At 39.6% G+C, this 288,358-nt stretch overlaps 5 protein-coding genes across 5 annotated transcripts in view; 2 read left to right on the forward strand and 3 right to left on the reverse strand.

Annotated features, from left to right (window-relative positions):
• Positions 1–14,267, reverse strand: part of stk32a (serine/threonine kinase 32A) — a 150,327-nt gene extending 136,060 nt beyond the window's left edge. Inside the window, exon 1 of the mRNA XM_033978397.2 lies at positions 13,893–14,267. Coding sequence (XP_033834288.1) covers positions 13,893–13,944 — 52 coding nt within the window. The 5' untranslated portion in view covers positions 13,945–14,267. The remainder of the gene's footprint in view (positions 1–13,892) is intronic.
• Positions 14,268–22,758: 8,491 nt separating this feature from the next.
• zmp:0000001268 (CYTL1 domain-containing protein) lies at positions 22,759–28,249 on the forward strand. Its single transcript, XM_055226394.1, has 4 exons — positions 22,759–23,076; positions 24,453–24,497; positions 26,293–26,439; positions 28,053–28,249. The coding sequence occupies exons 1-4, from the start codon at positions 22,918–22,920 to the stop codon at positions 28,107–28,109; spliced, it is 408 nt and encodes a 135-aa protein (XP_055082369.1). The 5' UTR covers positions 22,759–22,917; the 3' UTR covers positions 28,110–28,249.
• Positions 28,250–31,352: 3,103 nt separating this feature from the next.
• On the forward strand, positions 31,353–134,842 carry stk10 (serine/threonine kinase 10). The gene is made up of 20 exons (XM_033978186.2): positions 31,353–31,843; positions 61,931–62,095; positions 79,730–79,778; positions 83,806–83,955; positions 90,531–90,603; positions 92,790–92,984; positions 94,077–94,158; positions 105,572–105,706; positions 109,466–109,852; positions 112,085–112,465; positions 122,502–122,626; positions 123,684–123,807; positions 124,948–125,127; positions 127,853–127,945; positions 128,022–128,151; positions 129,128–129,252; positions 130,148–130,336; positions 130,744–130,869; positions 131,363–131,476; positions 133,310–134,842. Exons 1-20 carry the CDS (start codon positions 31,688–31,690, stop codon positions 133,448–133,450), a joined length of 3,120 nt encoding a protein of 1,039 aa, XP_033834077.1. The 5' UTR covers positions 31,353–31,687; the 3' UTR covers positions 133,451–134,842.
• A 2,208-nt stretch (positions 134,843–137,050) lies between these two features.
• On the reverse strand, positions 137,051–220,868 carry sh3pxd2b (SH3 and PX domains 2B). Its single transcript, XM_055226395.1, has 14 exons — positions 220,518–220,868; positions 214,142–214,222; positions 200,176–200,251; positions 187,105–187,181; positions 170,148–170,239; positions 155,972–155,992; positions 155,687–155,730; positions 153,415–153,546; positions 150,944–151,045; positions 147,357–147,474; positions 144,814–145,025; positions 144,462–144,508; positions 144,258–144,383; positions 137,051–142,569 (listed from the first exon to the last, which is right to left on the reverse strand). Exons 1-14 carry the CDS (start codon positions 220,587–220,589, stop codon positions 141,094–141,096), a joined length of 2,676 nt encoding a protein of 891 aa, XP_055082370.1. The 5' UTR covers positions 220,590–220,868; the 3' UTR covers positions 137,051–141,093.
• A 1,350-nt stretch (positions 220,869–222,218) lies between these two features.
• Positions 222,219–229,386, reverse strand: LOC117381593 (uncharacterized). The gene is made up of 6 exons (XM_055226695.1): positions 229,188–229,386; positions 227,670–227,897; positions 227,498–227,588; positions 225,876–226,021; positions 222,813–222,857; positions 222,219–222,402 (listed from the first exon to the last, which is right to left on the reverse strand). Exons 1-6 carry the CDS (start codon positions 229,384–229,386, stop codon positions 222,236–222,238), a joined length of 876 nt encoding a protein of 291 aa, XP_055082670.1. The 3' UTR covers positions 222,219–222,235.
• Positions 229,387–288,358: the final 58,972 nt, after the last annotated feature.

Raw genomic sequence — 288,358 nt, forward strand, 5'->3', positions numbered from 1 at the left:
AAAAACATAGAGAATAATAGCAACATCTAAAGCACATATGTCAAACTCAAGGCCCGGGGGCCAAATGCGGCCCGCTACGTCAGTTTATGTGGCCCGTGAGAAAATAAATTAAAAGGCGTGACTGTCATAAAATTAGTCTATACTGCTTTAATGTGAGCGTTGACCGTAAATTAATTAGATTTTCCCAACAAGTGAAGCTGAGAAATATTCACAAATAATCATCCCCAAATGTTCAGGAAGAGGAAAGTTGCCGGCAGTTTCGAGACAGATGTTAAGGTGAATACAAGTTTGTGTTTTAAGGAAAAAACACGGAGGTGTCTGCCCTCAAATGTAAAGGCGTCCAATGAGAGACGTCCAACAGAGGCGTCCAACTGGAGGCGTCCAACTGGAGACGTCCAACTGGAGACGTCAAAATGGAGGCGTCCAACTAGAGGCGTCCAACTAGAGACGTGCAACTAGAGACGTCAAACTGGAGGCGTCCAACTAGAGACGTCCAACTAGAGACGTGCAACTAGAGGCGTCCAACTAGAGGCGTCCAACTAGAGGCGTCCAACTAGAGGCGTCCAACTAGAGGCGTCCAACTAGAGACGTCCAACTGGAGACGTCAAAATGGAGACGTCAAAATGGAGGCGTCCAACTAGAGACGTCCAACTAGAGACGTGCAACTAGAGGCGTCCAACTAGAGGCGTCCAACTGGAGACGTCAAAATGGAGACGTCAAAATGGAGGCGTCCAACTAGAGACGTCCAACTAGAGACGTCCAACTAGAGACGTGCAACTAGAGGCGTCCAACTAGAGACGTCCAACTGGAGGCGTCCAACTAGTGATGTCCAACTGGAGACGTCCAACTAGAGACGTCCGTTCTTGATGCCTCAGTGTAAACGCACCATTAGTATCACAGCAACACTACACACAAAAACAATCCAATACTGAATTACAACACCTTTAAAGCGTCGCTACACAAAATGATGGACGTTTGAGCGTGAAATGTAGATTAGCGCAGCCGACACGTGGACAGCAGTTCTGAGGCGTCTCCTGTCAATCGCTCTGACACAAACTAATTAAGTTGGACCCGGCGCCGCTCGGCTCCTCTCGTCAAAGCGCAGACCGTTTTCCCGTCCAATCGTCCGTCCGATAACGCCTCCTCAGGTCGAGAAGACGTTACTGCGAACACGAGGCAAATAGAACTGTCTCCGTCTGCACCTTCGTACTGTATTTCATCCAGAAGTGTCGTCTATAGGTCAGAAAACGTAGCCTAGCTTAGCGTTTGCAGCTTTTGTTTTGCAGAAATCTCGAGGCTAAAGCTGCAAAACTCGTCAAAATCAAATCAAAACCACAATTTGAAGGTTGAACTTTTTGAAATACCATCATTTCCTCCACAAACACCAAAATATTCTGTTTTATTCTGCATAAAAACTGCTAACCCTGTAGTTCTGACGTGTAAAATCGAGTTCTGCAATGTGATTCTCGTCTTTATTGTGTTTGTCTGTTCATATTTCAGAGTTTTTGTCAATTCTTCGGAACACGATTCAAATATAAATCGCAATTTTAATCACAATTGCATGAAAAATCACAATCAGATGTTGTTGTTTTTTTCTCCAAATCATTCAGCTCTACTTGAGACTATAATAATTCTTTTCTGTTAAAAACCAAAACGATGACGGGTAAAAATAGAAGCTTGATTGTTTCCAAATTGCTAAATAAATAATAAAAGAAAAGTCAAAATGGCCTGGAATTGAAATCGTTAAAATCTCCCTGATCTAAAAGTACGTATTAGATTTTACAATGAAACAGTTAAAAGTGTCATGAGACTGATTTAAATAACTTTTTGTTTATCTATTATCTCATTACAGGTGTTTTTATTGCTCAAAAATACCTTGAAAATCCATGTGTTCTTATTGTGAGCGGGATCGTGTCTCCATAGACCTGACCTGCAACTTGACCCGGTGGTACAACTGTTTGTCGACGTAGATATATTTAAAGTAGGACATAAACTCCGCCCACAACTGCACTGCAAATGGAGCTGCTAACTCGGGCAGAATGAGGCGGGATGTCAATGTTTCAAACTCCGCTGCGTTGTAATCGCGGCGGTTCTGTGTGATGTCGCATAGTACATGAAATTACAGAGGCAGCTGAAGGCGGTGCACGCTCAGTTTTCTTTTTTTTTTACTAGAAAACTGCAAATGTACATACATAATAGCACTAAACTCAAAAATGCTATTAAAACACTAAATGACACCCAGACTTAATAAACTGTGTATAGTTAAGATTTTGCCGATACGATACACATCTCGATACATAGGCCACGAAATGATGCATAGGCCATGATACGATATATATCTCGATACATAGGCCACGATACGATACATATCTCGATACATAGGCCACGAAATGATGCATAGGCCATGATACGATATATATCTCGATACATAGGCCACGATACGATATATATCTCGATACATAGGCCACGAAATGATGCACAGGCCATGATACGATATATATCTCGATACATAGGCCACAATACGATACATACCTCGATACATTTGCTATGATACGATACATAGCTCAGTACGATACATAGACCATAATACAATACATATCTCAATACATAGGCCACGATATGATACATACCACGATACATAGGCCACGATAGGATAGGTATCTCCAGACAGTGCTTTTTCAATTCGATACGATACAATACGATAAATTTCGAATCGATTTGATGATTCAGTGAAAAAAATTGGGTTTTGTTAATGATCAACCTCATTTTCACAAAAAATAAACATTAACGGAGCATTTATCTTCTATAAAAAATTGACACAACAGCCCACGTTATATCGATACTGTATCATTAAATTAAACAATACGATTTATCAATATTTTTACACAGTCCAACAGTTTAGTAGCAAAAAAAGTGGATTTCATGTTTAGATTGATTTTAATGCCTTGCTGTGGAACATTGCAGTCTTAAATGATCTAACAGTGACACTCATTATCATCTGTCACACATTTGGCGTCGTGAGCTCCTTAAACTCGCTGAAGGACTCTGTGACGCGGGTGACTCCTCGCGGTTGCCCTGGCGATCGAAAAACACAAACCCCTTGGGAATTTCCACGGCAACGCGGGGAATCGGGGACATTAGCTGTAAACCGGGCCCGTCTTTAGCGCGAGTATCCTGGTTACACGAGCGGAAAGAGCGGAGAGCCACACGTTTGGTACGGCTCATCCTCAGAGACATCAACAAACATGTCTGGACACGGCTCACTACCTCACGCAATGGCTCCTCCCCCTCACGCGCGGCTCCTCCCCCTCACGCGCGGCTCCTCCCCCTCACGCGCGGCTCCTCCCCCTCACGCGCGGCTCCTCCCCCTCACGCGCGGCTCCTCCCCCTCACGCGCGGCTCCTCCCCCTCACGCGCGGCTCTGCGCATCTGCTAATGTGGACAGTGTTCAGATCATTTTGTTTTGAGAAAAAAATAAATGCATATAACCGTTTTGGAAAAGTCCAGCATCATCTGTCTACATCTTTCTCCACAGACATTACCCCAGATGCCCTACCTGCCCATATCTTTCTTTCTTTCTTCTTTATTTGTCAGGGACTGTGCACAAATTCATTCATCTTACAAAAGAAAAGATGATTTGTACCAGATTTAGCTGCTGTTACTGTCCATCTTTGTCCCTGTGCAGGTGAAAACACGTTAAAATACAGTTAATTTCATTACAATTACATTATAAAACTATTGATTTATCCTTAAAATTAGCAGTAAAATACAATAAAATGTCCCCATGTCCAATATAATATGTTTCTTCCAGTCCAAACCAATATAAAAGATCATTATGTGCAGGTTTTTACCACGAAACAGAACAAAACAAATGAACTTTATCACTGATACTTGTACGAAATTAGATTGTATGATAGAGCTGCACTGCGTAACTTCTCTGAGAATGTTCCACAGTTCGACATGAGACACACAGGTGATTCCACAAGGCCAGGTTTGTGGAGAGGCGTTCCTGCTCGTGATAATACTTTTTTTTTTCCCAAGGTATTTTTGAGCATGTATTTGCATCAGTGTCAGATAAGTTTAAAAACACACTACGGAACATTCCACGTAAAGCAACACCCGGAATGTTAAGGGGTTGGCCTGTCACGATAATAACTATATCGACTTATAGTTCAATAACTGATAGATGGAACAATCATTTTTGCGGGTCAATGTGACACGTATTACACGATTTAGGAGGGAAATGTTACGTAGCACGGCTTTAGCTTAGCCAGTTTAGCACAAGCGAGAGGTTTAAGATGAATTCTAAGCTCAACTGGGGCTGCAATGGAATTAAAATCGCAATTTGAGTTGGCAATTATCGAATCGCAAAGGCTGAAATGATTTCGATAATAGAATGAATCCTCACAAAGAAAATAAATGTCCAGTCCAGTTTTATAGAATCTTTTTGTAGCTGTAGTTTAGACCTGAAACTCATGACATTTTTATAATAGTTTCAAGTTTCAATCGTCTCTCAAACGTTAATGTCCCTCACGTTTTGTTTCCCGTATATAACAGAAACCTACTTTTAAACACGCATCACAAATGTAATCACGGGTAAAAAAAAAAATTTCCACAAAATCCTGAAGATCTTTCACCGAATCTGAGAAGAAAATACAAATCCAAAACTCAAGAGAAAAAACATTTCAATTGGCTACTTCAGAAAGGCAAACGGTACGACCTGTGCGTCACGATATCACATTTTGAAACACGATATGTTGCTATGACGATACACCGCGATAAACGATAATATTGAAACTAACAGATAATCCCAGCGAGCCATTTATTTCGATACTGTATCATTATAAAAACCTGAGCTGCAACAAATTAACAGCAAAATGAACCAATAATTAGTCACACAAGTTATTTATTTTACCTTCAACTAGAGACAAACCCATGTGTCTGTTAAAAAGTCCAAATAACAGCTTTAAATTTCCAGCAGAGGTCGATATTTTTGGGTCAATCTGCCTCAAAAAAAAAAAAAACAAAACACACAAAGCTTTATATTAACACTTAAATACGAAGAGACAGCTGCAGAAAACATGACTACACAGCTCTTTTATGAGTTTGTGGTAAATTTAAATGACATAATTGGAGAAAAATAATCAAAATCGGCCTTAGATAACGGCCTGAACATATCGATAGAGAGCGTATCGGCTATTGTTGCTCTTGAAAACACCCATATCGGTCGATCTCTGCCCTTAAAACCAGCTCAAATCTGGCATTATTACGTAAAAAATGTACAAAAAATCTCCACTATTGCAAAGAAATTGTACACAGTGTAAATACTGAGCTCCAAAATATATCATTCCAGCTTTTTTCCAGGCCTGATAGTAACCACTCCTCCTCTTGTTTTTTTAACCACTCCTCCTCTTGTTTTTTTATTTTAAGAGCAAAAAGTGCCACTCTGCAAAGTCAGGCATCGAGGAGGAGACCCCTGCCTCTGTGACGCACTTCAGTGTTTCCAGTGAATGTGTCTGAGGCTTTACGATTCCCTCGGGACTCGTTCAAAACGCTGTTACTGTTTTCGCGAGTCTAGACCAGAAAATAAGAACTTTTTGTAAACCGGGGCAAAGCCGTAAGAAATGCGTCTCAGAGGGGATTTAAAGGGGTCTTATATTACACAAAACTGACTCGTGTGAGCGTTAAGTCGTGTTATAAGTCGTGTTATAACTTAAGTCGTGTTTTAACGCCGCTACCTGCTCGAAAACGCACCTGGAGTTGTGTTTTGTTTCATTCACACGTGTCTGAGTAACACTTTATTATCTCCAAACCTCAAAATGCTCCGTTCCACCTTGTGATGTCATTAACCTCCTGAGACCCGAGCTCTTGCAGGACTTTATTTATGTGCCTCTTGGAACAATGTCTCATTTGTGCTGCTGACAGGTGCAGGAAGACATGTGCCTTTAAATAAAAATAAAATAAAATAAATAAACACATTAAAATATGATAAAAACCCAAAATAAAATAAAAAAAAAATTAAAAAAAACTAAATAAAAAAAATTAAATACAATAAAAAAATATAAAATTAAAATAAAAAATAATTAAAAAATGAAAATAAATAAATAAATAATGTAATAAAAAATAAATAAATATTCTAAACTCTTAGAAATATTCAAAATTGAACATGTTCTTGTTGCTGTTCTTCTAAAAATCTGCACTGTGGCCTAAACAACCCAAAATGTGTTGTCCACAGATGAGGACACCAGGTCTCAGGAGGTTAAGGGATGATTTTCCAGTTAACAGCTGTCAAAATCCCAGTCTGTCCTTGTGTTTCTGTGCTGTTTTTCCCCCTCGCTTCAGCGTCCTGGGCGGAGACTCTGGCACCGCCCACTCCACACCTGCAGCCCATGAGCGATCAAGCCTCCACCTCTCGAGTACAAAGGCACCGAGGATCCTCCGCAATCCGTCAGATCGTCCGTGTATCCTTAGTCGTACAGTTCCACTTGGCTCAGTCTAGTTTTCGTGCGTCTCAATACTCAGACGTAGTGATGGGCAGATAAAACTTCATGAAGCATTGACGCTTTTCATCCAACTGGTTCACTCAGCGCAAAACGTTCTTGAAGTTTAATTTGCTTGAGTACGACATCTACTGGATGCAAAAATATCAGCTGGCATGAATTTGAAGTGTGTGACATTACGGAAAATGATTATTTGGAAATGATGAAGATGATGATCAGTTACATTGAGGTGAAGGGGTTTGGGGTTTGGACAATGATTGTGCTTTTGTAACATTGAGGCCAGTGATTATGGTTTAGGGAAAACATCAACGTTTTTTATTTTAAAACAACAGTTTCTCCACTCCACTCTCCTAAATCTCCAAACCGTCTCCAAACTGTCTACAAATGATCTTTAACTCTATCCAAACTGTCTCCAAACCGTCTCCAAACTGTGTCCAAACTGTCTCCAAACCGTCTCCAAACTGTCTCCAAACCGTTTCCAAACCGTCTCCAAACCGTCTCCAAACCATCTCCAAACCGTCTCCAAACTGTCTCCAAACCGTTTCCAAACCGTCTCCAAACCGTCTCCAAACCGTCTCCAAACCGTCGCCACACCGTCGCCACACCGTCGCCACACCGTTGCCAAACCGTCTCCAAACTGTCTCCAAACCGTTTCCAAACGTCTCCAAACTGTCTCCAAACCGTCTCCAAACCGTCGCCACACCGTCGCCACACCGTCGCCACACCGTTGCCAAACCGTCTCCAAACTGTCTCCAAACCGTTTCCAAACGTCTCCAAACTGTCTCCAAACCGTCTCCAAACCGTCTCCAAACTGTCTCCAAACCGTCTCCAAACTGTCTCCAAACCATCTCCAAACCGTCTCCAAACTGTCTCCAAACTGTCTCCAAACCGTCTCCAAACTGTCTCCAAACGACTCCAAACTGTCTCCAAACCGTCTCCAAACCGTCTCCAAACTGTCTCCAAACCGTCTCCAAACTGTCTCCAAACCGTCTCCAAACCGTCTCCAAACCGTCTCCAAACTGTCTCCAAACCGTCTCCAAACCGTCTCCAAACCGTCTCCAAACCGTCTCCAAACCGTCTCCAAACCGTCTCCAAACCATCTCCAAACCGTCTCCAAATCGTCTCCAAACGACTCCAAACCGTCTCCAAACCGTCGCCACACCGTCGCCACACCGTCGCCACACCGTTGCCAAACCGTCTCCAAACTGTCTCCAAACCGTTTCCAAACGTCTCCAAACTGTCTCCAAACCGTCTCCAAACCGTCTCCAAACTGTCTCCAAACCGTCTCCAAACTGTCTCCAAACCATCTCCAAACCGTCTCCAAACTGTCTCCAAACTGTCTCCAAACCGTCTCCAAATCGTCTCCAAACGACTCCAAACTGTCTCCAAACCGTCTCCAAACTGTCTCCAAACGACTCCAAACTGTCTCCAAACCGTCTCCAAACCGTCTCCAAACTGTCTCCAAACCGTCTCCAAACTGTCTCCAAACCGTCTCCAAACCGTCTCCAAACCGTCTCCAAACTGTCTCCAAACCGTCTCCAAACCGTCTCCAAACCGTCTCCAAACCGTCTCCAAACCGTCTCCAAACCGTCTCCAAACCGTCTCCAAACCGTCTCCAAACCGTCTCCAAACCGTCTCCAAATCGTCTCCAAACGACTCCAAACTGTCTCCAAACCGTCTCCAAACTGTCTCCAAACTGTCTCCAAACCGTCTCCAAACCGTCTCCAAACCGTCTCCAAACCGTCTCCAAACCGTCTCCAAACCGTCTCCAAACCGTCTCCAAACCGTCTCCAAACCGTCTCCAAACCGTCTCCAAACTGTCTCCAAACCGTCTCCAAACCGTCTCCAAATCGTCTCCAAACTGTCTCCAAACTGTCTCCAAACCGTCTCCAAACCGTCTCCAAACCGTCTCCAAACCGTCTCCAAACTGTCTCCAATACGCCTTGATACGCACATCACAGACACACCCCTCCCTGACTCGGCACACGCTTCGAAGCCTCGATACAGAACGTCACATCACTACTCAGCTGTTTTTTTCTCGTTCTTCGCCAGATCCCACTTCTTGGAACAACCCTGCACCTCAGCCTCCGACCCAGCTCTCCTCGACCGGTACAAACACATTTCCTTGTTTGTAATAAACTCCGTCAAACTTTTAACCCGAGTCTGTATCTTTTATCCGGACGTCACGAAAACAGCCACGTTTTACCTTTCGTTCAGTAAAAATTGTCAATCCCAGTATTCTGAAATCATCTGAGGTGTGTGGAGTTTAAAAACACCGTGGAGCACTTCCTGACCACATGCACTTTCTGCTTAACCTCCACTTATTTAAAATACTGAGCTCCAGCCAAAGTGGAATTCATTTTAGTGTAAGATCAATACAGCCTCACTTTATTGTCTTCTTTAATAAAGGAGTGTGTTTATTTTTACCTTAAAGTCCAAAAATCAGGGTGGAATTTGGTACATTATTGGAACTGTAAGTAGTAGTAACAAGTATCTATGTCACTGTAGTTGAAGTACAATAGTAGCAGCAGTAATAGCGAATACTTTTGAATCTTAAAGGGCCGGTACTCAGTTTTTTCCCCATTGTCTTGCTCCAGTACAGATGTAATTTATATATCACACTGCAGCTGCTGAGGTCAAAATAAGCCGGGTTTGTACTTTCTGACTCTAATTAGAAACCGTTTTCTTGTCAGGTAATCAGGAAGTGTGTCATTAGCATGTGGTTAGTTGTTGTTGTTGGCTTTATCGAGACATCGAAGCTCAGCTCTGCTCTCTGAAAGTTGTGAAAAGCGATTAACACCTGATCACAGTGATAATTAGGATCCTCGTAATGTGTAAGTTAAGTGAGGAGTAACTTCAGACCTCGGCAAACCCTTTAAAATGAGCTAGTTTTGGTTTTTAAGACACACAGCGCACTTTAAGTTTTGAATTTAGCAACTTCAACCTATTTATGTTTTTCAGTATTGATACTTCTACAAATTAACATCTAGTTTTTGATTGACTGGCCTCTCCAAACGAGCCTTAAAACAGAACAGAACATCCAGAACATCCAGAACATCCAGAACATCCAGAACATCCAGAACATCCAGAACATCCAGAACACTGCTGCTCGGGTCAGGACTAGAACCAGGAAGTACTTGAGTCATTTCAGACTCTAAACTAAACACTCTAGGACTAAACCAACACTAAACCAACACTAAACCGGGACTTAACCAGGACTAAATGTGAACTCAACCAGGACATAACCAGGATTCAACCGGGACCAAACCAAGATTTTAACCTGGCCTAAACCAGGACTAAATGTGAACTCAACCAGGACTCAACCGGGTACTTAACCGGGACCAAACCAGAACAAAACCAGGACTAAACCAGGACTAAACCAGGACTAAACCAAGACTAAATGTGAACTCAACCAGGACTAAACCAGGACTCAACCGGACCTAAACCAGGAGTAAACCAGGACTCAACCGGGACTCAACCGGGGACTTAACCGGGACTAAACCAGGACTAAACTAGAACTAAACCGGGCTGATCTTCCTGAAGATGTGAGCCAGGCCTCTACTTTGACAATGTTTAAATCCAGACTCTTCTCTTTTAACTTTATGATAATTATTTATGTTTTGATTCATTCTTTTATGATTTTAACGTCTTTCTTATTCTGTAAAACACTTTGAATTACTCACCTTGCCTAAATGACGCTGCTACATATTTAGTTTCCAAACATTCTGAGCTAAAACACAGTTATCATGTGACGTATAATTGTTGGTTTTAGACGCAGGTCAATAGAACGTGACACTTCTCCAATACAGAGGTGACGTTCCTCTGATCTTTCTCATCGATTACTAATAAAAACGAAAACGAAAACCATTAAGACGACTGTTTTTCTCTGAGTCACGACGGATCTGCTCATTATTACATCATCGCATCTTCCAGTAAAAACACATCTGATACTGAGAATATAAAAAACTATGACAAAAATAAAGCGTGACAGGTGTGCTGACTAAATGTTTGTCATCGATGGCGGCACATTTCTTCTCGGATCTTATAATCTAATACTGGACGTGCTTCGGGAAAACAACTGATTCCGACGTTTTGAGACTAAAACTAGAGCTGAAACAAGATAATTATTAGAACAATTATCTAAACAGACACGTTTGAACCTTTTTTTTGACGGTTTTAATCATAAACTGTGTGCAGAATTTGAAGCCGAGTTGCGCGTTTGCAGTTCTGATCAAGAGTGTCATAGCAACCAAAGAGCCAATCAGGAGAGAGGATGTTGAAGGTAACGCCCCTTTCCTGCTCGCACAAGATGGTTTAAGGAGCTGGACTCTGTGGTGGACGATCCATGTGTGAAAATGTTACTCCCTCTCTCTCTCTGCTTTCTCCCTCTCTGCATCTCTCTCTGCCTCTCCCCTTCTGCTTCTCCCTCTCACCCTCTCTTTTCCTCTCTGCTTCTATTTCTCTCTCTCCCTCTCTCTCTCTGTGCATCTCTCTCTCGCTCTCTCTCTTCTGCTTCTCCCTCTCTCTGCTTCTATTTCTCTCTCCCTCCCTCTCCCTCTCTCTGTGCATCTCTCTCTTTGTCTCTGTCTCTCTCTTTCTGCTTCTTCCTCTCTCCGCTTCTCTTTCTCTCTCTGCATCCCTCTCCCCCTCTCTGCTTCTATTTCTCTGTCTCCCTCCCTGTCTCTCTCTCTCTCTCTCTCTCTCTCAGTGCATCTCTCTCTCTCTCTTCTGCGTCTCCCTTTCTCTGCTTCTCTTTCTCACTCTGGCTCCCTCCCTCTCCCTCTCTGCTTCTATTTTTCTTTCTCCCTCCCTCTCCCTCTTTTCCCCTCTGTGCATCTCTCTCTCTCTCCTGCTTCTCCCTTTCTCTGCTTCTCTTTCTCGCTCTGCCTCCTTCCCTCACCCTCTCTGCTTCTATTTCTCTCTCTCCCTCTCTCTCTTCCTCTCTCTCTCTTTCTCTGTGCATATCTCTCTCTCTTTCTCTCTCTTTCTCTCTCTTTCTCTCTTCTGCTTCTTCTCTCTGCTTCTCTTTCTTGCTCTGCCTCCCTCCCTCTCCCTCTCTGCTTCTATTTCTCTCTCTCCCTCTCTCTCTTCCTCTCTCTCTCTTTCTCTGTGCATATCTCTCTCTCTTTCTCTCTTCTGCTTCTCCCTCTCTCTGCTTCTCTTTCTAGCTCTGCCTCCCTCTCCCTCTCTGCTTCTCTTTCTCTCTCTCTCTCTCTCCCTCGCTCTCCATCTTTCTCTCTCTCTCTCTGTGCATCTCTCTCTCTGCCTCTGTTTCTCTCGTCTCTCTCTTTCTCTCTCTTCCTCTCTCTCTCTGTACATCTCATCTCTGCGTCTTTAAATCCAGGTGGCAACTTCTTTTTTTTTTTTTTTTTTTGCCAGGCATCTTGATTTAAAAGACAGAACAGTGAAAAAAAAACAGGATCATGTCGAGCGTTTAACGAACATTTAAGACCAAAATGACGAGTCCGACAGCAGCAGATACAGAGAGGGGCCACAGTTTTTCAATAGAAAGTGAATTGGAGCCAGAGTCAATGGAGCCAGAAAGGCGCCTATGATCACTTCCTGTTTGTAGCGCGGCGGCTAGCACGTTAGCAAATTGGTCTTAATCCAAATATTATAAATTATGTGCTAAAAAGTGCATTCTGTTGGATTAAAACGATAAATATATCACAGTTCAAGTGGAAAAATTGATATTTAAAACGTTTTCCTCGGTTTCAAAATGGAGTTTGTAGTTTTTAAGTTGCGGTGACACTTTGGATTTAAAAAAAAAAAGAAAGTTAATAGTGAAATTTTTGACCGTATGAATCAGATTATGCAAAAACACAGCTTCTTTTTTCCATCCTCATGATTATAAACGCTCAAAACGGACAAAACTACAGAAAAAACGTTGCTACAGATAAAAACGGGATCGTGCCAGAACTAACTCTGGGTCCAAAAAGTGGTGGGAAAAATCTGCAGTTTTGGGAATTATTCATGAAGAACGAGTGAACTGTTCAACTTCAGACAAATAGAAAATCCAACCTCATCACAAAACACAAGCGGCGGACACGTTTCAGGTTTAATTTTAACCTTTTGAATTTTTAAAAGTGGATGTAATATTGATGAAGTTTTGACAGAAGGTAAAACAGATACAGGTCATTTCAGAACATTTGAATTTAAGACGTTATCAATTAGTAATTTTGTATATTTTAAGTATTTATATTTAAAAAAACGCAAGAAACGACTGTTATTTTCCGTTTTAGATGACAGTTTATTGTTAATTTTCTTTTATTTTCATTGAAGTATCAAAATCGCTATCGAGTGTCAAAGCTTTTCCTAAATTTAGATTAAAATTAAACGTCATTTTCACGTTACATTTACATATTTTTTTGCATAAATTTGAATAATATCATAACGTTAAAATATTCAGAGTCATTTTAAATCCACATTTGAGTCATAATTTCCTCCGCAAACAAAATATCTTGACTTAAACTTCATAAAAATCTGCTGTAGTTTTGATTAAGGATGGGACGATAAACAATAATATCGTTTATCGTGATAAAAAGCGTCGACGATAATCGTTTTTAAACAAAGATAATCGCCATTATTTCACCAGAATGTGCAGAAAAAAAATGATTTATGCACAGGGGAGTCGACAGAGGGGAAGAAGGGGTCTGTGGTCGGGGCCCCAGGGTTTTAGGGGGCCCCGCTTCCTGTTAATTTGTATTACAGGGGGGGCCCATGTCAGGATTATCGCCCCTGGGCCCCCAAACTTCAGCTGACGGCCCTGCGCATCCATCATTTTCTCTGTTAAAGTTATAAAAATTAATATCCACAACAACTTTGACCACTTTTATCGTGATATAATCGTTAATTGCAGTTATTTTGACCGTGATAATATCGTTTTGATCCGTGCAAATGTGTTCGGAAATACGTAATTTTCCAGTTCCGGTTTCGGTCTTTTTGTCAATAATCCTGGACACGTTTAAAATGTGAACTTTGACCTGATTATTATTATTAAAACATAATAAATCCTGACACTAATCGGAATTATGAATTATTACAAATCAGTTTTTCATATATTTGACTAATAAAACTATAAACCACATGTGTCAAACTGAAGGCCCACGGGCGAAATCTGGCCCCTCACGTCATTTTATGTGGTCCGCAACAAGGTAAATTAAAAGTATAACTGTCTTAAAATGTTATAGCAAATTATACAGCCTTTTTTTTTATTTTTATGGAAATGCAGATGCAATATTTGTAACTTGAACAGGAAGTAAATACAGAAACAGTGAATGAACGAGTTAAAAAAGTCGTTACGTTTATTTTATATTTACGTCTGGCCCATTTTGCACCTCTGCTATGAACCAATAAAAATTCAGAGTAATTTCAAATCCCAGCTGGACTTACCCTCGTCCGTCTGGTCCGTGACCGGGGGCTTGCTGGACTGTCCGATGCCCATGGCGGCGGCTCCTGTTTCTGCCTCAGGTCCTTTAGTTCTGGTCCCTCTTCCTCTGGTGGGACAGTTTCATGTCCTGATCACAGAGACATCCACTCCTGTCCTCCGCCTCCTCACGTGTCCCCACAGAGCTTCACAAGGGCTGCACCTCCACACACATCACCCCCACACATGCAGGAGGAGGAGGAGGAGGAGGGGTAGTAGTAGTAGTAGTAGTAGTAGTAGTAGTAGTAGTAGTAGTACTAAAGGCGGTAGAGCAGAGCGGGGTTTTTAGAGGAGCAGAGATGGAGCGATCGGTCGTCAAACCCGATGTTAACTGAGTGTGTGACCTGTGAGGAAAGAAAGAAAAACATGACACCGGTGAGGAGGAGGGAGGAGAGAGGGAGAGAGAGGAGGAGAGAGAGGGAGGAGAGAGAGAGGAGAGAGAGAGGGGAGAGAGAGGAACAGAGGAGCGAGAGAGAGAGGAGGAGGGAGGAGAGAGGGAGAGAGAGGGAGGAGAGAGAGAGGAGAGAGAGGAACAGAGGAGCGAGAGAGAGAGGAGGAGGGAGGAGAGAGGGAGGAGAGAGGGAGGAGAGAGAGAGTGGAGAGAGAGGAACAGAGGAGCGAGAGAGAGAGGAGGAGGGAGGAGAGAGGGAGAGAGAGGAGGAGAGAGAGGAACAGAGGAGCGAGAGAGAGAGGAGGAGGGAGGAGAGAGGGAGGAGAGAGAGAGGGAGGAGAGAGAGAGGAGAGAGGAGGAGGGAGGAGAGAGGGAGAGAGAGAGAGAGGAGAGAGGAGGAGGAGGGAGGAGAGAGGGAGAGAGGAGGAGAGAGAGAGGAGGAGGGAGGAGAGAGGGAGAGAGGAGGAGAGAGAGGAACAGAGGAGCAAGAGAGAGAGAGGAGGAGGGAGGAGAGAGGAGAGAGAGAGAGGAGAGAGAGAGAGGAGAGAGGAACAGAAGAGCGAGAGAGAGAGGAGGAGGGAGGAGAGAGAGAGAGAAAGAGGGAGAGAGGAGGAGAGAGAGGGAGGAGAGAGAGAGAGGAGAGAGAGAGAGAGGAGGAGGGAGGAGAGAGGGAGAGGAGAGGAGAGAGAGAGAGGAGAGAGAGAGGAACAGAAGAGCGAGAGAGAGAGAGGAGGAGGAGGGAGAGAGAGGGAGGAGAGAGAGAGGGAGGAGAGAGAGAGGAACAGAGGGAGGAGAGAGAGAGGAAGGAGGAGGGAGGAGAGAGGGAGAGAGAGGAACAGAGGAGTGAGAGAGAGAGGGAGGACAGAGGGAGGAGAGAGAGAGAGAAAAAGGGAGAGAGAGGGAGGAGAGAGAGGGAGGAGAGAGAGGGAGGAGAGGAGCAAGAGAGAGAGGGAGGACAGAGGGAGGAGAGAGAGAGGAACAGAGGGAGGAGAGAGAGAGGGAGGACAGAGGGAGGAGAGAGAGGAGAGAGAGTAGAGAAGGAGGAGAGAGGGAGGAGAGGAGCGAGAGAGAGGGAGGACAGAGGGAGGAGAGGTACAGAGGAGGAAGAAAGAGAGAGAAAGAGGGAGAAGAGAGAGAGAGACCAAGGAGCAAGAGAGAGCGAGAAAGAGGGAGGAGAGAAAGGAACAGAGGAGCAAGAGAGAGAGGGAGGAGAGAGAGAGGGAGGAGGGAGGAGAAACAGAGAGAGAGAGGGGGAGAGAGAGCGGGAGGAGAGAGAGAAGAGAGAGGCAGAGAGAGTGACAGGAGGGAAATTGGACACAGGAGGGAAATGAAAGAGAGAGAGGAGAGAGAGAGGAAGGAGAGAGAGGAAGAGCAGCAAGAGAGAGAGACAGGAGTGAGAAAGAGAGACAGAGAGAGTGAAGGGAAAGAGAGAGAGAGACAGAAGTGAGAGAAACACAGAGAGAGAGAGACAGAGGAGCGAGAGAGAAAGAGAGAGAGAGAGGAGCAAGAGAGAGAGAAACAAAGACAGAGACACAGAGGAAAGAGAGAGACAGACAGCCATAGAGGGAGAGAGAAAGTCAGAGACAGAAGAGTAAGAGAAACAAGGGAGGAGATCTTTCGTCAAAAGTGTGAAAATTCAGATTTGACCTTTAAACAGTTTCATGTTGAGTTTTATCACCGCAGTGTTTCTTTATTAAACAGATTATTTTGTGTTGAAAATTGAAAAAGTCGTTTTAGTTTTTATTTCTAGCTGAATCTATGAAACATCACTGAACTAAAGCACTATGTAACCGTCAGCGATTTGCTCCACTGTCTCCATGGAGATGTTCCCTACCGCTTTGCCCGGAATGTCCCGCAGTGTGGCATTAAACTCCACAACAATGACCACGACAATAACTCTGAGAAACTGATGAAAAAACGCTCCGTAAACTGAAAAAAGTGCTACGTAACCAATTTATTTGATTATAATCCTGTGGCGGCTTGGACCTATTTGTGATACAGAAGAGCCATTGTTTAAATATTCCCTGTTGTGAGACGTCATAGGCAAAAACTCCAATATTCTAACATGAAACCGTAACAGTACATGTGTTTATGGATGTTTATCAAGGACATTTACACACAGTAGATCTAAAAAACCAACAGATATTACTCGTCATAGTTAGTAAGTAGTTTTAGTTTTCGCACGATCTCCATAGAGACAAGCGCCGGACAACACCAGGAAAGTTACATAGCGCTCCTTTAGTTTGAACCATAAGTCGTATTTCATTATAACTCTGCATTTAGCTCTAATAAATCATTCTACCATTAAAAAATATCCCTCGTATGTAGTGTACTTCTGCGTGTATCACTCCATCTATCCTTCCTGGTCTTTCCATCTTTTTTAATCAGAAATCCTTCCCACGGGGGGCACTCTCGGTTAAATATGATGAATGGTCCATTTTCCCAGTGCTGTGTTGTAAATGGTTTCCCTACGGCGTTTTTATTTTTTTTTATGCTATAGTTTGTAACATTTCTACCTCTGGGACAGTAGTTTATAACAGAAATGCATCACTCTTATAAGCTTTCGTGCAATTTGTGAGCATTTACAGGCAACGTAGAGCACATATTATCATCCTAGAGCAGCAGAATGTGATGCTACTCTGTGTTTTCTGGGTCTGAGTTGGAAGAAGAGGGAAGAAAAGGGCTGGATAAAGTTGAATCCTTGCATCCAAAGTGCCAAAGGTGCTCAAAAAAAACAAATGTGACTGTCATTGCTGGCTTTTTTTTTATAAGGTCACTGCAATCCAAAGTGACAAACACAGACATCTACTCAGATTAGATGACATAAAATACTCAAAAGTCCCCAAAAACACCTTGCAGTAACGAGTTTCCCTGCAGAACACGTCTCATTTCGTTCCCCAAAACCTGGCAACAAGCACGGAATAGAAAGTAGCCAGTGCATAAATACAGTATTCCCTCTGCGTCTTTGCGGGGCAGTGGACACACAGACACGCACGTACCTCTTGTCAGCATCTCCAGCCCGGCCTGAGGTGATTAACAGGACTATCCCGCAGGAAAGCAACAGTGCAGCTCGCGGAAGAGTCCGGCGAGGGTCGGATTGAGCCACGTACGCGCCCGGGACCCGTGCCACAGAGGCGTGACGCGCGAGGACGTGACCGTGAAGCGAAAAGCAGAGGAGTACGCGCGGTCCAGGAGGGAAAATGTGTGCAAAAAAAAGGCAAAAATGAACAGCTATTGAGGGAGAAAAGAGGAGAGAAGGGTCTGACCTCCACGAAGCTGCCTCCTGCGCGCACTGGGGGTGAATGGATGGATGGATGGAGGGGTGGATGGATGGATGGAGAGGTTGGTGCGTCTCCACAGACACGTTTACCCGCGTTGGCACACGAGGACTGGGGGAGACGTTACCGTGAGGGTCCAATCCCGGGATGTGCAAGGTTAATGTAGCAGCAAAACAGCAAAAATGGCGACGTTTAAGCAGCTGCTGTGGAGAAGTTTAAAGAGTGACGGACTGTGTCGTGTCTCTGTGCAATAAAACTCAGATTAAATGTTGTTTTTGTGTGTTTTATCTGTGGGAGAAAGTTAAAGAGGCGGGCGAACAGCTGCTTTCATAGTTGCACTGAGTCAAATGTGTCTCATGGTGAGTGTAGTGTGTGTAGGCTTTAGCACAGCGCCCTCTGGAGACAAGAAAGGGTCACTGCACTAAGGGGTGATGCTCATTGATGCATCCTCTTTATTATCATTATTAACATAATAATAATAATAATAATAATAATAATAATAAAAATAATAAGTTTTTATTTTACTTTGTACTTTCCACAACTAATATAATAAATAAATCCCAATATTTATCCACCTGAAACAATGTGTTTTTTCATGTATTATTATTAATTTATTATTAATTTAATTTTTTTTTTTTTTCTACTTTTGTACTTTCCACTGTGACAAAGTGGGCCTTTGTCCCTTTTAATAGTATTATGATTTGGTTTGTGCACAATACTCAACGAAATAGAACTATCCCGGGTTTGTTTGTTTGTTGTAATCAGTTTAAATCACCACACATTTGTTAGTTAAATATATTTTATTTAGTTAAATGCGTCTATTCAGTTTAATCCAACAATCATCTTACCTGTATCCCCACATGGTCCAGACAAAGAGGGGGCGTGCCCTATGTCGGCCATTTTATAGGCTTGAGTGGGGTCGTGGGCCGGACCATGTGGAGGGGGAAAAACTGATTTAGGTTTGTTTTTTTCGATGTGTTAATGTCTTGTGTGTTTTTGTTTCATGAATTAAGTGTTTGTAGTTTGTTTGGTTAAACACTTTTGGGTAAAGGGACTCGGGCCCGAGAGATGTTTTATGGAATACAGGTTTATGTTACTCCCACCGCCCCCTGGACAAGAGATGGAGTAGACCGGGGGTGGGGCTTCCGGTACAGGGAAGTATTTTAGTCTGGGCAATTAGACAGATGAAGAACACCAGTGTAGCCGGGGTACACGTGGCTTTTGTTTCAGTTGTTTAAGTTTGGTTGCTTAGTTTTTCGTTGAGCACCGTTAATTTTTGTACATATGGATTATTTTTTGTGTGTTCACGGTGTACCACTACACGGAAATAAATGTGTCTAATGGGACTTTTGAGTCTGCCTCCTATTTTGATCACTCGGGCCAGCTTCCCCACATCCACCAATTATTATAGTAAATAAATCCCAATATTTATCCATCAGAATCATTTGTTTTCAATTTTTTTTTTAATTATTATTATTTATTAATTAATTAATTTATTTATTTACTTCATTTTATTTATTTTTTTACTTTTATACTTTTCACCACTTATTATAATAAATCCCAATATTTATCCACCCGAATCATTTTTTTCAATTATTATTATATTTTATTGTGTATTATTATTATTATTATTATTATTATTATTATTATTATTATTATTATGTAATTAATTTCATTATTTCTTTTTTTTGTACTTTCCACCACCTATTATAATAAATCCCAATATTTTTCAACCAGAATAAATTTTTTCTTCAATTATTATATTCTATTATCATTATTATATTTCATTATCATTATCATTATTATTATTTTATCCTGTAAGTCCTATAAATCCTGTTCCTTTGTTGTAACTTGGGTTTACTCGTCCGTGAGCTCATTGTTAAATAAATCTTCTTTAAAGGAGGTGCTGAGTTTGTCACATCCTCGGGCTGTAACACGCAGCCTAAACGTAACCCTCAAATATATCCTTTTCTCTCATTCATCATAAATGAACTTACCGTGCCATTAGCCGCAGTACACCCCCCATCCATTAGAGGGGTAGAAGAGTTACCCGTGTCCCGTGTTAATGGGATGGGACAAGGTCAAGCAGCGGGCCACGGCGCTCAGACTAAATGGTTTTGGAGAAATGCAGCGTCAGCTCTTTGTGTGCTGTGTGTGAGCTCTCTGTCCCGAGTGTGTCCGTCTGTATAACCAGAGACTGATACTGACACACTCACGAGGACAGTGAGTCTGGAGCACTGGACTGAACAGGACGACGACGCTCGAGAGCACGGAGTCGCAACGAAAAGGTTTATTTAAACGAGTAACTGAATCCAGGCTGTGTAAAGTTTTGTATTTTCAATGTATAAGCACACGAAATAATATCCAGAAATGAGCAGCGTTTATCCAGTGTGGAACAAAAGCAAGAAGAAGAAGAAGAAGAAGAAGTGATTTGCCCTTGGCGTAGAACAGCAGGCACATCTCCACTGCCCCAGGACAACTACGGCTCCAGCGATACAAAACTCAGACGTAATTATTAACAGTTTTTGCGGTCAGAAAGTTCACATCGCAAACTAAACGAACGGGATTTTTTAAAAACTTTTTGTCGCACATGTACAGTATTTAGTCAGTCACCAATTGTGCAAGTTCTTCTGCTTAAAAATGAGTCTTTGGTCGATAATAAAACCGCCAAGCTGCTTATCTACTGCAGATTGAGCGTTCGGGGTCTGGTGCAGGTCTACAGTTTCGTTTTTGGTTCTTTTGCTCTTTGGTCTGGGCCATAGTGGAGTTTGGAGTGTGACTGTTTGAGGTTGTGGACAGGTGTCTTTTATACTGATAACGAGTTCAAACAGGGGCCATTAATACAGGGAACGAGTGGAGGACAGAGGAGCCACTTAAAGAAGAAGTTACAGTTTCTGGATTTGTTCCTCTCATAGCTGAAGTGAACCTATGATGAACATTACAGTGGAAGAACGTGCACAATTGGTGACGAAATACTGTTTTGCCCTCACGGTTTTAAATACCAGAAGTGGGTTTGGTTCAGTAGCTCAAGACACAGGAGAGGAGCTTGGAGTAAAGCTGCTGCTGCTGCTTTACGTGGAGAAGTCCTGATGTCCCTTTGGTACTGATCTGGGAACACCTTGGGGTCTCAAGAAGTGTCCAGGGAGAGGGAAGTGTGGGAGTCCTCCTCAGTCTGCTGCCCCTTGTGGCCTGACCCTGATGAGCAGAAGATGGATGCGTTTGGTGTAAATAAAGAGTTTGTACAGCCATTTGGAAAGTCAAAAATAGAGGTTGACCTGTTTTTCTCTGGAGTTTTATGCTGCCTGAGAATCTGGGCATCTTGTTAAATGATGTAATAATTATCAAACACAGTTTCAGCAGAACATCTGTCTGCTTTTGCCAAATGCTAAAAACTCTCAGGGCCCCAGAAACGACAGGAGTGATTAGTGTGTCAGATCACACCGGGACACGAGGGCTTCACACAGAGGAGCAGCAGCGCCCCCATCGACCCACATGTGAAGAGGTTCAGTCTCATGTCCTCATAAGTCTGTCATAAGTGAGGACATTAGAGCGTTTACTCTCATGTCCTCATAAGTCTGTCATTAGAATGTTCTTTCTCATGTCCTCAAAAGTCTGTCATTAGAACGTTCTTTCTCACGTACTTATAAGTCTGTCATAAGTGAGGACATTAGAGCGTTCTTTCTCAGGTCCTCATAAGTCTGTCATATGTGAGGACATTAGAACATTTTTTTCCCATGTCCTCATAAGTCTGTCATGAGTGAGGACATTAGAACATTCTCTCTCATGTCCTCATAAGTCTGTCATAAGTGAGGACATTAGAGCGTTTACTCTCATGTCCTCATAAGTCTGTCATTAGAACGTTTATTCTTACGTCCTCATAAGTCTGTCATTAGAACGTTCTTTCTCATGTCCTCATAAGTCTGTCATAAGTGAGGACATTAGAACGTTCATTCTTACGTCCTCATAAGTCTGTCATAAGTGAGGACATTAGAACATTCTCTCTCATGTCCTCATAAGTCTGTCATAAGTGAGGACATTAGAGCGTTTACTCTCATGTCCTCATAAGTCTGTAATTAGAACGTTCTTTCTCATGTCCTCAAAAGTCTGTCATAAGTGAGGACATTAGAGCGTTTACTCTCATGTCCTCATAAATCTGTCATTAGAACGTTCTTTCTCATGTCCTCATAAGTCTGTCATAAGTGAGGACATTAGAACGTTCTTTCTCACGTCCTTATAAGTCTGTCATAAGTGAGGACATTAGAACGTTTACTCTCATGTCCTCATAAGTCTGTCATAAGTGAGGACATTAGAACGTTCTTTCTCAGGTCCTCATAAGTCTGTCATAAGTGAGGACATTAGAACGTTCTTTCTCAGGTCCTCATAAGTCTGTCATAAGTGAGGACATTAGAACGTTCTTTCTCACGTCCTTATAAGTCTGTCATAAGTGAGGACATTAGAACGTTTACTCTCATGTCCTCATAAGTCTGTCATAAGTGAGGACATTAGAACGTTCTTTCTCAGGTCCTCATAAGTCTGTCATAAGTGAGGACATTAGAACGTTCTTTCTCAGGTCCTCATAAGTCTGTCATAAGTGAGGACATTAGAGCGTTTACTCTCATGTCCTCTTAAGTCTGTCATTAAAATGTTTATTCTTACGTCCTCATAAGTCTGTCATTAGAACGTTCTTTCTCATGTCCTCATAAGTCTGTCATAAGTGTGGACATTAGAACGTTCATTCTTACGTCCTCATAAGTCTGTCATAAGTGAGGACATTAGAACATTCTCTCTCAGGTCCTCATAAGTCTGTCATAAGTGAGGACATTAGAACGTTCTTTCTCAGGTCCTCATAAGTCTGTCATAAGTGAGGACATTAGAGCGTTTACTCTCATGTCCTCTTAAGTCTGTCATTAAAATGTTTATTCTTACGTCCTCATAAGTCTGTCATTAGAACGTTCTTTCTCATGTCCTCATAAGTGTGTCATAAGTGAGGACATTAGAGCGTTCTTTCTCACGTCCTCATAAGTCTGTCATAAGTGAGGCCTTTTCTGCAGACGTCAGGACCTGAAGTTCTCTGTTCTGCTCTGTTGAAGCTGACGCCGCTCCACAGATTGTCACTTCCTTAGATAATATATCACACATGTATAATTACTACCACAATCAAAACAACTCCATTTTCCCTCTGCCCTGTGGCGAGGCGCGATTTTGGTTCACTCATCAAGTTAGAGAAAAACAAAGAAGTTAACGCCTCAGTTGACTGCAGACGTGGCTCGGATCACGGACTAGATACTGGACAAGACTCGACGCGTTTTCACGTTTAATATCATGGCGTCGTTTCGCGGTCTTCTTCTTTTCGTCCTGGTCGCGGCTCCTCTGACGGACGCCTCTCCTTCGTTCATCCCTCCGACCTGTTACTCCAAAGTCCTGAGTATGGCACGAGAGGCAACGCAATGGGCTGCGTATTTCAAGAACCACTACGAGACTGTGAGTGCACTGCGAAAAAATAGTTTGAAGTCAGAATATTTGTGTCATTTTGGCCCGTTATGGCAATGTTCCGCAGTAGAACATTAATTACAGGTGTTTTTATAACTCAAAAACACCTTGAAAGACATGGATTCGTACTGTGACCTGGCTCGCCTCGCCTCGCCGAACCACAGATCTGACCTTTAACTTGGCTTGGTGGCGCTTCCCGTGTGTCTCCATGGAGATAAATAAGTTTAATGCCCTACTGTGGGACATTCCAGGCTATAACATCTGCATGAACATAAAAAGTTACATAGTGCACAATGGAAGTACTCAGTGTGTCTAGAAGGTCGTAAATGGTCTTTTCATGATCAGTTTTAAATTGTTTTTGATTGGAATAAAAAAATAAAACAAATTATAAGTTACCCTGAAACTAGTAAAACTGAAACAGGCAAAAATGAAACTGGAAAAAAATAAAAATAAATAATAGCAAAAGACAAAGTTAAAATCTGTCAACTGGACAATTGTAAGAGTGAAATAAATAATAAATAAATAAATAAATAAATAAATAAATAAATAAATAAATAAATAAATAAATAAATAAAATAATAAAATAATAAAAATATATAATAATAATAATAAATTCTATTCAAACTACTCAAAGCAATACAAATATGAACACATTTTAATTACGTCTTTGCAGTGATGGACGATGAAGGTACAATTCTTCCAAAAGGTTTGAACGTGTAAACACTGATTTGTACGATGGCGCTAAGCTAATGCTAACACTTTTTTGCCACACTGACTTTATCTACGCAGTTTACCGTGTTATACAACTTTTTAAAAGGTGAATAATGTAGATTATAATATCACATAAATGTGACGTACTGTCTGAACTCGGGTTAGCCGCTCCTTTACTGTAAATCAACCAGTTTAGCCGTCGCCACAGCAACCCTGCCCCCTCTAGCCCCGCCCCCTGCTGTCTTCAGCCGCTGCGCTCACGACTCTTTTTAAGACAAACTCGGCGCAACAAATGTCTCAAAACTCGTGAGAGCGTAATTTTCAGATTTGTACGTGTAAAATTACGAAGCTGTAAGTGCAAAACGAAATTTGTAAGTGTAAAATGATATTTGTAAGCGTAAACCAATTTTTTTTCGTTTTTATTTGTCATTGTACAAATCAATGTTTACATGTTCAAACTTTTTGGAACAATTGTACATTCATAACGGACTGTGTAATGATTCTGCCTTTGAGCTGGAATCCTAATTTAACATTTTGTACAAACGTCAGAGGCACCGTCTGTTTGTTTGTTTGTCTGTTTGTTTGTTTGTTTGTCTGTTTGTCTATTTGTTTGTTTGTTTGTTTTGCCTCACATCACGCTGTTTTTTCCCCCACAGAGTCAGTGTATGGCTCACATGCCTGACCTCCGCCTCGACGTCCACGTGAGTATCAGATTTATCAATGAAAGTGAAGAAGAAAACTCTTACACACTATAGTTTATGATGGAATAAACGAGTGCAGTGTCTCAGTTTGGATGACTACAATTACACTTTCTTCCACAAACCAAAGACACGCAGGCTGTGGAGCGTTTAACCACTTTAAACTGGCCGTAGAAAAGACACTGAATGATGCTTTAACCACACAAACTGCACGGGACGAACTGCTCCAACTGTATTCAAGCAAACGGTAAAACACGGGCCTGGCTCATCCTCCTATAAATACAGACTATCCATGTGTTTACATCGTGTTTTCTTACTGTTTTGAGGACTTTTTTTCTCAATTATAAGAACATTTGTAATTTGAATAGTTAGTTTCTATGACAGCAGTGCCACTTTTGCATTACTCTAATTTGATTCTTGCTTCGTTTTGGCGTCAGCTGCTCCTGTGCTGCGTGATCGTAATGTTTTAGAGCTTCAATATTGCACCTTTAATACAAAAAGTCACTGACAGTTGAAAAAAATGCATAACTCTTTTGTTTCTAAATATTTTTCTTTCATTTTTTCAGAGCGTTTAGATCGACTCTTCCCACATTAATCTGAGCAAATCCAGCACCGAGGAACGAACCCTCATTGTACAGTGGGACTTTGAGTCACATGGGTCAAATTCGACCCAATACCAGAGATGCCCCGAGCGTAAACGCCATTAAAGGAATAATAAGTGTTTTTCAAAGACAGGGGGCAGTATCTCCACAGACCTGACTAGTCCTGATTTCTTCCTGTGGGACGATCTTAAAGAAAAGGTGTTTGTGAATAAACCTTAGACGATAAACGACTTAAAACGTGATATCAAGGATCAAATAAGAGACATAAGACCGGAAATGCTTTTAAATGTGATGTAAAGTGTGTTGGATCGGGCTGTTCAGGGAGAAAACGAAAATGGTGGACACTTCCTCTAGTTTAAGTCGTGATAAGTTCAAGTGTAAGTGAACAATTCTAACCGTAAATATCGCCAAAAATCTCGGAAGGTTCAGTTTATCTACGGCTAAAATTTAGTGAGTATAACTTAAGACTTATAGGAGCGACTGAAGATTTAAAAGTGTCAGTGACTTTGAGGCTTTTTAGCTACGTTAAGTGGGACTTAATATCTAAACTTCTCTCACAGCCACATTTCAAAGGGGGCGGGGTCTGGACATGTGAGAAACAGCGTGATTGGTCTAAAACAGGGACGTCAAACTCATTTTCACAAAGGGCCACGTCAACAAAACGGTTGTTCTCAAAGGGCCAGATGTAACTAACTGTAAGATAAATGTCACTAAATGTAACCAAATTTAATGTACAATAAATACTTTAAATCTAGTTAATTAACCGTTTCTATATTTATCGCTTATTCAAGTTACAAATATTACATATGGATTTGCAAAGACGTGAAAAAATGGCTGGTTAACTGTGTATCTAATGATAAACTGACATTTTAAGATAGTCAAACCTTTTAATTTCCTTTGTCGCGGACCAAATAAAATGACGTGGCGGGCCGCATTTGGCCCACGGGCCTTGAGTTTGACACATGTGGTCTAAAAGGTATCCACATTTGAAACTCGTCCCATGCAGCCAGCTGTCTGTCATCAGAAACAGGCCAGTCTTGTGTGATGTCACGTTGTACTTGCTCACGTGGTCCACCGGAGGCAGCACCCGCTCAGTTGTTCACATTTTTAACCAAAGAGCTGCAAATTTACTGTGTTTATACCAAAAAAAAAGTGGATTTAGTGTGGAATAAACAAAGCTAACCCTGTTTTGTCAGAACGCGTGTGTGATGTACAAAATGAGGACGTACATCTCGCTGCTGGAGGGGGTCAGGGACAGACGCTGCGCCTACACTCGGGACGTCCGGAGGTTGGGATACACCCTGAGACAGCTCTTCATCATCATGTCGGAGAAGTGCCACGGGGTGAGAAAGAGTGAGAGAAAGAGGGGGACTGATGGAGGAGTGGTGTGGTCGTGGAAAAAAAACAAAAAACGCTGGATTTCATTGACTGGTTCAGGTTGTTGAGTTTAAAGGTGCATTAAGTAACATTTTCTGCTTGAGAGTCTTCCACCTGCTTGTCCCTTGTCCCCATAGAGATGTTATTGCGTTGCCTGTAATGTCCCACAGTATGGTATTACACATTAGGGCTGCAACGAACGATTATTTTGGTAGTCGACTTTTTTTTTTTTTTTTAAACATATGCTCCCCTGACCAGCAGAGGGAGCACTCGCGCACAAAACAGCATCATCTGCATATAAATGTGTGTGGCTTTCTTTTAAATTGTGACCAGTAGAAGTAGTAAATAAAATAATAAATAAAAATAGTAAACAGTATGGGGCCCAAAATTGAGCCCTGGGGGACTCCTTTACTTAAAGTTACTACTGCCTGGACCTGCCAATTATATAAATATTGGTAGTTCCATGTCGTTTTTCGCTTCTTCTGATTTACAGAAGTGTTTTTCTCTAGTTTTAGAACTTAGTATTGAGCAGAGGTGTGTTTTTGAGTCAGTTTTATTCATTTATTTATTTATTTTTTACGTAATTTAGCCATAACAATAATTCGACCATATAAAAAATGTGTGTGACGTTTAGCATCTGAAACGTTAAAGTTATTTATTCTACATGTATATTAGTGGTTTGCTTTTCTCCCCCTAAAGGTGCACTATGTAACATTTCGTGATGGGTCTGTCATCTGCTTGTCTCCATGGAGATGTCATTGCGTTCCTCAGAATGTTAAACAGTCTGGAATTAACTACCAAGCTCTATCAGGGCAAGTTACAAGTCAGATCTGTGGAGAGATTATCCTGATCACAGAAAAAAATACATGTTTTGCAAGTTTTTTTTTTTTTGTGTGTAGATCATAGACTGTTTATATAAATGGACATAGCTAACACGCTAGCCGCCGCGTTCCAAACAGGAAGTGAGCATGAGCGCACTTCAAGCTCCATTCAATCTGGCTCCAATTCACTTTACATTGGAAAACTGTAACGTGTTCTTACAGTTTTGAGGACTTTTCACTCAATTAAAAGAACATTTGTCATTTGAATAGTTAGTTTCTATGACAACAGTTCCACTTTTGCATTACTCTAAGATTATAAGCTTATGCTACAACTTTTAGCTTCGTGTTAGCCTCTGCTGCTCCTGTGCCACGTAATCATTTTGGTCTTAAAATGTTCGTATTAACCCGCTCTACATGATCCTGTTTTTTTTATTTTTTCACTATTGTGTCTGTAAATCAAGAAATGAACATTAATAACGGACGAATCAGCGCCTTCTTTTTCCCTTAGGTCACTCCCGCTAGCGTTAGCAACAGGTTTGATTGACAGCGTTGCTAAGACCTTGCTAGTCCTTGCTAATCCAGTGGTGCGAGCGGCAAGGGGCGTTACCTTCAACAACTTCGCTCTAGATTGGCTCTTTGGTTGCTATGATACTCTCGTTCCAGGCAAAGCTAGGCTAACGTTTCCATGACGACAAGCAGACTCTCCAGCAGAAAGGTTACACAGTGCATCTTTACAGTAAATCACTTCACTTTTGCAGGACTTGGTGTTCACCATTTACGACTGCGCGGCTCTGGAGAGACCTGGGTACTACTGATCCCCGCCTCGTGAAGCGTCGTCTGTGGAGCGGCGTCTGTGGAGCGGCGTCTGTGGAGCGGCGTCTGTGGAGCGGCGTTTGTCGTTTGTTCTGACTGAAAACACACATAAAATGAACTGGTGTAAAGCTGCACATTAAAATCGCACAAGCAAAGCACTCGTGTCTCGTTCTTTCATCACAAACGAAACTCAAACCTCAGTGGATTTCATGGACTGGTTCAGACTTGTGTTATTGCTTCATCCTGAAACTGAAACAGACAGAAACACTTGCAGGTTGTTAAGTTTAAAGGTGCATTAAGTAACATTTTATGCTTGAGGTTTCTGCCATCTGCGTGTCCCTTGTCCATGGAGATGTTATTGCGTTGCCTGTAATGTTCCACAGTTTGGCATTACACATTAGGGCTGCAACTAATGATTATTTTGGTAGTCGACTTGTCAGCTTATTATTATTATTATTATTATTATTATTATTATTATTAAATAATAAAAAACATGTTATTAAAACCGTGTCCAGAGCATGGAAAATGGCAAAAATTCAATCTATCAAAAATGAATTTAAATTGGCTACAGTCGTATCTGGCTTTGAGAAAGCAGTGTGTGTGAGTGTGAGTGCGTGCGTGTGGGGGTGAGTGTGAGGGGGTGTGTGTGTGTGTGCGTGGGGGTGTGGGTGTGTGTGTGTGTGTGTGTATAATGTGAAATATCCAACATCACCAAACAGACTTGGTGTTCCTCAAAGCTCCACATTGGGCCCATTGCTGTTCATCGTGTCCATCACTAAAAACAAACATCAAGCTGCGATAAATATATTATATATATATATATATATATATATATATACATAAAATAATAAAATATTACACCGTTTGTGTACAGTGATTAGAAAAATCACCTCCGCCTCCACCTCCTGCCTCCGCCTCCACCTCCGCCTCCACCTCCTGCCTCCACCTCCACCTCCGCCTCCACCTCCTGCCTCTGCCTCCACCTCCGCCTCCACCTCCACCTCCGCCTCCTGCCTCCACCTCCTGCCTCCGCCTCCACCTCCTGCCTCCACCTCCACCTCTGCCTCCACCTCCACCTCCTGCCTCCACCTCCTGCCTCCGCATCCGCCTCCACCTCCACCTCCACCTCGGCCTCCACTCTCCCCAGTGTTTGTGTCAATGCAGCAGTTCATTGTTTTGCTGATCACAGACTGTACAGAGGCGGAGGAGGGTGGAGGAGGGTGGAGGAGGAGGGAGGTCACTGTGTCCTGGACGACAGATTAACTCTTTTCTCACTTACCCACAATGCAACACTGACACTAAACTGACTCATTAAAAGTATCTGCGCATAAACGATACAGTATCTTTGGAAAAAAACAAAAAACAAAACTGTACTGGCCCTTCTGGAACTGTCTGCGTTTAGCTCATTTCTGTTTTACCTCTGAAAAAGCAACATTACGTAGCTTTTTAGTTTAGTCTTGTTTTGATCCTCTGAGAACTGTTTGAGTCCTTGTTTCAGCTTTTTCATCCTGCTTCATGATTTCAATGTTTAATCATGATTTCAGTGGATTTAAACGTGGACTATCACATTTTATTAGTACAGGCGTTAGCAAAGTCTGGCCCAGGGGCTAATTACGGCCCATGTGCAAGTTTTCACGGGCCCGCTGCCTCTGGAAAAAAAAAAAAAAAAGAAAAAGTGTGGCCCGTCAGCACTGTTGACCACATGCACAAGTAATATTATATTTCACCAGAAGATGGCAGTTGTGCTCTCGCTGACTTTTATAGCTAACTGGATAAACACAGAGTTAAAAAAGTTCAAACCTTTGCTAAGAAAATGCTGAGTTTGTTTGGTTCATATTTGTGTGAGACATTTTCGGTTATGAACTTTAACAAGAAACGTGCGAGGACAAAACTAATTCTCTCCTGTGTCATGTTTTGTGTGACGTTTTGCGCCTCAAAACCAAAAAAAGTCTTTAATCCAGACCTGGTTTATTCACTACAGTCAGTTGTTTATTATTATTTGTTTTATTTGTCGCCTTCTGAGGTGAATAAATTCTAATATCTCAGTGAATTTATTTTATTGTGATTATCAAAGCCACAGTTTAACCTAAATGTTCACGTTTTCATGTTTATAATCTGTGTATCATTTTGTTTTTTAAAGGTGAAATCCATTTGCTATAAAAGGTTAAACATTAATTTGCTTTTAATATTAATGTTTCAAAGAACGATCAGGTCCAAACACATTTCCACCTCAACAAATCTGTCCCTTTTTGCAAAAAAGTTTGGACCAGAACCTTTGGATTAAGTAGAATTGGTGTCTTCACTAGTCACTGTTGGCCACAAGGGGGCGGCATAACACTTTATAACAATGAAAACCACCTCTGTTGAACTTTTTACAACAATCTATCCAAATATTGTGCAGTAAATCACTTTAATCTTTAGTTTTAATAGTTTAGATCTTCAAAAACAATAGCCAACTGTAAATTCTTTCTGGTTTTACTGTTGCATGAAGTAGAAGTAACCATAATACTCCACTGAGAGGCGCTGTAACATCACATAGAAAGTCTGTATTTTTCTGTCAACTTAGCCTAAGAAACATGAGGTTCATTTATTTGAATTTCAACATAAATAATATAAATTTTAGTGATCTTTAATCCAGTTAGTCGTCAGTTTACCACTATTAAACGCGCATTACGCACATTTTCTCTGTGTTGGAGTGTCTGCCACCCGATTGTTTCCAAAGAAATTGTATTACTTTGCCTGTAAAGTTCCTCATTATGGCATTAAACAAGCTGGTGACATGATTAGACAAAAGTCACAGGTCAAGTCTTACTGTTCCAAGTGACAACGCGCACGTTTCTTGAAGTATTTCTGAGCAAAAACAGACATTATTGACTAAATGCGTGGGCAAATTTAATGCCATTCTGTGGGATATTCCAAGCAAGAGTAACAACAACAACTCCATGGAGACAAACAGGTGGCAGAGTTATACATGCACGTTTAATGTAGCTTATGTTTTACGCAAAAACATGGCACACATAGACACTCCAAACACCTTTTCTGCGCAAAAAACAATAAAAAGTGACAGTTTTCATTTACGCCACACTTCTCTAATTGGGAATCCTCAGCCAAAAAGACCGCGCCCCTCCTCTACAAACCCGGATGTGGAGTTTTTACACCTCTGCGCGCCATAGCCTCGTTCATCTCGAAGAACTACATTTCCATGACGCCACTGAGAGAACGAATGAACGAAGGAACGAGCGAGGAAAAACAAGGTGGGGCTTTTTACGCACGACGTGGAGAGTTGCTTTTTACGCACGACGTTCAGAGTTGCCCGGGCATCAACAGAAGTGACTGGAGCTCGAAAACGGCAGGTGGTCAGCGCGCTACAGCTGCTCAGTGGAACTATGACAACCACGGAGTCCTACAGGTGACATGGACGGCGCGGAATCGACTCTTTTCTCGTAGTTTCACTCACGTTTTTTTTTTTATATTTCCCCGAAGACGCAGCAGAAAAGAGATAAAGATTGTGGAAAAGGCGCGTCTCGGCGTGCGTAAAAGACGTTTATCCCGTTGAAACTCGTGCGTAATTGGATACAAAATGGCACTTTCGAGGTTCCACAACATATTTCGACTCCCTACAACCATGAAGAAGAAGGTGAAGCAGTACGAGCACGTGCACAGAGACATAAACCCCAACGACCAGTGGGAAATCGTGGGGGAACTGGGGGACGGCGCGTTTGGTAAAGTCTACAAGGTGAGTGTGGTGGAAGAGGCACGAGGGAGGCGCTGGGTTTTTTACGCGCTGTTGCCCTGGAGTGGGGCTGGAGATGTGTTTTTAATCTAACAAAGTGAAAGTGGAGTTGGATTTGTCCTGACTTGTTCTGTGTGTCTGCAAAACGTTTGAGTATTTGAGTCTCCAGGGTTGGTTTGGAGGTTTAAAGGAAGCAGAAAACACCATAACAATGTGGATTTGCCTGTCAGATATGTTGATTGTACATAAAGCGACACTCTGGCACATCATTTCTGATCATATAATGGTTGAAAATGTTGTATTAGATGGCACCATGAGGTTTTTTTTGAAAGTTTTATGGATCTGTCTCATACTAAGCCTAGAAATGACAATACAACAATCATTTTTAAGGCTCAATATCAACTTTGTGAACGTTTTTTTTAGTTATTTTTCTGATCTACCATAAGATTTGAGCTTCAGATGGTTGAATAAACAACTAATTCAAGAGACAAACTCACTACTAAGAGTTTCAGCTCATGTTTTTAACCATTGGACACATTTAGATTCGTTTTTTTGGAGTTAATTCTACTTTAGGGCTTTGTATCAGTGGCGTAAATTAGTTTAAATGTGGTCGTTTATCGTCTTTAGCGATATATCAAACTTCAAAATGTTTTATCGTGGCAGACCGATGTGTTTACCTTTTTATAATTTGGCCTTGGAACAAAATGGGTTCCTCCTGTTATTAAGAACAAAGCATACGTCTAAAAAGCAGGTGACACTTGGCTCTGGAGGCACATGCTGGTGAAATATGGACTGTGTAACTTGCGTAACTTGTTCATGGAGATGTTATTGGTTTCTCTGGGATGTTTCACAGTACGGCATTAAATCTGTCATGGATTTATTCAGTCACAGGTGTAGAAAAACGTGGATTTATACTGTCAGTTACAGCAGGGATTTATACTGTCAGAGGACTTGCCTTTCCACAGAGCTGAACAGTAACTTGACTTGCATTACCTGCTTTTTTTCCAGAGAGATCGATAACATTAATGCCACGCTTTGGAACATTGCAGGCAACAAAGTGATAACCTCTCCACGGAAACAAGCAATAGATGGACACTTCGCCAAAAAACAACAACGTATTGAACAAAACTTATTACGATTTAAAGGTCCTATATCACACAAAATTGACTCTCGTGAGCTTTTCGCCATGTTAAAACGTTGTTACCTCATCAAAAACATCCTTTATTATTAGTCTGTCTACATCTCCAAACGCTCAGAATGCTCCGTTTCCACCTTGTGATGTCACGAAGTGGTAGTTTTCAAGTTAACAGCTGCGTTTTACCTTTAGTTCAGTAGAGTTTGTACAATTCCAGAGCTGAAATGATTCTATAAATGAAGGTGTGTGCATCTTAAAAACACAGTGGAGCACTTCCTGGATTATCACATGATGACATCACAAGGTGGAACAGAGTGTCTGCAGAGGTTAAAGCTTCTAACTGTACAAATCTAGCAAAGTCTATATACATATTGTCCAGGATCTCTTCTCCAAACTGGTGTAAAAATCTGCGAACCCTGTAGTTTAGACGTCCACAAACACGTTCTGAAATACCCGTGTGTCAGATGCCCTTCCTGTTTGTGTCAGATGCCCTCCCTGCGTCCAAATGAGTCTAGTGAAGGTCTAAGGAGTAGAAAAACTTCCTGTATCACCTGACATGACATCATAACTGTTTTCTGCTTGAGAGAAGCCTAAATCTGCAGGATCTGTGTGTTAAACGTGTGTGAATGAAGCAAAACACAACTCCAGGTCTGTTTTTGGTGATAAAACTGTATATTATAGACCAGAAAAGAGCGTAATATGGGGCGTTTTTTGAACTTTAAAGTCGTCAAAGTTGTATTTTGTGAATTGTAATCATTATTTGGACTATACAAACACGTGACTGTACAGACGGCGTCATTATTAAATCAAAATTTCATGATATAAATGCGCAACAAAACTTGACCCAGTCTTTGTCGCTACTAGCGCAACATGTCAGTTTGAGAACTTAAACATTCCTCTAATGTTTTGTCACACATGGACCACACTAAATCAGCAAAAAAGTGTCCAAAGGTGAAGCCCAAAGCTCCGACTCTTAACTTTTAAATTCCTCGGCTGCTGTCTTCACACGCCTGCAGATGATCGGCCACACTCGAAGGGCGTGTGCTCCTCCCGTCGTCTGTCATCTCGTCTTAACGCCGCATTGTTGAGCGCGTGACTAACTTCTTAAATATGTGGCCCGTCCAGAGCGACACATTTTTTTAAAGTGGAGTTTCACCTGGAGATTGACGGCGGAGTTGTCCCACAGAAATGTATACCAGCGAGTTCCACTACCTGCGGCGAACGAGCTTTACCGGAGATGGGTTCTTTTTAGTTTATTGGGTTTAAATCTCCAGTAAGAGACGTTTTAAATTGGACAATCTGGCTAAAAAATACACTAACACTTTAATACGAAGGGGGAGCTGCTCATTTAGACAGTGGTTCCTGGTTTATCGCAGTTATTTTTACAATTATTCTCTATGTTTTTGGCTGTAAAACCCCTCACCACACACTTTATATACACATTTTCTCACATTTCTCTCTTGTTTAAACTCTCTCAAAGTTCAAACCTTTGTAAATATAAAAAAATAAGTACAGTTTTATAGAGCGAAACCACGTTATTTTCCTCCTTCTTTATGTAACGTACCGAAGATTCATTTATTCCGTAATGTCGCCTACAGCCGCGTAACTTCTACCGTCCTTCAGCAAGTCCAGAAGTCCAACTTTTTGTGCGATGGTTAGAATTTTCCTCGGCCAGGCGTCTTTGTCGGTGCAGAACGTTTCATCGACATTGTGGGTTTTGTCGAGGAGAAAACAAATTGCAAACGTACAGCACTTCTACAGTCCCGTAGCCAATCAGGACGCAGAACACAATGCGCGTTCGTACGATGTAAAAAAAAGAATGAAAAATTTGACTAAAAACATCCGCGACTAACCCAGATCGGCATCGCATATCAGCCCAAAAATATCGGTTATTGAACTCTCTGGGTTCTAAACAATCTTTATCAACATGGAAATGAAAAAAACACAAAAAACATATCAGTCGATTTCTCGTCTTCAACTTCTGAAAATCCATGAAAGAACAATTTGATCTGAAGTAAACTACATTATTAAACCCACTGTTCAGCGTTAAGAGTAAAAGCTACAGCTGCGTTTTCACAAATTTGACCTGAAACTTCACAAATTTGGCCTGGAACTTCACAAATTTGACCTGGAACTTGACAGATCCGACCTGTAACTTCCGATCCGTCCGTTGCTTGTCCGTGTAGCTAAATCTGGTACAAATCATCTTTTCTTTTAAGATGAATTAATTTGTGCACGGTCCCTGACAAATAAAGAACAAAGAAATGCACAAGTCAAATGCCGTACTGTGGAACATCCTGGTTCCAACTTGCACCATAATTTAGACCAATTCACTTTTCTTTGCCATCGAAGAGCATTAAAACAATCTACTTAACGATGGAACACGCCTCTGACTGAACGACTACACCAACATAAACTGGACTTTAGCTAATTAGCATGTAGCGTACCAGGTATTCTGTTATTATTTTTATTATTTTTATTGACATAGCTGTACCACACCCAGTCGATTTGTTAGCTCAAAGAGGATTTGGGGCTTTAACATACTTCCACAATAATTAATAAATGCGTTTTGTCGTACGCCATTTGAATTAAACGCAATTACGCAGCTTTGTCGTTGTGTAAGCGACTTTTTAAACCAGCGATTCCCAGATGTGACCACGGAAATAATTATATAATGTCGTTAATCGCATAAAAGAAGCTGTTTACATGTGTTTGGCAAACTACAAAAGCATCCACAGTATTTCATATGAGGAAAAGACCCACCCAGGCTCTGCACAGTCATGACTCACACAGACGTTTGCCTTTAAAACACTGGACACTCTTCTCTTTCACTCGAGTCCATCTCTGTTCCTCCTCTTCCTCCTCCTCCTCCTCTTCCTCTGCAGCCGCACACAGCCCCAGTGTCCAGGTCTGGTCCAGTACAGTGGAGAGCATTCATAACGGAGCGATGCAGCAGTGGAAGAAGTGATGCTTGAGCCAATGAACTGCAGTTTTGCCGACAGTTCGTCCTCATGTTTTTAACCGTATGTTGCGTTTAGACTCGTTTTAATTCTACTTTTAAGGTTTTTGCTTCGATATTATCATTTCTCGTGTATATTTCCTTCAGGAATATCATGTTTTATTGTGACAGGCTGATGTTTTTACCTTTTTATAATTTGGTCTTGGAGAACAAAATGGATTCGTCCTCCTCCCGGATTCCAAGAACAAAGCAAACGTCTAAAAAGCAGCAACATTTGGCAAACGTTAGTAAAATATAGACTGTAACTTGTCCATGGAGATGTTATTGGGTCACCTGGAATGTTCCACAGTATGGCATTAAATGTATCTTGCATTTATTCAGTTACAGGCGTCTTTGTGTAATCCCTCAGTCGTGGAAAGACGAGTCCGCCGACAGTATAAATCCATGTTTTTCGCCTGTAATTGATCGTAAAAGCCAAAGTTAAATTGATGAGCGTTCAAAAAGATACAATAATTAGCATTATTAGCATCGGTGCTAATTTTTCGTCACTCACAACTGAAGGTGCGGAGGCTTGGATGAGCAACAAAACTTCAAACGTCTTCGCTCCTTCAACTTTTTGTCCAGTTGACAGATTTAACTTTGACTTTTACGATCAATTACAGCTGAAAAAAACATGGATTTATACTGTCAGCTGGCTTGCCTTTCCACAGATCTGTACAGTAACTTGACTTGCATTATCTGTTTGTCGCCAAAGAGATCGATTACGTTAACCGCTATGCTCACTGGTAGCGTTACTTTTGAGATTCAGTGAGTTACGTTTGCCTTCTAGTGATGGAACAATAAACAATAATATCGTTTATCGTTATAAAAAGGTTCGATAATAATTATTCGTGGGAGATTTTATATAATCGTGATAATCGGCAGCAAAGATAATCGCCGTTATATCACCAGAATGTGCAGAAAAAAACATATAAAGGGATCTGTTGTCCTGGGGTTTAGGGGGCCCAGAATTAGACTCGCTTCCTATTAATTTGTATTACAGGGGGGCCCATGTGAGATGTCTTGACCCGGGCCCCCCAAATTTCAACTGACGGCCCTGCTCCTCCAGAATATTCTCCGCTAAATCGCACTGTTTTCACTGATAACGAAGTACAAAACTAGAACAAGATTCAAATTATAATGATTCATATCCAGAACATTTTAAATTGTCATCAACTTTAATGATTTTCGTGATATAATCGTTAATCGCAATTATTTTGTCCATGATAATTGTGACACTGATTACGTGTTAGCTTGGCGTTTCGAGATTGGACGTAAACCGTAGACCTCCTAAACATTTGCTTATTCTGAAATCATAAACACTTTTCGCTGTTGGATACGTTTCCGTCGACAAAAATGTTTGGGAAAAATAAAAACTTTCAGACTCTAAATCTTAGCGTCAGAGTTTAACGATTTTGGGGGGAAAAAAATCTCGAATTACGATTTTTCCGACGAGCGCTGTGATCACGGCTCGATTTGCGTTCGTTTATGTTTTAACCGTAGGGTTTTGTCCAAAGTTCACATTTTAAACGTATCCAGGAGAAATGACAAAACGCCTGAAACATGAACTGAAAAACTAATCCAAGAGTCACATTTCAGAACAGGCTCTGCAGAATAAAACGGGACATTTTGTTGTTTGTTTAGCGAAATTGTGGCACTTCAAAAACTGAACCTTTTGCGTTTTCGTTAATTGCACGAGAACGCATTTTGAAGTTCGATATATTGCTGAAGAAAATGACGATAAACGATAATATTGAACCTCATTTATGCCACTAACGCGGTAACCCAAGAGCAGATTTAAACCACAAAAACTATTATAAATCTACAATATTGTTAAAAAAATCATGAGCTGCGATAAACAAACAGCAGAATGAGACACTTTAGTCGTTAGTTTGCATCTGTAATGAGGCGTAGACGTTATTAATTCAAACTTTTACGGCTTAAATCGGATCATAAAGCCAAAAAATAACCAAAAAATTCCCAGTAGTGCAAAGAAAATGTACCCCAGCATTTTTCAAAAAGACTTTTATTGCCATTGACAGTGAACACAACTCACAAACTAGGAGCTTTCTTCGGTGATAAAGTGCAACATAAAACACTGAATAATAATATATAAGTTTAAAAATAAATTCTTAAAAATAAAATAGTCTTAGAGGTAGATTTTAAACAAACGGTCTCATTAAAAGGCCTGAGCTGCTGCATATAACTATTATTGGTCTATAATCAGCCATAAAAGTCACGTGTTCGACCTTTCCCAGCTCAAATCTTGCAGTATTCTAACAAAAATACTTCAAATGTCCTAAGAAAATGTGCACACAGTAAACACTGAACTCCAAAATATAATCGTTCATGTCGTATTTATTGTTAAAAGACGAATTTCGCCATTTAAACTGTGATTTCGATTTGATAAATGCCCTAAATGCGAAGAATCTCAGATACTTCTTCAGTTCTGCTCAGTTACTTCTTCAGATACTTCTTCAGTTCTGCTCAGTTACTTCTTCAGATACTTCTTCAGTTCTGCTCAGTTACTTCTTCAGATACTTCTTCAGTTCTGCTCAGTTACTTCTTCAGATACTTCTTCAGTTCTGCTCAGATACTTCTTCAGATACTTCTTCAGATACTTCTTCAGATACTTCTTCAGTTCTGCTCAGATACTTCTTCAGATACTTCTTCAGTTCTGCTCAGTTACTTCTTCAGATACTTCTTCAGTTCTGCTCAGTTACTTCTTCAGATACTTCTTCAGTTCTGCTCAGATACTTCTTCAGATACTTCTTCAGTTCTGCTCAGATACTTCTTCAGTTCTGCTCAGATACTTCTTCAGATACTTCTTCAGTTCTGCTCAGTTACTTCTTCAGATACTTCTTCAGTTCTGCTCAGATACTTCTTCAGATACTTCTTCAGTTCTGCTCAGATACTTCTTCAGATACTTCTTCAGTTCTGCTCAGATACTACTTCAGATACTTCTTCAGTTCTGCTCAGATACTTCTTCAGATACTTCTTCAGTTCTGCTCAGTTACTTCTTCAGATACTTCTTCAGTTCTGCTCAGATACTTCTTCAGATACTTCTTCAGATACTTCTTCAGATACTTCTTCAGTTCTGCTCAGATACTTCTTCAGATACTTCTTCAGTTCTGCTCAGTTACTTCTTCAGATACTTCTTCAGTTCTGCTCAGTTACTTCTTCAGATACTTCTTCAGTTCTGCTCAGTTACTTCTTCAGATACTTCTTCAGTTCTGCTCAGTTACTTCTTCAGATACTTCTTCAGTTCTGCTCAGATACTTCTTCAGATACTTCTTCAGTTCTGCTCAGATACTTCAATTTGATAAATGCCCTAAATGCGAAGAATGTACACAGTTTTTTTAAAAGTATTCCATTACTATAAATCCAGTGTAATATTCCCCTGATGCAAAACTAAAAGTATAGCTCATAAACGTTTTCGTAAACTATGAATCAGCTCAACTAAACTGTTATAGATAAAAGTTTATGGCGACTTTCTGAACTTTGAAGCTTCTGTTCTGCTTCGTTCCTGGTCACACGGAGGTTTGTTACGTAAGTGCAGGTCAAAGGAGCGTTATGTAAATGGACTCATAATGTACCTTTTGAGCAGACGGAGCATGTGACACGGGCCCGATCAGTATCCACATTATTAACAAGACGATGACTTTCAGTTTGAAAGAGTGAAGGGGGGACGCTCATGAGGCTCTTTGGACCGTTTCAACTCGCACTTATGATCTGACTTCACAGCAGAAACGGACGAGATTATGGAGGGAATTTGAACGTCCCGAGAGTTTTTATGTTCAGGTGGTTCAAACTTTAAAACGTCTCAGAAACGGTGACGATAATGTGACGTAAAGCTGAGGTGCGACGCGATGATGACGTCCCAGTGGCTCAGTTGGTAGAGCGTTTGACCCACGGAGCCGAAGGTTCAGGGACATAAACGTCATTAGTTGAGTGGTCGGGTTGGCGGTGCAAATCCAGCTTCCACAGATAAGCATCTTGCCCAAGGACACAACAGCAGCATTCATAACTCAAATACTTCTTCACATAGAGAAAACAGAGAGGAGGGAAGGTGAGAGAGACGGTTCAACAAGGAAATAAACAAGGATGTGAGAGACAGAAAAACGGGGAGAACAGAAAGAAATAAGTGAAAAGAGACAGTCAGAGAGAAAGAGAAAGGGAGGAGAGGGAGAGAAACATATAAAGCGAGAAAGGGAGAGAAGGTGAGAGAGACGATGCAACGAAGAGATAAAGAAACAAGAGTGTGAGAGACGGAAACACGGGGAGAACAGAAAGAAATAAGTGAAGAGAGACAGTCACAGAGAAAGGGAGGAGAGGGAGAGAAACTGAGACATAAAATGAGAGAGAGAAAATAGAGAGGAGGGAAGGTGAGAGAGACGGTGCAACAAGGAGATAAAGAAACAAGAGTGTGAGAGACAGAAAAACGGGGAGAACAGAAAGAAATAAGTGAAAAGAGACAGTCAGAGAGGGAGAGAAACATATAAAGCGAGAAAGGGAGAGAAGGTGAGAGAGACGGTGCAACAAGGAGATAAAGAAACAAGAGTGTGAGACAGAAACACGGGGAGAACAGAAAGAAATAAGTGAAGAGAGACAGTCAGAGAGGTGGAAGAAGAAGAAGAAGAGGACGAGGAGGAGGATGAGCGCAGGAAGCAGTGGGACTTGAACGTCACACGAGAGTCCTCATTTTTACTCCATGTGTCTAATCATTTGTGCGTTTGTGTGTGTGTGTGTGCGTGTGGGAGGAGAAGTTGCCGAAATCTGGTGCATCTTTTTTTTTTTTTTTCCAAAGAAACGGAGACGAGTATCATGTTTTAAACGAGCTCTGCGACGCCGCGGAGAAGGTGGGAGTGAAGGAACGCACTTATCGTTTCCTCTCCAGTGACAAACTCGCTGATCTTGCAGCTTTAGTTTCGGCCGCAGAGTCGCCACAGGGAAACGTTTTTGACAAATCGATGTGTGTTTTTTTAACGGCTACTGTTCGAACGGACGTTAACGGCGATGTATTTGACTTTTACGTTCTTTAAAAACTTAAAAACCAGAGCTAGTTCATTTTAACGGTTTGCAGTGGTCCCTCGTTTATCATTTTTTACAATTATTCTGTATGTTTTTGTCTGTAAAACCCCTCACCACACACTTTATACACTTTTCTCACACAGGCGTTAACATTCTCCATAGAAATAAGTTTTATTAAAGCCAAAGGAACCACGTTTCCATGGAGACAGGCCAAGTAATAGTCAGGTTTGTGGAGATGCGAGGCCACTCACAGTATGGACACATGTTTTTTTGTACTTTTTTGTACAATAAAAGCATCTGAAATGAAGAACTTTTTTTGTGTGTGTCTATTTTTGGTTAAAGAGTTACATGGTGGGGCTTTAAAAACAATTAGCTCAGTTAATTTAGCAGATTTAACATGTACAGTGGTCCCTCGTTTATCACGGGGGTCACGTTGTAAAAATAACCCGCAATAGTTGAAATCCCAGTATCAGCTTTATTTTTTACGATTATTCTGTTTTTCGTCTGTAAAACCCCTCACCACACACTTTATACACTTTTCTCACACAGGCGTTCACATTTTCTCACATTTCTCTCTCGTTTAAACTCTCAAAGTTCAAACCTTCGTAGGCGTCTTTGTCGGTTTAACGGTGGATCTCTGGTTGTTTCGGGTAATAAAAATCGTTCAAGTTTCCATTAAAAGGACATGTGATACGAGCGCGCCCGCCGATATAAATTATGCAACAGATGTGAAATTATCAACTGCGGAAAAGTCACCTGGAGAACCATCTGGAAACAAGTGCGTTTTATTATCCCAGACGGTTTGTTGTCTGTCACAGTGCGAAGAAATAAGTTTAGGAGGCCGATATTCAGCACGACATTCACAAACAGTGGATTATATCGGTAGTTTTAAGTCAATTTTATGTATTTATTTGGTTGGGACAGTGGATGTTAATGAAAAGACATGATTTAACATGAAGTAAACACATCGGATTATCGCCAAAGGGTCATTTCCATCCATTTTCCCAAGAGCTACGGTCACAAAAGGGTCAAAATTTAAATCGCACACTACACTTATTGCACATTCCCCTCATTGCGCATTACATTTATTGCACATTTCCCATTATTTCAGTCAGTTTGGTCCATGTTTTGAACCAAAACAATTACATTTCTTAAGTTCTATTATGGACCAAACCTTTTAAAACCATTTCTTAATCATCTTATTTAACATATCTGATATTTTACCGCCTTTACACCAGATTTTAAGAATGAAAGAACCAAACTTTAAGTGCGTGTTCCTGATTTCTTACATGAATTTGAGAAAAAATGTGACTCGCCTCAGTGCTGATATATTGCATACGCAGATCTTGAGGTCAAAATAAATCTGCGATCCAACATTTATGTAAATTTGGCACAGAAGTGTGACTCTGAAGTGCTGTACGTTTGCAATTTGTTTTCTCCCCGACAAAACCCACAATGTCGACGAAATGATAGAGACGAGAGAGAGAGATGAGAGACGAGTGAGAGAAAGACGAGAGAAAGACGAGAGAAAGACGAGAGAAAGACGAGAGAAAGACGAGAGAAAGACGAGAGAAAGACGAGAGAAAGACGAGAGAAAGACGAGAGAAAGACGAGACAAGAGAGAGACGAGAGAAAGATGAGACAAGAGAGAGACGAGAGATGAGACAAGAGAGAAATGAGAGAAAGACGAGAGAGAGACGAAAGAAAGACGAGAGAAAGACGAGAGAGACGAGAGAAAGATGAGAGAGAGACCCAAGTTCCGTACAGTTCACCTTTCGAAGTCTCTCGTCTCTCTTGTCTCGTCTCTCTTACTCTCTCAGACAAATTTACATAAACGTTGGATCGCAGTGTGACTCTGAAGTGCTGTACGTTTGCAATTTGTTTTCTCCCCGACAAAACCCACAATGTCGACGAAACGTTCTGCCCCGACAAAGACGCCTACGAAGGTTTGAACTTTGAGAGAGTTTAAACGAGAGAGAAATGTGAGAAAATGTTAACGCCTGTGTGAGAAAAGTGTATAAAGTGTGTGGTGAGGGGTTTTACAGACAAAAACATATAGAATACTTCACAGATTTCGCCTGTTGTGGGTTTTTTTTTAGAACGTAACCCTTGCGATAAACGAGGGACCACTGTAACACATGGCAACCTCTTTGGCTTATTTGCTTTTCTATTGTTTTATCAGGAAAAAAAAAGCGAATATCTGTAAAAAACTCCCCTGATATCACGACACTGAGGCCTCCATAGTGCAGTCCGCCCCTATAGTCCCTCTGCGCACTTAATGCCTGTTTACACTCATGTTTTCTGTGTCACTCGCGCAGGGTATCATCACCAAACCACTGCGCCGCACTTACGTTTACCCCATGATTCATCAGACAAGAACCTCCAGACGCCGCCGCCGCCGTCCCTCCTCGTCAAACTTTACTCATAGACGAGTAATGGCTCACCTGCGGCCCGCGAGCTGCTGCGGTTTGGTCGTGTTTGTACTTGCTTAAAAGTAAACGAGCGGAGCGTGAAGCAGACGAGATGTGCGTTCATTAATGAGCCGCGAGTCAGGTGTTTCCATAGACGCACGCCTGAGCACATTCGCAAAACAAACTGAGATTTTACTGATAAGACTTGCGTTTGTGAGTCTTTTTGGTGCAAATTAAGTTTTTAAATAAAGTTCCCATTTTAAACAAGACTTGTAGTGCTGTTAAAGTGTATTAGTTAACTTATTATTTTGGGTTTTTGATCTGATTTAAGCTGTAAAACGTTGAGTTAATCACTTCTACGACTCATTACAGATGCACACTAAACTAAAGTGTTTCATTCTGCTGTTAATTTATTGCATCTCTTGATTTTTCTTTAATAATATTGCACATTTTGAACAGTTTTTCTGGTTTAAATCTGCTCTTGGGCCTGTGCAGGGAGTGAGTTAGACACAAATTTGAGAATAAACTGCCATTTTTGCTCACAAATACACAATTTACGTTACTTACTTGTACTTTTCCTGTCTTGCCAGCGTAACTTTGGGTCAAATATCGAAGGATCAGTGAGATTTGAGAAGTTTAGCATCTGTCAGAGCTTATTTTAATTGTTTAAACGATGCACAGAGCGAGTCTTTTGTCGATCTGGACCACGGCTCTACAGGTGTGAAATGTTTTTGTACATCGTAAAACACTTTTTAAGTTTGCAGAGGAAATTGTGACTTAAATACTGAGGGATTACACATCACATGGGAATATAAAAATACTACTGATTTAAAGTTGAAAATCACATTCTATAGCACGTGTCAAACTCAAGGCCCAAGGGCCAAATGTAGCCCGCCATGTCATTTTATGTGGCCCACAACAACATAAATTAAAATGTTTGACTGTCTTGAAATGTCAGTTATCAGGAGATGTGCAGTTATACAGCCATATTTTATTTTATTTTTTACATCTGTGGAAATGCATATATAATATTTGTAAATTGAATTAGTAATAAACACAGAAACAGTTAATGAACAAGTTAAAAAGAAGTTACATTTATTTTACATTACATTTGGCCCTTTGAGAGCGACCATTTTCTGTAGACTCTGGGCACGGTAGCATGCTAGCTAGCTCAGTGTGTCTGAAAGCTAATAGTCACTTTTACTAAAATCGGAAAAATAAACATAAACAACTTATTCAAATTCAATACAAATAAAATCTACCCATTTATTTTTACACTTAGAATACTTCAGTTTGTGGAGTTATTTTGATAGCCAGCTTATTATTATGCCTCAAAATTAGCTTTAGCGTTAGCATTGACACACAAACACCTCTCTTTCTAAACACAGAAGTGAATTATTTATTTTATTTGTGTACTTTTTAACATGTGTTCACTGACATCCACCTGCAGCTCCCTGTTCACCGCCTTATCGTAAAATATTTATTAATTTTAGCGTGACGTGCACAAACCTCCGTAGAGATTAAACTGGACAGGAAGTAGTGACGCTAGCAGTGAGGGCGCCACGCGTTTTGTGCACGGAGCTAATCGTCTAAAGTGTGTTTTTAAGAATAATTGTGGTGTTGGAATCGGTTTTGAGTCTATTCCTTAGTATCGAAATGGAGAAATTTGAGTATCGTAGCTGTTCAAACTGCTGTTTCAGTTCGATTTCCCGATCAAATGGCGTGTGGTTAACTCGCTGCTCAGTTTTATGTGTCTGAAGCTTTTGATAAACCAGTTAAACGTAATTGTTTTGTGCACGTGTTGTGGTTTTGAATGTGTCATGCACGGGTCAAAAAGAGGATGGAACATTTTCAAACCAGTAGCAGCTTTGTGTTGTGAAAACAAGAAAAAAAAAGAAGCTTAATCAAGTTCAGACGGACCTGAGAGGAAGTAATAAAAGAGTTCAAAGTCTGTTCTGTGGGTTTGGATGGACGAGCTTCTGGTTCAGTCTTCAAGAACTTGTGCATTTATTTAGTTTGTTTGCTTTTTGGTTTATATTGTATTTTGAACAGGGCATCCATGAAAAAGAAGAAAGTGTTCTCTTTGGGTTCGCTTGTATGAATATAAATAATAATAGAATAAAATAAAAATAAATTTGATGAAATAAAATAAATGTAATAAATCAAATTAAAATAAAATAAAAAATAAAATGAATTAAAATAAAATAAAATAGAATAAAGTAAAATAAAAAATAAAATAAAAATAAATAAAATAACTAATAAATAAAATAAAAATAACAAATAAAATGATTTAAAATAAAATACAATAAAGCAAAGTAAAATAAAAAATAAAATAAAATAAAAATGTATAAAATTAAAATAAAATACATGCAATAAATCTAATTAAAATAAAATAAAATGAATACAATAAAATAAAGTAAAAAAAAATAAATCAAATAAAAGTAATAAATCAAATAAAAATAAAATCAAAAAAATAAAACGAATAAAAATTAAGTAAAATACAATAAAATAAAGTAAAATGAAATGTGTTTCGATTATAATTTTACCTGCTAAGCTAATTTCCTGCTAAAATCTGTCACTTTGCATACTGTAATGGTGACCTGCTACAAGACTAATCACGATCAACTTAAAATCACTTAAAAATGGCTGACCCTGTAGTTTAGATCTGTACAAACATGTTCTGAAATAATCTTGTACTGCGATCGACCGACATTTGCACTTAGTTATCGTGACAGACGGTTTCCACTGCTTTAAAGATACAAACTGGTCATTTCAGCGTAGCCAGATTATCATTAACCCCCAGGTATTTAACCGCAGCGTATCACCAGCGTTTGCTCACTGTCAGAGGGGCGGGACCGCTGCCTGTCAATCACCCAAAACAGGACCACGATTGGTGCGTTCTTGGGTTTGTAACGGTGGGTCTAATCTCTGTGGCCCAGTTGTGGTTTGCGTGTGTGATAAGAGCCGTGTGGACGAGGCGCAGGGACTCCCTCTGCGCTCGTGACGACATCGACGCTGCAGTTTGACCATAGAGCTTTTGTGTCGAGGGGAGAATACAAGGCGAAGTCAAGGGCAGATCTGAATGAGGATATTACAACCTGTTGACACGCGACACGTTGTTGTTACCATAAGAATACATCATGATCGGCTGGAGTTCAATGCCTTTCATTTTATTCTATAGAAATAATGTGGACTGAAATACTCAACAATAGAGACAGAATGATATTTGCACTTTTTAGCGTATGGGGTATCGGCTTTATCTTGTTTTGGTCGATCTGCGTCCTAGAAAATACACACAAAGCTTTATATTAACACTTTAATGAACAAAATGTGACTACACAGCTCTCTTTATAGGATTGTGGTTAAAAAAAAGGGCTCGGGGGGAGTTTGTAGTAAATTTAAATGACATAATTTGGGGAAAATAATCCAAATTGACGCAAAAATCGGCAGAGCTTATCGGCTATCGGCGGCTCTGTATCGTAAACAATTGGCACAGGTTTCGGCATCGGCCATATCGTACTTCAAAATGTGCCATTGTGATAGGCCTAGTAGGCGGTTACATAAATAACATCTGCTGATTGATTAAAATATGACTAATTTCACTCAGATAAATGATGGTTATCTTACGAATCGGGTTTCTGCCGCTGCAAATTCTTCCGTTGTAATTGGTTGCCTTTTTCTCAAAGCGTTGTCGCAAGGTCAGTTTTTTTTATACAGTGGAAAAAGCTGGATGTGCAATGGTAATTTTAGTACTTCAGCGAGAAAACAAAACAAAAAACAAACACTGCTTTTCTGTATTACTACTTATACGACTTTACAAACTGCTTTAGTATCTCCACATAAATCAGTCAATAAGTTTCAGAATATGGAAAGTAGGACACAAATAGGCATGGGACGACATTGAAAAGTTCGTCTGACGATTTTCATGGCCAAAATAATAGCGATTAATGATCATAAATGTATACAATAATGAACAAAAATACTTATAGGTACGAATAATTATAACTTTAACAGAGAATATTATAGATAAGCAGAGCCGTCGACTGAAATTTGGAGGTCTGATGCAATACGCCTCACATGACCCCCCTGTAATACAAATTAATAAGAAGAGGGGCAAATTCGGGGCCCCCTAAAACCCAGGGGCCCCAGATAACAGCCCCATTTGTCCCCTCTGCCGACTCGCCTCTGGATAAGTCATTTTTTCTGCACATTCAGGTGAAATAATCGTGTTTATTTGTCGCTGATTATCATAATTGTATAAAAAGTCCCACGAATGATTGTTGTCGACCCTTTTTATCTCGATAAACGATGTTTGAGTCATTGCGGTGTGACCTGTGTAGCGTTTTTTGAGGTTTCTGAGTTGAAGTTTCACATCCTCAAAGCGTCATTTCCCTGAAGCGGAGTCGGGGGTTAAGGGCTTCACTCTCGTTACGTTCTGCAAACACTCTGTTCAAACACGAGGCCGAGACGAGGCCGTGTTCTTCTTTTGTAAATCTCTTCTTCGTCTCTTTGTGTCCGAAAGTGTAGAGTGGCTTTTGTGAGGTTTAGCCCTGCAAATATTTGAGCTTGTAGCGTAGCACCGGTATTTTTTTCCAACTAATGTCATGCAAAGGAGTAGTGTAATTTGTCACAATCGTATCAGAAAAGGAGTTTCCATTTTGATACTAAGGTCAAAGTAAATACTATATTGACTTATCATTCAATATATGACAGATGGAATGATATTTTTGGGGTCAGTCTTTGTCGTTTGCGCATTTTCTCTGCACTACTGCGAAATGTTTGGTTATTTTTTTGGCTGTATGATCAGATTACGCCGTAAAAAGGTTGAATTTTTAACTTTTATGCCTCATTATAGATGCAAACCTCGTACTAAAGTGTTTAATTCTGCTGTTTATTTACTGCAGCTCATCATTTTTTAACAGTCTTGTAGATTTGTAACAGTTTTTGTGGTTTAAATCTGCTTCAGGAATATATCAAACTTCAAAATGTGTTTATCGTGACAGGGCTCAATAAGCATCATACTAAATATCGTTTTTGAAACCACTTTAACAATAAAAAATAAATGCTTTTTGGGACAATAACATGTTTTTTTCAACAGTAAATAATAGTTCTTTGTTACCTTGCGGTTTTGGTTCTGATAAAATTCAAGTTCATGCTAAAACTATTGAGGAAATGTCTTTGATGGTTTTACATAATAATATTTTTTTTCCCTCAAGATAAAATAAAACACATGTTAAATCATAAGTGTCCCATTGGAAAAAGCCAACAATTGGACTCAGTTCTTTTCAAAAATTGGCACTTTTAGCTGTAATTGAGCTGTTTTTTAATTAATTAATTAATTATTATTATTATTATTTTTTTTTTTATATTCTCTGATCAGTGGCACGTGGTCAGGTTTCCAGTAGATCGTGATATTTTTTTTTTTTTTTGCAATCATCAGAAGACGCAGCAAAAAGCACTGATCCTGAGAGAAACCATTGGGTGATATATCGAGCAAAAAGATCAGTAGTTCTAAGGAGAGTCGATGTCGTGTTGACGTGATTTATAAACGTATTTCCATATATTTCATTTTTATTTTTGATATTCTCTGATCAGTGGCTGGTGGCTCAAGTTTCCAGTTAATTATTTATTTATTTATAATTGTATTTATTTATTTATAATTGTACTTATTTATTTTTAATTGTACTTATTTATTTATTTTTAATTGTATTTATTAATTTCATTTTTTGCAGTCATTAGGAGAAAACGCAGCAAAAAACACTGATCCTGAGAGAAACCATTGGGCGATATATCGAGCAAAAAGATCAGTGCGTCGCCGGAGAGTCGATTATCATGTTGACGTGATTTTTAAATGTATTTCCTTAGACGCTCAGATGAGACTCTAGATTTTCGATACTAGTTTTAGTTTAGGTTAGTATCTGATTTGTGATAATAATTGATTTGTGATAAGTGATTTCATTGTCCCCGTGGTAAAAAAACGTCTCCACGTCTTGATCTAGGCTCGTCACAACAATCATTATCCGGCTAATCACGGTAGCGACGAAAGCTTCGCTAACGTTGTTTCTTACACGACATGTGGCTGGTTTCATCCTGGTATTCAGACCAGTCTAACCTGCCCTTCTTCTCCTCCACTTTGACACTTCTCGCTTCTGTCGTTACTCAAATTAAAACCAAAAACACACGCTCAGTTTAGCTCACGCGGTGCAGGCGACCTCACGGCATCGCAGAGGTCAAAGTTGAAAGGTCAGCGTTCCTCTGAAGGGAGTACAAAGTGGAAAACGGCTACTGTAAACGCGAGGGAGGGCCAAGTTTGTTCAGCCTGGAGGAGAATGAACTTTGACACGGGAACAGGCTCGGAGAAAACTGATATTTGCTCGTTTTTGTCGTGTTTGGAACGGTGAACGGTAAAGAGGGAGTTTTTAGGACGCTGCAGGGTTCGCGTATTGGATTTGTATCGTCCCGTGTCCCGTGTAAACAGTTCTCAGTGTTGCATTTTAAACTGTAAAAAAGAAATAAAGGTCGTTGTACAGATTTTAACAGCACAATAATAGACTTTTTTTTTTTTTTTTGACAATAATAAATCCATGTGGTCTTATAATGCTCACAAAATCATTCAAAAATGATCAAAACAGTGCAATTTTTATATTTTTTCAAGATTTACAAGCTTTTTTTCCAATACTAGCTTCGCAATCAGTTACTATCTGAATATAATTTTTTAATAATCCAAATATTATTGGAGCTGATCCCAATGCTTCCGACAAACATTGGTATTAGATTTGCAATTTATGTTCACATTTTAAACACGCCCAGAAGAATTGACGACGAAAAACAGGAATATGAACTGACAAAACGACAGAGTTAGCAGTTTTTTTTATGCAGAATAAGACGGAATGTTTTGTTGTTTATAAAGGAAATGAGGATACTTAAAAAATTGCACAGTTTACCGTATTTTCTGGAGTATAAGTCGCACTGGAGTATAAGTCACACCAGCCAAAAATGCATAATAATGAAGAAAAAAACCCCAAAAGATAAAAGTTGCATCTGCGTTTAAGTTGCACCAGCCAAAAAATACATACTAATGAAAAAAAACGAAAAAAAACAAACATATATTTCACATATAAATTGCATCTGAGTATAAGTCGCACCCCCAAACTGAAAAAAAATGTGACTTATTGTCCAGAAAATATGGCACTGTTACTACTATTAAAATCCATTAAAACTGCAATTAATCAACACAAAGGACATTTTAAGTTCCTGTAACACCTGAGAATATTGTGTATTCTCTCCGTCTATTCATTCAAACACACCCATTCAGCGCAGAGGCCGTCGTTCATCCCTCGGTCAACACAGACGCAGTAAAAGTGACATTATTGCCACATCGATCGCGCTTTAAAAGAAGGCGCCATTAAACTGAAAGGGCCGGCCCACACCGGTCTGGTTGTGTTGACACGGCCCAGCACACGGCCCGTTTGTGCTCACATAAAGGTCAATAACATCTGCTTCACGGGAGTGTCCTAAACTATGAACGCCAGGCTGTTGACTTCAGGGTTAAGGAGGAAGACAGACGTTTGAACATGGAGAAAAAGATGACAAAATGTGTATGAGTTAATATGATACTAGGGGATGAAGATTTATCGAAGAATTGATAATAATTCAGTTGTTGTTTTTTTCTGGAGAGGGTGTCTGGGTCGGCTCTTTGGTTGCTATGATACTCGGCTCCGAATTGGCCGCTATAACCGCTCCGGCCTCGATGAGCCTCATGTGACTGGAGCCGAACGCCGTGGGCGACGTCACAATCAGACCACGTCTTTATACAGTCTGTGGACCTAGGGCTGCAGAGGACTAAAGGAGGACTAAACCAGGACTAAACCAGGACTAAAGGCAGGACTAAAGGCAGGACTAAAGGCAGGACTTAACCAGGACAAAGCCAGGACTTAACCAGGACTAAAGGAGGACTAAAGGAGGACTAAAGGAGGACTAAAGGAGGACTAAAGGAGGACTAAAGGAGGACTAAAGGAGGACTAAAGGAGGACTAAAGGAGGACTAAAGGAGGACTAAATGAGGACTAAGGGAGGACTAAGGGAGGACTAAGGGAGGACAAAAGGAGGACTAAACTATGACAAAACTAGAACTAGACCAGGACTAGACCAGGACTAGACCAGGACTAGACCAGGACTAGACCAGGACTAGACCAGGACTAGACCAGGACTAGACCAGGACAAAACTAGGACAAAACTAGGACTAAACTAGGACTAAACTAGGAGTAAACTAGGACTAAACCTGAACTATATACTATGGACTTTATCTGAAATGACTCAAATTATAAACGTTTATAAACCGCAAAAATTCTAGCCTTGGTTTAAATGACTTGAAATAGGAAAGTGAATCTGCAATGAATTTAAATAAATATTTCCGTGCTTGTGTGTGAGTCGTAGTGATTTGTGTAAATTCACTATGTTAATCCTGCAGTGTTCTGGTGTGAGGAAACCATACACTGTTTATATAAATGGACATAACTATCCTGCTGCCGACACGTTCCAAACAGGAAGTGATCATGGGCTGCACATCCGGCGACTCTGGCTCCAATTCACTTTACATTGAAAAACTGTGTCTCCTCTCTCTGTAACTGCTGCTGTCAGACTCATCATTTTGGTGGTGATATGTTCGTGTGGACCCGTTCTACGTGATCCTGGTGTTTTTATTTCACTATTGTGTTTGAGATATGAACATTAATAAGTTACAAATCCTCTGCACTGACCAGCAACTGGAAGTGGAACCTGCATGTCAACGTGTCGTCATAGCAACACATACAAATAACAACGACACACAAACAAACAAAAGGTGTGGACCCTGCGCTAAAAAAACAACACATCAGATCATTACAATACATCGAATAAACGCATTTTTAGTTTTAATCGTCTGTTTTTGTACATTACTTCGATCACTGGGTTTCAGAATGAATGCAAAAGTTTGACTGTTTCCATAGCGATTCAATATTTTAAAACAAAATGAATCTTTGTATGTTCATCTGACTCTTGGGAGAATGACGTCGTCGCGTTCTAGAATCTGAAAACGGCCAATCACAGAGCTCTCGACGACGTCACGGAAACGCAGCCCCTCGGTTGCTTGGAAACCGGGTAGAACTCCGAGCTCTCTGATTGGTCGGCTTCATTTATGACATCACAAAGGACTTAAAGACATCACTACCGCTGCGTAGTAAGGGTGAGGTGCCGAGACAAGACCACTAACAATCAACTCACCACAGTTGACACAGCAGAGCAGAGCGAGCACGATTCTTGAGGATAATTCATATTACCCAGAGTCAGTTCAGCTTTTAATTCAATATTTGCATTTATTTGTCAAATATTAACCTACGAATTCAAAAGCAGAGTCGAAAAACATTGCTAAAAATGGATCATTTAGGAATGGGAGACAACCGAGTGAAACATTCGATCGGTCAAGTCTTGGAGCAACATCTGAGTGACTTGACCGACTCTTGTGAGGTCTTTAAATCGATCAGGGACTCTTTCGAGGAAAACAATGTCACTCTACGACAAGAGATCCTGGAGGCTTGTAGCGGGAGAGAGGCATTTATTTTCCACAAACTTGCGGTGGAAGCGGCTCTAAAAGAAAACAAAGCCCTTATAGAGAGGAAGGAGCAGCTCCTGCAAAAATACGAACCTGCGAGAGAACGAGCAGAAGATGAGACTGAGATCTTAAAAAGCCAGAGAGATGAGTTTGAGAGCTTGAAATCCAAATCATCTCAAAGTGAAGACTGGAAACAGCGCCACCTTGAGTTGGTAACTGAGTATAATCAGAATCTAGAAGATGCCAAATGTGTCTCTGACCAAATATCAAACATGATACAGAAACTGGCTGTGGAGAGGAATTTGACACAAAAAAGTGGAGCGTTGGCAAAGCTGGAAGGTGTTTTGATTAAAGAAAATGAACAATTAGAGGAACATCTTCTGAAAATGACAAAAAAATACGACGCGGACAAGATAATAGAATTTGGACATAAACAAAAACACTTGCAGATATTGGATCTTCGGTGTTTTAATGATGATGTTCTGCAGGAAATTGAAGCAATGCAGAATGAAATTATCCACCTAAAAGCCTTGTCCGATTGTCGTAAGGATAGAAACAAGAACACGGCAAAGATCAACGCCAAAATCAACAAGTTACTCAAGGAAGAAGAGAAACTTCGCCACGAGCTGAAGATCGTCGAGTCTCAGAAGGTGAAATATACAAATGATTTGGATAAAGCGAGGATGGAGTACACTGGCTTGCTTCACGAAATCCACACGCTGAATAAGGAGATTAAAGACCCTCGCCTGATAAAAGTGCATTCGGAAATGCTACAAAATGAGAAGAAGGTGCTGTTGCAAAGACAAGACGTCGTAAAGAAAGAGGGCTCCAGACTATTGAAGATTAAGCAAAAGCAAAAACCTTTAATGGTCAAAGATAAAGATCCATCTCACGCAACGAGAGCGAGTTTGCAAGGTTTGGAAGTTTGCGAGGTTTGGAAGAAGAAATACGCAGACTTGGAGATGAAGAACGACGACCTGAAAAGCAAACTTCGACAGATGAAGGATTATCTTTGCAAAGTCACTAAAGATTACGACGAAGAAAAAGTGTTCGCGTTCAAATACGACCAAAGACTCCGCGAGACACAGCGTCTAAAGAAATTAAATCACAATCTCCAGCAAGAAATTGATGAACTGCAGAGCAAAATGATGAACAGTACAGTCATATCTGACACTCATAAGAGAATTGACCAGGAATTGGAGTTTAAGAAAGCTAAAAACAAGGAACTGATCGAGAAACATCACCACATCCACCGCAAACTGCGCAAACTTAGAGAGTCTGAGGGAGTGGAGCAGAGATGTGACACAGAACAGCACGAAAGGCTCTACAGTTTGTACAGAGGAATTCATGAACTGCAGTGGGAAATCAAAGAGGCTCGCTCGCTAAACGACGATCTCAAGAAGATAAAGTGTCAAAGAAACGACGACTTAAAGAAGAAGCGTTTCATATTGAGGAAGGTGAAGAAAGAACAGGAGCCGTTGCTGGTCAAAAATCTAAATCGGGAACATAAAAATGAACTAATGCGGCGAGAGAATGAAACGATACAAAAACTTTACACGGAGCTGTACTTCTACTTGGCCTGCAGAGAAATGGTGACGTTTCTGAATGACGTTTTACAGGAAGAGAGTGGAGGGCTGGAGCAGTAAACCGGGACTAAAACAGGACTAAAACAGGACTAAAACAGGACTAAAACAGGACTAAAACAGGACTAAAACAGGACTAAGACAGGACTAAGACAGACCTAGGGCTGTGCTAGCATTTTAACATGGCAATAGGTCTCTAAACCAGGACTAAACCAGGACTAAACCAGGACTAAACCAGGACTAATCCAGGACTAATCCAGGACTAATCCAGGACTAATACAGGACTAAAACAGGACTAAAACGCGACTGCCTTTTTGGTTTTCCTGAATAACATTTGATCTGTCACTAGACGTGGCCCTTTGGGTTTACTCATCCGGCCCGCAGAACGTGACCAAATTATATTAAAATTGTTAAAATTAAACCTTGGTTCAATTTCCCTTTTTGTTGTTGATCTTTTGTCTCGATAAAACTGAATGTGAGTTTTTCTGCTGTGTTCATTTAGTTGAATCATTTATACAATGAGCCTTGCTACATGTTACAGGACACATCTCTAACGTAATATAAACATGTATATATCCTGCCCCTCGGTTCCCTCTTCCTGCATTAGCGGTGTGTGTTTCTGTTGTGTTGTATAATCCCGCTGCACTTAACCTTCTTAAAGAGCAGAGTCACTGATGAGGAGGAACACGGCCACATCTTAGAGGGTTTTGAGGGACGTGAGGCGTGACGGGCCTCCGCTGCAGCCTCTACGGTCTCCACGGTAACGGACCACAACAAGAACCACCTGTGTGTCGTACCTGGATGAGTTCTCGGGCTGTTTTTTTTCCGTGGAGTGGCTGCAGTGGCTGTAATCAAGTCTTGGAGATCGTGTGCTTAATGTGTTTTAGGGAGTCGGCTCAAGGTTAAACTGGACTAGTGTAAATAAACCAAGAGAAGAAGTGGCTGTAGGAAAAACATTGACATTTACAGTGAAAAATATACCAACAGTTCATGATTTAGAGTTTGTATGTGTCGTTTTTCTTGTTAACGCTTCATTATTGTGTTTGGAAATGTTTTTTTTGCTCTTGAGATAAAGATATGCAAACATATACTTGAGGTTTGGGGACTGTATTTTCAAATTTTCTCGTAAGCACGGCTGTTTTTCTTGGGTCTGAACGCTCACCGTGCAGTAGAATCATATTTTTGCATTTATTTATTTATTGCTTTTTTCATTTATTTTTGCATTTATTTATTGCATTTATTTTTTTCATTTATTTATTGCTTTTTATTTATTTATTTATTGCTTTTTTCATTTATTTTTGCATTTATTTATTGCATTTATTTTTTTCATTTATTTATTGCTTTTTATTTATTTATTTATTGCTTTTTTCATTTATTGCTTTTATTTTTTTCATTTATTTATTGCTTTTTATTTATTTATTTATTGCTTTTTTCATTTATTTACTGATTTTATTTATTGCTTTTATTTTTTTCATTTATTTATTGCTTTTTATTTATTGCTTTTTTCATTTATTTATTGCATTTATTTTTTCATTTATTTATTGCTATTTATTTATTTATTGCTTTTTTCATTTATTTATTTTTTTAAATTATTTTTTCATGATTTTTTTTTTGCATTTATTCAAGTTTTTCACTTTTATTCCTATTCATTCTTTATTTATTGATGGAACTACAGTTTTGGTTTCTGTATTGTCAGTTAATTTGTAGTAGGTTGAATAAAAAAAAGTGCATCTGGCACAAAAGCAGCTCATACAATTGAGTCTGTTGCCAATGCTAACCACTAACCTTGTATCTGCCCAACGTGAGACACAATGAGGCGTTTTCCTTTGACTTCCTGTTTGTTTGCTCTGAGGAATGTGCCCATGTAAACACTGGCACTCCGAGCAGCGTCTCTGATGTAACGGCGTCTCCAGATGGCATCACCACATCTGTAAAGAAGATAATTGATACTGAAATTAAATCAAAAGAGACGCTAACACGTTTTGATAATATTGAAACTACTTTACGTCACTGATTAAATACTGTTTCATTAAAAGAAATGAGCTGCAACAAATCAAATCTTATCAACAAAAATGCCCCAAATCTCCTCATTTTTGCAAAGAAAAAGTGCTCACGATAAATACGGAGGCCCAAAATATATAGTTCCAGCTTTCAAATATTGAATGATGGTTGAGCCCTGGTTTAGTCCTGGTTTAGTCCTGGTTTAGTCCTGGTTTAGTCCCGCTTTAGTCCTGGTTTAGTCCCGCTTTAGTCCTATGTTAGTCCTATGTTAGTCCTGATTTAGTCCCACTTTAGTCCCACGTTAGTCCTGGTTTAGTCCCGCTTTGGTCCCGCTTTAGTCCCGATTTAGTCCCGCTTTAGTCCCGATTTAGTCCCGCTTTAGTCCCGATTTAGTCCCGCTTTAGTCCCGATTTAGTCCCGCTTTAGTCCCAAGTTAGTCCTGCTTTAGTCCCGCTTTAGTCCCAGTTTGGTCCTGCTTTAGTCCCACTTTAGTCCCGCTTTAGTCCCTCTTTAGTCCTACGTTAGTCCTGGTTTAGTCCCGCTTTAGTCCTACGTTAGTCCCACTTTAGTCCCGCTTTAGTCCCAAGTTAGTCCTGGTTTAGTCCCGGTTTGGTCCTGCTTTAGTCCCGCTTTAGTCCCTCTTTAGTCCTACGTTAGTCCCGCTTTAGTCCTGGTTTGGTCCCGCTTTAGTCCCACTTTAGTCCCGCTTTAGTCCCTCTTTAGTCCTACGTTAGTCCCGCTTTAGTCCTGGTTTAGTCCCACGTTAGTCCTGGTTTAGTCCCGTCTTATTTTGAAGTTCAATACAGACGATAATCGCTCATACTCAAACTAATTTATGCCAGTGACACAACAAAAGAGCAGATTTAAGCCACAAAACTTTTCTAAATGCACAACATTATTATTTAAAAAAAAAAAAAATCTTAAGCGGCTTTAAAACAAACAGCAGAATGAAACACTTTAGTTCTGAGTTTGCATCTGAAATATTATCCATTTCACTTCATTTTTTCATTTCATTCATTCATTTCACACATCTCACAAATTTGCTCAAAAAGAAGGAAGAAAAACTCATTAAATCCCACCAGTGTCTTCTATTAGAACATACATTAAACGCTTTTTTTAAACTGAAAAAAGGAAAAAAAAACACACACTTCATATATACAATCCATAAAATAATCCCAAAAATTCCCCATAGCACAAAAAAAAGTGCACAAAAATATAGTTCCATCTGACATTTACTGAACGATAAGTTGATATAGTGATTTTTGTGACAGGCTTATTCCACGTGTATGTCCAGTGTGCGCACAAAGCCCCGCCCCCTGGCCCCGCCCCCTCCGTTTAAACTCCGGCGGTGCATTCCTGAGCCGTGTGCCCCTCCGGAGTCACATGATGTTTACAACTGGACACTCTATAACCGCTGAGTAAATGATCCACGTCGGCTCCGCGTGTTCTTTTCACGTTAGATAATACTTTTTTTTTTTAGTATTTGATTAAAAGTTTTGAAATGTATTGTATAAATTGATTCTTTATGTATTCTCAAGCCAAGAGCGAGAGCAAAAGACAAAGCTAAAATCCGAGCCAACTGGACAAAACGTTTTATTTCACACCGATCACTCCCAGGGCGATATGTCAAGCTCAGGCCCCGGGGCGAAATCTGGCACGCGATGTAATTATTTTCGGCCCGTGAGATCATATCAAATGTGTATTACATCTGGCCCGCTGGTGTATAGCACATGCACCACTAATACTACACATCCCAGAATGCTTTGCTGGCACGCTGCAGTGGAGACCAGTTAGCGCCCCAAGCTACTAGTCACTTCGGTCAAATTAATTCCTACAGAGACATAAGTTATTTTATTTAAATAAGAAATGAAAACTGCTGATGTGTCTTTTATTTTAGATTTAATTTCTCATGTTTGTAATATCAGACTTGAGTTGTTTCAGATTTTGTGTTTAAGCAAAACTAAAGTTTGTTTCCATATGAGCAGGTTAAATTTGACATGTTGGGTGCAGGCAATTTTTCAGTTTGGCTCGTGAATTTGTCTTAGTTTTTTATTTTTATTTTGGACCACTGTGAATTTGAGTTTGACGCCCTTGATTTAGTGGCTTGAATGACTTTGTTCTCTGTGCACTTAGGTTACTCTCGCCAACATATCCAGTTTTGCTTTTCCTTACTGGAGTTTGTTCCATTTTTGTTTCACGAATCTATTAATCCAAAGTCGTCTTCTCTGAGAACTCAAAACTTTTCCGCGTTCACATATTGGTTGATTTATAACTACCGTATTTTCCAGAGTATAAGCCCAAAAAAAAGCAAAATAATGAAGAAAAAAGACATATATTTCACGTATAAGTCACGTCTGAGTATAAGTCGCACCCTCGAACAAACTATGAAAAAACGTTTGAGTTATAGTCCGGAAAATACGTTACAATTGCTGCTATTAAAATCCATTAAAACTGCGATTTGCGATGAATCTTGGAGCCTTTTTTTGGAGCAGAATCAACACTAAGGATATTTTAAGTCCATGCAACACCTGAGAATCGTGTGTATTTATGAAAGAATATTTAAATCGCGTCTGAGTATAAGTCGCACCCCTGGACAAACTATGAAAAAAGTGCGACGTATAATCCAGAAAATACTGTAATTTATACTTCATTGTAAGTGAAAATGAAGATCATAAAGTGCAGACATTAATTTTAGTTAGAAAATGTGAAATACCTATGTATATAAATATGTAAATGTATATATCCGTCCGTGTATGTGTAGGTGCAGGTATTCTGTTTTTTTATTCTGTTTTTTTTTCTTATTTATTTATATATATATTCTTTTTTATTTTGTTTTGATTTTTTTCTTTTATTTTTTTCAACTTTTATTTAATTATCTTCTCGTTCTATTGTTCAAAAACACAATAAAAAGAGGTTAAAAAAAAAAAGAAAATGTGAAATACCTGTCCCAGCGCGACTAAAAGCGTGTTTAAAAACGAGCTAAAGTCTGACGATGTGCTCTTTTAGTTTTATGGTCGTATTAAACGGCGAATCTGCACAAAAGTTCAGACTCACAGATGGTACAAAGTTAATTTTTAGTCCGGATGAAGTTTGAGAGTCTTACGAAGCCAAGAGGTTAGAAACAGTTTGGTTATTTTTCTTCAAAACTTAAATTCTGAAACTCAAAAATCCACATCCAGTTTTGACTGAAGGAGAAACTAATAAAAGAGGTGAAGAATTTTAGGTTCAACTTGGGGACGAGCCGCTGTTTTAACAACCAAACATCCACCTGACTGGCGTTTTTACTGCTACAAATACTGCAAAGTCACATGCCGCCGTTTCACTGTGAATCCTGTTAAATGTGCCTCCATCAAACTACAAACCTCATGAAAAATACGTTTGGATCATCACTAGTGAAGCGGCGTGTTGTTGTAATGCTCCACTGTGTCAGATCTGTGGAGTGGCGAGTGTTTGATACAGTTTGTTCAGTCCTGAGCTCCAGTGTTAATCTCGAGTGCTGTGTCTTTGTAGACGTTTGTGTCACAGACTTCGCACAGAGCTGAGGATTCACACACAGGTGAAAGGAGGGCCCCAGACGGGTGAAGAGGAGGGCCCCAGACGGGTGAAGAGGAGGGCCCCAGACGGGTGAAGAGGAGGGCCCCAGACGGGTGAAGAGGAGGGCCCCAGACGGGTGAAGAGGAGGGCCCCAGACGGGAGGCGAGAGAGGAGGAAAGACGGGATGGGGGGAGAGATGGGAGGAGAGATGGGAGGGAGGAGGGAGAGGAGGAGAGACGGGAGGGAGGAGAGGCAAGTAGGGAGACAGGAAGAGAGACAGGAAGAGAGACAGGAGGAGAGACAGGAGGAGAGACAGGAGGAGAGACAGGAGGAGAGACAGGAGGAGAGACAGGAGGAGAGACAGGAGGAGAGACAGGAGGAGAGACAAGTAGGGAGAAAAAAAAACTGTCCCCAAATGTCATTAGACCTACATTTATGTGCTGTGGATTTGTTATCAGGTGTTTTGAATGTGTCTCTTTTATCACAACAAAGGAAAAGGAAAGTCCATGTCCGTCTAAATATTATTTTCACCGTCTAATCAGTAAAATGTTCTTCAGCTCAAACTGTCTTTGTGTCAGTGAACAGTGTTTTTATCACACTGAAGTTTACTTAGATTCAAGTGCGGCGTCTTGTGGGTGCGGTGTTCACTTCCCTGTTCTATTTTGAACGTTTTGTTTGAGAAATCTTACTTATCACACTGCTGGGTGATATTTAGCTCGTTCTCCTTTTTTTATTTTGGATGCTGCTGGAGAATCGATGTGGGTTTTTTTCATGCACATTGTTTAGAATCCAGAGACACAGAGCTGTGGACGAGTCAAAATAAATCCTCTGTTTGGTTACACACTGTACCGAGCTGTAGTCACATTCTGTGCAGTGCTTTCTTTGCACTAAAGTGTTCAAATAAAGTGTTATGTTCTGTCGACGGCTGGTTGGAGGTTTAAGGTCGATAACTGATGCGTTTATAAAGTGCAAATATCGACCATTGTGTTGGTTGGCCGATATATCGATCTGTCTCCAGCTAGAATAATTTTATTTTTAAGTAAAACTACAAACATCCATTTATTTTTAGTTTATACTTCTATTCTGTCTCCACTAGAGTTTGGGATTAGCTTTATAGATGGCGAATAAATCAAATAAACACCAGGAAGTCTCTTAGTTTTAAAATTGACTCTTCATTAAATGTCCAAAAGTAAATATCTGCATATTAGAATCATGCTTTTATATTTCTAGGAATAATTATACAGAGCTATAGAAAACAACATATAGAATATATATGCACAACATTAGCTTAAATGTAGCTACAAGTAATGGAAACGTGTGTAAAACTGTTGATTAGCATCATGCTAACATGAATGGAAAATCCCATAGACATGCTAGCGTTATTAGCGTTTTGTATTTTAAAGCAAATTTACACTGTAAATCAACTTAAAGTGCCTCAAATGAGTTTATAGAGCGAGAGAACATGTTATAACAAGACAATACTCACAGACAGATGTTTGTATGAGGTCAGATGACAGTTTACACAGATTAAACACACAAAATGACTGAACTGTTGAAAGTCTGGAACAATATGGCAGCTACGGTGGCTCTGAAGAGACAAAACACATGAACTCAAAACACAAATATCTTCACTGGGGCAGAACATTGTCTGACTTACATTGTAACACTTGGCAATTACATATTTCTCAGATGGTTCATTTCTTGCATGTTTTAAAGATAAGACAAAGATAAACCAATAACTTCTCCAAAAAATAATAAAAAAGTTGCTAACTGAAGTTTTAAAAATATGTTGTGATTTTTTTTCTCCAGGCTCAAAACAAAGAGACCGGCGTGCTCGCTGCTGCTAAAGTGATCGAGACAAAGTCGGAGGAGGAGCTGGAGGATTACATGGTGGAGATCGACATTTTAGCCAAATGTGACCATCGCTACATCGTCAAACTGCTGGACGCTTTTTACCACGACAACAAACTCTGGGTAAGGCACATTATTTAAAGCTTTATTCAGGCTTTTTCTGTCCCCAGATAGATGAGGATGGAGACTGTTCGCGAGGAGAGGTGGGAGATATATCTAAAAATGTATAAAAATATGTATTATTACAATTGTTATTTTAGAGAAATGCAGTAATATGTCGAGTTTACTGTTTATAATTTAAAAAAGACGACATAAAGAGACAGAAACGTACAAAACAAGAGCGTAGTGACTCAGAACTGGAGCTAAACCAGGACTAAACCAGGACTAAACCAAGACTAAAGCAAGACTAAAGCAGGACTAAAGCAGGACTAAAGCAGGACTAAAGCAGGACTAAAGCAGGACTAAAGCAGGACTAAAGCAGGACTGAACCAGGACTGAACCAGGACTGAAGCAGGACTGAAGCAGGACTAAAGCAGGACTAAAGCAGGACTAAAGCAGGACTAAAGCAGGACTAAAGCAGGACTAAAGCAGGACTAAAGCAGGACTAAAGCAGGACTAAAGCAGGACTGAACCAGGACTGAACCAGGACTGAACCAGGACTGAACCAGGACTGAAGCAGGACTGAACCAGGACTGAAGCAGGACTAAAGCAGGACTAAAGCAGGACTAAAGCAGGACTAAAGCAGGACTAAAGCAGGACTAAAGCAGGACTAAAGCAGGACTAAAGCAGGACTAAAGCAGGACTAAAGCAGGACTAAAGCAGGACTAAAGCAGGACTAAAGCAGGACTAAAGCAGGACTAAAGCAGGACTAAAGCAGGACTAAACCAAGACTAAACCAAGACTAAACCAAGACTAAACCAAGACTAAACCAAGACTAAACCAAGACTAAACCAAGACTAAACCAAGACTAAACCAAGACTAAACCAAGACTAAACCAAGACTAAACCAGGACTAAAGCAGGACTAAAGCAGGACTAAAGCAGGACTAAAGCAGGACTAAAGCAGGACTAAAGCAGGACTAAAGCAGGACTAAAGCAGGACTAGACCAGGACTAGACCAGGACTAGACCAGGACTAGACCAGGACTAGACCAGGACTAGACCAGGACTAGACCAGGACTAGACCAGGACCAGACCAGGACCAGACCAGGACCAAACCAGGACCAAACCAGGACCAAACCAGGACCAAACCAGGTCTAGACCAGGTCTAGACCAGGACCAAACCAGCACTAACAACAGAACTAAAATGTGCTCAAACTAGAACCAAACAAGAACAAGTGACTGCATCCATATGTGCTGTTTGTGGTTCAGTTTATGGTCCATTTATGTTTTTTTTTCTAGGCTTGAACCTCAACTTTGACATTTACAGACACATTTTAGCACAACCCTATGCACTGTTATATTATCATTGCATTTTATATATTTTATTATTGAGATAAAGCTAAAATTGCTTCAACTAATTATTATTTTAGTCTTTTTTTAAATTTTTGTTTCATATTTTTACATACTGTCATTTAAAACAACAAATGCATACACAATTTTTTCATTTTTATATAACAAGAACTGAAACATACGTAAATAAATAATTTAAAATAATGATAATAATAATACAAAAATAAATAGTGCCACAAATCTGTGGCACTATGTAAATTTAGTCACTGTAAATTTAGTCACTGATTTAATAGATTTAAGTTAATCAATTAGTTGTTTAGATTAAAAAACGTGCGTATGAGATTTATAATACATTTTGACGAAGAATGACTAAAAGGACAAAATGGCGGATACAAGTGTCCAAAATGAGTTTCCTCCGCTGGGCGCTCCCTTAGAGACAGGGTCAGGAGCTCGGAGTGGAGCCGCTGCTCCTCCACGCTGAGAGGAACCAGCTGAGGTGGCTTGGAAATCTGTTCAGGATGGTTCAGGGAGATGTTCCAAGTACGTCCCACCAGAAGAAGGCTATGAATATGTCTCTCGGCTGGCCTGGGAACACCTTGGGGTCCCACTGGAGGAGCTGGAGGACGTGTCTGGGGTGAGGGAAGTCTGGGAGTCCTTGCTTAGACTGATGCCCCCACGACAAAGCGAAGAAAATGGATGGTTTAATTTGGGATGTTCAGGATGGTTCAGGGAGGTGTTCCGGGCACATCCCACCAGAAGGAGGCTAGGACAATGTCTCTTGACTGTCCTGGGAACGCCTTGGAGTCCCACTGGAGGAGTTGGAGGACGTGTCTGGGGTGAGGGAAGTCTAGGAGTCCTTGCTTAGACTGATGCCCCCACGACAAAGCGAAGAAAATGGATGGTTTAATTTGAGATGTTCAGGATGGTTCAGGGAGGTGTTCCAGGTACGCCCCACAAGGAGGAGGCTAGGACTGTGTCTCTCTGGCCTGGGAACACCTTGGGGTCCCGCTGGAGGAGCTGGAGGACGCGTCTGGGGTGAGGGAAGCCTGGGAGTAGCTGCTGAAACTGCTGCCCGCATGACAAAGTGAAGAAAATAGATGAATGGATGGTTTAATTTGGGATAACAAAACATCTTCTCCATCTTCTCCATCCATCTTCTGGCATGTTTTGGAGGCAAAGTCATGTAGTAATTAATCGATTTAACTTGTTTCTGTCTTAATTTATTAAATAGTTTGAAAGGCAAACCCTCGATTGATATAATACAGCGTTTTATGACGTAACAACACGGCTTTACGATCACAATACTGCGCAACACAAAGGTCTGTTTCCATCTCGCTGTTGGGTTTTTACTGCGTCTTTATGAAACTTCACACAGGACAGAACACACATGAGCTCACTCCTCAGACATGCTCCTCCGCCACAGCAGCACGGATCATTTTCACTCTTATTTATTTATTTTTTTTGTGCTATCAGTTCTGTCCTCTGGGTCAAACGCAACTCTTCAACTCCCTCTGACCCCGCGCCAAAAAACACAACAGTGACCTCATTTTTAATATCAAACCAGTGAAACGCAGCGGGGACCAAAATAGTAGTAACTTCGATGTGTTTCTTGGCTGCGTCGTCATTTTTAGTTTCGTTTAGATGAAATTCTGCAAAAAAATGTTCAGTTATTTGGGAGTTAAAATGACGTTAGACGAACCAGGAGCTACGACAATCACAAAACAATGATTACTTTTGTGTATTTTTTGTATATTTGAAAGATTTTCTTGGCGTTTTGTGCGATTGTTGCGTCTAAAAGTTACGCGAAATGATGTAAAACAGTTTTCGGATCATTTTTAAAGCTCCACGGCGTGACTTTTTAGGCGATAAATCTAGACGTTGGGTGTTTTTTTTTGGGCTAAAACGTGTGGGAAAACAGATCGGCAGTAGCTCCGTTGCTCGAGTGTTCGCCGACTGTCATAAAAGTCGGCGGTTCGAATCCCGTTCTCGACTTAAACGTCATTGGTTGCGCGGTCAGATCCAGCGATCCACAGGTTGGCGGTGCGATTCCACGTAGAATTGCACAATTGCGCGAAAGGTGAACCGCGTCATAGCGATGGACGACTGGATACAACGACGTGACCATTTAACGCGTCGCGCAAACTTCAGATTTGTTTTGTGTTTGAAATAATAGAGGATATCGTGGTTTTGAAATAGCTGAATTCCACAGAAACGTTTCACTTCGCATTTGAGATAAGAAAGATTCATGAATGTGATTTATTGAAGAAAAGCAGTGGGGGTTGTCCAGCAGACTCCTGACCTCTCGTTTTTCTCTGTGTGGGTCAGTGTTTCCAAATACTTTGTCCAGTTTCTCTCGTCATCGCAGGCATAACTTTACTTAGGGCTGGACACTTACGCACCAAAGTTGAGCTGATCGGAGACGGTGTCCTCCAATGTTTATGTCACCAGCGGACGGCAGATCATGTCCAGACAACGTTATGTGGAAAAAATAATAATAATGAAAAAACAGATCAGAGCCACTGGAAAAAAATCAGCCTCATAGTCAGAGAGAAAAGTGTAAAAGAGTGAATCAATGACCAAGATTTTATGCAGCTGGTACACAGAAACTTTGCTCCGCCAAATCAAACTCGTTCTTACAAATAAAAACGTTACAAATTGACCTACAACGTAAAAAACCCCAAAAAAATCAGTTCAGACTCGTCCTGAATAAAAGATGTGACCTCCAGAGTGTCTGGACCGTGGACTGAGTGAGCGGGACGTCACCCGGATCATCCAGGCTGGACCAGCTATAGCAGCGAATTTGGAGCCAAGTTGCTTATTAGGAATTCCAAAGGCGAGTATCATAGCAACCAAAGAGCCAATCAGGAGAGAGAGTGCAATTTAGACAATTAGCCTGAGTCTGTGGTCAGGGATCAGTGGGTTTGGGCGAATGTGCGACGATAGAGCAGTCCTCTGACCACCGGACTGTTTGAGAGAGGAAGAGAGGGAGACAGGGGGAGAGAGACGGGGAGAGGAAGAGACAGGAACAGAGAGACAGAGACGGACAGGGAGACAGAGAAACAGAGTCAGGGAGAGACAGAGAGAAAGAGACAGAGGAAGAGATACAGGAACAGAGAGACAGACGGACATGGAGACAGAGAAACAGAGACGGGGAGAGTGGGGGAGAGACAGAGAGAGACACACGGGGAGACAGAGAGAGCGGGAGAGGGAGAGACACAGACGTGGAGACAGAGAGAGACAGACGTGGAGGGAGAGACAGAGGAAGAGAGACAGGAACAGAGAGACAGATAAACAGAGGGGGAGAGTGGGGGAGAGACAGAGAGAGACAGGCGGGGAGACAGAGAGAGCGGGAGAGGGAGAGAGGGAGAGACAGAGAGCGGGAGAGAGGGAGAGACCACAGACGTGGAGACAGAGAGAGACAGACGTGGAGGGAGAGACAGACGTGGAGGGAGAGACAGACGTGGAGGGAGAGACAGACGTGGAGGGAGAGACAGACGTGGAGGGAGAGACAGACGTGGAGGGAGAGACAGACGTGGAGGGAGAGACAGACGTGGAGGGAGAGACAGACGTGGAGGGAGAGACAGACGTGGAGGGAGAGACAGACGTGGAGGGAGAGACAGAGAGCGGGAGAGACAGAGACGTGGAGACAGAGAGAGACAGAGAGAGGGAGAGACAAGACAAGTGAGAGAGACAAGAAAAAGAGAGACAAGAGAGAGCGAAAGACAGAGAGACGAGGAGAGAGATACAGGCGGACAGGCAGACAGAGAGAGAGAGGCAGAAACAGAGGCAGAAAGAGGGGCAGAGATAGGGAGACAGAGCGAGACAGACAGGAAGACAAGGACACAGGGAGACAGATAGACAGATAGAGAGAAAGGCTCTTGATGGTAACGTCCCTTCCCACCTGCACCACTGGTTCAGGGAGCGGCTGTTGAACTGGACCCAGAGTCAGTGAAGCTCAAAGCCTCACGTCCTGTTTGAAACACCGGGGCTGGAGCAGATTAGCTCTGTCCATTTATATAAACAGTCTGTGGTCTGGAGCTTATGTCCACACGGCAGCGTCTGAGGGAAGGACGGGGATGAGTGACGGCTGTGAGCGAGCGCCGGAGCAGGGACGGGTCTGAGGAACTCGGGGCGAAAGCAAACCACGATATGCAACCACGCTAATGCTAACTCATGCTAACACGGTACATCTGAAACTCACAGAATACTGAATACCATGTGTGATTTTACATCTGCTGGTGGACGTCCTCATCCCTCCAGCTTAAAATGTTCCACCAAATCTGAATCCAAAGTTATTCACGTCTAGACCTGTCACGATTACAGATTTTTGAGTGAAAATGATCGTTCCATGCGTCACGTTCTGAGCGATAAGTCACTATAGTATTTACCGTGACTGTCCCACTTATGTCTGTCATTTGTCATTTTTGTGTCAAACCACAGTGTTCTCTGCAGAGTCAAACCACTGGACTCGCTGTGTGTTCTCTTCTTTTGGATGTTTTTACATCACTCGCTCTCAGCACAAACCTCTCGCACAAACGTCGCAGTATTTACACGATACGACTGGTATTTGAGTCAAATCACATATTTGAGGCACAATTAGCCCGACTCTGTGGTCAGGGCTCAGGGGTTTGAGCGAATGGGCCACGGTCGAGCATTCCTCTGTCCAACGGACTGTTTGAGAGAGACGGAGGGAGGGAGAGAGAAACAGGGAGAGACGGGGGGAGGGACAGAGACGGGGGGAGGGACAGAGACGGGGGGAGGGACAGAGACTGGGGGAAGGACAGAGACGGAGAGGGAGGGAGAGACAGAGATGGGGAGGGAGAGACAGAGACGAAGAGGGAGGGAGAGAGACGGAACGAGAGACGGAGAGGGAGAGATGGAGAGGGAGGGAGAGAGACGGAGCGAGAGAGACGGAGAGGGAGAGACGGAGAGGGACAGACGGAGAGGGAGAGACAGAGACGGAGAGGGAGAGACAGAGACGGAGAGGGAGGGAGACGGAGGGAGAGATAGAGAGGGAGACAGAGGGAGAGACGGAGACAGAGGGAGAGAGAGACAGGGAGAGACGGAGAGATACAGAGGGAGATGGGGAGAGAAACAGGGAGAGGGAGAGATGGGGGGAGACAGGGAGGGAGACAGAGAAACAGGGGACAGAGAAAGAGGGAGACAGAGGGAGAAAGAGGGAGACAGAGGGAGGGAGAGAGACACGGGGAGAGGGAGAGAGACAGACAGACGGACGGAGAGAGACAGACAGACAGACAGACAGACGGACGGAGAGAGACAGACAGACAGACAGACGGACGGAGAGAGACAGACAGACAGACGGACGGAGAGAGACAGAGACAGACAGACCGAGAGACACAGAGATAGAGAGAGATCTACACTAGATCGTTGGGCAAAAATCACCTTCAGTCACATTTTAAAAAAAAATTTTATTAATTAAATATTGTTTAAGTTTCTCTCAAACTCTGCTCCAAACACGTGCTTTACTGACTCTAGACTTTTCAATTATACAAACCCAAGTACGTCATTGTCAATTTGAAATAACTACACCTTTATTTAATAATATTTGATTCATAAGACCATCCTTCTGATTCATCCCCGTGTTTACACAGATGGAGTCAGTCCGGTCGCCGCCCTCTGTCCTGACACTGACATTTGGGTTTTTTTAGTGACGCACAGTGGCTCATTCTGCCCAAATCTGTAATGATTAATGTCATAAGCCGCCATATTTGTTTCGATATGAACAGACCGTGCATGTCTCTGATTGGCCGATCCACCTGTCGATCACGCCCATCTGAACTCTGGGAGATTCACAGTGACCAGAGCAGCTCTAGAGTGAATAAAATGTGGTCCATAAATGCAGTGGTGGAAGAAGTATTTGATTTTAAGACCAAAAAAATACTCGAAGTAAAAGTATCACATGAAAAATCTATTTAAATAAAAGTATTAAAGTGCCCGTTTAAGAATGTACTTAAAGAGTAAAAAGTAAAAGTATTTCACGCAGACTTTAAGATTTAATAAAGCTTCAAATGTGTCGATATTGATACAGATTTATGACGAATTTTGTTCAGTAGAAACGGTAGAATTAATTTTTTTTCTAGCTGTTTTTATTTATATTTTTGTTTGTTCAAATTATGAACTTGATTAAAAATACAATAAATAAATAATAATAAATAAATGAAAAAAATTAATGAAAAATACATGAATGAATAAATGAATGAATGAATGAAAAATAAATAAATAAAATGAATGAATGAATGAAAAATAAATGAATGAAAACTAAAATAAATAAAATAAATGAAAAATGAATGAAAACTAAATAAATAAGTGAACGAATGAATGAAAATTAAATAAATGAATGAATGACAACTAAATAAATAAATAAAATAAATGAAAACTAAATAAATAAAATAAATGAAAAATAAATAAATGAATGAAAAATAAATGAATGAATGAATGAAAAATAAATGAATGAATGAAAAAAGAAAGATAAATAAATAAATAAAATAAATGAAAATAAAATAAATAAAATAAATGAAAAATAAATAAATGAATGAAAAATAAATAAATGAAAATTAAATAAATAAATAAATCCTCAGACTTTCCAGCAGGTCTCAAACAATAATAACAAAAAAACTCATACATTTCAGTCGTGCTCACTACATTTGGGAGCAGGTATCTCTACTATATACTCAATTTTTTTTTAAGTAAAATTTAGCTTAAATAGTATTACTTTTACTTTGTTACTTTCCATCACTGCGTAAATGTCACACAGGAGAAAAATATGTTAGTAAAATACATTAACATTCAAATATGTTGTGTTGAACTGTGATGATTTGCAGTCGTACGTGGTTCATATTTTGGCGATACTTGTTTTAAATTGTATGTTTTAGACTAAAGGAGTAATAATAATCACAAATCGCAAAAATTCAAACAAATGTTACTACGTCTACTTCTCAAAACTGAAGACACTGAGCGAGTTTTTTTTACCTCGTCCAAAGTATCGATGCTTACATAATCCAGGACTTTGCCTTTAAGGACAATACTCAGTTTGTAAAAGTGCTGAAGGTATTTAAAGCGGCGACGGCGGCGCTTACACGGCAGAACACACAGAGGTGACAGATGCTATTAAAACACATAAGTACAGGCTACAACATGTACTGTACTCTGTGTGTGTTTGTTTTGGAGACAATGCATGGAAACTAACTCGGAAGTACTTGTATGTATGTAGTTTGTGTATTTGGCGTGCAGTGCCAGTCGCCAGTCGCCATGGAAGCGGACTTGATTTGTCAGTCTTAAGAAAACGTGATTGTGGAGTCCAAAGTTTATATTCTGAAGTAGACAGACACTTATTTAAAAGTTTTAAATCGTGCTAGTCATAGGTCGTGTCTCAATTCGAACAGTTGTACACGTCTAAGTACCGTTTGAAGTACCCGACCGATGAAGGGTACTCCTCCGTCTACCGCAAAATGCCGTTCCGTCGCTTACGTTCCGTCGCTTATGTTACGTCACCTAGCAACCGTGACAGCTGCTGACTAATGACCTAAATGTGTAAAAATGGACACTGAAATAATTAGTTTTATTTTTCATTCTTTATTATTTCATAGAAGAAGAGTCAGACTGTCGTTGTCGCGGTCGTTTATTTCTTTTTAAATTGAATTAAATAAGGAATTAATCTTTCTCTTTCGAATATCAATAGACAAATGTAACGTTTTTTTTGCCCAATTGTAGCTAGTGTTGCATAACTTTAAGAAAATATACATCTTTTCTCCCATAGAAGAAGTCACTCGCGGTGCATGATGGGATACAGCTTCGTTCACGGCCGATCTCCGTGGAAACGCGGGGCACGTTTGTCGGCCGCGTTCGTCGGGTGCGTGAAATGGGACAGGCCTTGTCGTGACGGAAGTGACGGAAGTGCCCTTCAAATGCACCCAACGAAGTGTGAAACCGTCGAATTGAAACATGGCCGACGACTGTATACATAAACGTACTTAGCTAACCTGCTAGCTGCTCCGTTCCAAATAGGAAGTGATCATCTTAAATGTTCGTATTAACCCGCTCTACATGATCCTGTTTTGTTTGTTTTTTTTCACCATTTTGTCCGTAAATCAAGATATGAACTTTAATAGCAGACAAATCGGGCGCTTTCTTTCCCCGAGGTCGCTCCCGCTAGCGTTAGCAACAGGTTTGATTGACAGCGTTGCTAAGGGAAGAGGCTTTTACCTTCAACAGCCTGGCTCCGGATCGGCTCTTCGGTTGCTATGATACTCGTAGTCAGAACTCTGCTTCAAATTCGCCGCTATAACTGCTAGCCTCCGCGTCTTTACACAGTCTGTGGCGCTCGTGTTGTGAGTTTGCGAGTATTAGCATTGTTAGCCAATTGGATAACGCGCAACTAGTTCATTTTAAGCGGTTTGCAGTGGTCTAAAGTTATTCCTCACGTATGTTTTTTGCATCCAGAGCGTCCTAATTATTCGCAGTGATGAGTTTTGTCATCATAGTAAAGCTAGCAACGGTTAGCGTGCACTTTTCAGACGATACATTGCTTTTAATCAGTTGCAGACAGCACACGGTGAACTTATTTTGACCTCAGATGCTGCTTATACGACATATCTGCGCAAAGGCAAGGACAATTTTGTTGAAATACATGGGAAGAAATCCGGTACAGGCCCTTTAATGAAAACCTTAGCTCTGCGGAAATGTTATTGCTTCGCCTTGAATCTTTCACAATATGAACTTAATCTTATCTCCATGGAAACGAGCAGGTGGTGCCGTCAGATCTGTGGAGAGAGCCCGCTTAGTCATAATGTTTTTAAGTTGACTGTAATTGCACGCATGCGAGATGGGCACGTTTAATGACGCACTGTGCGGAACATTCCAGGCAGAGCAATAACAAGCAGCTGACAGACTCTCCACCAGGAAAGTTACCTCATGCAGCTTTAATTCTTTTGTGTTTATGTTATTATGGGCTTTTGTTTCTACGGGACACGCAGTTCCTCAGATGTTTTGGCTGTAACTCACGTGCGCTGAACAGAAGGAGAACAGACACGTTACTAAAGCGACTTTGTCCCCTGAGTAATGATGATGCAGCAAAGACTGACTCAGGCTGGACACACATGTCAACGTCAGGCCCCTGGGCAAAATCTGGGCCGCGGTTTAATTATATTCGGCCCGTGAGATCATATCAAATCTGCATTAGAGCTGGTTCGCTGGTGGATATTTCCTGCAGCACTAATACTACAAATCCCAGAATGCTTTGCTAGTACGCTGCAGTTGAGACCGGCACAAGCTCCTCCTTTTTTGTTGACGCTCATTAGCGACCAAGCTACTGGTCACCTCGGATAAATTAATTGCTACAGAGAGGGACATAATCTATTTTATTTATTAAAGTAAAAAAAATGAATACTACAGATGCATCTTTTGTTTTAAATTTAATTGTATGTTGATTGGTTTGTAATATCACGCTTGGTTTGCTCCAGATTTTGTGTTTAAGCGAAGCTAAAGTTTGTTTCCATATGAAAAGGTTAAATATGACACATCAGGCGCAGTCAGTTTTTCAGTAAATATTGAGTTTGGTTCGCTAATTTGTCTTAGTTTTTAATTTTGGCCCATTGTGAATTTGTGTTTGACGCCCCTGACTTAGATAATTTAATAAAAATTTGTTGACGTGTTCAGCGGGAATTTATAATGTATATATAACAACTAGCATGCTAAATGTGCACTTCCCGATTCACGGATGAGAAAACGCTTTATAATGAGATTCAGATAAAACACAGCTAACTTGTTTTGATCTCAAGAGCTGCTTATACAGTAGCGTGGTTAGCGCTTACGCTACACAGCGCGAAGGTTAGCGGTTCGATTCAGGCCTTTCTTGGTGGAGTTGGCACATTTCTCTAGTTTCTATACTTCACTGCACAATATTTTAAATCACAAAATGAGTTTCCCTCACGACGGATCAATAAAATATACCATACCTTATCTGTACTGGGGCAAGACAAAAAGATTTGCTCAAATACGTGGAAAAAAACGAGTGCAACAGTAGTTTTTGTCATATTATAGTTCCTCTCTGTTGGCCTATGTAATGTAGGTGTATTCTGAATGAAGCTGAAGCTGAAGCTGAAGCAGTCTGGGCACATTCCTGGAGTAGCAGACTCAATGACGTCATGTTCAGAGCTGGAGGTGACACAACCCAGTCCCTCCAGAAACATGTGTGAATGCAGTCAGACCCGGCCGGGGCGAGGGGCGTGTGCGCGGGACAAAATAACGCCTTTTTTAGAGTTGTGTAACCGCGAACTGTTTCTGTTTGAACGTGGAAAGTATACACTAAAAGTATTCACGACGACTTTATACTCTGGCTTCTAAAAGTTGCAAAAAGCTCAAATAGTTTGCTGTCACGCTAATGCTGTCTACAACTAGCATGCTAACACACACATCCTGATTATTGGAGAATTGGAGAATAAAATGGTTTTATTACATGCACACAGCACACAATTTCATGAAAATACATGGGAAAGAAATCAAGTACTGGCCGTTTAATTATGCATGATCACGCTAATGCTAACAACAACTAGCATGCTAACACTCACTTCCTGATTATTGGAGAATTGGACAATTAAACCTTTTATTACATGCAGACAGCACACAATTTTGCTAAAATACATGGGGAAAAAATCAAGTACTGGCCCTTCAAGTACGATCACTCTAAAGCTATCTACAACTAGCATGCTAACACACACTTCCTAATTATTGGAGAATTAAATGCTTTTATTACATGCAGATGGCACACAATTTCACTAAAATACATGGGAAAAAAATCAAGTACTGGCCGTTTAAGTATGCATGATCACGCTAATACTAACAACAGCTAGCACGCTAACACATGCTTCCTGATTATTAGAGAATTGGACAATAAAATGCTTTTATTACATGCAGACAGCACACAGTTTTGCAAAAAAAAAAAAATACATGGAAAAAAAAATCAAGTACTGGCTCTTTAAGTATGATCACTCTAATGCTATCTACAACTAGCATGCTAACACAAACGTCCTCATTATTGAAGACATGTAGACGGCACACAATTTCGTTAAAATACATGGGGAAAAAGTCAAGTACTGGCCCTTTAAGTATGTATGCTCACGCTAATGCTAACAACAACTAGCATGCTAACGTACACTTCCTGATTTGTGGAGAATAAAATGCTTTTATTACATACAGACAGCACACAATTTCGTTAAAATACATGGGGAAAAAGTCAAGTACTGGCCCTTTAAGTGTGTATGATCACGCTAATGCTAACGACAACTAGCATGCAAACACACACTTCCTGATTATTGGAGAATTGGACATTAAAATGCTTTTATTGCATGCAGACAGCACACAATTTAGCTAAAATACATGGGGGGAAAAAATCAAGCACTGGCCATTTAAGTATGTATGATCACTCTAACGCTAACAACAACTAGCATGCTAACGTACACTTCCTGATTTGTGGAGAGTCAAATGCTTTTATTACATACAGACAGCACACAATTTCGTGAAAAAACATGGGAAAAAAACTCAAGTACTGGCCCTTTTAAGTATGATTGCTGGGATAAAGAGTAGGTAATGTCTAAATTTGATGTAATTACGCTGAAAGAAGCTGGAAGGGCGGAAACGGGAAAAAGTTTGAATAGTTTCAGTTGGTACAGTACGACCTGGACTACAGTTATTGTCTGTTTAAGGCACTGTTCGTTTTCACATTGATTTTTCTATAGCTCTTTGTTGCACTTTAAGCTCCACACCCCGATGCTGTCATCCCCGTTTCACTCTCCCGTTATGTAAGCGCATAACTCCGTGTTAAGTGGACATCACTCATGAAAAAAAATGCAAAGCGGACCACGTTTCGGCTGTGTCTTTTTTTAGGATTCTTCTGGAGCGTTCGGCCTGGAGTTGTCTATGTAAGGAGAGGAAATGAAGTTGGATCGTTGGCTAACTTGTGCGCCATGTCGGGCTGCAGTTCTAATTTGCACTTGGCCAGTCTGGTGTTTCTCGCTCGTTATGTGTTGGCAGTGAAACGTAATAAGTGCGGACAACTATTACAAGCCTAGTTTCACTCCAGATGTCCACTTGACGGGCTGTTTAAAGTACGTCGAATTACAAACGGGGCTTTACAAGATCACTCAAAAACTCCTAAATTTGCCTGTAAAAAACCAAATGGGGAATTATGTTTGCGAATCCTGGAAAAAAGAGTGAATAATAAGAGGATTTTATGGACTAATGTAAAAGATTTGACAATGGTCTACAGTCCCTTAGCCAATCAGGACGCAGAACACAGTGCATGTTCATACGATGTAAAAAAACATGCAAAATTACACAAAAAAAGACCACGAAAGGTGAAACGCGATATAGCGACGGACAACTGTACAGTCTGTGCTTCAAACATACAAACGTACTTACAAAACATGACATAAATCCACTTGATCTGCTTAAATAAGTACAAATTTTATCCTACGTCAAAGTTGCAATTCATTTAAAGACTAAAGTTGTGCGTTAAATACGTCATTAGTGACTTTATGGACACGTTGTGGAAGATGGACAACTATAACAACATGTGTACTAATCTATATTTACTGTTGGAATTGAATTTTTAAGACACTTTTCTCGGTACGGTATTTTCTGGAATATAAGCCGCACTTTTTTCATAGTTTGGCCGAGGGTGTGACTTATACTCAGTGTGACTTATATGTGAAATATGTTTTTTTCTTTATTATTATGCATTTTTTTGGCTGCTGCGACTTATACTCCAGTGCGATTTTTATGTGATTTTTTTTTTTTTTTCATTATAGTACATTTTTTGGCTGGTGACTTATACTCAGGTGCGACTTATATGTGAAATATGTTTTTTTCTTTATTATTATACATTTTTTGGCTGGTGTGACTTATACTCCAGTGCGATTTATATGTGATTTTTTTTATTTTATATATATTTTTTCCATTATAATACATTTTTTGGCTGGTGTGACTTATACTCCAGTGCGATTTATATGTGATTTTATTTTATTTTTTTCATTATAGTACATTTTTTGGCTGCTGCGACTTATACTCCAGAAAATGATACTTTGAATTATTAATTTATCCCTGGTTGCTCTTAGGCCATAGTAAACTCCTACTTTGGTCAATACATATTAGTAAAGTGACCAAACAGACAGTGGGCGTCAGTGGCTCAGTGGTAGAGCGCCGCTGTGTCTGTAATAATAATTATCACCACAGAGAATGGAGTGAACAGTGACCACAGTGTTGAGAAGATTTGTCAAGCCTCAAGTGAAAAGCATTATTATTATTATTATTCCAGTGTTGAGCAGTAACTCATTCATTCAGATGATTTTTTTAGGTAACGCAGTGATCCAATGTGTTGTATGTGTGTGTATAATATAGATATAACATAGAATAATATAGATATAAGGCCGTATCCACCAGTAATCCGACCAGAACTCAAGAAACGGCGTGGATGAGCAGCAAAACGTCTTCACTTCTACGACGATTTGTCCAGTTTGACAGATTTAAACTTCGTCTTTTGCTCTGGATCAGACCTGGACGACTGAGGGATCACACAGACTAATGTGTTATATTTACAAAAATGTTAATTCTATGTTAGTTTCTGGGTTTAACAACTGTGTTCCTTGTGTGCTATGTTTTGCTTGCACAATAATACACTGATTTTTTATTTTTTATTTTTTGCACTGCTGTTGCAAGTCAATATTTCATCCATCCAATATCCCATTTGTTTGTTTATTTATTTATTTGGATCCCATTAGCTGAAAGCAGTGCAATCAGATAGTCTTCCTGGGCCTATGAAATATAAATGATACAATCTCATTACAAATATACATTCATTACCTTTGATATTTCAGTGCAGATCTCGATTTATACAGAACGTTTTTCTTCATGACGTTGGTTCTAATTATTCAGTCATTAATAACAGTTCTAGTGCTGTACTTATGCAAAAAATCACTATAAATTATCCATCCATCCATTTTCTTCCTCTTATCCGGGGTTGATCGCGAGGGCAGCAGTCTAAGCAGAGACTCCCAGACTTCCCTCACCCCAGACACATCCTCCAGCTCCTCCGGTGGGACCCCAAGGCGTCCCCAGCCCAGCCGAGAGACGTAGTCCCTCCGGTGTGTCCTGGGCCTCCTCCATTTGATTAAATATAAAAGTACACATTTTTAGTGATTTGTACACGTGGATTGTTAAACTTTCTGTGTCTCAAATGTTAATGTGATGCAAAAAATTATAAAAAAATAGTGCAAAGTAAAGGTACACGACATTATTATTGAGCTCGTCATGATAAGTTTTCTTTATTTTGCCTTAAATCATGAACAAAACCATCGTCGTGACAGGTGGGCTTCATGAACGTGCATCTTTTATATCATGGTCATGTTTTACTTTCTGAGCTGTTGTCCTCTTTCCCCGTCCGCACTACAGACGGTATTTTCTTTTAAAACACTGATCTATCCCAAAAAGCGACACAGCCTGTATTTGCGTTACCTCCGAGTTTCACACTGAAGCGTTTTCGGGTGTGGTCAGACTTGACGTTTAAACCCCAAAACATTTCATCTCATCGCAGTGGCATTTTTGGTATGGACGTTTCTACCCAAGATTTATCATCCCAGCTTAAAAGTATTACCGTTTTATTTATTTGTCTTCAAACAATCAACTGTGTGACATTACCCGTGGCGTTCAGCTTCAGTCAAACGAAGCTAATCGAGGCTAGCAGTTATAGCGGCGAATTTGGAGCTGAGTTTCGTGTTAGGAATTGCGACCGCGAGTATCTTAGCAACCAAAGAGCCAATTCAGAGCGAGGCTGTTGAAGGTAGCGCCCCTTACGTCGCTAGTTTAGCAAGAAGCGGGCGCAAAAAGGGTTGACGATAATCGCTCGCGGCACATTTTCTATAATCGTGACAATCGCCAACAAAGATAATCGCCGTTATTTCACCTGAATGTGCAGAACAAAGCTAGAAGATAAAGGTCTCTGTTGTCCCGGACCCCCAGAATTGTGAGTCTTCTTGAGGATTTTAACTTAACGGCAGGCAACGGCACGTGAACGACCAGCGGGGGGCGCCATCCGGGTCCACTCTGCTCATTAATTCATTGGATTTTTGTTCATGTCGAGTGCAAAACATCACAAATGAACAAATCTGTATTCAAGTAATGTAATAAACAACGATGAGGGGCTTTACAAACGTGTGGTACAGTTTATCATTTTGTTTTTTCTCGAGTAGATGCAGAAAAGAGGGAGCCGCTGTCTGTGTCAAAGGTCGTGTATGAGTTCTTCGATTCGCCAAATTTCTGTCGCCGGCCCTGCTTATCCATAATATTCTCCGCTAGATTGTTGTTGTTTTTTTTACTGATGACAAACTACAACATATAAAAGTTGTTTAAACATGGATCATATTCGTAGCATTAAAATTATAATCATTCATATCCAGAACATGTTTAAACTGTCAGCAACTTACAGCCTAGCAACGCTGTCAATCAAACCTGTTGCTAACGCTAGCGGGAGCGACCTGGCGCCTGATTTGTCGGTTATTAATTTTCATATCTTGAGTTACGGACACAATAGCGGAATAAAAAGCAGCAGGATCATGTAGAGCGGGTTAATACGAACATTTTAAGACCAAAATCACGAGTTTGACAGCAGCAGTTGCAGAGAAAGAGGTAAAAGTCGGAAGCGCAGCGGCTAGCAGGTTAGCTCTGTCCACTTACATATACAGTCTGTGCTTTAAACATGAAAAAAGAGAGATGTATTCTTAATCTTACTTAAAATGCATTACATGAATCCAACTGTTCTTGATAGTTTAAATAGAATAGAATAAAACGTGTTACACAAAATATTCCACATACTTGAGTTAGCTAACCTTAACCTCTGCTTATATAACACAAACCGCAATCGCTACGGCTGAACAATTTGGGGAAAATATTTGATTTTATCTGACAAGCGCTGCGAATAGATTATGATTTATGATTCGATAATGGGATTCTGTTCAAATTTCACATTTTGGACGCTTCCAAGAGAACTGACAAAAAGGCAGATTTATGAACTGATAAGTGAATACGACGAGAAACACATTTCGTCATGTTTGTACTGATCTAAGACGGGGTATTTTGTTGTTTTTAGAGGAAATTATGGTGCTTAATAGCTAATTGCTTCCATTCAAATTGCGTTTTTGATTGTGATTCAACTCGAAACCCGAATAATCGCTTTACAATGCAGCATTACCTCGACATTTTCACGTCTTGCCTCACGTTTCTTCCCTTTTCTCTCCTCAGATCATGATCGAGTTCTGCCCTGGAGGAGCTGTAGACGCCAACATGTTGGGTAAGTCCCAGAACGATATTTAAACTATTTTAGAAACAAGATACGATTACGTCATAAGTTGTGTTACTGTTTTTTTTTGTGTATTTGCTGTTGCCCATTTCTCGATGCTACTGGGCAAATGTTTATTCTGCCCTAAAATGTGTAAAAACTGTGTCAAAGTAAGAGTTTGTTTTGGAAGACACTGCTGTGAAAGTAGCTAATACAGTGGTCCCTCGTTTATTGCGGGGGTCACGTTCTAAAAATAACCCGCAATAGGAGAAATACGCGGAGTATCAGCTTTATTTTTTACAATTTTTCTCTATGTTTTTGTCTGTAAAACCCCTCACCACACACTTTATACACTTTTCTCACACAGGCGTTAACATTTTCTCACATTTCTCTCTCGTTTAAACTCTCTCAAAGTTCAAACCTTCGTAGGCGTCTTTGTCGGTGCAGAACGTTTCATCGACATTGTGGGTTTTGTCGGGGAGAAAACAAATTGCAAACGTACAGCACTTCAGAGTCACACTGAGATCCAACGTTTATGTGAATTTGTCTGAACACATTCTGTACTGTACAGGAGACACAGCACGGAGGAGACTGATGGACAATGGTCTACAGTCCAACAGCCAATCAGGACGCAGAACACGATGCACGATCATATGATGGAAAAAAGCATGAAAAATTTGACAAAAAAATTCCACAAAACAACAAAATTGCAAAAGGTGAACTGTGATATAGTGAGGGACAACTGTAGTTCTTCTTACGAGAGACTTCGAGTTAAACCTGTTAAACATAAAACAAGATTTAATATGCACTGTGTAACTTTTCTGGTCGTCCGTTGTCTGCTTGTCTCTATGTAGATGATATTTTAAGCCAAATATGTTCCACTGTTTGGCTTTAAACTTGTTTTTTTTTCCCTAATTCAGACAAACAGGTCAAATCTGTGGTGACTCACAGTCAGATTCCATGTAAACCTGAAACTGTAACTGAACAAATGCAAAGTGTTTAGTGTCTGTGCAACATTCCAGGCTAAGGCTTAACTATCTCCATATCTCCATGGAGACAGGTTCCATACCATCCGCTAGAAAAGCTACATAGTGCAACTTTACATTTTTTTCTTCAAATTCTACACAAATTAACCACAAATACAGTTGTCCGTCTCTATATCACGGTTCACCTTTCGTGGTCTCGCTGTTTTTGCAGATTTTTTTAGTCCAATTCCACATGCTTTTTTACATCATCGTGTTCTTTGTCCTGATTGGCTGTTGGACTGTAGACCATTGTCCATCAGTCTCCTCTGTGCCGTGTCTCCTGTCCAGTACAGAATGTGTTCAGACAAATTTACATAAACGTTGGATCGCAGTGTGACTCTGAAGTGCTGTACGTTTGCAATTTGTTTTCTCCCCGACAAAACCCACAATGTCGATGAAACGTTCTGCACCGACAAAGACGCCTACGAAGGTTTGAACTTTGAGAGAGTTTAAACGAGAGAGAAATGTGAGAAAATGTTAACGCCTGTGTGTGAAAAGTGTATAAAGTGTGTGGTGAGGGGTTTTACAGACAAAAACATAGAGAATAATTAAAAATAAAGCTGATACTTCGCAGACTTCGCTTGTTCCGGGTTATTTTTAGAGCATAATCCCCGCGATAAACGAGGGACCACCGTATATTATGTCATTGTGTGGATATAATTTACTGCAGCTTTCAGGAACCCAACCCAGTGCCATAAATTCCCTCCTAAACAAAACACGTGACTCGTATTTACGTCCCACAAAAGCAGCGCTGCTCTCAAACTCCACAGGTTTCTTCTACTCGGGGCTGTCCTTGGATGGAGCGTTCAAATGTCAGTGCAGTGTGGGAATTCCCTAGTCTGTTTTCCTTGTTTAATCTCGCTCCAGTTCGGATCCGCCTCCTCCGCAGCTAAACAAACACGGATCACCACAGTAAAGTCTGGTCCAAAGAGGCGCTGTGTGATTCGGGATTACTCCACCTGAGAAAAGTAATCCAGATCGCCTCAGGTTTGCACACTTGTAATGTTTGTGCGTAGAGTCGAACAGAATGTGCGAGGTGTGCGTATAATAGACCCGCTCCAGGTATTTTGATAACATCTCGCGCTAGTTTCATCACCTCGTGTGCTCTGGGCCGCACAGTCGAGAATTGGCAATATATTTTTGCTCAAGCGTGTAAATGTGTTCTTGAAGAAATCATTCATCCAACTAGTTACTGTCAGGATTTAGAGAATAACAAAAACGACTTTTTTGGTAGGCTGTCCGCTTCCACAGTGTAGCTTTTTATGGTATGGTATTTTTATTTTTAATTTATTATTTTTTTTATTTGATATTTTTTTCCATTTTATATTTATATATTATTTTATTTTTATTTGTTTGTATTTATATTTATTTATTTTTTATTTAATTAATTTTATTTTATTTATTTATTTTTATTTCATTTTATTTAATTATTTTATTTATTTATTTATTTTTTCATTTTATTTAATTATTTTATTTTTATTTATTTATTTTTTCATTTTATTTAATTATTTTATTTTTATTTATTTATTTATTTATTTCGAGCACAGTTACACCTAAAGCTCATCTCACAATCTGTTCTTATACAAGTCCGAAAAGGAGAAAAAATAAAACCACCCCTATCAAGATACAGATCCAGCACTTTGTTTGTGCTTCCTAGTCGATATTTCATGGCTAACAAATCCATACGAAATCATTCTGACTTTGAGCAGGGTTATCTCTCCACAGATCTGACCTGTACCTTGGCCTGGTGGTGTTGTCTGATTGTCTTTATGGAGACAGATGAGTTTAAAGTCTCACTGCTTTGTCTTTGTTCTACAGTATGAGAAATATCAGGCCAATATTTGCACTTTTTAGCGTATCGATCTCCAGCAGAGGCCGATATTTAGTTTGGGCCGCCCGGCTACCAGAGGAACACGCGTAAAACTTTATTTAAAAACTTTAATCCAAAGACGCTACTGCAGAAATGTGACTTCACAGCTTTAATATCCAGTTTGTAGTAAAACAGTATCATGGATGAGTTGGTACAAAATTAAAATGAGATGATTTGGGGATTTTTTTTCCATGATCGGCACAAAATATCGGCCCAACAATACAGGGTGAGCAATATCGACCGAGCAATATCAGTCCAGCAATATTGACCGAGCAGTATCGCCCCAGCAATATTGACCGAGCAGTATCGCCCCAGCAATATCGACTGAGCAGTATCGCCCCAGCAATATCGACTGAGCAGTATCGCCCCAGCAATATCGACCGAGCAGTATCGCCCCAGCAATATCGACTGAGCAGTATCGCCCCAGCAATATCGACTGAGCAGTATCGCCCCAGCAATATCGACTGAGCAATATCGCCCCAGCAATATCGACCCAGCAATATTGACCGAGCAGTATCGACCCAGCAATATCAACTGAGCAATATCGACTCAGCAGTATCGGCCCAGCAGTATCGCCCCAGCAATATTAACTGAGCAATATCGGCCCGGCAGTATCGGCCAGCAATATCAACTGAGCAATATCAACTGAGCAGTATCGACCCAGCAGTATCACCCCAGCAGTATCGGCCCAGCAGTATCAGCAGAGCATCGTTTTCTCTGGATTATAAACAATCGGTATCGGCACCAGCCATGAAAAAACCCGCACTGGTCATTTATCCGTCTCTATCTCTAAAACAGCACCATTTCCATAGAGACGAGCAGATGTTAGACCCGGTTTCAAGAAAAGTTACATAATGCATCTTTAAAATATCTAAAAGAGATGATTATATGGTAGATCTTGAGTTCAGTGTGGGCAGCGTGCTGATCCTTAAGGGTGTTCAGAGTTACTAATGGTGTGATCCATCGTACAGTAGTATTTTTTTTATTATTCGTTAAATTCTATGGCCACTCAGAGCTGAATCTGTTGCAGTCGTCCCCATAAAACTCAATGTACATTTTATAAAGTCAAATATATGTGTACTTCCTCCTCTGTGGATCTGCAAACATGTTTAAAACTGTAGCACATTTTCTGTGTTTGATCCAGAGCTGGACCGAGGCCTGACGGAGCCTCAGATTAAGGTGGTGTGTCGTCAGATGCTGGAGGCGCTGCTCTACCTCCACAGTATGAAGATCATCCACAGAGACCTGAAGGCCGGGAACGTCCTGCTCATGCTCGACGGGGACATCAAACTGGGTGAGGACTGTGACGACTGAGGAGGCAGAAAAATATATATCCAGATATGAAGTGATAATAAAAATAATGGGAATTCATTTGGAAAAAAAAATAATAATAACTGGAAAAAAAACAAACAAAAAAAACTGTAATATAACAAAAATAAATAAATAAAATAAAAAATAGAAAATAAAAACATAAAAATAAATTAAAAAGAAAAATAAAATAAATAAAATTAAAGTAAAAATAAATAAATAAATAAAAATCAGGAAAGGTGATTTTAATTTATTTATTTTTTAATTAATTTATTTATTCATCTGGATCTATATCAGAACTAGTATAAGGCCACTTGTTAACATTAAAGAATCATCTGTTTTACTATACTGCATACTATATCTACTTTATTTGCAAAATGTGTAATGAGTATTGACTTTTTGCCTTGGTATCAAAAACAAGTCTGCCTTTTTGAGTTATTATTTTTATTTTATGACAAAAAAATCACATGAAGGACCACTTACACTTTCCTATTCAGTGTGATGGGTAATTGTTGAGAAAAAAAAACTAGGTAAATATATTAAAAGGTAAAATAACATATTTCATGCTTTGTAGAACTTGGATTAGTTTGGATTTGTAGTTTACTAAACTCAAGAAGACACATGTACTTTGTTGTGTTTATGTTATTATCTACGACACCCTGGATATTAAACTAACAAACAATATTGTTCCATATCGACTTTAGAAAAGAACCTGAGGAGGCAGCAAAATCTTTACCCAGATGCAAAGTGATAATAAAAATAATGGGAATTTATTTGAACAAAAAACAAAAAAATACAAATAAAATAAAATAAAAAATAAATAATAAAATAAATAATAAATAATAAAATAAATAATAAATAATAAAATAAATAATGAAAATATTAAAATAAAATAAAAAGAAAAGAAAAGCACTGAAATAAGAAATACGAGCACTGACTTCTGGTTGAAAATTGCGGAGCTTGTCTTTGCCTCTTCACGTTACACCATCACAAATCTCATCAGAACAAAGTGCGACCATTTCTGCCAAAATGTGCCAACGTGTTTCACTGTTTTAAGAAATCTGTTACTTAAAAAGCTATTTGAAAATGCATGATTTTTTTAGGTCAGTTATGTCGTCTAGGCTCGCACCAATGAGCAGGTTCCAGCCACGTCTGGGTCTAATCACGGTGTGTTCCAGGCGCTTTGCTCAGACTTGTTTTGAATCTGACACGCAGCACGACACAACCAGCCAAAAATTGTTTGTTTTTACTGAAATATCCCAGATTCCTCGAGGCTGTTATCGCTCCCATCTCGTTTCGCTCTTCATGATCCCATCTGATCCTTACATAAACCCCGGTCCGAGCACATTCCAGGTTTTCCTCCGGAGTCCGCTGTCTCTCACACAACAGTCCCACCCTGCTCCTGTCCCGCTGAGAGGACGGCCGTAACTCAGACTTATGTGGGGAAAAGCATTTTGGGAAATTCAACGTATTTCAGCATATTTTGGATTAGTGTCTCATGCAACAGTGTTTAAAGTTTTAAAAATGAAGTCATCGCAAATCTGTATAATGTGAAAAAAATCGATTCGTGCATAAAAAGCGGAAATGAATAATGACTCAATAATTAAAATGTTTTGTTTGAGTAAAATAAAGAAGCTTAAATCAGACCTATTATGCAAATTTGACTTTTTAGAGCTTTTAACCATTGTTGTAGTGGTTTCCTTTTCTCGTTTACATTCTCAAATTTGTACAGTGGTCCCACAATAAGCGAAATCCATGAAGTATCAGCTTTATTTTTGACAGTTATTATGTGTTTTTTGTCTGTAAAACCCCTCACCACACACTTTATACACTTTTCTCACACAGGCGTTAACATTTTCTCACATTTCTCTCTCGTTTAAACTCGCTCAAAGTTCAAACCTTCGTAGGCGTCTTTGTCGGTGCAGAACGTTTCATCGACATTGTGGGTTTTGTCGGGGAGAAAACAAATTGCAAACGTACAGCACTTCAGAGTCACACTGCGATCCAATGTTTATGTAAAATTGTCTGAACACATTCTGTACTGGACAGGAGACACGGCACGGAGGAGACTGATGGACAATGGTCTACAGTCCAACAGCCAATCAGGACGTACAACACGATGCACAATCAAAATTGCACTAAAAAAATGTGCGAAACAGCGAGACCGTGAAAGATGAACCACGTTTTAAGGAGGGACAACTATATTTGGAGTGATTCGTGCACGTTTGAGTAATCTTTATACTCTTATAATCGAGATGATCAACCCCCGTTTTCGCCGCCACTGGTAGCGTCCACTGCTCTGTAGCTACTTTGTTCTCCAGTTTTATTTTCTTAATCGATCGTACATGTTTTGTGTCGCCATTTTGGTACAAATGAAGAAAAAAAATCCCGCAGTTTGCTAGCTTGATGTGCAGCTATCCATAGGAGACGCTAACAGCTGCGCAGTTTTGTTTTTTTTGTGATGACGTTTACAGCAATTTCAGCTCACATTGGGTACCGCAGTTTTCTAACGTGGAATTCAGCAGATTTCTAAGTCGTTTTAGATAAATATTGTGATTTAAAATGTCCAAGTTTTAACATAATGATCCACAGTTGTCATAGATTATGTATAAAACTCTAACTATCACACACGAAAGGACAATATGTCGTCTTAAATACATTCCTTGGAGTTGGAGTGTACGTTTTATTTGGATATTTAACCTCCTGAGACCTGGCGTCCTCATATGTGGACAACACGTTTTTGGCTTGTCTAGGCCACAGTGCAAATTATTAGATGAACAGCAACAATGTAAAAATATTATATATAGTCATTTTTAACAGTTTAGAATATTTTATTTTTTTATTTATTTATGTTTTTTGTTTTTCTTCCTGCTCCTGTCTTCTGTCTGTCTGTCTTCCCTCTCATTTTGTTTTTACTCAGGACAAATGTTGCTGTGTTCAGGGTCTTAATAGTTTTTGCAAATAATTATTCAAACGTTTTATCAAAATGAGTAAAATGTCACATATGAGGACATTTGATTTACATAATTTTTTCTCAGAAACTACATAATTTTGGGTGTAGGAGCATAGAATGTATAAAGAAGAAGAGCTTTCATTTACAACCAAGTGAAGCAAATAGAGGCTACGAGTTATATCTGCCCAACCAAAGAGCCAATCAGGAGCCAGATTGTTGCATGAACTTGTATAAACCTCTATAATCCTTTGATAAGACAAGTCATTTCCTTTTATGACCCTGTGATAGCTGTAATCGCAGGGAGTTGTCTCTGAGCACATATTTACTCAAACAACAAAGGAATTAAACATGACGTCAGATTTGTACAATGATTTATTTCAGTAGAAGCTTTTTTTAGACCGAGGTGTTGTTTGTTTTCACACCTGACAGTTTGGCCGGCGCACTAGCTAGCGGACGTCCACAGAATGGTCACGTAAAGTTGTTGTCCGCTGATTTAAACAGAAATTCACGCGTAGAGAATATAGATCGTATTTATAAATGGACATAGCTAACCTGCTAGCTGCCGCGTTACAAATAGGAAGTCATCATGGTGTTTTTATCTCGCTATTTTTTTTTTTAAATCAGGCGCCTTTTATTTCCCACTAGCGTTAGCAACAGGTTTGATTGACTGTGTTGCTAAGCGCCCGCTCGTTGCTAAACCAGCGATGCGGTCGGGAAAGGACGTTACCTTCAACATCCTGGTTCTGGATTGGCTCTTTGGTTGCTACGATACTCGCGGTCGATACTCGGCTCCTAATTCGCCGCTATAACTGCTAACCTCGATTAGCTTCATTTGACTGGAGCTGAACGCTATAGATGACGTCACACTCGCTTAGTCCACTTCTTTATACAGACTATGGTAGAGACAGTACCGCATTTTCGGGAGTATAAGTCGCCTCGGAGTATAAGTCGCCCCGGAGTATAAGTCGCGCCGGAGTATAAGTCGCGCCGGAGTATAAGTCGCGCCGGAGTATAAGTCGCGCCGGAGTATAAGTCGCGCCGGAGTATAAGTCGCGCCGGAGTATAAGTCGCGCCGGAGTATAAGTCGCGCCGGAGTATAAATCGCGCTGGAGTATAAGTCACGCCAGCCAAAAAATGCATAATAATAAAGAAAAAAACATATTTCACATATAAATCACATCTGAGTATAAGTCGCACCCCAAACTATGAAAAAAGTGCGACTTATACTCTGGAAAAGACATTAATTTTCTTTGGCTGTGACCTGTTGGCGATTTCGTTCTGGAAGACGGCGCCATCTTTGTCTCTACGAGTGAATTTCTGTTTGTCGAAGTCACAAAATCACATGTGTGGCGTATTTACAAAGCAGGATACTCGGTTTCTTGTTTTAGAACGAGTTGGGCTGTAATTGAAGTAGTTACAGGCAGCGGCTTTGGACTCCAAACCCGAGTCTCCTGCCAAAGCCTGGAGGGAACGCCACTCGACGCGGCGCAGTCGGACTTTTATAAAACGTGAAAATGAGGCTGTGATTGTTCGGTGGCAGGTGACGATCACAGATATTGAGACTGTTTGATCTTTAAATGTTGTTTTAAATGAACAAAGTATAAAAGGGGGGAAAAGGTAGATTTACATGGATGATCTGTGAATCTTATGTTTTTTGTCCATTTAGTTTTAGTAAAAGAAAAAAATAATAATCTAAATTAAAAAGCAACTGATATGAGTTTTTAATGGATGACTGGTTCATTTGATCCTTTTTGGCCAGGAAAAAACAACAATTTTTTTCAAATAAAGCAAAAAATCAAAATGAAAAAGCGAATGATATGAGTTTTTTTAATAGAGGATTATTGGTGAATTTTATGCTTTTCGACCAGTAAAACCCAACATTTTTTTTCAAATAAAAACAAAAAACAAAATAAAAAGTGACTGATAAGAGTTTTTTAGTGGATAATTGGTGAATCTTATCCTTTTCGGCGAGTAAAACTCAACAAGTTTTTCAAATAAAGCAAAAAATCAATATTAAAAAGCGACTGACATGAGTTTTTTTAGTGGATAATTGGTGAATTTTATGCTTTTCGACCAGTAAAACCCAACATTTTTTTTCAAATAAAACAAAAAATCAATAGTAAAAAGCAAGCAAGTTTTTTAATGGATGACACAAATACAATTATTTAGAATCCAGAGAAACTGATGTCTGATAATCTTCGATATTTTAGGTTTGATTTGGATTATTTGGACTTTAAATGACACTTTTTTTCATAGTTTGTCCGGGGGTGCGACTTATACTCAGATGTGATTTATAGTCCAGAAAATACCTTCATTTATATATAAATTTATCACAAAATGTACTGCTTTACTACAAAAAACTTGATTTTGATACTAAGAAATAGACTCAATACTCTAATACCATAATACTCTAATACCATAATACTCTAATACTCTAATACTCTAATACTTTAATACTTTAATACCACAATGATCATTAAAAACTCTTTATTTAGACAAGAGAACGTGATTTTCAACATTAAATGGTAGAACTTCCATCGTGGTCCATGGGCGTTTACTCGTTTATGTGTCTTATACTTGATCTCAGGAGAAGAGGAAGAAGAGAGGAAGTAGTGGGAGGAAGAAGAGAGGAAAAGAGAGGTGGAAAGACAAGATGATGAGAAGAGGGACAAAGGGAAGGGATAGTGGGCGACGAAGGAGGTAAAAGGATGGAAAGAAAGACAGAAGAAGATGGTAGAGGTGAGGAAAATGAAGGAAGAGAGGGAAGATGAGGAAAGAAAGAGCGTTACGGAATGTAGGGAGAGAAAAAGAGAGAGGAGGGGGAGAGAGAGGAAAGAGAAAGAAGAGAGAAGATTGGTCCAGGTAGGTTCCGTACTAGTCTATGTGTCTTATACTTGCCTCTCAGAAGAAGAGGAGAGGAAGAAGATAGGGAGAGAGAGGAGGAAAGACAAGACAAGATGAGAGAGAGAGGGAAGAAGGAGAAGAGAGAGAAGTGGGAGGATAGTGGGAGACGACGAAGGAGGTAAAAGGATGGGGGAAAAGACAGAGGAGGAGGACGGTAGGGGAGAGGAAAGTGGAGGAATAGAGGGAAGATGAGAAGGGGAGGAAAGAAAGAGCATAAAGGAATGTAGGGAGAGAAAAAAAGAGAGGAGGGGAAGAGAGGAAAGATAGATAGAAGACTGCTCAGCGCTCCAGGTTCCATAGTGGTCCATGTGTCTTATACTGATACAGCTCAAAGTTGTTCTAAAGATATTTGTAGTATCGATACCTGCTCAAATCAATATGTAGTCTCTAGTTTTCGATACGAGTTTTTTGGTATCACTTTAGTATCTGAGTTTTGAAGTAGATGTAGTTGTTGTAGTAGTCGTAGTCGAACTAGTTGGTAGTTGGTTGTAGTATTAGTTGCAGTAGTAGTAGTTATAGCAGTTCGGCCTGTCACAAAAGTTACTACATCGTCTTTATCACGTGTACTTTTTCTTTGCACTACTGGGACATTTTGATTATTTTTGTCATCCTACTACAAAGTCACCACAATAAAGTGCGCTGTGTAATCACATTTTGTATTTTTTTCCAATTATTTTATTTTATTTTTTTATTTTTTTTTACAGCGGATTTTGGAGTTTCGGCCAAAAACACCAAAACTTTGCAGAGAAGAGACTCTTTCATTGGGACGCCATATTGGTGAGTAACACACGCAAAAAATATGAATGAAAACATGTTTTTGTAGCTCGTGTAATCCAACGTTCGCTTACGCAACGGTGGATTTCTTTTATTTTGAAAGCGTAAACATGAACATACTGCTGTAGGATGTGGCTGTACTTCGTTTTATCAAATAACCATCGACGGAACACGTTATCATGAATCCCCTCCCTTCTCTACGGAAACACGGTGACCCCGATTGCGCAATAACAACGAACCAAAGTCCAGTCGAGCGCGGGACGAACGCTCAGGTGTCGAGGATCGCCTTCGATTAGAAAACTGGCACCGGACCAGGACGTGTGCAAACAGAAACACCAGTACATCCCACATGAGCGCGGAGGGCGTGGTGATTTATGATGGTGTTAGTTTCAAAACGCTGGTGACAAAATACAATGGAACCAATGACAGCCAGAATATCAATCAAGATAAAGTGTTGGATTGGACATTTTGATTTGGTAAGATGTAGTTAAACGGGTAATTCGAGTGTTTTGTCTTTCGATAAAGTGGATTGGTGACAGAATTTTCAAATAAGATCTTCATTTCCGATTGGTTTTGTCATTTAAAGACACGGCATTACGCGAAATCGTTTGTTTTTTTAAAGCATTCTGCCGTGTTTTCTGTGTAATCCCTCAGTCGTCCAAGTCTGATCCATCGCAAAAGAAAAATAAAACGACAAAAACACGACTGAATGAAGCAGATCGAAGTGCTGGTTTATCGCTGATTATGCATAAACCAGCGTTAAATAAACCGTTGTTGCGTAAAGTTGTTAGCATTAGCCGTTTACCTTAGCTCGAGCTGTGAAAAAAAGCGATAATTTCCAGATCGCAGACACAAAAATGTAAAAATCTAGTCTGTTTACGTGAGATTCATCTTGACAAAAATGTGTACGGTTAATATTAGTACATAAGTATTTGTGTACCAGTCCAATTAGAAAAAAAAGTACAGTAAAAACCCCATAGAAATACAGTAAAATACCCCATAGAAATACAGTAAAAACCCCATAGAAATACAGTAAAATACCCCATAGAAATACAGTAAAATTTCCCATAGAAATACAGTAAAATACCTCACAGAAATAAGGCAAAAATACCCCATAGAAGTAAAACTCCCCATAGAAGTAAAGTTAAATACCCTGTACAAATAAAGTAAAATACCCCATAGAAATAAAATAAAATGCCATATAGAAGTAAAATACCCCGTAGAAGTAAAGTAAAAAGACCCCACAGAAGTAAAGTAAAAATAACCTATATAGAAGTCAAATAAAATATCCCATAGAAGTAAAACACCCTATAGAAGTAAAATACCCCATAGAAATAAGGCAAAAATACCCCATACAAGTAAAGTAAAAATATCCTATAGAAGTCAAATAAAATACTCCATAGAAGTACAGTAAAATACTCCATAGAAGTACAGTAAAATACTCCATAGAAGTACAGTAAAATATCCCATAGAAGTACAGTAAAATACCTGATAGAAGTAAAGTAAAATCCCCCCTCTTTAAAACCTACATTTACATACATTTAAAACCTCATTAAAATAGTGCGTCTCTGTTGTTTGATTGTTTGATGATCACAGAGTAACTCGTCTTTACATTTTAATGAAACAGCTGTTGGTATCAGGAGGAGAAAAGAGTTATAATGTGTGTTATGTGTGTTATAGCGTGTGTTATAATGTGTGTTATGTGTGTGTCATAGTGTGTGTCATAGTGTGTGTTATAGTGTGTGTCATAGTGTGTGTCATAGTGTGTGTTATAGTGTGTGTTATAATCTGTGTTATAGTGTGTGTTATAATGTGTGTTCTAATCTGTGTTATAGTGTGTGTTATAGTGTGTGTTATAGTGTGTGTTCTAATCTGTGTTCTAGTGTGTGTTATAGTGTGTGTTATAATCTGTGTTATAGTGTGTGTTATAGTGTGTGTTATAATCTGTGTTATAGTGTGTGTTATAGTGTGTGTTATAGTGTGTGTCATAGTGTGTGTTATAGTGTGTGTTCTAGTGTGTGTTATAGTGTGTGTCATAGTGTGTACTCATCATCACCGCTCACACTGCCTTATTTGTACAGTCCACTTTATAAACGATGGACAAACTTAATGCGCAGTGGAAAGTTCCTGCGTCGATCCAAGTGCTTATGTAACCTCTGCTTTGGGATCTCGCCCCCTCTGTGTCCCAGGATGGCTCCAGAGGTGGTGATGTGCGAGACGATGAAGGACGCCCCGTACGACTACAAGGCCGATATCTGGTCTCTGGGCATCACTCTGATTGAACTGGCCCAGATCGAACCCCCGCACCACGAACTCAACCCGATGAGAGTCCTGCTGAAGATCGCCAAGTCTGAGCCGCCCACGCTGGACAGCCCACACAAATGGTGAGGAGGAGGTGCAGGGTTATGAGGAGCGATTAATCATAATTGAATCTAAATCAGTTGATATTTGTATGGATGTAATTGGCAAAACGCAAAGGCTGAAGTGTTTGAAGTACAATAATTTACTCCACAAACGTCATGTAAACTGCAAAATGGGAAGTTTAGGTTTCATTTATTTAATTATTTTTGTAAATTTCTGTTCAAACATGTTCTGAAATGTCATAGTTTGTCAGTTTCTCTTTCAGTTTTATTTTTATGAATTCTTCTGGATGCGTTTAAAATGTGAGCTTTGGTTAGAATTGAATTGATATGTTTCCAAAATCATTTAGTTTCTAAGTGTTATCAAATTATTACAAATGGCAAATATTGGATTTATTTAAAAAAAAAATATCTCAATATAAAAGACTGCATCTGTAGGCTTGTTTTTATTATTATTATTATTATTATTATTATTATTATTATTATTATTATTATTATTATTATTATTATTATTATTATTATTATTATATATTTTTGTTTTTTATTTTTTATTTTATTCATGTATTTATTATTATTATTATTTTTTTATTGTATTGTATTTTATTTTTAAAATTTTATTTAATTGTATTATTTTATTTATTCATTAATTTATTATTATTATTATTATTACTATTATTACTGCATCTGCATCTGTAGGCTTGTTTTTATTTTATTTATTTATTCATTATTATTAGTATTAACATTATTATTATTATTGTTGTTATTATTATTGTTACATTATTGCTCCAAATCATTTTCATAATTCACCTTTTACAGTATTTTAAACGGATACATTTAATAACTTAAATTTAAACTTAAATTAACTTAAATTAACTAGTAAATTTAATAACTAGCAAAGTGGACAAGCTAATAAATGTCTGCAAAAGTCTTATTTATCATCATATGTTAAATGCTCTACAGTATCTGGAAGGGCATCTGATGCAAACACAGGACTCTCATTCGGTGCTTTATCTTTCATTTCACTAAGTCATGTATTTAATTCATTTTCATAGTTTTTTGTATAATTTTATCACTAAATCCTTACACATACTGTACGTTTTTGTGTTTTCACTCCAGGTCGCCAGAATTCAACGATTTCTTGAGAAAATGTTTGGACAAAAACCCAGAGACCCGTCCCTCCGCGGCTCAACTTCTGGAGGTACGTTCAAACGCTCGTATTTGACGTTCATAGTCCATCCCTCGTTCTTATCGCACGTCGATGCCTTTATGGTTCTATTTTGAGATTGGAATATTGTGATCTGTGCCAAGGATGGGAGTGGTAACCTGGAATGAGCCGCACACAAACAAGTCCATTACTTCCAGCTGGCGATCCACTTTTAATAACTTCAAAATGAGGAAAAAAGTTTATACGACAGAAGAAAACGTCATATTTTAAAGCGCTGGACCTGATTTTTGCAGTTTTAAAAATGCGAAAAACAGAATTAATTCATTTTAAAAGGCCGTGGTCTGAAGTTACCAGTATTTCTCATTTACCGTTGTATTCTGAGCATCCCAAGTACTCACGGAGATGAGTTTATAAGTGGCTAGTCAGAGGAATGCTAACGACAGCTAGCTTGCTAACAGCACACTTTGTGATTATAGAAAAATAAACAAACGATTTGTAATTAGATGCAGACAGTACACAGTGGAATTATATTGACCTCAAGAACTGCTTACCATATTTTAAAATAAAATAAAAATGTATTAATTAATAAAAATAAAAAAAACATAAAATAAAATATAAATAAATAAATAATAAAATAAAATAAAATAAAATAAAATAAAACAACAACATAATAACTATAAAAGGGTCTGTTTCAGATTTTTCCATGTATTTGAGCAAAATGTGTCTTGCCCCAGTACAGATATTTTATATACCATCTTTTCCAGAATATAAGTCGTACTGGAGTATAAGTCGCGTTTATTTTACAAAATCTGAGACCAAGAACAGACATTTTATCTTTAAAGTCAAGTTACAATAATAATAATAAAATATAGAACAACAGTCTGAATATCAGTACATCACGCTAACGTAACACATTTATATTTATTCAGCTCCATGAAGCACAGACAGAACTGAACACGTGTCTGGTTTGTTAACGTAAGATATTAACAGTTAATCAGATAAATAAAGCAGAAAAAACAAGCAACAAGTTTACTCTGGATCTCACTCCAAATCAATAAATCCACTGAACTCTTCATCGTCGGTGTTGATTCTGAACAACTCGACCTGCTCCGGGGGTTCAGTTTTTCACAAATGTCTTTTAAATTTAAATTAATGTTGAAATTTTAAATGTTCAATGGTACAGGAGTAGTAGATGTAGTACTATTAGCCTGAAACTAAGGAAAAGTGTGATATTATAACTGTATTGGGGAAAGACAAAATGACTTTACATTATTACCGTACTGCTTCCACTTAAATGAATTGCATCACTTGGAAAGCTACACGAGAAAGTAGAACGGCAAAATGATTAGCAACTTTTTGAGTCGAATTTGTCGTCTTTACTGTAAAAAAGCAAATTTCCGTACTCTGTCACTACAGGTAAATAAATACAGTACTGCTATTACTGCTTTGTTACTTTGCATTGGTTTAAGTTACATTTAAGCTAAACCATAGACTGTAGTGGACACAGCTAACCCGCTAGGAAGTGTGGGCTCTATTTGCTTCAATTCACTTTCTATTGAAAATCCGTCACTCCTCTCTCTGTATCTGCTGCTGTCAGACTCATCATTTTGGTCTTAAAATGTTCGTATTAACCCGCTCTGCATGATCCTTTGGTTTTTTATTTGGCTATTGTGATACAGGTTTGATTGACAGCGTTGCCTAGTGCCCGCTCCCTGCTAAATGAGCGATGCCGAGGGTAGAAAGGGGCGTTACCTTCAACAACGTCACTCCGGATTGGCTTAATTTGGCTGGAGCGAACGCTGTGGGTGACGTCGCAATCACTTAATCCACTTTTTCACATAGTTTATGGCAGGGGCGTCAAACTCATTTTCACCGAGGGCCACATCAGCAAAATGGCCGCCATCAAGGTCCAGATGTGACTGTGCGGCCGTGTAAAAATCACTAAATGTAACCGAATGTCGACGTAGACTGTACTGACCCCGCCTCATAACACAAAAAACAGACAGGTTTTTCTCCTCAAAGCACAAACTTGTATTCACCTTCACCGTTCTTCCTTCCAAATTCCTTCCACGCCGACAACTTTCGTCTTCATGACCATTTTGTGATGATCATTTTCAAATATTTCTCACTTCATTTCTCTCACTTGCATGGAAAATCTTATTAGCTTATTGTCAGTGCACACATTGAAGCAGTATAGACTTATTTTAAAATGACAGTCATGCCTTTTAATTTATCTTCTCGCGGCCACATAAAATGACGTGGCGGGCCGCATTTGGCCCCCGGGCCTTGAGTTTGACATGTGTGGTTTATGGGGCAAAAAGAAATGTTTGGGGTGTTGCCAGTAAAGACGAAGAGATAAATATGTTTTAGACAAAATAAATGCACTCTGTCTGTCAAACTGTATCACTCCTTTGGTTCTCAGAGCATAAACCGAATGAGGACGAGTGAAATGGCATAACACGAGGTCGGACTTGGGTGTGGATCCAAATTTCTCTTCTCGCATCTATTAAAATCCCGAGTTTCCTGTCTGTATCCCACAGCTGCGGCATGCCAACTATTTACATCCCCGCCCATCCACCAATCGCGCGCCTCAATTACAGTTGTCCCGGCACCTCCGTCCATTTAGAGCGGAGGAGAGGAGATGAAAATCCCGTTGACGAGAGAGATAGAGCGAAAGAACTGGGTGTGGTTCAGATGGTGGTGGTGGTGTTGTGCTGCTGGAGGTTGGTTTTCAAACACGCTTGATGTTTGGATGTTTCAGGAATGAGGAAATGTGAATTTATGGGGAATATTTCACAAGATTTCTCAAAACAAAATAAGGAAGTTGCATAGTTTGGGGATTAGCAGGAGGACAGTGAATCACATGGGGGAGTTTGTGCGTTTTGCGTGTTGCTACAGGCGTAAGTGTTTGTCATTGGGAGAAACTGAGTTAGTCGCCTGGTTTGGTTTTGTCTTGGTCAACAGGGTTATGTTCTAAAAATAACCCGCAATAGGCGAAATCGGCAAAGTATCAGCTTTATTTTTTACAGTTATTCTATGTTTTTGTCTGTAAAACCCCTCACCACACACTTTATACACTTTTCTCACACAGGCGTTAACATTTTCTCACATTTCTCTCTCGTTTAAACACAAAGTTCAAACCTTCGTAGGCGTCTTTGTCGGTGCAGAACGTTTCATCAACATTGTGGGTTTTGTCGAGGAGAAAACAAATTGCAAACGTACAGCACTTCAGAGTCACACTGCGATCCAACGTTTAGACTGTTCCAGGTTTTAGCTGCAGAAAACTGAAACACTGATTCCCCATGTTTAGTCTTGGTTTAGTCCTGCTTTAGTCCTGGTTTAGTCTTGGTTTAGTCCAGGTTTAGTCCAGGTTTAGTCTTGGTTTAGTCCTGGTTGAGTTCCGGTTAAGTCCCGCTTTAGTCCTGAGTTAGTCCCGGTTTAGACCCCGTTTAGTCCTGCTGTAGTCCCGGATTATGTCCTGTTGAGTGCTTATTGAATCCTGAATTAGTCCTGCTTTAGCCCTGGTTTCATCCTGGTTTAGTCATTTCTTTTGTCCTGGTTTAGTCCTGGTTCAGTCCTGGTTCAGTCCAGGTTTAGTTCTGGTTTAATTCTGGTTTAGTCCTGGTTCAGTCCTGGTTCAGTCCTGGTTCAGTCCTGGTTCAGTCCTGGTTCAGTCCTGGTTTAGTCCTGGTTTAGTTCTGGTTTAGTCCTGGTTCAGTCCTGGTTCAGTCCTGGTTTAGTCCTGGTTTAGTCCTGGTTCAGTCCTGGTTTAGTCCTGGTTTAGTCCTGGTTCAGTCTTGGTTTAGTCCTGGTTTAGTCCTGGTTCAGTCTTGGTTTAGTCCTGGTTTAGTCCTGGTTCAGTCTTGGTTTAGTCCTGGTTTAGTCCTGGTTCAGTCCTGGTTCAGTCCTGGTTCAGTCCTGGTTCAGTCCTGGTTCAGTCCTGGTTCAGTCCAGGTCCATGTCCTTTGGTTCTAGGTGATTGAGCGACTTGTTCACTCACTTGTTTTTCATCGTCTTTGTGTCACTTGCTCTTGTAGTTTTTTTTTTTTTTTTTGGACCTACATTTCCTCTTGGACCTGCAGTTAATCCGTCCTGATCCAGTCCAAATGTAAACACGTCCCATCCCTCGTCGTCATAGTAGCAGCAGCTCTAAGTATGTGTGTCTCTTCCCATCTGTCCTGCATGTGTTTGAGGAATGCCTGTGCGCAGATGACACGGGCTCTGGCTCTGTCCTGGGACCATGTGTGGCCCCTCCCACAGACGCCACTTTCTCAGGGTCTAGACTGTGAGTGTGTGGAGGGTTTGGCCTGGTCCATGTGTGAGCTGGATGTTTTTGTACAGCTCTGGTTTAGTGTGGAGATAATAATAGTTGTGTTGGGGTTATCTAGAAAATGTGATATACAGAAAAAACTTTTACTCGTATTGGTTTATCAAATTGAACTTTGCACAAGGAAATCTCGCTGGCAGAAACGTTTCAGACCGTTTATTTATTCGAATATTCAAAACACGGCTGATTTAACGTAGATTTAATGAGTAAAAGCTGCTGAAACTGTACGAGCTTTTCAGAAAAACTGCAGCGTTGAGATTTAGATCGTTTCCATCCATCCATTTTCTTCCGTTTATCCGGGTCGGTTCACGAGGGCATCGGTCTAACCACGGACTCCCAGACTTCCCTCACCCCAGACATGTCCTCCAGCTCCAGATGGTAGTCCCTCCATCGTGTCCTGGGTCTTCTGTTAAGTCGAGAGATCGCAGTTCAGTCCCGTCAAAAAAAAACCCTGAAAACGACTAAAAACGAGGTCAAAACAGGGTCTCGGTTCAGTGTTGGCGGTAAATTTAAAAAACATTAAAAACATTCTCGATTCGATTACTGTTGCGCAACGTAAATTCGGTGATCTAAAGTCAGTTGCGGTTGCGCGTCTACCCCAGACAAGTCCCTGGTGGCGCCAGTTTGGACGACGTAGCTGGTCTTGTTTTATTCCTCGTCATGAAAAGCGTCTTAACCGCTCGACCTGTTTTCCATTGGTATCTCTTTTTTATTTATTTATTTATTTATTTGAATTAGGACAGTGCACATTAATCAACACGTCAACAAACAGCGTCAATGTAAATACGCCGGAATTAGCGCAATAACGAGTTTACGTCCGACAACATTTAAAGAAACACACAGACGAGACCGAAGTGCACGAAGACACGACGACAAATGAACCACAATAGACCTGTCATGATAATTACTACAATCGACTTATTTATCGTGTGTACAATTTCTTTTCATATTACAACAAACTCACAAAAATCTCCGCACTATTGCAAAGATTTGAGCAGCAGAGGTTTGAAAAAGTAATTTCTATGTCTGTTTACGACTTCTTTCTGTCACACATTTGTGGCAGCTCATGTTTTTTTGTCTGTTTAAAAATGGTTATTTTTATCGTATCGGTATTATAAAGTAGTTTCAATAGTATCGTTTATCACAATATTTCTCTGTAGCGATACGCCGCGCTTCAAAATGTGTTAGCGCGACAAGCCGACCGATAGCTAATATTAGCCAGTCGATTTATTTATCGTGTGTACAATTTCTTTGCATTAGTGGCGGGATTTTTGTTATTTTTGTTGTAATATGAAAAGATTTAAGCAGCAGAGGTTTGAAAAAGTAATTTCTATGACTGATTTGCTGCAGCTCATATTGTTTTTTAATCATATTGTCTATTTAAAAATGGTTTACTAGAATTATTTTGCATTATTGTTATTGTATCAGTATTATAAAGTAGTTTCAATAGTATCGTTTATCACAATATTTCTCTGTAGCGATAAACCGCGCTTCAAAATGTTTTAGCGTAACAGCCCATTCTCTGAGTTTAAAAGGCCCAATAAGAAAATAATGTTCACTCGGTCAGTCGTTTTTTTACTTATAAAAACCATTAATGGTGGAGGAGCGAGTCCATTTACAACTTTAAAAATAAGAAAAGCATCCATAAAGACCTGATAAGTTTTCAAGATCCAAAATATTATACTTACTTAAAATATTACATTAGTGATTCTGTAGAGCAAGGGCGTCAAACTCATTTTCACCGAGGGCCACATCAGCAAAATGGCCACCATCAAGGTCCAGATGTGACTGTACGGCCGGATAAATGTCACTAATGTTACCGAATGTCGACGTAGACTGTACCGACCCCGCCTCATAACACCAAAAACATACAGGTTTTTCTCCTCAAAGCACAAACTTGTATTCACCTTCACCTTTCTTCCTCCAAACTTCCTTCCACGCCAACAATTTTCCTCTTCATGAACATTTTGTGATGATTATTTGCAAATATTTCTCACTTCATTTCTCTCACTTGCAGGGAAAATCTTATTAGTTTATTGTCAGTGCACACATTGAAGCAGTATAGACTTATTTTAAAATGACAGTCATGCCTTTTAATTTATCTTCTCACGGGCCACATAAAATGACGTGGCGAGCCGCATTTGGCCCCCGGGCCTTGAGTTTGACACATGTACTGTTGAGGCTTTTTTGTGCAGTATTTTCTCAGCTCCTCAAAATAAACAAACGTGCATTATTTCAAGTTTATTTTCATTTTATTTACTCAGTTTGTGTCTTTGTACACGTCAAAGTTACATATAAACGCACTTTTTAGCTACTTGACCGTGTAATTTATGCTTTAACCTTTCTCTTGAATAACGCGTCCTTTAAAAATATTTCTAAAACGGTCGGGTTCATGGGAAGGTCTCGTCTTCTGCTTTTTAGTCACTGAAAATATCCCGACACCAACCTGCCCCCGTGTTACTTTTAGTACATGGTTTTCTAATAATGGTTTAGGTTTTATGAGCGTAACTTTGCGGTAAACCCAAATAAAGACCTGCAGATCCGTCAGGGAAGCCCGGTGTTACGCTTTATTTATGAAAGCTAGAATTATTCCAGGACAAACTCGAGCCTTCACCTTCGTCTAACCCCAAACTGATTATACGCTTTACAGTCAAACTACGTCTTAAAAGTGCAGTTTGGGCTTCTCGAGAATGAAAGAAATGTCCACGTCATCAAAAACGACGCTTTGTTTTTAAACGTAGGTGGTAAAGTACAAAAAGAAAAACGGTGAAAAACAGAACTACTTTATTTTAAACAGTTTGCAGTTGTCCAAAGTCACTCTTCACTTACTTTATGCATTATGAGCATCCTAATGATTCACCATGATGAGTTTATAAGTGCTTTTCACAACTTTCAGAGACCAGATCAGAGTTTTTGTGTCACGGTAAAGCTTACGACGACTGGCATGCTAAGACTTCAAGATTATCAGACAATGAAAGATGCAAACAGAGCTGCTCACTGTATTTTCCGGACTATAAGTTGCGCTTTTTTCATAGTTTGTCCGAGGGTGCGACTTATACTCAGATGCGACTTATATATGAAATGATTAAAATATATATAATTTCTCATCTTCGTCTGGATTTATTGATTTGTAGTGAGATCCAGAGTAAACGTGTTGCTTGTTTTTTCTGCTTTATTTATCTGATTAACTGTTAATATCTTACGTTAACAAACCAGACACGTGTTCAGTTCTGTCTGTGCTTCATGTCACTGAATAAATATAAATGTGTTACGTTAGCGTGTTGTACTGATATTCAGCCTGTTCTTCTATATTTTATTGTTTTTTATTATAACTTGACTTTAAAGATAAAATGTCTGTTCTTGGTCTCAGATTTTGTCAAATAAATTTCCCCCAAAAATTTGACTTATTTTCCAGACTTATGTATGTTTTTTTTTTCTTCTTTATTATGTATTTTTTTGCTGGTGCGACTTATACTCCAGAGCGACGTATAGTCTGAAAAATACGGTATTTATCTGTACTGGGGCAAGACGCATTTTGCTCAAATACATGGGAAAGTCTGAAACAGGCCCTTTTAATTTAATTTAATTTAATTTAATTAATTTAATTTAATTTAATTTAATTTAATTTAATTTAATTTAATTTAATTTAATTTAATTTAATTTAATTTAATTTAATTTAATTTAATTTAATTTAATTTTTATTTATCATTTAATATTTTATTTTTTTATTTTATTTTATTATTTTATTTATCATTTAATATTTTATTTGTATTTATTTTTACTATTTTATTTATTTTTTACTTTACAAATGAATTCATATGCAGTTTAATGAAGTATTTTTGAGCCCTTTTCATGAGAAGTATTCAGACATGTATAGATTGTCAAAAGTGATATCAAACAACGCAGTATAAGCAGCTCTTGACGTCAAAATAAGTCCACCGTGTACCGTCTTATTGTCCGATAACCAGTTAGTGTGACGTTAGCATGCTAGTCGTTGTTAGCTTTACCATGACGTCTCTTTACAGCTGAAAGAAAAGCTTTTATAAACTCATCACGGTGAATAATTAGGACGCTCTGGATTCATAAAGCGAGGAATAACGTTGGACAACTGTTTAAAATGAACTAGATCTGATTTTTTGCGGTTTTAAAACAGTAAAAATCGGGTACAGAGCCTTTACTGCAACGTAAAATAGAATTAAATCAACTCTAGGACGATCTACGTAACTCATACCTGATTTCAAACATGTTTTTTCAGTATGAGGACATTTTTACTGTCCACGGCCTTTACGTACTGCAGCTCCTCTCCCTCTACTCCCCATATTGTTCACATTTAACCTTTTCACGCCCAGTGGAGCATGACAGACCCAGAGCGGCAGGTTTAGTGGGTCAAAGGCAATGGGAAACCGCGAAGAAGCCAAAAAAAAAAGAAAAGAAAAGTGAGCTCCAGTGATCTACGTCTTAATCCACAGCCCAGTAAGAAAACACTGGCAGATTTCACAGGGAGCAGCAGAGATTATGTGGTTTTCTCCCTTTTGGTTTGCGAAGGGAAAGGGCCTGGCGTCGGCGTGTGAGGTCGAGTGATAAATATCTGAAGTGCTACTGCAGCTGCGGTGTGCGTTTGGACACAAGTACAGCTCGTGTTCTGCAAAAAAAAACAAACATTTGCCTTTTTTTCTTTGCTTTCTCTGTGTACTTTGTGGTTTCAGTCAAATGGAACTCCGACTGCAAGTATCATAGCAACCAAACAGCCAATCAGGAGCGAGGATGTCGAAGGTATCGCCCCTTTCTTACCGACATCATTGGTTTAGCAACGCAATCGATCGGTTAAACTTGTTGCTAATGCTAACGAGAGCAACTTCGGGGAAAGAAGGCGTCTGATTTGTCTCTTATTAATGTTTATATCTTGATTTACGGACAAAATAGTGAAACAAAAACACCAGGATCACGTCGAGCGGGTTAATACGAACATTTTTGTAGAGAGGGGCGAAGGTTTTTCAATGTAAACTGAATTGGAGCCAGAGTCCATGGAGTCACTTCCTTCTCAGTTTGATTCATGTTTATTTCAGACTCGTGGTTCATTTTTAAAACGGAGAAGGGCAGCGAGAATACAAATAGTAAACATTTATGCGCTTTAAAATCTAAATAAGTCTAAATATTAACAAAAAAAATGAGTGACGCTGCAGTTTAGGGAAATATATTGGGAAATGTGATGTTTGTATTTGTTTTTCGGTTCATATTTTAGTCCTTTCGTCGCGTCTTCTCCATGTGTTTAAAATATGATCCTGGTATTAAAACAAAACTCGCTCTTTGCTCTTTTTCCCAGCTCATTCAGCCCTTTCACAGTACACTTACAGTTTATTTACAGTAATACTCAGTCTTTTGTTTTCCTCGTGCACTTTTCCATCCTCTCAGTGCTGTTCTTTGTCGCTCTTTCTTTTTCTAAGAATGTGCCATTGTCTCGTGGGTGACATCAGAGCCTCTTAAATAATCCCGGTGTTGTTGACTGCGGCGTGTCGGATTAGGTTTGCCCGGTGAAAGTTTCCTGTAACGTTGCCAAACAAACCTTACAGCAAAACCTTTTACACAATAATGTTACATAAGCTAAGCAAGGAGGTGTTGGGTTAGATTCCCCTGTGGAGTTTGTATGTTCTCCCAGTGTCTTGATGGGTTTGTGGGGAGTTCTCTAAGTTTATAGGCTAATAAACCTCAACGAAGAACTACTGAGTGATAAATATCTGAAGTACTACTGCAGCTGTGGTGTACGTTTGGACAGTACAGCTCATGTTCTGCAAAAAGGCGAATATGGGTTTCTTAGCTTTCCTTGCGTAGGGACATAAAGATGTGGGATCAATATTTATTTATTTATTTATTTATTTATTTTTCTATTTATTTATGTATTTTTCTATTTATTTATTTATTTTTCTATTTATTTATTGATTTTTCCATTTATTTTTCTATTTATTTATATATTTTTTATTTTTTTATTTTTCTATTTATTTATTTATTTATTTTTCTATTTATTTTTCTATGTATTTATTTATTTATTTTATTTATTCATTTTTTAATTTTTTATTTCAAATTTGAATTTTTTTTTAATTGTATTCTTTATTTAGTTTATTTTTTATTTTGTTTTTATTTATTGTGTAATATTTTACTAGTGTTACTGTATTTATTAAAAAGTCTCAAACCAAATGTGCAATATAACTGGATTGTTTTATACTTTTAATTTTGTACGACAAAGTTTTATGTTTGTCTAATTGTTACTTGAGTATGGACCAGTGGATTCGCTCTGTCACTGCGTCCAACAGATCAGTGTGTGGAGGAAAAACGACTTTCTCCAGCTAAACTCAGACAAGACTCAAGTCATCATCTTTGGTCCACAGAAACATAGAGAAAGTGTCAGCAGTCACCTCCAGTCTCTCTCTCTAAAACCTTCAAATCAGGCGAGAAATTTAGGAATAATAATGGACTCAGACTTGAACTTTAACAGCCACATCAAATCAATAACATCTGCAGCTTTTTACCGCCTAAAGACATGTCAAAAATCAAAGGTAAACTGTCAAAACCAGAGTTAGAGAGACTTATCCTGCGTTTGTGTCCAGTAGATTAGACGACTGTAACGTTTGTGATTATTTATGTTTTGATTTGTGTGATTTTAATGTCTTTCTTATTCTGTAAATCACTTTGAATTACCTTGTGTACGAATTGTGCTGTACAAATAAACTTGTCTCGGTGGAGTTGTACTTCTGATAAATATTTACCATAGTTTTATATCAGTGAAGTGTCACTTTGTGGAAAAAGGTTCCTAGAGTTTCTCTGTGTCCTCGACCTGGAAAATTCCATCCAGAGTAAAGGGACAATTTACAGGCAATGAAAGCATTTATTTTTCAGCTTAATTATAGATAGTTGTGCAGTTTGGCGCTTGTTTACATTATGGTTGCTAGGTAAAAGTTATGAAATTACCTCTATGTTTGTCATTTCTGCTGCTCGTGTCCAACCAGGAAGTAAAATCATAAACTTCAAATGCACTTTAGTCGTTTTGCTCTTGATTTCAGTCACTTAGTTTTGCCTTATTTTGCACTGAATGTAATTTCCGTGTGTTTTTTCTGTCGTCGGTAGCATCGGTTCGTGAGCTCGGTGAATTCGAACCGTCCTCTTCGGGAGCTGGTGGCGGAGGCTAAAGCTGAAGTGATGGAGGAGATCGAACACAACAGTGAAGACGGAGAAGAGGACGAAACCATGGAGCTCACTGTGGTACGAGCGCGATTTATACACGATTTATACACGATTTATACACGATTTATACACAATTTATACACAATTTATACACAATTTATACACGATTTATACACGATTTATACACGATTTATACACAATTTATACACGATTTATACACAATTTATACACGATTTATACACGATTTATACACGATTTATACGCTACAGATACTCAGACGTCCTGGGCTGTAAAACGACGTTTCAAACACAACTTCTGCTTCTTTTCTAATTGTCATAATATTCAGGGACAGTGTGTTGCACCAAAACTGTTTACACGCAGTTTATAACACAATTTACATCACTGTATTTAAAAGAAACATTTACGTAGTCCTGGTTTAGTCCCGGTTTAGTCCAAGTTTAGCGCTGGTTTAGTCCCACTTTAGTCCCGGTTTAGCGCTGGTTTAACCCTGGTTTAACCCTGGTTTAGTCCTGGTTTAGTCCTGGTTTAGTCCTGGTTTAGTCCTGGTTTAGTCTTAGTTTAGTCCAGGTTTAGCGCTGGTTTAGTCCAGGTTTAGTCCCGGTTTTGTCCAGGTTTAGTTCTGGTTTAGTTCTGGTTTAGTCCTGGTTTAGTCCTGGTTTAGTCTTAGTTTAGTCCTGGTTTAGTCTTAGTTTAGTCCTGGTTTAGTCTTAGTTTAGCCCTGGTTTAGTCCAGGTTTAGCCCTGGTTTAGTCCAGGTTTAGCACTGGTTTAGTCCTGGTTTAGTCCCGGTTTAGTCCAGGTTTAGCGCTGGTTTCATCTTAGTTTAGTCCCGGTTTAGTCCTGGTTTAAATATTTAAATATTTGCATTATACTGAAAGTGCATGGGGTCAATTACTGCATCAAATCAATAAGTAGAACAGAAAAGTTTGGATAAATTGGGCTCATTTTCATATTATTACAATAAATAAATTAGAAAAAGCTCCATATTAGACTAATGTGTTATTATTAAATGGAAATGGGACTCTCCTCACTGTCAGAACGCGTTTTTCTATTTTTTTTTTTTAATGCCATACTGTGGAAAAAGGCAAGGAAATATGGAAATTATGGAGACAAGCAGGTGGTAGTGTAAAAAAAACAAAAAACATATAAAGTTCACGTTTAACTTCGATTTAGTGTGTTAACAGGCGATACACATGCTTTTTTCTAAAGATTTGTTTTTTTTAAATATGAAAAATAGTTAAATTTATTATAATTTATAGGATTTTTATGTTATTTTGTCTGTAAAATGACACAAAACCAGTAAATAAATGAGACTGTGTACATCTGCAAACGTACAAACAGTAAAATCACCTTTAAACTTTCTATTTTTTCTTTTTTTCAGTCACTTTTTGATCCTTTGAACCTATTTTTACTGAACGTCGTCTTCCGTCCTCAGTCGTTCTTTCAAACTCCATTGAGGCTTTAATATTAGAAAGTGACACAGGTCTTAAACGGCCTTGAGCAAAAACAAAGGAGCCGGAATCGGAGCGTTCACCCCACCCACCTGACGTTAAATATAGGTCTGAGACACAAACCTGAGGAAGTACAGCCTCTGTGCGTTTATATAAGAGCGAAAAGAACCTGTCTATTGGCAACAAAGTAATTCAAAGTGATTTACAGAATAAGAACGACATTAAAATCATAATACAACAAATCAAAACATAAATAATCATCGTGAAGTTAACATTAAAGGAGAAAAGTGCAGAATAAACCCCTTTCAGTCACATGCACAGATAAACAGAAGTGTTTGGTTTTAGCTGCATTAAACTGAAATGCTGATTCCCCGTGTTTAGTCCTGGTTTAGTCCCGGTCTAGTCCCGGTCTAGTCCCGGTCTAGTCCCGGTCTAGCCCAGGTCTAGTCCAGGTTTAGCCCTGGTTTAGCCCAGGTCTAACCCAGGTTTAGCCCAGGTTTAGCCCAGGTTTAGCCCAGGTTTAGCCCAGGTTTAGCCCAGGTTTAGCCCAGGTTTAGTCCAGGTCTAGTCCAGGTCTAGCCCAGGTTTAGCTCAGGTTTAGACCAGGTTTAGTCCAGGTTTAGTCCAGGTCTAGCCCAGGTCTAGCCCAGGTCTAGTCCAGGTTTAGCCCAGGTTTAGACCAGGTTTAGTCCAGGTTTAGTCCAGGTCTAGCCCAGGTTTAGCCCAGGTTTAGCCCAGGTTTAGACCAGGTTTAGTCCAGGTCTAGCCCAGGTCTAGCCCAGGTCTAGTCCAGGTTTAGCCCAGGTTTAGTCCAGGTCTAGCCCAGGTTTAGCCCAGGTCTAGTCCAGGTTTAGCCCAGGTTTAGCCCAGGTTTAGCCCTGGTTTAGCCCTGGTTTAGCCCAGGTCTAACCCAGGTTTAGCCCAGGTTTAGCCCAGGTTTAGCCCAGGTTTAGCCCAGGTTTAGCCCAGGTTTAGCCCAGGTTTAGTCCAGGTCTAGCCCAGGTTTAGCCCAGGTTTAGACCAGGTTTAGACCAGGTTTAGACCAGGTTTAGTCCAGGTTTAGTCCCTTTTAGTTTACCTGTTTAAAATATTAATACAAACGTGATGTGTGACTTAATTCAGTTAAATTAAGTGAAAATAGTTTATTTGGTGGATTTGTTTCATTCCTGCCACAACAAATACATTTACAAACATTTACCACATTGTCCAAAATATGATCATTTTTACATTTGAATATCGACTTATCTTAGTTATAAATGTGTCTAAATAATAAAAAAATCACATAAATAAATCTTATCACACACATCATTAACCCTTTAATCCAAACAGCCACATTTTGACCTGGAGAATAAAACATGACACTATTGGCACAGAGTAAATCCAAAATAGTCCCTTCTCTTTAAACCTTTAAAGAACCAATTTCCCGTTGACTCGCAATAACCATAAATCTGGAGCGCAGACGGGGACGTTCGTGTAAATCTGTAAGAACGACGCACCTGATCATAAAAGCATCTGATGCTTTAGTTTAACTGGAGCGAGTGAAGACATATTTTACCCAGAACACACTGCGGCGGCTGTTGTTCTGTTTATGTCACACACTGTGGAGGCTGGACTCACACACAGAGGGGCAGACGTCTTGGGAACGTTTTGCCCGAGAATGGCACGGATTTTTAATGTTTTTCCCTGGAGCCTGATGTAAAATAATGAATCACACTGTTTGGACTGGGACGTTTCAGGAAAAGTGTTTGAAGTTGTTTGTAACGATATGATTGGGTGATTTATGGATGTGGGAGGGGCATGATAGAAAAGGATCAAATAAGAAGCTCTGATTTAGTGAAACAGGTCGTACATTTTGAAACGCTACATGTTTGGTTTGTATGAACACGTACACACACACATATATATATATATATATATATGTGTATATATGTATATGTGTATATGTGTATATATGTATATGTGTATATATAGGCCTTGCTTAGACCTGGTTTAAACCTGGTTGGGTCCCGGTTTAGTTCTGGTTTAGTCCCGGTTTAGTGCCGGTTTAGCCCTGGTTTAGTCCCGGTTCAGTCCCGGTTCAGTCCCGGTTCAGTCCCGGTTTAGCCCTGGTTTAGCCCTGGTTTAGCCCTGGTTTAGCCCTGGTTTAGCCCTGGTTTAGCCCTGGTTTAGTCCCGGTTTAGTCCCGGTTTAGTCCCGGTTCAGTCCCGGTTTAGTCCCGGTTTAGTCCCGGTTTAGTCCTGGTTCAGTCCCGGTTTAGTCCCGGTTTAGTCCCGGTTTAGTCCCGGTTTAGTCCCGGTTTAGTCCCGGTTTAGTCCCGGTTTAGTCCTGAGCGATCCTCACATCTCGTTGTTTCTTTCTTCGTGCAGCCTGCGGGTAAAGATCCGTGTCAGACGAGTCAGACGAGCCTGGAGGGGGAGCACTCCACCGCCTCACCCAGTCCCACCACGCCTTCCCCCACCACGCCCCTCCCGACCCCCGTCTCCACCCCCGCGCCGACCCCGGCCCCGAGGAAGAGCACGGACCAGTCCGGCGCCCCGTCAGACGACACGGCGGCCCCGGGACCCCAACACAAAGAGCCGGCGGAGGAGAGGAGCGGCCGCGAGGGTTTGTCCAACGGGGAGGTGCACGGCGGGGCTCTACCTGCGGACGTCCTACTGGAGTCTGAGAAGTTCGAAAGTGAAGGGTCCACCAAGACGTCGAGCTCAGATTCGGGGATTGAAGACGGGAAGAGTACGCCCACGTCAGAGGACAAGGTGAGACGTTTGAGTTTAGGGTTTGTATTCATGGGTTACAGCTGCTTTGTGTCTTTTGAACGGTGAAAAGTCCTCAAAATGGCGGCTATAACACTGATCTGAAGATGAGCAGCGAAACATCTTCACTCCTACAACTTTTTGTCTAGTTGATAGATTTTAAGATTTTACTTTTGGCTTTTCAGACCTGGACAACCGAGGGATCACACAGACACTCAGAAGATAGAATGTTTAATTTTGGAATTGTTAATTGCTATGGAAACTGTGCAATCTTTTCATCACTCTGGGAACCCCTGACTGAGACTGAGATCCGTGGCTTTCAAACGTTTCAGTTGGTGCTCCTCACAGCTTTGTATTAGCTTTATGCGCTAAAAAAACGACAAGAAACTTATATTCAAACACTTTTGCTACTGGTTTGTGCGCAATATTAATGACAGATATGAAAACTAAAATGAAAAGATTTGGAAAAATAAATAAATCTGGACTAAACAAAGTCTATTTCATAACTAAACTCGGCTCAAAACCAGGACATCTGTGTGAACTCAGCCTTATGTTTCAGTTTATTTGGTACTAAAAGACCTCAGCTGATACTATTTGAATGGAGCTTTTAAAAATGTGTCGGTAAATAAATAATAATAATAATATAATTTAGTATTAAACGATAGCGATGTCACAACCAGCTCGTCTAGGGTCAGGGAAGTAACAAAAAACAGATGAAAAATGGTGAAATAAAGTAGTAATTTAATGCACAGGGTTGTAAAAGGTACAAAAGTGACAAAAGTGGACTCAAATGTTTGCGTAAATGTATAAAACCAAAGAACTTAAACTGTGTCATGGAAAACTGGTCACGTAGGACATTTAAAAACAAAACCACGAGTGTCCGAAAACAAACATGAGTCACAGAAAACAAGAGACACATAAATCACAAATACTAACGGGAAACGAGTGTCTCAAAACGTACAAAGTTACACAGGGACAAACAAGTGACTAACGACATGAGACGGAACGGCAGAACGGCCACGCAAAGACCGGCAGCTCCAAACAGGTGAATCTCCCTGAAGTTGAGGGACAATATTAAAATTTAGACTTTAGACAATTAACAATATCACGATAATTATTAAACCAAGGCAGTATAATGTCCTCATTTGTGGACGCCAGGTTCTAGGACACGTGTGTCAAACTCAAGGCCCCCGGGTCAAATGTGGCCCTCAACATCATTTATTTTATTTTGCTGATGTGGCCCTCGGTGAAAATGTGTTTGACGCCCCTGCTCTAGGAGGTTATAGGTTCAGATTAATTCATGGTTGTTGTAAAACTATGCTGTTCAGCTAGCGCTAACCTAGCTATAGCAAAGTCGACACAAACACGGATTCATACGAAGCCAAACTAACACAAACTACATTCAATAGTGTATTTCTCATGATATGTTACTTACGATGGAGATTTTCAGCTCAAGTTTGTCAAACAATGCAGGATTGTTGTGTCGTAAATGTGCGTAGAAGTTGCTGGTGTTTGTCCTCGGAGCCGTATCTTTTTTCCTTCAGACTCTGCAGATCGGTGGCTCATCTTGTTGGTCTTGTTTTTCAAATCCATAATAATTCCACACATCAGACTTCACCTTCTTGTGTGGAGGATATAAATGTGTGGAGTCACTGGGATCCAGAAGAATCATCCCCAAATCAGAACAGGCACAGACGCTAACAAATGTCATTGCTCTGACAGAGCGCCCCCTTGTGGACAAAACCCAGAACTAACATCTAAACATTGTATTGAAACCGGAAACATGAGGCCGTCTGGTGCCGTAAAGGCGAATATAATCGTGCACGATGAGGCAAATACTAACGAATGAAAAGAACTTAAGACCTAGAGCAGGAACAAGCGACAATACTGGACAATGCACGGATCATGATTTCACATTCTGTTTGTTATAAGCTGGAATGTTGATCGACATGTCTTGATAATAGAAACTTTTGATTCAAAACTGCAGAACTGACCCTTTTCTTCTTTGTGGCATTTCACCATAACTAGTACTGAGCAGTGTGTGGAGATGGGGGGTAGGTGAAAACGGCATTTTTCTAAGCGTTTGTGTCTCGATTTACAGGATTACTCAAACAAACATGAGTAAACTGAAATAAAACGGTCTAAATATCATGGTTAAGAGCTCGTAAAAGTTGATTTTACATAATACGACCCCGTTAAAAAGGTAAAATACTAATCTGTTATTGTTCGCTGAAGGTTGTCGTGGAGACTCCAGAGACCGAGCAGCCTCCCGCTCTTCCCCGCGGCGAAGTGTCCGAGGAACAGGTCAACCTCATCATCGACTCCTCTGACCCGGACCGGCCCAAACCCCAGGAGCAGCGAGACGTCCCCGTGTCCAAATGGTACATCGCGTCTCCTTCGGCCGGACCCACGCCGCCCCCGTCCCCGGCTCAAACGCCCGTACCCAGGACCGGCTCGACAAAGGCCACCCCGGAGAGGACGTCCATCAGGAGCAACTCGGAGCCGGCGTCGCCTTACGTCAACGGAGGCTTCAACAACTCCCGGGTGTCGTATCCTGGAAGCGTGGCGTCCGACAGCATGGACATGTCGATCAACAACAACGTGATCATATCCAGGGTGAGTCCAAGTTATCAGTCGATATCAAAATTTTGACGATTATCATGGCCAAAATAATTGCGATTAACGATTATATCACGATAAAAGTGAATAAAGTCGTTACGGATATGAATAATTCTATCTCAAAACAAAGAATATTATGAATGAACAGGGCCGTCGGCAGAAAGTTTGGGGGCCCAGGGCAATAATCCTCACATGGGCCCCCCGTAATGCAAATTAATAGGAAGCAGGTCCAATTATGGGCCCCCTAAGACCCTGGGATGCCCGACAACACATTCCTTTGTCTCCCCCTGTTGGATAAGTCGTTTTTTCCTGCACTTTCTGGCGTTTATCACTATTACCGTATTTTTCCGGACCATAAGTCACACTTTTTTCCACAGTTAGTTTATGTGAAATATGTTTTTTTTTTTTCTTCATTATTGTGCATTTTTTGCCTGGTGCGACTTATACTCCAGAAAATATAAAATGTCCTACAGATGATTATTGTCGATGCTTTTAATCACGATAAACAATATTATTACATTGTTTATCGTCCCATCCCTCGTTGCGGCTAATAGATAGCAGAATGAAACGGTAATTAGCTATACAAGTTATTTATTCTGCTCTCTACAGCTCAGATCTTAACTTATTATTAAAAAAAAAACTGGAAAATCTCCTCATTATTGCAAAGAAATTGTACACATGATAAATACTGCGTCTTAAAATGTATTATTCCAGCTGTGAAATATATGGAACGATAAGTTGATTATAGCAGTTAGCGCGACAGACCTACCTGAACCTGATTTTTAGAGTTATTCCTCACTTTTTTAGCGCTTCTTAATCATTCACCGCAAATAGTTTGTCAGCGCATTCCACAACTAAACAATAATATAATTTATCATGATAAAAAGGGTCGACGACAATCATCCGCGGGACATTTTATATAATCGTGATAATCGCTAACAAAGATAATCGCCGTTATTTCACCAGAATGTGCAGACAAAATTATTTATTCACAGGGGAGTCGACGGGAGGGGCCCTGAAATGGACTCTCTTCCTATTGATTTGTATTAGAGGGGGGCCCATGTGAGGTTTATTGCCCCCGGGCCCCCAACTTTCAGTCAACGGCCCTGCTCATTCATAATATTCTCTGTTAAAGTGATAAAAAAAGTAAAATGTAACAGCTGTTTAAACGTGGAACTTGTTTTAAATTGTCAGAAACTTTAATAATTACCGTGATATAATCGTTTATCGCAATTATCTCGGCCATGATAATCGTCACATGCAATTTTAATATCGTCCCAGGCCTAGTCATAAATTTAAAGAGCTGGAACAGACAAATAAAGTTCTTTTCTGTTCTATTCCTGGTTTGTGGATGATAAAAATACTTCATAATTCGATGCAGACACAGCCTAATTTTGACCTGCGTTTACATCTGTACTGAGACTAAACAAATTTAACTTTATTACGTGAAAAAATGACAGATAAATCTCATTTACGTAGACTTTTGTTGCACAATTTGCCTCTGTTAACGCTTATTTTAAATGTAAATTGGCTCAAATTGTTCTGATTGACCTGGAAACGCAAATATTAATGAATAACAGTGAGTATTTCTGTAAATTCTTGAACGTTTTCTTGAAATCTCACTCTTCGTCTTACGGTCTGAAGCCTCGGCGGTTTATTTCTGCACTTCCCCTTCGCTCTCGATCCCTCCTTGGAAAAATAAAAATAAAAACGTGTTTAATTCCTGAGCCGCAGAGGAACTGAACGTGCACTGTGTCGTGTTCCTCGGCGTGTGGGACGTCCTGAACAGAGCGGTGACTGTGTCCCGTCAGACGAGCCTTTTCGCTCAGGGCGGGTCCACACGAGACGCCGACGGTTTATTGATTTTAGACGTTGAGTTTCACGGCCGTAAAAAGGATGTTTCATATTTGTTATTTACTGGATGAGCAGAGTGCGGTTTTACTGTGGATCAGATTTACTCACACGTTCTGTTGGTTTAGACGATTTTATTCTGCGATTTCAAAGTCGATAAACTTTAGAGATCTGCACAGAATAAAAAGGATCAAGTAACATCAGTCCTGGGGAGGAGGAGGAGGAGGAGGAGGAGGAGGAGGAGGAGGAGGAGGAGGAGGAGGAGGAGGAGGAGGAGGAGGAGGAGGAGGAGGAGGAGGAGGAGGAGGAGGAGGAGGAGGAGGAGGAGGAGGAGGAGGAGGAGGAGGAGGAGGACTTGAAGTAGAAGTAGTTGATGTTGCTGAGGTTGAATAGTTGAAGTAGTTGTAGTTGAAGTAGAAGTAGATGTAGTTGAACTAGGAATGGAATGTAGAAGTAGTAGTTGAAGTAGAAATAGTTGTCGTTGAAGTATTTGTAGTTGAAGTAGAAATAGTTGTAGTTGAAGTAGGAATGGAAAGTAAAAGTAGTTGAAGCAGTTGTAGTTGAAGTAGAAATAGTTGTCGAAGTATTTGTAGTTGAAATAGTTGTAATTGTAGTTGAAGTAGTTGTAGTTGAAGTAGAAATAGTTGCAATTGCAGTTGATGTAGTTGAAGTAGTTCTAGTTGAAGTAGAAGTAGTTGTCGAAGTATTTGTAGTTGAAATAGTTGTAATTGTAGTTGAAGTAGTTGTAGTTGAAGTAGAAGTAGTTGTAGTTGCAATTGCAGTTGATGTAGTTGAAGTAGTTCTAGTTCTAGTTGAAGTAGAAGTAGTTGAAGTAGTTCTAGTTGTAGTTGAAGTAGTTGAAGTAGTTCTAGTTGTAGTTGAAGTAGAAGAGGTTGAAGTTGTTGTAGTAGTAGTAGCAGCAGTAGTCAAACTCGTTGGTAGATGGTTGTAGTATTAGTTGCAGTAGTAGTAGCTATAGCAGTTCGGCCTGACACCAAAGTTACTACATCATTCAGTATATGAAAGTTAGAAGAATATTTTTGTGGTCAATATTTCTCGTGTGCACATTTTCTTTGCAGTACTGGGACATTTTTTATTTATTTATTTTGACTGTCTGATCAGATTTAAGCCGTAAAAGATCAAATTAACAACTTCTACGTCTCAGTACAGATACAAACTAAAGTGTTTCATGTGTTTTTTTTACAATATTGTACATTTAGAATAGTTTTTATGGTTTAAATCTGCTCTTGAGTTACTTCAGAACACGTTGTCGTGACAGGATTAACTGCAGTAGTTGTAGTAGCACGAGTAGTACAGTTTACTTCTTAAACGTGCCTCTTTTCCTTCTCCAAAGTGAAAAACAATGTAATAGACTTGTTTCATCGCTGGAATGGCACAGACTGAGTTCATAAGGCCAAATATGCAGCAAATATGCAGCCGAGTGTCCAGCCAATGTGGCCTTTGTGCAGGACGGGCCCGCGCCGCCTCCCACTCGGTCGTGTTGTGTATCTTCTATTGTCTCGTGTTGACCTGTGGAGGTTTATGGAGTCAGAGGAATGGAAATGCTCTTATTGAGTGAGAGGATTTTCCAGAATACTGCATACAACAGGAAACTCACCTGGAACAAAGCGAAGCAGGACTGTCGTTAAGAGCAGGGAATGATCGAAAACGTCTTCAGCTGATGTAAAGACGCCCGGGGGTTATTGAGTTTGGGGGGAGTGGCGTGTTTATGTTTGCACACGTAGATTAGCTGGACGGGGACGGAGACTGGAGGCTGAGACTGGACCGGGGGCTGAGACCGGGACTAAGAAAAGACCGGGGCTCAGAAAGATTGAGGACTAAGACGGGACCAGGGCTAAGAAAGAATAAGACTAAGAAAGACCAGGGACTGAGAAAAGACTGGGACTGCTACAGCTACAACTACTACTAATACTAATACTACTACTAGTCACACATGTGCACGCATGGAGTACTGCAAATATGGGAGTAGCACAGTGGTTAGGTGGGATTATAGCTCAGTGGATTAGACCACGGACTGGACCAGGACTGGACCAGGACTGGACCAAGACGAGGCCAAGACTAGTCCCAGTGTACATCAGGACTAAACTATGCTCATCAGTTTTAAACAAAGAAAAGAGTGAAGTGAAGTGCCCAGCTCTAAACTCAAAAAATATAGACCAGGACCGAACCAGAATTTGACAATAAATGTTATAATCTACACCTTAAATTAATACATTTTTTTTCTATAATTAGGAAAAGATCAAAAAGCATGAATCAGACCTGACTTTGTTTCTGCAACTTCCTGTTCTGCAAAAAGAAACAAAAGGACTCTAAGGCTGTGTTCTGGTTTGGGCCTGGTTTGGTCCTGGTTTGGTCCTGGTTTGGGCCTGGTTTGGTCCTGGTTTGGTCCTGGTTTGGTCCTGGTTTGGTCCTGGTTTGGTCCTGGTTTGGTCCTCGTTCGGTCCTGGTTCGGTCCTGGTTCGGTCCTTGTTCGGTCCTCGTTCGGTCCTGGTTTGGTCCTGGTTTGGTCCTGGTTTGGTCCTGGTTTGGTCCTGGTTTGGTCCTCGTTCGGTCCTCGTTCGGTCCTGGTTTGGTCCTGGTTCGGTCCTGGTTTGAGCTCACATTTAGTCCTGATGTAGACTTGGTTTGCTCCTCTTTTAGTCCTGGTTTAAGTCTAGTCTGGGTTTGGTTCCAGCCTTAGTCCAAGTTTAACAAACTGGACTAAAAATAAATACTTAAACGAGTCTTTTCCAGCCCTGAAACTGGACTAAACTTTTACCAAAAGACACGAGATCTGAGCCAAGACCAAAACGAAAACTCGACCACAACCTGGATCTAGCACATGGGCTGGACCAGTATCGTCATGATACTTAAATTTCAACCTCGATTTCGATACTAAAGAGTAGACTCGATACCAATTTTGATCCCTGAATGATATTTTATAAACAATATTGTAATTTTCAACACAAAATAATGACATTGGTTTATTATTATTTGTGGTTTTACGCTATTTCTGATAAAACTCCAGATGAAACTGTTCAGGAAAGGTCCGTTTTTGTGCAGTTATGTCACTTTTTTGTTGTTTCAGTATCGATACCTGCTCAAATAACTATCGATTATGTGTTTCAATTGCATTTTTAGCATCGATTAGTATTTGATAAGTCTGGAATTGTGCTAAACAAGAACTAAAACAGATCTAAACCACCTATTCCTGCACCTGTAGCTTCGTTTTCGATCACACGGCCGTTTAACTGCAGTACAAACAGCCCGAGTACACGGCGATGAGTTGTACTGTCAGTATTTATGAATGGCAGGAAGTGAACTCATTCATTCAGTGTTGTACAAAAATAAACGTCCGCAGAGTCGCTGAGTACACGGGTGTTGAGACGAGAGTCGGTGTCTGGTCTGGACTCCATCAGACGCCGGTGTTTGCTCAGCTGCACGAGCCGAAAAGGAAACTCCGTCTGACATCAGTGTCATCAGTGTCATCCATCACCTACTGTACTCCGCCTGCAGTGAATGAGGAAGTGACGACGGGTGTGTGTGTGTGTGTGTGTGTGTGTGTGTTTATGTGACGACGGGTGTGTGTGGATGTGTGTTGGGGTGTCTGTGGATGTGTGTGTGTGTTTATGTGTGTGTGTGTGTTTGTATGTCTGTGGGGGTGTGTTTGTCTGTGGATGTGTATGTTTGTGTGTCTGTGGATGTGTGTGTTTGTGTCTGTGGATGTGTGTGTGTGTATGTTTGTGGATGTGTATGTTTGTGTGTCTGTGGATGTGTGTGTTTGTGGATGTGTGTGTGTGTGTCTGTGGATGTGTGTCTGTGGATGTGTGTGTGTGTGTGTGGGGGTGTGTGTGTTTATGTCTGTGTGTGTGTTTATGTGTCTGTGTGTGTTTATGTGTCTGTGTGTGTTTGTGTGTCTGTGGGTAATCGATGCTACAAAAGTGCAGTCATTTATTTTAAAATGTTTCTGAACAGATGCTGTACCTTTTTACTGTCAGAAAAACACGACACAGATTTTAACAACATAGCACTTTTATCTAAATAGAAACACATTTTTGAACTTTTACAACTAGTTTAAAGTCTCTGTGTTTGATTTTTAGTCTTAAAAACATGAAAAACAGAACTTCTAAACAGTTTGCAGTGGTTTTATATTTATTTGTCTCTTACCTTTTGCATTCAGAGGATTATAATTCACCGCAATGAGTTTATAAAAACACTTTTTCACTCATAAATTTAGAAGCCAGAAGAGCTGCTTATACAATACGTCTGTACTAGAGGTGTTTTACTCAAATACATGTGGAGAAAATCGTGTACAGGGCCTTTAAAGTGTTTTGTTTTATCAGAAGTTGATCAATTGGAGATATTAGGAATAAAGAAAGAAACTACTGATTTTTTTGTGTTGAAAATGAGATTATTTGTTTAAAAAATAGTGTTTGGTTGTTCTTAATCAGATTTACTCTATTGTACTCAGTGTTTTTTAACACACTTATTACACCTCTACGAAGAAAATCAAGACGGGACTTAGTTTCTTGTCGTGTTTCGCTGAAGCAGAGTCTCATTAATGGTTCAATCACATCTGTAACTTTTAATTTAGTTCAGTAATGTCTCGTATCTTTGTTCGATTCACAATATTTTTAACACAGCCCCAACGAAAGAAATCCAAAGATACACACTGTGCATTCTCTTGAGCAATTTCTCAAGGTTTCATTCAAAAAAGGTGTCTCTTTAATCAAAAGGATGCCTGAAATACAGAAATACAATGTGCTTAAAACTTTTACAACCACTCAGTAGAACAGAACAAATCTATGTCATATGTCTTATCACCTTTGTAATTCCATTTTAATATAGTAAAGAGACTTTATGGACACCCTGCAGAACTAGTTCATTTTAAACGGTTTGCATTGGTCTAAACTTATTCCTCTCTTACCTTCTGCATTTTCCACATCCTAATTATTCTTTACAAGCTCTTTTCACAACTTTAAGAGACCAGAGCGGATTAAGTAGCAACAAGTAGCATGTTAAGCCCACACTTCTTAATTCTCTGACAATAAAACACTTCGTAATTGGATACAGACAGTACAAAATGGACTTGTTTTAACCTCAAGAGCTGCTTATGTGATAAAAAGCCATTAAGTTTGACAATTCAGTCTTTAAGATGAGTAAAATTGGACTATAAAGGTAATATTTGAAAGTGCATTTTTACTATCGTTCCATATTATTATTTTTTTAGTATATATTCGATTTTTTTATTATGCATTATATTTGTTTTTATTATTATTATTGTTGTTGTTATTGTTATTATTTGTATTATTTATTTATATGTTTATTTATTTTATTATATTTATATTTTTATTCAGAGTGGATATCTATTCCATAAAATTTTAAAATTATATATTAGATTTTTATTATTATTATTTTTCTATTATTATATTATTATTATTATTATTATTATTATTATTATTATTATTATTATTATTATCATTATCATTTTTATTATTATTTATTTATGTGTTTATCTATTTTATTATTTGGTATTATTTATTTTATTATATTTATATTTTTATTCAGAGTGGATATCTATCCCATATATATTTTTAAATTATATATTAGATTTTTTTATTATTATTATTTTTCTATTTTTATTATTATTATTATCATTAATATTTATTTTATTAATATTTATTTATGTGTTTATTTATTTTATTATTTGGTATTATTTATTTTATAATATTTATATTTTTATTCAGTGTGGACATTTTCACTTTTGTATTTTATTTGTATATAAAAAAAGATAATGCATATGTTCAAAAATGTTACACGTGCTGTTATTCTTAAGCCGCAGTATAGACTTATATATAGGAACCAAAACAAACCACAAAATATCTACAAAACCTTAGAACTGACTTAACTTTTTCTCAGCATTTCTTCATTTCTTTCAAATGTGCAGAGTGAATAAAATCTGTTTCAAACAAGACACCGCACTGTTGCACAACCCACACAGGAAATGCGAGTGTGTTCAAGGGTTACAATACTCGAGAGACCTGTACTTATGAGACTTTGAGCAGTTACGCCGCACAGGCCTGTCACGATCACACATTTACAAGTTTGATATATCGCTGAAGTAAATATAGACGACGAACGATGATATTTAAACAGTTTTACCACTGAAACAAAAGCAAAAGAACTGATTTAAACCAAAAAAAACCTGTTCTAAATGTACAATATTGTTAAAAAACATGAGTAAATAGCAGAAAAACACTTTAGAACTTAGTTTGCGGGGGTCACGTTCTAAAAATAACCCGCAATAGGTGAAATCCGTGAAGTACCAGCTTTATTTTTTACAATTATTCTATATGTTTTGCAGCTGTAAAACCCCTCACCACACACTTTATACACTTTTCTCACTTTTTCTCACATTTCTCACTTGTATAAACACTCTCAAAGTTCAATTATTGATAAAATTGTGAGTCTCGTTTCGAAAATATGCCAAATTTTAATATTGGCTGTGTGGTTTATAACAAAATAATGTCAGATTTTCATGGTCAGGATGCAAAAAAAACAATTATTGTGCATTTATGCCAATACTTTTATATCTGCAACCACTAAACGTTTTCATTTATAGCAACTTGGCATCAATACAACACGTTATTTTGCTTTACATTAATGAACAAAACCAGTAAAAAGTAGAAGATTTACACTGGCATAAAGCTTTCGTCCTCAATATTGGAAAAGATTTTGAATTTTCCAGTTTAATCGAGCGTTTTTGTGCCTCTAAACTCATTGATCGCGACAGTATAAATGCAGTTTATAATCTCATTTAACTTCTGCAGAAATGAGTACATGTTTGTCCAGTTGTTTTGCATATTACACATTCCAGGATCCTAATATTAGATGAGGTTAGATGTAAATGTTGTGGCTTTTTTGTGTCGGTGATGGAGGAACAGGAAAAGGATTCACCGTCTGTTACGTAACATGGTAAAACCAGACGGACGAGAACATGAATATCACTGTCAACGCACGATATAATGTCGTCCTCTGCCTCTTTATTCCTCGTACTGGTATTTAAAATAAAATATCTTAACAAATCACATTCAAAAGTACAATATTCAAACTGCAAATCAATGGAATATGTATTATCGTTTTAGTTTTTCCTCATAGTCTCTTTCAACCCCACGTACTCGTCTCCACTACATTTTATACAAAACTGAAAAGTAAAAGTATTTTTCTAATCGTCTGAGACCCGCTGAAAACACTGAGGAGTTTATTTTTCAGCAAAGAGAAATATGAAAAATAAAAACAGCTGGAAAAAACATCTATTCAGTTGTTTCTGTTGAACAAAATTCAGCCCTGGCCTGAATTTTCAAAACCTTTAAACCAGTGTTTGTTCCAGGGTCAAATATGTCTCCATGTTTCACTAAATTACATTTTTGTATCGAGAGGTTTTTGGTTTAACTTTTAACTAACTTCAGATAAACTGTATAATTAATTCTGTGACTGTGTGTACAGAGAGTGTGTTGTTTGCATAGTGTGTGCGCTGGTGTGTTGTATTTACTTTTGTGCGACTGGTGCTGTTTGTAGATTGTTTTACCCTCAACATGCTGGGAGACTGAAGAGGGAAATTAGCCACGTTTGAAATGTTAATTAATTCACCGATCACAGCACCTAATTCATTCATATTTAATTTAATTTGAATGTATTTTATTATAATTTAATTTATTTTTATTTCTATTTTTATTTAATTAAATTATTTTTTTTATTTTTTATATTTAATTTAATTGTATTTTTTTATTTTAATTTCATTTAATTTTATATATTTTTTTGTTTTTATTTTATTTTATTTTTACTACTATTATTATTATTATTATTTTTTTATTAATTTATTTATTATATATATATATTTTTTTCCCCCATCTATATATATATTCTCTATACAATTGTGAATAGCTATTTATGTAATGCAAGACAGACCAACATAGTGACCATACATATACAAAGAGAAAAAATAAAAATAAAAATGTTAATTAATATGTGCTGTCCCTTTACACACAAATAAAAAAATAAAAATAAATAAAAAAGAAAAACATCCACGATCCATCAAACGTATATTTAAATGTGATTGTCCATATCAGCCTGAATATTTGACCTGTGCACTGAAAACATTTGCCTCGTCTCTGTGTTTCAGGACTTCTCGAGTAAAACCTTGAAGAGAACCAGGAAGTTTGTGATTGACGGGGTTGAGGTCAGCGTGACCACATCCAAAATCATCCGCGATGACGAGAAGAAGGACGAGGAGATGAGGTTTCTGAGGTACGAGCGCCAGTCAAAACGACAACAGGCCAAATACGTCACTGTTGTGGTTTGGCTCTTTGTCGTAGATTCTGACCAGACACGAGCGACAAAAATACACTTCTTATGTTTATATTACGGGGAACTGGTTTCCCTTTGAATTATTGGGCAGCAGTGAACTTTTCTTATTTACGGAAAATGGAAAAAAGCTAATAATATTTAAAATGATGATATTTTACTTGACTTTTTTAGGCAAGACAAGTTTATTTGTACGGCACAATTCGTACACAAGGTAATTCAAAGTGTTTTATACATAAATAATCACAAATAATCATCATAAAATTAACATTAAAGTCGAAAAGTGCAGAATAAACCCCTTTCAGTCACATACACAGATAAACAGAACAGTCTTTACTTTTCATATGAAGTGCCCTTTTCAAAATACTGTTCCTACGCCATCTAGTGGTTATGGCTGTAACTACACCATGAATGCAATTTTCTCTCTAATATCTCAAATATTTCTTTCCAATATCTCAAATATTATTGGCAAAAAACATAATGTTAGAAAACCTTTTGTAAAGAGTTTTTGATCATCTTTTTTTGGTGATATAAAACTATTTAAAGGTTCCTTCTTGATCTAATCCACTAGTTAGTTTAGAGGAACCGTATGTGCAGTGGTCCCTCGTTTATCGTGGCGACAGGCGAAATCCGCACAGTATCAGTCTTATTTTTTTTACAGTTATTCTCTTTTGCAGCTGTAAAACCCCTCACCACACACTTTATACACTTTTCTCACACAGGCGTTAACATTTTCTCACATTTCTCTCTCGTTTAAACTCTCTCAAAGTTCAAACCTTCGTAGATTTTTTAAAACAAGTGTAGTATTACAGAACGAAACCAAAGATAAATCCCTGTTTTCACACCGCGAAAGGTGAACCGCGTTATAGTGAGGGACAACTGTGTTCAAAAAGACACAATTCTCTGTTTTTTGCAAATGAAGCTTTCAAATAAACACATAGAAATCACAAACTGCACATTGTAGCTCATTTTCTTCCCTTAAATCCGTGCCGTTGTGCAGGCGTCAGGAGCTGCGTGAGCTGCGTCTGCTGCAGAAGGAGGAACATCGCGCTCAGGCCGGACTCAACGCCAAACTAGAGTCTCAGAGGGAGCAGATGCAGAGGAAGTTTGACCAGGAGATGAACGTAAGTGTCAAGAACCAATATATTATGACAGGCTTTACATTTTTAACCAGAATATAAAGAACGAAACCAAACGACTCTCTAATGTGAAGGAAAAAAAGTGTTCACTGGTCAAATAAAATGACTTAGAATCTTATTACCTGCGTGTATCCTTGGACGTGCTAATCCTTTGCCTAAAATATTACCCAGTATGGCATTAAACGTATCTGTCTCCTTGGCGACGAGCAGTTTATTCCACCGACTGTTGATCAAGTTATAGGTCAAACTTATACTCCTTTGCCTAAAATGTTACACAGTACGGCATTGAACATACCTATTTCCTTGACTAGCGGTTTGTTCCACCTGGCCGAGTTACGGGTCAGGTCTGCGGAGAGGTGACCGTACTCCTTTGCCTAAAATGTCACACAGTATGGCAATAACCCTCTCTATCTCCATGGTAACGAGCAGTTCGTTCCACCGACTGTTGGCCAAGTTATAGATCAAACTTGTGGAGAGATGAACCTGCTCCTTCGCCTGAAAATGTTACCTAGTATGACATTAAACATATCTATCTCCTTGGTAACGAGCAGTGTATTCCGCCTGGCCGAGTTATTACCCAGTATGGCATTAAACGTCTCTGTCTCCTTGGTAACGAGCAGCTCATTCCACCGACTGTTTGCCAAAGTTATAGATCAAACTTGTGGAGAGATGAACCTACTCCTTCACCTGAAAATGTTACCCAGTATGGCATTAAACTTATCTATCTCCTTGGTGACAAACAGTTTATTCCGTCTGGCCAAGTTATAGGTCAGATCTGTGGAGAGGTGACCCTACTCACTATATAAAACATCTGTAATTTAATAAAAAACAGACTGTGTGACATTACAAATAATAATAATAATGTATAAATTTAGACAAGCAGACGGCGTTCTACCAGAAAAGTTACATATCGTAGCTTTAAATTCAGTACTTTATCTTATTTCTTGGTCTTTTGTGCTAATTTCATTCTCCTTTAGCAGATAAATTATTTACATTTTGCCTGCATTTCTCCGTATCATCTTGTTTTACTTCTTTGTTAAAAAAAAGTCCACCTCGTGCAGATGCGGCACTTTTACAGTGTCTTTTCTGAAAGGAATATGAATACAAAACGTTTCCTCTCTCCAGGCCAAGAAGAAGCACTACGACGTGGAGCTGGAGAACCTCGAGAAACACCAGAAGCAGACGATCGAGAAGATGGAGGCGGATCATCAGGTGAAGCTCAAAGACGAGACCAGACGCATCAAGGCCGACCAGGAGAAGGCGCTGCACAAGTTCCAGGACCAGATGAAGCTCAGGAAGAAAGAGGTACACACCAGCTTAAACTATCTGAACCACATCACAGAGACGGAGTTTAACTGTAGAAATGTTCGGCCAACTTCAGTCTGTAACTTTAGACTTTGTACCGAACGAGTAAGTGTGACATTATTGACCGTTTTACGATATTACAGTATTGGATCGACTCTTGACTCTTTGCTTGTTGTATTTTCTGAGGAGGAAGAGGGTGGGATTAATAAGTACTAATTTAAAGTTCATTGGGAGTGGTGTGCTTAAATTATTATTTTTTTTAATTTATGATTTTTTTTTATGAATAAATGTGTCTTGCATACAAATGAGTGGTGGAAGTTACCAAAGTACACGTAGTAAAGTACTGCACTTAAGTTTCGGCTTTGAGCAAAAAAAACAAAACAAAAAACAAAACAAAAACCCAGAAAATGATTTATATTGTTACCGTTGACCAAAATATGTATATTTTTTAATCAATATTACTAAATTATCAACACTTGTGTGAAATACTGTAAATTTTACTCTTAAAGTACATTTTTAAACGTGTACTTATATACTTTTACTTATCCTCCTGAGACTCAAGCTCTTTCATGTCTTTATTCATTTCTCTTTGTTATTTGAGGACATTCGTTCTACGTTTTAATCATTGTTGTAGAACTTTTGAATAATGATTTGCAAAAACTATTTATTAAAAGCCTGAAACAACAACATTTGTCCTGAGTAAAAACAAAAATAAGAAACAATTGTGCCTCTTGGAACGATGTGTCTCATGTGAAGAGACAGGAGCAGGAAGAAACATGCAAAAAATAAAACAATTCTGCACATTCTAAACTCTTAAAAAGATTCTAAATTGAACATTTTTTTGCATTGTTGCTGTTCTTGTTGCTGTTCTTCTTCTTCTAAAACCCAAAATGTGTTGTCCTCATTTGTGGACGCCCGGTTTCAGGAGGTTATGTAGAGTTTTCCATGTGATACTTTTATTTATTTATTTTTTATTTAACCTTTATTTTACCAGGTAGGTCAGTTGAGAACCAGTTCTCATTTTCAACGACGACCTGGCCAAGAAGCAGAAATTTCAACATACAACAGAATAACATCCATAAAGGCAAAGACAAGACAAAACGACGACACTAAGACAGTTACTATTTTCCACTATTTACATATGTACACATGGGTGAGCAGTTTAAAAACAGAGTTAAAAACAAGTACATTGGTCACGTACTATAGATTTTATTGAGTTGATGAATGAAGCTGTTGGTATCATAGTACTAAGTTTTAGAGTTTTTTGTAGATTGTTCCAGTCGTTTGCAGCGAACTGAAATGATGATTGACCAAAGGACGTACGGACTCGTGGGGTGAACATGGTGATAATGTTACTGGAACGTAGGTCATGTGTGTTATTAGAAATATTGATGAGTGAGCGAAGATAGTGAGGGGTTTTACCAATTCATGTTTTATAGATGAATTTGTACCAATTTATTAATCTGCGGGAGTGAAGTGACAGAATGGATGAATGAGGATTTATTGCGATATAGAAAGCTGATTCTTGATTTGACTTTGTAAAGTAATGTGTTAATGTGAATGTCAAAAGAAAGTGTATTGTCAAGCCATATACCTAAGTATTTGTAAGAATTTACTAGTTGTAGATGTGTGCGTCTAGGGATGAGATGTTGGCGTGGTAGGGAATCTGAGGTAAATTTCGGTTGAAAATCATATATTTCGTTTTGGTTGTGTTTAAAAGAAGACGAAGGTTGGAAAAGGCGTGTTGGAGACTGGTGAAACTGTTTTGTAAAGAGCGGAGGGCTGTGTTAAGGGCTGGATGTGTACAGAATGGTGTCGTCAGCGTATAAATGTATGTGGGAGGCGCCAGCAGCAGAAACGACGTTATTAATGTAGATTTTAAAAAGGGTTGGTCCTAGTATGGACCCTTGTGGAACCCCTGTGGTCAGGGTTAGGGGGTCAGAATGATGCCCCTCAGCTCGTACCAACTGAGTGCGTCCCGAGATGTAACTCCTAAACCATGCCAGGCACTTCTCTGAGAAGCCTGTCTGCTGAAGTCTGCTGAGTAGGATGTTGTGATCTACTGAATCAAAGGCTTTAGCCAAGTCCACTAAGACAGCCAAACAATATTCTTTTTTATCTATGGCACTTATGATGTCATTTAAAACCCTAAGTGTCGCAGAGATACGCCCATACGCCAGTTCTAAAGCCAGACTGCAGGTTTCAAGATATTGTGTAAGCTGTTGATTGATTAGTTTTTCAATGACTTTGGAAAGGCAAGGCAGGATGGAGATAGGCCTGTAGCAGTTAAGGTCTAGACTATTACCCCCTTTGAAGAGTGGAGTGATGGCTGCTGACTTCCACTCCAGGGGTAGCTCACCGGATTGTAGTGAGAGATTAAACAGGTGAGTAATAGGTGCCACGATGATGGGTGCTGATGGGTTACTTTTACTTAAGAAACAAAGCAGTACTTCATCCACCGCTGCTGTTAATGCTGTACATGGAGGTGCAGGACTAGATGTGCAGCTTTGTTCTGTAATAATTCAAGTTTTAGATCTTTTTTTTTGGAGCATATTTGGCAACACCGCCCCCCTGTGCTGAATGATGGAACAACGTGACTGTTTCTCAATAAAATCATTCTTTAAAAGGAAAAGAAAAATAGACAATGAAAATGGCAATCTGTATTTGTATAAAACATTTTAACAAAAAGTAAAACCACATATTGCATTTGCTTCTGTCTTTGTAGGTCAAACAGAGCGTTGACAAACTGCCCAGACGTTCACGCAAAGAATCTATGAAGCAGTTCATGGCGAGTTTTCAGGACATGAAGATTAAAGAGGTCTGGTTTACTGCGGGACGCCGTTACGTTCTCTGTGTGCACGTCTGGGTTTAAGCGTCTCGTTTTTGTTCTACAGGAGGATCAGTTTCTGGCCGATCAGAGGGAATATTTGGACACGACGCTAAAGAAGATCATTTACAACAATAAAAAGGAAATAGCGGAGAAGGAGCGGGAGTGTCTGAACAAGAAGCAAGAGCTAATACGAGGTGAAAACTTTGATATGTTTATGTATTTTACGGACTTTTTTTTGCATAGTTTGTCCGGGGGTGCGACTTGTATGTGAAATATATGTCGTTTCCTTCATTATTTTGCATTTTTTGGTTGGTGTGACTTATACGTTATTTATTTTTTAGAGCAGTAAGACAAATTGATCGTTCTTATAGATGTTGTATTATCTGCATTATTCTTAAACAGCTAAATAATAGAAGTTGGACTGAAATAGACTAATGGGCCCGACCACTTCAAGCAGTTTATAGTCATTTGTGTTATATTTATGAGTGTGGAGTGAGACTATGTGATATTTTTGTCTACACGTACCACTTAGTTGCGATTATTTAAAAAAAAAATTAAGACTCAAAGTACAGGAACTTTGATTATTGTGAGGTGTTTTTGTCATGTTATAATGTTACCTCCTCAAAATTAGGTTTAGGTTTATTACTCCGTCTGTATCTCGAGCTGAAAACGCTCTGTTCCACCCTGTGATGTCATTAAGTGGTAGTTTTCAAGTCAACAGCTCCTATTTTTACCTTTAGTTCAGTAAAGATCGGCAATTCCAGCTCTGAAATCATCATCCAGATTATTGTAGCGAAGGTGTGTGGAGTTTAAAAACACAGCGGAGGAGTTTGTGTATCACCACACGATGACATCACAAGGTGGAACAGAGTGTTTTCAGTGTGAGAGAAGAAGAACTCCGCCTAAATATGAAGGGTTTGTGTGTTAAACGTGTGAATGAAACAAAAAAACACAACTCCAGGTCTGTTTGCGACGAGGAAACATTAGAACATAGATCAGGAAATGAGGAAAAGTCTAATATTGTCCCTTTAAATGCAGGACAATACAGGAAGTACCATTATAACGATGTCAAAAGCTCTTCATGGTTGATTTCGAATGTGTGTCCTTGAAGTGTTATTGTACGTACAGTATGTTGAGCCTTTCTGACTGTATTATGTTTGTGATCTCCAGAGCGTGAGGCGACGACATGGGAGATGGAGGAGAAGAACCTCCATGAGAGACACCAGCTCCTGAAGCAGCAGCTCAAAGACCAGTACTTCCTCCAGAGACACCAGCTCCTCAAGAAGCACGAGAAGGTACTGCACACGAAGGCACTCTGTAATCAAGTACACTTACAGTACAGTACAGTGCGTCTGAGTATCTTTAGAATGTACTTCTGTGGTAAAAAAGAAGTCAGTGTTTTTCTGGTATCGACTTTTGGTGGCTGGTTGTCGTCAGCCCAAGCTAGACATCTGACGATATTGAAATTTTGTGACGATTATCATGGTCAAAATAACTGCGATTAACGATTATATCACGATAAAAGTGATTAAAGTTGTTGTGGATATGAATAATTATAACTTTAACAGAGAATATTATGGATGAGCAGGGCCGTCGACTGAAATTTTGAGGCCCAGGGGCAATAATCCTCACATGGGCCCCCGTAATACAAATGAATAGGAAGAGGGTCCAGTTCTGGGCCCCCTAAGACCCTGGGGCCCCGGACAACAGACCCTTTTGTCCCCCCTGTCGACTTCCCCGTGGATAAGTCGCTTTTTTGTGCACATTCTGGTGATGTAACGGCAATTATCACAATTATATAAAATGTCCCACGAACGATTATTGTCAAATATAAAAATAAACGATATTATTGTTTATCGTCTCAAGCCTTGTCCCAGCACAAAACTACTCGCTTTACATGATTTTATGAAATTATTGTACAGTATTAATATGATGTGATGTGATGATATTTTGAATACATCCATCCATTTCTGATGAATTCAATTGTATTTATTTTGTTTTGTTTTGTTTTATTTTATTTTATTTTATTATTTTTATTTTATATTTATTTTATTTTTATTTTTTATTTTTTTATTTTATTTTATTTTATTTATGTATTTATTTATTTTATTTTTTATTTTATTTATTTTTTTATTTTTTTATTTTTTTAATGTAATTTATAACAACAGTAAATCCTCTTTGTAACTTCAGGAGCAAGAACAGATGCAGTGCTACAACCAGAGAATGGTCGAGATCCTCAAAGCTCGACAACAACAGGAGAAAAGTCGACTTCCCAAAATCCAGAGGAGCGAAGCCAAGACTCGAATGACCATGTTCAAAAAGAGCCTCCGGATCCAGTCCAACAGCACCCCCGCCGAGGACCGCGAGAAGATTAAACAGGTACTCCCAAAAGGACAGCGCGGTTATGAACGAGGCGACTGAAAGGGTCGAGTTATTTTAAATGTGTGACTGAAACGTGTTCAACATGTCTGAAATAATTTAAGAGGAACAAATACATGTTTCTATTTGGATTTGAAAAAACTTCAGATTTTATTAAGATTATACCATTAGGAGGAGGGAGGAATAAAGGGAGGAGTGAGGGAGGAGGAGGGTGGGGTCTGGAGGACTAAAGGGGAGAGTGAGGGAGGAGGGAGGGGTCTGGAGGACTAAAGGGGAGAGTGAGGGAGGAGGAGGTAAATAGACTCAGTAGAGGACGTTAGTAAAATATAAGATTGTTTTTCAGAACATCAGATGATAGTGGAATAAAAAACACATATTTACTCCTCTCTCGTTGTTGTTTCGTGCAGTTTTCTCAGCAGGAGGAGAAGAGACAAAAGGCGGAGCGTCTCCATCAACAACAGAAACACGAGACTCAGATGAGAGAGATGATCGGACAGTGTGACAGCAACATCCGAGAACTACAACAACTACAGGTACTCCAGGATACTCCAGAGTACACAAAGAAATATGAAGTACCATTTATGTTCAGACAATTACTGCTACACTAGAGGTTTTAGTTTTAGACCCGAGCGGAGACATTAGGCAAGTTCAGTCTTTTATTTCTACTTTACAGCTATTTTAACCACAGAGTCTGACTGCGAATTTTAAAATAGATTTATAAAAAACTAGAGCATAATTTAGTCAAACTTGTGTGTTAATGTGGCATCTTCAAGACTTTTTTTCTTCTATAACAACCAATTATCAGTGCAGGGTGTATATGGTATTAGTTATTTTCATTTAAAACTGACTAGAGCCTCAGAAATATTGCAATTTTAATCCTGTTTTTTTCATTTACAAAGTGCAGTTCTGATCCAAAGTGGCAGAAGTTGCTTTAGACGATCTTTTATTTCTCAAACATTGACAGGAGTGTAGGTATTTCCTGTCTTAGTTTATCTCTACATAAATGTGTTTTTCTTTAAATTACAGAATGAGAAATGCCATCTGTTGGTTGAAAATGAGACTCAGAGGCTGAAACATTTGGATGAACAACACAACCAGCTGCTGAAGGACTGGAGGGACCTGCTCAAGCCCAGGAAGAAGGTACGCTCCTCTGACGTTATACGCTTTCATAAGAACATTTTGACACATTTTGAGTTTGTTTCTAAGGAAAAAACTTGAGATTCGATGTGAATTTTGATACCACAGTGAAAAAAACAAGTTGAATACAGTATAGGCCTAATACAATGTGCAATACAAACAGTTCTTGTACTACGTCAGGGGCGTCAAACTCATTTTCACCGAGGGCCACATCAGCAAAATGGCCGCTCTGAAGGGCCAGATGTGACTGTACGGCCGGATAAATGTCACTAATGTTACCGAATGTCGACGTAGACTGTACCGACCCCGCCTCATAACACCAAAAACAGACAGGTTTTTCTCCTCAAAGCACAAACTTGTATTCACCTTCACCGTTCTTCCTTCCACGCCAACAATTTTCCTCTTCATGAACATTTTGTGATGATTTTTTGCAAATATTTCTCACTTCATTGCTTTCAGTTGCAGGGAAAATCTCATTAGTTTATTGTCAGTGCACACATTGAAGCAGTACAGGCTTATTTTAAAATGACAGTCATGCCTTTTAATTTAACTTCTCGCGGGCCACATAAAATGACGTGGCGGGCCGCATTTGACCCCCGGGCCTCGAGTTTGACACATGTGTACTACGTGGTCTTAAACTACTCCAAGTTTCAGTGTCCTTATTCATAACTTTTAATACTTACAAATTAAGCCTATTACTGATGAAATAAAGTGATTTAATGATGATTTCCGTTTGTGTTTTAGAGTCTGTCTAGTCCGGATTATGATTATCAAAATACAACTTTTTTATCGTTTTTAATTTAATTGTTGAAGTCTCGCTAACATCATCGTATTAATATGTGGTCCCCAGTCCCCGGGGTCTAAACATGGCCGTTCGTTGAAGTTTGTACTGTGCTCAATCGTGGTTAATCGTGGGTTTTGTAGACATTTTGCGATACAAGAGCGAACGGAGCGGCCAAGAAGGAGACAATAAATAATAAATAAATTACAAATGATCAGTTATAATGTTTCCAGGAGCTTCTGAAACATGTTTTAAAACCTGCGGCTCGTTCACGTTGTATCATGTGACCGCGCTAACCTCATCAGAGCGGACGTAGAGCGTAGCCGAAGCTAACGATTAAAAAAGCGTTTAAGACGACAGACAGATTTTGAGCTGAACAAAAGTTTATGATCTGAAAAAAGGTAAAAATCCCCACAAAATTTGACGTTTGAGAATCTATCGGTGCACTGACAGTCGAACACGAGCAGTTTGTGATTATATTGCGCTCTGAGAAAAATCCTTTCTGTGCAGGAGGGATTTTTTTTTGCTGTAGTACACATATGTCAAACTCAGGCCCGGGGGCAAAATCCGGCCCGCGGCGTAATTATATTTGGCCCGTGAGATTATATCAAATGTGCATTAGAGCTGGCCCGCTGGTGTACAACACATGCACCACTAATACTACAAATCCCAGAATGCTTTGCTAGTACGCTGGTGCGCAGTGGAGACAAAGTAAATCCAAATGCGACAGATTGCACTTGAATATGTTTTTTTATGCTTTTTTTTTTTTACTGTTAATAGTTGATAGTCCAGTCGAATTTTCAGTCAGTGAAATTATAATTTTATTTATTTATTTATTTTTTTGGCTTGTTAAAAAAATAAATAAAAATAAATAAATATGAAGTTTCGCCCGTGAATTTCTCTTAGTTTTTAAGTTTGGCCCTGTATGAGTTTGACACCCCTGCTGTAGTACCAATAAGTGACCACTAGTCCAACTCAAGAAGCGTAGCATTACTGATTTTTTTGTTTTATATAACCATTAAAAACCTCTAAATACGTGTATGTCGCCCCCTTAGGCTCTGGAGGACGAACTGACCCTGAAGAAACACGAGCAGGACATGTTTTTCCGGATGAGCGCCACCACAGACTTTCCCAACCCGAGCTCTCCGACGAAACTCTCCAAGTTTGTGCCTTATCAAGACACTTCCTCCATGTAAAACGCACCGTCAAAACAAACGCCAAAATCACTGCTGCACAAAACGGCCACTGGTAGAAACAATGAAGCAATGCAAACTGAAAATCTACTGCTAATCCTAACTATTGATTTACTTTTCGCCACTTCAGTTAACTTTTCTTTTTACTAATATCAGTATTTTTTAAAGTCTTTTGCCTGTTTTCTGCGATCAACACAGTGAACAACAGTGCGTTCGGATACAAATCGGTTGGAAGTTTTGCACAGTTTTATTAAAAGATGGTAGCGTGCACTTTTATTATAAGTAAATAAACCTGAAGTCTTCCGATTAAATACGATAAAACGTCGAAAATTTAAATACTGGCATTGGTCTTAACGATGTCGCCTTACGTTAAACCTTAAATAGACCTATTTGTTTATATCGCATGAGCTGCCAAACCTGTTTTATTTATTTTAACTCCGCATCACTGTAAAAATTAATTTAATCTTTTAACAAATTTCTTTTAAATATGTTCTACGTTTTATTTTGAAAGGGGGATGAGTCCTGAATCCAAAGTTATTCTGTTGTTGGTGATTTTTTGATGATTTACATTTTAAGGGAAGACGTCGTAAGCTATTTCTTTTTTTCTTTTTTTTAAATTTTATATTTTGTGTTTTACTGTAGATCAGTCACACTGGATGAGAACTGACCAAGCCAAAGTGAATATACTGTCGTGTTGTTTTGAATGGGGGTTTCAAATCTGATTTAAAGGTGCATTACAGGACTTTTCTGGTGGAGGTCAAGCCAAATACTCGTCTCTATGAAAGTGTTATTACTTAACCTGCGATATTCCGTAGTATAGTATCGCATAAACGTCCATCCCATCCATTTTATTCCGTTTATTTGGTGCCGGGTCGCGGGCGCAGCAGTTTAAGTGGCCTTCCCCCACCCCAGACACCTCCTCCAGCTCCTCCGGTGGTTCCCCAAGGCGATCCCAGGTCCCTCCAGCGTGTCCTGGGTCTTTCTCCCGGTGGGACACGCCCATCTATTTATCTCGTATATATTTAATTTCGCAAAAATACCTTGGAAAAACATAAATTCTTAAGGTGAGCAGAGTCGCTTCTTCATAGATCTGACCTGTAATCTGCCCTGGTGGGGACACTTGCTTGTTTTCTTGGAGTCTTCTTGGTTATGTTTCTTTTTTTTCATGGTTTTCACAATAAAAAATACATACATACATACATATAATAATGATAATAATAACAACAATAACAACAACAACCACAATAAAAACAACAATAACAACAACAACCACAATAACAACAACCACAATAACAACAGTAACAACAACCACAATAACAACCACAACACCCACAATAACAACAATAACAACAACCACAATAAAAACAGTAACAACAACCACAATAACAACCACAACACCCACAATAACAACAATAACAACAACCACAATAAAAACAGTAACAACAACCACAATAACAACCACAATAACAATAACAACCACAATAAAAACAACAGTAACAACAATAACAACAACCACATCAACAACAATAACAACAACAACCACAATAACAACAACAACCACCACAATAACAACAGTAACAATAACAACAGCAACAACACTAACAATAACAAGAACCACAATAACAACAACAATAACAACAACCATAACAACAATAATATAGAAATGAACAAGAAGGAAAAAAAATATGATAATAAAATAAAATTTAAAAAATATATACACACACACACGATATACATACATATGAGTACATGCATCTACACATAAATACACATATACATATTTTAAGGGAAAAAACCCCCAAACACACACACAAGGGGGCGCCATTATTACCAACAGGAGCCAAAAATTAATGGCAGGCTACATTTGAGGAAGGAGTATAATTTATACCATAATTTTACCATTAAATTGCTGTAAATTCAAAGGACAGATAAGTAACAAATTATGGAGTTAAAAGAGGCACCACATTTTTACACCATTATTTAACTTATGTTTAAAATAATGCTTATGTTTTAATGCCATAGTGTAGAACATTCTAAGCAAATCAGCAACATCTTCATGGAGACAAGCCGGTGCGGACTCTACATCAGAAAAGTTCCTGCGTGCACCTTTAAATTGTGTTATTATTATTGTTGTTTGTAATGTTTTTTGCGGTAAATACGCTGCCTGTTAACCAAAGTGCAATATTCCATGTGTTTTTTTTTCAGAGGTTTCTGTCTTAAACTGTGCCTTTCTTTGCACTGATAGTTCTGCTTAAGAGTCGACATTTAATTTAATCAGTCAGCGTCATTTACCAAGTCGTCATTGTTGATTTTTTATTTTACTTTTTGAACACGTGTTTAGCGGCCGTGGACTGGTCAGCAAAGGTACAGTTTCTCTCTCTTCCTGTTTTTTCTTGTCTTCCTCTGTTTGTGACGTGATGTTTTTTTTTTGACGGGGTTGAATGAGAATCATGAGAAGGAACCACTGTTGTAAATAAGTCTTAATAAATACAGATTTTCTAATTTTATTGATGTGTGTTGAGTTATTCTTGGGGTGGTTTATCAGTACTGGTGTAAACTCTGCCCCCTGGTGGCCAAGAGGGGCAAAGGGATTTGGAAATTTAAAAACTTGTATTGAAAATAATTTCTTTGTAACAAGCAAGGCAGTTTTATATATGAAGTTTTACCAAGATTTACAAAAAGAGGAACAAGATGTGTGAGGGTAGTTTATGAGAAGCTGGTGACAAATGCACAAAGTCTGGGGTTAATTATTTCTCTGTCTTAAATTGAGCTATAAAGGCTGTAGACTCAGGGGTGTCAGACACATTTTCACCGAGGGCCACAGCAAAATGTCTGCCCTCAAAGGACCAGATGTAAAATAAATCTACTTTTTTAACATGTTAATTAACTGTTTCTGTATTTATTACTTATTCAAGTTACAAATATTACATATGCTTTTGCCTAGATGTAAAAACGTGGCTGTCTCACTGCATATCTCCTGATAAAATGACATTTTAAGACCATCATACCTTTTAATTTACCCTGTTGAGGGCCACATAAAATGATGTGGAGGGGCACATTTGGCCCGCGGGCCTTGAGTTTGACACTTGTTGGAGTGGCATTAGGGCATTAGGGGTAAGTGGAAAAGTCTATTGTAAAGGCCATTGGTTCTCAAAGTGAGGGAGGTAAAAATGAGTTTAGGAGTTGCAAGTGAAAAACATATTTTATGGAAATTATGCCCATGATCATAAATTCTGCAATATTATTTATTTTAACACATAGAGCTTAACACTTTATACCTGTTGAAATTATTACCATTGTTAACTTCATTTACAATAGGGATCTGAAGTCGGCTGCACGGTTAATTTAGGGATCCTGGCCTAAAAGGAAACCCTGAAGGCTACTGTGCAGTGTAGTTGATTTACTGAACCACCAGAGGGCGCAACTCACCTTGACTTCTATGGTTCTCAGAACCAGAGTTGATGCTTTTTGTTTATAATTTACAATTGTTTCCAGCTATATAAATTCTATATAGTCGAGCATAATTTTATTTCTTTTAGCCCAAGAGATTATCAAGAAAACACAAAAGCAGACGTTGGAAAAATGTCAATGTTTATTGGCTCGAGTAAAAAAAAGAAGATGCAAAGAAAAAGTATAAAGCAAAAGCACATTTTAAAACAATACAATACTGAAACTTAACATTGGCACAATTTAACATCTGACAGTGAACTTGCATTGAAACAGTCTTTGGTAAAAATAAAAGTCATCGTAGACTCGATAAATCATGTTTTTTGTTTTATTTTATTTTGCATGTGTAGTGTCAGGTTTAGTAAAGCGACAAAGAGCAGAACACGTTGACAATATTTAAAGTTAATATCAGTGTTTCAGCTCACAGCCTTGTCGGATTGTGTAGCGCTTTGATTTTCATGGATTTTTTTAACAAACTGGCAGTGGATTCAGAACGGACAAATGAACCAAAAACCCAACTCTGCAAAAAGGAATATCTAGATTAGAGTTTTAGAATCACTTGAACTAATGAAATGTGCATTATGTGACCTTTTGAGATGCTATTACTTTGCTTGAAATGTCCCAGGATATGGCATTAAACGTATTTATCTTGCCCTTAAGTGTTTTACAGCTCGAAAACACCTTTAAACCCATACATTCTTACGGTGAGCCAGAAGACCTGACCTGTAACTTGGGCTGGTGCTGCCATGGAGATACACAAGTTTAATACCCAACTGTGGAACATTATAGACGAAGCAATACCACCAGAAAAGGTACTTGATATCTTGAAATATATCATTTTACTTCTTATTTTAAGCTTAATGTGTAACCAGTCAGATCTTTTTTTTTTTTTAAACCAGCTGAATAATCTACTTCACCTAAGCCAGGACTGTCCAAACTACGGCCCCGGGGCTAAATGCGGCCCTCAGACAAATTTTTTTCGGCCCTGATGCCTCCTCCTAAACTGGCCCAATTGATCAGGAACTATTTTTTACTAGAAATTGAAGAGATTCTACTTCTATAACCTGAATAACATCACATTGCATTGTGACGCAGACCTAAAAATAAGTTTTTATTAAAGGTACAACGCCCTCCGCTTCAAATATGTTTCAGTACGCGTCCCTCGGAGAAAAACGTTGACACCCTTGACCTTAACAATTCAATCTCACAAGAAAATCCCATATTTAAATCCATATTTCAAGTAATTTTAACCCAGATATTCACTTTTGTTGCAGCAGTTTTCCCCTTCATCGAAACGACTCTAGTTACTGTACAATAAAAACAATACAATAAAAATATTTGGATGATATTTTTAGCTTGAGACCAGTCAAGCTTCTATGTCAAACAATATTTTACATAGAGATGTCAAGATACAAGCACAACTCTTCTGTTTTATACATTTACAATACTGCTGATCATTGCACAGTTACATGAATGTGAATCTGTCATACCCGGTCTAGCGAGGCATGCCACATTTTCCAATTGTTGGGCTTTTATGATGACAATACACATATTTTACATTGTCTTTACATGTTTTCAAGTTTGAATATTACACATTTCAACATTATTAGATTTAGGGTATACAAAAATGGCGATATATACGATTAAAGTCATTGTCTAACAAACTACTAAAATGCACTTTGGCATTTCCCCTTCCTCCTACAAGTGCAAATCTGATACGTTAATAATATAAAAATATAAATGGCAAAAATAACATGTTATATATTGAAGCGTGTCTACTTGGCGAAGGCATCTCGTATCTGTAATCGCTCTGAGTTAGTATAAAGTGAACTAGCAAGAACGTGTGCAATCTACTGTTTTGTAATAAGTCGTTTTAGCTCGTCAGCGTCGATTAACGTTAAACGACAACTCTGAAAAACCCCAAACGCAATGAAAAGCCCAAAACTCAATGAACTTCCTGTCAGAGCAAGCATGACTTCTTCGGAAATTCGAGAAATGAAATCAAAAAACACATTTTTATCACAATTAATGCATTTTTTGTATCTTTATATCGACTTTAAAGTTACCATTTGTGATCAGATTGGCCGACATGTCCCTTTTGCATTCTCACATCTCACCACTAGATGTCTGTAAGTTACCGCTGTCTGTATTGGCCTGATAGAAGAAGACCAGAAACCGCAGACTGTGTCCCAATTCGCCGAAGTGTCCTTAAATGCGCAGTTTGAACGGTGCATTTAAGGGCGTACATAACTTCCGGCGCGACAAGGCCTGTCCTATTTCACGCACCTAACGAATGTGGCTGAAAATGTGCTCAGCGTTTCCGTGGAGATCGACCGTAGCCGAAGCGTGCATCCGAGCACACTTCGCGAACTGCTATATCCCATCATGCACCGCGCCTAAGCAAAAGAGAGGAAAATGGAGTACGCTACGCAATACACGTTCAAATGTAAGTACTGGTTTACGTCACCTACAACAGTGCGACATGAAACTGTTAAAATGTGGGTGAAGATCTGTACGAGGCGACTTCATTTGGGTTTAATCGATGTGTAACTGACCTTACGGGGAGTGGAATTATCCCTGACACTTGTACATTAGTGTCGCTGTCGTAATGTTTAAAATTCGTCCTTATTTAAGAATATTCTTTTGTCTTTAGGGAGCGACAAGCAGAGGACGGAATTTGCCTGTCTGAGGTGGGAGAATGGGCACTTATTCAACGGAGCCAAATTCTCCGCAAACGTACAGACAGAGGTTGAAATACGCGCCGTGTCCCATTTCGGCACGAAGGCTACACAGAGGAGTACCCTTTGTCAGGTGGGTACTTTGAACGGCACATCGAAGGGTACATTGAAGGGTACATTTGGTGAATTAGGACGCGGCCGCAGTTGAGCCTGAAGCAAGACCAGGGGACGAGGGAACAGGTCTCACATCTGCCATCTACTGGTGAAAAAATATATAGTAAACTTGCAGATGGTAGATTTAATAAGTAACTAAAACAACTGAACCCACCAACTCAGAAATACACTGGCCCAATTGTCTACAACGAACTAACGGTGTTTGTAAAACCTTACACATTAAAACCCAACACGATCCAGTAAACTTTTCGTCCTCACGCACAGTCCCAGAATTCCTTGCTGTCTCTCCGTTCACCCTTTGGAGATTACCAATTAATGAACCAACTTCAAGGACAAACTTAACCAACTTTAAAGATCCTTAAAGATACATTCCACCTACAAACCCTGAAGCGCCATAACAAAACCGCGTTCTATGATAACAATATGGCATATTACAGAACTTTGGAGTCTTTATTTTTAAGATATCTGCTTGCTTTGAACAGCTTTCCCTTGTCATCGATAATTTCCTCTAAACAAAATGGCTGCCAACACAGACGACATCTAAGACAGAACGCACTGAAGCACTTTGCGTATAACATTGAGGCACGGTATAATAGAAGGCATGCTGCTAGTATCACTGCAATAAAAGCAAGTTTCCTAAAAAAAATAAAATAAAATACATTAAAATAAGTAAACATAAGACTAGACAAGGCAAAGTGTTATTGCTATATTCTGATTAAGATTATCCTTGTCAAAATAAAATAACTGTACCTATAAATAGTTTGCTAACGGATGCATTACTTCAGTTCGTCGATTAAGCAGTTTGACAAATATAACGGTTCAGAACAAGTAGTCAAATGCCGTTTTTTTAACTAGCATTTACATTCTACACTGAATTTTGGGAGTTTATGTTTGTTAACCCAGATGCCCTTCCTGCTACAACGAGCCAAAAAACTCTGATCCCCTTAAAAGGCACTGAACCTAATTTTTACGGTCTTACAAACATGAAACTTTTTAGCGATCCAGAGTTATTCCCCACTTTTCTAATAACTTTCAGAGACCGAAATTGAGTTTTGTCGGCACGGTAATGCTAACAACAACAACAACTAGCATGCTAACAGTGCAGCAGCCTTACTCCCGGGTTCGTGGGCGCTGAAAATGCTTTAATAATTAGATGAAGAGAAAGAAGTCAACATTTTACCCTGAAATAGTAATTCTGATGATTTTGTCTAGCTTCCCAAGTCCTACAACAACCTGTAACGTTTCTGAATCTACGACTTTAAACTGAACAACTGGAAAAGAAAAACGTGCTGATTTCCAACTTTGTACTTTTCGTATTGCAATGACTTCCCTGCTACCATCCACACCTTAAGGTTTCTTGCTGAGGTAATTCGAGGGGATCCAGCCCTCTACCTCCTCTCCAACATTTTTACAAAACCACCACCCGCTGCTATTCTTCTCCAGGACCTCAAAAACCGTACCTATTTTGAACCCGGATGTCTGCTCATCGCCTTCAAAGTCCGCAACGGCCAGATACAGTTCATCCTTACTGGGTTCCTTGAGCAATGGCGGCAGTTTGCTAGGCGGTCCCGGTTTGTCGTTTTTGATTTGCGGCTTTGGAGGAATCGGTACTTTGTTTGCTTTGGGTTCGTCCTTGCTTGGGATAAATCCTTTAGGTTTCGGAGGAGGTGGTCGACCCAGTTGCGGAGCCTTGGGACCGTCTTCCTTGAAAATGGGCATGGGTTTGGATTCGGTGGGGCTTGCCGGGTCGGTTTTCTTCGGCGGAGGGGGTCTTTTGGGTTGCATGGCGGGAGGTCTTTGTGGCGGTTCTTTATGTGGAGGAACTGTTGGTTTTGGAGGAGGTGAGGAAGTTCTATCCTGGCTGTGACCGTTGACGTGTTTTGGAGGGAATTTTGGCGGTTCCTCGCTGGGTTTGTTATTCAAATTCGGGATGTGAACTGGAGAGGAGCTAGTGGGTGAACTTGGTTTAGCTACGCCGTTGCTTTCCGACGTGGAGCTATGGTCCGCAGCTTTTGAGGGTCTCAGCTTGCTTCGTAGATTGGTGATATCCAGCTTATCTTCTGCTGGTAATTCCGGTTTAGCCGCAGGGACTGGTTTAGGTTTTACCGTCGGTTTGGGCTTTATAAATGCAGGAGTTGGAGCGCTTTCCTGCTTCTCCTCTTGGGAATCTTGTCGAGGTTTAGGAGGCTGTTTCGGCACTGGTTTCAAATTAAACTTCTTGACTTCTTTAGCAGAAATCTTGTGCCCACATTCCAGCCCCATCTCGTTCCGAAGATGAAGGGCTTTGCTTTTGTCTTCCTTCTTCACCTCTGCCGGTTTTTCTGGTTTGAATGGAGGCTGTTTAGCGCCAACTAGTGGCACGATGACGCCAGGTGCAGGTGGTTTCGGTGGCAACGGTTTTGAAAGGTCAGATTTGGTCTTCTCCGCAACCTCCAACTCCAAGCTTTTGTGAATGGACTCTCTTCTAGGAGGCAGTGCTGGTTTCTCCTCGCTAGGGGGCGCTGTAGGAGCTGGTGGTAATGGCCCACTGAAAGCAGGGGAAGCCTTATTGGTTTTCCAGTCTCTCAGTTTGGGTCTGATGAAGGACTCGGAGGTCGTAGGTTCGTCCGGTAACGGTTTAGACCAAGTATCGTCTGCTGTGGAGTTGACGTGGTTGTTGTCTTCCATAGTGAGACGCTCCATTTCGTTGGGCAAAGGCGCGAGGAAGTTGGGCCGCAACGCGTTACTGGTTTTCTTGTATTTGTCGATGAAAGTTGCCGGAGCCCAGCCTTCTTTGTCATCGATCTGGATGTACCACCATCCGCTGCCGTTTTTCTCAACCACCTAGAAGAGATGGTGTTTTAGACATGGCAGTGTAACAGGATAGTCTGTTATGATCGTATAAATTATTATATTATATTGTTGCAAAATCGACATCTATGTGAATTTTCAACAATACAATGTCCCACTTGTATTTTTGTACTGCGCAATTTTGTAAACACTGATTTAACAAGTTTTTTAAAATCATAATGGGGTTTTTTTTAGTTTTTTTTAAAATTAAAGGTACCCTATTTTTTTCTGGTGGAGGGTCTGCCACCTTCCTGTCTCCATGGAAATGTTATTGCTTTGCCAAGAACGTTCCACAGTATGGTATTAAACTTGTATATCGCCATGGAGACAAGCAGATGTGGCAACTGGGTCAGGCCTGTGGAGCACAGACCCGGGCTTATGCGTGTTTTTTAATGTATGTTTAGCAATTACAACAAATATAATTGAATAAATAAGGCAAGAACATGTTTGAATGACAGAACCCTTCACCAGAAAAGTTACATAGTGCAGCTTTAACAGGGAATAAGTCAACTTCAGTAAGTAGTAGCCCATAATTTTACATGTATTGAACATTATGTCTCTACAGAAGGCCTAATTATTGCAATACAAAATAAAAATAAAATTGAATTCAATAATTTCAATAAAATAGTCTGAAAGTGCCAGGTTTAGAGGAAGATCAAACAGATTTATTGCTATAGTGATAAATGTCAAAAGGATTGGTGGACTCGTCCTGTTGCATTCTCACAGATCACCACTAGGTGTCTGTAAGTTACTGCTGTTTGAGAATGTGACAGTATTGGCCTGATTGAAGAAAAAGAAGAAGCAGAAGACGTAAAATAATGAGAATAAGACGACGAAGAAGACAAAGAACAAGAAGAAAAAGAATAAAAAAGAACAAGAAAAAGAATAAGAAGATGAAGAAGACAAAGAATAAGAAGAAAAAGAATAAGAACAAGAAAAAGAATAAGAAGACGAAGAAGACAAAGAATAAGAAGAAAAAGAATAAGAATAAAAAAGAACAAGAAAAAGAATAAGAAGACGAAGAAGACAAAGAAGAAAAAGAAGCAGAAGACGTAAAATAAGAATAAGAAGATGAAGAAGACAAAGAATAAGAAGAAAAAGAATAAAAAAGAACAAGAATAAGAAGACAAAGAATAAGAAGAAAAAGAATAAGAATAAAAAAAGAACAAGAAAAAGAATAAGAAGACGAAGAAGACAAAGAATAAGAAGAAAAAGAATAAGAATAAAAAAAGAACAAGAAAAAGAATAAGAAGACGAAGAAGACAAAGAAGCAGAAGACGTAAAATAATGAGAATAAGACGATGAAGAAGACAAAGAATAAGAAGAAAAATAAGACAAAGAAGAAAAAGAAGAAGAAGAAGAAGAAGACTTAAGAATAAGACTAAGAAGAAAAAGATGATGATGAGGATGAAGACCAGAGACCACAGCTGAGCCTGAAGCAAGACCAGGACAAGAGGGAACAGGTCTCACATCTGCCATCTACTGGTGAAAAAAAAAAAAAAATAAACTTGCAGATGGTGGATTTAAGGGTTAGTTTTTTGTAACTAAAACTATTGAATCCACTTGGAACTAATTCAGTATATAAAACAGAAAAAAAACAAATGCACTGGCCCAGTTGTCTATAGTAGAAGACAAAAAGCCAAAAGGAAAAGTGAATATTTAGGCAGTTTTTTTTGTCATACCTCAACTTTGATACCAGCCGTGAAGCTGATCCCGTCTGGAATGGTGGTCTGGAAGTCTGCGATGGTGTAGTACTCCTCCTCGACTTGAGGGGGCACTGGAGGTTTGGGCAGGTTTGTACCACGAGGCTGTGGAAACAACATGTTATAGAAACTGTTGGTGTTAGACAAAATATAATGTGGATATAGATCATTTTTGAGTCTTACAATAGTGAGATCTCTGCGAGGAGGAGGTCTGTGTCTTAATCCCACCTCTGTAACAAAAATAAACAGTTTTTCAGTTATATTCATTATTATTAAATGATGAATTATAGTTTTTAATATTTTTTTCATTAGGGCTGTGGAATTAATATATATTTTTAATCAAAATTTTATCAAAAACCTAAACAAAAAAGATTGAAAGATTTATTTATTTAATTTTTTTTATGATTTAATAAGACAAAATAAAATTGAATTAAATCTAAGGAAAAAAAAAAAAATCATGATCTTTTTTATATATATATATTGCCCAGCCCTATTTTTTACTGAATATTTATAGTTGAGTTTGAAAATTCCGTACTGTTCTTGCTGTCGGAGAAGAAGGAGAGGCGGTTCTCCTTGTGGTTGTTGTCGCGGTTGTCTTTGAGAGCATTGTTTTGGTGGTTTTGTCTGGTGTATCCGTCCAGGTCGTTGGTGCTGGAGTGAACCGCGGCTCCTCCCGAATGTTTCTGACTCTGGATGTCGACCTTTTTCAGGTACGAGGCCGGCGCCCAGCCCTCACGACCCTGGTACCTGACGGGACAGAGACGGGGCTTATTTAAACCATTATAATAAATAAATACAAATAAATGCAATTATGATAAGATAAAATAATACCCCATTAAAAATATATATATATCCTGATTACCTAATTTTCCACCAGGAGGCTTATTTAAACCATTATAATAAATAAATAAGAATAAATGCAATTATACCCCATTTAAAATAAATAAATAAATAAAGATAGATAGAAACAAATTAAATTATGATTAAAAAAATAAAAAAAAATCCTGATTACCTAATTTTTCACCAGGAGGCTGATTTAAATCATTATAATAAATAAATAAAAAATAAATGCAATTATGCCCCATTTCAAATAAATAAATAAAGATAGATAGATATAGATAGATAAAATAAAATAATACCCCATTACAAAATAATAATAATAAAGAAAACAAAAAACAAACCTGATTACCTAATTTTCCACTGGGGGCTTATTTAAACCATTATAATAAATAAAATAAATGCAATTATGCCCCATTTCAAATAAATAAATAAAGATAGATAGATAAAAAATAAATTAAAGTAAGATAAAAATAATAATAATAATAATAATAATCCTGATTACCTAATTTCCCACTGGGGTCTTATTTAAACCATTATAATAAATAAATTAAAATAAATGGGGCTTATTTAAACCTATGCAACACTAATTCTCCATTGACCTGATTCAGCCCCGTCAACTTTTTCTTTAAATGCTCCAAACCGCCCATTCTTTGTGGTGGCACTTCAGGGTTAAGGGGGAATTCCACTCTTTCCAATGGCAAATTTGGGAAAAGTTTTGCCTCTAAAATATGATATAAAATCGTGTTGATCTGTGTAAAACGTTCTCTGTTCATGTGACTAACAAGACAACACCTCACGACTCTCTGGAGGCTTTAAAACGGCTCTGTAGTCCGTATAGAACTTATCTGCGGGCAAAACGGTATAACTTGAATGACGACAGCTTCCAGAATGAGGTGAATAGTGGGAAAAATAGACTTTATATGAACTTCAATAGACAGAAAAATATTCACCAACACAAAATCACACGGATTAAGTCAGAAGTGCGACTTTCACAGCACTTTATGGGATATTCCCTTTGACAAACAAACAAACATGCCCTTGTGTAATTTTATACACTATTTCTGGTTTGAGTTTGAATGTCGCCTGCGTGAAATGTCCCTGTTTGTTTGTCTAGGGCTGGGACATCATCCATAAAGCTATTGAAAGTCTTAAATGACAAGAAAACCAGTTCTAAACCTGGACTAAACCGTATCTAAACTGAAGTACTAAAACAGGACAAAACAGGTGGTGGGATCTTCAGGTCCGTTCCTTTAAAATGAGACTGTTGGACTTGGATTTTTTTGTTTGTTTTGGAATATTTGGCATAGAATTTTTACAACACGTTTTTACCCAAAAGGCAGAACAGTTTTCTCCTGTCGACCCGGGATTATGTTGGACCAAAGCAAAAGTAAAACAGGATCATAACGACTATATCTTCACAAGGTCTGACCCAGGATTAAACCAAAGACACTGATGCAAAATACCCCTCCCACTGTGACACGGACCCATTCTACGCTTTGAAAATCACTTCCAAATGGATTCCACTTACTTGCAGAAACGTTAAAACCAATATTAATACTCTGAATGAACTCTAAGATACGATTATTTTGCTTGTAAAAGTTGATGAATCACCTCTGGCACTGTACATTCAAATACATTTCACCATGATGTTTTCAGGATGTTTTTAATGTTTTCATCTTACTAAAAGCACATACAGAGTCTGTGCCAGTCCACTCAGGATGATCTAATGAAGTAAAAAGGACAAAGGTCAAAAATAAATAAATAAATAAATAAAAATGCATGATTACAAAAAATAAAAATAAATAAAATTGTGCCAAATTTGAAATAAATACATAAAATAATACCTCACTACAAAAAAGACAGATTATAAAAAATAAAAATAATACAAATAAATACAATTATGCCAAATTTCAAATGAATGAATTAATAAATAAATATATAAAATAAAAAAGCCAGATTATAAAAAAGTAAATAAAATGATGCCCCATTTTAAATAAATTAATATATAAAATAATTCCCCATTACAAAAAAAATAACATAAAAAATACTTGATTCTAAAAAATAAAAATAAATACAATTATACCAAATTTCAAATAAATATATATATAAAACAATACCTCATAAAAAAAAATAATTTAAAAAATGCTGGATTATAATAAATAAATAAAATGATGCCCCATTTCAAATAAATAAACAAACAAATATATATAAAATAATATTTTAAAAAAATCTTATTACCTAATTTTCCACCAGCCTTCCAGATTCTTCTGCACCACCTCCACCACCATCCCCCTCTCCAGGTCAATCTCATCCTGGTCCCGAGCTGTGTACGGGTAAATCACCGAGTATTTCTCTTCTGAAAAAGAGAAAGTGGCTCCATTTAATAAAACACTATAATTACTTTATTCTGCAGGTCCAAACAAGTAGCTGCATGAAGCGTGTAGAGAAAAGCTCGGGGCGCATGAGGATCATAGAGCTTTTCATTTAGAGCTGCGGTCACTTTAAAGTCAATTAAAAACCCATGCTGCTTTCGCTGTTTTAAGAAAGCAAAGCAACTCCATTAATTTAATAATTCTTAAAGGGATAATAAAAGGGTCAAGGCTTGGGCAGCATCATATGGAGTGAAAATGTTAAGAGAAAAACACCAAAAACATGCACACAAAGCTATTTATGCAGAGTTACTCCTGATTAAAATGTTAATACTTGGTCTACGGTCTACAAGATAACATTAAAATAGTTTTCTAAAATACTAAATATATTTCACCGAGGGCCACATCAGCAAAATGATCGCTCTCGAAAGGCCAGATGTAAAATAAAATAAATGTAACCACTTTTTAAACTTGTTCATAAACTTTCTTCATTTATTACTTATCCAATTTACAAATATCACATGTTTTTTGCCATAAATGTAAAAAATATGGCTGTATAACTTGCCATCTCCTCATAAACCGACATTTTAAGACAGTCATACCTATTAATTTACCTCGTCGGGGCCACGTAAAATGACATGGCGGGCCACATTTTGCCCGTGGGCCTTGAGTTTGACACATGTGGACAAATAGTTCAGAACTTTTCTAATTAATTACAGTATTATAGTTTGTATTTGTGTTGCCAGGATACTAAAATATATATTCTGATACTAAAGATGATGATAACTTTAGGTGTAATGACAATAAAATAGATCAGAATCACATTTTCAACTGGTAAAACTTGTACTTTGTTGTTAATTATCAAATGTTCTTTTACTATTTCTGATCTAGAGCCAGTCCAATCTCAGACTATTCAAAAATAATCTCATTTTTTTCCATGTATGTGATGTATTCAGCACCAAAACCTGTTCAAACGAGCGTCTAATGTCAACACGAGTTTTAACATGTGAGTTTTTTTTAAAATAACCCTCATGCAAACTTAAAAAAAACTTCCATGCGTCTGTTCATCGCACTTGACGTCTTAAACATGCACAAACATGCACAACACAAGGAGGTTAAAGACGTCTCCACATGCTCCACGGCGGACACACAAACACAGACAAGGAAAAGTGAAAGAGAAAGAGAGAGCGCCTCCACCTGGCCCCGCGCAGAACAGATCCCCTAAGGTTCTGCGGCGCCCCACGTGCCTCGGCAAAGACCAGAACCTCCGCGGCACTGACATCACAGTGAGCAGGGGGTCAAACACACAGTCAGTCCACTAACAACTGCATTACTCTAAAGCATCATTTACCTTTATTTAAAGAGGAGCCCAATATAAGCCTTTTATCTGCGTTGCACAAAGTTTAGTCAAAGAGTTAGTAGTGATACAGTGACAGTGACACTCCATGTACTGCAAGATACGAGCGGATTCAGATTCTAGACGCCGCAAGAGACGCTTTTCCTGCTTAAAAGTGCCAGCACCTGATTTCACATTTTAGAACTTTTAGCTAACAACAACAGTGTCGTTCTGCACCGACAAAGACGCCTACGAAGGTTTGAACTTTGAGAGAGTTTAAACGAGAGAGAAATGTGAGAAAATGTTAACGCCTGTGTGAGAAAAGTGTATAAAGTGTGTGGTGAGGGGTTTTACAGCTGCAAAACATATAGAATAATAAGCTGATACTTCGCAGATTTCGTGTATCGCGGGTTATTTTTAAAAAACGTAACCCCCCCGCGATAAACGAGGGACCGCTGTAAACGTTCTAGCTCTTCAGATCAGTACCATAGTCGCCAGATCAACTTCCTTATAGCAGTTTTAGGCTTATTTTTTGGGGGAAAATCGCTTGTAAAGTTTGTCAGTCGTGGGGAGCAACCTGAACGCTTTAAAGCCGTGATTCATGCAAAATATTCAAACACAAATATTTGCATCTCATTAGCGTTTGTTCAGCTGTGACCCACGACGTTTAAACTTCTTTTAGCTTCTTTTTGTAGCGCTCGGGCGTTTACAATGTCGATGAAACGTTCCGACACCGACAAATTTCAGAAACGCTTTGGACTTTGGACAAGCGGAGGCGCGTGAACGACAAATTTAAAGCGATCATCGAGGAAAAGGGATGTAATATACGAAGGTTTGAACTTTGAGAGAGTTTAAACGAGAGAGAAATGTGCGAAAATGTTAACGCCTGTAGTGAGGAAAGTGTATAAAGTGTGTGGTGAGGGGTTTTACAGACAAAAAACATAGAGAATAAATGTAAAAAGTTGACGTAACCCCTGCGGTAAACGAAGGGATCGCTGTATTGCACCATGACGGAGAATTACGCGTCTGGGATAGCGACCGGCAGCTTGTTTCCCATGATTCCTAGCAACAAAGTACCTGATTAAACATAAAATATGATCCTGTCAGGAGTTTATTAGGGGTGTAAAATGTAAAATGTAAAATGAATAGATTTTATTTATGTCATGATCCCTGTCGGTCCTGCCCTTTTTTTTTTTTTGTACTTTCACCGCGTTCTGGACTCAATAATTGATCTACCGTCGTTTTGTACGTTGCACTTCTGTAAATAAACACTGTTAAACCTTTCCACAAGTTCTGTCTTTTTGGTCCCTCCTGTCAGACTGTCTCGCCTCGCCGCTAATTATTGGACAACACGAACATAAAAGGGCAGGATTGACAGTGTTTTTCTTATTTTGCAGCTTCTACCGCACAGTCCATCATGTAAAAGGCACTGATCTTAGAGTAAATTAAAATCAGGTACTGGCTCTTTCAGAATAAAATGTCTAGAAAATGGGAAAATCCATAACCTGATCATTTCGATTAGTGATTAAACATTAAAGCGCAATTATATTAAAACAACAACCTGAATTTTCATTTCATTTTAGTTCATTTTGGTTCATTTTAGCTGTTTTAAATATTATTGCCCTATCAAATATTGCGATGTCATTTGAAACACGGCAATACAATATTCAATAGAAGATTAAAATGACTCTGATGCTTTTACTACGATAAAACTGATACTTTTCCTAATCAGCACGATTCAATATTTCAAGTGAGTTTTAATAATTGCAAATTAAAACATTGCTGCTTTTACGATTTGTGATGTGATGTAAATTTTGCTCAATTTCTGTAGTTAAATAAGCAAATTTAGAGAAAAAAACTAAACAAAACATTGCCGTTTAATCATATGAATCGTGACAAGTCCTTAAAATGGCGTCTGTAAATAAACCAGGTAAATGTAAACCTATGAGAAACACTTATTTACACTTACATTATAAAAATAAAAACACTTCCCGTATTATATTTTTGTCTTATTAGTGTTTTATATGGATTTCGTTTCAGACAAAATGGTCGATCTCTAAATAATAAACAGGTCTAGTGTCATTGTCATAGCGCCGGCTTGCAGGGTGCGTCGTGCTCACCCTCCTCCCCGGGGATGGTGAAGTCATCTGGGTCGTCCTGGGCCTCGAGGCAGGTGGCCGGGACCCAGCCCTGAGCGTCCTCGGAGCTCACGAACCACCAGCCTGCACAAAAACAACAACAAGAACATGAGGCGCGGGCTGTTATTATCACCACCAAATCAGCAAACACTCGCTTCTTATTCATGGAAATGCATAAACGAGACCTTCATTTTACTTGAAATGTTTGATTTTTTTATTTGGATTTGACATTGACACAGATCTGACTGGTTAACACGGGTTTTAAAGGTGCGGTACATGATTTTTACCGTCTTAAAAACGTCAAAAACTAGTCATTCAAAGAGTCCAAAGTTATTCCGCACTTACGTTACGCATTCAAAGCATCCTAATTATTCAGCGTGATGAGTTTATAGCAGCATTTTGCAACAGCTAGCATGGTAATTGTGCACTTCCTTAGCATGCAAAACAAAAAAACGCTTTAAAACTAGATGCAGACAGTACACGTTAGACAGATTTTGACCTCCAGAGCTGATTATACGATATATAGATACTGAAGCGAGTCACGTTTTGCTCATGTACAAGGGGAACAATCAAGAATCGACACTTTGACTGAGGGTTTATGCTCTGGACAAAAAAAAAAAAGAGTCCCCAACTGGATTTAACTGAGCAAATATGTTGGTGTTGCTGCAGTTGGTCCGGTCGAGGTTCAGCAGAATGAGGTCAGCTGACACCTGAATATACTGAATGACCAGGTTATTACATCAGTGGATTTGTTCTTCCCTGATGAAACGGACAGATTCAAAGATGAGAATGACAGGATTCAACGGGATCAAAGTGTGAAAGAGAGAGACAGGGAGTGTGAGACAGAGAGAGAGAGAGAGGGAGAGGGGAGAGAGGGAGAAGAAGGGAGAGAAAGGGAGGCTGAGAGGGAGAGGGGAGTGACTAAGAGAAGCAGAGAGAGAGACAGCAGAGAGAGGGAGAAGCAGAGGCAGAGAGAGATGCACAGAGAGAGAGAAATAGAGAGAGAGGGAGAAGAAGGGAGAGAAAGAGAAGCAGAGAGAGAGACAGAGAGAGGGAGGGAGAAGAAGGGAGAGAAAGGGAGGCTCAGAGGGAGAGGGGAGAGGGAGAGGGGAGAGAGAAAGAGAAGCAGAGAGAGAGAGGGCGAGAGAGAGGAGAGAGAAAGAGAAGCGGAGAGAGAGAGGGGGGAGAGAGAAAGAGAAGCAGAGAGAGAGAGAGGGGGAGAGAGAAAGAGAAGCAGAGAGAGAGGGAGGGAGAGAGAGAGAAAGAGAAGCAGAGAGAGAGGGAGAAACAGAGGCAGGGAGAGAGATGTACAGAGAGAGAAAGAGGGAGAGGGAGGGAGAGAGAGAAATAGAAGCAGAGAGGGAGGTAGAGTGAGAAAGAGAAGCAGAGAGAGGGAGAAGCAGAGAGAGACAGAAAGAAAGATGCACAGAGAGAGAGAAATAGAAACAGAGAGGGAAAGAGAGGGAGAGAATGAAGCAGAGAGAGGGAGAAGCAGAGAGAGACAGAAAGAAAGATGCACAGAGAGAGAGGAAGAGAAAGAGAAATAGAAGCAGAGAGGGAGAGAAGCAGAAAGAGAGAGACAGAGGGAGAGATGCACAGAGAGAGAGAAATAGAAGCAGAGAGAGAGAGACACAGAGACATCATTTTCACACATGGATCGTCCTCCACAGAGTCCAGACCTTAACCCCAGTGAGAATCAAATCAATCAAAGCTAAAGGCGAAACAACCAAATATTACAGCGTCTGATCTTTTTTTTTTTTTTGTCCAGGCAGTGTATTTATGTTGTTCTGCCCCCAGTGGACAAATTATATTATAATATTTCTATTTTGATTGTAATACGATTGTAATATGCAGATGTTTCTTGCAGTTTTACAGTCTACTCTTCATTAAATGCCCAAAACAGCACGAGTTTTCCTGGATGTTTATTGGAGAAACTTTTCGTTATCTGTAAAGTTAATCCCAAACACCAGTGGAGGCAAAATATATGTATTTACTTGTTTCGAGCTACTTAAGTCAAGGTCTGCTGCCACTCCTGAGGTCTGATCTTTCGTAAATCAGGATTTTCTAGCCTTTTACACTTTAAATCTGTATTCTTGTGAGTGAGCAAGTACATATCAGCATGGTAGAAATATAATGTGACCAGACGTCCCCGTTTAACTGAGACAATCCCAGTTTTGAGCCCAGTTTTGTCCCAGCAGATTCATCCAAACCATTGATTTGTTGCGGTTTTACACGAGAAATATCCCACGTGTCCTTATTTTTGACCAATCTGATCCCCACCAACAGTAAAAACGTGAATATATTGTCATTTTATCAGCTAAAATACAGAAAAAGTGCTTGAAAATGACACAAACGAAGTCAACCATCCCAACCCAGCCGCAGTTTTTCATTTCGAAAAGTCTAGTCGTGCTGCGTAAGTATCTAAAAGTACTAGTACTGCCCAGTCGTCGTACCGGATTCGTTCTTCTCGATGACCTCCACCACCTGTCCCACATGGAGACTGATCTCGGAGCTCTCCTGCTTCTCATAATCAGTAACTGCGACGTACTGATCCAACAGGAGAGCGTCGACTGAAGTTGAGTCTCCTAAAAACGAGAAAAAAAAACATCGATTTTAGCCGATTCAGACATTTAAACGATAAGTAACTCGGATACGTATAAATCTTAACGCCTTTCCTCAATAGTTCGCGTGTGATATTTGGTCCAATGTGACACTTTAACATTTTTATAATTGGTTTTGTAATAATTCGAATTTGACCTTTTGCAATTTTAGCATTTCAATGATGAGGCTGCGTAACCTTTGGAAAATGTCACTTTTTATGATGCGCTCTGGAATCAAACTGGTAATCCAATTTGAGCGCGTCTTTAGCCAAAACAGCAATTTGCGATGATTAGATTGGAATCTTTTTTTTTTTTTTTAAACGACATGTCAGAAACAATACGGCGGACGTACTGAGAGGAGGCGTAATAAGATCTGAGACGTGAATGGAATAGAAAAAAAGGCAAACGGAGAAATGTGGACACGGGAGGACGGACTCGGGGGAAGGGCTGGGTTAATCAAAACGTGACGACGACACCGAAAATACCCTCCACCAAAGTTAGCAACAACGCTACTGACAATGACGAATGGACTGCGACGATGCGATTCCGCTCAGTCCTGAAGAAGCCGTACTGAAGGTCAACGGTTAGCGACGCTCCTTAATAAAGACGTTACCATTTCAATAATTCACGTATTTGCTCTATTTGACTTTATCGATGTCTCCCAGATGAATAATGACCTACTTTTTGATCATTTAAAAGTGCACTACGCAACTTTCCTTCCTTGCATCCACGGAGGTTTAATATTTAAGCCTGGAATGATCCGCAGTTTGGTGTTAAAGTGAAATATCGTGCGTTTGTTTAAAGTGATCGTATGTAACTCTTTTGAATGTGGAAATAGAAAGTTAAAATCTCACTTTGAAACGTTCTCCATAGAGACAGATACATTTTAAAGATGCCGTGGAGGATTATAAAGAAACAAAGAAACAATATTTTTAAGGAAGCAAGCAGCAGGAGGTGGAAACCCAACTCCAGGCCAAATAATAGTCAGGTTTGTGGAGATGCAAGCCCGCTCACAGTAAGGACAAATGTTACTTTAGTCTATGTTTTGGTAAATAAGTTACATACAATGTTTTCATGTCAGAGCCACATGAACCATCTCACACTCACAGGACTAAAACCGGGACTGAACCCGGGATAAACCGGGACTGAACCGGGACTGAACCGGGACTGAACCGAGACTGAACCGAGGCTGAACCAGGACTGAACCGAGGCTGAACCGGGACTAAACCGGGACTGAACCGGGACTGAACCGGGGCTGAACCAGGACTGAACCGGGGCTGAACCGGGACTAAACCGGGACTGAACCGGGACTGAACCGGGACTGAACCGGGACTGAACCGGGACTGAACCGGGACTGAACCGAAGCTGTGACTCAGACCTCGACTTTGACAATGTTTAAATCCAGACTCAAACTGTTCTGTTTATCTGTGAATACGACTGAAAGGGGTTTATTCTGTTTTAATGTTCATTTTATGATCATTACTTGTGTTTTGATTTGTTGTAGTGTGATTTTAATGTCCTTCTTATTCTGTAAAACACTTTGAATTACTTTGTGTATGAATTGTGCTGTACAAATAAACTTGCCTTACCTAAAACTAGCTTTAAAACTGGGCTGTTTTTCAGTGAGTGGGATCACCTCTCCACAGATCTGACCTGAAACCTGGTGGAGTAACTTGTCTCCATGAAGATAAGACAGTTGCAAACCCTTTAAACACAGTGCACCTTTAAGCTCTGCTCCTCCAAAGTAGTAGTACAATTTTAGAAAATAAACGGGACCAATTACAGATACTTCAGTGATGAACGAGTACGCTAATAGTTGACCTTCAGTGCTATGTGACCCCTGTTATGGTTTAAGCTACTCTTCTAGGAGAAACTTTGCCCAAATCTTTACAGAAACCTGCCACGACTTGAAGCCAGCAACACAAAAAGTGCGATTTGAGCATTTTTCCCAGATTGTGGATCAGACAGAAGCCCCCGCAGCTACATCCCACCTGCCCCGGGCCGATGGAGAGGAGAGGGTTAACCAACGAAACAACCGACAGGCTGTTAGCGTTAGCCCGTTAGCACACGAGCCCGTCCCGGTCACACACACACAAGCACAGCCCAGAGCATGGCAGTGTGCTACTACCTCGCTTTAGGAAAGTAGTCGCTCGCTCCACAATCCCTGATGAGAAGGAAAATGGATGGAAAAGACTGAACAACACGTCATGCAGCAAGTCATGGATATTAAAAGAAAAAGGAACAATCATTTTTTTAACATGCGTTACAAAGCAAAATATTAAAAAAAAACATATGCATGGTCACTAGAGGGCGACAATGCCTCTGTAAAATAGTACTTTGACTGTGTATTTTTTTTTACTTTAAGCAGGTTTATTGTAAATCTAATGGCATAAAATAATCTTACCTGTTTTTTTTTCTTCCAAGCGGTTCCCTGAAAATAAAATAAAAAACAATTATAAAGCAAAGTACGAGAAAATACATCAACCAGTCCAATTTCAAGTGATTCATTATTTAAAGTGCAGTGTTTAAACGATTCACGACTTTCTACCGTAGTCTCCATGAAGATGTTATTGCTCTGGCTGGAAAGTTTCACAGTACGGCATTAAGCGATCCGTCTCCTCGAAAGCGCAGTCTCTTTTGTATTATTATATCATTTTTGCGCTGAAAGGAAATGTTAAAGGCGCCGTATCTGACGCTTTTACCGTCTTAAAAACGTGAAAAAAAGAAGTAGCTTGTTTTAAACGGTTTGCATTCATCCAAAGTTATTCCTCACTGACTTTACGCATTCGGAACATCGTAAATATTCACCGTCAGAGCGGAGTTTTGTCATCCGCTCGCATCGCTTCCTGATTATCGGACAATCAAACCCATTAAATTAGACGCAGACAGTACGCAGAGGACTTAGTTTGACCCCGAGGACTGCTTATTTAAAAGTCACGGACGCTTTTAAATCTTCAGTAGCTCCTGTAAGTCTTAAGTTTTACTCACCAAATTTTAGCCGTAGATAAACTGAACCTTTCCGAGATTTTTGGCGATATATACGGTTATAATTGTTCACTTACACTTGAACTTATCCCGACTTAAACTAGAGGAAGTGTCCACCATTTTCGGTTTTGCACTGAAAAGCCCGATCCAACACACTTTACATAACATTTAAAATCATTTCCGGGCTTATGTCTCTTATTTGATCCTCGATATCACGTTTTAAGTCGTTTATTAAGTCGTCTGAGGTTTATTCACAAACACCTTTTCTTTAAGATCGTCCCACATGAAGAAATCAGGACTAGTCAGGTCTGTGGAGATCACAAACTGCCCCCTGTCTTTGAAAAACACTTATTATTCCTTTAATGGCGTTTACGCTTTGACCCATGTGACTCAAAGTTCCACTGTACAATGACGGTTTGTTCCTCGGTGCTGTATTTGCTCAGATTAATGTGGGAAGAGTCGATCTAAACGCTCTGAAAAAATGAAAGAAAAATATTTAAAAACAAAAGAGTTATGCATGTTTTTCAACTGTCAGTGACTTTTGGGCATAATAATGACATATTTTGGGTCACTTTTGGATATAATCTGTACTGAAGTAAGAAAAAAAACTCTTAAATACATGGGATAGCTCTGGTCCAGGCCGTTTAAGCTCTGTTTATACTTTGAAATCGTCCATAACACGTTGATTAGTTCCATCCATCAAACCGCGTCGCTACACAGACTTGATCTAAATTAACTTGTGCAGCTTTTAGTCTGAAATCATAGTGAGTGATACAGTGAACAAATAGTTGTCTCCCAAAATCAATACCGCGGTTGACCGTTCATTTATCCGTGTATCGATTCCACTGCAGCGTAAGTGGTATTCCCGATGTATTAAAGTACGGCTAAATTATACGCTGTCACATGTGAACGAGGGGAAAAAGGAGCCTCTAGATAAAACCCGTCTGTGAAACATAGGCCGACGTTAAATTCAACAGAGCAGCTGCTATATCTGCTTTGGACATCACTGACAATAATAGTCCACCGCCCCTCCAGGATAACGCCGTCTCCAGATGCCCTCGCATGACCAGAGGAAAGAGCCGATTCTTTTTGAACAGATTTAAAGAGCCTGTGCCCGTTTTTCCCCCAACGTATTTGAGTAAAACGCTTCTTGCTCCCAAATGACAACCTTCTACAAATCCCACCCTGGAGGACTGTTGAGGAAGTATTGACTAGAGGTGCGCAATGTTGACCAAAAATTCAAAAATCTCACATTTTATTGCGTTATCTCGAGGGCAGTAATCAGGAAATCATTGGGGAAATTCTAAAACTGCAGGTAAATGTCTTGATGGAGTTTGGACCATAAAGTTTAACTCTCAAGTTGTGAAGGAATATAACTTTAAACCCTTGTTTGGAAGACTCTGCTAGACATTTCTGTTCATTATAGTTTTAATTAGCTCTCTTTTATGTTTTTAATTATAGAAGATATTACTACATTACTTCTGATATAATGTATAAACAGCTCTTGAGGTTGAAATATGTAGGCTGTGACTTGTTTGTGTCTACCGTATTTTCTGGAGTATAAGTCACACTTTTTTAATAGTTTGTCCAGGGGTGCGACTTATACTCAGATGCGACTTATATGTGAAATTATTTTAAAAAACAATTCTCCTCTTCATTTTTGTCACACTGACAACCATGCGAGGGCACTCTAGACTTGTGAACTAGTATCTACTTCTCCCGTACTACTGAAAATTTTAACATTACGGTAATTTAAAAGACGTCTGAGTAAGACTGAACAAAAATAACCCCCTAAAAGAAAATCGTATCCTTCTGGAGTTGGTGGATTTGTTCAGAAGCGACACCGAGGATGAAGAATTCAATGGATTTACTGATTTGTAGTGAGATCCAGAGTAAACGTGTTGCTTGTTTTTTCTGCTTTATTTATCTGATTAACTGTTAATATCTTACGTTAACAAACCAGACACGTGTTCAGTTCTGTCTGTGCTTCATGTCGCTGAATAAATATAAATGTGTTACGTTAGCGTGATGTACTGATATTCAGACTGTTCTTCTATATCTTATTATTATAACTTGCCTTTAAAGATAAAATGTCCGTTCTTGATCTCGGATTTTTGATAAATTTCCCCCCCAAAAATGCGACTTATAGTCCAGGGCGACATATATATGTTTATGTTCCTTTATTAATTTGCATTTTGGCTGGTTCAACTCATACTCCGGAGCGACGTATAGTCCAGAAATCCAGTTATTAGAAAGCATTTTACTGTCCGATAATCAAGATATGCACGTTAGCATGCTAGTTGTTGTTAGCTCTGGTCTGTTGAGAGTTGTAAAAAGTTCTTATAAACTCATTGCAGTGAATAATTAGGATTGTAATGCATAAGGTAAGTGAGGAATAACTTCAGTTTTTCACATTTTTAAGACAAAAAATATATATATATCAGGTGCGGCACTTTTAAAACCAATATTCCAATATGTCTTTTTCCGATCCTCCTATTCCCACACTCACTCACTCTTTCGCTTGTTTTCCTTGGCACACAGTCGTCCTTCCTGAATTAGCAGCTCCCAGCCTCAAAAACACAGTTCGATTGGTGAAACTGTTAATTGCAGGATAAATCTCTGGCTGTAGAAGTGAATCTATTATCGTGCTATAAAAAGAAAAGCGAGAACTGGCCAAGATCAGCAATGCAATCATCGGGAGCATCACGGCGTTCGAAAATAGAGTCAGGCAGTTATTTTAAATCGGTAAAATAATCCGTGATACTTTTTCCCCAAGTCAATCAGAAGTGAGAGTTTTATTTTTGTTTTTATGAAGGAGTCGACTGCTGAGAACGTCACTTCTGCATTTCGCTTCCACATTCACGAGTAAAAACAACTTGTGAAATGCATGATATGGATTTTTTTGTGCGTAATAAACAAACAAACAGATTTACTATAGATTTGTTTTGATTTAAAGATATCAGATTAACCTTGTATCAGATTTTCTTCCGGGTATTTGACCAAAAATTCGTCTGTACACGCAACTTCAAACAAATCCACAGCGTACACTTGGTATCAAATTATAATTGTATTTCCCGAGAAACAGGAAGTGCGCAGTTAACAGCTCATCGTGGTGAATAATTAGAATTAGCTCTGAAGTTCTTGATCAGCAGGAGTAAAACAACTACGATTTAGCAGAGAATATTATGAATGAGCAGGGCCGTTGACTGAAATTTGGGGGCCCGGGGGCAATAAGCCTCACAATGGCCCCCCTCTAATACAAATCAATAGGAAGAGGCTAAATTTCTGGGCCCCTTTGTCCCCCCTCGCTGTGGACTCCCCTGTGGATAAGTAGTTTTTTTTCTGCACATTCTGGTGATATAACGGCGAGCTAAGAGTAGTATTTTTGTTTTTATGGGAGAGTAGACCGCTAAGAACGTCAATTTTACTTCCACATTCACAACTTCAACCTCATCGTGGTGAATAATTAGAATGTTCTGAATGATACGGTAAGTGTGGGATAACTTTGAAACACTGCAAACTGTTTAAAATGAAGTTCTTGATCAGCAGTAAAACAACTACGATTTAGCAGAGAATATTATGGATGAGCAGGGCCGTTGACTGAAATTTGGAGGTCAAGGGCAATAATCCTCACATGGGCCCCACTGTAATACAAAATAACAGAAAGAGGCTCCAATTCTGGGCCCGTTTGTTTATTTTTTTTAAACAAGTTCTTGATCAGGAGTAGCTAGCTTGAAGATTAGCTGTGTTTTGTGGCGCAATATCGATCAGTTTACCTTTTTACAGTACAAAGCATTACGTAAGACAGTTCAAAATGATAAAACTATTAAACATATTTTGTTCAAATCAGGGAGCATTTTATTTACAGTACAGAATGTGTTCAGACAAATTTACATAAACGTTGGATCGCAGTGTGACTCTGAAGTGCTGTACGTCTGCAATTTGTTTTCTCCCCGACAAAACCCACAATGTCGATGAAACGTTCTGCACCGACAAAGACGCCTATGAAGGTTTGAACTTTGTGTTTAAACAAGAGAGAAATGTGAGAAAATGTTAACGCCTGTGTGAGAAAAGTGTATAAAGTGTGTGGTGAGGGGTTTTACAGACAAAAAACATATAGAATAATTGTAAAAAACAAAGCGGATACTTCGCGGATTTCACGTAAACCCAAATACAACAATTTCACAGGATTAAAAACAAAATTTCCTAGCTAAAGTTCACAGGGTAATTCAATTTTCTCTTGTCTCCATTGAAAAAACAAATAAGTTAAATAACGTCATGCTGTGAAACACTCCAGACGAAGCAAAAAACTCAAATCCTCCACGAAAAACATTACGTAACACAACTTTTAATACTAAATTTCTGGCTACTGCATGTAACACGCCTCCATGACGTACACTCATCTCCTCTACTTCCTCTCGGCTTCACTTCCTTCACTTCTCGCTCTTTTTCCTGAGCTGCGGTTAGCATTGCGCAGTAGATCGCCGTCAGCGCTGTAGATTTATAACACATGATAAATCTGTGTACCCGTCACTCAGCCAAACAACAGGCGACACGGGCAGAAAGCTAATCCAATTTCAATAAAAGTCGAACCAAGGTCTTCCCCTGATCCTCACTTTTAATGAATAGGAGCTTTCACGGAATTAAGCCACTCCCCCCCGCAGCCTATGGGGTCAGTACGAGAGCGGCGTGGAGGTTTGTGTCTTTGGTAGAAACGCATAATCCAAAGAGAGAAAGTAAAGAAGAAAAGTCACTTATAAAAGTACCGCACAATTACTGTTTTTTTTTTATTAATGTTTATATCAAATCTCAGAAGCCGAACTGTTCCAAGAGGATCCAAAGATTTGTGTTCCCTCGTTTATCGCGGGGTTTACGTTCGAAAAATAACCCACAATAGGCGAAATCCGTGAAGTATCAGCTTTATTTTTTACAATTATCCTATGTTTTTTGTCTGTAAAACCCCTCACCACACACTTTACACACTTTTCTCACACAGGCGTTAACATTTTCTCACATTTCTCTCTCGTTTAAGCTCTCTCAAAGTTCAAACCTTCGTAGGCGTCTTTGTCGGTGCAGAACGTTTCATCGACATTGTAAAAAAAAAGCACGCAAAATTACACAAAAACATCGTAGAAACAGCAGGACCGCCAAAGGTGAACCGCGATATAGCGAGGGACAAGCGTATACAGGGAGACAGAGTAAAGATACGGTTGCATAAAAGTCACTTCTGAACGTACTCTACAATTATTTATTTTTTTTAGACATGTATAATCATGTTGGTATTGACAATTTGTGTTAAAACGAATGTCTTATATCAAGTCCAGTGAGCGAAATCAGCAGGAGGCAAAGATTCGTGGTGGTACGATTTAAAAATGTTCAAAATGTTGCCATATTTACGACGCTAAATCTACAGTATATATGAACATGTAACTTTTCTATTAACCTCCTGAGACCTGGCGTCCTCATCTGTGGACAACACATTTTGGGTTGTTTAGGCCACAGTGCAAAGAACAGCAACAAGAACATGTTCAAGTTTGAATATTTCTAAGAGTTTAGAATATTTATTTATTTTTATTGTATTTATTTATTTATTATTTTTATTGTATTTTAATTTATTTTTTAATTTTAATTTATTTTAATTTATTTATTATTTTTATTGTATTTTAATTTATTTTTTAATTTTTATTTATTTTTATGTATTTATTTATTTATTATTTTTATTGTATTTTAATGTATTTTTTATTTTTTTAAATTTTTATTTATTATTTTTATTGTATTTAAATTTATTTATTTATTTTTTATTTTTTATTGTATTTTAATTAATTTTTTTATTTTAATTTATTTTTTATTTTTATTGTATTTTAATGTATTTATTTATTTTATTTATTGTTTTATTTTTTTATTTAAAGGCACATGTCTTCCTGCTCCTGTCAACAGCACAAACGAGACACATTGTTCCTAGAGGCACAATTGTTTCTCATTTTGTTTTTTTACACAAAATCTATGTGGTCAGGCTCTTAATAGTTTTTGCAAATAAAGTCCTGCAAGAGCTCGGGTCTCAGGAGGTTAAGGCGTCCATCACCTGCTTTGCCTGAAATGCTCCACAATGTCATTACATCTATTTATCTCGCATCTATTCCATTTCCATTGCTTTAATTGCTTAAAAAATATCTCGTTATCCGCTTGTCTCCATGGAGATAGAAATGTCGGTAATGTCAGTCATGCATTACTGTGGATTATTCCAAGCAAAGCGAGACGAGCAGTTAGCGGACTCTGCCCCGTGAGTTACGTAAAGCAACTTTGACTGAAAAATGTTGTAAGAAAAAAAAAAAAAAAAAAGTTTGTAATCCTGATAAATTACAAACAGTCCAAGATCCTGGTTCTGATTTCGCCCCCGCTGCTCCTGACAGGTTGTCCCGGGATTGAAGGATGGATCAAATGCCGGAGAGGAGGACGGGGTAAGAGGTTTTCCTTACCGTACGCCATATATGTCAAACTCAGGCCCCGGAGCAAAATCTGGGCCACGGTGTAATTATATTTGGCCCGTGAGATGATATAAAAAGTGCATTAGAGCTGACCCGCTGGTGTATAAAACATGCACCACTAATACTACAAATCCCAGAATGCTTTGCTAGGACGCTGGCGTGTAGTCGAGACCGGCACGTTGAAACTCGTTAGCAACCGAGCTACCGGTCACCTCGGACAAATGAATTATTACAGAGAGAGACATAATTTATTTTATTCTACTGATGCGTCTTTTATTTCAAATTTATTTTCTGTATGTTTGTAATATCAGGCTTGAGTTGTTCCAGATTTTGTGTTTAAGCAAAACTAAACATTACATATCATGCTGTTATTGTTTTTTACTGTTAAAATGTAAATATGTATGAATGTTTTAGGACATGAGGACGCTCCGTAAACTCCAGTGTCTTGGTCGTCTAACTAAATTAACTTATTTATTAGAAAACTACAGCACTTTAAAATGACTGGCAGCACTTTAGCCACATACACACTTTATAAATATGCACTTTAGACTGTGTGGAGTGTGATTTTTTTGTGATCTGTGGAGTTGTTTGATTGTCGTTCGTGTCGTCCTGTCTCTTGTCTCGTTTTAGATGTTGAGGGACTGCGAATGAAAATCAGCTGTCTTTTTTTTACTGGTGTTTATTAATGCGCATTGTCCCTTTTAAATAAATAAATAAATAAACATATCAGGTGCAGTCAATTTTTCAATAAATACTGAGTTTGACCCATGAATTTGTCTTATTTTTTTAAATTTTGGCCCAGTGTGAGTTTGAGTTTGACCCCCCTGACTTACGCAAACACTTTGTAGAGTCAGACGTGTCATATATAGAAACGATTGTACTCGCTTTACGGCAGCGCCACCTGTGTAAAACCTCCGTTACTACACCAGCGCTCACTTAGCATCACAGCGTTTTACACCAGCCGGCCTCGTTTTTGCGTTTTGTCCACAAAAAAAAGCACATTTAGACATGTAAACTGACCCCTCGCCTTCCACAAGACCTACTAAAAGTCTGGATGCGTTGATATATTTCTTTACAACATGTTACTCATTACGTTTCGTCTCCATTTTCAGCTCAAGAACGATTCAATATTCATCACGAAGCGAATCGAGCTAAACTTTCCCCAGCGCGCAGAGCCGTCGGAATAACATTACCGCTCTTATCTAACGCTTTCTGTCAGCAGCCTCCATCCGAGCGGCGCTTCAAAGTCGCCCGATTCAAATGATTAGTTGTAGGTGACATTAGGGGGCGCCGCTGGGAACGCTGACCTCATAGCGATATTCAGTCTCCATAGAAACGGCACGTCTGATTTAATTGTCCTTGTGCGAGACTTTGAGCGACCAGATGTTAAATCCAAAGCGAGTAACCGCGCGCTGGAAGTTCTTGTAATACAAATGAGGAAATATCCGCCGTTTAAAGACGTAAAAGTCGGGACGCTGGTGAGTAAGGCGAGTCCAAATTCGGTCTGTCTGGGAATTTGTCGAAGTGGAAGCCCCGAAATTACGATTACGCACGACACTAGAAACAAACTGAACGTAAAGCTACACGTAAAAACGACAGGTAAGGAGTAGTATTTCATATTTTCATAGCGTTAAACTGTGATATTTTCATTTAGAGTCATTATCATGCTTCAGTATTAGATCATCGTCTTTTTCATGTGATATTCCGGTAATATTTTCTTGTATAGTTTTTCAGCAGATGTTTATTCTGCGGAAACATATGTCTTCACGGCGTCTTGCCCAGAGACACGACAACAGTCCGAGTCTCAATGAGAACCAGCTACTACGGGCTGCAAGTATTAAGACTGCAATTATGTTTTAAATGCATGGGACAATATTGAAATTTAGTGTGACTATCGTGTGATTATCATGGCCAAAGTGATTAATAATTAAACGATTATTAAAGTTGCAGACAAAAATGTTAAGGATATAAATCATTACTTTGATTAACTTTAGTATAATGAATAAGTTCCATGTTTAAAAACCTGGTATAGTGTTGTACTCAGTGAAAATAAATATGATTTCGCACAGAATATTATGGATGAACAGGGCCGTCGACAGAAATTTGGGGGCCCGGGGCAGGGATCCTCACATGGGGCCCCCCCCTCTAATACAAATTGATAGGAAGAGGCTCCAATTCTAGGCCCCTTTGTTCCCCCTCGCCGTCTCCTCTGTCGATAAATAGTTTTTTCTGCACATTCTGGCGATTATCTTTGTTGGCGATTATCACGATTATTTAAAAAAAAGAGCGTCAAAGTCAAATTCACAGAGGGACAAAATTAAAAACTGGGGCCAAAATAAATATTTACTGAAAAATTTCACAACATCTGTGTGTTTTTTCAGAAGGGGTGGATTAAATTTAAGTGAGACGACAGGGAGCAGATGCTAATGAGCGTCGACAGAAGTGGTGGGGGCCGGCGCCAACACATTCGCAAAGCATTCTGGGATTTGTAGTATTAGAGGTGCATGCGCTGTACTGACTGGCGGTAAATGGGACAAATGTTTATATCGAGGGTCAAATATAAAGCGTCTGATATAAAACGTCCCACAAACGATTATTGTCAACCATTTTTGATCACAATCATCGATATTGTTGTTTATCGCCCCACGCCGAGTAGGATTCTTGTTATAAATACTAACTTCAGCAGGATTAATATTTGAGAAAAGACTGAAATCTGAACTGATAAACTAACCCAAGAAGAAGAAGAAGCTTTTCAGAACAGTTTTTTTGATAATTGCGTCAACTCAAACTACAAATTCCCGCAACTGTTGCTTCACCGAGACTGGAACAAAGTCTGAAACCGCACATTTTCAATCCGCTGTTGGCTAACACGGGGCAGCTATCCATAAACGTCTTTACTACACGTTTCAATTACACATTTGTCTTTATAATGTCACGCTCTGGCAAATCAAGACTGTTTTGTTTTAACGCAGGCCCCTTTCACACGGAGACCGATACATCTTTCCCCAGTCGTCTCTTTCAACACCACGAACTGTGAACCGACGGCCGACGCTGTCCATTAGACGTGATGACAGCGAGGTTAAAGTTAACGCCCCGTTTGACAGTTACCGGCGTGAAAACAACTCCAGGGTCAGAAGTCTGTTAGTCTATGAAACCTGTGTTCTGTGTCCTTTAGTGCGCCCGAGAATACGCCAAACGTTAGCGATCAAGTGCGACGATACATGTGCGAATTTCCTCCATTTCACTCAAAACATGAACCGTAGCTACAAATCTCCAGCTAAGATAATCCTGATCAAACTCAGCAACAAGATCACGGAGACAGGTCCTCGTACGTGGGACTGGGCACCCAACTGTGTCAAAGCTCTACCTGGAGACAAAGTTCGAACATTTTCTCACATTTCTCTCTCGTTTAAACTCTCTCAAAGTTCAAACCTTCGTAGGCGTCTTTGTCGGTGCAGAACGTTTCATCGACGTTGTGGGTTTTGTCGGGGAGAAAACAAATTGCAAACGTACAGCACTTCAGAGTCACACTGCGATCCAATGTTTATGTAAATTTGTCTGAACAGCGCGACTGCGAAAGGTGAACTGTACGGAACTTGGGTCTCTCTCTCGTCTCTCTCTCGTCTTTCTCTCATCTCTCGTTTTTCTCTCGTCTCTCTCTTGTCTTGTCTCTCTCTCGTCTTTCTCTCATCTCTCGTTTTTCTCTCGTCTCTCTCTTGTCTCGTCTCTCTCTCGTCTTTCTCTCATCTCTCGTTTTTCTCTCGTCTCTCTCTTGTCTCGTCTCTCTCGTCTTTCTCTCATCTCTCTCTTCTCTCGTCTCTCTCTTGTCTTTCTCTCATCTCTCGTCTCTCTCGTCTTTCTCTCATCTCTCTCGTCTTTCTCTCGTCTCTCGTTTTTCTCTCGTCTCTCTCTTGTCTCGTCTCTCTCTCGTCTTTCTCTCATCTCTCTCGTCTCTCTCTTGTCTTTCTCTCATCTCTCGTCTCTCTCGTCTTTCTCTCATCTCTCTCGTCTTTCTCTCATCTCTCTCGTCTTTCTCTCATCTCTCTCGTCTTTCTCTCATCTCTCTTGTCTCTCTCTTCTCTCGTCTCTCTCTTCTCTCGTCTTTCTCTCGTCTCGCTCTCGTCTCTCTCTCGTCTCTCTCGTCTTTCTCTCATCTCTCTCTTGTCTCGTCTCTCATCTTTCTCTCGTCTCTCTCTTGTCTCGTCTCTCTCATCTTTCTCTCATCCCTCGTCTCTCTCTCGTCTCTCATCTCTCTCTTGTCTTGTCTCTCATCTCTCTCTCTCGTCTCTCATCTCTCTCTTGTCTTGTCTCTCATCTCTCTCTCTTGTCTCTCATCTCTCTCTCGTCTCTATCGTTTCATCGACGTTGTGGGTTTTGTCGGGGAGAAAACAAATCGCAAACGTACAGCACTTCAGAGTCACACTGCGATCCAACGTTTATGTAAATTTGTCTGAACACATTCTGTACTGGACAGGAGACACGGCACGGAGGAGACTGATGGACAATGGTCTACAGTCCAACAGCCAATCAGGACACAGAACACGACGCACGCTCATACGATGTAAAAAAGCATGGGAAATAGCAGCAAAAGATGAACCGCAATACATGAAGGGACAACTGTAATTCAATCTTGTACTCCAGACGAGCCAAAAACTCAAATCATCCATGAAAAAACCTACGTAACACAACTTTAATACCACATTTCTGCCACTGTACACAGCTCCATGACTTACACTCACCTTCTCTACTTCCTCTTGGCTCGTAATGCGATTTTCAACATTAAATTGTAGTACTTTCTTTAATTTTCTCACGTGTCCAGTAGGTTCCATAGTGTTCCACGGGCGTATACTAGTCTATGTGTCTTATATTTGTTCTGAAACAGCTCAAAATCGTTCAAGAAAAGTTCATTTCTGTCCTGTGAATGTCACTTTTTAGTAGTGATCCCTACACAAATGAATATCTAGCTTCGATACCAGTTTTAACATCAATTAACCGACGCTTTCCCAGTGCAGACAGTTCTCAGTGGACTCATTTTGACCTCAAGAGCTGCTTACACAACATACTGACGTGAGACACATTTTGCGCAAACACACACACACACACACCGGCGGGGGAAAAAAACCAAAACAAAAAACGGGTAGTCAAATGGATACATGTCTTAAAGGCTAAAATACAATGCACCGTCAGCTGTCTGCAGTTCACGATGTAGCAACATGTTTAAAACGCGCAGTCAGCAAAGAGGGGACTTGTTAAGTGCGTTTCCGCGGCAACAGGAAGCAGCCCGGCGCGGTGAGATCACGTCCATTAGAGGCTGTAATGAGCGGGTATTACGGGGCCCGGCGGCAGGACGTAACATGACATCAGCCCACGGAACGGTGACAAATGTGTGCTTTTGTGTAGCGCTCGTGGAGGTGCACAGACCAGTGAGATAAACACGAAGTTACAAAACAGATGCCAGTTTAAACGACTGAAAATATGATACAAGTTCTTTTTGCTGTCTAAGAAATGGCTGAATTTACGCTAGCTTCATTTGGATTTAAGTAGCTAACCCTTCCCACATATGGTAATCTCGTAGCAGGGGTCAATCTTTGGGTCAATAAGCAAAAGATTATGGTTTTTCACATGTGTTTGAGCTAAATTTGTGTTGCTCCAGTGCAGATAGACTGTATAAGCAGCTCTTGAGGTCAAAATAAGTCAATTTTGTGCATGATTGTTAGCATTTTGTTGATAGAAAGCAGAGTTTTGCATGACGCTAAAGCTAACAGCTGTGCAAAGTGCTTATAAACTCATCGTGGTGCATAACTAGGATGCTCTGGAATGGTCCAAAAGTCACTGACACTTTTAAATCTTCAGTCGCTCCTATAATTCTTAAGTTATACTCGCCAAATGTTAGCAGTAGGTAAACTGAACCTTCTGAGATTTTTGGGAATATATATGGTTATAATTGTTCACTTACACTTGAACTTATCACAACTTAAATTAGGAGAAGTAAAAATAATGTTTTTTGGTTCCTGAACAGTCCGATCCAACACATTTTGCATCACATTTAAATCATTTCCGGGCTTATGTCTCTTATTTGATCCTCGATATCACGTTTTAAGTCGTTTATTAAGTCGTCTGAGGTTTATTCACAAACACCTTTTCTTTAAGATCGCCCCACAGGAAGAAATCAGGACTAGTCAGGTCTGTGGAGATACTGCCCCCTGTCTTTGAAAAACACTTATTATTCCTTTAATGGCGTTTACGCTTTGACCCATGTGACTCAAAGTCCCGCTGTACAATGAGGGTTCGTTCCTTGGTGCTGTATTTGCTCAGATTAATGTCGAAAGAGTCGTTCTAAACGCTCTGAAAAAATAAAATAAAAATATTTAGAAACAAAAGAGTTATGCATTTTTTTCGACTGTCAGTGACTTTTGGGCCGTCCTGTACAAGAATGTGTAAGTGAGTAATAACTTTGTACCACACAGTCCTGTTTTTAAGACTTTCTCTCAAACTGCTTCAAAAACATTCTTTAAAAATTGTTATCGTGACAGGTCTAGGTACCGCTAGGGATGGAACCATAATCAAAAATACAGTTTTTTGACATTTTATATAACCGTGATAGTCGCCAATGAAGATAATCGCCGTTATATCACCCGAATGTGCAGAAAAAAACAACTTATCCACAGCGGAGTCGACAAAGGGGTTTGTTGTCCCGGGGTTTAGGGGCCCACAATTTGACTCTCATTCTATTAACTTGTATTCGGGGGGGGGGGGGGCATGTGAAACTTGTTGCCCCGAGCCCCCAAATTTCAGTCGACGGCCCTGCTCAACCAGAATATTCTTCGGTAGATCGTAGCTTTTTTCACTGATGATAAACTACGATATAACCGTTCTTTAAACATGGAACTTATTCATAAGATTAAAATGATAATGATTCATTTCCAGAACATTTTAAACTGTAAACTATAAAAGAGTCTACTGGATGTACGTTGAAGTTTTAAATAACTGCAGTCCTTGGCACCAGGTCACGAAACTATGACGCAACGGTTTCAGTCCTGATTTCGCCTTTATAGAAAAAACTTTTCCAGAGCTATAGAGCATATATGTGTACGTGTGTGTGTGTATGTGTCTTACTCCTTGGGTGGATTAAGGTCCTCTGATCTGGTCTCAAAAAACACTCGCACCTCCTCACACTGAGAGATGTAGACGGGCAGCTGGATCAGGGCCTGACGAGAAGAAGGGGGGGAAAACATGGGGTCAACTCGGGCTGTGTCGCTCAGAAAACAGAAGTTCAAACATGCACGATGGAAGAAACATGGGACTAAACCAGGACAAGAACAAAAACAAACCAGGTCTACATCAGGACTAAACCGGGATCAAACCAGGGCAAGTGTCAAGGCAGTTTAAGTGTACTCCGTGGCTGCGTTTCGAATGACATCATAGCATTCAACAGGCGAACAATATTTAATACACAAGGGGGCAGCTAGAATGAATATAGTTAAAATATCAGGTTCAGCGTTTGTGTTTTCATGGTGAAGTATTGTGTAATAAACAGGAAAACGTGTGTCTCTCGCCCCTCGTCTGGGAGTATGACATCACCACGTCGATCTGAATCTGAAACCCACCCGTAAAGAGGACTGTCCCAACCCCAAATGAGTCAACGCATTCATAAATTGCAGGTGTTTTTACTGCTCAAAAATACGACTTCTACATGGAAATAAGTGCATTTTATTGTGACTGGGCTCGCATCTCCACAGTTCTGACTTGCGACTGAGCCTAGTGATGTTACGTCTTTGTCTACAGATGTTTAAAGCAAAAGGCAAGGAATTTGTACACAAAGTAATTCAAAGTGTTTTACAGAATAAGAAACACATTAAAATCACAATACAACAAATCAAAACAAAACTAATCCTCATAAAATGAACAATAAAAGAGAAAAGTGCAGAATAAACCCCTTTCAGTCGTATTCTCAGATAAACAGAACAGTTTGAGTCTGGATTTAAATATTGTCAATATTGTAAATATTGAGTCACATCTTCAGGAAGAATGTTTTACGTTTTAGCTGCAGAAAAGTGAAACACTGATTCCCCGTGTTTAGTCCATGTTTAGTCCATGTTTAGTCCATGTTTAGTCCTGGTTTAGTCCTGGTTTAGTCCTGGTTTAGTCCTGGTTTAGTCCCGGTTTAGTCCTGGTTCAGTCCTGGTTCAGTCCTGGTTCAGTCCTGGTTTAGTCCTGGTTCAGTCCTGGTTTAGTCCTGGTTTAGTCCTGGTTCAGTCCTGGTTCAGTCCTGGTTCAGTCCTGGTTTAGTCCTGGTTTAGTCCTGGTTTAGTCCTGGTTTAGTCCTGGTTTAGTCCTCCTCATGTGAGATGGTTCATGTGGCTCATGTGGGAGATGTTCTTTGGTGCTGGTCCATGGAGAGACTTGTTCACACTGAGCTGCTTTAAAGTCTCTGAGCCACAGGAGCCACAGACCTGAGCCACAGGACACATGTGTGAAGTACTTCCTGGTTCTAGTCCTGACCTGAGCAGCAGTGTTCTGGATGTTCTGTTCTGTCTTAAGGCTCGTTTGGAGAGTCCAGTGAGCAGGACGTGGCAGTCGTCTAATCTACTGGACACAAACGCAGGATGGAAGTCTCTACAAGTCTGGTTTTGACAGTAAACCTTTGATTTTTACAAAGTTAGTTTAGATGGTAAAAAGCTGCAGATGTTATTGATTTGACTCCCAACCAAAGAAGTTACAGAGTGTGGTTTTGTTTAAAAATGAGTAATTGTTATTATACTATACATGGATTAGTAGATATTTCTGTAGCCTTAGCATTATAGTTTTTTTTATTTTTATTTTTTATTTTACTTTTATTTTTTTTTTACGTTTGAACAGTAAGGGTTGCTGGAATATCTATTTATAATCTTAATTACTTTCAGACACGATTTCCACAATGGAGGCAAATGTGATAATTTACAGAAAATTTTCAAATCTTTTTTTGTTTTGTTTGTTTTCGCAAATTCCTCAAGATATTTTCAGGAATTCTATCATTTAAATAAGGAATGTGGCTCCAAATCATCCACGAAAAATGTAAAATTCCAAATTATTTCAGCCACAATAAATATTCTGTGACAAACTCGGCAAAAGGAGAAGAAAAAAGTATATTTTAGGTGTCTCTCTGTCGTCTCTGTCCTCCCTCAGTCTGGTGCATCTGGTTTAGTTTTCCGCTCCCTCCCTTCTCCCTCCCTTCCTCTTATTCCTCTATCTCTCTCTCTTTCTCTCATATCATTCATCAGTTCAGCCGCCCTCCCTCTGTGTTTCTGTGGAGCGTCACCAGCACAAGTCCTGATAACTCGCCGCTGATAAGACACAAAACGTTCTCTGGCGTCTTTTTCCCTCGACGTGCAGCTTTATCTGAACATCCCACTTTGGACTTTGTGTCGTCTCTCAAACCAAGAATCCCATTTGTCCCATTTTTTCGGACGTTTCCAGTGCCTAAACTAGCACACGGACTAGAATAAAGCACAAAATGATCTACTTCTATGTCAGCTAACTGGGGAACAGGGCCGGTCCCAGCTTTCAGGGGCCCTAAGCTGAATGTGTCTCTGGGGCCCCCTCCTCTCAGGGGCCCTAAGCTGAATGTGTCTCTGGGGCCCCTCCTGGTTCAGCTGTTGCTGATTCACATTTGACACATTCTGACTCTGCTCTCGTCACTTTGACCAGTTGTTTTTGTGTTTATCTGAACAACATCAGACTGAAAACATCCAGAATGACACAACTACAACAACACAACAACAACACAAACATATAAGAACAACACAAACATATAAGAACAACACAAACATATAAGAACGACACAAACATATAAGAACAACACAAACATATAAGAACAACACAAACATATAAGAACGACACAAACATATAAGAACGACACAAACATAAGAACGACACAAACATAAGAACAACACAAACATATAAGAACAATACACAAACATATAAGAACAACACACAAACATATAAGAACAATACACAAACATATAAGAACAATACACAAACATATAAGAACAACACACAAACATATAAGAACAATACACAAACATATAAGAACAACACACAAACATATAAGAACAACACAAACATATAAGAACAACACAAACATATAAGAACAACACAAACATATAAGAACACAAACGCATAAGAACAACACAAACGTATAAGAACAACACAAACGTATAAGAACAACACAAACGTATAAGAACAACACAAACGTATAAGAACAACACAAACGTATAAGAACAACACAAACATATAAGAACGACACAAACATATAAGAACAACACAAACATATAAGAACAATACACAAACATATAAGAACAACACACAAACATATAAGAACAATACACAAACATATAAGAACAACACACAAACATATAAGAACAATACACAAACATATAAGAACAACACACAAACATATAAGAACAATACACAAACATATAAGAACAACACACAAACATATAAGAACAACACAAACATATAAGAACAACACAAACATATAAGAACAACACAAACATATAAGAACAACACAAACATATAAGAACACAAACGCATAAGAACAACACAAACGTATAAGAACAACACAAACGTATAAGAACAACACAAACGTATAAGAACAACACAAACGTATAAGAACAACACAAACGTATAAGAACAACACAAACGTATAAGAACAACACAAACATATAAGAACAACACAAACATATAAGAACAACACAAACATATAAGAGGGGGCTTAAGATTTTTTTAAATTCTAGACGTTTTTTCTTCATTTCTGGTGGATTTTAGTGTGTCCAGTTGTGTGTCCAGTTGTGTGTTCCAGTTGTGTGTTTCTTAAATTCACATGATGTCGGGTCGTTGCTCCGGTGTAAACACAGAGCTGCCCTCACCTCTGCACGACTCAAAAACAAACACAGCAGCAGATATTTTACTACTATAGAAATAAAACAAATGTAGTAGTTTGAGAGGGATATTTAGGCTGATGTAAACACAAATAAACTTGATATATTATATTATTTTCAGTATAAATGTATGAGCTCTTGGGGGCCCCCTGCTGGCATTGGGCCCCAAGCAGCTGCTCAGTCTGATTATATTCTGGACCGGCCCTGGGAAACGAAATGCCAAGAAGCTAAATATGTCGCAGTAAAACTAATAAAGACTCTGTACCTGATTTTTTACCATCTTAAAACGGTGAAAAAACAGAACTAGAGCTTTTTGAAATGCTTCGCCTTTTGAGTTTTACCTTCCGAGTGTCCTAAATATTCACTACAATTCGCTTTTCTTTAATTTCACGGTAAAGCTAACAGCAACTAGCATGCCAACCGCACACTTCCCGATTCTCATTTAAGCCATTTACAAGTTTGTTTCAATTTAACTTGAGATTTTGCCATTGTAATACAAACGTAACTGTGGAGATTAGGACTAAACTACGACTAAAACCCGGGATTAAAACAGAACCAAACCACGTCTACATCTGGACTAAACTGGACTCCGATCAGAACAAACGCTCCGTCATCCGAAATCACATATTTTCTCATATCGGTCAAACATAATTACCATCTCCGCCGACCCCGACCGTCACTCCAATAGCTCTGACCACTAAAGCCGCTCCTTTTGTGTTTATCCGCGAGGGCCAGCTCAGCACCGTCCATCACGCGTCCTCGTCCAGCTCCTCGCAAATGTAATACAACTAAGTGTTTCCTCGTGTCCTTTAGGGCCGCTTGTGTCTTTTCAAGTTCACTGTGTTATGTAACGCACTGCAGATGACAGATAAAACGCCACAGCCAAGTGCTCCAAGATACTGTCCTTGGGAACTGTTTTGTAATAACTGTAAATATATAGCACAACCGTAATGTCGTTTGGATCGTATAAACACATAACCAGGGGCAGGAGATTTAAAGGCCCGGCGCTCAATATTTTTCCATGTATTTGAGCCAAAATTGTCTTACCTCAGTACATATAAATACTGTATATACTGTATAAGCTGCTCTCGAAGTCACAATAAGTCTGCTGTGCACTGCTGTTTTATTGTCTGGTAATAAGGACGTGCGTATTAGCATGCTAGCTGTTGTTAGCTACTGTTTTTATTGTGATTCGAGGCTTTTCTGTTTAATGCAGCTCACTCTAAATATGTTATGTTTTGAGTGAGTGACATGGAGATGTAATCAGTGAAACAACGGGTGGAAAGTTAATGAGGACACCATTTCTTTGGGGGGAAAATAGTTTTTATTTATTTATTTTTATGATTTATTTATTTATGTATGTATTTATTAATTTATTTTTATTATTTATTTATTTATATTATTATTTTTATCATTTTTTATTATTCATTTACTTTTACTATTTATTTTTATTTTATTTATTTTTATTATTTATTTATTTATATTATTATTTTTATCATTTTTTTATTATTCATTTACTTTTATTATTTATTTGTATTTTATTTATTTTTATTATGTATTTATTTTTATTTTTTATTTTTATTTTATTCTATTATCATCATCACCACTATTATTTTTATTTTTTATTTTTTTGCTGTATATTTTATTCATATTTAATCTGTTAACTGCCATTACAAAGTGTACACCCGAGAGCAGGAATTAATCATTATTAAAGCTGCAAAATGTAACTTTTCCATGGAGAGGGCCTGTTATCTGCTTGCCTTACGTTGCCTGGAATGTTCCACAGTACAGCAAATAAACCTAAAATCAATGAATAGCCACATTACAGGTCTGATCCGTGGAGAGGAGACCCCGCTCACTTAAAAAAAATGCATGTTTAAAACCGTACTGTGGAACATTACAGGCAAAGCAAAACATCTTTATGGTAAGAGATGCAGAAAAGTTCCACAGTGAATCTTCAAGTGAATTAAATGCGTAGCTAAAAACAACACGGCGCATATGTGCAACGAGCTAACGGAGGAAATATTTGACTTATATCGATCGTACAGCGTCTTTCCAATGCGCTGATCCAGGGAAAAAGTCAAAATATTATAAATTAAATTAGTATAATGATGTAATTGTTTAGCTTCAGATGACATCATGACTTTCTATAGGACAATATTACTTAACGCAGATGGAAATTAATGTTAAAATGCAGATTAGTGTCGTAAAACAGTGAGTTCTTGGGTCTAGTCACGAATATAAATGATCAGGTTCAACATTCGTGCGTTTACTTTTCATATTTCATGGCAAAGTGCGACGTGATCGATAGAAAAACTGTCTCTCGTCCCTGAGAGTGCGACACCATCAGACATTCATCTAGAACACATGTGTCAAACTCAAGGCCCGTGGGCCAAATGCGGCCCGCCACGTCATTTTATGTGGCCCGTGACAAAGGAAATTAAAAGGTTTGACTGTCTTAAAATGTCAGTTTATTCTTAGATACAGTTAAACAGCCATTTTTTCACGTCTATGCAAATCCATATGTAATATTTGTAACTTGAATAAGCGATAAATATAGAAACGGTTAATTAACAAGATTAAAAAGTATTTATTGTACATTAAATTTGGTTACATTTAGTGACATTTATCTTACAGTTAGTTACATCTGGCCCTTTGAAAACAACCATTTTGTTGATGTGGCCCTTTGTGAAAATGAGTTTGACGTCCCGGATCTAGAATCTGAAAACTACCAATGTATAGACTGTGTGAAGACGTGGACTAAGCGAGTGTGACGTCAAATGAAGCTCGTCGACGCTAGCGGTTATAGCGACGAATTTAGAGCCGAGTTGCACGATAGGAACTCCGACTGTGAGTATCATAGCAACCAAAGAGCCAATCCGGAGCGAGGATGTTGAAGGTAACGCCTCTTTCCCGTCCGCACCGCTGGATTAGCATTAGCAGGGAGCGAGCGATTAGTAACACTGTCAATCAAACCTGTTGCTAACGCTAACGGGAGCGAACTTAGGTAAAGACGGCGCCTGATTTGTCTGTTATTAATGTTCGAATCTTGATTTACGGACACAATAGTGAAATAAAAACACGAGGATCAATCAATACGAACATTTTAAGACCAAAACGACGAGCGTGAAAGCAGCAGTTACGGAGAGACGAACTATTTGGTACGCGGCGGCTAGCAGGTTAGCGATGTCCATATGTCCAGCTATATACGATATTTTCCGGAGTATCGTTATCTGATTTCTGGAGTTATCTGTTATCGGTTTACTGCAAATATTTTCATAGATCACGTTTACATCAGCATTAGAAGGAACCGGAGCAGACACAGGGAGAACGTGCAAACTCCACCCAGAAAGAAGGACTTTATTACTGAGAGGTGAGGGCGCTAACCACTCTGCCACCATTTGAGCGCAGTATTTACTCAGTATTTTGTAGTTTTGCATGGTCTGGTATGAATATTTTTACTTTCAAGAATGCAGTAGTGAAAGAAGTACTCGATTTTGTTACTAGTGAAGTAAAAGTACAGACACTTGAGCAGGTTCAGGTTAAGTTTCACATGAGAAAGTATTAAAGTACCTGTTTAAAAATGTACTTAAAGAGTAAAAAGTAAAGTATTTCATGCAGATTTTGAGTCTTATAAAGCTTTGAATGTGATTTTGTGTCGTTTTTTTCAGCAGAAACAACTGAATCAACTTTTTATTTGTATATTTTGTTCGCTCAAATTATGAACTTGCTAAAAATAAACCTCAGCAATAAGAAATACTTTTCACTTCAGTTCAAAAATATAGTGGAGTAGAAAGTACAGATATTACGCTCAAATGTAGTGAAGTAAAAGTAAAAAGTATAATATGAATAACCTTGGCCACAAACGGCACCAACGCTGAACTATAATTACAGTATTTACCATATTTTTCGGAGTATAAGTCGCACTTTTTTCATAGTTCTTTATTATTATACTTTTTTTTTTGGCTGGTGCGACTTATACTCGGGCGAAAACCATCGACTGCGTACCGTATTTTCCAAAACGAGTACCCAAAACTTAAATTTGGACGCTTGACCGTGCGCAAAAATCCAAAAACGCTTCTTACTATTCCCTCTACGACTCTAAAAACACCTCCCATCTCTTCTGAACCGCAATAAAACGGCACGATTTTAACAGTTATCACAGTCACCACACCCTGAAGATACGGCGGCACCCAGAGGTCAGGAAACATCTTAAATTTATACCCCCCACGTGTCGGGCTGCGGCTGCTCACCTCATTACTATTCTCCCCGGAGACCACGCTGCAGGAGCCATTACTGCAAATGGACTTTATGGGTGTTCTTTACCGCGGGAGCATTAAGGTAATTGTGTGTGTGTGTGTGTGTGTGTGTGTGTGTGTGAAACAATAAGAAAAACAGTGAAAGGAAATGAGTGAATCCATTTGTGTCGTCCCGGATGTGCAGGGGGTTGTATAGAAGCGGATGGTGCGGTAGAACTGACCTGAATAAAGCCTCATATTGGATTATTGTGAAGGATTTAACAACAGATTCTTACGTAAACGGAATGAAACGGAGTAAAAGTACTGTATTTTCCAGAGTTTAAGTGACGCTTTTTCATAGTTTGTCCGGGGGTGCGACTTATACTCAGGTGCGACTTATATGTGGAATTATGAAAATATATAAAGTCACATCGTTGTTATTGTCACTCTAGGCTCGTGCACCAGTATCTACTCCTCCTGTACCACTAAAAACTTAAAATTTCAACGTTACGCTAATTTAAAAGACGTCTAAGAAACACTGAACGCTTCATCTTCCTCTGGAGTTGGTGGATTTGTTCAGAAGTGACACAGACGATGAAGAGTTCAGTGGATTTATTGATTTGTAGTGAGATCCAGAGTAAACTTGTTGCTTGTTTTTTCTGCTTTATTTATCTGATTGACTGTTAATATCTTATGTTAACAAACCAGACACGTGTTCAGTTCTGTCTGTGCTTCATGTCGCTGAATAAATATAAATGTGTTACGTTAGCGTGATGTACTGATATTCAGACTGTTCTTCTATATTTTATTATTATTATTATTATAACTTGACTTTAAAGATAAAATGTCTGCTCTTGGTCTCAGATTTTGTAAAATAAGTTTCCCCAAAATGCGACTTATACTCCAGCACATACATGTTTTTTCCTTCATTGTTATACATTTTTTGGCTGGTGCGACTTATACTCCAGAGCGACGTATAGTCCAGAAAATACGGTAGTAAAGTGCTGTACTTCAGTAGAAATTTGAGATATCTGTACTTAATTTTGATTTACCTTTTATTTAAATAATGTTAATAATATGTTTTTTGGTATTTTAGTGTTTTTATTTTGGTCGTCAGGTGGGAACTGTTGTTATTTTGTTTGTTTCCGTTGGACCGTTGATATAGACGCACGCCTGGATTACGAGCAGACGTGTGGCGTGTCGGTGATCCGAGCCAATTAAAGTAAAAAATAAAGTTAGTAAAAGCATATTTAAAGGTAAGTGTTTTGTAATTTTCATGTTTTTTTATTATTATTATTATTATTTTATTATTATACATTTCTAATTTATGTACCGTATTTTCCGGAGTATAAGTCGCACCAGCCAAAAAATACATAATAATGAAGAAAAAATATATATTCCACATATAAATCACATCTGAGTATAAAAATGTGACTTATACTCTGGAAAATACTGTGAATAATTTATAAAGATTAATCAAACCATCAGTAAAAGAATTATTTATTGCCCACACGAGGAGGATATACTTTTTACTTTTACTTCACTACATTTCAGAGCAGTATCTGTACTTTCTACTTCACTACATTTTTGAACTGAAGTGAAAAGTATTTCTTATTGCTGAGGTTTATTTTTAGCAAGTTCATAATTTGAGCGAACAAAATATACAAATAAAAAGTTGATTCAATTGTTTCTGCTGAAAAAAACGACACAAAATCACATTCAAAGCTTTATAAGACTCAAAATCTGCATGAAATACTTTACTTTTTACTCTTTAAGTACATTTTTAAACAGGTACTTTAATACTTTCTCATGTGAAACTTAACCTGAACCTGCTCCAGTGTCTGTACTTTTACTACACGAGTAATAAAATCGAGTACTTCTTTCACTACTGCATTCTTGAAAGTAAAAATATTCAAACCAGACCATGCAAAATACTACAAAATACTGAGTACTCTCAAATGGTGGCAGAGTGGTTAGCGCCCTCACCTCTCAGTAATAAAGTCCTTCTTTCTGGGTGGAGTTTGCACGTTCTCCCTGTGTCTGCTCCGGTTCAAAATATTTGCAGTAAACCGATAGTGGGCGCGATCAGAATAACTACAGTAATATCTCGAATAAACCCTGAAATTACGTCCCAAAAACACCTGATGTGTCAGTTAATCCGTGGATTTTTAGAGTAACTATTGTATTTGGAAGTACAAAGAATTGAAACAGTTTTATTTTTCATTTCCCACATTCTTTTGCCGTCATTTGCACATCTCTCCTTGTCAAAACTTGCTCTGGTATGAACAATCAGATAACTCCAGAAATCAGATAACCATCAGATTTTTAGTTGGAGCTGCAAGATTTATCTCAATCAAATCAAAATCGCAAAGGCGGCACTTTTTGAAGTAGCATAATTTCCTGCACAAACAAAATATGAGGTCTTATTCTGCATAAAAAAATGTTAGCTCTGTGGTTTAGATCTGAACAAATGTCCTGAAAAGTCCCTGTGTGTCAGATGCCCTTCCTGTGTGTCAGATGCCCTCCCTGTGTGTCTTATTCTGCAGAAAAACTGCTCCTGTGGTTCAGACCTGTACAGATCCTGGTCTTGGTCCTGGTTCTGGTCGTGGTTCTGATCTTGGTCATCGTCCTGGTCTTGGTCCTGGTCTCATTCCTTGTCTTGGTTCTGGTCTTGGTCCCGGTCTTGGTCCTGACCTTGATTCTGGTCTTGGTCCCGGTCTTGGTCCTGACCTTGGTTCTGGTCTTGGTCCCGGTCTTGGTCCTGACCTTGGTTCTGGTCTTGGTCCCAGTCCTGGTCCTGACCTTGGTTCTGGTCTTGGTCCCGGTCTTGGTCCAGATCTTGGTTCTGGTCTTGGTCCAGATCTTGGTTCTGGTCTTGGTTCTGATCTTAGTCATGGTCTTGGTCCTGGTCATGATCTTGATTCTGGTTCTAGTCTTGGTCTCGGTACCGATCTTGGTCCTGGTCTTGGTCCCAGTCCTGGTCATGATCTTGGTTCTGGTTCTGGTCCTGGTCCTGGTCTTGGTTCTGGTCTCGATCCAGGTCATGATCTTGGTCCCGGTCTTGATCTTGATCCTGGTCATGTTCTAAAATGTCCCTGTGTGTGTCAGATGCCCTCCCTGTGTGCGTCAGATGCCCTCCCTGTGTGTGTCAGATGCCCTCCCTGTGTGCGTCAGATGCCCTCCCTGTGTGCGTCAGATGCCCTCCCTGTGCGTCAGATGCCCTCCCTGTGCGTCAGATGCCCTCCCTGTGTCTCCTCAGTGTCTTATTCTACATAAACTGCTGTCTCTGTCATTTCGACCTGTACAAACATGTTCTGAAATGTAATCTGATTATTAAAACATGAAAACTCAAATTTAATCGCAATTTGACATTTTTCCCAGTTGGTTCGGCCCTGGAGCGTTTAAACAAAGCCACTGTAAATCTCTCTCTCTGCTTCTAAACTCCCCTGCGCTATGGCAACAGTTACTACCCATCTGTAGCTTTGCAGTGAAACTTTTCCCCCTTGGATAAGCACATACCAGCTGACCGCTCCGACTTCTCCAGGGGAATTCCACTGGAGCCGGAGTTTAGGCCTCAGCTGTGCACGGAGCTGACTCAGGCCTCGCAAGTTTAAACAACAAAATCCAAAAAAAAAAGCAAAACACGGCTCTCCTTTCACCTTCACAACCTGCGCTCCATGTGTGGGTGAACAAACTGCGAAAGAACTGTTTTTAATCTGTGTGCGAGGAGTTTGTGGTGTTTCAAATTCGATTTCGATACTAAGGAATAAACTTAGACGCTCAAAACCGATTCTGATGCCCCGTCTCCTGTCCAGTACAGAATGTGTTCACACAAATTTACATAAACGTTGGATCGCAGTGTGACTCTGAAGTGCTGTACGTTTGCGATTTGTTTTCTCCCCGACAAAACCCACAATGTCGACGAAACGATAGAGACAATAGAGAGACGAGAGAGAGATGAGAGAGAGACAAGAGAAAGATGAGAGAGACGAGAGACACGAGAGAAACGAGAGACACGGAAGAGACAAGAGAGACGAGAGAGAGATGAGAGACACGAAAGAGACGAGAGAAACAAGAGAAAGACGAGAGAGAGACCCAAGTTCCGTACAGTTCACCTTTCACAGTCGCGCTGTTCAGACAAATTTACATAAACGTTGGATCGCAGTGTGACTCTGAAGTGCTGTACTTTGCGATTTGTTTTCTCCCCGACAAAACCCACAATGTCGATGAAACGTTCTGCACCGACAAAGACGCCTACGAAGGTTTGAACTTTGAGAGAGTTTAAACGAGAGAGAAATGTGAGAAAATGTGAACGCCTGTGTGAGAAAAGTGTATAAAGTGTGTGGTGAGGGGTTTTACAGCAAAAAAACATAGAAAATAAATGTAAATAAATAAAGTTTTCTGTTGTGTATCCATAGACACGTTTGAATTCTGCGTTCGAAACATTCTTCAAAGCTGCTGGGACAATATTTTCTTATTGTGCACGTCTCAGGTTGATGGGAAACCAAAAATAAAAAAAACCCAAAAGACACGGAGAGAACATGCAAACACTGCACTGAACAGCACCACCCAGACAAAAAAAACAACAACAAAACAAAAAACAGGACCTTCTTACTATGAGACAATTTTCTCCTAAAATTATAAAAAAAACTAAATTACACAGTACAGGAAAACGTTTATTTTTATTTCTCAAACAACAGGTCTTCATCTTTAGTTTCATTCTATAAAACTGAACTTATTTTTAAATATTTATGAAGGTTTGAACTTTGAGAGAGTTTAAACGAGAGAGAAATGTGAGAAAATGTTAACGCCTGTGTGAGAAAAGTGTATAAAGTGTGTGGTGAGGGGTTTTACAGACAAAAACATAGAGAATAACTGTAAAAAATAAAGCTGATACTTCGCGGATTTCGTCTAATGCGGGTTATTTTTAGAACGTGACCCCCACGATAAACGAGGGACCACTGTACTCGTCTATGTGTCTTATTTTTGTTCTGATACAGCTCAAAAATCGGTCTAAAGCGACTCAGAAAAGGTTCATTTCCGGCCTGCGAATGTGACTTTTTCAGTATTGATACCTCCTCAAATGAATATCTAGTTCCGATGCTAGTTTTAGTATCGATTAGCCTCAGATTTGCAATACCTTTGGTTCACTTTGTCAGCAAAAGTATCAAATAATGAGTGTATAATGAAGTATCAGCTAATAAAACTAAAATAAAACGTGTTTGCTGCGTCGATCATCAATCAAAACCCACTGAACTCACTTTTAAGTAAACCGTCTTTATCTTTAACTGCGATTACAACATTCCCCGACGTACACATTCCTGTTACGCTCCTCGTCGTCTGACAATAAACTCAGTCTGAAGTATTCCAGTAAACCTCCATACCCGCTGAGACAGACCAATGACCCTGCTCCCCTCCCAAACGCTCCCCTTTCACCCATAACTGCTTAAAGATGTTCCCTACACACACCGGCTGCGCATTCCTCTGGTTCCATATGTGGATCCACGCAACATTTCAATTATCAGGTCTACGGGTTTGCGCTCGTACTCGTATAGAAACTACAATCACAGCTGAACCTCGACCTGCAATTAGAGGTCAATAGTTCAAAACAGAGGTTGCACTAGCGCTGATTCGTGATCGACTGCAGGTTTTTTGGGGGTTTACGTACTAAGGATTCAGATCAGGGAGAGTTATTTTACGTTTAAACCAACTGGATTCAGATCTGGCAAACCAAAATGTGAGGATCATTCTGCGTTTTTGATTGGGTAATGGGCTAGTAAAAGAAAGTTCAAAGATGTCAGCTGGACAAAAAGTTGTAGGAGTGAAAACGTTTTGTTGCGCTTCTTCAGTTTGGGTTGGATTATTGGTGGACGTTTTCTTTCCTAAAAAAATTTACTTCTTAACTCCCCTCTCAAACCGTTTATTTTCTCTGACTAAGATCTGTACCTCACTATCCATCTACCTCTCTATATATAAAGAAGTGGTTAGCAATTTTCAAATAGAGATGAACCGCAGATTGGTGTCCTGAGCTGCTCTTGCGACAGTGTTGGTTGCATTTCTCTTTGTTTTTCCAATAAAGTGCTCACTGCAAAGCAAAAGCATGTCCATGGAGATGAGCTACAGTGAGACTCTAGCCAGAAATAACCAAAAAATCCCCAGTACTGCAAAAAAAATGTACACACGAAAAATACTAACCCGCTACACTTCTTCAGCTCTGGTCAGATTACTGTTGGATATCGTCTTTCCTTAAAAAAATACCTCTTTAACTCCCCTCTCAAACCATTTCTTTTCTTTGACTAAGATCTGTACTTCACTATCCGTCTACCTCACTATATATAAAGGAGTATTTGGTGGTTTTCAGATGGAGATGCACAGCAGATTGGCGTCCTGAGCTGCTCTTGCGACAGTGTTGGTTGCATTTCTCTTTGTTTTTCCGATATAACGCTCACTACAAAGCAAAAGCATGTCCATGGAGATGAGCTACAGTGAGACTCTAGCCAGAAATAACCAAAAAATGTAAAATGAAATGAATGTAAATGAAAATGAACACACAAAAAATACTGACACGCTATTCTTGTTCAGTTCTGGTCAGATTAAAGGTGGTACATCGTCTTTCTTTTTTTAAAAATGGCTCTTTAACTCCCCTCTCAAACCATTTATTTTCTCTGACTAAGACCTGTACCTCACTATCCTTCTCCCTCTCTATCTATAAAGAAGTGATTAGCAGTTTTAAGATGGAGATGCACAGCAGATTGGCGTCCTGAGCTGCTCTTGTGACGGCGTTGGTACATTTCTCTTTGTTTTTCCGATATAAATCTCACTGCCGTCTTCACTTCATTAAGATTCTAGCCAAAAATAACCAAAAAATGTCCCAGTAGTGCAAAGAAAACGTACACACGGAAAATCCTGACCCCCAAAAAACATAGTTCCAGTTTTCATATACTGAACGATAAGACGATATAGTAATTATCATGACAGGCCTACTAAGAATAAATCAACAAACTAAGTCCTGTTTGTGAAATTTCTAATCTACAGAAAGAAATTTACATTCCCTACCTCAAACTGGGGATTTAAATGATAGTTTTGTCTGAAATTTGGTAAAAAATAATGATTGTCCAGGTGAGGTGTTCATCCATGTATGTATTTATCTGTCCACCGGGAAAACATACATAAATTAGGTATGCTATCCTTTTTATTCTATGCTAATGTGTTTCTTTAACGCGTGTGGAGAGTAATTCCTGATTAAAGCATCTGGAGTCATGGGGTCTTGGATTATTAGACCTCCACTATTTATTTTTAGTGATACAAATTGATAAAAGTCATGGAACATCATAAGGATATAACACTACTTTGCAACTTATCATGCTAATATCAAAGTCAGCATTATAAACTACCACACAACGTCCAAAAGAAGCGTTTTTTTAATGCGTTATATGTGTAATAAAAATGTCTACGAGTTCAGCCTATAGAGTAAAATGAGTGAGTAAGCACTAGGTCAGATTTAACCTTTAAAAAAACGTCTGCAAATTCCAGCGCTCTGGGGAATAAATGTTGGTGAATGCAGAGAAAATGCTTTGAGGCTAAACTTGTAAAAACTGAGAAGAAAAAAAAAAAAAAAAAAAAGCATGGTCTGGACAGAGGAGTGCTGAGTGGAGCCGACTCAGCACCTGCAGCAAGTTTAACGCTCCCATGAACCTCAGCCGCCTCTGCGTCCTGCCTGATTTCACTCCGTATTTAAAAACTGCCTCATCTGTTGTTGTTTTTTTGAGGTTTTCATCGTGTTCTACCACTGCTCCCTCATCAAAAACAAACCTGGAGTTTTATTTTGGTTCATTTATGTTTGTCATTAACCCTAGCGGCGAGGTTCTTTTGTTCTCAGCCTCAAAAATCATCTTCTCAGCTTTAATTTTACCGGGATTGTTACATCACAGGTAAAAATGTAAAGGTTTCCTGCGCTTGTTTTCCAAGTCGTCCAATCGCAGCCGTTGTTTTATGACGCCTGATTGAGCACGCCCAACACGCTGCTTGTGGTTAATTCCCACTTCTGCAAACAACTAATCCAGAAAAGGGAACGTTTGATTTGTGTGAGTTCATGTGTTATTTTAAGGTCTAAAACATGAGATGCCAAAGCAAAAATACTCAAGAGTATACAAATAATGAGTAATATATGTTCCTTAAAAATTGGGTAAGATTTCCTTAGATTTTCAAGTCACTTTTTATTTTTTTAATATATTTTTTTTAATTTTATTTATTTATTTTTATTTTTTATTGCATTTTAAACAGAGCACCCATGAAAAAGACAGCCCAAGTTTCTCAATGAGTTCAAGATAAAGAAAGAAAGAAGATTTTTTATGGCAAATTTGTGACACGGCAATTAAAATTTGATTATAATTTTTGACTTTTCTAACTTTCTATTGTTGATTTTCTAACTTTCTGTTGGTTAAATCAATTCTCATGTTCAGCCCAAAGAGGCGACTGCTGCTGTGATTTTGAGCTTTACAAAAATAAATTTAATTGGATAAATATTAATTCACATTTGCAGCTAATCACGAAGAACCAAATCCTTGCAATTTCGTACGATTTTGTTTATTTTATACAAAAAAATACCCAAAAATGAATAGTCGTCGTTAATAAATTTAGGTTTTCAGTTCAATAAATTCACATAACTGAGATTTTGTGAATTGTCTTTGTGTTTACTTGCCCAATATGAGCTAAAATGTGACGTCGCTTTTCTTTTAGGCTGTGAAAACGTGTAAATTCCCCTCCACGCTCAGACACTGTGGGTGGTTAACTGACTATTGTCTTTTCTCTGTCTACGTGTTGTCTTTAATCTAGAAGCATAACCAGTGCAGCAAAGAGTTTATTTAAACACTAAAACCTCAAGAACCACATTTGAAAATGTGATGTCGTACTTACCCTGCAGTACTCGTTGATGGGTCTGAGCCTCTTCATGGCCACGTCCCTGATGTGACTTCTCCTGAACAGGATTTTACCTAGAAACAAGAAAAAGGCTGTGAAAAAGTGATCAAGAAAAACTGTGTGTGCCGACATTTTAGTACAGAGCAGTTTTGTGTTGTCCATGTGGCCCTGTTGTATTTTGTTATTATTGTATTTTTTGGACCATAAGTCGCTCTGGAGTATAAGTCGCACCAGCTAAAACATGTATAATAATGAAAAATAAATACATAAAACATATATACGTCGCTCTGGAGTATAAGTCGCGTTTTTTTGAGGAAATTTTACAAAATCCGAGACCAAGGGCAGACGTTATTATAACTTGCCTTTAAAGATAAAATAATAATACAAATAATATAAAATAAAATAAAAATTAAATAATAAAATCGAAATAATAATAAATTAAAAATAAAATAAATTAAAACCCTAAAATACCAACATTATTTAAATAAAAGGTAAATCTAACATTATTTAATTAAAAATAAATCAAAATTATGGCAGTAAAAAAGTATCCACTTTAAAATCTATGGAAGTAAAGTACAGATACCTAAAATTTCTACTCAAGTACTGTACTTTACTACCGTATTTTTCAAAGTATAAGTTGCTCTGGAGTATAAGTCGCACCAGCCAAAAAATGACATAATAATGACGAAAAAAACATATATAAGTCGCACTGGAGTATAAGTGACATTTTTGGGGAAATTTATTTTACAAAATCCGAGACCACAGACATTTTATCTTTAAAGAAAAGTTATAGTAATAATAATGATAAAATATAGAACCGGCTGAATATCAGTACATCACGCTAACGTAACACATTTATATTTATTCAGCGACATGAAGCACAGACAGAACTGAACACGTGTCTGGTTTGTTAACGTAAGATATTAACAGTTAAACAGATAAATAAAGAAGAAAAAACAAGTTTACTCTGGATCTCACTACAAATCAATAAATCCAGATGAAGACGAGAAATTATATATATTAATAATACGACTACGGATGAGGAATTACACTGACCCTAATGTTCTACTATCGAACAGCAGAGTTTTACATATTCAACATTTACAAAGCCAAAAACTGGGAGCGTTAATAAAACAGAGTGGGTTTAGTCCTGGTCTAGTCTGGAATTAGTCCAGGATCAGTCTGGGATTAGTTCGGGATTAGTTCGGGATTAGACTGGAATTACTCCAGGATTAGATGTAATTTAGTCCCATTTTATTTTGCTTTGGTTCAGTCTTAGTTTGACTTTATTTTGGACGTGGTTATTCCTGGTTTTGTCCTTTATTTGTGACTTTTTACTCATTTCAGGTGAGAACATCATCCCAACAACGAGCTGGGAATCATTAAGAAGCTGCCGATACGATACGATGCACTGTTGATTCAATACGATACGATACAATACGATATTTCAAATGGATTCGATACGATTCAGTGAAAAATAAAGTCTTTCGGGACACTTAATGATCAAACCCATTTTCACAAAACATAAGTATTTATTTTATTTACTTTTATATTTATCTTCCATTTATTGAAGATGAATGAACATAAAGTGCATTTTGTTTTGTGCATTTTACCAACTAGAAAAAAACACATCAGACTGTTACATTTCCCAGTATTATTCATCTACATCAGGAGTCTCAAACTCACGGCCCCCGGGGCTAATTGCGGCCCGCGTGACGATATTTTGTGGCCCGCAGGACAGTATGAAAGTTTAATGTAAGTGTGGTTTTATCATGTTACCTCGCGCTGTGTACTCCCGTCGCAAAAGATTCAACAAAGAACGATGTATATCCATAAAATCCACAAGAATCGGCGTATTTCCTCATGTACGTTGAAAACAGCGACGACGTTTGAGAAGATTTTAACAAAGCTTTTTGGGCGGAAAACCTGATGCGACCCCCAGATAATTTGAGTTTGAGACCTCTAATCTACATCTTCTATGAGCTCCACATTTACATTTACAGAAACGTGCGGTTTAACGACTCACGATCACAACATATCGACGAAAAACTGTGATACTAAAAGTTAAAATGAAATAAACCGATTTTAATCATCAAAACAGTGAAGCAAATGTCAAATGTTCTGCTTAAACAGTTTCTTTCCTCTAAACAAGCCACACAAATGTAACGCTTTGACAGAATAATTTGGTAAAATATACAAAAAATATATAAATACAGCAGCCCATGATATCGATACTGTATCATTAAATTAGACTATACGATACATCAATATTTCGATATTTCGCCCGTCCCTACTAACAATACAGAGTTGCATTTTTTCCAGGTTCTTTCCACACTTTGAGCCAGACTTTTGAGGTCTAATGTAGGACAATTAATGGAGTGGCGGCGCTGGAAACACGTGATCCGTGAATGAGCCTCCAGACGCAGCGCAAACTCCTCATCAATAACAGTGACAGCAGAGAGAGGCCCGCTGCCAGGTGAATGTGAGAGAAGAGAATTAGAATAACTCTGATCTGGAATCGCACAAGAACACAGGAGCCACAGGGGCCACAGGAGCCACAGGGGCCACAGGAGCCACAGGAGCTACAGGAGCCACAGGAGCTACAGGAGCCACAGGAGCTACAGGAGCCACAGGAGCCACAGGAGCTACAGGAGCCACAGGAGCTACAGGAGCCACAGGGGCCACAGGAGCCACAGGGGCGTCACGACCAAAATGAAACAGAAACAGGCAACAAAACAGAACTAAAGTAAATGGAGAAATGGAAGAAAGACCATACGAGTTCAACTGACTAAGCCAGGACTAAACCAGGACTAAACCAGGACTAAACCAGGACTAAACCAAGACTAAACCAGGACTGAACCAGGACTAAAAAGAAGACCAAACCAGGACCAAAAAGAAGACCAAACCAGGACTAAACCAGGACCAAACCAGGACCGAGTCAGTACTAAACCGAGACTATACCAGAAATAAAGCAGGACTGAACCAGGACTAAACCAGGACTAAACCAGGACTAAAGCAGGACTAAACCAGGACTAAACCAGGACTAAACCAGGACTAAACAGGACTAAACCAAGACCAAACCAAGACCGAATCAGGACTGAATCAGGACTAATCCCGGGACTATACCAGGGCTGAACCAGGACCGAACCAGGAGCAAAGCAGGACTAACGCAGGACCAAAGTGGGACTAAACTAGGGCTAAGCTGGGACTAAACAGGGACTAAACAGGACCAAACCAGGACTAAACCTGGACTAAACTAGGGCTAAACTGGGACTAAACAGGACTAAACAGGACCAAACCAGGACCAAACCTGGACTAAACCAGGACTACAACAGGATTAAACCGGGACTAAATGGAGACAGAAACAGGCATCAAAACAAAACTAAAGAGATGAGTGAATCTGGAGAGGAGCAGGACCACACGAGCTCAACTGACAGAAGTGGAACGTCTTTAATCTTCTGGTCTGTGTTTTTTCTGTCAGGTGAAACGCAGCTACGTGTAAAGTCCCGGCGTGTTCCACAAGTCGCCGCCTGTTGAGATTAAACCGATTTAGCAAATGCAGTGAACCTGAGGTGAACTTTCAGCAAAGGATTTATGGTTTTGAGTTCAGTATTAACAGCCCGGGACAATACTAAAATTTGGAGTCTTCGATTATCAAGGCCAAAATGTCTGCGATTAACGATTATATCACGATAATTATTAAAGTTGCAGACAATTTAAACATGTCGTGGATGTTAATAGTTATAATTTTTGAAGATACATATTTAAACATCAGTGAAAACAACGATTAGAATAGTCATTTTTTCTGCACTTTCTGGTAAAATAATGGTGATTATCTGATTAAAACGTCACGTGATCGATTATTGCCAACCCTTTTTGTCACGATAAACGGTATTATTTTTGTTTGCTGTCCCATCCCTCATGATATCTGCGTCTAATTATGAAAAGGCACCGTTAGCATGCTAGTTGTGGTTAGTATTATTGTGATGAAGTTGTGAAAAAGCCTTTTAAACTCATCACAGTGAAGAATTAGAATGTTTGGAATGGATGATCTCCGACATATGAGCCAGCGCACACTCTGAGGACTAAACCAGGACTAAACCAGGACTAAAGCAGGACTAAACCAGGACTAAACCAGGACTAAACCAGGACTAAACCAGGACTAAAGTGGGACTAAAGCAGGACTAAAGCAGGACCGAACCAGGACTAAAGCAGGACTAAACCAGGACTAAAGCGGGACTAAACCAGGACTAAAGCAGGACTAAACCAGGACTAAACCAGGACTAAACCAGGACTAAAGCGGGACTAAACCAGGACTAAACAAGGACTAAACCAGGACTAAAGCAGGACTAAACCGGGACTAAACCGGGACTAAAGTGGGACTAAACCGGGACTAAACCAGGACTAAACAGGGACTAAACCAGGACTAAACCGGGACTAAAGCAGGACTAAACCGGGACTGAAGCGGGACTAAACCAGGACTAAAGCGGGACTAAACCAGGACTAAAGCGGGACTAAACCAGGACTAAACCAGGACCAAACCAGGACCAAACCAGGACCAAAGCAGGACCAAAGCAGGACTAAAGCAGGACTAAACCAGGACCGAACCGGGACTAAAGTGGGACTAAAGCAGGACTAAAGCAGGACTAAACCAGGACTGAACCAGGACTGAACCAGGACCAAAGTGGGACTAAAGCAGGACTAAAGCGGGACTAAAGCAGGACTAAACCAGGACTAAACCAGGACTAAAGCGGGACTAAACCAGGACTAAAGCAGGACTAAAGCAGGACTAAACCAGGACTAAAGCAGGACTGAACCAGGACTGAACCAGGACCAAAGTGGGACTAAAGCAGGACTAAACCAGGACTAAAGCAGGACTAAACCAGGACTAAACCAGGACTAAAGCAGGACTAAAGCAGGACTAAACCAGGACAAAAGCAGGACTAAAGCAGGACTAAACCAGGACTAAAGCGGGACTAAACCAGGACTAAAGCAGGACTAAACCAGGACAAAAGCGGGACTAAAGCGGGACTAAAGCAGGACTAAAGCAGGACTAAACCAGGACTAAAGCGGGACTAAACCAGGACTAAAGCAGGACTAAAGCAGGACTAAACCAGGACTAAAGCAGGACTAAAGCAGGACTAAAGCAGGACTAAAGCAGGACTAAACCAGGACTAAACCAGGACTAAAGCGGGACTAAAGCGGGACTAAAGCAGGACTAAACCGGGACTAAAGCGGGACTAAAGCAGGACTAAAGCAGGACTAAACCGGGACTAAAGCGGGACTAAAGCAGGACTAAAGCAGGACTAAACCAGGACTGAACCAGGACCGAACCGGGACTAAACCAGGACTAAACCAGGACTGAACCAGGAGAATCAGTGTTAGTTTTCTGCAGCTAAAACCTGGAACATTCTTCTCAAACTGTTCTGTTTATCTGTGAATACGACTGAAAGGGGTTTATTCTGCACTTTTCTCTTTTAATGTTAATTTTATGATGATTATTTATGTTTTGATTTCTTTGTATCGTGATTTTAACGTCCTTATTCTGTAAAGCACTTTGAATTACTTTGTGTATGAACTCTGTACAAATAAACTTACTTTGTCTTGCCATAACTTAATTGAGGAATAACTCCCTGCAAACCGTGAGTTGTATTTTTCATATTTTTAACACTTAAACTTAAACGCAGGCTCTAAATAAAAAATAAAGAGCAGAAAAGTTAAAAAATATAAGTAAAAATGTGTTTAATTAGATCGATCATGGCGTCTCGTTAAGGCCTGATCTCGACTCATCTCTGAAACTCTGAAAACGGTGTTGTGTCCTTAAGCAAGACACTTCTCCTCCACTGAAACAACGACGTCACTCGCGGCGTTTGTCCAGCGAGGGGCAGAGCCGAGCTACGTGACGCTGAGGCTTAAGCGGCGGATTAAAGGAACAAGAAACGAGAGGAGACACTTTTCATCTACAAGAATCGGTCATTTTTGTGCCAGCGGAGCCAAAGTGGACACATTTGGACCCACATCAACTGTTAAAGGCGTCTCAAAGTCATCTCCTCCTCCTCAGTCCTACTTTCTCCTCTCCCACCTTTACCCTCTCCCTCTTTCTTCTCCTCCCTCCTCCTCTCTTCCCTCTGTCCTACCCCTCTCCTCCCCTCCTTCTCTTTTCACTCTCCATTTCTTCACTCTATTCTCCCCCTCTCTTCTTCCTCTCAACTCCCTTGCCTTTCTTTTCTTCTCCTATCTTCATTTCTTCCCTCTCTCTTCTTCTTCCTCTCATCCCACTCCCTCTTTTCTTCTCTCTCTATCCTCTTGCTCTCTCTTCTCCTTCCTCTCTCCTCACCTACCTCTCTTTTCTTCTCTCTCTCCTGTTCATTTCTTCCTTCTCTCCGCCCCCTCACTCCTCTTCTCTCATCCCACTCATTTTCTTCTCTTCCTTCTCTTCATTTCATCCGTCTATCCTCTTGCTCTGTCTTCTCCTTCCTCTCCTCACCTACCTCTTTTCTGCTCTCTCCTCTTCATTTCTTCCTTCTCTCCGCCCCCCTCACTCCTCTCCTCTCATCCCGCTCCTCATTTTCTTCTCTTCCCTCTCTTCATTTCATCCCTCTATCCTCTTGCTCTCTCTTCTTCTTCCTCCCTCTCCCCTCTTTTCTCTCCTCTACCCTCCCCCGTCTTCTCCTTTCCCACTCCCTCTTTTCTTCTTCTCCTTCTCTCATCTTCATTTCTTCCCTCTCTCCTCTTCTTCCTGCCATCCCACTCCCTTGCTTTTCTTCCCCCTTTCTCTTCAATTCATCCCTCTATTCTCTTGCTCTCTTCTTCCTCTCACCTACCTCTCATTTCTTCTCCTCTTCTTTTCTCCCCTCTATCCTCCCCCGTCTTCTCCTTCTCTCTTCTTCATTTCTTCCCTCTCTTCCCAGTCTTTCTACCTCTTCCTCTCATCCCACGCCCTCTCTTTTCATCTCTCTTTATTTCTTCCCTCTATCCCCTCTCATTTCTTCCCTTCCCTCTCTTCTCTTCATTTCTTTGCTCTACCCTCCCCGTCTTCTCCTCTTCCCTCTCCTTCCCCTCTCCCTCTTTTCTTCACCTCACTCGCTCGCTCCTTTCCTCTCTTCTGTTCTCTTCCCCTTCCTTCATCCTCACATCTTCTTTCCCTCCCTCTCTCCCCTTTTACCCTCCCTCTTCTCGCTAGCACATTTTCTCCTACCTTGCTTTTCTTTCATCTCCTTCCTCTCATTTTCTTTTTCCCCCATCATCTTTCTCCTCACTCCTCCCCTCCACCTCTCCCTCTTCTCCCTTTCCTATACTCTTTTTTCCCTCTCCTCTCTTCCTCCTCGTACCTCTCCTCTTTTTTTATCCCCCTCCCAGTCTCTCCCTTTCCTTTCCTCTCTCTACCACCCTGTCTCGTGCACACCTCCCTTTCTTTTCCTCCTCCCTCATCCTCTCTTTCTCCTCCTCCGCTCCTCCTCTCCTCTCATCCCTCTCTTCTCGTCCCCACTCAGACTGAAAGCCTTCTTGAATGTTTTCCAAAAGTCTCGGAGGTCCCGGCGCAGAGACTCTGACTAAACACAGGACGGTCTGTGCGAAGAGGGAGAGGAGGAGAGGAAGGAAAGGAGGGAGAGAAAGGGGGATGACGGAGGTGGAGACTGAGGGGAAGAAGAGGCACCGCAAAGTGAACGTGGGACAGAACTGGTGGGACTGATGTGTGCCCTGGCGAAAAGACCTGGTGTTTTGTTCACTCCATTTCTTCCCTCTATTCTCCTCCTCTTCTCTTCCTGTCACCTCCCTTTCTTTTCTTTTCCTCTCCTCTCTCTCGTCTTCATTTCTTCCGTCTCTCCTCTTCTTTATAACCCTGTTCCGTTGTTATTAGCTCACTCGCAGTTGCATTTTGATTGATGGTTGAGCGCTTGCAAAAACGCTGTTGTCCCTTACCCCCTATCCCCGCCCACTTATCCTGTACGTACTTGTCCTTTTTTTTTTTTTTAAGTCATACATGTATTTTTCAACAATAAAATCATTATCGTACCAGAGCACCATCAGGAAATCTACACAGACACAGGGAGAAAATGAAAACTCAACACAGAAATGCTCTGTGCCGCGCGGGAATCGAACCCAAGACCTTTTGGCCAACGTGCCGCTCAACAGACTATTAACCTGTTCATTATTAATATTACAGTTGACAATGAACTGTTAAAGTTAAGAAGTCTGTCTACAGGTGCGCTGCGTGTGTACTGTTTATATAAATGGACAGAGCTAACACGTAGCAACATCCTCTCTCCTGATTGGCTCTTTGGTTGCTATGATACTCGAGGTTGAAAAAGCCCCTATAACTGTGAGCCTCATGAGCTTCATTTGACCGGAGCTGAACGCAGTGATGTCACAATCACTTAGTCCACGTCTTTACACAGACTGTGGGGCTCGTACGGAGAGAAAAAAAGGAAAAAAAAAAAAAATAATAACTTTGGTCTAGAGAATCAGACGTGACACATTTTACAGAGCGGAGTCTTTACTGAAGACGACGCAAAACTACAGCAGGAAAAACAGTTTGAACAAACCAGAGCGTGAAGAGCAGACACGTCCACTCCTCTTTTCTCCCTCCTATCATCTCCTCACTCTCCCTCCTTTCTTTTCTTGCTCTCATCGTCTTCTGCCGCTCTCTCTCTCTCCTCTTCACCCTCCATTTCCTCCTCTCCTCTTCTCATTCCCTTCCCTCTCTCCTCTCCTCCCCTCTTCTCTCCATTCTCTCCTCCCCTTTTCTCTCCATCCTTTCCTCCAATCTTCTCTATCTCTCCTTTCCTTTCCTCTCCTCTTCTCTCCTCCCCTCGTTCCGCCCATCCTCCCCTCTCTCCTCTCCTCCTCCTCCCCTTGTTCTCTCCATCCTCCCCTCTTCCCTCTCTTCTCCTCCCCTCTTCTCTCTCCCCTCTTCCTCTTCCCTTGTTCCCTCCATCCTCCCCTCTTCCCTCTCCTCTCTCCTCCTCCCCTCATTCCTTCTCTTCTCCTCCCCTCTCCCCTCATTCTCTCAATCCTCCCCTCTTCCCTCCCCTTGTTCCCTCCATCCTTCCCTCTTCCCTCTCTTCTCCTCCTCCCTCGTTCCCTCCATTCTCCCCTCCCACCATCCTCCCCTCTCTCCCTCCATCCTCCCCTCTCCCCTCCCTCCATCCTCCCCTCTCCCCTCGCTCCCTCCTCCCCTCCATCCTCCCCTCTCCCCTCACTCCATCCTCCCCTCTCCCCTCCATCCCTCTCCCCATCCTCCCCTCCCTCCATCCACCCCTCTCCCCTCCCTCCATCCTCCCCTCGCTCCATCCTCCCCTCGCTCCATCCTCCCCTCGCTCCATCCTCCCCCCTCCCTCCCTCTCCCCATCCTCCCCTCCCTCCATCCACCCCTCTCCACGTCCCTCCATCCTCCATCCTCCCCTCCCTCCATCTTCCCCTCTCCCCTCCATCCTCCCCTCCCTCCATCCTCCCCTCTCCCCTCTCTTCTCCTCCGTGTGCGGGGGGTGACTCTGTTCTTATCTGACGAGTTGAAGGACGACTCATTTCATCCACAAACGACCCCAGATATTTCTGTATCTGGGACGATGGAAGACAAAAAGTACAACTGTGTGAGACTTTACTAAAAGTACTGCAAATATATGAACAAAAAGTAAAAGTACTGCAAATATATGAACAAAAAGTAAAAGTACTGCAAATATATGAACCAGCAATACTGAATGTGTGCGGTGTCACCTACATCCAGAAATACAAGTAGTAGTTATAGTTATATATATATATTGTTATAGTAATAATGGTTGCAATAGTAGTAATTGTTGTAGTAGTACTAGTAGTAGTAGAAGCCAAGTTATCATTGCTGTATTATTAGAAGTGACTGCAGTAGTATTCATTGCTGTAGTAGTAGCAGCCAAGTAATTGTTGCTGTATTAAGAGAAGTAATTGCTGTAGTAGTAGTAGTAATGATTGTAGTAGTAGTAATGATTGCAGTAGTAGTAATGATTGCAGTAGTAGCAAATTGTTGTTATAGTAGTAACTGTCGTAGTAGCAGAAGCAGCCAAGTTATCATTGCTGCATTATTAAAAGTAACTGCTGTAGTAGTAGTAGTAGTAGTAGTAGTAGTAGTAGTAGTAGTAGTAGTAGTAGTAGTAGTAGTAGTAGTAGTAGTAGTAGTAGTAGTAGTAGTAGTAGTAGTAGTAATGGTTGTAGTGGTAGTATAAGCCTAATAATCATTGCTGTATTAGTAGAGGTAATTGTTATAGTAGTAATGGCTGTAGTAGTAATTGTAATAGTAGGAGTAATAGTTGCAGTAGTAGTAATAGTTGTTGTAGTATCACACTCGTAGTAGTAGTAGTAGTAGTAGTAATCATTGTTGAAGTATAATTAGCCAATGTGGACATACACACAAGTAAAAAGTATAAAAAAGACTATTTTCTAGCCTGTCAAACCTCGAGTAAAAAATAACAAATACACGTGTTACTTCTCTGAGGAAAGTAAATCCATAAGCACCACTTTGAAGTACTAAGGATTTATCAGTACCTCAGTAGTTCTTAATGTACTCAGTGGAAAAGTACTATTTTAGTCGTGAGATGAACGTCCTGAGCTGTACTCTGTGTTTTTTACTGCAGACTTGTTCTCCCTCAATCACTTCCAGACGCTTCCATCAAAATGAGAAAAAAAAAACCTCCGGCTCCCGTCCCAAACCTGGCACGAGTTAGAGAGAGGCAGGGTCGGGATGGACAAAACGCGAAACTTTGCTTTAATCTGTAATTATGACTGGAAAAGTTATTCTAATTGCATTTTTTTCTGACTATTATTGTGATTATGACTAGAATTATGAAGTAACTGCTGTAGTAGTAGTAATCATTGATGTAGTAGTAATGGCTGTAGTAGTAGTAGTAGTAGCAGCCAAGTAATCGTTGCTGTATTAGTAGAAGCAACTGTTGTAGTAGCAGCAAATTGTTGTTGTAGAAGTAACTGTAGTAGTAGTAGCAGCCAAGTAATAGCTGCTGTATCAGTAAAAGTAATTACTGTAGTAGTAGTAGTAGTAGTAGTAATCATTGTTGTACTAGTAATGGTTGTAGTAGTAGCAAATTGTTGTTTTATAGTAATGGTTGTAGTAGTAATAGCCAAGTAATCGTTGCTGTGTTAGTAGAAGTAATTGTTGCAGTAGTAGTAATAATTTTTGTAGTAATAATAGCAGTAGCCAAGTAATCGTTGCAGTAGAAGTGTAGTAGTATAATCACTAATGTAGTAGTTTTTTTGTTTTTTTTGTAGTAGTAGCAAATTGTTGTTGTAGTAGTCATTGTATTAGTAGGAGTAATAGTTGCAGTAGTAGTGACGGTTGTTGCAGTATACCACTTGTTCTCGTCGTAGTACTCATTGTAGAAGTATAATTAGCCAAACGTTTTCTATAAAAACACAGGATATTCATTTCTCTGCAGAGGACAGTCTATTATCTAAAGTAACTCCAGACTTTGCGGTTTCCTGATTGCATCAACTCAAATTGTGATTTTGATTTGATGGAGGTGGATGCAGTACTACGCCGGGAATTATTATTATACTTGAATTTTCTGTACTGCATTTACAAAACCAGGAAGTACTGAAGGATCAAAACTGATGAAGGAGACGTCACAAGATCAGGATGATTCTGTCAGCGGGTTTGATTCAACATGGCCGACCGGACTCTGGACCAGACTCTGGACCAGACCCTGGACCAGACTCTGGACCAGACCCTGGACCAGACTCTGGACCAGACCCTGGACCAGACTCTGGACCAGACCCTGGACCAGACTCTGGACCTGGACCGGACTCTGGACCAGACTCCGGACCGGACTCCGGACCGGACTCCGGACCGGACTCCGGACCAGACTCCGGACCGGACTCCGGACCAGACTCCGGACCGGACTCCGGACCAGAGTCCGGTCCGGAGTCCGGTCCAGATTCCGGTCCAGAGTCCGGTCCGGAGTCTGGTCCGGAGTCCGGTCCGGAGTCCGGTCCGGAGTCCGGTCCAGATTCCGGTCCAGAGTCCGGTCCAGGTCCGGACTCCGGACCAGACTCCGGACCGGACTCCGGACCAGAGTCCGGTCCGGAGTCCGGTCCAGATTCCGGTCCAGAGTCCGGTCCGGAGTCTGGTCCGGAGTCCGGTCCGGAGTCCGGTCCGGAGTCCGGTCCAGATTCCGGTCCAGAGTCCGGTCCAGGTCCAGAGTCTGGTCCAGGGTCTGGTCCAGAGTCTGGTCCAGGGTCTGGTCCAGAGTCTGGTCCAGAGTCTAGTCCAGGGTCTAGTCCAGAGTCTGGTCCGGAGTCTGGTCCGGAATCTGGACCGGACTCCGGACCGGACTCCGGACCGGACTCCGGACCAGACTCCGGACCGGACTCCGGACCAGACTCCGGACCGGACTCCGGACCAGACTCCGGACCGGACTCCGGACCAGACTCCGGACCGGACTCCGGACCAGACTCCGGACCGGACTCCGGACCAGACTCCGGACCAGACTCCGGACCAGACTCCGGACCAGACTCCGGACCAGACTCCGGACCAGACTCCGGACCAGACTCCGGACTAGACTCTGGACTAGACCCTGGACTAGACTCTGGACTAGACCCTGCACTACACTCTGCTTTAAAAAACGCTAAAGACTCTGTTTAGGACACCACTTGAGCGGTGTCCCAAACACTAGTGACAGGGGCCATAAAATCACTTTTACATGTCTTGAAATGATCTATTTTTTATGCTAATTTGACTATGTTTATATTTTTCCTGTCCCAGCTCCTTTGCACCAGTGTAAATAGATTTTTGAGACACATTTGTGCTCGTGCTCTTGACAGAAAGTTCATATGCAAAACAAAAATATCTGGATCCATTTATTTGACTAGATCTAACAATGGAAAACTATCTGTCCTTATTGTTTTATGCGTTTATTTTACTTATTTCTGATTTAACCAAAGAAAAAAGGCTGTTTTCTGTTTAATCAGAGCGACAAACAATACTAATTCCTACGTTAAAATTTGAAATACACAAGAACCAAAGCCGTAGCGAGGACTTTAGCGTCGTTAGCTAGCATGGATGGAGTCGCGGACGGTTCATACCTGGCAGAAAAGGAATGATTCTCCTCTTGGGGTCTTTCTGTCCACCTTCCACCGGGAATTTATCCAGCAACTCCATCTGAAACAGCAGAAACATATTTAAAATGAATGAACATGCAAAAGATACAGACCGCCCCTGAACGCCCCGCTTCCGGACAGGATGGCAAAGGCCCAGAGAGGAAGAGGGTTTGGGAGTTTTTACAAATCAGCATTTTTTTTATTATTTAATTTTTTTTCTGCAGGACTAAAGCCAAAGTCAGGAGCGTCTGGCCGTGAGGAGGAGTGTGGAGCAGATGTTTTTTTTTTTGTTTTTTTTCCCCTGATTTGACTGCGCTGGGACTATTCGCACTGACATAATGGAATATTCTCTCTCCAGGTTTTAAAGGCAAACGTGGATCCCTATAGTTCACCATTTTTTATTTTTTTTTTGACAACTTCATTATTCTTACTAGTTTCTTTAAAGCTGAAGTATTTTGCAAAGTTGATTTTTTTATTTTTTTTTAGCTTTCTAAGATGTCATCCGTGCATGTTTGGAGTATTTTAGCGATCTCTCCTGGGCTCCATTTGAATCCTTGTTACGTTTAGCTGTAAGATCTGGTCCAAGGCTCCGCCCACAAGCCTCCCCAAGCGACGACTCTCCATAAATACACAAAAACATGACGCAAAACTGTACACGGGAACTTGACAAACCTGGTGTAACGTGCAGTAGTTTCATTATCAGGATGCAGCGGATGTGTAAAAGGTTTTTATTCTGCGCTCGCGTCGTTTAATGTTCATTTTTACATGATTTATTATTATTTTATTTAGTTTTTATTTGTTTGTATTGTGATTTTCTTTGTTGTAGTGTGTTTTTTCTATTCGGTAAAGCACTTTGAATTACTTTGTGTACGAACTGTGCAATACAAATAAACTTGGAGGAAAAAAAAAAAAACGCAAATACGCAAAACCTTACAAAATATTTAGCAATTTGTGTTTTTTTCATGTGCAGATGTGAGAATACACGGTTTGTTTATACGTGGCCCTAACCTGCAACGATATTTGAGTTGCTGTTTTAAATACCGGATTTTCTGGAGTATAAGTCGCACCTGAGTATAAGTCGCACCAGCCAAAAAAGCATAATGAAGAAAAAAAAACATATTTCACACATAAGTCGCTCCTCCTGGCCAAACTATGAAAAAAAGTGCGACTTATAGCCCGGAAAATACGGTAATCTTGATAGCGCTCTGAAGGGGGAGTGACTTAACGCCGAGAGCAAAGTCAAAACAAATGTGAAACGAAAATGAATACATGTTAACGCGTTGTTTTCGGTGAATATAGCATTTTCGAAACAATAAACATGGCTAAATTTGTTATGTGTTAGCAGTTAAAAGAAGAAAAGAAAGAATATAAGAAAAGAAATACCCTCTTAGAAAATAAATACCCCATTAGAAAAGAAATACCCTCGAAGAAAATAAATACCCTCATAGAAAAGAAATACCCTCTTAGAAAAGAAATACCCTCTTAGAAAAGAAATACCCTCATAGAAAAGAAATACCCTCATAGAAAAGAAATACCCTCTTAGAAAAGAAATACCCTCATAGAAAAGAAATACCCTCATAGAAAAGAAATACCCTCATAGAAAAGAAATACCCTCTTAGAAAAGAAATACCCTCTTAGAAAAGAAATACCCTCTTAGAAAAGAAATACCCTCATAGAAAATAAATACCCTCTTAGAAAATAAATACCCTCATAGAAAATAAATACCCTCATAGAAAATAAATACCCTCATAGAAAAGAAATACCCTCATAGAAAAGAAATACCCTCATAGAAAAGAAATACCCCCTTTAAGCTAGTTCTCCGTTAGCGGTGCTACATAGACTGTGTGTACACTGGATTTATGTCGCTTCAGCTGGAGGATTTGACCTGTTATACATGTTTTGGGGTAAAATTTGCTACAAAAAGTGACAAAAACACAACAAAAACAGTGAACTGACACCACTGTAGAGCTGTTTATATAATTATAGCTCATTTTTTTGTTGTCTTCATTTAGAAATCCTTTATTTGATGAAACGTTGACCCAATGTTCGCCCTGATATGTTCTGGTGTAATGACGACAACAAGATGAAATGATTGTTTCTTTTTAATGTTTATAAGTTTGAAACATTTGTATGTAAAGTCTGGAAAAAGCGGAAAATAAGTTTTATAAATGAGTCTATTGTTTGAGTCTGTTATGTTCTGATGCTGCTGTTGTTTTTTTTCTACCTCTGAGCATTTTATTTTATTTTTAAGCATATCTAAGTCTTCTGATTCTGATTTTAGTCCATTTGTAACACGTCTGGCAACTGTTCTACTGTATTTTATTGTATATTAAGACACAATAATACAGTAGAATTAAAAAAAAATCGAACAAATATAGCTATTTCTTACAAGCTTTTTAATAATACGATTTTGTTTAAAGATAAATTTTAAACACATCCAGAAGAATTGACCAAAAGACTGAAACACGCACTCACCCGTTGATACAAAAACCACATTTCAGATATAAACTACAGCGTTTGCAGTTTTTACGCAGCAAATAATGGGATATTTTTGCGTTTCTTGAGGAAATGATGGTACTTAAAAACTGCAGGCTTTGCGATTGACTAATTACACCCATTCGATTAACCACTGTATAATCCGAGTAGACACTTTGAACGACTTGTGGTTAAAAATATAAGGTTAAATACATGTTGTGTACTGTATAGCGTCCTTGTACTGCGAGCTGATCTGATGTCCTCACGCGCGGGGTGAAAATGTGCGTACAGCGGATATACTCCAGACAAATGACAGCTCTGTGGGGAATTACATTTGCCTCTGACTCAATGAGAAATGCTCCAATAAAATAATAGTGTTTAAGTGTAATGGCTCTCCTCAGTGTGGGCATTAACATTATTTAACAGGTTGTCATAAAACAAAATGGAGGACTACAGAAGGTCGCCCGTGTCGGTTTATTATACGCGGTTACAAGGACGTGACCCGACAGCTTTGAAAGTAAACTTTATAGACAACGGCGCGGAAAGAGTGATAGTAATGTTGTTATTAAAGGCTCTGTGTGGCTTTTTTGTCTCGTCCCAGTGCAGACGTAGAGGACGAAGTTGGAGTTTTGCAGCTGCGGAAATGCAAAAACTAGGATGCTAACCATATACTTACTGATTATTGCACAGTTAAATGCTTTATAGTTAATCAAAATAATAAGAATAAAGAAATAAATAAAGAAATAATAAATAAATAATCAGTTTTGTTACTTAAGTGAAAGTATAGATACTGGAAAATGCCAAAAAATAAATAAATAAATTAAAAAAATCTCAGGTAAAAGTAAAAGTATCACATGAAAAAATCTACTTCAGTAAAAGTATTAAAGTACATGTTTAAATGCACTTAAACAGTAAAAAGTTAAAGTTTTTTTTAAATAAAAACATTTGAATCACTATTTTTTTTCCTAGCTGATTTCATTTTTTGTATATTTTTTGTTTGCTCAAATTATGTACGAGTTAAAAATAAAACCCTCAGCTTTTCAACAGCTCTGGACTATAATAATGATAATAAATAAATAATAAATAAATAAAATATAAAAAAAAAAAATATATATATATAAAATAAAACAAAACAAAACTTTCAATTTTCAATCCTGTTCAAAACTGTAGTGGAGTAGAAAGTACAGATACTTGCACTTTAAAATCTCCTTAAGTACAAATGTAGGTATCTGTACTTTACTTCTTTTACTTCGTTACATTCCACCACTGCTGACGACACACACAGACTCATTCTGACCTCACAAACTGCTTATACAACACATCTCGTCTCAGTTCTGTCTGTTTTCATGTTTATCCTCAGTCCAGCTCCGTTTCCCAGCCTGATCCGGTCCGTCTTTTGCTGCCTCCCTGTTTTGCTGCTGTTCATTTCCTGATCAGCTCAGAGCAGAAGGTACATGCTCCTCTGTTCAGTCAGAGCATGTTAGAGAGTAAAGAGACTACAGCTCTGGATTTACATCTGCACATGAACCAGCTCACACTCTGAGGACTAAACCAGGACTAAACCGGGACTAAACCAGGACTAAACCAGGACGAAGCCAGGACGACACCGGGACTAAACAAGGACGAAACCGGGACGACACCGGGACTAAACCGGGACTAAACACGGACTAAACAAGGATGAAACCGGGACTAAACCAGGACTAAACCAGGACTAAACCAGGCCGACACCGGGACTAAACAAGGACGAAACAAGGACTAAACCGGGACCAAACCAGGACTAAACCAGGACGAAATCAGGACGAAACAGGGACTAAACCAGGACCAAACCAGGACTAAACAAGGACGAAACCAGGATGACACCAGGACTAAACCGGGACTAAACCGGGACTAAACCGGGACTAAACCGGGACTAAACCGGGACTAAACCAGGACGCAACCTGGACAAAACCAGGATGACACCAGGACTAAACCGGGACTAAACTGGGACTAAACCGGGACTAAACAAGGACGAAACCAGGACTAAACCAGGACTAAACCAGGACTAAACATGGGGAACAGTGTTTCAGCTTTGTGCCTCGACTTTGACAATATTTAAATCCAGGCTCAAACGGTTCTGTTTAGTAGTGATTATGACTGAAAGGGGTTTATTCTGCACTTTTCTCTTTTAATGCTAATTTTATGAACATTATTTATGTTTCAGTTTGTTGTATTGTGACTTTAATGTCTTTCTTATTCTGTAAAACACTTTGAATTACTTTGTGTACAAACTGTGCTGCACAAATAAACTTGCCTTGAACTTCTATTTCCCAGCCTGTTTCTCACATCGTTTCCCCAAAGTTGACGAGATTTTAAGTTGATATTAAGTAAGAACGACCTGTTTGAAGGACACTCTCTGTTGGATTTACTAAGACTTTTGACTGACGTTTGATTTGACTCTTTGTGTTGCATTTGAGTCCAGTTTACCTGCGTGAAACATCTGCACTGGGGTCGGAGAAAATCAATCAAATTTATCAAAAACAGTGAAAAAATGATGTTGGAAAGCTGTCAGCCTGTACTGTGACTATGTGATACTGTCTGCACGCTGTAACAGGTATTTTTGAAGAGGACTTTACTTTCTCCAGATGTAGTTTTTATGAACGAGTGGTTGTGATTACAGAGTACATAAAGAGACTGGGCGTGCCAAAGTTTACACATGGGAACAGTTACACTACAGCGCTATAGGAAATGTTTTTTGTTTTTTCTGCAGTGTTTACACTCTGATAGACGCCAATTGTGTTATGATATGAGTAATTACAAATGGACTGACTGGTTTTTCCCATCTTTATGTCAGATCTTTCCTTCCTGGTGCGACTCTTTCGATGCATCCAGGTATAGACGTAGCACAATTCAACAAAAATACATTAAATATGACTAAAAATCTGCTTTTATTATTGTTTCTACTTCTCATTTAGTCCGTCAAAGTTGTATTTTGATTGATTCATGCGTGTTTGAGTATTTCTCCGTTGTATTCCTAAATTTGTGGCTCTGAAAATTTCTGTTTTCACCTTCCCCCTAGCCCCGCCCACAAATATACACTTATTTGAGATCATGCAAAAAAAAAAAAAAAAATCTGAAAGACTCTGAGTGGTACACGTATGGTTACAAAATGTCGTAGAGCAATAAAAAAAAAAAAAAATTAAATGAAATCAATACATAAAAAATTAATTAAAATAAATAAATAAATAAAAATAATAAATACATACAAATAAATAAATAATAAAAATAAAATTAATATAAATAAATAATACAAATAAAATACAAATAAAATTAAATTAAAATAACAAATAATAATTCTGTTTGCTACTACATTTCTACAGTTTTAAATAGTGAGTCAATGAATATTTTTCTACTATTAACCCATTTAAAATCAAAACTGCATTTATTTTTGATCTTGGAGCGTAGTCTGTCCATGATTACAAATATTTGAGATGATGAGTGCATTATTTTACTGCAGAATAAGCACATAGTTATAGTTATGTAGGAATTTCTATTGGCATCTCGAGTTTTCGCCATTAGACCAAACCAGACGTAGGAATGGCACCACCCGAGAATGTGATGGCATCACCAAGACTTTGACTACTCAATGAGCATTTGTTAAACTGTAGTAAAACGTCCTTGGCTCTGCATATTTGTGATTCCAGCTCAGTCTGTATAAATAGTTTCATTGATAAAAGTAATGATTGCATATTTCCTGGACTAGTTCACTGTGACCTTCAAATGTCTGAGTGGAGTCGAGGCGATTTCTGAAGGTGACAGAGCAGATGGATATACAGTTTTATAAAGAGGTTATATTTGTGTTGTATTGGGTTTATATGTTTAAATCTAAAAGATAAGAGAGTTCACTGTGAGTTTTCTTCTTCCCACTACTTTTCGAGCTTGTGTAGGAACAAATCTGTGAGATGAGCTTTGGGTTTGTCTGATACGTGCACTTGAAATGAATAAAAAAAATATATATAAAAATAAAATATAAAATATAAAATAAATAAATAAATAAAATTTAAAAAATAAATAAATAAAATTTAAAAAATAAATAAAATAAAATAAAATAAAATTAAATTAAATTAAATTAAATTAAATAAAATTAAATTAAAATGTATCAATGCAAACAATTTTATGTGATTAAAAATAACCCATACTTGGTCAACTGAGGGATTACACAGATATCCAGGTATGATCCATAGTAAAAGAACATTTCAAAACTGTCAAATGGACAAAAAAGTCTTCACTCCTTCCAATTGACAGATTTGAATTTTTTCTTTTACCATAACCCATACTTACGTTAAACAATTTGTAATGTACGAAAAAAAGACACATTTGTTTGTTTCTATGACCCTCCCTGGACGCCTCTATAGGGAGATGTTCTGGGCATGTCCCACCAGGAGGAGGCCCAGGAGAAGACCCAGGACACGCTGGAGGGACTATGTCTCTTGGCCTACCGGGGAACGCCTTAGGGTCCCATTGGAGGAGCTGGAGGACGGGTGAGGGAAATCTGGGAGTCCCTGCTTAGACAGCCCCGGATAAGAGGAAGAAAATGGATGGATGGAATAGACTCAAAACTCAATACTGAACACTATTTAAACAATCAAATGTGATTTTTAACATTAAACCATAGCACTTTCCTTTATATTCCCATGTGACTCATATCAGTGTAATCCCTCGGTCGTCCAGTAGGTTCATAGTGGTCCATCGGCGTTTACTCGTCTGTGTGTCTTATATTTGTGAAAGATACAGCTCAAGATCATTCTAAAGCTTCAGCAAAGGTTCATTTCTGTCCTGTGAATGTGGCTTTTTTGCTTTTGATTCTTGCTCAAATGAGTATCTAGTTTAAATACTCGTTTTAGAATCTGATTGGTCAATAATCTTTTTAGTAATACTCCCCAACAGAACCTCACTGAACCAAATAAGAACCATAAAAACTTTAGAATGGAAAAGTGTTTAAAATAAAACTTTTAACGCTTAAAGATGGAAACCAAATTACACAAAGGTCCGGCCCATGACCTCATCCAAGGCTTTAAAAATGGCCGACGTCAGACACGCCCACTTTGACTGGACCATCTGGAGATTGAGGTAAGAATGAATAGATGTACATTTAACCGAAGTAACTGGTGTAAGTGCGGTGTTTTACTGAAAGTTTGACTATAACTAAACAAAAACTAAACTAAACAAACCCGGGATTGTTGCGTCAGTTTATATTTTAGTTGGATGTAGAAAAAATTATGGGGAATACAATTAACAAATGTGTGAAATTGAATAAAACGATGGGGGTTTAATGGGACAATCGCCCATTTTGTCGCACAATACGCCGTCTGTGTTTTGTAAATCTTGCCCATAATCCTTTGCAGTGAAAACAGTTTGAAATAATCCCCTCGGCAGTGATAAAAGTCAATACTATTTTGGCACTTTACAGCATAACAAATGTATTTACGAGAAACATTTGGCTTTTAGATTATTTCAATTTGAAACTTTACATCACGATTTCGCCAAGACTTGACCGTAGCAAATGGAGCCACATTGTTTTATTTAAATACTGGGCGATGTAAGACGACAGAGGCAGGAGGAGCAGCGGTGGGTATTTTGAGTAGAACTGATACTACTGTATCTTTCAATATTTGAAAAGCTGGGGACTATATATTTTGGGCCTAAGTATTCATCGTGAGTACTTTTTCTTTGTAAAAATGAGTAAATTTGTCATATTTTTGTTGTAATATGATAAGATTTGAGCTGTGGAGCAGTGAATACATCCCTTTTACAGCTAAATATTGGTACGTTCTGCTGTTGTTGCAGCTCACATCTATGAAACAGTCTATTTAAAATGGTTTACTGGGATTATCCTGCATTATTTCAATCTTAGTTAGAGCTGTAAACTAGTTTCAATAAGATCATTTATCACAATATTTCTCTGTAGTGATATAAAATCCTTCAAAATGTCTTATCGTGACACTAACTTCTCCTCTCTGCTATTCTCCCACATAAATCCATATTTCTACTATTAATACAACTCATTTTTGTCAACTAAAATGCCATCATCGGTTAATCGCACAAACGACGCACGGCCCCAGTCCCTCGTGTCCATTTTGGATGAAACGTTCTTACAGAAAATGGAAACTATGTATCAGCTGTTTGAGTTGGAGCCTTCAGCCCGAGTGTCTCCTCCAGAATGGAAAACTCCTCTGTCGACTGTTGCCAGGCGGATTCTCTCATTTGTTTTAGTTACTGTACATCTCAAGAGCTATTCCACAACATTTTTGGGTCATTTTAAGAGTATCCAAAAAGTCCCTGATTGGAAGTTTTAAACAAATAAAACTAAACGAAGCTGAACGCACGTGTTTGAGAAGAATATGCTTGGATTTGTGCGTTACAGATGCGTTAGACAGCTTTAAAAGTGCCTCACTTTTTCGGTGGAGGGTCCACAACCCGCTAGTCTCCATCGAGAGCTTACAGTTTGCCAGGCATGTTCCTCACTATGGCTTTAAACCATTCCATTTTGCATTTACTTGTTGATTGATGTTTTTATTGTTCAAAAACACAATGAAAAACATGCATTCTTACTGTGAATGGGCTCCCTTCTCCACAGATCTGACCTATTACCTCTAACACTCAGCTTGATTATTTTGAGCTACACGTGTTTAAAGCCACGCTGAGGAATAATAACAATAATATCTCCATGGAAACGCTTGCGGCAGACCCAATTTACACAAGAGTTATGCATTTTTTCCATCCGCCTTTTAGCATTTTATGACCTTCAAAGGTGTTTTTTTTTTTTTTTAAACTTCAGATGCGTTTGCGGTCAGATAATAAAGCCCATCTCGGTTTGTTTAGCTGCGGGTTTGAAGCTCATAAATAAAACTGAAAAAGTTTGTGGTCACACCAAAGCGCACGTTGCATCAGCTGTTTGGACTCGTGGTATAACGGGAAGCGGTGACTCACACTTCCATCCTAGACCCGTAAATGACCATCAGGACCGGTCATAAACTGATTACTTCCCATTCAAAACATCATTCTGCACAATAACACAATCCTGGCGTAACTTAACGTCACTACTGCCAGTCAAAATATTTAAAAAAACTTGCAAAAATGGTGGATTTGTTTTCAAGCAGTGGCCGTTTGCAGGACAATAGTAAAAGAGCTGGATCTTTTTTTGCTTATTTGAATGTTTTTAGGGATGGATTGGATATCAGGCGTCCAAATATTGGTTTAGCCGATATCGTGGCTGGACATAGAGTACAAATAATTGTAAAAAAAAAGTATTTACTGGTCATATTTGGCACAGAAAGTCTCATAATGTTTGAACTTTTACTTACACGACGTTGTTCTGTTGTTACTTCAGGGATAAGTAACAGCTACATAACACATTTGGATCAGCTTTATCTCATTTTATTTTTGTTAAAAGGAAACACAAATGGTAATCGGTTGATATCGGTAGTATTGAAATCGGTATCGGAACTGAAAAAAGCTGGATCGGTGCATCTGTAAATGTCATCGCAGTAGCTTTTACAGAGGGGTTTGACGATCTACTTCTATATTCTTATAAATATTATGCAAAAATCTAATGGAAAATGTTATTGCTTTACTTGGAATATTCCACAGTACGGCGTTAAACTTAAATCTCCATAGCAACGACAAGCATTTAGCGCCACCAAGCAAAGTTATAGTTCAAATTTGTACAGGAAAAATGCATTTTTTGTGATAAAACTAATGTAATATACCTTAAATTTCAGACTGTAGAGCGCACCTCAATATAAGCCACAGGTTTTCATGTTGTAACACGAGATATTTACACAAAAAGACGATACACAGAAGTTTTTTTTAAATTTAAGATACGCTTTTTTCGAAAATCGCCAGTACGTTTAGAAAATAAAACGGCACCAACACGGGCCGTCTGCTTTTATATCCTCTGAAAACTTTTATCGTCTTTTTACATCGACTAAGTTCTTCCCGCTGCCGCCTCCAACGTCGCACCATCGATTTTTTAATCCCAAACTTACGTGCAGTGGCTCTATTTCCTTCTTTGACGCCAGATCCATTGCCTATAACTTAAAAACCACAAAATGACAGTTCAAAATCCAAACTAGTGTATTCTTCAGCGCGTAATCTTTCCCCACGTCTGTCTCACTTTTACGTTTACAGCTAGAGAGCGCCCCCCGGTGGCCGTTAACCAGTAAAAATCTATAAATTAGCCGCACCATTGTATAAGAGTGGGGAAAAAAGTAGTCTGAAATTCACGGTAATTGAATAAATGCAAGATATACGTGTTTAATGCCATACTGTAGAACATTTCAGGCAAAGCAATAGCATCTCCATGGAGACAAGAAGGACGAAGAGCTTCCACCAGAAATGTTGCATATTGTGGAAGGAACTGTACTTGCCAAAAACCCAAAGTATTCCCTAGAAAAGAGCCGGTGCGCTGTATACGAAATACTGCGGCGATTATCCAGATACTTCCTGTCACAAAACGGCATTTTTACGATAGATTTATACTCAATTCTGCTCAATTCTTTCCAGATGCTGTAGTCTCGAGGTGAAATAAAGCATTAACGGCAAATGGGAGATAAGATACGAGCCATTTGTGATTTTTATCCAGTTAATCTGTCGGCGCAACGACTATTCATCCTCTGAGTCAAAGTGTAGAAGAAACTCGGTGAAATCACGATGAAAGAAAAGCCCCGTGTTTAAGAATAGTGGCAATTTCTGACTCATTGTCTTAAGAAAGAACAAAGGAAAGACCCATGACTAACATTTAAGATCAGAAGATGGCGTAATGCCCAGACTTGGCACGATAACACGTTTAGCTGAAGTAAATATAGACGATAAATGATGATACTGAAATGAATTTATGCCACTGACGCAACAAACCAAGAGCAGATTTAAACCACCAAAACTACTCTAAATGTACAATATTGTTAAAAAACCATGAGCTGCAATAAATAAACAGCAGAATGAAACACTTTAGTACCGAGTTTGCGTCTGTAATGAAGCACGGAAGTTATAAATTCAACATTTTACGGCTTAAATCTGATCATAAAGCCAAAAAATAACCAAACTGCTGCTGTCAGGCTCGTCATTTTGGTCTTAAATATTTGTTTTAACCCGCTCTACGTGATCCTGCTGTTTTTATTTCACTATTGTGTCTGTAAATAAAGATAAGAACATTAATAACAGACAAATCAGGTGCCGTCTTTCACTGAGGTCGCTCCCGTTAGCGTTAGCAACAGGTTTGATTGACAGTGTTGCTAAGCGCCTGCTCCCTGCTAAACCAGCATCATCAGCCTCGCTCTGGATTGGCTCATTTGTTGCTATGATACTCTAGGTCAGAACTATGAAACTCGGCTCTAGATTAGCCGCTATAACTGTTAGCATCGATCAGCTTCATTTGAGTGGAGCTGAACGCTGTGGTCGACTTCTTTACATGGTCACGTTTGCCTACGGTAGCCCTTGTGTTCAGAAAATAAACAACCACGAGAAAGCCGGCGTGTTTAGAACGCTATAATATTATGATACTGACTCATCTTAACATTCAAATCCAAAACATTTCCAACACGACTTCGGGCATCTTTCATTTTTGTTTTCCCTTATTATCATTATATTAAAAGAGTTCATAATTATAATTATGGAATTATAGTCCAGAGCGACTTATACTTTGAAAAATACGGTAGTAAAGTACGGTACTTTAGTAGAAATTTTAGGTATCTGTACTTTACTTCCATAGATTTTAAAGTGGATACTTTTTTACTGCCATAATTTTGATTTACTTTAATTAAATAATGTTAGATTTACCTTTTATTTAAATAATGTTGGTATTTTAGTGTTTTAATTTATTTGATTTTTATTTTATTATTATTTCGATTTTATTATTTAATTATTTTTATTTTATATTATTTTTATTATTATTATATCTTTAAAGGCAAGTTATAATAATGTCTGTCCTTGGTCTCAGATTTTGTAAAATTTCCTAAAAAAAATGCGACTTACACTCCAGAGCGACGTATATATGTTTTTTTCTTCATTATTATACATTTTTTGGCTGGTGCGACATATACTCCAGAGCGACGTATAGTCCAGAAAATACGGTATATTGAAAGAGTTCATAAATACAATTAAATACTAAAGTTTATATCGTGCATGTTAAAGTTTTTTTTATTTATTTATTTTATTTTTTTAGACCAAATGTATTTTAACTTAATTTTCCTGCACTAAACTTGTACCTTTAACAGTCCCCAGGTCTAAATGGAAAGTTGCATCACAATAATGTATAATAAAAGATTTAGTTCCATAATATTCACTGATAGAAATGAGCAGAGGGACTGGTGACGGCGCTGGTCTTTCGCTTTAAGGTTATATAAACCTAATGTAATCTGTTTTCACTTTGTGCTTCGTAGATACCAGAAACATAGCTCCCATTGATCAGGGCGTCGCTCATGGCTCATGCTCTGCCCATCCTAATCAATTAAAAGCTTCCTAATCGGATTAACGTCTGCTGCAGGACTGGTCTGGATTTAATATATGGACAAACTGGCCGTCCACGTTTGTCCTTTGAGACGTCGTGCTCACGTAGGTTAAACGTCGGGAGTCGGCTCTTTAAAACGGAAAAGAGGAAGAGAGAGGCGAGGATGAGATTCCCTTTTGCACGACGCATGTCCGGTGTGACGTCCAAGCATGATTCAGGCATATCCGTGGTCACCGGTGTGGTCAGCTGTATTCCTCGTCCAGTTTCAGCGGACAAGCGGCTTTAAAGATCCACTACGTAACTTTTTTGGCGTAGGGTAAACGGTAAGGAGAGTGTTCCAGGAGGAGCCCCCGGGGAAGAACCGGGACACGCTGAAGGGACTATGTCTCTCGGCTGGCCTGGGAAACGCCTTGGGGTCCCCACGGAGGAGCTGGAGGAAGTGTCTGGGGTGAAGGAAGCCGGGGAGTCCCTGCTTAGACTGACGCCCCCATGACCCAGCCCCGGATAAGCGGAAAAAAATGGACGGATGCGTGGATATTCCGCCTCAAATGTCCCACAACATGACATTAGACTTAACTATCTCCATGGAGACAAGCAAAAGACGCCACCACGACCTACGAAAAAGGTCAGATCTGTGGAGAGGTGACCCCCGACTCTTGCTCACAGTAAGAGTTTGTCATTTTCCAAGTTAGTATTTATACATAAAAGCACGTATATGAATAAACGCAAGATGGCTGCCGTGCTGTAGAACATTCCAGGCAAAGCAAGAACATGTCCTTGGTGACAAACAGGTAGCCGAACCTTCACGAGAAAAGTTACACAGTGCATCTTTACGGTAAATAGCAAGTCCTGACTGATTCTCGTACTGGACTTGGGTCAAATATTGATGATAAGAGACGGTTTTTCTTCATGATTCCGATTACAAACGCCATATCGCTTTAGGTTTCTCGTTGGTTCTTTGGTTGCTTTAAATCCTTGTTCGCGTTCTCTTACCTGGAGGTCGAAGAACTTGCTGTAGCGTCTGAAAATGGTGTCCGTGCTGCCATCGCTCCAAGACACTTTGATGATATACACCTGGGAAATCAAAAGACAAAAAAAAATCAGATTAATAAGCGTAATAAGACAAACCAAACGTGTAGTTCTGTCAAGGTCCTTGTTTGCCCATTTAGAATCACACCAGTATCAGTCCTGGATTAATCTTGGCTTCTAGGTTTTGACACAGCTAAGACCTGGTTTAGTTCTGGTTTAGGACAGCTAAAATTAATGTTAAAATGCTGATTCTTGTTGTAATACAGTGAGTTTAAGGGTTTTTTGACTATTTCCTGGCAAAGTACAATATAATTAATAGGAAAATCTGTGTCTAACCCTCGCCAATCACATTGCAGAGTCAGAAAATACTACTATTGTTAGGTTTTAAGTGACATTTTAGATTTAAAACACATGTGGGCCAGCTAAAATTAATGTTAAAATGCTGATTCTTGTTGGAATATAGAAAGTTTAAGGGTTTTTTACTATTTTCTGGCAAAGTAATAGGAAAATGTGTGTCTATCGATAGCCAGTTACATTGTAGAATCAGAAAACCATCAGTTCTTTAAGTGTTCTGTCCTGGTTTACGTACTTTTAACCAAGTTTTAAGTCCTACTAACTGTTTTCCTTCCCTATTTGGACGTTTTACCAATTTGCGCTGATTTAGGACCAGTTTAGACCTCGTTTAGTCTTGCCTGGTGCTGTAGAAGAAATGGAAGTAGCTGAGAGTTGAAAGACGAGATTAAAAGACACAAAAGAAGTTTATTTACCATCAGCACCGAACCCAGATACATGAAACCTCAAGAAAACGTGATAGTACTGATCATTCCAGTTTAACGCAGTCCATTCCGGCTATGCTTCAGTTGTAGGGAGTATTATACCTCTGATGATGTAGGCCAAGATACAAAGGACTCCATCACATACTGTTTGGACCTTAATAGTTATTCTAAAGTCACTATTTGAATAAAAAAAAGCAGGTTATATGCACATCGACATAGCCCCACAGAGCGGTCAAACCTAAACAAACACATTTTTGGTCCGCAGAGACAGAGGAGGGGAGGAGGAGATGGAGGAGGGAGTCTGGGGAAGGAGGGCAGAGGAGGTGATGGGACACTCCCCGTTGAAGCGCTGTGTCCTGGCTCCCGTCCCGGCTTGGATCTGAGTACACCCCTCGAATGCCAAAAGTCACATATGGACAAAGATACACAACAGTGGGAGGTGTGTTGGCCCGAGATGGGAGATGTTTTCGTGAAATAGTTGCATTTAATCAACAGGGATGGACGAGAGTGGATTACTGCCATATTTTTGTTATATTGTCTGTATAAATAGTTGTTTTTGTAATCTTTTGAGCACAGTTTGGTTCAGATTTATAGAGATATGTGATAGTTTTGAGAGCTTTTCAGTCGACTACAGTCCTATAGAAATGTTAGTACAATGTATACAGTATCTTAAGCTTCCAGCTCAGATCTGTGGAGAGGCAATCCCACTCACAACAATAAGGATGCATGTTTCTAAGCTAAAACGGTAAAAGGCAAGATAGATAACTTGACAACCAGGTCAACCTTTCGCACGGCAAGCAAAAAAACACAATGTAAACGTCCTTATGCAATCAGAAAGCAGAATGAACACCTGACTTTGGGTTGCCAGATCTTTAAAAAAAAGCTATTGGCAATAAACCAAAAAAGGGCTCTGCATGATACCTTCTTTTCTAAGCAATGCTAGATTGTTCAGACTGAGGCGGCTGTTGGTTTTGCTGCTGCGGAGGATATGATGGAGGGAGGAGACAGTGCATTTCTGAGTGGGATCCTCTCTTTGCGTTGCCAGATCTTATTACGAAAACCAACTGGCAATAAACTAAAAAAAAAAAGCTCTGTATGATATCATGTCTTCTAAGGGATATAATGATGTTCAGAGTGAAGTGGCTGTTTGTTTTGCTGCTGCGGAGGAGGATATGATGGAGGGAGGAGACAGCGCATTTCCGAATGAGCTTCTCCATTTGGGTTGCCAGATCTTATTAATAAAACCAATTGGCAATAAACCAAAAAGGGTTCTGTCTTCTAAGGCATGCCATATTATTCAGTCTGAAGTGGCTGTTGGTTTTGCTGCTGCGGAGGACACCATAGAGGAAGGGGACAGCGCATTTCCAAATGAGCTTCTCACTTTAGGTTGCCAGATCTTATTAATAAAACTAATTGTCAATAAGCCTAAAAAGGGCTCTGTATGACATCATGTTTTATAAGACATGACATATTGTTCAGACTGAGGCGGCTGTCGGTTTTGCTGCTGCGGAGGAGAATATCATGGAGGATGGAGACAGTAGATTTCTGAGTGAGCTCCTGACTTTGGGTTGCCAGATCTCAATAGGATCTCTAATAAAACCAATTTGCAATGAACCAAAAAGTGTTCTGTCTTCTAAGGGATGTCATATTGTCCAGACTGAGGTGGCTGTCGGTTTTGCTGCTGCGGAGGACATCATGAAGGGTGGAGACAGCGCATTTCCAAATGAGCTTCTCACTTTAGGTTGCCAGATCTTAATAGGATCTCTAATAGAAACAATTTGCAATACTATAAACTAAAAAGTGTTCTGTCTTCTAAGGGATGTCATATTGTTCAGACTGAGGTGGCTGTCGGTTTTGCTGCTGCGGAGGACATCACAACATAAATAAACCGCACCAAAATGTACAGTACAACACCTTTAAGAAGCGTATATACAGTATCCACGTATCACCCAGGGGAGTCGGACAGAACTCAGAGACAGATGGACCTGGAGATTTGGGGACATGTCCTTGACCCATGAGTCTCACAGTGGACGGTTTTAACTGTTGCCTCTTCCTCCTCCTCCTCTTCATCCTCACATAAACAGGAGATACATATGGTCTGTATACAAACACAACACGCGCAGGAACTCACACCTGCTGCGACGCTGGCACCGACTCTCCCTCTGTCTCGCTATTGGACGACGATCAGATGATGTCACGCAGTAAGGACAAAGAAGTATTAGTCATTTTTCTTCTGTATAAAGCAGATTTTTACTTTACTTTACGCCTTTCGAGATTAAGTCGGATTGTAGATCTTGCTTAAACCGGGTAGTACTGTGAAACTGCGCCAAAAATAGTGCGTTCTTGATAATCGTCATGAAATCATAAACAGAACAAGTTTGTCGTACGTGTTTTATTTTCAGAAATGATATAAGTCTGTGTCTAGTTTTGTCTAGTTTTAGTATTGATAAGCCTTCTCTTTTTGGAATAATAGTTTGATTAACTTGTACTTTCAGCGCATTTGACGATGAAGACTAAAGTACTTTTCACATTAATACAGCTGCGGTTTATCCAATAGCACTGAAATTATAAATACCGTATTTTCCAGTTGCACTTTTTTTCATAGTTTGTCCGGGGGTGCGACTTATACTCAGATGCGACTTATATGTGGAATTATGAAAATATATAAAGTCACATCGTTGTTATTGTCACTCTAGGCTCATGCACCAGTATCTACTCCTCCTGTACCACTAAAAAACATAAAATTTCAACGTTACGCTAATTTAAAAGACGTCTAAGAAACACTGAACGCTTCATCTTCCTCTGGAGTTGGTGGATTTGTTCAGAAGCGACACCGACGATGAAGAATTCAGTGGATTTACTGATTTGGAGTGAGATCCAGAGTAAACGTGTTGCTTGTTTTTTCTGCTTTATTTATCTGATTAACTGTTAATATCTTACGTTAACAAACCAGACACGTGTTCAGTTCTGTCTGTGCTTCATGTCGCTGAATAAATATAAATGTGTTACGTTAGCGTTAGCGTGATGTACTGATATTCAGACTGTTGTTCTATATTTTTTTATTATTATTATTATTATTATTATAACTTGTCTTTAAAGATAAAATGTCTGTTCTTAGTCTTGGATTTTGCAAAATAAATTTCCCAAAAAGTGCGACTTATAGTCCAGTGCGACGTATATTTGTGTTTTCCTTCATTATTATGCAGTTTTTTCTGGTGCGACTTATACTCCAGAGCGACGTATAGTCCGGGAAATATGTTTATCTTTCCCACTTGATTCTGTCAACTGGACAAAAGTTTTTAAGTGTGATTTCATATATTTTAGCACGAAAAGCACTCGTCCAAATGAATAAAACAGTTCTGGTAAGTCACTGTCTGAAGGGAGTGACGCTAACACACCCCGTCGTTAGCAGTAAAAAGTATTCACTAATAGTTAACTCCACTGAACTACGCTAAAGTGCGATCGCAGCGGGACGACTACTGAAACATACTCGCTCTGTAATTCCAAAAAAGAAGCACTGGTTTCATCGTAAATCCCCGTCAGGAAAACTTGAAGTGACTCCTTGTCTTTCTGACATTCTTGCCCCACATACGTTTCGCGTTAGAGGAGTGGGCCGGGCCTTTTCCACTGCCCCCCACATGGAACGCAGTAACACAAAACACATGGCGCGACGACAAACACGACGCAACGGGGAAACGGTTCGATAATCCTCACACATATCTGTCTGTGGTGATTTAAGGAGACCAGTGTTACTCCGTCTACAGTTTGAAGGGTCTTGTTTCAAAACGGCCCAGAGATTCAGCTCGGAATTGTAAATCTTTGTACCATGACAGAGCTGAAGATGCACAATTGAAATTCCAGTCGTGACCCGCAAAGGGAATAGTCTGAACGCAGAGTCTGGGGCAGTGGTTCTCAAACTATGGTCCAGACACTACTTTTGTTGGGTTTTAAGTGACGTTTTAGGTTTAAAATGCATGTGGGACAGCTAAAATTAATGTTAAAATGCTGATTCTTGTTGTAATACAGTGAGTTTAAGGGTTTTTTGACTATTTCCTGGCAAAGTACAATATAATTAATAGGAAAATCTGTGTCTAACCCTCGCCAATCACATTGTAGAGTCAGAAAATACTACTATTGTTAGGTTTTAAGTGACATTTTAGATTTAAAACACATGTGGGACAGCTAAAATTAATGTTAAAATGCTGATTTTTGTTGGAATATTGAAAGTTTAAGGGTTTTTTGACTATTTTCTGGCAAAATTAATAGGAAAATTTGTGTCTATCGATAGCCAGTTACATTGTAGAATCAGAAAACCATCAGTTCTTTAAGTGTTCTGTCGTGGTTTACGTACTTTTAACCAAGTTTTAAGTCCTACTAACTGTTTTCCTTCCCTATTTGGACGTTTTACCAATTTGTGCACTGTTTAAATCATTAGTTATCCATTTTTCTGGTTGTAATCCTGATTTAAATTGGTCAAAATGGAAAATATGTCAGTATAATATTGTGTTTCTCTAGATATTCGGTAATTATGAGCAATATTATCTTTCAGGGGAGTTATAGCATCGCAGCAGCTTTTGTTCACTTTTATGCGTGGGATTCATTTACAACACCCCAGGAGCTCGGGGTCATAGGTCACATGAATCAAGTCAATGGACACAATAGAGATTCTTGACCTTTTCGCATCAAAAAACGGGGAAAATATGTGTCAGGAAGCATAAAAAATACTATAAAATGAACAAGTTGTGGAACAAACGCAACCATTTATGTTAAAATACAGATTAAACAAGAACTAAACTAACCAGATATAGGATTTAAAGCTGAGGATGACAAAAATATGGCTTCATCCCTTGATAAAATAATAAAAAACTATGCTTTATTTTGATTATTTTCATGAGGAAACTGGAAGAAAACCTTTGAATACGACAAATGGACTGCTTAAATAACACTTTTCTGTATTTACCATAGAAATTTAGTGTTGAAAGGTGTTTAAAAATGCACCTTCATGTGTTTGTTCATGTGACTTATGACCCAGGAACTCGGGGTCATAGGTCACATGAATCAAGTCAACAGACACAATAGACATTCTTGACCTTTTCACATCAAAAAACTGGGAAAATATGTGTCAGGAAGCATGAAAAATACTATAAAATGAACAAGTTGTGGCACAAACTCAACCATTTATGTTAAAATACAAATTAAACAAGAACTAAACTAACCCAAATATAGGATTTACAGCTGAGGAGGACAAAAATATGGCTTCATCCCTTGATAAAATGATAAAAATTTGGTTATATTTTGATTATTTTCATGAGGAAACTGGAAGAAAACCTTTGAATACAACAAACGGACTGCTTAAATAACACTTACACTCATTTACAATAGAAATTTAGTGTTTAAATGTGTTTAAAACCCACTCTGTGTGAAACATTCCCTCTGATTTTGCACCCTGTAACCTGACACTCTCTTTGTTATTACTTTAGCCGACAGGAAAGGGCCGATGCTGCACCAGGGCACGTCTAAATGCGTAAAAAAGTAAGGTAGACGTATGCGTAAACTCGTCTTACGTAGTGCTTGCTCGGGTTTCTCCTCTTCTGCACGTCCTGCACTGTTACTTCTTGCACTGTGCGCCGTGGCATGATGTCCCTGCTTTTGGTTCGTATCCGCTGTGAGGCTAAATGTTGCTGGGACGAATCAAATCCCACCAACAAACTTTGCGTCGTGGCGCGTTTTGGTCATCCGCACCGGTTTGGATCAATGCGTCCGTGCGTAATTCCCCCTTTTCACGTCTCCAAAGCTGCATAAAACCACGTAGAAGTAAAAAACAAAACAAAACAAAACCAGTTGTTCTTTTTCCCTCTGTCCTCCTCCTCTCCGCTCCACTGGTGCTATGTCCTGCTCCGATGAGTCTCCGACCGAACTACCAGCCTATCCCAGCTCGCCTACTCCCCTCTGGATCCTCTCCACTCCTGCTCCAAGAACGGACCACCCTCCCGCGTCACAGCAAACCACAGGCGCGCATTCACATTCATTAACTGCTTCAAATGCTGACTGTATCCTTACTATAACCTATTTATACGAAGAGGGGAATTAACTGAGAGAAGAGCAGTTTATTCTCACTAAAATGACACGCTGGCAACACAAAGTACCACCATGAATCAGTAACACGGTCTTGGTTGCAGTAGGAAGGCCTATAGTGTGTGTGTGTTTGAATTAAATTAACTTTATCCAGACATTACTCATCTGTTTATGTTGTGACCTAAGCTTTCAGACACTCTGCGCATGCGTAATTGACCTAATTCTACATACAAACGTGTTTTTATTTACTTAGAGTTTATTTTAGAGTTAAACTGTATCATATTTTCCACAGCTCTGAGTCTGGGCTGATTGTCATATGTGAATAAATGGCTCCATCTTGTGGCCGCACATGCGCAATGCGTGGGCTTTGTCTGGGAAATCTACATGTCAATCAATGGACATTTTAAAGGAACTGTATGTAACATGCACGTGCTCTCTCTCCCCCTCTCTCTATTTCCCCTCTCCTCCTCTCTCTCTTCTTTCTCTGTCTCTCTCTTCTCCCTCTTTGCTCTCTCTATTTCCTTTCTCCGCTCTGTCTCTCTCTCTTATCTCTGTCTCTCTCCTCTCTCCCGCTCTCTTCTCTCCTCTGTCTCTCTTCTTTCTCTGTCACTCTTTTCTCTCTCTCTCCTCTCTCTAGCACTCATCTCTCTATCCTCTCACTGTCACTCTTCTCTCTGTCACTCTTCTTTCTCTTCTGTCACTCTTCTCTCTCTCCCCTCTCACTGTCACTCTTCTATCTCTCCATCACTCTTCTTTCTCTCTCTCCTCTCTCTATCACTCTTCTCTCTCCTCTCTGTCATTCTCTCTCCCTCCTATCTCTCTCTGTCACTCACAATCACAACTGAACTTGTGTTTCACGTGCCTAAACCTGCAACACACACACACACACACACATTTTGAAACTTGCAACACAACCAAAAGACATAAACAAATAATAATAATAATAATTGTAACTAAGAATGAATCAGCTCTATAATGGTCATTAGAAAAGCTATAATTTAAACATTTCTATCTTGTAATAAAATGGCACCAATCACCACAAACAAATGCACCCACGTTTATTTATTTATTTATTTTAGCATCTATAAAAATACAAAAGCATAAACTGTCTCCTTTAAATAAAACTATAAAACACATAAACTCGACATAAACATTTGTGGTTCAGTGTGTCTTTAAGGCCATAACTACACGTCTCTTACTCTGCCGTTTACAGTAAAGCCGCGGGGTCTGACCCGTCGCACATCTGCACTTTGACGTGAGACGTGATCCCGGAGAAACGGTCCTGCAGCGGGAGGACGTACCCCACAGCGCCCCCTCTGGTCACTGAGCCCGTGTATCTGTACGGACGCACGTTCAGCAGCTTCACACAGTGCACTGGACAAAACACCAGAAACACACATTAGACTCACAAAACGGGACTCTCGGGTGGTCTGGGATCTGTCACCCGTTTGTCTATTGCTTTACAAGGAATGTTCCGTAGTGTGACGTTCTAAACCGTCTCCATGGAAACAAGCAGGTGACACCAATAGACCAAGAAGTCACGGTGACAAAAGTAAGAACGCATGAAGAAGAGAAGTAGAAACGCAGCAATTAATCCACGCAAGGAGGAAGATGTTTATTGCAGTACAGAGCGTTCTATCTCCATGGAGACAGACCCTCTCCGGCAAAGTTACGTAATTCAGCTTTAAATGCATTGTATATTTAAATAACCCTGTTTCTTGTTTTAAGTGTGTAAGGTGCTTTTAGTCTCTTACATTAAACGTGCACTTTGTCATTTCTCTGACGGAGAGATGTATGTGCTTGTCTCCATGGAGATGTTCTTGCTTTGCCTGGAATGTTCCATAGTATGGCATTAGACTTACCCATGTTACATTTATGTACTGTATGTCCCCAGGTATGAGGTAAATCCAAACAACAAAACAACAACACGGAAGATTTTTGTTATGGGAACCGGTGTGGAAATGGAAAATACTCTCAAAAGTGCAAATACAACTCACAATATCACTTCTGTGGTGTTTATGATCAGAGGCTATCTCACATGCACCTCAAAATCTGATTAAAAACTGATTTCTGGACCTGAAAATAGCTTAAATGACAACTGCAAAATCTGATGTGAGTGATCAGAGCGACTATGATCAGAAAGAAATGTGATTATTTTGTTTTTTTCATGTCATCGAAATCAAACCTAATTGACTTTTCAGAGCTTTCAACCGTGTTATAGCTGTTTCTCGTCAATATTTACTCATCTGAAGTTGTTTCTGGAGTGATTTGTGCGTGTTTGAGGAGTCTTTCATAGATTATTTTCAAGACGCCATATCCAAATCCGTGTTTTCTCCGTCACCGTCGAACACAGTACATTTATTTACTGTATGTCCCCAGGTACAAGATAAATAGGTTCAAATTACTGATGATAATTATAATGTGCAAAGTGAGCCGCACGTGAGTATTTGAGTTGCCAGTTTTGCTAAAATCCACCTGAAAATGACTTTTTCTGATCTGATTCCTCACCACCTAAACCGAGCACCTACAGACAAGTCAGTGAGTGAATTCTGGAGGTTTTGAGCTTTCACATGAGGCCAGTCCATAAACTGAGAACGAGAGAAACTTGTATGCGTCTCTGTTTGCAGGTTTAGGCTCTGGCAACCCAGTTTCAGCTGCGATTGTGATACTTTTGTGAAAACTGCGAGGGCAAAGGCTGCGTTTAGCTCCTTTAAGCCTCTTCACAGATGAAAACCTTTAACAGCCGCCTGGATTTCTGTTCAATGCCGTTTAATTCAGCCGTAGACGATTCACTAATCATGTTTATCCATTTGACCAACACGGCTCTGAGCTCCACACACGCCTCACGATGTGCTCGGTCCATTTACAAAAACCGACATGTGCGCAGCGTAATGTTCTCATTCGGAGGTCAGATAGTAGAATAGTCTTTGATTAGGTTCCCTACGCCCCATTTTCCCAGTGTTAAAGGTGAAAGAGAGTTCAGCGGAGTCCCAACACGCACTCACTCTAATCCTCGATAAGTCAGTGTGTTTTTCTTCCACCTATAGCAGAACACGGCCCTGCCCCGACACCGCTCCGCAGATATAGATTACACAAATGTACTTGGCCTTTAAAGTTCAACATGTGGGAGTTTAACATGCTTTCTTCTTCTTCTTCTTCTCCTTTGGGTTGTAATCCAAGTGAACTGCGTGAAGTGGAGAAGTGTTCAAGGACAAGTGCTGCAGCCGTTAAATAAGAGATCATTTGTGAATCCATTTCTTCTTCTAACACTGGACAAAACGTACTTTATTATCTGAAAGCGGAAAATGTCCTTCTTCTTCTGTAGTATTTTCTTAAAGGCAATGCACTGTACTATTAAACTGTCTTAAAAATGCAGATAAAACTAATAACTACCATAAATTTCGGACTATAAGCCACTTTGAACCCTGCGGCTTATACAACGGTGCAGCTAATTTATAGATTTTTACTGGCTAATGGCCACCGGGGGGCGCTCTCTAGCTGTAAACATAAAAGTGAGACAGACATGGGGAAAGATTATGCGCTGAAAAATACACTAGTTTTGATTTTGAACTGTCAGATCTGGCGTCAAAGAAGTAAATAGAGCGACGGCACGTAAGTTTGGCATTAAGTTAAGTTTTAAGTTTTGATTTTGAAGTGTCATTTTGCGCATCATGCCACAGCCTCATCACGGAAAACACAAGAAGAAATGAAAATGATGCAGGTTTTAAGATAAAGGCAATGGATCTGGAATCAAAGAAGGAAATAGAGCCACTGCACGTAACTTTGGCTTTAATGAATCAATGGTGCGACGTTGGAGGCGGCAGCGGGAAGAACTTCATCGATGTAAAAAGACGACAAAAGCTTCAGAGGAAATAAAAGCAGATGGTCTGTGTTGGTGCTGTTTTATTTTCTAAACCTGCAGGTGTGTTCATCCCGTGTTGGTGCCGATTTTCAAGCAGAATTTAAATTAAAACTACAAAAAAAACAAAAACCTTCTGTGTAAATATCTCATGTTCGGCTTATATTCAAGTGCAGCTTATACATGTACAAAATTGATTTTCTTTTTAAAATTTAGCTGGTCCGAAATTTCTGGTAAGTATTTAAATGGTTTGTAGCGGTCCATGCTGTGACGGTAATGTTAACAACAACTAGCATGCAAATAAATGCACTTCCTGGTTCTCAGATAAGAAAGCGCTTTAGAAATCAGATGCAGACAGTGCACAGTGGACTTATTTTGAAATATTTTATTTTGAAATTTACAAATCTCTACTGGTACTGTATAAAATGTACTTATTTAATTAAATTTTCTATCAATAGTCCTTCTCTATTTGTATTTTGAATTGTTATACATACTGCGAGTAATTTCCCTTGAGTTGGCCATTGATTATTTGCTTTTTTTCATGCCAGATGCCCTCCCGTTATGAAACTCAACACCGACCGCCCAACCCCCAGTTCCAGGACCAAATTTCCCATTAATCTTCTCATAAACTTTCTGAAATAAATTCACATTAAAAGTTCAAAAGCAGCTCAGGGATAAACCTTCAGGTGGTAACTAATCAAATCTGTTTCTGAAACTTTAAAAACTACAAATTTATTCAAACATTTTGCAGAATCTTGCGTTCAAACATCTTTCTTGGGCTTAAAACAACCGCGTTATGGATGTTGGTTAGCACGTAGCTGGTTAGCATGCAGCTGGTTAGCCTCCGCGTTGCCTTTGAACTCTTTATATTTGAATTTTTTGGGGAAGTCTATGAGGAAATGGAATGAAAAATTGACTTCCAGAGCCACATATCGTCTTGCTCAACTATATCCACGTTGAACAGACTGTTTTGTACGGTCGGACGTACCTTTGCCGATCAGTTTGACCCCCTCGTACTGATTCCCTTTGGGGTCCGTGTAGCTCACTGGTCCAGACACATTCCCCGAAAACGGAGCCTGGATGACCCCGAGATCGTCACACACGATGTCCACCGCCTTGTGCAGTTTAGCTCCTCTGTAAAAACAACACATGAGATTTTTGTTATGAGAACTGGTGTGGAAATGGAAAATATTCTCAAAAGTGCAAATACAACTCACAATATCACTTCTATGGTGTTTACAATCAGAGGTTATCTTCAAATACACCTCAAAATCTGATTAAAACCTGATTTCTAGACCTTAAAATGACTTAAATGACAACTGCAAAATCTGATGTGAGTGATAAGAGTGACCAGAAATGGGATTTTGTTTTTGTTTATGTCATTTAAAGTAAACCCTATCGACTTTTTAGAGCTTTCAACCATATTATACAGTAGGGCAAAAAAGTATTTCGTCAGCCAATTGTGCAATTCTTCCACTTAAAAGATGAGAGAGGCCTGTAATTTTAAACAATTTCTTTGCGAATTATGGTTGAAAATAAGTATTTGGTCAATGACAAAAGTTAATCTCAATACTCTGTTATATTCCCTTTGTTGGCAATGACAGAGGTCAAATGTTTTCTGTAAATCTCCATAAGGTTTTCACACTGTTGCTGGTAGTTTGGCCCATTCCTCCTGCAGATCTCCTCCAGAGCTGTGATGTTTTGGGGCTGTTGCTGAGCTACACGGACTTTCAACTCCCTCCAAAGACTTTTTACGGGGTTGAGATCTGGAAACTGGTTTTGCCACTCCAGGACTTTGAAATGTTTCTTACAAAGCCACACACCGTTGCCTGGACGGTGTGTTTGAGATCATTGTCATGCTGAAAGACCCAGCCACGTTTCATCTTCAATGCCCTTGTTGATGGAAGGAGGTTTTCACTCAAAATCTCATAACACATGGCCCCATTAATTTTTTTCCTTTACACGGATCAGTCGTCCTGGTCCCTTTGCAGAAAAACAGCCCCAAAGCATGATGTTTCCACCCTCATGCTTCACAGTAGGTCTGGTGTTCTGTGGATGCAACTTGGGCATTCTTTCAGCTCCAAACATGACAAGTTGAGTTTTTACTAAAAAGTTCTATTTTGGTTTCATCTGACCATATGACATTCTCTCAATCCTCTTCTGGATCATCCAAATGCTTCTAGAAAACTTCAGACAGACCTGAACATGTACTGGCTTAAGCGGCGGGACACGTCTGGCACAACAGGATTTGAGTCCCTGACCGTGTTGTGTATTACTGATGGAAGCCAGTGAGTGAAGACATTTCGCTGCTCATCCAAGTCGCTTCTTCAGTTCTGGTCACATTGCTGCTGGACACTGCCTTATATCTGAACTGGAGACAATAGATGTTTACAGTTCCAGTGTGGTTAGCCCCTCCCTTCAGATAGATATAAAGGCAGTGTCCAGCAGTAATCTGACCAGAACTGAAGAAGCAGCGAAACGTCTTTATTCCTACAACAATTTGTCCAGTTGACATATTTAAACTTTGTCTTTTGCTGTGGATCAGACCTGGAAGACTGAAGGATTACACAGATGAAAGTTCACCTAAGCTAAACTATCCAAAACACAAACCTTCTTGAGTTGAAAGCCCCACATCCGTACGCATCACAGGCCCTCACTCGATTATTGTTGTGACCAGCGCACAGAACACTCCACGCTCCATCTGCGAGACCAAAACTCAGATTATGATTAATAATAAAAAGAAGAAACATAAACACATGACTCCAGAGTAGATATTGATTACCTGGCACACAGCACTTCAGAGTTCTATGTCCTGGACACTTGCCGTTCATGTACCGCCCTTGACAGATCAAACTTGGTGGTTGGCAGGTGCCCCCAAGAGAAGAGCAGTTATTTCCAATCTTGTCAGGAACCCCTTTGATCATCTGGTCATATTTAGCCACGCCCACCACAATCCCCTTGATTATTGTTACGCGATCCTCTTTGGTTGGCCCCTCTCTGATCAGGACGTCTGGAGAAATGACATGGGTTATGATGTTTTTGTATGATAAAATACATCCATACTACAAATACTACATCTTTTATTTGGAATATTTGGTTTCTAAGCAGCTGTTAATGAACCTGTGACTGCTGTCTGATTATGATAAAGGTCTGTTTTAAACAGATTTTATTTATTCATTTTCTGTGTTTGAATAAAATGTGTCTAACCCCCATGTAGATACCAGCTCTTGAGGTCAACATAAGTCCTCTGTGTACTGTCAGCAGTGATGGAAGGTGAGTAAAAGTACTAAAGTACTGTACTTCGGTAGAATTTTAGGTATTTAGCAGCTCTGTTTGTGAACAAGTCTCTCCATGGACCAGCACCAAAGACTAAACCAGGACTGAACCGGGACTAAACCGGGACTAAATCAGGACTAAACCAGGACTAAACCAGGACTAAACCAGGACTGAACCAGGACTAAACATGTTGAATCAGTGTTTCAGTTTTCTGCAGTTAAAACCTGGAACATTCTTCCTGAAGATGTGACTCAGACCTCGACTTTGACACTATTTAAATCCAGACTCAAACTGTTGTTTTTATCTGTGAATATGACTGAAAGGGGTTTATTCTGCACTTTTCTCCTTTAATGTTAATCTTATAAGGTATTTTCTAGCAGTGCAGCATTACATCAAAGTGGTATCATGAATTATTGACACTATGGTAAATGACACGTGTCCACCAGGGGGCGCAGATCTATGGAATGTGTAGAAACTCATGAAGATGTTGTGTAGACCAGTGTGGATCTTGTGAGGTCCCCATGTGATTAAAAGAAGGACCCTCCTCACACCCACACCCCCACCCCCACACTATAAAAGTTGCCACATGCACATCTCAGGACTCTTCCTGTCCTTTCCGTAGAGTCCGTTGCTTCATTGTTCACTTTACCTGTGGAAATCATTAAACTCTTCTGACTTTGTTTCAGTCTCTTGGTCGTCTGTGACGCTTACACCAGAAACAAACATTCTCACAATCTTATGATTATTTGTGATTATGTTTTGATTTGTTGTATTGTGAGTAAAGTAAAGAGTACTTTTCATATGAGTTGAGGGGTTATTTTTACCATGTTCCTAGTAACACCCTGATTACATTTTTTCAGTTCAAGCTTTGGCTTTGAGCAAAACACAAACACACAAACAAAATTCATGAGAAGCAGTTTAACAAAATGAACAGTCCACGCTCCATCTGCTAGAGCAAAACTCAGATTATGATTAATAATAAGAAGAAACATAAACACACCACTCCAGAGTAGATATTGATTACCTGGCACACAGCACTTCAGATTTGTATATCCTGAACACTTGGCGTTCAGGTACCGCCCTTGACAGACCAAACTTTTTCGTTGGCAGATGCCGCCAAGAGAAGTGCAGCCTGTGCACTGTCCAACCCCGCAGAGACCCCTCTTAATCTTCTTGTCATTGTTAGTCGTGCGCACCGGTCCTCGAACCCTCTCGATTGGCATGTGAACCAAAAATGAAGTTATCACGGCTCCTGGAAAAATGACATGGGTTATGATGTTTTTGCATGATAAAATAAGTCCATGTTACAAATACTACATCTTTTCTAAGCGGCTGTTAATGAACCTGTGACTGCTGTCTGATTCTGAATATGATTAAAAGGGCCTTTTTAAAATTGATTTTTATTTTGTATTTTCTATGTTTGAATAAAATGTGTCCAGCCCCCATGTAGATACCAGGTCTTGAGGTCAAAGTAAGTCCTCTGTGTACTGTCAGCAGTGATGGAAGGTGAGTAAAAGTACTAAAGTACTGTACTTTTTTAGGTATTTAGCAGCTCTGTTTGTGAACAAGTCTCTCCATGGACCAGCACCAAAGACTAAACCAGGACTGAACCAGGACTAAACCGGGACTAAATCAGGACTAAACCAGGACTAAACCGGGACTGAACCGGGACTGAACCAGGACTGAACCAGGGCTAAACCAGGACTGAACCAGGACTGAACCAGGGCTAAACCAGGACTGAACCAGGACTGAACCAGGACTGAACCAGGACTGAACCAGGACTAAACCAGGACTAAACCAGGGCTAAACCAGGGCTAAACCAGGACTGAACCAGGACTGAACCAGGACTGAACCAGGGCTAAACCAGGACTAAACCAGGGCTAAACCAGGACTAAACCAGGACTAAACCAGGACTAAACCGGGACTAAACAGTGTTTCAGTTTTGTTCAGTTTAAACCTGGAACATTCTTCCTGAAGATGTGACTCAGACCTCGACTTTGACAATATTTAAATCCAGACTCAAACGGTTCTGTTTATCTGAGAATGCGACTGAAAGGGGTTTATTCTGCACTTTTCTGTTTTAATGTTGATTTTATGATGATTATTTATGTTTTGATTTGTTGTATTGTGATTTTAATGTTTTTTATTCTGTAAAGCACTCTTAATCTTCTTGTCATTGAAAAGGTGCGTCCAGTTTACATGTAAAGTCAATGGTGGACGCGTGTCTTGGCCACGCTGCGTTTTTGCGGCGCGCCTTGAGCGTCCAGAGCGGCGCAAATCTGGCATCGGCGCGGTGCGTCCACAGCGTCCAGGCGTCAAGACGCCACAAAAGTTGAAATATTTGAAAAACAGTGCGCGTCCAAGACACGCGGAGGAGGCGTCTGCGTTCAAATTTACAGGCGTCTAAATAGAGGCGACCAGGACTAAACCAGGACTAAACCGGGACTAAACCAGGACTAAACCGGGACTAAACCGGGACTAAACCGGGACTGAACCGGGACTGAACCGGGACTGAACCAGGACTGAACCAGGACTAAACCAGGATTAAACCAGGATTAAACCATGATTAAACCAGGATTAAACCAGGACTGAACCAGGACTAAACATGTTGAATCAGTGTTTCAGTTTTGTCTCACTTCCTGAAGATGTGACTCAGACCTCGACTTTGACAATATTTAAATCCAGACTCAAACTGTTCTGTTTATCTGTGAATACGACTGAAAGGGGTTTATTCTGCACTTTTCTGTTTTAATGTTGATTTTATGATGATTATTTATGTTTTGATTTATTGTATTGTGATTTTAATGTTTTTTATTCTGTAAAGCACTCTTAATCTTCTTGTCATTGTTAGTCCTCCCCGCTGGTCCTTGATTCACATTCACTGCTGTTTTTTGACTCCTGTCGATTGGCCCCCCTATGGTCAGGCCTCGAAAACCATTGTGTCGTCTTTTTTCAGCTTCCAAAAATGAAGTTATCACGGCTCCTGGAAAAATGACATGGGTTATGATGTTTTTGCATGATAAAATAAGTCCATGTTACAAATACTACATCTTTTCTAAGCGGCTGTTAATGAACCTGTGACTGCTGTCTGATTCTGAATATGATTAAAAGGGCCTTTTTAAAATTGATTTTTATTTTGTATTTTCTATGTTTGAATAAAATGTGTCCAGCCCCCATGTAGATACCAGGTCTTGAGGTCAAAGTAAGTCCTCTGTGTACTGTCAGCAGTGATGGAAGGTGAGTAAAAGTACTAAAGTACTGTACTTTTTTAGGTATTTAGCAGCTCTGTTTGTGAACAAGTCTCTCCATGGACCAGCACCAAAGACTAAACCAGGACTGAACCAGGACTAAACCGGGACTGAACCAGGACTGAACCGGGACTGAACCAGGACTGAACCAGGGCTAAACCAGGACTGAACCAGGACTAAACCAGGACTAAACCGGGACTAAACCAGGACTAAACCGGGACTGAACCGGGACTGAACCAGGACTGAACCAGGGCTAAACCAGGACTGAACCAGGACTGAACCAGGGCTAAACCAGGACTGAACCAGGACTGAACCAGGACTGAACCAGGACTGAACCAGGACTAAACCAGGACTAAACCAGGGCTAAACCAGGACTGAACCAGGACTGAACCAGGACTGAACCAGGGCTAAACCAGGACTAAACCAGGGCTAAACCAGGACTAAACCAGGACTAAACCAGGACTAAACCAGGACTAAACAGTGTTTCAGTTTTGTTCAGTTTAAACCTGGAACATTCTTCCTGAAGATGTGACTCAGACCTCGACTTTGACAATATTTAAATCCAGACTCAAACGGTTCTGTTTATCTGAGAATGCGACTGAAAGGGGTTTATTCTGCACTTTTCTGTTTTAATGTTGATTTTATGATGATTATTTATGTTTTGATTTGTTGTATTGTGATTTTAATGTTTTTTATTCTGTAAAGCACTCTTAATCTTCTTGTCATTGAAAAGGTGCGTCCAGTTTACATGTAAAGTCAATGGTGGACGCGTGTCTTGGCCACGCTGCGTTTTTGCGGCGCGCCTTGAGCGTCCAGAGCGGCGCAAATCTGGCATCGGCGCGGTGCGTCCACAGCGTCCAGGCGTCAAGACGCCACAAAAGTTGAAATATTTGAAAAACAGTGCGCGTCCAAGACACGCGGAGGAGGCGTCTGCGTTCAAATTTACAGGCGTCTAAATAGAGGCGACCAGGACTAAACCAGGACTAAACCGGGACTAAACCAGGACTAAACCGGGACTAAACCGGGACTAAACCGGGACTAAACCGGGACTGAACCGGGACTGAACCGGGACTGAACCAGGACTGAACCAGGACTGAACCGGGACTGAACCGGGACTGAACCGGGACTAAACCGGGACTGAACCAGGACTGAACCAGGACTAAACCAGGACAGAACCAGGACTAAACCAGGATTAAACCAGGATTAAACCATGATTAAACCAGGATTAAACCAGGACTGAACCAGGACTAAACATGTTGAATCAGTGTTTCAGTTTTGTCTCACTTCCTGAAGATGTGACTCAGACCTCGACTTTGACAATATTTAAATCCAGACTCAAACTGTTCTGTTTATCTGTGAATACGACTGAAAGGGGTTTATTCTGCACTTTTCTGTTTTAATGTTGATTTTATGATGATTATTTATGTTTTGATTTATTGTATTGTGATTTTAATGTTTTTTATTCTGTAAAGCACTCTTAATCTTCTTGTCATTGTTAGTCCTCCCCGCTGGTCCTTGATTCACATTCACTGCTGTTTTTTGACTCCTGTCGATTGGCCCCCCTATGGTCAGGCCTCGAAAACCATTGTGTCGTCTTTTTTCAGCTTCCAAAAATGAAGTTATCACGGCTCCTGGAAAAATGACATGGGTTATGATGTTTTTGCATGATAAAATAAGTCCATGTTACAAATACTACATCTTTTCTAAGCGGCTGTTAATGAACCTGTGACTGCTGTCTGATTCTGAATATGATTAAAAGGGCCTTTTTAAAATTGATTTTTATTTTGTATTTTCTATGTTTGAATAAAATGTGTCCAGCCCCCATGTAGATACCAGGTCTTGAGGTCAAAGTAAGTCTCTGTGTACTGTCAGCAGTGATGGAAGGTGAGTAAAAGTACTAAAGTACTGTACTTTTTTTAGGTATTTAGCAGCTCTGTTTGTGAACAAGTCTCTCCATGGACCAGCACCAAAGACTAAACCAGGACTGAACCAGGACTAAACCAGGACTAAACCAGGACTGAACCAGGACTAAACCAGGACCGAACCAGGACAGAACCAGGACAGAACCAGGACTAAACCAGGACTGAACCAGGACTGAACCAGGACTGAAGCAGGACTGAAGCAGGACTAAACCAGGACTGAACCAGGACTGAACCAGGACTAAACCAGGACTGAACCAGGACTAAACCAGGACTAAACCAGGACCGAACCAGGACAGAACCAGGACAGAACCAGGACTAAACCAGGACTGAACCAGCACTAAACCAGGACTGAACCAGAACTAAACCAGGACTGAACCAGGACTGAACCAGGACTGAACCAGAACTAAATCAGGACAGAACCAGGACTAAAACAGGTCTAAACCAGGACTAAACCGGGATTAAACCAGGACTAAACCAGGATTAAACCAGGGCTAAACCGGGACTGAACCGGGACTAAACCGGGACTAAAGCGGGACTGAAGCGGGACTGAAGTGGAACTGAAGCGGGACTGAAGCGGGACTGAAGCGGGACTGAAGCGGGACTGAAGCAGGGCTAAACCAGGACTGAACCAGGACTGAACCAGGACTGAACCAGGACTAAACCAGGACTAAACCAGGACGAAATCAGGACTGAACCAGGACTAAACATGTTGAATCAGTGTTTCAGTTTTGTCTCACTTCCTGAAGATGTGACACAGACCTCGACTTTGACAATATTTAAATCCAGACTCAAACGGTTCTGTTTATCTGTGAATACGACTGAAAGGGGTTTATTCTGCACTTTTCTGTTTTAATGTTGATTTTATGATGATTATTTATGTTTTGATTTGTTGTATTGTGATTTTCATGTGTTTTATTCTGTAAAGCACTCTTAATCTTCTTGTCATTGAAAAGGTGCGTCCAGTTTACATGTAAAGTCAATGGTGGACGCGTGTCTTGGCCACGCTGCGTTTTTGCGGCGCGCCTTGAGCGTCCAGAGCGGCGCAAATCTGGCGTCGGTGCGTTGCGTCCACAGCGTCCAGGCGTCAAGACGCCACAAAAGTTGAAATATTTGAAAAACAGTGCGCGTCCAGAGCGTCCAAGACACGCCGCTAGCGCGTCCAAGACACGCGGAGGAGGCGTCTGCGTTCAAATTTACAGGCGTCTAAATAGAGGCGTCCAGCGCGTTCTTGACGCAGCGGTGTGAACGCACCTTTAGTCCTACCCATTGGTCCTGGATTCCCATTGATTGCTGTTTTTTGACTCCTGTCGATTGGCCCCCCTATGGTCAGGCCTCGAAGACCATTGTCTCTTCTTTTTTCAGCTTCCAAAGATGAAGTTATCACGGCTCCTGGAAAAATGACATGGGTTATGATGTTTTTGCATGATAAAATAAGTCCATGTTACAAATACATCTTTTATTTGGAATAAAGATGTTAAACCTGTTAGCATTCCGGGTCATTTTGGTGAAATTGCCTTTGTTCTGACCTCTCCAAATCAAAATAATCACCATTATTGAACCCTCAGCAGTAACTGCACTAGTTTGGGTCTTTGTAAAGGTAACACCCTATAGTTTTACCCACAGGTGTCAGAATCACTGTGAGTTTGTCTGCTGAGCATTTATACACTTTGGAACACACACACACACACACAAAAAAAATTCTCATCCTCGTCTAATTTTTTGTGTGAAAATGAAGGTGTAGAAAGCTGCAGTAGGAGCTGGGGCCAAAAATTCACCATACCTCAACTGACAAGATTGTTGACCACTTACATTTCAAATTTGAGGTCAATACCTATAAAAATGAGAGTTTTACAATCATTTTATCATGAGAAAGTCCAGACCTCTCCAAACCGATCCCAGTGAAGACATTTGGAGAACGTTTGGAAAAAGTGCAATAACTTTGGAATGTTTCAACCCACAGACGTCAGTGAGGCTCTACTGAAAATCTGAAAACCAGGGCTAAACCAGGACTAAACCAGGACTAAACCAGGACTAAACCAGGGCTAAACCAGGACTAAACCAGGACTAAACCAGGACTAAACCAAGACTAAACCAGGACTAAACCAGGACTAAACCAGGACTAAACCAGGGCTAAACCAGGACTAAACCAGGACTAAACCAGGACTAAACCAAGACTAAACATGTTGAATCAGTGTTTCAGTTTTGTGCCGTTAAAACCTGGAACATTCTTCCTGAAGATGTGACTCAGACCTCGACTTTGACAATATTTAAATCCAGACTCAAACGGTTCTGTTTATCTGTGAATACGACTGAAAGGGGTTTATTCTGCACTTTTCTGTTTTAATGTTAATTTTCTGGCAGTTATTTGTGATTATTTATGCTTTAATTTGTTGTTTTGTGATTTTAACGTCTTTCTTATTCTGTAAAACACTTCGAATTACTTTGTGTACCAATTGTGCTGTACAAATAAACTTGTCTTGCCTGTCTGTACTTTACTTAAGTACATTTTACAGTGGATACTTTTTAGTTTTACTTCACTACATCTGAGAGAAAGTATTTGTACTTTCTACTCCACTACATTTCAACAGGACTGAAAAGTAAAAAGTACTTTTCATATGATCTGAGGTCTTATTTTTACCGTGTTCCAAGTAACATCCCAACTAAATTTTTTCCGTTCCAGCTTTGGCTTTGAGGAAAACACAAATAAACACAAAATTTCCGAGAAGCAGTTTAACAAATAAACGGTTGTCCGAAATACTTTAACTTTTTACTCTTAAAGTACATGTTTAAACGTGCACTTAAATACTTTTACAAATATTTTTACTTACGTAGCTTTTTCCATGTGATACTTTCACTTGAGTAACGTTGTACCTCTGTATCTGTACTTTTACTTAAGTAACAAAACTGAGTACTTCATCCACGTCTGACTGTCAGCGTCTAATCATAAAGCATGCAAGAATCAGGAAGTGCGTGGTTAGCATGCATGCGGACAGCCCTACAGTGCTGAAGCAGCTCTTGAAATCAAAATACATCTTCTGTGTAATGTCTGAATTTAATTACAAAGCATAAGCGAATCAGGAAGTGCGTGGTTAACATGCTAGTTGCTGCAAAACTCTACTCTGGCCTTTTAAAGTTGTGAAAACTGCTATAAACTCAACATCGAGGTGAATTATTAGGATTTTCGGAGTGCATAATGTAAGCGAGGGATAACTTTGGACGACTGTAAACCGTTTCAAATGAACTACTTTTGTTTTCCACGTTTTTTTTACGACTTTTCGGTAAATATAACCCAGCTCTTTTTCTACCCAGCGCAGACAAAGCCTCCCCCCTTCCCTCCTCGCTCCCTCCCTGTCTCTCCGGTTTATTCTCATTCTGTCACTGTCCCAATTATCTGCAGCAGACGCCAGCTCTTGATCTTCATTAACTCCATTAACCTCTGAAATGCCTCCGCAGCCACGACGAGCCGCACTCACGCTGCACGGGCCCCCGACTGAAGAACGAGCCCGACGCTTATCAGCACGGAGACGTAACGGCGGATGTGTCTGGATGTGTCGCGGAAAGCAATTTAATGCCACATGTGAAGGGAAATTATGACTGATAAATGTGCACAAGAAGAGGCCGCGTGCTCCAGTAATCAGCTTTAATGAGCATTAGCATATTAAACGGGCGCCGAGGCATCCGCGACACACGGCGAGGACACACGGTTAGGACACATGGTTAGGACACACGGTTAGGAAGACGTGTTTCTGTATTGTTTAAATATGATACGAGCAGATGACGGGGTACGAGGCGAACGGTGTCACTGGGATAACACCGGGAATGAGTAAAAAGGAAGATCAGGAAGGGCATCGAATGTAAAATTATGTAAAATGAGCGTCAAACTGATGTGCGATGGCGGACGGTTTACTTTACTTAAGCGCATTTTACGGTTGATACGTTTTACTTTGGCGCCACTACATTTGAGAGCAGTATCTGTACAGTTGTCCCTCGCTATATCGCGGTTCACCTTTCGCTGTTTCGCGGATCATTTTAGCGTAATTTTCCATCCTTTTTTTACGTCGTTGGATCGCAGTGTGACTCTGAAGTGCTGTATGTTTGTGGGTTTTCTCACCGACAAAACCCACAATGTCGATGAAACGTTCTGCACCGACAAAGACGCCTACGAAGGTTTGAACTTTGAGAGAGTTTAAACAAGAGAGAAATGTGAGAAAATGTTAACGCCTGTGTGAGAAAAGTGTATAAAGTGTGTGGAGAGGGGTTTTACAGCAAAAAACATAGAGAATAACTGTAAAAAACAAAGCTGATTACTACTATTGCAGGTTATTTTTTAGAACATAACCCCCGCAGTAAACGAGGGACCACTGTACTTTCTACTCCACTACATTTTCGAACTTGCCTAAAAAGTAAAAAGTACTTTCCATATGATTTGAGGGGTTATTTTTTACCATGTTCCAAGTAACATCCTGACTAAAGTTTTTGAGTTCAAGCTTCGGTTTTGAGCAAACACAAATAAACACACAAAATTCATGAGAAATGAACGACACTTGTGTAAAATACTTTTACTTTCTACTCTTAAAGTACATGTTTAAACAGGCACTTATATACTTTTACTTAGCTTGTTTCATGTGCCACTTTTACATGAGTAACTTTTTTAGGCATCTGTACTTTACTTAAGTACGTTTTACAGTGGATACTTTTTTACTTTTACTTAACTACATTTGAGAGCAGTATCTGTACTTTCTACTCTGCTACATTTTATTATTCAGTGTTTTATGTCGCACTGAAAAAAGCTCCTAATGTCTACTCTTAAACTACGTGTTTAAACGCGTACTTAAGTAGCTTTTTCCTTGCGATACTTTTCCATGAGTAACTTTTTTACCTGTGTATCTGTACTTTTACTCGCACAACAAAACTAAGTACTTCCCTCACCGCTGATGATACACACTGCGCCCGTAGGAGCCATAAAGTCGACTCGTTGTCAGGCTGAAATTGAAACTTGACAAACGAGACCTCGACGACAACGGAACACAAAATGATGAAGCTCCGTGAAGTTACTTGCTCAAGAACACAACAACAGTGCAATGACTTTTACTGCGGTAATGAGGCAATAAAAGCTCTTCATAACCTTTAAAGCGGCACAAGGAGGTTACATTATTTCAACACTTAACCTTTCGTTTTGCAGTAGTTCGTAATATTCCCGAGATTAGTCCGATCTATCACCTCTGTCCCGTCGGTTTTGCTGAGTGTGATCAGAGAAACTGTCCCGTATCGTCCATTACACGCATTTTTTATTCACTCATAGTTCAACATGTTCTTATTATTACTCAGAATAATTAGCTAGGACCAGTTAACGTCACGCTGCATTGATTGATCTTACGCGCACGCCAAAGTTTGAAATGATACGTATTTTCAAATTGATTTAACAGCCTATTTAAAACGGCTCATTAACTCCGACAAGTTGAGGCTGTAGTTCGTTCGCTGCAAACAACAACGTAAAACCTTCTGCTGTTTTGGAAAAGAGCAGGTCTGCAGCTCTAGTTTTAAAGCATTTTACAGAGTCACAGGAAGTGCGTGGCGGTTAGCATGCTAGTTATTACGAAGAAGCGGCTTGGATGAGCAGCGAAACGACTTCACGCCTACAACTTTTTGTCCAGTTGACCGATTTGAACTTTTCTTTTACTATGGACGACCGAAGGATCACACAGACATGCTAGTTATTGTTAGCGTAACCGTTTTACTCCACTTTGGCCTCCCGAGAGACGTGACAAGCACTTATAAACACAGTACAGTGAATAATTAGCATGTTTGGAATGTAAAAGGTAAGTGAGGAATAACTTTGGACCACCGCAAACTATTTAAGTACTTAATTAGTCCTGTTTTATGACTTTAAGACAGTAAAAATCAGGTGCAGTGGTTCCTTGTTCATTGCGGGGGTTACATTCTAAAAATAACCCGCAATAGGCGAAATCCGCTAAGTATCAGCTTTATTTTTTACAATTATTCTCTATGTTTTTGTCTGTAAAACCCCTCACCACACACTTTATACACTTTTCTCACATTTCTCTCTCGTTTAAACTCTCTCAAAATTCAAACCTTCGTAGGCGTCTTTGTCGGTGCAGAACGTTTCATCGACATTGTGGGTTTTGTCGGGGAGAAAACAAATTGCAAACGCACAGCACTTCAGAGTCACACTGCGATCCAACGTTTATGTGAATTCGTCGTTCAAAATTGCACTAAAAAAATCCAGGAAACGGCGAGACCGCGAAAGGTGAACCGCGATATAGCGAGGGACAACTGTACTCCATTTTGGCCTCCTGAAAGACGTGAGAAGCATGTATAAACTCATTACGGTGAATAATTAGTATGTTTTTAATGCATAAGGTAAGTGAGGAATAACTTTGGACCACCGTAAACCATTTCTGTTCTTAATTAATCCAGTTTTTATATTTTTAAAACAGTAAAAATCAGATACAGCACTTTTAAACTGCCATACTAGTCCAACGAGTCAACGTGACACGGTTCTTTCTGTCTAATCTCATTTCCAAGATGGCCGCCTCTCATCTTCATGTTCTCCGTGATCGCCCTGAACTCCCTCCTCCTCCTCCTCCTCCTCCATGAACTAAAGTTATGTAGCATTAGGCGTTCAATCATGCTTTTAATGTCTGTTTGACTGCGGACCCCCTAGGTTTTTTTTGTCCCTAATAAGCTTCCATTCATGTTAATCCCCAGGCAAGCGTTTAAATGGCGTTTATTGTTCCGGTAATACGAGCGTTATTAGTGTGAGCGGCAGGATGGTAATTGTTGTGGAAGTGCTTTGTCCTTAAGCCTCCATGACTATGTATTATTTCACTGAGTCTATTGTCTCGTGATGTTAATAGGATAAATCGCGTGCACGGCTATAAAGTCTAGACTGGTTAAATATGGACTGATGTGAAGCGAGTGCAGCTGCCATGGCGATTAACCATTCAAAACCAAACTATTTTAAACCTTTTGAATGGTAAAAAGTCCTCAAAATGAACCCCATAGTTGCTACGGGTTTTGTAAGTGTGATTCATCAGGTTTATCGACTTTTTTTTTATCGTGGTGATGTATTTATTGGCGTAGCTCAGTTGATACAGAGTCAGATGATGCAGATGATTCAAAGGTTGGTGGTTCGAATCCCGCTCTCAGGGCTGCAGTTTTAAACCAGATGCCCAGATATACTGTAACATACGCTAAAAAAGCACATTATGTCGTCTTTAATCTAAAATATAATGCTATACAGTTGTCCCTCGCTATATCGCGGTTCAACTTTCGTGGTCTCGTGGGTTTTTTTAGCGCAATTTTGATCGTACAGTGCAGAATTTGTTCAGATTTACATAAATGTTGGATCGCAGTGTGACTCTGAAGTGCTGTACGTTTGCAATTTGTTTTCTCCCCGACAAAACCCACAATGTCGATGAAACGTTCTGCACCGACAAAGACGCCTACGAAGGTTTGAACTTTGAGAGAGTTTAAACGAGAGAGAAATGTGAGAAAATGTTAATGCCTGTGTGAGAAAAGTGTATAAAGTGTGTGGTGAGGGGTTTTACAGCAAAAAACAGAATAATTGTAAAAAATAAAGCTGATACTTCGCGGATTTTGACAATTGCAGGTTATTTTTAGAACGTAAACAAGGAACACAAAATGATGCTAAAATACACTATTTTCTATGTTCTAATGTTGTTTCATCACAAACAGACCCGGAGTTGTGTTTGTTTTTTTTGTTTCATTCACACATGTTTAACACACAAACCCTGCAAATTCAGACTGAGTTCTTCTCTCAAACTGAAAACACTCTGTTCCACCTTGTGATGTCATCATGTGGAAATACAGGAAGTGCTTCTCTGTGTTTTTAAACTCCACACTCCTTCATTTCTAGAATCATTTGGATGATTTCAGCCATGGAATTGCCAAACTTTACTGAACAAAAGGTAAAAATGTAGCTGTGAACTTGAAAACTACCACTTCATGACATCACAAGGTGGAACAGAGCATTTTGAGCTTTGGAGATGTAGACAGACTAATAATAGAGTTACTCAAACATGTGTGAATGAAACAAAACACAACTCCAGGTCTGTTTTTGAGGACGTAACAGCATTATAACATGGCTTAAAGGTCAAAAGAGTCAACTTTGCGTAATATCGGACCTTTAAATATCTATCAAAAAGTCAGTACTTACTTACTTTCGATACTTACCACAAAACAGCAACGCGACAGTCGAGCAGATCTTCATTTTCGCTCCCATTGCCACTGTGTCAGACAAAAACGATTGTAATAGGAAAGCACAAACACAAACGTAAACCACAGCGTTTTTGACTATAGTTTGTGTATTGAAACAGAAGCTCGCGTACCACAGACCGTGCAGCAGCAGCAGACTCAGCAGGTGCGCACACAAAGTCGTATGTGTAGGAAAACAGGCCCCGCCCCCCCCCCGGAGAACCACCGAACCTCCCACCTCCGTCAATATTTAGACAGGCTTTACAGAGCACAGTCACTGCAGCGGATTCAGAGCCAGCTCCACGTCAGTATATTCAGAAATAGTGATGTCCTTGACAAATGGTGAGATTACTATCATCTGTTATCAGTTTTTGCTGCGCGTACCTGATGGATAACGTGAGTGAACTGCCCGTGTGGTATATTTAGATGCAGAAACGGGCGTAGTAGTGCGGTTTAGTTGACCTTTGACCTTTAGTTTAGCAGAGATCGGCGATTCCTGGGCAGAAGTGTGTCCAGATGATTCAAGTGAAGGTGTGTGGAGGTTAAAACACTTCCTGTATCCCTTTAAGGAGAAGTGCAGCTAAACGCAAATGTTCGAATCCTCACAGATGTTGGAAGCTTTGTGCTGTGGCGTTTTCGTGCTCTTGGGCAAAACGCTTCACGCAAATCGGCTCCAGTGTCCCTAGAGTGAGTTTGTGTGAGTGAATGTGTGTAGATTATGCAAAGGTGAGTAGTACCTGGTTACATTTACTCAGTGACGTTTATTTCAGTAACTTTTGGAAGAAACTGTGCTTCTTTGAGTAGTTTCTGGACGCCATACTTTTACTCTTCTTACTTGGAGAAAATATACTTATACTTGAGGAATATATACATGTACGCAGTGTCATGGCATTCTTAGATGAGTAACAGTTTGTTTTTTTGTTTTTTTTCCCCCCACTTAGACATTTGTGTTTTTTCTTGCGCTGCTCCTTCAAACATGTTTCAGTTTCTATTTTTGTGTCTCTCCTTTGAAAATGTTCTGCATAGTTTGATGTTTTATTCTTCCAATTATATGAACATCAAATTATAAAACAAATGTTACGTTTTGAGTTACTCTACTTAATTTTTACTCTTACCATTTCTTAGTACGTTTACTTAAGTACTGTATTTTCCGGACTATAGGTTGTACTTTTTTTCATAGTTTGGCGGCGGAGGCGACTTATATGTGAAATGATCAAAATATATAACTTCACATCTTTGTTATTGTCACAGCTCTAGACTTGTGTACCAGTATTTACTCCTCCTGTACCATTAAAAACTTAAAATTTGAACATTACGGTCATTTAAAGGACATCTGAGAAAGACTGAACAAAAAAACGTTAGCGTGCTGTACTGATATTCAACCTGTTATTGTCTATTTTATCGTTTTTATTATAACTTGCCTTTAAAGATAAAACGCGACTTATACTCCAGTGCGTCTTATATATGTTTTTTTCTTCATTATTATGCATTTTTGGCTGGTGCGACTTATACTCCAGAGCGACATAGTCCGGAAAACACGATTATTTTGAAGCAATATTACTCTCGCTTGAGGACCATTTTCGGAAACTCTACCACCCCTGAGATCATGTAGTAATAGTTCTATTTGTAGTTGTGCATCATACGTGTTCCTTCATGAGAAATACACTGCAGCACATTCTCTCTTCTCTCTCTGAATCCCGCTCGGATCGATGAGCTGGATTCCTGTGTTCTCTGTGGGAGACACGAGCATCATAAACGCCTCCAGTACGTGACCAGGACGTGTTTATGAGTTTGTATCAGTGCAGAGGTTTTGGACGAGCCCGGAGGCGGTACATTTGAACCCTATTGTCACGCCGTTAAAGCCTAATTAAACAAACCAGCAGCTTAACCTGGCAGCTCAGTGTAACAGCCGCAGTGAGAGGATAAAGACGTGAAAGTATACAGCAGAACTAGTTCATTTTAAACAGTTTGCAGTGGTTCGAAGTTAGTTTCACAGTTTTTCGCAGCTTTTCACAACTTTCAAAAGGCCAGAGCGGAGTTTGCTGCCGCGCTAAAGCTAAAAACTAGTCTGCTAACACGCACTTGGTGACTGTCGGACAATAAAAGTCTTTATAATTTCGATGCAGACAGCACACGGCACACACAGACCTCCAGAGCTGCTTATACGATATGAATGTGCTTGTTCAAATACATGGGAAAACAGCTTGGGTGAAAGTAAGAATACTCAACACATCTGTTTAGTAAAATGCTACTAGTACTGCACTAATACTTCTCCTCCACGCAGTGTCTGAAGTGCTGTATGTTTGCAATTTGTTTTCTCCCCGACAAAACCCACAATGTCGATGAAACGTTCTGCACCGACAAAGACGCCTACGAAGGTTTGAACTTTGAGAGAGTTTAAACGAGAGAGAAATGTGAGAAAATGTGAACGCCTGTGTGAGAAAAGTGTGTAAAGTGTGTGGTGAGGGGTTTTACAGCCAAAAACATATAGAATAATTGTAAACTTTGTGGATTTCGCCTATTGTGGGTTATTTTTAAAACCGTAACCTACGCGATAAACGAGGGACACAAAATTTAAAGGGCCCATATTACACTGTTTTCTGATTTGTGTTATAATGTTGTTTCCTCATCACAAACAGACCCGGAGTTGTGTTGTTTTGTTTCATTCACGCATGTTTAACACACAAATCCTGCTTATTTAGGCTTAGCTCTTCTCTCAAACTGAAAACACGCTGTTCCACCTTGTGATGTCATCATGTGGCGATACAGGAAGTGCTCCACTGTGTTTTTAAACTCCACACATCTTCATTTCTAGGATCATTTGGATGATTTCAGTGCTGGAATTGTCAATCTCTACTGAACTAAAGGTAAAAAGTTAGATGTTAACTTGAAAACTACCACTTCGTGACATCACAAGGTGGAACAGAGCATTTTGAGCTTTGGAGATGTTACAGACTAATAATAGAGTTACTCAAACATGTGTGAATGAAACAAAACACAACTCCAGGTCTGTTTTTGAGGAGGTAACAACATTATAACATGGTTTAAAGCTACAAGAGTCAACTTTGTGTAATGTAGGACCTTTAAATATCTGAGAAAAGTGTATAAAGTGTGTGGTGAGGGGTTTCACAGCTGCAAAACATATAGAATAATTGTAAAAAATAAAGCTGATACTTCACGGATTTCTCCTATTGCGGGTTATTTTTCGAACGTGACCCCCGCGATAAACGAGGGATCCTTTATCTCAAGTCCAGCTCACAATTCATCGATTCTTGGGTCAAATGCAGAGGACAAATTTCCCTACGAGGACAATAAATAGTATCTTAAACCTTATTACCGCATCAAAATCAAACATCAAGACAGATTCAATGCAAATACTGAGGCTGAGTGTGCGACTGAACAAAGCGACTGAAGTGTCTTGCCCCAGGACACAACAGCACCATGCACTTGAGCGAGGTTTGAACTGACAACCCACTGCCCCATTCTCTTCTCTTCACCACCAGTAGTACTGCAGTCTGCCATGTTGTATTTTAATGCTGCTATCAATACTTTGCATTGACATGGCGCCAATGGGAGCTCTGCACGTATGTCTATGGTGGAATATTCAGCAGTTAACATCGCGTTACAATGCTCAGATTAGCAAATACACAGTCTGATAAGTTTTTAGACTGTCTGAAAACAACAAAAAAAAGCAGTTAAACAACACATTTTGAGGAGCATGCGATCAATACGAGTGGCTAACTTAAAGAATGTTGGCTAACGCTAGCTAGCTTGTGCCTGAAACGCTATTTGAGAGGGTGAAATTAGCTCATCTGTTGTAATTCCAGCTAAATCAGTTCTTTCTGGTCAGATTGCATTAAAACAAACCTCGGATTAAATTATTATTATTATTTTATTTATTCATTTATTTATTTATTCAATTATTTATTTATTCATTTATTCAATTATTTACTTTAAAAAAATCTGATCTGGTCAGATTGTGTTAAAACAGAACTCAGATTAAATGATATTTTTTTTTTATTTATTTATTTATTCATTTATTCAATGATTTATTTATTTATTTATTCAATTATTAAATTATTTACTTATATTTTTTATGAATTTCAAGCACATGCACCCAAAGCACATCTCACATATTTATTTAAATCCAACTTGAAAAGGAGCTGGGAGAAGAAAACTTATTAAGCCCCACCCCTGTTGTCCTACTTCAGACCGAGCAGTGCCTCTAGTTAGCTTCACCTCCAGGAAACGCTGACGACACGATCACAAATCCTACTATCGCCATTTTTACTGTTACTCTTTACTCAGCTCTGTCTTGGAAGTAGAAGTATTTCGTCACTTTCAACCAAGAAGTATAAAGTTTTCTTCAAAGCTGAGATATAATTTTCCGAGGCCTGCGAAACCTTTAGTAGAATTGAAAAGCTTTTCTCCAAAGTGACGGACAGGTTCTCTCCTGGAATGATAATATAGTGAGATTAAGAGGAGGGCTGCTGCTGCTGGCCATTCAGTCCAGCCCTTTGCTGCAGTGGACTTTGATAATCAAATATCAGGACAGAGGATTACTGCGATGGACCACGGCTTAGAAGTGAGGGGGGTAGGAGGGTATAGGGGGGTATGGGGGCGGGGGACGACGGGACGGAGGGGGTTGGGGGTGGAGGTAGCTGGTAGATGAGGAGGAAAATGAGAGCGGGTGTTCGACATGGAGCTTATGACACAACTTGAGACGCGTAAAATGCAGAATTAATTTCATCACTGGCTTGAGAAGGGAGTTAAAACAGGATTTTTTTGTTCGGAAAGACAGAAATGGAGGCCTTAGACATCACCTCTTCTCTATATATAACTCCATCGTCAAACCCAAAGCGAACAAATGAAACAAAGAGAACAATAGACCGAGCTAGGATGCTAAAAGCTGTGAAAAACATGCATTAAAAGGTGAATGGATATGTTAAGTTTGTCTCAGGCACAGTGTAGCTCAATAGACCGAGCCTACGAACAGAAACTGCAAACAAAAGCTGTTTCCAGTTTCATGGCAAAAGACAAAAGTTGTAGGAGTGAAAACAAGCCGCTTCTTCAGTTCTGGTCAGATTACTGCTGGACACTGCCTTATATCTGTCTGAAGGGAGGAGCTATAAACAGCTATTGTCTCCAGTTTCAGGCTTAACGACCCTGTTCAACTCTTAATGGCCCCCTATTGTTCTCTTTGTTCCTGTTTGTTTTGGTCTGAACTGAAGAAGTGGCTTGGATCAGCAGCGAATCGTCTTCACTCCTACAACATTTTTGTCCAGTTTACTTTGTTTTTTTACCATAGATCAGACCTGGACGACTGAGATTACACAGATTTCATCACAGAAATTACTTTTAAACCCAACGAGTAACATTTGGTACAATAACAGTCACGTTTAAAGCTGCACTATGGAACTTTCCTGCTCCAGAGTCCGCCGCATCCTAGACCTATGCGGATGTTATTGCTTTACCTGGAATGTCTCACAGCATGGCATTAAATTAATCTTTCTCCATGAATACACGCATCTGACATCTACAGGAAAAGTTACAGGTCAGATCTGTGGAGAGGCGACCCCACTCATAAACCACTGGTTTAATCCTGCTTTAGTCCTTGTTTAGTCCTTGTTTAATCCTGGCGTGGTCCTGGTGTGGTCCTGGTGTGGTCCTGGTGTGGTCCTGGTTTAGTCCAGGTTTAGTCCAGGTTTAGTCCAGGTTTAGTCACGGTTTAGTCCTAGTTTAGTCCAAAAATGTGACTTCTGTTGAGTTGAAAATGTAAACTCTAAATTCCGCTCTGTCCTTGACGATCACATTGTCCTTTGACTCTCATCCCTCTCTCTGTATCTTTGTCATTTTAAGGAGAAGAAGAAAAGATGCCAAAGTGTTTCTTAGCAACAGTTTAGTGAAGAAAACCTCACAAATCTTCAGCTCCACACACAGACTCAGGATTTATTTTAACATAACGGCCAAGACAGGGGCGGGGCAGGGGGGGGGGGGCAGAGGGGGGGCAGGGGCGGGGCAGAGGGGGGGGCAGGAGGGGGCACTATACAATACAATAATTAATATTTAAACAACTTCTACAAGATATTTCTCATTTAGAGTATGAAACGTACGCATTAAAACATAGGATGGACGTATACAATGATTTATGGGGTCACCTTATTGACCTCTGGCATTTTAAGGGTCAGAAATCACAGTAATAATAAAGTCATGATTGTGCAGATTATAACAGTTATTGCTATGATAAAAGATACAGAGATAATACAATTTAAGACAATATAAACTATAACAATTATAATGAAAAATACTGTAATAGAAGTTTAAAATGGAAGTAGAATAAATAAATAACATCAGATCTGGAGCGTATAGCCATAGAAAAGATGCAAATGTATTATTTATTTATATTTTTTATTTTCCTACTGTTGTGTGTGTATATATATATATATATATATATATATATATATATATATATATATATATAATTATTTTTTATTGCATATTCTGTGTGGTTTGCGTTTTATTTTCTGGTCAACTTCTGTGCCTGTATTATTGCTTCCCATTAATATTACCACTTATTTTGCTTACCATACCCATTTATTTATTTTTACTTTTTAAAATGTTTTTTTTATTTTTATTTATTTTTATTTATTTATGTGTGTATGTATATTTGTGTATACGTATGCATATATAGGGATGTGTGTATGTATTTTTTTTTTTTCTGTTCCTGTGCTGTAACATGTTGAAATGCAATAAAAAATATGAATAATCAAAAAAAGAATAGTCAATATATCCTCAGAGTTTCCCTAAAGATTTTTGACCCACTTTCACAGCTCATTCAATCCTGACTAAAAATATTGTTCAAACTGAGACAGTAAAAGTAAACACAGCAGACATGCTCCATCATTAAAATTCTCTAAATTAACATGTTCATTGAGGATCCACGTTGAAAACCTCAGCACCGCCTCAGCTCCTCCGGCCAAAACTGTCTGGCACTGCCCCTGAGCTGAGATAAGACGCACAGGTCGTCAAAGTTTACAACATTTTACCGTTTGGTTTTGCATAAGCTGCTCTGTGTTTCCCTCGTAGAAGCTGGAGGAAGTGCACGGGGTGAGGGAAGTCAAAATTGCAGGTCAGAGGTTAAAGTAAAACTGGTGACACAATCGCAATTTAATAATCCAGTAATAAACTTTTATCCATAAACTTGCTCCTGTTTTTAATGTTTTATATGGACTTTTATACAGTACTTGCTTTTTTCCCCTTGTATTTATTTTAAACAGGGCACGCATGAAAAACATGCTCTCAGTGGATTCTCCTGTGTAAATAAAGACAAATAAATAAATGAATGGATGAATAAATAAATAAATAAAATAAAAATAAAATTCAAAAATAAATCAATAAAAAAACTAAATAAAAATAGATATAGATAAATAAATAAATACAAATTAAAATAAATAAATCAAATTAAAATAAAATAAAAATAAATAAATAAAATGAAAAATAAATAAAATAAAAATAAAATTCTAAAATAAATAAAATAAAAATAAATATAAATAAATACAAATTAAAATAAATAAATCAAATTAAAATAAAATAAAATAAAACTAAAAATAAAATGAAAAAAAAATAAAAATAAAATAACATAAAATAAATGCCAGAATTGACTTGTATATTTGACGTAACAGTGGCATAGTGCAAAAGAACTCACCCCAGAACAAGAAGTTCCTGGGTCAGTCAGTTTTTTCCCAGACTTTAGCAATGATTAAGATTTTAATAAAAGACGAGCAAAAAAGTGTAACTGAGCAGTATTTCAATAAGAAAAAAAACAAAACATGCCCATTAAGAATTGTTAGCAGTGAGGTGGTCATTGTGCTCTTAGGCAAGACACTTCACCTACATTGCCTAGTATGAATGTGACGTGTGGCCAAAAGGGCCAGTGACACAGATTAGCGGTCCCACTTCTGTCAGTTTGTCCCAGGGCAGCTGTGGCTACAATAGTAATTTACCATCATCAAGTTTGAATAAGATACTGTAAAGTGTTTAGGACGTCTTAAGAGGATTTATTTGCCTATTAACTGAAGAATTTCCAAAGTTTTCAAATGTTAAGGAATACTTGGAGTACAGGGCAAAGCGGGGTGCTAGATAGAGACCGATATATTGGGCCGATATTTGTACTTTTTAGCATATCAGGTATTGTAAAAATCCAGCATGGGCCGATATTTTGTTTTGGTCGATCTGCTGCCTAAAAAATACACACAAAGTGATTTTTTTACAGAAGTAGCAGATGGCGTTCGCAAGTCCGCCACCAAAACGACTGAAGCTCACAATAGCTAGCATGCTAACACGCCCTTCCTGATTATGTTAAAAATGAATGTCCCTTTGTCACTGGGGAAACATCAAATAATGAATCACGATCTTGACAAAATAGAAGTAGTGGATGGCGTTCACAAGTCTAACAAGACTTGGGAACGCCACACACACAAGCTAACAACAACTAGCATGCTAACGCGCACTTCTGGAGTATGTTCGAAATGAATACAAAGTGATAGCTGCGCAACACATGACTACACAGCTCTATTATAGGTTTGTGTTTGGGGGGAGCTTGTAGTAAATTTAAATGACATAATTTGAGGAAAATAATCAAAATTGACTTTATATATCGGTCCCAAAATATCGGGCATTGGTTCTGTGGTAAACAATCGGTATCGGCGTTGAAAAAACCCATTTTGAGACAAAAAAAGCTGACGAATCCTACAGCTCAATCAACTTTACCACATCTTTGGAAATTAACTCTATTAACACCAACCGTTAAAACCACACGTCAGAAACCAGCGTTATATTTCCAGCTCCTGTTGACAGCGCCAAAAATCGAGGCGGTGCTTCCTCCACTAAAAGCGTTTCAGTGTTTGATGTGTTACGAGTCGACTCTGTGGGGATCACAACAACATTTAACCTGACATTTTCTCAGAGATAAACAAATGTCACTCCATGTCTGTCATCACTCAAGTCTCTCAAAACCAAGTCAAAAGCCACACAGCGCCACGATGCAGCGCGGGAGAAGCATCGCGGATCCTTCAACTCTTCAAAGTCATTAAAAATCTTTCGTTCTTTTTTTTTTTTCTGTTTTGAAGTAGTAGTTCAACATTTAAACTGTTATTTATTTGCAGTTATTTCTCACTTATTTTATCCAAGCATCCTAATTATTCACCATGATGAGTTTGTAAGCGCTTTTCACAAATGTCACAGACCAGTGCGGAGTTTTGCCGTGACTATAAAGGTAGCAACAACTAGCATGCTAACGCGCACTTCCTGATAATGTTCAAAGTGAATGTCCCTTTGTCCCTGGGGAAATATCAAATAATGAATCATGATCTTGAGAAAACAGAAGTAGGAGATGCTATTTACAAGTCTGCCACCTAAACGACTAAAGCTAACAACAACTAGCATGCTAACGCACAGTTCCTGATTATGTTCAAAATTAATGTCCCTTTGTCACTGGGGAAATATCAAATAATTCATCAACGTTGTCTTGACAGAATAGAAGTAGCAGATGCTGTTCACAAGCCTGCCACCGAAACTACTACTAAAGCTAACAGCAACTAGCATGTTAATGTGCAGTTCCTGATTATTGGACAAAATGAATGTCCCTTTGTCACTGGGGAAACGTCAAATAATGAATCGTGATCTTGAGAAAAAGAAGTAGCAGATGCTGTTCACAAGTCTTCCACCAAAACTACTAGTAAAGCTAACAACAACTAGCATGCTAACACGCACTTCCTGATTATGTCCAAAATTAATGTCCCCTTGTCCCTGGGCAAACATCAAATGAATCACGATCAGCGGTGTCTTGACAGAATAGAAGTAGCAGATGCTGTTCACAAGACTGCCACCAAAACGACTAAAGCTAACAGCAACTAGCATCCTAATGAGCACTTCCTGATTATTGGACAACACAATTCTTTCTAATTAGATACAGGCAGCACCCAGGTGATTTATTTTGACCCGAAGATATGCTAATACAATTTATTTATACCAGGGCAAGACACGTTTTGCTCAAATACGCCAAAAAAAAAAAAAAAAAAAAAAATCATATACAGGCTATTTAACGCTGCACTGTGTTACCATGGAGAAATGATTCTTTCCTGGAATGTTCCACAGTGGTGTTGAGTATACGTTGCAGTCATAGAGCGGTTTCTATTGCACAAAAATGACTTAAAACATACATTCTTACACTGAACGTGGGATTTTCCCGGTTAAATCAGAACAAAACTAATAATAATGTAACATATGATTGTGTTATTGTTACTGTCATTTCACACTATTCACCAACACCAATTTGTCAAACGCGATCATTCCTCTCCCGTCCACTAGATGGCAGGAATAATCCACGGGTGCGGGGGTTTGTAGCAGATGAGCAGGCACGTTGCAACAGCAGGATCCTCCTAGGTTAATTACATAGCACTCTCATGCCTGGGAACGTGATCATTCAAAAAGGAGATGGAGAGAGATAAAACAACCAGGAGAGGTAGACGCAAAGATGAAGGAGAGATGGAGAGCGAGGGATCGAGAGTTTTGTTTTGCTTGATAATAATTGTGTCACCGTTTGCTTGCACTGCACAGGAATTTCTGCAGCCTCGTGGTTCTATTAATATCATTGCACAATTTGAACAGAAATCTCACCTCTGAACAGCTCCAGCGTCTGATCCCACTCCCCGCGAGCGTCTCTGCGCGCGAAAATGTCACACGTAGATCCACGCAGACGAACGCAGTTGGGTTTAAAGCCTTGCTCGAGGGCACAGGAGTAGCGGCGGTGCGAGTATCTGGAGCGGCGTTGCGTATCGTCTTTAACGTTAACGTACAAACGCTCACCAGAGACAGGGTTTTTAGCGCCGTCGTTCTCAGATAGTGTTAAAGTGTAATTGCACATCCACTGCAGTAGGGGGCGGTGGCGTTTTCATTGTCGGAGTGTGCGCAGGTAGTGTTAGCGCTGTGGTGTAGGGTTTGCAGGAGATAATCGTGAACACAGAGCGGTGAATGACGAGACGAGAGACACGACGGAAAAATGTTTAACAGGGATGAAAAGAAAGACGGAGATATACGGAGGTAAAGAGATAAACGAAAGTCACGTGAAAGAAAAGACGAGGAAGTGTATACCGTGTTTAAAAATGTTGGCAGCGGACAGAGAGAAGACAAATGAAGGCGTCACTTAAGTTCAGGAAAATTGATGCATTTTACATATTTTCTGTTAAAACAATGTTATTAAAGTAATTTTTTTGTTGTAAATTTGTTTTTGTTTTGTTGTGTAGCACTTAGCGTAACAGTTTAATAGACAAATTGTGCGATTATAGTTGCAGCGGAGAGTGGGATGCTAGTTTGGCTAGTCGCTAACTGAGATTATCCGGTTAAACGTTTGTGAATTTACCTTTTAGATATAGATTTTGTGGAAAAATATGGATTTTACGGTCAATCTGTGAGTAAAGTGTCATCTCATTCTTAAATCCTTGATCTTTAACGCGTTGATGTCGTAACGTCAGGTGCAGGTGCGGACCAAGGAGTGCAGACTCGGGGCAGGTTTACAGTGTTTATTTACAGTTTGTGCAAAAAAATAGGTTAATAGTTCATTTAGCACACGCCGGGAGCGGGGAGCAGGAGGCGAACCAGGCGGGCGTTGTGTAGAGCGGGAACGGGGAAAGCCAGGACCAGAATAAGGACAGGATCGGGAACGGGACCAGGACGAGACGAGCAGGGGTAGTCCAGAGCGGAAACGGAGACAGCCAAGACCGAAGCAAGACAGGACCGGGAACGAGACCAGGGAGGACCGAGCCGGAGACCAAGACAGGACAGGAAGCGAAGACAAGGGGTGGACTGTACCGGAGCTGGAGCGCAGAGTCAGGAGCAGGAACGAGCGGGAGCAGGAATCTGGGAAGTAGCAAAATCCAATGAGTGTCGAACAAGCAGGCACCAAAATACAAAAACTAAACTGGAGCATTCACGTTGGACACGCAGACGATCTGGCACTGAGTGTCTTCTGCCGAGCCCTATATGAGGGCTCGGCAGCAGGTGGTGGTAATTATGCTGATGCGCTCCAGGTGCGCACAGGAGGCGTAGGAACTCCGCCCAGCTCCGGATTCAGGCAGGTAGGGGAGGGGGAGAGCACACAGGGAGACAGATAATGCAGGCATCATGACAGTTTTTTATTTATATTTTGATTTTGTAGCCAAATCGTTCCCACAGGTCTAAGTTTATGCCACACGCTCAGGCCCATCAACAGAAATCTGATCATTTTATAGTAAGAGGACGTGTGTAGGTCTGTCACAATAAACGTCAGCTTCAGTAAATGCCAAATGTAACAGTCATTTTTGGGGGTCAGTGTTTATCTTGGGCATTTTTTTATTTGTACTGGTGAAGAAATGTTTTATTTTTGCATAATATATAAGATCTGAGGGTTGAATAAATAACTTTTTATCATATATTAATCTATATCAGACTCAATAGATACAAACTAAGTACTTGAGTATTTATTAGTTAAGCATTTATTTAAAATTTATTTAATATATATATATATATTTTAACAAATCATTTAGAATATTTTTTAGGGGATAATCCTGATCTACCTATTTAATTTAGCCATTTATCTAATGTTTATTATTATGTATTATTATATTCTTTTTTTTTTTGTTTTACAATAAAATATTTTTAGTAGTAGTAGTAGTAGTAGTAGTATCATGATTAAAATTTTTTATATATATTTTTTTACAATAAACATTTTAGAATTTTTTTTAAGGGATAATCCTGCTCTAAAGTTTTTGCATTAGTGACATAAATGTTTCAATATTATCGTTCATCTAGATTTTCTTCAGCGATATATCGAACTTCAAAATTTGTTACCATGACAGTTCTAGATGTATGACTTGCCCCACATCGAGATGGTCCCAGGTTCGACTCCTTCACCACAGAGTCTCTGTATGACATTTCCATGGTGTAATCTCTGTGTGTGGATTATTTTCCTCTGGGTTAAACTTCTAAATTACTAGTCCTGACCAACACTTCTCTGGTCTTTACAGGTTGCAGACACTGGGCATAAGGTGGGTTAAGTGTCTTGCCCAAGGACACAACGACAGCATTCATCTGTGGGAGCTGGAATTGCACCGCCAACCTGTGAATCAGTGAATCTGACCACTCGACCAATGGTATTCATGTCGAGAGCAGGATTCAAACCGCCACCTTCGTCTCAGTGGACAAACACTCCGACCGACTGAGTGACTCCATTTCCCTAAGGCGGTAAAAAGTCTCCAAAATGATTCCCATAACAAGCCGTGACAGTGTGAAATGATTTAGGAATCTGACTGACTTGTTTTGCTCGTTCCTTCAGTTCGACTTACATCCTGCTTGCACCATCTTTGGTCGTGTTTGCACAGAGCACAAAGAACCTACACTGGCTGCTGTGACGAATACGCCGAAACAAACTCTACTCCGACACTGACCCACGGCATTTTAGAAAATATTTTGTCTCCTTCAGAATATTAACACATTTTTACTGATTCGATTTTCCAAAATAACTGTTGCATTTCGAGAACTACAACTTTTATATCAAAGAACCTCGAAATGGTTTAGTTTGTGTTTATTTCAGCATCAAATAAAGGTGTACTACGTAATATTTCATGTGCGTTTCCAGCCGCTGCGTATCTTCAGAGAGATGTTAGCGTTTTGCATGGAATGTTCTGCAATATGGCATTAAAATCTCCATGTGTTTATCATTCATTTACGAAAAACGCATATATCACTTTCAGCGAGCTTGCCTCTCCGTACATCTGACTTGTAACCTCCCTGTTTTCATGGCGATTGCCAAGTTCAACGCCGCACTGTAGCGTTTTCCAGGTAAAACAAAAAATCTCCATGGAGACAAGCCATCTACGCCAGAAAACGAACATCGATAGTGTAAATACTATATTTATCGTTCAATACATGAGTTTTTGGGGGGATAATTCTGCTTTATATTTTAGTTTCAACATTATCGTTTATCGTCGATATCTACCAGACAAATTTACATAAACGTTGGATCGTAGTGTGACTCTGAAGTGCTGTACGTTTGCGAGTTTTCTCCCCGACAAAACCCACAATGTCGATGAAACAATGTCAAAAATCTACGAAGGTTTGAACTTTGAGAGAGTTTAAACGAGAGAAATGTGAGAAAATGTTAACGCCTGTGTGAGAAAAGTGTATAAAGTGTGTGGTGAGGGGTTTTACAGCCAAAAACATAGAGAATAATTGTTAAAAATAAAGCTGATACTTCACGGATTTATTTTTAGAATGAAACACTGTATATCGCAGTTGAAAATTTGTCATCGTATCAACCCTACAGAGCACACTTTTTAAAACCAAATTCATTCAGTCGTTGCAGGTTATGTCCAAAGTTTGTATAACCAGTGGTGGATGAAGTACTCAATTTTGATACTTAAAAATACAGATATGGAGGAATAAAGCAACTCAAGTAAAAGTATCGCATAAAAAAAATCTACTTTAAATGTGTACCATGTATTTATTCGGTCATTACATCCAAAATCAAACATTTAACTTGTATAAAGGTCGTACATGACATTTCTAACATGATCGAAAGGGTTTAGGCTGAAGTAAACAAAAAAATACCCATATAAACCCATTTTAATAATAACACACAGGAATTCAAAGAAAAGCAGCATCAGTTCTACAAAATATGACTCGATATGCAACAAAAGAAAAACTACAAACCACAACAGTTCATATAAATCACTCCTGAGTCCTGTAATTATCAAAAAGTAATGTTTTATACTGTACCTCTTTTTAAATACTTCTGTTGTGTAGGAGCTTTTTAATTTATCATCGAGGTTGTTCCACAAATTAACCCCTCGAACAGAAACAACGGTTTTTACTGGTTCTAGTGTTAATTTTTTTGAATCTACCTGTTCGTCTGAGATGATTTGGACTCGCTCTCTGAGTAAAAAGTAAAAGTATTTTCCAGTATCGTTCATTTGTTTCAGTATTAAACGCAGAAATTAGACATATTTTGGTCAACAGTAACAATACGAATCAATTTCTTCATTTTTTTTAATGAATTCTGTGTATTTATTATTGCCAAAGCTTGAACTTGAAAACTTTAGTCAGGATATTTCCACGAACATGGTAAAATAACCCCTCAAATCATGTGAAAAGTACTTTTTACTGCTCAGTCTAGTTAAAAATGTAGTGGAGTAGAACGTACAGAAAACATAAAAATCCTTTAAAACATGCAGATACTTAGTAAAAGTAGTAAAGTGCTGTAATTTTTTGTGTTAATTTCCTTCAGTTATCCATTTGCACATGAAAAAAACCCCCAAAAAACCCAAGTTACTACGTTTATTGTGACGTATTACAAAGTTACGTGGAAACACATTCGTCTCTGAACAGTTTGAGCGACAGACTTTTTGAACCACCTTTAATTTCAGGACACCGCTGATAGTGATTCATTATCTGATATTTCCCCAGTGACAAAGGGACATTAATTTAGAACGTATTTGCGGCTACGTTTTGAGTTTAGTATTCTAGGTCATCGCCCGTCCTGTTTTTTGGTTTTCGCTTGACCTTTTGGGCGATGTCTCTTCGTGATGGCTGGAGGGCTGTGTGCATGGAAAGACAATAAGGTCATAAAATAAAGATATACAATTCAAAATACACAGACGTAGAGGTATTTCCAACGTTCCTCAGTCATTTCGGGTAAAACGCGAGAGGATTTTATTTGGACCAGTGCTTTTATGTAATGGTCTTTTATTAAAAAGAAATAACTACACAATGAACCACTATCACTAAAACAACTCACTATATCGCGGTTCATCTTTCGCGGTGTCGGCGTTTTACAGATTTTTTTAGTGCAATTTTATGTGCTTTTTTACAGTGTATGAACGTGCATTGTGTTCAGACAAATTTACATAAACGTTGGATCTCAGTGTGACTCTGAAGTGCTGTATGTTTGCAATTTGTTTTCTCCCCGACAAAACCCACGATGTCGATGAAACGTTCTGCACCGACAAAGACGCCTACGAAGGTTTGAACTTTGTGAGAGTTTAAACGAGAGAGAAATGTGAGAAAATGTTAACGCCTGTGTGAGAAAAGTGTATGGTGAGGGGTTTTACAGCAAAAACCATAGAATTGTAAAAAATAAAGCTGATACTTTGCGCGGATTTCACCTATTGCGGGTTATTTTTAGAACGTAACCCCCGCGATAAACGAGGGACCACTGCATCTCAAGTTTAAATATTTGAGTGATTTATCATTTTAAATTTTGTCCCAATGCAGTAATCCAACTTGGAAAAAAAAAAAATTTGTGATCAAAGTACTGCAAAATATCCACAACTTGACAATACAAGTTTTTTTTCCAAATAGACTGATTTAACATGGACGTAAACACACCGGATTATAGCCAAATGGTCGTTTCCATCTGTTGTCCCAAGGGCTAGGGTCAAAAAAAGGATCAAAAAACAAAAAAAATTGCACAGTTCCCATAGTTGCACATCCACTTATTGCACAGTATCCTTCAACATACTTATTTGTGCGGTGGAGAGCAGAATTTTTGAGTAATCCAGTTCCTAGCATGTCTGAAACTCAAATGCTACGTCAGCCAAACGCGTAATTTTATCATAAACTGTATAAAGAAGTGGACCAAGTGAATGTGACGTCATCCACAGCGTTCAGCTCTAATCAAACGAAGCTCATCAACCGCGAGTATCATAGCAACCAAAGAGCCAATCCAGAGCGAGGTTTAGCAGGGAGTGGGCACTTAGCAACGCTGTCAATCAAACCTGTTGCTAACGCTCGTGGGAGTGACCTCGGGGGAAAGAAGGCGTCTGATTCGTCTGTTATTAATGTTCATATCTTGAGTTACGGGTGCAATAGCGAAATAAAAACTCCAGGATCATGTAGAGCGGGTTAAAACGAGCATTTTAAGTTTGACAGTTTAAAGTGAATTAGAGCGAGTCGATTGGTTGGCTATGTTCACTTCTATAAACATGTCTATGGGTTTTATGGCTGTTTTTGTTCATTTTTGCAAAGTATTAGCGCTAGTTCTAAATTACAGGACGCACCTAAACTTCTCAAAACCCACTTTTTGCACTTATTCTGTTCTTTGACCTGCATGTAGACTGGGACATGAATGGTCTGACAAATTAACCTACAACTCAACAAATGCCATCTTCGCCCATAGACTCACGGTTGCAGAGTTTCCATTACCGTAACGCCGCAACCAATTGTGCTTCGTGTAAATTCAAACGGCGTCTCAAAGCAGAGGCATGGGGCTCTTTAAATATGTCACTGTCATTACGTCGCCCTCGAAGACGACCAATCAGAGCGCAGTCCCAGTCAGTTATTTGATGCGTCAAAGGAAAAATAAGGATGGAGATGTAAAATAGAGGTAGTTGTATGAGGCAAAAAGGCAAAAGTACATGCCAATACTTCCTTTAACATGATTTTTATGGCTAAAAAAAAAGAATAAAAGTCTATAATGTGCTCAATCCTTAAAGAGTTAACTACAGGAAGTTGATAGTTAAGCCCTGATTTTAAATATAGAGCGACTGCAGTGATAAATGTGAGCATAATTCCCACACTTACAGACTTGCACCAGGCAGCAGCTGCTTAAATCCTTTACCTATAATGAACACAAGTGTAGAGCAAAACAACTTCACAATGAGACTTTTATTTAATGCATAGAGAACGATGCTTCTTGCCAACAACGGAATAACTGGAAACAAAACAGGGATACCCAAAGTGTGCTAATGGCCCCGCACTCTATAAGGAAAGACTTGATCCATGGGCGCAGTTAACAGTGTCGTTAGTGTCAAAGCGCTCGGACATAAACTGTATAAGAATGCACAGGGGTGTCTTTGTGCCCATTTAGCCTGGGACGCATTGACCGGAGCTGGAGAAGAAACCCATGTGCAGAGGCCAATTATTCCTCTCCCAGAGCGGCCATGTTCCGTCTTCGGCTGCGTTTGGGAGAAATTGCTTTTTGTCTCTGAAATCACTGTGGATAGAATGTGTTCCAGGCCTGATAAAGCCCCGGGAAGCGCACAGGACGAGGCCGGTGTCACTACAGCGCCACACGGGACGGGGTTAAACGGACAGAAAGGAATTGGAACGACTCAATGGTTTGGGCGGAGTTTACGTTGTGCTACCGATTCACAATCATTGCAGGGTTTCTTTTTCTTGTATAAACTATTGATAAGTCAAACACAAAAGATTGCATTGCATTCATGAAGAGCTTTGCAAGACACTCAAACCATTTCACGTTGCATTATTCATAAAGGTAAGGTACAATAGTATGGCCACAGCTGCCCTACGGTGAAGTAAGGTTGCCAATCCGCTCCGTCAGCCCCTCCAGCTACGACCAAGCCTCACTTATACACCACATTCATACGAAGCAATGGAACAACAGTTTTCCCAGCATTCTCCCTCGCTTAGCTTCTGAGCTCTGCCAAGATTGAGCATCAAGCAGGGATGATCGTTGAAGGATAATAAGATCTGGAAGAAGAACCAAAGATGGAGTCATGATGTTTTCATTGGCGTGAAATGCCACAAAAGATTTTTTTCTTCCACATTACTTCTTGAATACTGACCTAGCTCCGTCCAGTGTGTAACAACAGAAACATGCTCCATTTGATCAGTTCTGACCAATCAGGGTGATAGCTGCAAAACTGGAATTAACACGAGCTCAGTGCGAGGCTTGGCTGATCTTACCAAATCGTCTGTGTAATCTCTCAGTCGTCCAGGTCTGATCCATAAAAAAAGACGAAGCCATAAACAAAGTTATGTGGTCTAATCCATTCAGTGTAGTGAAGGCGCAGTGAGCGTTACACTGGAGAAACTAAACAGCCACTCCATAAGAGGATGTACCAACACCGGCGTGAGAGCTCCTCAGGACCCCAGTCTGCTGTACATCTCCATCTCAAAGACACTAACCCCTCCTTTGAAGATAGTGAAGTTCAGATCTGAGCCAGAGCAAAGAAATGGTTTGAGAGGAGAGTTAAAGAAGCTATTTTTGTTAGGAAAGAGAATCCTTCCTTAAACAGAAATGGGGGGCCTGAGACATAACCTCTCCCCCATCTACAACTCCATCCTCAGACCCAAAACAGAGAATAATAACAGGGTCGTTAAAGGTTGAATAGAGTAGTTACAGCTGAAAGTGGAGACAATAGCTGTTTACAGTTTCAGTGTAGTTAGCCCCTCCCGAAACATCTTCACTCCTACAACAATTTGTCCAGTTGACAGATTTAAACTTTGTCTTTTGCCAACCTTACTAAGCTAACTTTCGGGCGCTTTGAGGATTTAAAAATTCTAAAAAGGTCATGTTGTGAATATACAGAAGAATTCCTACAAAACCCAACCTCTGTGAAAGCTGTGGATGCCCTGTCAGCCAAACACGGGCAGTTTAAATGTCCAAAAAAAATGCCTTGTGCTCTATGGGAGAATTCTTTTTGGACTGAAGTTCTCGAGAGCTGCAGTATCTATGGAATGATCACTAATCGATCTCGCCCCGGGACAGAGCGAGTGTCTTATCCATGGGTATAATATTAACACTTAATATTAACACTTAATTATACCATTATTTTATTACCAGCTTGATCTTTGAGTAAATTAAGGAGTAAAGCTGCAGCTGATGTTTGAACTATATCCCAAAACACATTTCTTTACATGTTAAAAAGCCTGTAAAAAATAAATATAAAAAGTTGACTCAAGTTTAATCGAAGTAAGTCCTGTCTTATTTAATTTGTCATTTTTTTCTACAAATTTTGAATGGTTAATTTGACAAAAAATACGACAACGTAAGTTTTCCAATGATGTGCTGCAACTATAAGTACAAAAATGATCGACGGTGCTATATGTAGCATGTATTTGCGTGCTAACTTATATTTATTTATTAATTATTAATAAAAAGAAAAGTTACTGTGTGAATTGGGCTGAGTTTGACTGAGATCAGTAGATTGAGATTCGACTGCTGGAGCTGATGAAGTAAGAAATGCAGGTAGGAATTATGTTGGTGCTGGTACCGTATATTGAAGTGAATTATATTACAAAATAATATTTACAGAAACAAAAATAGCAAAACACAAAATAGTAATAATAATGACAACAATAATGAAAACCCCGAATATTTACAGTCTGCAGATTTGAACTGGTAAGATGTGATCGATAAGTGCACTTTAAGTTCTAGTTGGTTGAGATGAGTTGGTTGCAACAAAAGGAAAAAAATGAAAGGAAATAATCCGTACAGGTGGCGTCCACTTATTACTGACTTTTCAGTATTTGAGAGTATGTCTTTGCTTAGTATCCATTTGTATTGTTCATTAGAATAGTGTCCATTGGCTTTGATTATAGTTAAAAAGTCAGTGAAAGATAGAAAGAGTGGAGCTGTGTCAGCTCCTACCAGACCTGTAGGATGATGAAGCTGTAGGTTCTGGTCTCAGCTCGCCGTCGTAATCAAGATCACCTGACCTGTATTTGAATAAACAGGACTAAATAAAAATAAAATGTCTAAAGTAATTAACCTTAGCTGAGAGACATTGTTCAGTTCCATTGTGTACACAAAATAATTTACCATTCAAATACAATTAATCAATTAATTGCTTAATTGCAAATAAATAATCTTTGAACAAGGTGCTGTGGCTGTAGCCCATAGCTGCAGTGTTAACTTCGCAGGTTTTCACATAAATACATTCAAAATAAACATTTAGCAAATAAATGGTCTTAAATTACCGACATAAACATTAAATAATCATTTCACAACAAAGTGCTAAATGCTCCACAAAGGCATTAAATGTGTTTTACAATGAGCACAAACAAGAAAACAACGTTAGCCCGAGCATGCTAATGCTAAGCTAATTAGCTTAGCAGCACTTTACATTCATTCAAACTCACCAATTCCCCCGTTTAACATCACATGATGACGTCACGGACCGGAGGTTTAGATCTACAATGTTCAGAGAGGAACTACTGAGTTTGTTGAAGCTTAAAACACAGAAAAGAGTGAATATTGTAAATAGTTTGGTACTGACCTTTTCACAGCTGCCCCGGGAGCTTCCCCCACAAACTCTGACCCGGAAGAACCGACACAGAGTGAAAAGACGCTCTGCTGTGATTGGCCGACTCGGGTCACGTGATTAGGGGTGCGGTTACGTAAGGCACGTATGAGACACGGAGGGCAGAAATAAATATATAAATGTAGCTTTTATATAAACAAGATTTAACGGCAGGTCAAAGCAGGAGTTTAATTTTTAAATTTTTTTAAAAAAAAGACAGAATTTTAACCTGGGTTACATATGTGTATCTATTTTATCTGAGAATAAAACATATCTTTACAGTCTAATATAAAACGCATTCAAAATATCCATGAATGCTTCCTGTTACATTTATACATCAGTAAATAGCGCACAGGAGGATGTATGGTGTGTGTGTTTCACCTGACACTTATGGGGCTCGGGGCATTTACTTTTCACTGCACAAACATTTGTATCACACATGAATGGACTCGCACGTGCCATATCTCTGCTCTTCACCTGGACACAACTGCTCTATAAATCCAAGCTTATCTCACCTCTCAAATACACCGACACACGACCGGGGCATCTGACGCAAATATGTAACTGCACCACACACCACACACACACACACACACACACACACACACACATACATTCTTAAGAGCAGGGAGAGTGAGGGAAGGAAGATGTTGAGGTAAAAGAATGAACGAATGAACAAATTGTGCAGTAAAAAAAAAAAAACAAAGACAAAATGAAAGGAACTGTATGTAAATGTAATGAAATATAGCTTTTACTGGTAGCCAATGTAATGTTGATTTATTCTTAACTACTAAAACATTGGATATAATGGCGAGGGTTTTTAAAAAAATTTCTTTTGTTTTATTTATTTATGCATTTGTTTTTTTTATTTAATATTTTTTATTATTTATGCATTAATTTTTTTAAATTTCATTTATTTATTTATGCATTTATTTATTTATGCATTTATTTTTATTTTTGCATTTATTTATTCATGCATTGTTTTATTATTTTTTCATTTATGCATTTTTTATTTAATTTATTATTTTATTTATGCATTTATTTATTCATTTATTTTATTTTTATTTATGCATTTATTTATTTATTCATGCATTTTTTATTTAATTTATTTTTTATTTTTTATTTATTTATTCATTTATTTTATTTTTATTTATGCATTTATTTATTTATGTATTTATTTATTTATACAAGGGAATCCAATGAGATCACGTGGACTCTTTCATGGGCGCCCTGTTCAAAATACAATTCAAGCTGAAAAAAACAAACAAAACAAACAAGTATACAAGTCCATATGAAACATTAAAAACAGGTGCAAGTGTGGAGATAAAAGTTCTTTACCAGATTATGAAATTGCGATTGTGTCACCAAAGTTTCCAGTTTTGCTTTTCCTTGGAGTGTGGTCCCTTTTTGTGAAGCAAAACGGCTAAAACAGCGTCTTTCTCATCCGAGTTCTGTTCCAGCTCATCCTTAACGTTATGTAGTCACGCGATCTGGTGTTAAATGTTCCTGTATCAGTGATTAACAAACACGTGAGGTTTTTTGGCAGGTTTTGAAGTCGTCCCTTATGGATAAACTTCATACAGAGCTGTTCTCTTCTGACAGACAGTGACGGACAACACACTTTTCCACAGAGAAACAGTGATGAGTTTAAATCCATCCCCTGTGACGAAACGAAGAGTTGAGTGAAATAGTGGATCAAACGGTTTGAAAGCAGAGGCTGAAGTCTGCAGGTAAAACACATCCACATAATCCAGTACGGAGAGATTCAATTTAATTTATTTTTTCACAATGGTCAGTGTTATACAAGGCACATACACACACACACACACATCTATACACACACATCTATACACACTCAAGCTTCTTTCACACTACATGCACAAGTGTATATTTTGTACACTTATATTTCTGTTTACATATGTGTGCGTCATATATAGTGATGGTTTGACAGGTAGTTATGTTTTACTTTATCTCCTTTTCTTTTGCCATTTGAGTTTGACACACTATTTTATGAAAGAGAAAAAAAAACAATAATAATGATAATAATCACAATGGATACTTGGAACGATCTGGCGTCGAGTGTCAGGTCCTGGCTCCTCTTATCCTCCCCAGGTGCAGCTGATTGTCGATTAGCTCCAGGTGTGTGTGGGAGGAGCCAAGATCTCCGCCTCAGATACAGAAGGGAGAGGGGAAAACAGCACAAAACACAAGGCAAGACTGACTTACTATGACTTACTTCACTGCGTATAAAAACAGAGCATTGTATTTGGGGCATATAGTAGCATCAACACCGCCAGTTCGACATCATATACTGCACGATTTGTTGGGAGCTCTTTGATTATAGCATTTGCCTTTACCATTTTCCTTCGTTGCTCCTCCTTACTGTGTCATTTTCAGGGGCGTCACGCTGGAGGGGGACTGTTTACCCAGGGCCCAGCGCAGGTAGGGGGCCCTCACAAAGTCTGCAATGTGGATTTTTTCATGAGTGCAGACCCAACAACAACGTGGTTTGTACTTGGAGCCCACAATCTGGTGCTACACCCCTAGTCCTTGGGCAAGAAACTTCACCCACGTTGCCTTGAATGTGTATGAACGTGTTGAGCGATTGAGGGACTGGTGGAGGTCGGATTTGAGCTAGCTTAGCGTTAGCAGCTGTAGAGCGAATGAATAATGCAATGTTAAACGTCCAAATGCATTCAAATGAACAGTTTTTCAGTGCAAAGCTTATAATTCATCAGCTTTTTTTAAATTTTTGTATTAGTTTTTGCAGCGTTTATTGTCGATGTGAGGTTCCGGTTGCGTCCGTAGAATCCTAAAGTCTGGAGGAGTTCGACGGAAAAAAACAAAAACAGGAGCTTCACGGTTGGAAACTAGTCAAGGGAAAAACAAGACAAAAGAGGGAGTGGAGCGGATGGCAAGAGGAGGGTAAGTGGTCATTTGATATAAAGTTCTGTCTAAGTGGAAAGTTTCAAGGGCAGGAGAAACAGGCAATAGGCAATACAACGAGGAAGAAATGAAACCCAGGGCCGTTATAACATTAAGACGAAAAGTTGTACAGTCCTGCCGCACACACGGGGCCAGAGCTGAGAAACTGTGAGAGCTGCAGTCTGTGGAAGTAACTCATATTATGACTCAAGTGAGATAAACGTTATATAGAAGTGAAAGTGAAAGCGCTAAAGCATGTGACTGCAGTAGCATTTATATTACAGTACGATGAATTTAAAATGTGGAAAATGGAAATTGAGGTATGTTTACTGAATTTTATTTTGATCCAGTGCAGGATTTTTCTTTGATTCAATGCAGTTAGTTATAATTACATAATTGGAAAGCTTAAATTTGCATATTTTTTGTCAAATAAACAGTTCACAATTAGCCAATAGCACAGAAAAGCATAAAAAAGTGTCTTGATTTTGAATTTACTTTTAAAGTGTAGTCCGCATGAGTATTTCAGACATCATTTTACAAAAGCAGTACTCCCCATACTTAGGATTTGGTGTTCAGGACCACCCTACTGTTAGCAAGAAGAACTACCATGGGGAAAAACATTAAAATAGCGAATGAGTTACACGCCCAGACATGTTATTGTAAGGATGCAGTTGTGATGAACGCAATTCGACATCAGAAATGCTCAAAATCAGTCTGGCGGTATTAAAGAATTATGCAGGGCTTCTACCTATGACGCAACAATCCAGGAAAAATTCAAATCAGGCGTTTTCTGAGGCTCAAAGGGAGCAGAGCCACGGGACAGGGTTACTGAAATGAGCATGAATGAAGCTAAATACAACTCCAAATAAGTTTTTAATGAGGCCAGAATATTATAACATGGCTAAAAGTTCGAAAAAGTACATTTTGCGTACGCTGTGTTTGGCTAGCCCCTCTGTAGAGCACCTGAGGATGAGGGCGTGAGGAGTCCCAGAGGTGGAACATTGGGGTTAGTTCAGATCATCTACGGGGACGGCCCTTCTGCCGAGCGGAGCGCCGCGCAGTGACACCGCCCGCATGATTAATAGGCCTGTCTATCTATGACAAATGCAGCGCTGTGTTTGACCTACTTCAAGACACATTTACAACACTGTAGCTCTTCTCGTGGTTTAGGGACTGTATTTTCTTCTTGAACAACTATTTTTTTTCCAAGTGTTTGTGGAGTGAACTTGTTGTTGAACTTGTTGTTGGGGGCACGCCAAAGTTTACCCTCTGTCTGTGTCCTCGGCTGAATTGGATGTGTTCTCCGTGACAGTGGACAGACTCGGGATTGACTTTGGGAAGTTTAAGAAGTTTTTCTCAAGTGAACTGGACCTTTACGGCGCCCCCAAAATAGTCTAAGCAGCACACGTAACTCAGATGCTAACATTTTCAAAACAGATCAAAGCCGTTAGTGTAATTTTAAGAAGAATATTAAGAATTTATTCAGGCGTAATGTGAAGTATCTATCTATTTACGAAGGCGGCGCTCACGGCAACTCCCACAATAAGGCGAATGAAGGATTTTCTTGTCTGATTAGCATGATAGCATGATTAGCATTGTTGTTAGCATTAGCGTGACACCAAACTCTGCCTCTCAAAGTTGTGAACAGCACTTACGTAAATAATTTGGATGCTCGGACTGCGTAATCCAGAGGTGACCAAATTTTTTTTTTTTTTAAATCGAGAGCCACATCTCAAAACATATTCGAAGCGGAGGACCACAGACCCGTGATCAATGCAGCGCGGCGCTTTATACACAGCTTTGACAGAGCCGCTGTGTGTTAATAAGACTTAAAACACATTAATTTTAGGTCTGTATCTCACTGCAATGTGATGTTTGAGGTTATAGTGGTAGAAATAGTTTAATTTGCTGTTAAAAGATCAATTGGGCTGGTTCAGCAGGAGGCTTGAGGACCAATAAAACTGGTCTGAGGGCCGCATTTGGCCCCCGGACCGTAGTTTGGACACCCCTGGCATAAGGTAAATGAGTGTGACCGGTGGACTTCTGTGTTGTTTTGTGAAGTGCTGAGGAGCTGCAAGACACAGCGGGACTTTAGGAGGCCGCCACCAGGTAATCTGTTTCATAAAAATACACAACTGTACTAACGTGTGCCTCAAGTTGTCGATTCAACCCACACTACACGAGAGAAGACAATGACGTGACAAAGTTAGCATCTCCCGCACTTGTCGACATAAATAAATGAAAACAACGGAACAACAAATTAGCTAAATATTAACTTAAATACAAGTAAAATATAATCCATCCATCCATTTTCTTCCGTTTATCTGTGGCTGAGTCGTGGGGGCATCAGTCTAAGTAGTGACTCCCAGACTTCCCTCACCCCAGACATGTCCTCCAGCTCATCCGGTGGGACTCCAAGGTGTTCCCAGGTCATCCGAGAGACGTAGTCCCTCCAGCGTGTCCTAGGTCTTCCCCGGGGCCTCCTCCTGGTGGGACATGCCCAGAAAACCTGCCTAAAAGTAAAACTACTTACAGATGTAAATAAAAGCAAAATAATAACGAAAGGACACTTTAATTTTGGGATTGCGATAGATGACTGACGTCTTCCCAATACTGGATTTGTAAAGGGAAGAGGCGGCAGTCAAAATCCTGAGTTTATACCACAAAGAAGAAAGAAGAACATAGAAGAAGCGGCTGGAGGATCAAGTCTGGACGTAAAATTAAACACCAGGTATGAACAAAAGCACCATTTTGTGTAATTATACTTATGTATGAACCGGTTTCACCACTGCAAATGGTTTAAAATGATCTTCTTCTGTTTCCCACGGCTTAAAACAGTAAAAATCAGGTACAGCACTTGCATTACACGATCATACGACTCACACGAAGGTCGCTGCAGGTAAAACATTACATATATGCTATTTCCAGATGGATTAAATCAGGAACCTATAGAGTTCTGTTTTGTTCTTTAAGCTTTCAGAAACTTCAAAGCTCAAAGCTGGACCAGTGTGTGTGAATCATGTGCGTCGGGTCCCAGAGGTGCGCACACGGCTCCTTTACATGTGCGTACCATCACTTTCATTGTGGATGCGCTGGAGTCCTGCTGTGGAGCTCTCCACGGGCCTCCGTCAGAACAAGAGAACAAAGATTCACTCTCATAAATAGTGTATCTTAGTGTAAGACGGGGACATATGCAAATACAAGGAGAGAGGACAGAAAACAGGGTGTGTTATGTGTTTGCTCATGTATGTGCGTTGGTGCGGGTAGGAAATATGAAGAATTCTCCCTTCTAGTTTAAGAGGATTTTAGTTTTTAGTCTATTTAACCCTTGTGTGTTCCTCGCAGTAGAGTTACACTGAAGTTCCCCTGGGCTCAATTTGACCTCAATTTATTTTTCTTATAATTCAGCCTTAAAATAACATACTTTTTTATTTTTATATATATAATTTGGAGGCTTATTTTCAGTCTAACTTCATACAAATGTACTGATAGCAAATGTATTTATTTATTTATTTTTAGTAAGCCGTATTTTAGTAAAAACTGTGCATTTTTGGACCTCAAAATCTCCTGCAACTCTTAATTTCCATGACTGTCCTGTGTTTGTCGAGTTGATCTGTGTTATACGAGAAACAAATTGGGGTCAAATCGAACTTTAATGTAACTTTTTTTTTTGTTTTTCAGACAGTTCTTATTATACAATCAACATTTTTTCAAGTGGCCCAATTTTCAACCTATTTGATGAAGAAATGTCTGAGTTCTGTTGTTTTTTGGGGTCATAAATTACCCCAGGACGACACACGAGGGTTAAAGTCAGTGAGATGAAAACTAAAGACTTCACACAGTTGTCCCTCACTATAACACGGATTTAGCTGTTTTGCAGATTTTTTTTTGGTGAATTTTTGCAATTTCTTTTTCATATTCAAACTCAATACGTCGAACTCAAATCCACAGTCCCCAGATTCTTTGTAAACAGCAGAAAAAGATCTGCAGCGTCTCGCCAAAACTAACCACGCTGACACAGTCCAGGTCTCTCTCAAAACAGCAAAAATTCAAATTAATTCACTCGTGTCCACCCACAAAACCCCCTCATCATGTATCGTGTAAACCAGACAAATGATTAAACTACAAGACACGCAGTCACCACTTTGCTCCGTGACAGTGTTTAGTCTGAAGGTCGATAAAGTTAAGCCATGGAAACCCAAATATGATAAGACGAGATGGAAAGTGAATCAAACTCATTCAGTCAAATTAATGGAAACGTTTCTCCATAAACGACTATTTTAAATCAGTTCTTTTGTGTCTGGTCTATGGTTATACAGTCGTCCCTCACTATATCACGGTTCATCTTTCTCAGTCTCGCGGATTTTTTTAGTGCAATTATACATGTTTTTTACATCGTATGAGCGTGCGTCGTGTTCTGCGTCCTGATTGGCTGTTGGACTGTAGACCATTGTCCATCAGTCTCCTCCGTGCCGTGTCTCCTGTCCAGTACAGAATGTGTTCAGACAAATTTACATAAACGTTGTATCGCAGTGTGACTCTGAAGTGCTGTACGTTTGCAATTTGTTTTCTCCCCGACAAAACCCACGATGTCGATGAAACGTTCTGCACCGACAAAGACGCCTACGAAGGTTTGAACTTTGAGAGAGTTTAAACGAGAGAGAAATGTGAGAAAATGTTAACGCCTGTGTGAGAAAAGTGTATAAAGTGTGTGGTGAGGGGTTTTACAGACAAAAAACATATAAAATAATTGTAAAAAATAAAGCTGATACTTCGCGGATTTTGCCTATTGCGGGTTATTTTTAGAACGTGACCCCCGCGATAAACGAGGGACCACTGTATCTCAAGTTTAAATATTTATGCGTGATTTATCTTTGTTAATTTTGGCCAAATTTAATAATCCAACTTGGAAGAAAAAACATTTTAGGATGAAGTCCTGCAAAATATCCACAACTTGACAATACAAGTTTTTTTCCAAGCTGACTACCTCCAGAACTCGCACTTTTAGGAGACACTGAACGTAACATTTTAATTCGGGATGAGCGATGCCTCCAGATACAAGACGGATTTCGCCTATTGCGGGTTATTTTTAGAACATAAATATATGAGGGACCACTGTATATAGAGATCGTTAGCCCGCTAGTCTCCATATACGAAATAGGGACATAGCTTTGGCGTGAAATGGCTCCATCCGAGTTTGTTTCCAGTCGATTACTGAAACATTTTGTCCGTAGCAACAGGTTTGACTGCCACACCAGCGATATGACAACTTAGCTTCAACAACCCCGCTCCTGATTGGCTCTTTGGTTGCACACACGGATTTCCAAACATGGAACCAAACATGCGAGCCTTGATATTGTAGTTTAGTTCCCAATACAGCTACTCACCTGCGGTCCGGAGCGGGATGTGTTCAGGAATTGACCCAAAAGACAAAAGCTCTGATAGTAGAACGCTGCTTATTACAAGAACAAAGTATAAGTACAAAGTATACGCCAATTACAGACAGAAGGTCCAGGCGATCTCTGAGCCAATGCAAGATCCATCAAAAGAAAGGGATTTATCATGTGTTTATAGCATCTACAGGACGCCTCCTTCATAACCTGACTCTCATATCTCCGAAGACTTAAACAGTTCCAGATGTTCTACACATTACATCTCCGTGTTGTGAACGTGAGCCTCTGATCCCAAACAACTCTATGGATTAAGATGGCTATATGATGGCAAAGAGGCTAAATACTGCTCTTTCTTTGTGGTGGTTAAGCGGGAATCCCAGCCATTTCAGCGGAGAGTTTGGGGAAAAGTTTTGCTGCTAAAATCTGATATAAAGTTGGTTGGTTTGTGTGAAATGTTCAGTGTTCTTAAAACCAACAAGTCACGAATGTAGTGATTCTCTGGAGGCTTTAAAATAGCTTTATGCAGCTCCATGCAGAATAATACAACCGCAACGGCAATAGTGGCGCCCAGGGCAACTTCTGGAATAAGGTGAATATGGTCTATGATGAAAATGCTCCACTTGCCTAGTTTATGGGGAAAGAAGTCAGGTCTCTGTGAAGTAAAAGCTTTATTATTAGTGAATGACTCTCGTGTTTTGATTCAGAGCTTACACAGCATTATCCAGCAACCACACGGCAAACAAGGTCCAAAGCTCGTCTAAACTACGTAATATTTCAATTTAATTCAATTCATTTTATTTTTGTAACGCCCAAAATCACAACAACAGTTGTCTCGAAGGGCGTTCATGTTTTGGTTGATGGGGGAAACCGGAGTACCCGGAGGAAACCCATCCAGACACGGGGAGAAACATGAAAAACTCCACACAGAAAGGCCTGGGTGACCCGGGGATCGAACCAAACCCTCTGCTGTGAGACATGAGCCACTCAGCCACCGAGATATACACACAAAAACAAGAGGAAAATCAAACAACAGGAAAATCAGACAAAACAGAAAAATCGGCCAGGCGAGGAGGAGGGAGGGGGGCGAGGAGGGCCAGGCGAGGAGGAGGAGAGCCAGGCGAGGAGGAGGAAGACCAGGCGAGGAGGAGGAAGACCAGGCGAGGAGGAGGAGAGCCGGGCGAGGAGGAGGAGAGCCGGGCGAGGAGGAGGAGGAGAGCCAGGCGAGGAGGAGGAGAGCCAGGCGAGGAGGAGGAGGGCCAGGCGAGGAGGAGGAGAGGGTCCAGCTGTCATCGGGGCATATTTGACATATTTATTTATTTTAAATGCAGGTTTGAACTATCAGGCAAATGTATTTCTTAATGCATATACTGTCTGTTCTATTATGACATTGGCCACTGGGATTTCTTCTTAAAACATCTTGTATTTGTCATTTTTAAATCACATTTTCTTCATATGCAGTCAAGTTATTTTATTTTATTTTATTTTTAAATCTAGTTTTATTCATATGCAGTCCATTTTTTTATTTAATTTAATAAAATTTTACTATAAATCAAGTTTTCTTCATATACAGTCCATTGTTTTTTATTTTATTTTATTTTAAATCAAGTTTTCTTCATATACAGTCCATTGTTTATTTTAAATCAAGTTTTCTTCATATACAGTCATTTTATTTTATTTTATTTTTAAATCTAGTTTTCTTCATATACAGTCAATTTTTTAATTTTATTTTATTTTATTTCAGATTAATGAATGCATGTATCCAGTACACTTAATGCACATTTTACATATTTTTTTCTCATTTAAACTTGAAAAGGAGTGAAAAGAAGACAGCAGGAAACAGTTACTAGACAATATTAATATCACCTCCAGTTATTCTCCCACCAAACACTGTAACAAGAAGCAAAACTGTAACATGTACCACCTGGGCTCCTGTAGTTTAGAGTCTGCAGTAGATGGATGTGGGCCTCTCGCTTTGTGTTAAGTCGTGATGTTCGGCTCGTGTTGGTCCTGGAGGCGTTGGCTGCAGAGACGGAGACGAGTTCATGTCCATCCGTCGGCAGATCCGCACTTTTAGGTCGTTCAGACGGACCCCGCTCAGGAGAAGACCCGGGTCGACTTCCTGGTTTGGGCCTCGGAGATTTAAAGGAACATGACAAGTCCATTTACACTCACCCGGAGAGGAACGCTCACAGGGACGGAGCAAAGAGCAAATTCACACGTCGGGAACACGGGGTCACAGCAGAAATGTGGAGAAGTTAGTAAAATCGTATTAAGACATTAGAGCAGATGGTTACAGTGATGCTGAGGAACGACCGGGCCACATGACAAAAGACCTTTTTTTTCCCTCTGATCCATGACGATTTTCAATTTCTTTTTGTTGTATTATTTATTTATTTTTTTTAATGTCAAGTTTCATACGTCTACGTTGCTTTACTAAGACTAACGAAGGTGTGATTTTTTTCTTTTTATTTAACCTTTACTTAACCAGGAAGGTCCCATTGAGATTAAAAACCTCTTTTTCAAGGGAGTCCTGGCCAAGAGGCAGCACATTTCAAAACAAGTACATACAAACAAACAACGTTAAAATTGCATAGATCATGAAAAACAGTTGCATATTATTGAGGCAGTCTGTAGTTTAGTTTAAAAAAACATTTAAGGACAACAGTTCAGTCAGTTTCCAGTCTTTCTGCAACAAGTTCCAAGTAAAAGGTGCAGAGTGGACATAGGATTTCTTCCCCAGCTCTGTGCGTGATTATTAAAAGTATCAAAACCTCTTTTCTACTCACTTTGTTGGACTTGAGCCTCTCGTTTGGCTCTGATCCTCACGTCCTCTGTGTTTACTCTTGAGTGTCCCTCCACATCTTTACTCAGCAGTTCCCTCTATAACAGTAAATGTGCCCTGCAGCGTCTATTACATCATATGTCCTGTATAATACTGTATTTATCATCCCCAACGCCCGACCTGTACTAAAGTTTAAGGTTTTTTTTACGCCACATCTGCTGCTGCTCCCTGAAGCTTACGGCACATCTCAACTCTTCCAACACAGAGGAAGTCACTAAAGGCGTTTATAAATTTGGGTAAGATCTTGTTTTAGGTATGGAAACTGAATCTATGTCTTTTCTGGTGGAGAATCAGAACAGTTTTTCCACAGTATGGCATGAAACGTATCTATTTCCATCTATTTCATCTCCAGCTTTTTTTGAGCAATTTGAACCACTTTTGCTTTCTGACAGTGGTCCCTCGTTTATCGCGGGGGTTACGTTCTAAAAATAACCCACAATAGGCGAAATCCGCGACGTATCAGCTTTATTTTTTATTATTCTCTATGTTTTTGTCTGTAAAACCCCTCACCACACACTTTATACACTTTCCTCACACAGGAGTTAACATTTTCTCACATTTCTCTCTTGTTTAAACTCTCTCAAAGTTCAAACCTTCGTAGATTTAAAAAAATAAGTACAGTATTATGGAATGAAACCACGTTATTTTACTCTTTCTTTATGTAACGAACCGAAAATTAATTTATTCCTACAGCCACATAACTTCTAACTTCCTTCAGCATGTCGAGAATCCAACTTTTTCTGCGATGGTTAGCATCTTCCTCGACCTTTTGTGTGCGATTGCAGGCGTCTTTGTCGGTGCAGAACGTTTCATCGACATTGTGGATTTTGTCGGGGGGAAAACAAATTGCAAACGTACAAACAAACAAAAAAATTGGACTTTAAAAAATCAGCGAAACAGCGAAACCGCAAAAGGTGAACCGCGATATAGCGACGGACAACTGTACTGTAAAACCTGTCTTAATGTGTCTATGTTGTGTTGTTGTTGTCTGTCTGTGTCTGTGTGTTTGTGAAAACAAGAACACAAACTATTACCGAAAACGTTTGATCACTAAAATTCCCATTCCCGAGTGTGCGCACAGTCCCAGCTCCTAATCCCAACTGAAAACAGCATCGGGGCAGTGTGACATTCGCTCGTCCCGCTGTAAGGTAAAGCTCAAATTGAATTCGCAGGTTGCATCTCCTGGTTTGACCCCCCGGAGTGAGTTAAGTAATACTTTAGAGCTTTCTCCGTCAGATTAAATCCATCCAGCGCTAAATCTGCCTGCACCAGCTTTGATTTGGAAGGGTCAGACAAAATCACCTTTACTTTGGGGATTTTATGAGCTACTTGCTAATAACCTATAGATATTCTCCATATAAGCAGAAGTGTGTGAGATCGCCGCGCTGTTTGTATCTAAACGTAAAGCAATTTATCTGAGGACCAGGACGTAGGTTGCACTGTTAGCACGCTAGTTGTTTTTAGCTTTTCGCCTCATTTACATTAACTCTGTCATGTCTCTGGTCTGATGCTCTCACTGCATTTCACCACATTTTCCCCAGTAACTATTTGATTAACTTTGCTATTTTACGTTCAACGCCCTGATAGTGTTTTTAAAAATCCTTCTATAACAGGCAGACACATCCCTGACGCCCGCGCTCAGTGTAAATTGGTGCACATCAAAGTGACGAAGTTGGTTTAATTCAAGCTCGACTGATGTGTGAAAGTTGTGAAACACGCTAGTCATCACGGTGAATAATTCGGATGCTCATGTAACGGAGTTAAAAATACACTTAATATTTCTTGCGTGTACAATGTTTTTTTTCAAAGTTATATGTGAATTTTATTATTTTGGTGTTTTATTTTGAAAAAGCCGGATGGCGTTTTGTTCCCGGGGATTTTTGTTAGCTTGATTTCCGCTAGAGAGACACATGTTGGGGAAGACTGAAAAAGACAGAAGAAGAAAAACAGAACCACTCCACCCTGTGTCCTTTTTCTTTTTTTGTACGGACTGATGGAAGTTCTGTTTTTCTCATTTTTAAGATGGTAAAAAACAAGTACAGTGTCTTAAATAATTGACAAATCTAATGAAATGAAATGGTTGCGTTTTTGGTCTTTTTGAGTAAAATGAAAATACTAACGTAAATTTCAGACTATAGAGCGCACCTGAATATAAGTCGCACCAGCCAAATTTGAAAAGGAAATCAATTTTGTGCGTATATAAGCCGCACCTGAATATAAGCCGCAGGTTTTTGTTGTAACATGAGATATTTACACAGAAAAACGGTGCATGGATGTTTTTTTTATTTATTTTTTTTATTTTTAAATGGCCTGAAAATTGGGAGTACAACATCAGCGCGACAGTAACACGGGGTGAACATACCTGGAGGTTTAGAAAATAAAACAGCACCAACACGGTTTTATCTTCTCTGAAAACTTTTGTCGTCTTTTTACATCGACTAAGTTCTTCCCTCTGCCGCCTCCAACGTCGCACCATCGATTCGTTAAAGCCAAACTTACGTGCAGTGGCTCTATTTCCTTCTTTGACGTCCGATCCATTGCCTTTATCTTAAAATCTGCCTCATTTTCATTTCTTCGTGTGTTTTCCGTGATGAGGCTGTGACATGATGCGCAAAATGACACTTCAAAATCAAAACTAGTGTATTCTTCAGCGCGTAATCTTTACCCAGGTCTGTCTCACTTTTGCGTTTACTGTTACAGAGCGCCCCCCGGTGGCCGTTAGCCAGTAAAAATCTATAAATTAGCTGCACTGTTGTATAAGCCGCAGGGTTCAAAGCGCGGGGCAAAAGTAGCGGCTTATAGTCTGAAATTTACGGTACTAATACAACCATCACAACCGCTACTACCACTGAGTATGTATAACGATTTACAAAGAGGAGAGAGATGGAACGGAATGTTTGTACCTGCTCCCTTTCTCCCAGTTCCTGAGGGAGTTACCTTCATAAACCAGCTGCGTCTGTCCGTGTCCCTTCGTGAGACCGTTACCTTACATGTTTATTTTTTTGGTCTGTGAAACGGAGGCATTTCGACAATTACGCAAAAGCAATTGATCGCTCAGTTTAAAACAAATGAGGTCAACCAACACAAAATCAACTTCGCTTCTGCTTTCAACTCAAGAACAAACTGGTTTTCAAAGCATATTTTAGGCTTTTAAACCGCTCTCTCCGCTGCGCCTCGAGCCAGGCCCAAACACAACTGTGCTTCAATCAGTTATTCTGCAGTAATTCTGTGATGTTTTTAGTCCCCTGTGACATTTTGTTTTTTCTTTTTTCCTCGTAAACAGCCAGATTTGTTTTGACGTGAACAGACCGTGCGTTTTCTCCCTGATTGGCTAATCCACCTGTCGATCATGTCCATCTGAACTCATAACCACGTCTTTATAAAGCGTTGAAGACGTGTATATTCTGGATCCCAGGCAACAGGGGGAAAAGTTACTCCCTCATCCACAGTGCCACTTGGTAAGTAGAATCCGTTGATGGTGTAAGAACTTTGAAAACACGAAGGAGCAAGTTGTGAGGACAGTCTTGAGCAATCAAGCCTCCACCTCGGGAGTACAAAAGGACTGAGGATCCTACAAATTCTGCCAGATCATCCCTGTATCCTCCGTGGTACAGTTCCGCTTGGCTCAGTCTAGTTTTCATGATTACGATCGCAGTACTCAGGTGTTTTTTCCTCGTTTTTTGCCAGATCTCGCTTCTTGGAACTACCCTGCACCTCCGCCTCCGACCCAGTTCTCCACTGTCGTAACGGGTGAGTGTAGCGGACCAAGGGATGCAGACTCGGGGCAGAATTACAGTATTTATTGTAGACAAGGGACAAAGTACGAACAGAAGGTGATCCGGAGGTGAGCAGGTGAACAGGAACACAGGAACACACAAACACAGGAACCAACAGGAACCGACAGGCACGACAGGAACGACAGGACCACAGGAACCGAGGACATGCAGGGACGACAGGAAGACAACGATCTCGCGCTGAGTCTCTTCTCCCAGCTCCTTTTATGCACAGCAGGTGGTGGTGATTGCGCTGATGGGCTGCAGGTCCACGCAGGAGGAGCCAGGAGCCCAGCCCAGATCTGGCAGGTGAGGGAGGGAAGGAGCAGGACGGGAGGAAAACCAGGAGCGGACAGTGCGGATCATGACATCCACGAACGGTATGAACACCTCAGCCTCTGACCAAGCTTCCGCCGACCAGTTCGAATACGTCACCCCACGACGCCGCTCTCTACTACCCGCTCCATCAACCAACATTCACGTCTTCCTTTTTTTGTAATAAACTCTGACAAACTTTTACCCCAAGTCTGAATCTTTGATCCTCCAGACGTTACGACAGAAACTCAACACTACAGCAAATTTTTTCACTACTTTTTATTAATATTTGTGAGGAGAGTGGAGAGACAGGATCTGGGGGTATATTGAATAGTCTCGTTGGTCTAACAGATTTCATTTCAAACTCCAAACTCGCAAACCCGCAGCCAAGTGTTTGTCATTAGAAACACCGGGCTTTAATCGGGGGTAATCCTTTGTGATGTCACATAGTACTTGATATTGCAATGGAGACAGAGCTGCACATGTTCCTAGTTTGCACTGTAATGACGCTCAACCGTGACCGTCCACCTCGAAGTTTGAGAACTGAATTTCCCACTGATTTTTCTCAAACTTTGTGAAAAAAACCCAACAAAAAACAAAGAAACAATTATATTAAAAGTTTGAAAGTTTGCAAACTAATGACCACAAGACTTATAATTGTATTTGAAATCTGTTTTTGAAACTTTATAAAGCACTAAGTTATTAAAACATTTTGCAGAATCTTGCGTTTTAAACAGCCTTTGTGGACTTAAAAAAGGTGTTATGGATATAAGTTAGCACGGAGCAGATTAGCCTCTGCGATGCCTTGGAACCATTAATATTTGACTTTTTGAAGATTCTATGGGAAAAAGATATGGAAACTTTTCTTTAGGAACCAGAGCAGGCGGTCACTGTTGCGTTACACTGCCAAAAAGGACAAAGAACAGTAAACGATAATGTTAAAACAACATTTACGCAATTTAGTATCAAAAAGAGCTGATTTATTGTTTTGTTCTTTTGTTCTACTTTAAATTAAACCAAACTCCAGGCACTTTTTGATAAGGAAACATTATACCGTGTTTAAACCCCGCACAGTCCGTTTTGCATGATGTTACGTTTAAATATTTCCCCGAGCCGTGACATATTCCTTATTGCTCCTTTACTGCGATGTCATTTATCCAGATTGCATAAACAGTACATTAAAGATACAGTACTCGTGGCAGTTCAAGAAGACATTAAAGATAATCTGCCGTTAGCTCCGTTTGACTCTGTGGTTGTGTAATCTACGGTCGCCTTCGCCTTAGGTCCTCCTGACATCGGCCTATGCACAGTGACAGCCCCGGGAACATTTTGCTTGTTCAGTAATCAGCACCAAAAGAGCTGAAACACGCGATCAATGAGTGAGCGTTATCTGCAGTCGCGCCCGAAGCAACGGCGTGAAGAAATGTCATCGAGGAAAAGCTGTTCAAATGCGCAGGTCGTGTGATCGAGGGAGCTGTACTTGATGTGTTTATAGAGACATTTAGGGCTGAGAGAAGGCAGAACGTGAGAGAGTTGCAGCTGTATGTTCCGTCTAATATTTGGTGTGCAGTGGTCCCTTGTTTATCGCGGGGGTTACGTTCTAAAAATAAGCGAAATCTGCAAAGTATCAGCTTTATTTTTACAGTTATTCTATATGTTTTTTGTCTGTAAAACCCTTCACCACACACTTTATACACTTTTCTCACACAGGCGTTAACATTTTCTCACGTTTTTCTCTCGTTTAAATTCTCTCAAAGTTCAAACCTTCGTGGATTTAAAAAAATAAGTACAGTATTATGGAATGAAACCGCGTTATTTTCCTCCTTCTTTATGTAACGTACCGAAGATTCATTTATTCCGTAATGTTGCCTACAGCCGTGTAACTTCTACCTTCCTTCAGCAAGTCCAGAAGTCCAACTTTTTGTGCGATGGTTAGAATTTTCCTCGGCCTTTTGGGTGCGACCGCAGGCGTCTTTGTCGGTGCAGAACGTTTCATCGACATTGTGGGTTTTCGCTGTTCACCCAAAAAGACTCAAGACAAGCGTTAGACTTTCTTTTACTCTGATCAGAGGGAAGCGAGCACAGAGAAGAAACTACGCAGACTGCTTCCACGAGGTCTTCCCTGCCTTCTTCGACTCCCTTCTTCACGTCGGGCTTTCATTAACAGCTTGACGTCACTCAGCAGTTTTCCCGTCATGCTTATCAGGAAAACAACATTCTATTCCCCTTCCCGCACAGCCATGACCTTTCTTATCCTTCAGTTCAGGTTACACAGCTTTTGACCTTTCAACTTTTCCCTCAATCCAGTTACCTTTCTAGTTTTCCATCACACCCTGTTTGTCTCGTAACACAATATAAATATACAATTCATTCATGATAAAACTATAAGCTTAATGTTATTCACAACAATGGACGGATGCAAAATTGAACAAAAACAAAAAAATCCGCGAAAGGCAGGCAGTCGTGGTTCCAGAGTTGATAGTTACTGGCACTGGTTCAGTCTTGAGTCCTTGGGTAAACTCTGCCTTTGTGTAACTGTAGATTCTAAGTGATTGGTGACATTTTGAGAGGCCCGTGGCGCAGATTGGCAGCCTCACTCTCATCAGTCTACCGCGGGGCAGCTGTGGTCGAAGTACAGCTTTTCCCCACAGCTTTGAGAGACTTATCGACCTTCTGAAGCGCACTGGGCTAATGATAAACGATAATCCAGACGCTGAACGTGTCGATCAGGGCTGTGTAATGCGTTTGTAATGTGTCCAGGGCCGAGCTTCTTCCTCTGTTGGCGCCAAAATCCTAATCTACTCACCGGTTATCTCAGTTTATCGTTCTCCCAAACCAGATCTGTTCCTCTGGAGTTGCCTCAATCCACAGAATATTAGAACAGATGTTGTAGTTTTGCAACCTTGTCAAGATCGAGGAGGATTCATTTGTTAAATACTGATGGTTGTGGAAGATAACAGCTATGTTCTGGTCATTTTGGTTAAGGTCACATTTCTTATTTGTATCCTTTGTTTATCGCAGGGGTCACGTTCTAAAAATAACCTGCAATTCTATATGTTTTGCAGCTGTAAAACCCCTCACACTCACACAGGCATTAACATTTTCTCACATTTCTCTCTTATTTAATTAATTAATAGTGACTCACATGTATGTCACAGTTCCTCTGACTGTGCCTCTTCGTCCTGGCGTCGCTCCGCTGTAGAGTCGATCGAACATTTATGTAAATTTGGCTGAGGTGAACCACGTTTTAGTTGAGGGACAACTGTATACGAAACATTGTTCGACTTGGCTTTAAATTTCATATCTGTACAAAGTGTAACCCCGACTCTGGGACTAGTATAAAATCTGATCTTTGTTTGTTGTTTTGACTCTGTACTAGACACTTTAAACTCCGCTACTCACTCGACTCTGCTTTAAATGTCGCTGGACGCTGCTTTTAACCCGCGTGATAGAAATTTAACTATATTCATGTTGTGTCTTTAAAAGCATTTGTTCTGTGTCAGTCCGTCAAACCCAGACCAGACATTAACACGTGTGAAGGAAACTCGTTGTTGTTCTACCTGTCTAAGCGTAAAAGTTCATTATCTTACAGTGTGAAACAAAAGTCACTCTGCTTTGAAATGTATGTAGCTTTGTCTTTCTGGTATAAAACAGTCAAGAGCTCAGATGCTCGGGGGGACGGGGACTGGGGGAGACAAAGAACAAACCTTTTTTCTGTAAAAAAACTCAAAACTCACCGAAGCTTCGCAAATTGATTACTTTTCATCTAGAATTGTAATTTTTCCACGACATTCCGCCTGCATTTCTGTAACTGACAATGAAGATCTACAGAATGATTCCCGTGTCTTTGCGCCTGATCTTCATGCAACAGAAAAGAAACCGACATGGTGAAGAAGAGGAAGAGAGGGAGAGGCTGATGAAGCTGCTCTTCTGCTTTTCGAGATGGAGTCAAGAGATGTGTCGCTGAAATAGCAGAATGGCAGACTGGTTGGAGAGTGAACGCTGAAGACATGGCACCTCTGTTACCTTTTTGTATTTGGCATCGGTGTTTTTTTTTTTTGTGTGTGTGTGTTTTGTTTTTACCACTCAAATGAATTAACAAAAGAAAGTTTCCTTTTCCCACCTTTCCTCAGCTCTAACTCAGACGTACCTCGGCCTCGTGGCGTCACCAAACGGCTGACACTTCACTCGAAAAGTTACACCGTGCTCCTTTTAAAAGTTTGTGAAGTCTGTAAATACCTTGTTCTGTTATTTCTGCTTAATGGTCCGGTATATAGCTTCCCAACAAACGCACGAACGGAACGCGCGCACCTTCTGCAGCTTGTTTTATTTATTTTGTTTTATTTCAGCTGCGAAGAACACCGTGTAATGACTTCCCACCTGTTTCACTAATTAGCGACCCGGCACAAATCAAGCGGCAGACGCAGCGAGAGACGGCGGCGCTATACGCAAAATATCACACGTATTACACCGTACACATTAGTCAACTAAATGTGTTCTTTATGAGTGCATATATACACGGCTAAGAAGTAATTTGAAATCGCTGGCGAGTTTCTGAACAGCCAGAGATGGTGGGTGGAGTGTGGATATGTTTGTGTTGCGTAGAAACTAGGAGCTCGGTTCTATTTTGGCCGCGCTGGTGCAGGAGGCGATGTGAAATAGGACTGAAAGTAGCTACTTCTAATTAGTTATCCACAGGGAATGTACGTGCAAATAATGATCACGTCTTATTATTATTAAAATTTAAGCGTAAAACGTGATTCATGTGGTGTCAAAGTGTTAAAACCTTGCGTCCCAACTTCTCGATTGGTCTTTTACCTAAATATATGTCCTATAAGTTCTTTCCTAGACTCAGATTTCGTTTGCAGGGCGGTATTGTTTGCGTAGGGTCGTGACAGCGGGGTACACATCATTCTCACGGGTTGCCAGCTCAGGAAACAACACAGGATTTGAGAGTTTTAATCAGAATCTGTTATCAGTTTTATTGTCAGTCATTGAACCAAATAGGTCAGAAACTAGGAACTTGATTTGGTGTTACGGCGCGACATAAAACACAGAATATTAATATAAACTAGAGATGTGATGTCTGTGAACGGTTCCTTAATGTAAATGCTTGGATCCGGATCTCGTTTTTTAAAAGAACCGAATATTTTTCTTTCCAATTTTTATGCATTTTTAAACTCATTAACGGTGAACCATCACGAGAATCAGCAAAGCAGCAGAGCAGGTGGAACGAGTGAGACGTTTGTGCACAAAAAACATATTTGGCCTCATAATAACACTTTGTTTTTTAATTGTTATTGTAGAGCAACATTTTATTTAAATTTTCATAGTTTCAAAGGGTAAACTCACTCCCACTCTCAGTTTGAATCATTTTAAACACGTCCGAGCCTTGATCATTCCTCTGTGATTAGTTTGTAGATAAAATGAGTTTCACATTTGGTTCTGTCGATGAGTAAATAATAAAAGACAGACTTTTCAACGGCTCTTTGAAGAGAACAGATTCAAAAGATTTGGATCCAACAAAACAGCCGGAAAGTCCCATCACTAATATAAACAATACTAAAATAAAATAAGAGCATGCGTTAAAATAATGTAAAAAATAGACTATTTTATACAAATACAAACTATACAGAATGAGCAGAGCAACAGTGCAAAAACTCAGTGTGAGTCGGTTCTTTACAGTGTTTAAAGTGACACTCCCTGGTGTTATGGAGTGATGCTGAGTCTAAAGGCAGAAGTGAGAATGAACCACAGCCTCCCGCCCGACAAGGAGCCAACGAAACAAGAAAGGGACAACATGGACTAATTCATTCTAACTTGAAAGGGTGAAATCCTTTCATAGATAAAATTAATTTGATAACCAGATATTATTTTAAGGGTGTTTTTTTTTTTTTTGTTTAAAAGTAAATGACTCACTTATTGTGAGAATACGAAATGGGTCTGAGCCATTTCTGGCCCTGAAGAGCAACTGACTGGGGGCCTCTCCAGGTTCGAGGGCCCTTAGTGTCCGTCTGCTCTTCCCAGTAACAGTACTGGCCTCTGCATGACGGTAAAACTCCACTCTGCAGAGCTTATAAACACATCACTGTGAGTAATTTGAATGCTCAGGATGCATGATCTATGTGAGGAGTAAGTTTGGGTCACTGTTAGTAGTCTACAATGAACACAGAAAAAATCAGAGTATCGTGCCATGTTTCTTCTCAGGGGTCTGTCATCAGCTTGTCTCCATGGATGTGTTATTATTTTGCTTGGGATATCATTCAGGTTTCAGGTTTCATTTATTTCTCTATCCTCAAGGACATACAGTATTTGGAGCAGAGGTCGGTATCATAAACACACAGACATGACATAACAAAAGACAAAAAGACCTGGACACTATATCATCACTCAGGATCACACATGTGCACAGTCAGTCCATGCTGTTAATCAGTTTTATGGGCTCGGGCACAAACATGTTTTTATATCTGTTATTTTTACATAAATGAGCCCTGTGTCTCCTCGCAGACCACATGAGCTCATACTGTGTGTCACATTAGAGAGATCTCTGATGATCTAGAGTCTCACAGTGGACTGTTCAGAGATGGTCTGAGGTCCAGTCAATGATGTTTGACCAGTCTAAAGATCTGCAATTTATACTCGACAGTCAGCGGACTATTCCATACTTTAGCACAGACTCTATATTAGCTCTATTGAACGTTTGCTGACTCCAAACAACCTTAATCTCCTGATAAAGTACAGAAGCTGGTGTATCTGTCACACTCATCACATGTTTAAACCAGCTCATACGATAGTCCACTTGAATCCCTAAATATTTAGAAGTTGATGCTTGTTCAATTTTCCGTCGATTTATCTTTACCTCATCATAAACTCCAATTGACCTGGGGCCGTCTACACCCTCCTTTGTTTAGTTCACATTAACATCACACCATTTCATAAAGTGTCTACTCCTGACGTGTGGCTCCTGATGTCAGAGCGGCCTGTGGACAGACTTTACTCATCTTTACGCGCTGATCGGGTTCTGAGCTGACACTGAGCTGTTATCAAACATATCCAGCTTGTATTTACTCTATAATAATCTTATAATCTCAACAATCTTTTATCCTGGTGACCGTTCTAATACCAGGCCTCAGTGACTATAACGTAGTTTCTTTCTCCATCGTAAATGTTTGACTCTTTTGCCTGTACTACTACTTCTACTATTACTTCTTCTACTTCCTACACCAGTTGGGTCTCTCCTCGGGCTCTTAAACGTAAAGATAATATGATTTTGTGAACATATTGCTACTACGACAGCCCTTCCTTTCATCCAAATAGCGAACATGTTGCCTCTTTCTAATCCTGTTTCCTAAAAACATTACAAAACTGTCGGATCAAATTCATCTCTGAAACGAGAACAAACTTGGATACGATTTGCGCTGGCGACACTTTTTCCTTCCCTCCAAAAAAACCTCATAAAAGTGTCAGAGCGGAGGGTTATTATTTTGGTTTTGGTTTTTCTTGAGGTATAAGTCTGTAGCACATTGGCATTAAAAGAGAATGTTTTGACAAAAAGCGAATCAAATATACGCCTGTTTTTCTTTGTGGCGCTGTTTTACATTTGTCAATTATTTTCAGCACCAAGGACAGTGCCTAACAGATATATTATGCTAGCTTTAGTTAGCTAGAATGATAGCGAGGTGGGAGTTTACACTTCTTTCTACTGCGATCTGAGTGTAATCGTACTGCTACACAATACGTATCATAATCTTTACGTTGCACAAATGAACAATTGAACTGAACTTAGTGAGTAAACTGTAACAACTGGCATTTACCAAGAAATCCGAAGGTCACATGGGGCTCGGGCGCGGTCAGAGCGGTCCAACGTCACCACAGTTAGCTCCGTAAAACACCTTCACTGATTTTTATAAACCTCACATAAGAAGAGGCTCCCAGTAACACGATTAATACGAGACTTCATGTACAACTTAAGCTCCTTACGTGCAGCGCATAGCTACTGCGAAACGGCACGACAAAAACACGTACAGTGGTCTCTCGTTTATCGCGGGGGTCACGTTCTAAAAATAACCCGCAATAGGCGAAATCCGTGAAGTATCAGCTTTATTTTTGACAATTATTCTCTATGTTTTTTGCTGTAAAACCCCTCACCACACACTTTATACACTTTTCTCACACAGGCGTTCACATTTTCTCACATTTCTCTCTCTTTTAAACTCTCTCAAAGTTCAAACCTTCGTAGGCATTGTTAGGCGTGTTCTATCAAAATGACGATCAAAAGTTTTTTTCCCTGACAGTTACAATCTAATACAGCACCCGGGGTCAAATGATCTGTCCCTCGAATGTGCAGCAGGCGGTCTGTCTGCCTTTCCCTGGCCCCAAAGGATAAAAATGTAAAATGAAACATGAATATGCAAATATTATGTTGAGCAGGTTGACGCCTTGGTTCCTCCTTCCGGCCTCGTTCACCTCTCCGGGCTGCACCGGTCTGTTTTTCGGCCTTGAGTCTCATCCGGCCGCCTTATCTCTGTAAAGGAGTTTCTACAAAGCCCCAATGTTGCCTTTAAAGAGAGACTGTTATAATGAGTGAACAGTTTCAGTGTTAGACTATCAGACCAGTGCTCAAACTTTAGTATAAAAATAGTGCTTGTTAAACAACCTTCAAAAGGATACAGCATTCAAAGAATATATGCATTCAGTATAAAAATGGTGCTTACATGACAACATTCAAAGGATATATGAGTTATTATGTTTTGATATGATATGTGAATTATATAATGCATCTAATAAGCTCTATTCAAACTAATATGCATTCAATATTTTGATATATGTATATGTGATGCAACTAAGAAGCTTTATTACTTAGCGTAGCCTTCAGCGTCTTTGTCGGTGCAGAACGTTTCATCGACATTGTGGGTTTTGTCGGGGAGAAAACAAATTGCAAACACACAGCACTTTAGAGTCACACCGCGATCCAACGTTTATGTAAATTTGTCTGAACACATTCTGTACTGGACAGGAGACACGGCACGGAGGAGACTGATGGACAATGGTCTACAGTCCAACAGCCAATCAGGACAAAGAACACAACGCACGTTCATACGATGTAAAAAACATGTATAATTGCACTAAAAAAATCCGCGAAACAGCGAGAGACAACTGTACAGAGTAAGCAAAGACAGGGGGGACTCAGAAGTCAAAAACAAAAGTGTTAATACGTGGTTTTCTGCCAATATAGACTTTTTGAAACGATACAGTAACATGGTGATCTAAATAAGTTATGTTTAAGTAATTAATACCCCAGAAAAGTGTAATACTCCCTCTTTAATATTTCAGCTGATTGGAAGTTGAGATGGAAAGTATTTCTGGCGTATAACCCACACTGACAGTTTAACCCTATCTCCAGCGTTCTGCATGGAAGTTCTTTTCAACAGACGGCAAAAAGAGCATTAATGTCGTAAGATATATTTCCTGTGTGTCTTTGAACTGGCCTTCACTGCACACGACTTTAAAATCTTTAGCGTTTCTATTTCTCTCGTGAAGGACATCGGTTGAGATCACCTTGACATACTTATACTCTGAATAAAACGCCCGATAAAACGGTGAGAGTAAAACAAGTCTGTATGGTTTTCCGAAAGTTAAAAGTGTATGTTTAAATTCACTTTGCAGAGGAGGAGCAGGAAGTGCGTGGCTGAGCGCTGATAAAATATGTATTGGTTTTATCTGGTCGCCCTTGGGTAAGAAAATATATAGGAATAATAATGGAGGAGACTGCTGTGTTAAAGTGCTGGAGGGTTAATGCACACTCAGATGTATAAATGCGCTAGAATAAAGACGCTGGAGTGATACCCTCTTCCCCTAAAACTTACTTTGTGTAGCTGAGCCGAAGTTTAAACGTTTAGGGAACTAATTTTTACTTGAACCAAAAAACGAGAGCACATTACCCCGATGTTTGCGTCTTTGCGCCGGCTTCCGATTCGTTTCAGAGTTGGTTTTAAGATTGTGTGGTTTTGCTTTGAATGTTTGAATATAGCCCCACACAATACATCTCAGACTGCGATCAAACTTAACACTATGTGCGAGATCTGAGCGCTTAAAACGAGAATTAAAATCAGAAGAGACGGGGATGACCGCAGAGACGTTTGTACGAGTGTAGAAATGAAAGAGTCCGAACTTGCCCCACAGTGCGGTGTTTTCAGTCTCGTCCTCAGATCTACTTTTATTCTCTGGCTTTAACACTTATTTTTACTTTCACGTTCTTCTTTTTTAGATCATTTCATGTTTTCTTTGGGTTGTTTTTACCTTGACATGTTTCAGTGAGCAGGAGCTTTTATGGGACACGCCCTGGGACATGCTTCTCCAGAGACCACCAGGCGATGTGGGGTGTGGCCAGTGTGACGGATCTGACAAGTATGCCAGACAGGCCACGCCCCCATGAGTCTCAGCAACATCTACATTTATGAAA

The sequence above is a fragment of the Periophthalmus magnuspinnatus genome, chromosome 14, assembly GCF_009829125.3.
Source record: "Periophthalmus magnuspinnatus isolate fPerMag1 chromosome 14, fPerMag1.2.pri, whole genome shotgun sequence".
Lineage (NCBI taxonomy): Eukaryota > Metazoa > Chordata > Actinopteri > Gobiiformes > Gobiidae > Periophthalmus > Periophthalmus magnuspinnatus.

Excerpts from the sequence above, each read along its gene's own strand:
- zmp:0000001268 (XM_055226394.1), top strand. The coding sequence starts at position 22,918 with ATGGCGTCGTTTCGCGGTCTTCTTCTTTTCGTCCTGGTCGCGGCTCCT. Across the intron at positions 23,077-24,452 it reads TCAAGAACCACTACGAGACT|AGTCAGTGTATGGCTCACAT; the intron begins GTGAGTGCACTG and ends TTTCCCCCACAG. Across the intron at positions 26,440-28,052 it reads TGTCGGAGAAGTGCCACGGG|GACTTGGTGTTCACCATTTA; the intron begins GTGAGAAAGAGT and ends TCACTTTTGCAG.
- stk10 (XM_033978186.2), top strand. The coding sequence starts at position 31,688 with ATGGCACTTTCGAGGTTCCACAACATATTTCGACTCCCTACAACCATG. Across the intron at positions 109,853-112,084 it reads CGCCCACGTCAGAGGACAAG|GTTGTCGTGGAGACTCCAGA; the intron begins GTGAGACGTTTG and ends TGTTCGCTGAAG. Across the intron at positions 130,337-130,743 it reads ACCGCGAGAAGATTAAACAG|TTTTCTCAGCAGGAGGAGAA; the intron begins GTACTCCCAAAA and ends TGTTTCGTGCAG.
- sh3pxd2b (XM_055226395.1), bottom strand. The coding sequence starts at position 220,589 with ATGCCACGGCGCACAGTGCAAGAAGTAACAGTGCAGGACGTGCAGAAG. Across the intron at positions 214,223-220,517 it reads GAAACCCGAGCAAGCACTAC|GTGTATATCATCAAAGTGTC; the intron begins GTAAGACGAGTT and ends TTGATTTCCCAG. Across the intron at positions 142,570-144,257 it reads CGGCTGGTATCAAAGTTGAG|GTGGTTGAGAAAAACGGCAG; the intron begins GTATGACAAAAA and ends CATCTCTTCTAG.
- LOC117381593 (XM_055226695.1), bottom strand. The coding sequence starts at position 229,386 with ATGCCAATCGAGAGGGTTCGAGGACCGGTGCGCACGACTAACAATGAC. Across the intron at positions 226,022-227,497 it reads GGGGCTTTCAACTCAAGAAG|AGGAGCTAAACTGCACAAGG; the intron begins GTTTGTGTTTTG and ends TTGTTTTTACAG. Across the intron at positions 222,858-225,875 it reads GGTCAAACTGATCGGCAAAG|GCAAAGCAAGAACATCTCCA; the intron begins GTACGTCCGACC and ends GGAACATTCCAG.